General features: G+C 47.2%; 7 protein-coding genes and 1 pseudogene across 11 annotated transcripts; 4 read left to right on the top strand and 4 right to left on the bottom strand.

The window, feature by feature from the left end:
• Nucleotides 1-73,235: 73,235 nt before the first annotated feature.
• Nucleotides 73,236-134,637, bottom strand: Gclm (Glutamate-cysteine ligase modifier subunit). 3 transcript variants are annotated; one of them, XM_077650996.1, is made up of 8 exons: nucleotides 134,379-134,621; nucleotides 129,911-129,976; nucleotides 124,801-124,870; nucleotides 123,588-123,669; nucleotides 93,570-93,626; nucleotides 90,066-90,262; nucleotides 85,804-85,918; nucleotides 73,236-75,739 (listed from the first exon to the last, which is right to left on the bottom strand). In XM_077650996.1, exons 2-8 carry the CDS (start codon nucleotides 129,922-129,924, stop codon nucleotides 75,570-75,572), a joined length of 705 nt encoding a protein of 234 aa, XP_077507122.1. In that variant the 5' UTR covers nucleotides 129,925-129,976; nucleotides 134,379-134,621; the 3' UTR covers nucleotides 73,236-75,569. The 3 variants fall into 3 exon arrangements, with proteins under 3 accessions (XP_077507122.1, XP_077507121.1, XP_077507123.1); XM_077650995.1 differs by lacking the exon at nucleotides 124,801-124,870 and having other exon boundaries at nucleotides 134,379-134,633; XM_077650997.1 differs by lacking the exons at nucleotides 73,236-75,739; nucleotides 124,801-124,870 and adding an exon at nucleotides 80,901-82,803 and having other exon boundaries at nucleotides 134,379-134,637.
• Nucleotides 134,638-147,104: 12,467 nt separating this feature from the next.
• Rab14 (RAS oncogene family member Rab14) lies at nucleotides 147,105-223,225 on the top strand. Of its 2 annotated transcripts, none has more exons than XM_077650993.1 (8): nucleotides 147,105-147,707; nucleotides 151,077-151,405; nucleotides 170,062-170,128; nucleotides 178,296-178,383; nucleotides 189,850-189,880; nucleotides 199,830-199,898; nucleotides 203,943-204,074; nucleotides 221,665-223,225. In XM_077650993.1, the coding sequence occupies exons 2-7, from the start codon at nucleotides 151,122-151,124 to the stop codon at nucleotides 204,049-204,051; spliced, it is 648 nt and encodes a 215-aa protein (XP_077507119.1). In that variant the 5' UTR covers nucleotides 147,105-147,707; nucleotides 151,077-151,121; the 3' UTR covers nucleotides 204,052-204,074; nucleotides 221,665-223,225. The 2 variants fall into 2 exon arrangements, with proteins under 2 accessions (XP_077507119.1, XP_077507120.1); XM_077650994.1 differs by having other exon boundaries at nucleotides 147,706-148,095.
• Nucleotides 211,596-214,636, bottom strand: LOC144107651 (uncharacterized; annotated as a pseudogene).
• A 3,184-nt stretch (nucleotides 223,226-226,409) lies between the features above and the next one.
• Nucleotides 226,410-267,094, bottom strand: LOC144116273 (uncharacterized). Of its 2 annotated transcripts, none has more exons than XR_013311812.1 (2): nucleotides 266,639-267,094; nucleotides 226,410-226,512 (listed from the first exon to the last, which is right to left on the bottom strand). XR_013311812.1 is itself a non-coding variant. In XM_077650991.1 (2 exons), exon 2 carries the CDS (start codon nucleotides 258,448-258,450, stop codon nucleotides 257,053-257,055), a length of 1,398 nt encoding a protein of 465 aa, XP_077507117.1. In that variant the 5' UTR covers nucleotides 258,451-258,452; nucleotides 266,639-267,000; the 3' UTR covers nucleotides 252,380-257,052. The 2 variants fall into 2 exon arrangements, 1 of the variants encoding a protein (XP_077507117.1); XM_077650991.1 differs by lacking the exon at nucleotides 226,410-226,512 and adding an exon at nucleotides 252,380-258,452 and having other exon boundaries at nucleotides 266,639-267,000.
• On the top strand, nucleotides 234,238-243,234 carry LOC144129138 (uncharacterized). The gene is made up of 10 exons (XM_077663076.1): nucleotides 234,238-234,294; nucleotides 238,878-239,090; nucleotides 239,682-239,715; nucleotides 240,026-240,085; nucleotides 240,479-240,613; nucleotides 240,756-240,806; nucleotides 240,871-240,936; nucleotides 241,071-241,480; nucleotides 241,709-242,104; nucleotides 243,214-243,234. Exons 1-10 carry the CDS (start codon nucleotides 234,238-234,240, stop codon nucleotides 243,232-243,234), a joined length of 1,443 nt encoding a protein of 480 aa, XP_077519202.1.
• On the bottom strand, nucleotides 244,932-249,159 carry LOC144116272 (uncharacterized). The gene is made up of 2 exons (XM_077650990.1): nucleotides 245,542-249,159; nucleotides 244,932-244,988 (listed from the first exon to the last, which is right to left on the bottom strand). The coding sequence occupies exon 1, from the start codon at nucleotides 249,049-249,051 to the stop codon at nucleotides 246,325-246,327; it is 2,727 nt and encodes a 908-aa protein (XP_077507116.1). The 5' UTR covers nucleotides 249,052-249,159; the 3' UTR covers nucleotides 244,932-244,988; nucleotides 245,542-246,324.
• Nucleotides 249,411-261,253, top strand: LOC144116274 (uncharacterized). The gene is made up of 3 exons (XM_077650992.1): nucleotides 249,411-249,894; nucleotides 252,246-252,389; nucleotides 261,166-261,253. The coding sequence occupies exons 1-3, from the start codon at nucleotides 249,486-249,488 to the stop codon at nucleotides 261,168-261,170; spliced, it is 558 nt and encodes a 185-aa protein (XP_077507118.1). The 5' UTR covers nucleotides 249,411-249,485; the 3' UTR covers nucleotides 261,171-261,253.
• A 6,761-nt stretch (nucleotides 267,095-273,855) lies between the features above and the next one.
• LOC144129131 (uncharacterized) lies at nucleotides 273,856-277,115 on the top strand. Its single transcript, XM_077663062.1, has 5 exons — nucleotides 273,856-274,199; nucleotides 274,915-275,113; nucleotides 275,414-275,842; nucleotides 276,205-276,345; nucleotides 277,069-277,115. The coding sequence occupies exons 1-5, from the start codon at nucleotides 274,038-274,040 to the stop codon at nucleotides 277,113-277,115; spliced, it is 978 nt and encodes a 325-aa protein (XP_077519188.1). The 5' UTR covers nucleotides 273,856-274,037.
• Nucleotides 277,116-288,358: the final 11,243 nt, after the last annotated feature.

The following is a 288,358-nucleotide window of genomic DNA, read 5'->3' as shown; positions in this document are numbered from 1 at the left end:
CGGCGCATGCGTGAGGAGCAGAGTTACGCATAGCACTCAGCTGGCGCACCGTACCGCTGCGCTCTATTGCGCATGCGCGGCAAGGGGAGGAGTGGTCGTGCTCTAGTATATATAAGGGGGGTGGTAGTGATGTGGCGGTGGAAACCACACTGCCATGCCGGCCAAAGAGAGCAAGACCGACGCTGAACGGCATAAAAGACAGGATAAACTCGAGTCGTGTGATACAGAGATTGTTGCCTGGCAGTCAGCCGTCCAGGCAAGGAACATCGAGCAGTGCAAGGCCAAGAGAAATGCGGAGACGCCGGAGCAGAGAGAAGAGCGCATTGCCAAGCTTAGACACCAGGGTGCCTATTCTCGATACGCATGGCCGCCGTTCGGTGCCATATTGTCTCTCTGATTGGCTCATAAGGCGATCACGTGCAAGTCACGAGTTTAAAATTTGTGGCGCGAAACCGTCAGGCTTCGAAATCGCTTTCTGCTGTGACGTCAAAATGACGTGTCCTTGAAGACTGATTTTTAGCACAGTTATACTTGGTGCCATGTTGGTAAATTTAAGTGTCTGTGGAGGGGAAACGAAGCTACAGCTGGCAGGAAAGAAAGAACTTGGCTCGTTTTAGCAATTTTGAGAAAAAAGTTCGTACTGTGAAGGGTTGCTTCCTAGAATGTGATTGGCTGGGGGAATGTCACGTGAATCACGTGATACGCAAGCGTAATTCAGTGAAGTCAAAATGACGTTTCGTGACGCAAAGGAAATGCTGCTATAGCTGAAAAATGCCCCATTTGGCCACCGTAATTTGAGACGGCCGCAAGATGGTCGAATGGGCCTTTTTCATGGTGGCACTCTGCGCATGCGCTTGCAGTGCACTGCGGGAAGCGCGCGACCGCCATGTTTTTTGGTGGTTCGTCCAAGGTTCGTCGGCCAGTTGAGCGGTTGGAGCGGTGCGGCTTGTTGGTTCGCGAGAGCGGCGCTTCGCTGCTGCGTAGCTGTCGCCAACTCTGAGTTTTGCGTGTCTGCTGAAATCACTGGCGAGGTACCTCAGCGATGCGCTGCCGTGGTATGCTTTTATTTTAGCAAAAAGCCAGTAAATGCAAGATTTTTTAGACTCCCTGCGGCATCACTCCATGAAGCCAAAACAGCAAAGTGGGCGCAGGCAACGTGCCGTGTGAATGTTGATGGATCTGCGTGACAGCCAACAGCCAACTCGCGTGTCTGCAGCGACGACTTTGTGTCAGGTAAAAACTCCTGTTATTTTTTCTTGCACTCTATTTTCTAAGAAGCTGTAGCGCGAAGCGCAATGTGCGACGCCTCTGTTGTCCATTTGCTAGCGTAGAAGAAGAACCTGCGGCGAAAGCGCTGCAAGCAAGGTGCTCAATATGCAAAGTCTTTTCCTGGTACAGGTCCTGCGCTGCTGTCAAGTACGCATGCACCTTCGCAGACTATCGCCAAGCTTCATCAAGTCTCAACAGAAGAATTGGTCATCAAAGATAACACATCGGGCAGCACCGTCGCCGTGGGGACGCCACAGGTGCATGGATATCGGACGTTGTCGACCGTGACGTCATCGACCCTTGGCCCTATAAATTCGGCGCCACACCCGTCCGTCTTCAGTGGGTGCGGCGAAAGCGCTGCAAGCAAGGTGCTCAATATTCAACGTCTTTTCCTGGTACAGGTCCTGCTGCTGTCAAGTACGCATGCACCTTCGCAGACTATCGCCAAGCTTCATCAAGTCTCAACAGAAGAATTGGTCATGAAAGATAACACATCGGGCAGCACCGTCGCCGTGGGGACGCCACAGGTGCATGGATATCGGACGTTGTCGACCGTGACGTCATCGACCTTTGGCCCTATAAATTCGGCGCCACACCCGTCCGTCTTCAGTGGGTGCGGCGAAAGCGCTGCAAGCAAGGTGCTCAATATGCAACGTCTTTTCCTGGTACAGGTTAGTTATGTTTGCACCGTACGATCTGACGATCGGTTTCTTGTTCTCTTGCCGTACCCACGCACATGTCTGAACTGTGCCTATAGCTGCTATTGTTCATGTATGCTGCTAATTTGTGGAGATATAGAGATGAATCCAGGTCCAACAGTTGATGAAATGTTTCAGACACTCATTGAGGGGCAGAAAGACATTAGGCTTCGTTTAGAGGCTACAGAAAGAGCACTGGGCAACTTTGGTGATCGCTTAAGTAACATAGAGGCAAAGGTAAAAGAGCTGCGGATGAAAACAGATGAAATTGAAAACATAAGCACAGCTTTGAATGGTGTGCAGGATGCACTTGCACGGCATCAAGCCAGGCTTGATCTAGAAGATAGAAGTCGGAGGTCAAATTTGATTGTTTTCGGCGTACAGGACGATCCTATTGAATCAGAGTCGGATTTGCGCAGGAAAGTTATAGATGATGTTTTCTCCGCTAAATTGGGAGTGCAGTGCTCATCTGTAGCTCGAATTCATAGAATGGGGAAAAGTTCTTCTAATCGCCCTGTCATAATGTACTTTCAGGACTATAGGGAAAAGCAAGCAGTCTGGAGCAATGTGTCTAAACTAAAAGGAGAAAACATTAGAATCGATAATGACTACTGCGCGGAAACGTTGTGCAAACGCAAGCATCTTTGGCAAAGTGCAAAACTTGAAAAAAAGGCTGGAAGTAAGGTTTCCTTGATTTATGACAAGTTGAAGGTTGATGGGCGGTTCTATAAATGGGATGCTGTTCTAAACTCTAGGAGATTGATAGAACGCAACACCACATCTTTATCTGAAAGTTAATGGCCAGATACGTCCGATGTGCGGTTAGTTTCTCTCAATGCTAGAAGCGCTGTAAACAAAACAGAAAAACTGGAAGAATGTTTGCTCTCTTTGGATCCGCACGTGTGCATCATAACTGAAACCTGGCTACATGAGCAAATCAGTGACGATGACATCGTCCCACCAGGTTATCGGTTATACCGGCGGGACCGAGGATCTAGAGGGGGTGGTGTTGCTGTTGTTGTTAAATCTTGTGTCGATGTTGACGTCGAAAGCCAGATTGCTGAGCATGAAAGCCTTTTTTTAAAAATCAAAGTGAAGGAAACAGCGTTTCATTTGTGTGCGGTTTATCGTGCCCCAGATGCTGATGAAAGCTTCTTGAGTGAATTGTATGATCGATTGTTGTTGCTACGAAACAAGAATGTGATTGTAACGGGTGACTTTAATTTGCCTTTACTAAATTGGAACAATCTGTCTTTTGGATTATCGCAAACGAGCGATATTATCCTTGATGTTATGCTTGCTCTTGGTCTTGATCAAATAATTACTGAATGTACTCGCGAAACATCAATTCTTGACCTGCTGTTCATTAGCGAAAAATTTAAAGAAGGAACGGTTACAATTGAACCCGGTATATCTGACCATAAGTTAGTTTTTTTTTTCCTGGAAAGTTGAAAAATCAAAAACACACGCGCTCGATATTGCTACAGTTAAGGAATTTAGTCGAGCTGACGATGTGGCGATTATTGACTATATTGAAGAAAATCTTGTGATTACATGTGATGTGGAAAGCTCTTGGCAACGGTTCGCTAATGTGCTTAGGCATTGTATTAAGGATTACGTTCCAGACAGAAAAACATTTAAAAAGCGGAAACATCCATGGATTACTCGTGAAATTATACACATTAAGCGTAGACTTAAGAGATATCGTAAAAAGCATGGGACGTTAACGCCGCTGTTTAAAGACATCAAACATGACCTGTTATCAAAAGTGAGCTGCGCCAGGACTAAATATTTTTCGCACACTTTAGCAGAGTTTCTAAAGTCTGATCCGCAGAAATTTTGGCGGCACTTGAGGAGACCCAAAGATGCACTTACCAAATTAAAAGTTAGAGACAAGATTATCACGGACGCTGCCGAAATAGCTGAGAATTTTAACCAGTATTTCTACGAGGTGTTTTCAGAATTAGATGAATATGAAATAAAAGCAGCGGCTGCACCAGAGGAGGGCATTGAAGTGACTCGTGAGGGTGTCCTGGCGATGCTCTTGAAACTGGACACTAAAAAATCCGCTGGACCCGATGGTCTTCCGAATGTATTTTTGAGGCGATACGCAGAACAAATATCAGGTTGCCTAAAAGACATTTTTAAACTATCATTAGCATGCGGAAAACTTCCTTCAGATTGGAAAATAGCACGTGTGGTTCCTGTGTATAAAAAAGGTGATCGACTGTCAGTTTCAAATTATCGGCCTGTTTCCATAACATGCAGTCGCTGTAAGATGTTGGAGCACATTGTAGCCGGCTACCTGCGAAAGTTCCTGAGCGATCATAATCTTCTGTCTGATTGTCAACACGGGTTTAGGCAGGGTTTATCTACAGTTACTCAGACTGTTCTGGCTGTGCACGACTTTGCGCGGGTGCTTGATATGTCCGGGCAAACGGACGTGGTTTTCTTTGATTTTAGCAAGGCCTTTGATAAGGTGCCCCATGGTAAACTTCTCTATAAGATGGAATGTATGGGTGTGCCTTTTTTATCATTCGGTGGGTTCAAGCATACCTTACAGACAGACGGCAATATGTAGAAATTAATAAGACCGCTTCAAGTGTTGTTAATGTTCAATCAGGAGTCCCCCAAGGAAGTGTGCTTGGGCCATTGTTGTTTTTAATATATGTTATTGATTTAGTTGCGGTCGTACCTGAAGATGTTTCTGTTAAGTTATTCGCACACGACTGTGTTGTGTTTAAACAAATTTCATCCGAATATGACCACAGCTCTGTACAAAAAGCAGTTTTTGCCATTGAAGAATGGTGTCTTAAATGGGATATGGAACTTAATAGTGAAAAAACTGTTGTCTTACGTATAACTAGAAAAAAGTCTCCAAGTTTGCTGCCTTACCTTATTCGCGGTAATAGGATTTTGGAAGTTGAGCAATATAAATATTTAGGTATAACACTTGACAGTAAGTTAAAATGGTCGTCACACATTACTAATATTTCTACATCCGCATTGAGGAAGCTATGGGTTTTACGAAGAAAGCTAAAAACTGCCCCAGCACACATGAAAAAATTGGCTTACGAAACTTGTGTGCGGTCTTTACTTGAATATGCCTCAGTCGTTTGGGACTCGTACACGAAAAAGGGCATACTGGTCCTTGAAAAAGTAAATAGGAAAGCGGTTAGGTTTATATACGGAAAATACAAAAGGGAGGACTCTCCATCGCAGTTAATAATGTCAAATAACATTCCTACACTAGAAGTCCGCCGAAAGAATAATAGATTGGTATTCTTGTTTAATAGTACAACAGGTAAAAATAAACTGAAGCTTCCGGAGTGCATTAAGCGTCCTCTAGTGAGAAGGACTCGGAACGTTCTTGAACATTCACTTACTCCCCTTTTCGCCAAAACTAACAGTTTTAAATACAGTTTTTTCCCTAGAACAGTGCAGGATTGGAATTCGTTACCGGAATCTGTTTTTTCCTCGCAAAATTTTTCTGATGCGTTAAATCGTCTATTTACCTGCTAATATTGATTATATGTATGTTTTGTATACGTGTGCTGTTGATATTGTATAAGTTTATTCGTTTGGTTTATTCTTTTGGTATCCGTGCGCTGCTAATATTGAATAACTTTATTCTTTTGGTTTTGTAACATTATATTGTAACGGAAAACAGGGAGACAGGTCGCTAACCAGCAGAATACAGCAAGCAGCCAGCCAGCCAGCGCGAGACACTTCAACGTCTTCGAAGACACTTCAGCGCCACCTGAGAACACCAGGTGGCATTACTCCCCCTCCAAAAAAAAAGAAAAACAAAAGCGGGGTTGCAGTATGGGCAGTGGAAAGAGAAAAAAAAACAGCACAAGCACACAAAAATGTACAAGGGAGGTGGGCGAAGGTGTCCCACGCGAAAACTAGCAGAACACTGAGCGTACTATCCATTACCGCGTGAAGTAGGGTTTCATGCGGACAACGTGCACAACCTCAGAGCGGGGTGGACGACGCTGAGGCTGCACAGTCCCGTCAGGAAGAACTTCGTAGGTCACTTCGGTGACGCGGCGCAAAACTCGGTACGGTCCAAAGTAACGGCACATCAGTTTTTCAGACAAGCCTGGGCGGCGTACCGGGGTCCACACCCAAACTTGGTCTCCCGGATGGTATTCGACGTGCCGATGACGGAGGTTGTAGCGGCGTGCATCCGTGCCCTGCTGCCGCTGAATGTGAAGACGGGCAAGTTGACGTGCTTCCTCGGCGCGCTGAGCGAACTGCTCGGCGTCTGGCGTGAGTGGGTGGTCATCAGTGCTGCATGGAAGCATTGCATCCAGCATCGTCTGAACGTCACGTCCGTAGACCAGACGAAATGGTGTAAATCGGGTCGTCTCTTGGGTGGCCGTGTTGTAAGCGTATGTGACGTACGGGAGAATGTCGTCCCAGGTTTTGTGCTGCGAGTCTATGTACATTGCGATCAAGTCGGCGATCGTTCTGTTGAGTCTCTCTGTGAGCCCGTTCGTCTGTGGGTGATAGGCAGTAGTTTTGCGATGGTTCGTGTGACTGAGCTCGAACACGTCGCGCATGAGCTGTGCCGTAAACGCCGTACCTCGATCAGTGATTACGTGGGACGGTGCGCGCCATGATGCAGCACGATTTGTTGCATAAAAAACTGGGCGATCTCAGATGACGTACCGCGCTGCACCGCTTTAGTTTCCGCATACCTTGTTAAATAGTCGGTCGCGACTATGATCCATTTATGACCGGCCGATGACTCAGGGAATGGGCCCAGAAGATCGATGCCGACTTGATCAAAAGGCGTCCGAGGGGGTTCAATAGGTTGGAGCAAGCCCGCTGGCTTGAGAGGAGGCGCCTTACGACGTTGGCAATCGCGGCAGCCTCTGACGTAACGCTGGACGGCGTGAGAAAGTTTGGGCCAATAATACGCCTGGCGCACGCGTGCAAGTGTGCGGGCAAAGCCCAAGTGGCCGGAGGTCGGCTCATCGTGACAAGCAAGAAGGATATCGGCGCGGAGATCTGCCGGAACGACGAGGAGGTGCGCTCGGTCAACAGTGCTGGAGTTTTTCTTAAACAAAATGCCGTTCCGGAGACAGAAGGCCGGCAGGTTTCTAGAAAATTGTCGGGGTACGACAGAAGCTCGGCCCTCCAGATAATCAATGATAGGTCGCAGGTCTGGGTCAGCTCGCTGGCGGGTCATTAGGTCTAAGGCGCTGACAACTCCAATAAAACCACTCTCGTCCTCTATGCTATCATCCGCTAACCCGACGGGCGCGCGAGAGAGTGCGTCAGCGTCTTCGTGCGTCTGGCCAGATTTGTGCACAATGGTGTAATCGAATTCTTGGAGGCGGAGGCTCCATCGGGCTAGGCGCCCCGATGGGTCGCGAAGATTTGCAAGCCAGCACAACGAATGGTGGTCGGTAACTACTTTGAACGGGCGGCCGTAGAGGTACGGACGAAATTTAATGGTTGCCCACATAACCGCAAGGCATTCTTTTTCTGTGGTCGAATAGTTTGTTTCAGCGCGAGAAAGCGTGCGGCTTGCATACGCGATGACCCTTTCCACGCCACCTTGGTGTTGGACGAGTACGGCGCCGAGGCCGACGTTGCTCGCGTCGGTGTGGACTTCGGTTTCAGCCTCTTCATCAAAGTGCGCAAGAACAGGGGATGTTAGCAGTCGTCTGCGCAGCTCGGCAAAAGCCTCCTGCTGCTCGGCAGCCCACACGAACTGTGTATCATTGCGCGTGAGGTGGTACAGGGGTGCGGCAATCTTTGAAAAGTCGGCGATGAAGCGGCGGTAATATGCGCACAGACCCAAAAAACGTTGCACACTTTTCTTTGTTGCAGGAACAGGAAAGTTGGCGACGGCAGCAGTTTTCTCGGGGTCGGGCTTAACGCCATCGGCACTCACGAGGTGATCGAGAAACTTCAACTCTTTGTACCCAAAGTGGCACTTCTCGGGCTTTAGCGTTAAGTCGGCCGATCGGAGGGCATCTAATACTGTCCTCAGGCGTTCAAGGTGTTCGGCAAAGGTTTCGGAAAATACGACGACATCATCGAGATAAACCAAACAAGTTTGCCATTTTAGTCCAGCGAGAACGGTATCCATCATCCGCTGGAAAGTTGCCGGCGCTGAACATAGCCCAAAAGGTAGCACTTTAAATTCGTACAGTCCGTCGGGTGTCACGAACGCCGTTTTTTCGCGGTCCCGCTCGTCGACCTCTATCTGCCAGTACCCACTCTTTAAATCAATGGAGGAGAAGTACTGGGCGCGACGAAGTCTGTCGAGCGAGTCGTCGATACGAGGCAGCGGGTAGACGTCTTTTTTGGTGATGTTGTTCAGTTTCCGATAATCCACGCAGAAGCGGAGTGTCCCATCCTTTTTCTTCACCAGCACGACAGGTGAAGACCAGGGGCTGCTGGAAGGTTGAATGATTCCATCTGAAAGCATCTCCTTCACCTGCGTTTGGATCGCCTCACGCTCCTTCGGTGAGATACGGTACGGCTGCTGATGGATGGGGCGGGCATCGTCGGGCGAAATGATGCGGTGCTTGAGAAGAGCCGTTTGCCGGACTTTCGACGAAGAAGCGAAACAGGAGGAGTATTCAAGTAGGAGGGCACGTAGTTCTCGCTGTTGAGTCACCGAAAGGTCCGGGCTGATGTCAAGGGATGGGCGCACAGGTCTAACAGCTTCGAACGCGAAACATTCAGAAACCTCCGCTAAGGGGTCGGCGAATGCGATGGCAGTAGCACGAAAAAGGTGCCGGGGCTCGTTAGAGAAGTTAGTCACCAGGAGCTCAGAGCAGCCGTCGCGGAGATGGATGAGACCTCGCGCTGAGCAGATGCCGTGGGTGAGCAAAAGGGACAGGTTGCCCTCTGCGACCGCTGTCCCTTCACGTAGTCCGTCGCAGTGAACACTCACAAAAACGCTGGCGCGTGGCGGAATCCAAACGCTCTCGGCGGATATTCTAAGGGCGGCGCGGCGTGGACAGTCCTCGGAGTAAACATCAGCTTTCTCGGTAGAAAATGTGACAGTGCGCTTTCGGAGGTCAATAATAGCTCCATACTCTCGGAGAAAATCAACGCCAAGGATACAGTCACGGGAGCAGTTCGGTAGAACTAGGCAGCTGACAACAAATGTGGAGCTGCGAATTTGGACTCTTGCTGTGCATAGGCCAAGCGGAGTTACGACATGTCCGCCAGCCGTGCGAATCTGCGTGCCGGACCATGGTGTCATTACTTTTTTAAGAAGCGCCGCTAGCTTTCCGCTTAAAATCGAGAAATCAGCGCCAGTGTCCACCAAAGCACTAACCTTATAGCCATCGAGAAGCACGGGTATATCCAACGAGAATCGATCTCCGAGTTCAGGTACTGCAGTCGTTGCCTTTAAATCGCGGTCGGTCGCTGTTCGCGTTGTCGGGGGGTCTTGTTCGTATCGATTGCCAGCGGCCTCGCCCCCTGAGGTCGCTCTCTTTAGTTTTCCCGGCGGGGACTTGGCGACCGTCTCTGCGCCATCCAGGAGGAGCTTTGAGGCTGTGGCGAAGGTCGGCGTGGTGATGGAGACCGAGACTGCCGCTGGGGAATTGTCGCCATGCGCTGCTGGGCTACGTAGTCCTCGATCTCCCGGGGTCGTTGACCTCTTGGTGGACGGGGCATGTCGATAGGGAACCCCTGCAGCCCAAGCTGTCGATACGGGCACTGGCGATACAGATGACCGGGTTCCCCGCAGTGAAAGCAGAGACGCCGCCGATCCGGAGCACGCCACAGGTCCGTCTTCCGCTGGGGTGATCGTCGATTGTCGATGTAGTACGTGTCGGGGTGTGCGGAAAACAGCGAGCCTTGATTGGACGGAGGAAACTGCGCCGAAGAGGGCGCAGGACGTTGCAAGGCTTCAGCGTACGTTGGACGACGGCACTCCGTTGGTAAAGGCGGCGGGTCAACGGACGGGAACGAAGGTCTCAAGGCTTGAACCTCTTCGCGGACCAGGCTAGCGAGAGAGCCGGCCGTCGGCAGGGGAGCACCGAAAAGCGCCTGGAGCTCTTCGCGCACAACGGAGCGGATCAGGTCGCGGAGAAGACCAGGGTTAGCCCCGAAGGCAGGAAGCGGCTCTGTAAGTGAAGCGGCGAGTACCGGCCGGTCGTAGGTAGTAGACCGCCGCAAGAGCATCTTCTCCATCGTGACCGCCTCCGAGAGAAACTCAGCAACAGTCCCAGGTGGACTGCGCACGAGGCCAGCGAAAAGTTGCTCTTTAACGCCGCGCATGAGATGGCGCACCTTTTTATCTTCGGGCATGGCCGGGTCAGCTCGCCGGAAGAGCCGAGTCATATCCTCCACGTACATGCTTACAGTCTCATTCGGCATCTGAATGCGAGACTGCAAAGCCCGTTCAGCCCGTTCTCGACGATCCGTGCTGGTGTAGGTCTCCAGCAGGCGTCGGCGGAACTCGTGCCATGATGTTAGGGCGTCTTCTCGGTTTTCGTACCAGGTACGTGCACCATCCTCGAGACTAAAGAAGACGTTTCGAAGTTTAGCGGCGTCGTCCCACTGGTTGAATGAGGCCACGCGTTCAAACTCGAGAAGCCAGTCCTCTACGTCTTCGAGCTGACTGCCGTGGAATGGTTTGGGCAGTCGCGGATTCTGCAAGGTGTAGTAGGCAGCAGCTGGCATGACAGGTCGATGGGTGGGTGCTCTGGCAGACTCCAAAAGCCCGTGTTCGGGAGGTAGGCCTTGATTTCTCCGGCTAGCACGGTGCACGGGGGTGTCCACTAGCGAAGGACTGGAGCCCAGGGTATCCGGAGGAGTATGAGACATATACAGGGATCTTTACCCAGCGCCTACACCAAAATATGTAACGGAAAACAGGGAGACAGGTCGCTAACCAGCAGAATACAGCAAGCAGCCAGCCAGCCAGCGCGAGACACTTCAACGTCTTCGAAGACACTTCAGCGCCACCTGAGAACACCAGGTGGCAATATGTTCACTCCTGCTTGGGCCAAGCAGTGGCCCGCAGTATTATGAAATAAATAAAAAATAAGCGGAAACTGCGCGGGACCGTCTGCTAGCACCACGGGCATAATAATAACTTCAGTATAACTTGTCGGGCTGGTTGGCTTATATAGAAAAGATCTTCGCGAACGAGACACGGACGGCGACGAGGCAAGGACAGCGTTTGTGTGCGTCTTTGGCTTTCGCCGTCCGTGACTCGATAGCGCCGTTCTTTCATTACCTATAATATCAGTGCCGCATCCGAGTAGAAGGGAGCCTAAAAGATAGGGTGAAAGGTTAGAGGAATGTAGTACGCCTACGGGAACGTGCGCGCGCCGTGGCACAGCCGGTCTCGAGGGGAGTGCGCGACCACAATGTTCGCGGAAACGACGACGTTGGCTCGAGAATGCCAGATACCTTTCGCTTAGGAGCAACTCTCCTGCGAAAGCAGTCGCCTCGACATATTTTGCTGCAGCGGACTGTGCCCTTTTCAGACCATCTCAGTGGAGGGGCTATGCGAATGCGAGTTGACGGATTCCTCAGCAGAACTCTCGTGCATTCACTCACCAGCCAGCCGAATACGCCAGTCAGTAAGCGCCTCGGTGCCTCCACAGCGCTGTATCATGCTGTGAGATCGTTTGCGCATCATCAACAGCCATGGCTCAGCCTTGTTATCAAACAAAGAGCACGCCCGACTTTGTATCACGACCGGGCTTTCAATACATTTGCTTCCCGTTTGTTATATTCCTGAAACTGCAGTGATTAGAGTGAAGAAGGTGCACAACTCTGAAAAAGGTCAGGTTGACGAGCATTCCCCTTACGTTTTATTTTTTGCAGGGATGCCCTCTCGTTTCTTGGACCATCCGGATTACGTGCCATCATTCTTCGAAATGAAGAATGATAGCCGCGTCGGCGCTGTCGCCCGCTCTCTCCGTATCAGCAGATCGCCCTCGGACGAGTGCTGATTAACGCAACATGCAATGCGGTGAATGTATTTGGCCTCTTTGAAAGCCCATTCTTTCCGCAGTTGCCGGTTCTGTGCGCCAAAGTGCACGTCAATCGCATTCTCACTAACCGGCGGCACAGAGGTCAGATCGTTCGTCCACTGCTTGCTCGCGTCCGAAAATTGCGCAAAATCCATCGGCGAAAACATTGTCAGCTCAACAGAAAGAAAATGTTCACAGCAATAAAGGCAAAAGCATAATGAAACAATACCGACGTTCGGATGAGTGCGAAAACTTAAGCAAATGATCAACCGACCAAACTGACTACTGCTGACCGCGTGACGCGAACCGACTGACCGAACCACCAGTTGTGATTCGGCGGCCGCCGCTAGGGTCGCTCTCGCAACGTGAAAAAGGCCCATTATGGTGGACATAGTCGAATTATGGTGGCTAGAAGGGGTTCTAGCCACCATAGTCGAATTATGACCACACTGATTTATACGGCTGTTAGCTCACCGTAGTTTGGTAGGCGCTTATTTCAAGTAATAAACTGTTCATAAACATGGTTGTTTTGAATGTAGAAGCATTGAAACGGCGTTATAATGGTACCTCTTAATTAAGCAGCCTTTTAGAGCCTTAATTATCAGAGCGTAATTTTACACCCGCGTGAGGACTCTAGCTGCACTCCTGTTTGAAACGCTTCTCTCATGCTAAGAAATTATCGGTCCTCGCGGTTGCTACAGCGCGGATATGGCGGCGTCCGTAGCTGCCGTTGGTTGTCATGGGCTGCGAGAAGCGAGGCATTCGTGAGTGCGCCTCAGTGTTTTCGAAGGACTGCACGGTTCGTGAGTTTGACGCCCTGGCCAGTGTTATATGGTGTGGTGGCTGTGCAAGAAGCTTTGCGGCAAGAGGCAGCGCGTGAGCACCTTGGTCTGCCTTAAACATGGGATTTTAGGTGCTCCGGCCGTTACTCTGATCCTGTGTTCCAAGGCGCGATCGGTAGCTGTGAACGTCTGGACACCAATTAGTTGTGTTTGCCTCTATTTACACGCTGTCGCTGACCTGATATTCAACTGCGTGAGTGATGAGAGGGTGGCACAAAAGGTTGTCTGCCGGCTGAGCAACATGCTTCCAGAATGTGTTCGGCTTGTCGGCGGGACTGTGCTCATCAGTGCATCATCTGTGTGCATCAGTGCCTGTGTGCATAAGGGCAGTTTCTGAAGACAGCAGTGTCAGCAAGGCAGCGTACATGTGCCGGGTACATCGTCTCGAGCATCAAAGAGGTAAGGGAAACAGCAACGAAAAATTGCTCTTGACTTTCTTCAGATGGCTGCATGCAAGGTTATTCATATTTATGGCTGGTGGCTTTCTTCGGGTGTGTAATAACAAGTCCCTTATGTTCCTATCCTTTTTTGGTCACATGCCAACAGCTATGAATCTCATGGCAGATTTATTTGTAGCCTATTAAGCGAAGAAGCCTTGTGCAAATAAAAACAGCATTTCAAAATAGTCTTGTCTGTAAAGTAAAACACTCGAGTTTTCTGATTACTACAATATGCGGATGTAGGTGAATCGTAGGGCGTCTGCATGTCTATGGTTTTCTTTCGTTGCACACAAACACAATGGCTTGGCATCTGCATTTTGATAAATGCAGTTGCAAAAGCATTCGTGTTCTGAGATTTTAGTGCAGTTAAATATTCTGAAGTAAAGTTAACCTTGGACTTCCCCTACAATGTGCCTTGTAGCAGTTGCCTTCACTGCAACACAATAAAAATAAATATGTAATAATTATTTATACCCATCAGTCTGGCTGTAGTCAAGCTGTTTTCACAGTTCTGTTTTGCTTCCTCCATCATTTTGATAGAGATGACCAATAAAATATAACTGTTACAAAAGCAGTTTATTTGAGGAGTAGTTACAGTCATGCGTGAAACTTTAGTTTGATAATTACAGCCCTGTAATGTCTCGTATTTGAGTCTTTTCTCTTGTGTGTATGAAACTTGCATTGCACTCAAGCTCATGCACTAAAGACAGTGTTGATTGCCTTCCAGGTGACATGTGTATATTGTGCCTCTTCGAGGCATCACTGCTATCCTAGGAAGTCATGTGCTGAGGAATGCTGCTGCAAGGTTCAACATCGTTCACCTCTCAGCTAGAGTGCTTCTCAAGCAAAGAATCATTCTTTGGAAGGGTTGCATTGGATGTCTTCACAGGTGTCAAGTGCTGTACATATGGAACAGGATTCTTCTCAAAGGCGATCACAACTTGCAATGTGCGACACATTGCATGCATCCGCACTTAGCTGCAGGACTCACTGCCATAGTTTTCACCTGTTGTCATGCTATGATCAGTCTATTTTAACATTTTTTATGCTTCAAGTTTCATTGCACACAGCAAGAAAGCTGTTCAAGTCTGTGATTTTTGTGCTGCTCTTTAAACAGGACCATATTTTACTTTCAGTTTGTCACTCGAGTGTGTAATGACAGGTGTGTTTGATGTGTAGACTAGGCTTTTCTCTAGTGCTGCAGTTCTTCACGTGACAGGAAGCGTAGAAGAAACGTTTCTCCTACCATCTGCAAATTGGCCGGATGTGTGCTTAAACACATGCTTTAACGCTATGAACAGTTGCTAATACTTAATGTACTGCATTGCTGTGTGCTCTCTTTATGCAGAATGTGCATGTTGGTGCTTTAGTGCAGCGAAACAGAGGAAGTCACCAAAATGTTTTTCTCCTGCCAGCAGAGCTTTGAACTAGTACTTCTCTTTGATTTCTGTTAAAAGTTTGTGCTCCATGACGTGATTACTGCTTCACTGAAATTTCTTGACATGCACAAAACATAGGGATGTGTATGCAGTCATTTATCACATCTTGCTCAGGGCGCAGTCTAATTTGTAGGCAACTGTTCGTCCGATAGGGGGTCCCTAATGTGCCATCTGTGTGCGCTCACAGAGCAAAGCAAGCTTTGTCTCCTGCCATTTCATTGCCTCTGTGCCTGTTTTCTACTGTTGCTTTTAAATGCTATGTGTAGTGATACAGCAATCCACTAGTTTTCCTCTGAGCAAAAAGTGAGGCAACTCTTTCATGTTTGCCATCTGCCAAGCTTGTATGAATGAAAGACAAGGCAGCTGTCTGCTAGTTCGACCAGTTTCGCTGTGTAAGGCCCTGCTTTTACCAACCTTGTTGCTGGCACTTTGCTTCCTGGCTGCTGCTAATGCTGTTAGGCGAATTTGACAAAAATTCCAGACAATCTGTTCAACCTATGTTTCTTTGGTAAAACTGGGGCATCAATGGACGCATTGCTATTTTTTTATTCAACACAGGAATCTACTGGATTTGGCACTTCGTGAAATGGGCATTATCAATGCGCACATATACCGCATCACACTTCTTTCACACATTGCAACTTGTCTTGTTACCGGAGAAATCTGCCTCTGTGACCCTGATATGTGCGGGATTTTACTACTTTTGCTGTGTGGCAGCAGTAATCGGCTCATTACTGTCATTGTCATCACATGTCCTGCAGAAGTCATGAAATTTTCTGTTGTATCAAAAACAAATGTTTGTTGTCATACTTTGCAGAAGGGAAGTTTGTTCTACAGCTGACTTGCTCCGAAATTGTGCTTGAGCTTCAAAAGGAAATTGGAAGCAAAGCAATTTTTTTTAAAACAAGCTAATATTTCAGGGGGCTCAAATTTTTTGCAATATATCTTCGAGTGCACTCAATTTCCACTAACATATTGCAGTTTTCTCTGCCGTTGTATTACAGCTGATTTGTTTAGTCAATAAAATGCACCAGTTTCACTTACATCTATCCTGATCACCAGTTTGTCGTCTACCCAGTACTCGGGCCTTCCCTTGCGATTAACTGTGCCAGTGCCACCAATGTCCAATCCCACCTCTGTGTAAAATTATCTGTGCATGCGTGGCTGTGCTGATGTTCGGCAAAAAAAATGCAAATGACTAAATGCATGAGAAAATTGCATTCAACCCTTTAGGGCACTTTGTACACAACTGCGTACATTGCGAACTCATTTTTCTCGGGGTTTGCTTCAGTTTTCACTGATTTATTTATTTCAATCCCATTTAGCATCCATCGTCCTCTAAATAGGGTGCTTTTTATGGTAGCAGCACATATTTTTCTGGCAGAATACTACAGCATAGCAACTGCTCCAGTATGTATGTTTGTAAACAATACCTAGATCAAAAATTGGAATGCTTGTTCTGCTTCGTATTTGGCATTTCTGTTTTGGTTTTTAATGGTGCGCCAGCTGTCTTCAATTGTAATGAATTGCAGGGTTGTAGTCAAGTCTTTGGCAGCGAGATTTTGGCAGCGACGGCAGCATCCAGCGAACATCTCTTGATCTGCTATTTCAACTGTGCAGATACGACTGGCATTTCCCGTATTGTGAAGCGCTGCCCGGTGAAGGATCCATCGGACATTGCGGATTTGCCTGGCTTTTTCTACCGCTCGAACTGCACAGTGCTCCCGAGAGCTGTGTGACGCCCAGGCCCCTGCCGCGTACACCGTCACCGCCGTGATCACCGGAGCAATCACCGCCGCACGCCCCTACTGCGCTTGCGCGCCTGACGAATAAATCAAGAGCACACGGGGAGGCAGTCATTTGGCAGCGACGGCAGCATCCAGCGAACATCTCTTGATCTGCTATTTCAACTGTGCAGATACGACTGGCATTTCCTGGATTGTCAAGCGCTGCCCGGTGAAGGATCCATCGGACATAGCGGATTTGCCTGGCTTTTTCTACCGCTCGAACTGCACAGTGCTCCCGAGAGCTGTGTGACGCCCAGGCCCCTGCCGCGTACACCGTCACCGCCGTGATCACCGGAGCAATCACCGCCGCACGCCCCTACTGCGCTTGCGCGCCTGACGGATAAATCAAGAGCACACGGGGAGGCAGTCATTTGGCAGCGACGGCAGCATCCAGCGAACATCTCTTGATCTGCTATTTCAACTGTGCAGGTTAGTTTGTTCCCCTATTTAATGTACGCGTAGTGGTGCTTGTGCTGCTGTCGCTGCCAAAGACTTGTATATTTTGCTGTATTGCCGGGCCTATTGTGGTTTTCTGCTGTAGTGGAAACAATGTCCCATGTCTGCTTCACTTGTGATGAAGCATTCCATGAAAATGAGGGGCGTGTAGCTTGTTCTGAGTGTGTGCACGAATACCATTTTGGAAAATGCGCGGGAATAGCTGAAAAGTCATTCAAAGGAAAATCCGAAGCTGCAAAGAAAACATGGCGATGCCAAAATTGCCGGAGCTCGGTACAAGGTGGTAGCAGCACTGATGAAAACAAGACTGACATGGATATAAAAGCTATCCTTGGATCTATTAATCTAAAGCTAGAATGCCTACCTTCCCTCGCCGCTCGAGTAGAAACTATGGAGGAGTCTGTTACGCACATGTCTGCCATTTTTGAGGAACTGAAAAAAACTATTTTCGTGCAGGAAAATGAAATTAAGGTACTTAGAAAGCAGGTACAGGAACTGGAGATGAAGGAGGATGAGAACCAATCTGCTCAGGCTCAGCTTCGGCGGCAAGTGAACGAATTTGAATTCCGAAATAGGCAGCTTAATTTAGAAATCCATGGGGTGCCTCTCGTGCAAGGTGAAAACTTGCATAATGTGCTAAACGGAGTTGCAGACCAGCTGGAAACGCCACATTTGGTCGAGCATGACATTGCCTCGGTACACAGGCTACCCGCACAGAAAGACAAAATTCCCGGAATAATCGTCCGTTTCACAAGGCAGTCGACAAGGGAATCTTGGTTAAGTAAAAAGAGCAAGCTAAATGATAGCCATCCACGCATCTTCATCCAGGAAAACTTGACCCGTCACAACAGAGACCTGCTACAAGCTACAAAGAGCTGGGCCAAAGAAGCTGGTTTTAAATACGTGTGGCATACGCATGGAAAGGTTCTTTTGAGAATGTCTGATGGTGCAAACGCAATTCACGTTAGAAGCCGTGATGACCTCGACCGCCTTCTGCCCAAATGATGCGCCCGGCCAGTATCATTCTTGAACAGAGAAGCTAGAGATGGATGAACACGATTTCTATTCACCAGATGACTTGAACAATGTGGTATCTCATTTGGGACGTCATGCGTTGAAATCTGTGCATTTAAACGCCAGATCTGTCCGAAACAAAGCACTTCTGTTAGATGAATTCTTTAGCCAATTTTCTTTCAATTTTTCAGTTGTCATGTTCAGTGAAACATGGAGCAAAAATGAGAGTGATGTTTTTAGAATGGAAGGCTATAATACACATTATCTCAACCGACCTTGTGGTCGCGGTGGTGGTGTTGCAGTTCTAACTTTAGAACAAATGGACTGCGAACTAGTAGACGCTTTCAGTATTGTAACTCCCGATTACGAAGTTTTATCTTTATTTGCGGATAAAGTACTGTATTCGGTTTGTTATCGGCCGCCAAGTGGGCATGTTCCAACACTTCTTGAATTTTATGAAAGCTTTCTTTCGTTTGTTGCGGAAAGCAGGTGCATGTTGGTAGCTGCAGGTGATTACAACATTGATATGGGTATTGATACTCCTGTTTGTACCAATTTTACCAATATTTTGCTGTCAAATGGGTTTAACAATGTTATAAATAATCCAACAAGAATAACAACTAATTGCCAGTCAGTATTGGATGTCTTCATAACAAATTTTGTATTATCGGATGTAAAAGCTGGTGCATTAGCATGTTCTATTAGTGATCATCTTCCGGTGTTTTTTTGCCTAGATGTTGCCAGCATTCCTAAACATCCGCCTGCTGAAAACCTTTACCAGCCAGTAACTGACGCGGCTCTCAATGCATTCAGAAAAGAATTGATTCAAGTAGACTGGCGAAAGGTCCTGACTTTGGTCGATGCTGACAATGCTTATGATGCATTTTTAGATGCATTTTTACCAAGTTCACTTTCCTGTAAAAAAGCGCCAAAGAAATAGGAAAATTCGGAAACCATGGGTAACATACGAACTCTACCAACAAATGAGAACAAAAGACAGACTGTTCAGAAAATTTCTTCGCACGCGTAATCTTAATGACTTGACGATTTTCAAACAATATCGAAACAAACTAACCAAGAAATTGTGCACTGCGCGCAAAGATTACTTCTCATCATTTGTGGATGTCAAAAATGCACCGAGCGCACTGCTTTGGGACAAACTAAATATGTTACTACGCCGTGGTAATAGCAGGAGCTGCATGTCCAAACTTACTATTAAGGGCAAGGACTTGCAAGGGGCGGAACTGGCTGATGCTTTCAACACTTTTTTCACAAATATGAGTACACCAGGTAGTTCCCACAACGCATGTCAATATATGAACAGGAGGAATGATAGAACTTTATTTTTACAGCCAGTCACAGTGCAGGAAGTGATTTCAACAATTAGAAGTTTAAACAACAGCAGCAGTAGGGATATCAATGAAATTCAAATAAAACCCGTCAAATACGTCGCAGATGTAATTGCACCAGTTCTTACGAATATTTTTAATATGTGTTTAACTACGTCTATATTCCCAGTAAAGTTGCAGGTTGCCAAAGTAGTAGTGCTCTTTAAAAAGGGGAATCGAAACGAATTGGGCAATTATCGGCCTGTATCTATATTGCCGATTTTTTCAAAGGTTTTCGAGAAAATAATTCATTGCAGGGTTTTGAATTTCATCGAAACCTCCAATGTATTAACACCTTACCAATTTGGTTTCCGGAAGAATATGTCAACTGAATTAGCCTTGCTTCACCAAAAAGAATATATTTTAACACAATTTGAGAACAAGAAAATCGTGGTTGGCTTATTTGTTGACTTCTCCAAGGCTTTTGACTTGGTCAATCATGAAGTTTTATTGAATAAGTTGGATATTTATGGTGTACGTGGATGTGCGTTACATTTACTACGGTCATATTTGTCCCACCGGCGACAAGTAGTCCAAATTAATAACTCTCGATCACAAGTCCTACCACTGGCTTGTGGTGTCCCACAAGGTAGCATATTGGGGCCTTTGCTCTTTAACCTTTATATAAATGACATTGTTAATATTAACCAGGATGCCAAATTTATCATATACGCAGACGATACTAGCATATTTTTCTCTGGTAATAATATCGATCAACTTATCTCTAGTTGCAATGACACAATAGTTCAACTACAACAATGGTCGTCCTATAATTCTATGACAATTAACACAAATAAAACAAAAGCCGTTATCTTTCGGGCAAAGAATAAGCCACTCCTTCCTCATGCCGATATTATTTTTAACTCTCGTCCTGTTGACATTGTTGACCATTTCAAAAGCCTTGGTGTGACATTTACTGCTCACATGTCCTGGGAAACTCATGTGAACTTACTAGTGACAAATTTAGCTCGGATAACTGGAGTAATTGGTCGTCTCAGATACATTCTTTCTACAAAACTTAAACTATTGGTTTATAATTCACTCTTTTATTCACATGTTAACTATTGCCAACTTGTCTGGGGTACAACTACATTCTCTAACCTACAAAAAATTTATGTCATGCAGAAGCGATACCTACGTCATGTGTACAACGCCGGTTATAATGCTACAACTGCAGGTTTTTTTCATAGAGCGCATGTCATTACGGCTCATAAACTATATCTCTACCGTCTGAGTACTAGATTTAAATATGAAGTAAGATATAACATACATAACCTTGGTACTCTGGCATATTTAGAAAAGAATGAACAATATTATGCTACAAGACATGGAGATGATGTTGGAAAATCGTTGCACCCCGTTTGAACTCTGGCATGGAACGCCTATGTTATTCTTTACCATCACTGTTAAACCATTATCTGTCTACTAACTTTGATTTATTTATTTGCTCCGCTGCTAAGCTTCGCTCTATGTTTACTGAGGATGGATAACTGATTTTACTTATCCTGGGATTTCATTTTTCGGACCACTCTGTTTTGCTTCTGTTCTGCACTGATCAAGTGTTTTCATTTTCTTTTGTTTGACTGTATGAATTGATTGCTGTTGACCAGACGCTGCTCATTAAGTGGGGCGACGGACTCGTCAAGCCGCCTATTGACGGCTTTTTTCCGTCGTCCTCCATCTGTGTACTGCACATGGTGGAAATAAAGTCTTCTTCTTCTTCTTCTTCTTCTTCAGGCCACATGGTCTGCTTTTGATTCCCGAAGTGCAACACTCAGTGTTCTTGAAGCTTAAAGGGCCTTGAAAGGCTAAAACAAGGGTTTTCCTCACCTTGCAGAAGTTTACAGCATGATGGGTGCCTTGAATACTCCACTACACAGCTAAAAAGTGAACCCTGTGGCGTGAAGACTTCACGTAGGGGTGTGCATGCACCGTATCGTTGCAATTCCTACTGCTGACTTCTCATTTTAGCTGTGTTGTGTATGGTGCTGTGAGGATAATTTATTTCGTGTTGAACAATCTCCTGTGGTTTATTAATTATCATGAATACATCCTACGTGGTGCACACATTAATAAACCTACCGAAAGCCAGTGGCTACCGTTGCTGGCTAGATTGCTTTTTGTGCATCCTGGAGAGTTTTATCTTAATAGTACCCTAACCAGAACACTACCGCTGTCTGTATTGGTGCCTCCCATATGTTGTCGTGTGAGCGACATCAACATTGAATGTCTTGCCTATTTTCTGTCTAATCTTACGCTTTTGTTTTTCCTGCCATGTTCCTGCCTCTATTGCTGCAATATCTGGCTGTATTAAATTCGAAAAAGCAGTTACCAATTTTATGTGTTCCCCCACTCTTCTTTGTATGCCTCCGGGCCTTCAGAGTATAGAAATAAATTAATTTCCTCCTTGTCTGTAGTGCTCTTAAGTTTACTGTCATGTTTTTGTTCTCCTTCAGCTCTTCGGCTCATGGTGCCACTTAGTTGTCTCTTTAAATACTGCGTGCAAGATCAACTGGAATGCTTGGCCCCAAAACACATGTTCGGGCTTTGTGTTACGTGTACTAGGCAATGAGTGTGCATACATGAACATTAAATTAAGTTCCTTGCATCATACAAATAAAGCTGCCGTGGTGGCTCAGTGGTTATGGTGGTTGGCTGCTGACCCCAAAGACGCAGGTTCAATCCCGGCCGCAGCGGTAGAGGCCCGTGTACTGTGCGATGCCAGTTCACGGCAAAGAAGCCGAGGGGGTCGAAATTATCGAGAGCTCTCTACTAGAGCATCTCTCATAGCTTGAGTCGCTTTGGGATCATAAACCGCATAAAACAAAGCAAATAAAGCAAGTACCTTGCACATTGCATGCGTCTTACTGTAATATGGTGTCCACCACCGATATTTACTCTCTACCTCTATGTTCCTCCCCTGCTCCTTTGTGGAATAACAGGTGAAGGAACTTTTTCTTATCCGACCTCTCCACCTTTTCTGGCATATATCTTTCTCTCTTACTTGGAAGCTTGTTGTACTGTACTTGATCAGGCATCTAAAGGAGCTGCTTGATTTTATGGTAGGTGCATAACTGTTATTCTACAACGAAGAAGCTTCAAGACGCTGCCTGACTCGTGTTGCTTGTGTGGACAGCAAGGGAGGTGAGGCGGCCTGTAAGTGCTCAAGAAAATAATTTTGCCCCACCTCACAGAATGTTGTGCTTACTTGCATCGCACATAGTGTAGCTGCTTCTGTGTGGTGTTCGTGAGTGTTACGCATTCACTTGAACAAGTAGAAAAAATTTATGCCTTTCTAGGAAGGGACAAACAAGCAAAATTGCTGACAGCATTTGTAATTTTTATGAAGTAATACATGTGCCACTTACATCACAAAAGTGCATGCGTGCAGGCTTACGAAGCAAAATATGAGTACATCACTGAATTTTGTGAGGGTACGCTCTAATCAAATTATGTTGTGTGTGTGTGGGGGGGGGGGGGTTCGCTTTGTTTTATGTTTGTTATTAATGCCAGAAAAGAATGATTTTTTCCCCCCGGCTTTGCACATTTAAGTTGATAATAAGGGATGCACACTCGGTGCGTTCTCCTTGAAGAGATTTACTTCGATATTCCGCGCTTTGGAGTTTCGTTTCGTGCGCGGGTGCATGCAAACATGACTAACAACAGAGTCTGGTGCAACGCGTTGCCTAAAATGTGCACATCGGCTTGCCTTGCCAAGCATGCATTTCAGCACTAAACACATCTTGGAGGCCTTCCAAGCGCACACAGATACAACTCCGCTGCACCCTGATCTCTGTTAAAGCCGATACGTAGCGATTAAAAGCTTTAGCACCCTTGCTGACCTGACGGTAGCTGACGCGGCGCCTAGGAAACAGTGGGTTCCGCAGAGTTTACAACGCTAAGAAGTATGCGAGCACTGTCCTCGGGCGCGGATTTAGGCGCCGCTTCGGACGCCTTTTCAGCAGTGGCGGCACCACTCTAAAAATATAGCTCTCGTTGCTTCCTTTCCTGTCCAGGACGAGATGACTTTTCCCCCAGAAAAGTACCAGAAAGGTACTTTGAACTAATGCTGCATTACTCTAAGGACGAACGCGCGCTGCCACACGGACGCACCAAAGGACACCTAGCTCAAAGGAGCTTCGAAACAAGGCAGCTCGAGTTCGTCCTTTGAGGCTTCAAGGGAGTACTCTCTCTCCCAGCGAGTTAACAGCATAAATAAATTGAGAAAAGAAACGTTCAATTTTCATTTTATAAATTCACTTCGTAAGATTAGTGGTTCATAAGATTAAGGGAACAACCGAAGAACGAAGCTGAGCCTGAGCCAGACTATAGTGCCTAGAATTTACTGGCTAGTGTGCCGACCGTGGCCTTCCTGGCGGCACCGCGAGCGATGAATGCCGACGGCCGCCGCATGGAGCGCTGCAAGTCGGGAGGGTGCCGCCGAGCCGCAACGCTCTCGCAACATCGGCAAGAGGACTAGTGCATTTTTGCTTTCGTTCAGCTGTAATCGACCAAAGCTGTCATGGAGGCAGCTGACTATAGGTTTCAGGGTTTGTTTTGATTCTCTGTCGAGGAGCTGCACATTTAGCACTTGTCGCTTGCGCGAAAGCTGCTGTGAAATTCAGCACAACTTCGTGTTTCGAATCACGAAACTTGTGCTGTACATAAATATCTTTTATATATATATGGAGTACTTTTTCGGTAACATTTTCTCTAATAAAGTAGGCGAAACGCTTCGGTTAATTTTATTGGGTTATATTTAGGTGTTCTCGCTGTGTACGTACTACATTTGCGAACGAGTAAACACATGCAATGTGAATAACGCAGGAAACACAGTCGTGCAACACTCGTTTTTATTCGCGTGCAATATCAATCGCGGACATGTTACAGAAGTACAGCAGCCAGGGCCCATATGTGCACATGAGAAGCATTTATTGGCAGCGACGCAGTTTTAGAAACTTATGCCGCTGCCTTTGCGCTTCCCTCCCTTTGTTGAGGCCCTTGACAAAAAAAAAACGAAACCTTAAGAGAACATAAAACTTTACAACGGTAGATAAAACTGCCTTTTCATGCTCTGAGCAGCCAAGTTGAGGAAAAGACAGTGTCTGTAGCTGACTCGAAAATTCAACTAAACTCATTTCATGGAGCTTGTTTTTACTAAAAAACACAGTAAAGGCATCTTCCATGGCCTTTACAGCAGTTGACAAGCTCTGGCTGGGGTACACTAGGCCCCTATTGTCAAAATGGCTAGTAAAGTACGAAGCGGCGTCGGCACTTGCTTCAGCTTTGCTTACACATAGGCAGCCCGCACACTGTGGACAACAGTTCTAAGCAATGATCTTTCTTGCCACGTAGCCTGTAGTGTAGTAGATCAAAGCACTGTGGCTCTTCTTCTCTATGCACGATGCATGGTCACTGCTAGACACGACAGCTTGAACTACATCTCCAGCTTCACTGACGTTTCCGTGGTCAAGAAGGTCATCTATTTTGTCTGAAAGGAACTTACTCGTAGTTTCACACACCTCCTTTGGGCTCAGCAGTGCTTTGATTACGTCTGGGGTGCAGTTCACTCCTCTAGGTGGCTTTGCCGGGTTGTAGAATGCGAGTAAATTCACAGTCATCAGAAACTGTGACACTGTCGGATGGTCGTTACAGCCAGACGACTGTCTAATTATACCAAAAAGGTTTTAAAGCTTATCCTGGCTTAATCTGGATGTTAAAAGATACTTGAAACCCACAGTCGACGTCAGGTAGGACCACAAGCCAAGTGTACTCTCGATGGTAACCATTAGCCCAGCAGACGTGCTTTCTGTAAGAAAACCACCACCAGCTGGTTTTGCAGTTTGCTCCCATTCCTGCAGATGCTCTAGGAAGCCTTTCAGAAATTGCACATTTGGACTGTCAGGCTTGAGTGCCTTCTCGCTTGTTCGCGATGTCATAACACGAATCAGGCGATTCATTTCTTTTACGAAATCTACTGTCGGCTGCACGGTCCTATGTGAGGCTTCAATGTGTTCTCTATAAATGAAAAGTCCTTTGATGACCTGGTCGCTGAAGAGCTGAAATGCGATGTCCACTTTCAGTTTTTCAAAGCAGTTTGGCTTAAGGTGTGCATTTGTCAGGCTTGGCATAACTTTCAGTGTAACATTTTCTCGATCCGCTTTGAAGGCTGCTAGTACAATACCAATGTGAACATGCCCAGCTGGTGTCAGGTATCCTTTCCCAACAAATCCATTTCTCACATTCTTCAAAAGGTGTGGAAAATCTGACAAAAATAGAGCTGCCTTTTAGGGTCCACTGGGTGTTTGGTGCTGCTCCGAACGTGGCTTGGAGAACCTTTGAAAAAAAAAACAACTTGCGATCAGTTTCTTCATCACAATATTTAAACATTAGAAACATGAAATCTGCACTAGCACCATGCACACTCTAAACAATCTTGCATTTTGCGTGAAATTACAGCCTTACCCTGTATTCCAAACAGCCGCCACATGCTCCTATTCCAGCTGGCGCCGTCGCATGTTATGCAATCCACGAACAGACGAGCCTTTTCCGCAAGGACTGTGGTTTCCAAAATGATTTTCGCCAGTGTTGGGGCCTTCACATTGCCCTTTGAGGCAAAAACACCGAGGATTTGCGTCCACTTTCCTGCGGAAAGGTAATCTCTCACAAATGTACGTGCGTTTTACGTATAAAGTTGCGAACTGTAACCAAGAGAAAAAAAAGTTTACCAGTAAATGGCTGAAACAGCACAATCATCCCATGGTCTGCCAGCACATTCTTCTGGTCAGCAGGTGTATGACCTCCAAGGTCAACAAAGCCTTCAATATCACCTGAATTGTAAAAAAAAAGCACAGGAAAAACACCTTGTTTTATGCGCAGACATCTCTCAACACAGATCAGAATATGGCAAAGGTGCTAAACCAGCATAAAAAGAAACACGTGCTAAAAGACTTGACGATCGAATATTACCAGAGCACTGCACGGCTCGAGCAATATTGTAGTGCTTAGCAGAACATCGTATTTTTCTCATACTGTAAAAGCTCGCTGATTCGTGCTTCAATGGACCGGAAAAAATGTTCGCATAGTCTGAAATTAAGTTCGAACTATCGAATGACCCCGAAAAAAAAAAACTGACAAGAACCGCTTGCATCGCGGTAAATTTATTTGGTGAAAGACTTGGTAGTAGTTGCTTGTTATTTTAGATGAGAACGGCGCAACAGTCACTATTTTTAGCGGTGGAGCTCTGCCGCTAGTGCATCGCACGCCGCAAGCGCGGAAGATTCACGGGAGATGAATACGGCATTGCTCAGCAGCTCCGAAGCGGCAAGAAAAAAATGTGGATAGGGAATATTAGCGAAACAGCCAACCAACGCTATAAACGGTGCGTAGCTGGGTTTGGCTGGCTGGCTAGTGCGGTTGGGCGTACGTTTCAGAAAAGCAAAATCGAAACTATCAGTGTGTCCGCTCTTGTAGATGAGGCCGTCCGTCCGCCATCACGCCTGCCATTCAGCGCAAGTCAGAGGTGAGCGAGTGATTCTGCAGCACAGAATTCAGCTTTGAGGGGGGCTATTTGGACGACCGCTTGCCGAACCGATACCTGTATGTACACAACCTCCTTTGGGAGCCCGTTCGAATTAACCAGTGCGAGACCCGTAGTTTCCGAAACAGCGAGCGTGCAACGCCATAGACTTGCATAGCGTTGGCCGGGACCGCGCCGGCAGTTCGAATTATGCGGATTTTCGCATTGCGGGGTTTGAATCAAAGAGCTTTTACCGTATACACAGAACGGTCCAAGAATTCATTGCAGCTATACTCACCAGCTGATTTCACATTTAGGTGCTCCGAAAGCTTTATTTCGTCAATGACGAGGCCACCGTGACGACTGTAAGCATCCATGGTCTTTGCTTTTTTAATTTAGGGCATCGAAGACCTTTGTACTGAGGCCAAAGCCACCCTTGATGCGCTGTAGGTACTTTTTCAGGCAAGTTCGCCCTGGCAGAACCATAATAGACTGTCTACGGAGATGTTCATACAACTTCGGGCTTCGCATCCTCATCAGCATACATTCTAAAATCCACTCATCATCGTATCGCATTCCCTTGTGTGATTTTCGCCTTGCAGCAAGGAAACAACTCTTTACAACCAGCTGCTGCTTTGAGGGAAGAGATTTAATTTTGCTGTTAAATGTCTCTTCACTAAGAGCCTCATTTCGCTCTTTCCTGTGAGCCACCTGTATCCTTGCATTTGCCAATCTTTTCTTGGTTCTTGACAGGCTTCGAGAAATGTTCCTGCACTGTTTCTTTTCATCAGATTTTCTGGCAATTTCACTTGTGCTTTTCTTTTTTCTGCACGCTTGGTTTTGAGCCAGAATCCTTTGGTATTTGCAGAAAGCGCAGGATTCACCTTCAGACCTCACAGATAATGAACACTTCTCAGAAAAAATCATGCCTTTGTAGGAGGTGTGCTTTCCTGAGGCCGGCTTTATGCCACATCCATCACAAAGATTTGTCAAGGTAACTTCCTTGATCAAAGTTTCGACCTCTTCGCAAGTTGTGACGATGTGTTTTGACTTTTCCCTTCCCCTGAGGTAAACCGTGGCTACCACTGATTGTCCATCAAGTAATGGCTTTGTAAATGCTACCATCTTTTCAATGAAGAGGTTAGCGAAGTTATTTTTTTCAGTCTCACAATAGGCGTACGCTAATGAATCGACTGTCACGGATGGCACTTTCATCCATGTCACTGGAATAGCGACGTTGGAGAATGGATGGAGACGATCGTTGGTTGTTCGTGGTCGTTCGTCACCAGCATTTTGCGCTTCGCCAGCGCTTCCTTCTGCAGAAACACAGCGTGGGGTGGTGCACTTTTCAGTTACTGCAGCTCCGCTGTTGGTGTCAGATGCTTCCATGCTCACCGATTCAGCATTATCAATGCCTGAGCACAACTCGGAGGCTTCCGACGCAGCACGCCTGTGACGCTTTGCTGGAGGCTCTTGCTGGCGCATATTTCTGGTTTTTCTTTTAGCTGACACTTTAGGCAGAATGTGTTCTGGGTAATGCGTGAATATCGAAGGCACGGCGTCGGGTTTCAGGCGCGGTTTATCGCGGGGAAGCTCGCTGGTAACACCATTTACGCTGACACTGATAGTGCGCTCGATACAACTGCTCTCAAAATGTTTCTCGCAAACCACAGCAGCTGGCGTCAGCCTTCTGTCCTCTCTTTTGATGTTTCTTTCCCATTCTGCAAGCCGCGTAGCATCAGATGGTGCAGTAAACATGGAAACACGTTCCTTGTTCGAGCGGTAACCGCTTTTACACATTGGCACAAAGCAAGTCTTCTCTTTGCACTGTCGCTTTGGCTTTGACATCTTTTTTGTGCAGTCACATGTAGCTCGTTTAGTGGTGGACACGGGAAAAAAACAATCGAGAGCTCAGTGCATGATTTGACTACACGGTGAAAGCACGCAGAACGGATACACGCACGCACAGAACGCGCGCACAAAACCGACGAAATCACCACAGAACTGCTCGGAGGAGCGGATGCGTCGACTTTCATGTGAAAGGAGCCACACAGGACAACATACACTGCGCCTCAGTCAACAAAATTTCGTGCACAAGCAGGTTAATCGCGCACGCACAAGACCAGGTCGCTGCCTTCCGAAGCGAGAAAACCGCGTCGTCTGCTGCGGGAGCACCCTCCCGACAAGCAGCGCCCTCTGCCGCCATCGGCGGGCTTTCATTGCAAACGGTGCCACCTGCTCCCATTGCGCAGCGCTGGCGCTCGGCACACTAGCCAGTATATTCTAGGCACTATAGTACAACTGTTCATAAGCTTTAGTTGCATTATTATGCCGCGAGGCGGCGTGAGCAGTAGACAATATCTATGATAATTGTAGGGGAAGTTCTTTGTTGTTTGAGGCTAGGACTGGAGTTTTGCGGACTAAGACGTAGAGAGTCAGGTACCAGGAGATAGAGATAGAGGTCTCTAGTTCAGTAGGTCTTGGTTTGATCGGCCTGTGTATGCTGTGGTGTGGCACATCATTACCATTGTGATCGCTTGTTTCGTTGCGAAGGACGCTTGTGTGCTTGCGTGGTTTGTGTGCTCGTACTTGTGTAGTGCCTGTGCCTTCGAAGGCGCTCCAGAGAAATGAGTCTTTTCGAAGCTTTCTCGGGAAAATCTTGTCATAATTAATTGACCGTGTGAAAATACGCTTTGATTTCGCGTAATTTATGGATTGGTCGAGTGGGCATATAAGCGCTCATCCGTTTCGAGCTTTCATCCTGATTTGCGCAGAGTATAGGCACCATGCAGGAGTAACTGTATGGATGGATGGATGGATGGATACGGCTGAACCATTTACATCGGGCGGTGGCTCAAGCCACCTAGCCATGTCTTGTGAAATTTTACTCCTGTCTTGCTTTTAGCCACCAATCAGATAACCTTCGCTTGGTTACTTCTAACCTCTTAAAATCCACTTTCCCTTCACTATCCCTAAACCCCAATGCCTTGGGTAAGTCAGCCCCGCTGCCTTCCACTGTAGGGTGAAGCCCTTTACAGAAAAGTATCAAGTGTTCAGCCGTTTCCTCCTCCTCTCCGCACGCAATGCACAAAGTGTCTATCTCCTGGTACCTGACTCTATACGTCTTAGTCCGCAAAACTCCAGTCCTGGCCTCAAACAACAAAGAACTTCCCCTACAATTATCATAGATATTTTCTTTGACAATTTCCTGTTTAAAGGTCCGGTATGTTTCCAGTGCCGATTTCGTCAGCATCCCTGTTTTCCACAAAGCTCTCTCTGTTCCTTTAACCTTTTTCTTAACCGATAATTGCTGATTTGCACCCTTACTGCTGTCCAGATATTTGCTTGTCAATTTTCTAGTTCTCTTTCTCCATTTCGTGTCAACATTCTTTATATACAGGTATCTGAAAACTTTCCTAGACCACCGCTTTTCCTCCATCCTTCTCAATCGTTCCTAAAATTCTATCTTACTGCTAGCCTCTCTGCTCTCGAAAGACGCCCATCCCATATCACCCTGTACCCCCTGATTTGGTGTATTGCCATGTGCTCCCAAAGCTAACCTCCCTACTCCCCGTTGCCCAATTTCCAGCCTTGCTTGAACATCTGGCCTCATACACAGGACCGCTTTCCCGAAGGTCAGGCTAGGGACCATCATCCCTTTCCTGATCCCTCTTACCACCTCATACCTATTGTAATTCCACAGTGCCCTATTTTTCATGACAGCTGCATTCCTACTAGCTTTATTCATTACATATTTTTCATGCTCTGTCAGATACTCAACACTGTTATTTATCCACACCCCAAGATACTTGTACTCATTCACTACTTTTAGCACGAACTCCTGTATTCTATGCTCGCCGCCCTCTTCATTAAATATCGTGACTGCAGATTTTTCCTTACTATACTTGAAGCCTAATCTATCTCCCTCTGTACTCCATATGTCTAACAACTTCTGCAGGTCTTCCTTGTTGTCAGCCATTATCACTATATCGTCCGCATATATTAGTCCCGGTAATGTCTGTTTAATCAATTCCCCTTGCTTGAAAAAGATAGGTTGAAGCCTAGTCCGCTCCCCTCTAGCTTGGCCTCCAAACCTTGCAGGTACAACATGAACAACAAAGGGGACAGAGGACATCCTTGTCTAAGCCCCCGCTGTATCTCTACAGGCCCTGATACATTTTTCCCCATTTTATGAGCACTCTGTTACCTCTCTATATATCTTTTAAAAGATTAATTACTCCATTTTCCACATCCAATGTGCCCAATATGTCCCACAAATGCTCCTGAGTAACGTTGTCATAGGCTCCCCTAATATCCAGAAATGCTAGCAATAAGGGCCTATGTTCCTTTACCGCAATTTCTATACACTGTGTCAATGAAAATAGATTGTCCTCCAACCTCCTTTGTTTCCGGAACCCATTCTGTAGTTCCCCTAACACCCCCTCGTTCTCCACCCAAGCCTGCAGTCTATCCTTTATAATTTGCATCACCACCCTGTAAACCACAGATGTCACTGTTATGGGGCGATAGTTACTTACGTCTGCTTTGTCCCCCTTTCCCTTATATATCATGTTCATTCTACTTAATCGCCATTCATCGGGGACTTTCTCATCCACTATCATTTTGTTCACTACCTGTATTAATGTTTGCTTGGATTTTGGTCCTAACTTCTTTATCAACATAATCGGGATACCATCTGGTCCTGTTGATGTGCCACTAGGAACCTTCTTCTCTGCCCTTTCCCACTCTCCTTGCTCAAGTGAAGCTATTGCTGTAACCGGTCTATCCTCCTTCGATAAATTATGTACCACGTGCTTTGCTGAAAATTTTTCCGTCATCCTTGTTCCTATGTGTTTTATTGCTTCATCCCCTTCTAGTCGAATACCCTCATCTGTAACAATAAACCTTTGTATTAGCCTAGTTTTATTACTCATTGCATTTAGATGTTTCCAGAATTTTTGGGCTGCTTTTCTATCCTTTTTATTTACTTTTGACATCCATTGGGCACCCTTTCTTCTAATTTTCTCATTAATCAAATAGGATGCGTCCCTTCTACACTTTATGAAGGTACCCCATTTTCTGTCTACTTCGGGTTTTGGTTCCCCCCTCTTCTTGGAATATCTGTGTTCCCTGGATGCTTCCTTGCGCTTTTCTATTGCCCTCTTGACCTCATCATCCCACCAACTCTTGGGTTTGCATCTTTTCCCTTTTAGCTTTACTCGCACCTTAGCTAGCTCTAGCGCCAGTAATCGAGTTAATTTGGTATAAGTCCATTCTGTTTCACTATCCTCAAAAATTACTTTCTCGATTTGTTTGGCTGCTACTTCCAATTGCTTTTCTGAGTACAAATTTCCCCCTGATTGTTCATCTTGCTTCAGTCCTACATTGCTTTTTCTTCTGAAGCTCAACTTGATACGGTTGTGGTCACTACCTAGACTTCTGGAACCATCTTCATCTATGCTCATTACCCCTAATCTGTTATACATCCTCTGTGACATTAGTGCATAATCTATCGTCGAGTGCAGACTCCCCGTCTCCCATGTTATGAGCCCTTCACACTTCTCGGTGCTGTTGCATACAACTAAATCATGCCTGTCACACATGTCCTGCAGCATGCTTCCTGTCGAATCCGTGTACCCATCCAGGTCTTCTATGTGTGCATTCATGCCGCCTAATATAATTATCTCGCCCTGTCCTCCTAGCTCATCAATGTCGCTTGCAATACATTCTAACATTTTCCTGTTTTCCTCTTTGGCATTAACCCCGATCCACAGGTATACAAAGCCAAGGAGTGTTTGCTTGCCTGCCACTGTTCCTTTTAGCCATAAATGTTCCCTGCATCCCAGTCTAACCCTTTGAAAATTCATACTTTTATGAATGAATGCCCCAATTCCACCTCCCTTTCTGCTGCCCTCTGTTCTATTGCAATATTCCCATGCGTAGTCTGGGTTACAGGGTGGTTGCTCCATGTCTCTAAGATGTGTTTCCGCTAAACCATATACCATTAATTCCTCCTGTCTTAACTGTTCTTCTATTTCCTCCCATTTCAGTCTATTCCTGCCACCTTGCATGTTAATGAAACCTATATCTGTATTAACTTGGCCCTGGCGCTTGCGTCTCTTTCTTCCCCTATGGTTCCATTGTCCGTTTGATCTTAATTCTTCCTTCTCTACACTGGTTCCTTCAGAGCTCTGGGTGCCCCAAAAAAAGCTGTTGCCTGGCGACCTATCCTACTACCCACCTTCTTGCCAGTGGCACCACCGTAGTGGATGCCATCCTGTGCAAAAGGTTGGGGCCTAACCTCGTACACTTCCCTGTTGACCTCCATCACCTCGTATCTTAGTCGTCGACTCAATAGCCTAATTACCCGATTAGTCTCCACGACCCTCCTTTCCGTTTCGCGAGCCTGCCTCTGGACCTCTGAGATTGTGCATATGGTCACATCCACACTCTCAGAGGCCTCTCTAAGCCTACGCATCCCCACCTCCAACTGCGTCTCAAGATTCTGGCTCCTCCCCTGCAGTACAACATTGAGACCAGCATGGATGACCACAAGGTGTTCGCCATCCATGCTGCCCACCACCACCTCCCGGGCTCTGGCCATTGCATCCACCATGCACTTTCCCGACTGAGCCTCCACCTGCACCCGCCTGTCTGCCTTCACTGCCGTCAGAACGCCTCCCTCAACCCTCGCTACATTCGAGTCCCCGACCACCAGAACTCTCCTGCGCCCCAAACGTTCGCTTCCTAATTCCATCTGTTGGCCTCCGGATCGCTCTAGCTGACTCTCCTGCCGCTGTACGCTATTGTCGCGAGTTTCCATGCCCGCTTTAACCTTTTTCATTTCGTTCTCATTTTTCTCACTCAATGCTCGCTGCACTACAGCACTGTACGATCGACGAGCCTCGTCCCCCACCTGACACTTCTCCGAACTGAGGTGCCCAGCCGGCCGCGACCTGAGCGCTTCAACCTGTTTTTCTAGCTGGGTCCGCTTTTCCCGCTCTTCTTTAATCTCGCCCACCATTCGCTTCAACAGGGCGGCATTATTCTCCTCCTTTTTAATCAAATCGGCGACCTGAGCTTCCAGCTTAATCCGTGTCTCTCGTTCGACCTGCCGGTCCGCATTAAGTGCATTAAACCCAGTTTCCCATTCCCCTTTTAACGCATGAACGGCGTCCTCAAACCGCTTGCACATCTTACACACGAAGCTAGCCTCATCCGCCTCGGCTAAGCTCCCGAACCCAGTCTCATCTAAGTAACACCAACGGTCGCACTCCTGGCACTGTACTAACTCCCCGTCCTCGTCCTCCTTCACTTTCCTAGCTTGCCGACCCATCCTCCGGCCGACTGCGCCTTGTGAAAGCCCGCCAAAATTCCTATGCCGATAGCCCTCGACCCTTCGCAACGTAAAAACCCGCCAAAAATTATTCTCACACACCTCCGCTGGCCTCCCTACCCTTAACTCGGTCTAAAACTACCGCCCGACAGCATGTATACAAGTGTAAATACCAAAAGCACTGAGCTTCGGACGTAGTCGCTGCAGCTCCCAGCCACGTGCATCCAGCATACGCGATGCGCGCGCCCCTCGCGGCGGAAAGGGCAGACCGGGTGGGAGACGCGCGCCGGACCGCGCCGGCACGCGCCGCTCAGATGCAGCAAAACTGCCCGGGAGCGCGTCATATTCTTCCTTCTGTGATGACCCCCATAATGCGCAGGTCCACACGGGACGGAGAGGCAAAGAGACACCGTATGGCTCAGTTTAAACAAACAGGTATATTCAATAATTACACATGATTAAGATTATACATCAGAGGCTGGGGCGTCCGAGCTTACGTGCCGACGACTTCATGGGGGCGATGGAGTGGCTCCGGAGTTGGGCTCGAGCGGTTGCTGGCAGAAGCTGCACGCCGACGGGCTTCGGCGCTGAAGGCCCTCTTGGCGAACGATGTCGTCATGAGCGTGCTTGCAGTAGAATTTCAATAGTCGTCCGTTTCTTCGAGGATGGTTCACAAACCCTTCCTCTAGTGTCGTTCGGCTTGGAAGATGAACAGGAGGCGAGCTTGTAGATGATGACAGCAGAGCATAATTTTACAACATACATATACAGAGAGTTAAACTGGAAAAAGCAGAACTGAATTTACAAAAGAACAAACTTTGCACTACTTTACTCATCGACCGGGCAGGTTAGTGCCTAAGTAGCATCACATTACATGCTAAGCATGGAGCCCCAGCTCAGACTGGACTGCATCCGTTTACATGTGCTTTTAAGCACTTGATTAACAAAGGACTAAGGGCGGTCATTTCCAGTGGCCCGCCCAAAGCATCAATTCTCCAATCCAAAATAACATGCGAGATGGGGACAACCCCTTGGGTTGGGCTTAGCCTCGAACCCAGAGTCTGTTAACAATACAAACTAAATAAACAACAAAAACGCCACCACTCTCTCTCAAGTGAGAGTATACACAGGCTCTCTCTTCGGAGCTAATTCACTAGCGCCTGTCTTTCCACATTCTTGGCGAGTACTGCCTGTCCGCCAAGACAGGTGTCCGTCACGGCCCTTCTGGGAATGCGCTTTTGTTCACGAGGCACGGCGGGAAGCTGTGGGTGCCTTCCCGGCGATAGCCCACGTCGAAAGGGGAAGGAGGGAAAGAATGTTGTCTTCGCGGTAGCGCATAGCGTCGGCTGTGGTACGGCGCGCTCTGGCCCGCTGACAGCTCCCTTGTCCTGGAATGTGCCCGGGAGGGCCGCACCTGGAACGGCCACGCAAATTGGGGAGGATAAAGCCTGTTTCCCCGCGGCGGCGGCGGCGGGTCCGGTTGTTCTGGTCGTCACTCAAAGAGCATGGCTGGGTAATTGATGATGCCGCTGTCACGGCGGCGGGTCCCTTCGTTCTGGTCGTCACTCAAAGTGCATGGCTGGGTAATTGATGATGCCGCTGTCATCTGGGTCTCCGTCTACGCCGCGCCGTGGAACGCGGAACCTCGCAGCACACAAGGAATGTCACACTCGCTCACCCTCCAGAAGAATGTTCTCCGAACATTTGCGTCCACGCAGCTCCCCTTGTCTTTCTGAATCGCCTCGCACAGTGCGTCCGACAAAACACTTTTCGCTGCACTCAACACCACTGCACAACACCATATGCCTCCGCTGTCATAACTGGCGTCTCCAGGGGCAGCACTGATCTTCTTTTACAGATAAACATGAAACTCAGCACCCAAGCCTCTCCTTTCTAGTCCAAACTGGACGAAATAAATTTACCACAGTTACAAAGGAGCTCCCACTTCTAGCACGATCACGGCACAGACAAAAATATAGATAACGAAAGGAAGTAGGGCAGGTTCTGCATGCGCTCCGCATGCTCTCCTGTGAAGGTGTTACTTAATGACAGAAAGGTTTAACTACCAACTCCGATAACTTAACACATAAGCACATAGCAATGTTATGAGCTGTGGCATTACACAATTCTATCCAGTTCACAACTCCGCTCTGTTTACGCCATTAGTCCGACTTAGCTTTCCGATTTCGCAGCGGATATCGGCCTTCATGAGTCATACTAAGTAAGTCTGTGACCCTTTGTCTGGTTTGGGACTCGCGAGGGCTCGTGGCAGGAGCCTCCCCTGGCGTTATCTGCGCGGCAACCTCGCGCGCTTCTTCTTCTAGCAATGCATGAAGTAAATCCGGTGGCATTCCGGCCGTCACCTCGGGCGCCTGCCGAACAAATGCAGGAGAGGGCGTTTCTTGCGAACTATCTGCGCGCCCCGCTTCACTTCTGTCCCCATCAAAATCCGCGCTTTCCCTTTCCTCATTTCGTGAATACTGAACCGGTGCCGACTTGAGGCGATTTGCGTGTATCCTTATCAAACGCCGGTTCACGTCTCGGACTCTGAAGTTTACCGGAGAAAGCTTCTCGACAACCTCGCACGGTCCTCTCCACTTCGTCTGGAACTTACGAGCTAGCCCAATCTGCCTTTGGCAGTTTTCAATGTACACGCTGTCCCCCACATCAAACGGCGCGTCTCTAGCACTGCGATCGTGCACCTCCTTCCTGCGCTTCGCCGCTTTCTTTAAGGACTCCTTTGCGATGTCCCTCGCCACTTGCAAGCGCGATTCTAGCTCAACCTTATAGTCGTCCAGTGAAGCGTATGGGACACGACGGGGGCCCTCTGGCACTTCACTAGGCTGGTCCGGGTCTCGGCCGTAGAGAAGAAAGAATGGCGATTCGCCCGTGCTCTCGTGTGCTGCGGAATTGTAGGCAAACATTGCATACGGGAGCCACAAGTCCCAGTCCCGCTGGTCGCGCGAAACAAAATGCGACAGGAACCCGGCCACGGTTTGGTTCAGTCGCTCCACCGCGCCGTTGCAAGACGGATGGTACGGTGTTGTCTGCTTCTTAGCGATCTTAAGCAGCTCGCAAACTCTCCTCATTAGCTGCGACATGAAGTTCGTTCCCCGATCTGTCAAGAGTTGCCTCGGGGGTCCATGTCGGAGCACGATCTGTTCGACAAATGCTCTTGCAACCGTGTCTGCCTTCTGATCTGGGAGTGCTACCGCTTCCGCGTATTTTGAAAGGTGATCGACAAATACTAAAATGTACTTGTTTCCGGAAGTGGTCGTGGGCAATGGGCCCATTATGTCCATACCTGTCCGCTCGAAGGGAGCCGAAACCTCAGAGAACGGCTGAATTGGAGCTGGTCTTCGTCCCTTGGGTGTTTTTCTTTCGAGACAGGAATGACACTTCGCACAGTAGTCTCTAACATCCTGTCGCATGCCACTCCAAAAGTACAAACGCTCCACACGCCTGCGTGTCTTTGCTACGCCAAAATGACCGGCGCATGGCGCATCGTGAAACTCGCGAAGAACCCTTTCTGTCCACGACCGAGGTATGACGACTCTCTCCCAAGCGGTTTTCTCTGGTCTCCCTTTCCTGGTTGGCCTCGTGCGCCGACACAGGGTGCCGTCTTTGTCAATGAAATAACCTAGCTGTTCGGGGTGAGACGGTGCGCCCTCTAAGCTTTCGATTATTCGCTTCAGGTCAGGATCTTTGCACTGCTCTGTGCGTAATTCGGCGGGGTCGACTACGGGGACAAACTCATCTATAGCTGCCACGGCAGCTGTGCGGCTGAGTGCATCAGCATTCAGATGTGTCTTTCCTGACTTGTGCTCAACTTCAAAGCAGTATTCCTGCAGGTGTAGATTCCATCTAGCGAGTCGCGAGCTAGGGTCCCTGACACTCATCACCCATTTCAGAGGATGGCAGTCTGTGACTAGCTTGAATTTGCGGCCGTAAAGGTAGCATCTGAAGTGCTTTACTGCCCAGACAACGGCGAGGCACTCCCTTTCCGTAGCTCCGTACTTTTGCTCTGTGGGGCTCAGCTGTCGGCTAGCAAAAGCAACGGGATGTTCTTTGCCCTCGATAACCTGAGATAGCACGGCACCAACTGCGAACTTTGACGCATCTGTGGCCATAACGAAGGGCAAATTAAAATCCGGGTGGCGCAACAGCGGTGCACTCATTAGCTTCCTTTTCAGGGCCCCAAAAGAATTCTCCGCGTTTTCGTCCCAGCGAAAGGCGACATTTTTGGCGGTTAAGGCGGTGAGCGGCTTAGCGAGCTTGGCGAACTCCTCTATGTGCCTTCGGTAGTAACCGATCAGGCCGAGAAACTGCCGGACCTGGCGGACGCTAGTCGGGGATGGAAAATCCGAGACACACCTTAGTTTCTCAGGGTCCGGTCGCACGCCGTCAGCTGAAACAACGTGCCCGAGGTACTTCACCTCGTTTTTGAGGAATTGGCACTTAGAGGGCTTCAGCTTGAGACCCGCTCCTCTTAGTCGCACCAAAACCTGCTCAATATCGCGCAAATGGTTCTCAAAACTGTCACTGTATATGATAATGTCATCCATATACACGAAGTGTAACCGGTAGAGTCCACTTATGCCAAGAGGATCCCCCGTTATGCCTACAAATTTGGTTGCCATACCACCAGACGCTTCCAACACCTCGCGGTCCCCCTTCCTTCGAAGCGTGTTAAAACTGCTCTCCTTAAGCAATGTCACCTTTGACCCCGTATCTATCAACAATTCCATACAACAACCGTTTAACTTGCAACGCACAACAGGGCATGCCTCGTCGGCCACACAAACTACCACCACCTCATCATCTACTGCTCCCTCCCCACGCTCCTCAGGCTGGGGAGGACTAACTAGTTTTTTGTCTCGGTATCTGGAGCCCCGCTGTAGGCTTGCTTAGGGCGTGTCTCGCCTGCTTCTCTTTGTGGCTCCCCACGGCGCACGTTTTGGCAGAACCTGGCGATGTGTCCGCGACCCTGGCAAGCGAAGCATACTATTTCTTCAAAATCTCGCATACCGCGCCTGTAGCTTTGTGGCGGTCTCCGGTTTCCAGCGAATGGGCGCTGTTGAGCGCGCGCTTCAACCTGGCATTCTACCTGCTGAGATAGCAGCTGTTCTAAGCGATCTAACCGCTCTGTCAAGAGAGCAACCTCAGGGTTGAGCACCGCTCTCTCTATGACGCGTACTCTCGCTGCGGCTGTCGTTAACGCCTCATTTTGTTCCTCATCCAATGCGGCCTCCACGGCTTGGTCGAAATTGCTCGGCTTGCGCGAGAGCACGAACCGGCGCACGGGGTCTTGCAGACCAGCCACGAACAAAGCGGTCATTTCCTCTTTAAGTATATCCTCCGCGTATTTCTTCTTAAGCTGGTCTCCTTCCTCCTCCCTGCTTAACGTATCGCGCGCTAAGCGCTGAAGCCGCGACGCAAACGTTCGCACGTCCTCCCCTACCATCTGTCCGGCGTCACGGAACCTCTGTACTCGCACGTGACGTGGTTCAGTGTCAAAATGCTCAAACGCGAGCTTCTTAAATTCCGCAAATGATTTTGTGGATTTTACTTTTTCGTCTCGCCATGCAAAATCATGAGCAGCTCCTGCCATCTTACACCTCGCCATTCCCAGCATTTGAGCATCGGACCATCCCCCCATTTTCCCAATCTCTTCTAGCATGGAAAAGAAATCGCAGATTGGAACCCCTGTCTTATCTCCCGTAAACGTCGGAATGACGCTTCCTAATGCCAGCATGCTTGCTCCGAGCGACGGCTGCGGAGTGGGAGCTCCCTCAGATACAGTCATTTTTTTTTTCAAGCCCTCCAGTGCCTCAAGCCTCTCAAATGGGGGGGTAAAAGTCCCACAATCAGTCCCGTGATTCCCTTTTGATTACAATTTTGAAGTCATGAATGTCACAGCATTCAGAGGACATTTGCTTTTGAGACCCCACTCCTGACACCAGTGTGATGACCCCCATAATGCGCAGGTCCACACGGGACGGAGAGGCAAAGAGACACCGTATGGCTCAGTTTAAACAAACAGGTATAGTTGCGTTCCTTTTACCCCTTTCTCTACTTTGATGTCAGCCCGAAGGGGAAAGGTAGAAGTTGTTGGATGCCGACGTCTTGAGGTTCTAAACTTGCTCAGTCACATTACTCGTGGAACTTCAGGAAGTAAACTGTTTAATCACACATAAAATAGCTAAGACAGAACGGAAGGTACAAGGAGAACAACTATGTACATAGTGATTGATCCGCAGAGTGACCAGAGGAAATCAACCCCCGGTCCCACCAAAACGTCTTCTTTTAATCCCTAAGTCCCCGCCCTCAGTGGGGACACCAACCAATTAGGTCTAAACACAAGCACGCATCCAATCAAGGACCGGGGAAAGGAAAACACATCCAATAAAACACATGGGAGAGGAAAACACATTGAAAAAGAGACAGAGGAGCGCAAAACACGCCCAATCAAAGATTGGGGAGAGGGGACAGGTCACTGTCACGAATACTAACAATTCCCCTCTCGGATCACTCCATCCTCCCCCGCGGGGCGGCATGATTACTCGCTTAAAGAGCATGCGAGGGCCGCACAGATTGTCGAAAGCCGTGCCACTTAAGGCGCCGCCGCTCCCCAATTCTTCCTGATGCCCCACGTGCACAGGAAGTGCCTGGCAGTCATATGGAGCTGATAAGCGCTCACAGTGAACATGAGGAACGCGTCTTCAAAATTGCCTCCTAGCCACACACTGAACGACCGCCGCCCGGGTAATGGCCTTGGGCAGCGTCGCCGCGGTAGGGATGAAAGGTGACGCGCCTTCGTTGCTGCTTCTCGGAGCGGGCTGCGAACAATGGGGCCCGGCCAAGCTGGGTCGTCTGCGCACCCCGAACTCCCCACCGTCGCCGTCCGCTTGACTCGTTAGTTCCATGTGGAGTCAAAAGGAAATGGATCACAGCGTACGCACTCTTGTCCACATACAGGCGGCGTTCCGTACGTGATTACTTGAGGCTCCGGATGTGTCCAAGCCAGCCGCGCACGACACCTCCCCACCAAGTGTGCTGCATAACATCTTGGAATGAAGCACACACAGAAAACCGAAACAGACCAACGTGCCGCGGGCCCGGAGCCGAAGAAGCACCACCTGCCGCTGCCGAACCATATGCGTTGCCAAAGCCTCAGGGTACACCTCCATAAATGACATAACTCCAGGCCCCGGATACCCCCACGCCTCTAGTTGACAGCTACGAGTCGCGACATTGCATCGGCATTAGCGTTTTGCTCCCCCTTTTTGTGCTCGACCCGGATATCGAATCTCTGCAGAGCGAGTGCCCAGCGTGTCAGCTTGGCGCTGTGCGGACTACTCAGAGTCAAATATTTGAGCGGGTTATGGTCCGTTATGACCCTAATTTGTGCGCCACACAACCAGACTTCAAGTCGCCCTAATGCCCAAATGATGGCATAAGCCTCCTTCTCGATAGTCGCCCAGCGGGTCTGAGCCGGGCTTAGCTTTTTGCTCAGAAAAGCGATAGGCTGCTCGCGGCCCTCGTCATCGCACTGGGCAAGGCAGGCACCCACCGCGTAGTCCGAAGCATCGGTTGCGAGCACGAACTCCTTACTTGGGTCAGGCGCATGAAGTGAGGATGCGCTCTTCAAGCAAGCTTTCACCTCATCAAAAGCTTTCTGCGCCTCGTCATCCCATGGGAGCCGCTGCGGTGTCCGCCTGTTAGTTAAGCTCGTCAGTGGGAGCACGACGCGAGAATAGTCGGGGACATATTGTCGGTAATAGTTAGCTAAGCCCAGAAAGCTTCTGAGCTCCTTCTTTGTTTGGGGCCTCGGCATCTCGTCTATTGCCTTGACCTTTCCTGGATTAGCGCTGTGCTTCCCCGACCCAACCACATGGCCCAAAAATTCGACTTCTCGTTTCGCGAAATGACATTTTCCTGCGTTCACGGTGAACCCGGCGGCGGCGATCGAAGCGAGCACCGCCCGAACGTGCCTCAAATGCTCCTCCCAGGTGTCTGAATAAATCGCGAGGTCATCTATGTAGGCGCATGCGTACTCGCGGTGCGGTGCTAGTACCTGGTTTATGACCCTCTGAAATGTCGAACTCGCATTTCGAAGGCCGAAGGGCATGACCCTCCATGCGTACTGCCCCACCGGAGTGACGAATGCCGTGAGGGCCTGTGCCTGCTCGTCAAGGGATATTTGCCAATAGCCTCTCAGCATGTCTATTAGGCTGATGAAGTTGGCCTTCGCTACTCGGAACAGCAGCTCTGACGGTAGGCTCATCGGAAAGGCGTCCTGCTCGGTTATCGCATTCAACTTCCGATAATCGCAGCACAGGCGCAGCCCCCCATCTTTTTTAGCGACGCAAACCACTGGGTGAGCATGAGGACTCTCAACGGGATATATTAGTCCCCACTCCAGGAGCTCATCTACTTGCCTCTCCACTTCCTTCCGATACGCCATCGGGACCTTGTACGCATGGCCAGCCCGTGGCTGAGCACCCTCCTTTAGCACGATTTTGTGCGCTCCTAGCGTGCATTTGCCGGGCCTACTGCTGAAAACCTGGCCATTCTCCTCGATCAGTGCCTCTAGATCTCGGCGCTGCGCTTCGTTCAAATGTTAGAGAGCACCCGGCGGCAGCGCGTCGCCTGGCACTGAGCGCATGGGGAACGTGGGCACGTCGCCGAACTCCGCGTCGCCCTCGAATATCACCCCTACTACATTCACCCGTGCGTGGTATGCTCTGAGCTTGTTTGCGTGTACAGTCCGACATGCGCCATTGTCGAGCTTGATCAGATAACTGTACGGGCGCGTCTTCCGCATTACCGTCACAGGCCCCGTCCACTTGGACATCAACTTTCCCTCGCCATCCCTTTCAAGCAACAACACCTGCTGCCCATCTGTGAAGTGTTTATCGACAGCGCGCAAGTTGTATTGTCCAGTGTACCTGAGTTGCGCTACCGTGCTGTTGTTACTAGCCTTTGCGTTTGCCTCGGCCAGCTTCTCGCGCAAAGCTGACAGGTACTCTGCCGCCGGCGTTGCCAAAGAATCTGGTACTGCCCAGTCTCCCGTCCAAGTTTTTTGGAGAATGGATAGCGGTCCGGTCGGTATTCTGCCATACATTAACTCAAACGGCGACTGCCCGGTCGTCTCATTAGGGACCTCTCTGTAAGCCCAGAGCAAGAATGGCACAAGCCTATCCCAGTCACGTCCGTGCTCCTGAATAATCTGGAATAGCATGGATTTGAATGTTCCATTCCAGCGCTCGACTAGACCGTTGCTTTGAGGGTGGTCCGGCGTGGAAAACCTCGGAGAGGCGCCCAATTTTCTGAGAAGCTCTTGTGTAAGCTTTGCGGTAAAATTTGTGCCCTGGTCACAGCACACTGTTTCAGGGACTCCCAGGCGCGCGAATATTTGCAAAAGAGCCTCACACGTGGCCTTAGCGGTCAGCGCTTTTAAACACACGACTTCGGGCCAACGGGTGTTCATGTCCACTACACAAAGTGCATAGCGGTGCCCTCGAGCTGACGGTGGTTCTATCGGTCCTATGCAGTCGATGTTTACCACTTGGAATGCGGCCTCTGGTCTAGCGATCGGCGCGATCGGCACTCGATCTGCTGTGCGTGCACGCGACTTCACCTGACATGAGTGGCATGAGCGGCAGTACTGCTTCACGTCGCGTGTGACCCCGGGCCAGAAGAATGAAGCCTTTATCCGCTGAAGCGTTTTCCGCTCGCCGAGATGACCTGCCCACACTGAGTCGTGCGCCATTTTTAACACCTCTGCGCGTCGCTCGGTTGGGAGGACAAGCTGAGTACATGGATGCCCAGCAACAGGCTCCTGGTGGAACAAAAGCTCGTCCCGGACCGCCATGCCGTGTGTTCCCTCTCTAGCCTGAGCCCACGCTTCCTGGAGTGATTCGTCTCCAATCTGCGCCTCGCGAAACCGTTGCCGCGTCGTCTGTGCCACCGCGGTTTCCCCTTCGCTGCAATCTGCTGCTACCGCGCCCGCTAGAACCTCGTCAACCCGCTTCTCCCTCTCTTCGATTTCTTCGTCAGAACCCTCGGCTTCTCCCTGTTCTTGCGCATGGACACGATCGCTCAGAAGCTGCTCATAGTCTTCGGGAGTGATTAACGCGCTTATCCCCGTTATAAGCTCGTCTGTGACTGCACACAGTACGCCCCGCTCCGACGGGTCAAATGATACTCGCGGTGCTCCCTGAGTTGTTACTAGGGGTACGTACGCCAGCTCCGCGACAACCTGCTTTCCGAAAGCCCCGGTGAGTTTTATTGTTGCCCCCGCGCATTCATATCGCGGCACGAGCGACCTGCGGATGACCGTGATGTCGGCCCCTGAGTCAATGCGCGCACTTATAGCGTTCCCGCTACTCAACAATGTCACCTCTCCGGCGCTGACCTTCTCCTCCGCGGGCTGCCTTTCCACTGAGCCGTGCACTGTCTCCCTGTCATGCAAGGGGACCGATATTCGGGCGATTACTGATTTCTGGTCTGCGCGTCCGCCCCCCATGTCTGGCTTTTCCGCGGTTTGTCTTTTCGGGCAAAATCTTGCGATGTGCCCATGCCCGTGGCAATGGAAACACTGTCCACGTCCCCGGGGCCGCGTGTTGTTTGGTCGGGACTGGGTTCCGTCGCGCTGTGTTACCTCGACTGCCTCGTTCGTCGCCACCGCCGCGCTCGCTGCTTTCCCGACCTTATATCTTCGGCTTTCGTCGTGGTTTTCTGCCAGCGTGACAATCTCACTAGGTTTTAGGAACCCTGGCTTATCATTTAGAGCAACGTGCGCTCTCGCCTCTGCACTGAGGGCTTCCTTTAGTCGGTCCGCGACGGCTAGCAGTTTGAACTCCTCTAACGAAGTTACCTGACAGCTGTTTAAATAGTATTCCAGGTAGTTCTGCAGGCGTACCGCAAACTGCTCCCACGTCTCATTTGGGTTTTTGTTCGCGGATGAGTAAAGACGCTTGTATTCGGCGGCAGTGAGCCTCAAGCCGTCTAACACTTTAGCTTTCAGGAGTGCGTACTCGCTCCTTTCCTCTGCGGACAACCGCGTGAGTAGCATGCGTGCCCTCTCGCTTAGGTGTGGCAAAACTAGTCCAGCCCACCACTGGGTTAGAGCTTCGTATGACCCCAACGTGGCCTCTACGTCCTCGAACCACCCTGGTACCAGGGCTTCTTGAAGCGGCATCGGCGTGAGGACGCCTTTCATAAGGTTAGCAAATTTCAACCTTCTGTCCTCGTCCATTCTTCCGCTCGCTCCCTCGCTCTCACCAAGCCCACCCGCTGTTCCGCTCTGCTTAAGATTCAGCCTTGTATTTTCCAAAGCCAACCGCTCCTTTTCCACCGCTAGTTCAGCAATTCGTAATTGCACTTGCAACTCGGTCATTTGTTGCACCGGCGCGCTAACTGTCAGAGGGTGCGTCGGACCCTCATTTGCCTGACCTGCGGCTGCGAACTCTCCGTTTCCTGCCCCGTTCTCCATCTCTTTCTGTTTAACACTGTCACTTCTCAAAACCCAAGGCTTTGGCATAAGCACAAACCCGACAGAAACAGAAAGGTACTCGCCTGGCTACCGAAACTCCGCTTTACGAGGCTGCCGGTGCCCCAGCATGGAAGACTGGCCCGGAAGTTGGTCGCTGCGCCGCACGGTCCCGGTTGGAACTCGTCTCCTTGATCCGCGTCGTCGTCGGCTCCTCCTGATCAACAGCGCCCTCCTTGACTCTGGTCACCTGGTTCCTTCAGCTGCCCGCTGACTTGGACCTTCAGCGTCACGTCGGCGTTGACCAGCTGTCACTCTTGAAATCTTCTCCTCTGGACGTGCCACGCTATAGCTCGTCCGCCGCCTTGTACTTCCGCCCTCCTTCAGTTGCCTCGAGTAGGAAGACGTCGCATCCTGTCGACTGCGCCAGTTGCGTTCCTTTTACCCCTTTCTCTACTTTGATGTCAGCCCGAAGGGGAAAGGTAGAAGTTGTTGGATGCCGACGTCTTGAGGTTCTAAACTTGCTCAGTCACATTACTCGTGGAACTTCAGGAAGTAAACTGTTTAATCACACATAAAATAGCTAAGACAGAACGGAAGGTACAACAAGGAGAACAACTATGTACATAGTGATTGATCCGCAGAGTGACCAGACGAAATCAACCCCCGGTCCCACCAAAACGTCTTCTTTTAATCCCTAAGTCCCCGCCCTCAGTGGGGACACCAACCAATTAGGTCAAAACACAAGCACGCATCCAATCAAGGACCGGGGAAAGGAAAACACATCCAATAAAACACATGGGAGAGGAAAACACATTGAAAAAGAGACAGAGGAGCGCAAAACACGCCCAATCAAAGATTGGGGAGAGGGGACAGGTCACTGTCACGAATACTAACAATTCCCCTCTCGGATCACTCCATCCTCCCCCGCGGGGCGGCATGATTACTCGCTTAAAGAGCATGCGAGGGCCGCACAGATTGTCGAAAGCCGTGCCACTTAAGGCGCCGCCGCTCCCCAATTCTTCCTGATGCCCCACGTGCACAGGAAGTGCCTGGCAGTCATATGGAGCTGATAAGCGCTCACAGTGAACATGAGGAACGCGTCTTCAAAATTGCCTCCTAGCCACACACTGAACGACCGCCGCCCGGGTAATGGCCTTGGGCAGCGTCGCCGCGGTAGGGATGAAAGGTGACGCGCCTTCGTTGCTGCTTCTCGGAGCGGGCTGCGAACAATGGGGCCCGGCCAAGCTGGGTCGTCTGCGCACCCCGAACTCCCCTCCGTCGCCGTCCGCTTGACTCGTTAGTTCCATGTGGAGTCAAAAGGAAATGGATCACAGCGTACGCACTCTTGTCCACATACAGGCGGCGTTCCGTACGTGATTACTTGAGGCTCCGGATGTGTCCAAGCCAGCCGCGCACGACAGGTATATTCAATAATTACACATGATTAAGATTATACATCAGAGGCTGGGGCGTCCGAGCTTACGTGCCGACGACTTCATGGGGGCGATGGATTGGCTCCGGAGTTGGGCTCGAGCGGTTGCTGGCAGAAGCTGCACGCCGACGGGCTTCGGCGCTGAAGGCCCTCTTGGCGAACGATGTCGTCATGAGCGTGCTTGCAGTAGAATTTCAATAGTCGTCCGTTTCTTCGAGGATGGTTCACAAACCCTTCCTCTAGTGTCGTTCGGCTTGGAAGATGAACAGGAGGCGAGCCTGTAGATGATGACAGCAGAGCATAATTTTACAACATACATATACAGAGAGTTAAACTGGAAAAAGCAGAACTGAATTTACAAAAGAACAAACTTTGCACTACTTTACTCATCGACCGGGCAGGTTAGTGCCTAAGTAGCATCACATTACATGCTAAGCATGGAGCCCCAGCTCAGACTGGACTGCATCCGTTTACATGTGCTTTTAAGCACTTGATTAACAAAGGACTAAGGGCGGTCATTTCCAGTGGCCCGCCCAAAGCATCAATTCTCCAATCCAGAATAACATGCGAGATGGGGACAACCCCTTGGGTTGGGCTTAGCCTCGAACCCAGAGTCTGTTAACAATACAAACTAAATAAACAACAAAAACGCCACCACTCTCTCTCAAGTGAGAGTATACACAGGCTCTCTCTTCGGAGCTAATTCACTAGCGCCTGTCTTTCCACATTCTTGGCGAGTACTGCCTGTCCGCCATGACAGGTGTCCGTCACGGCCCTTCTGGGAATGCGCTTTTGTTCACGAGGCACGGCGGGAAGCTGTGGGTGCCTTCCCGGCGATAGCCCACGTCGAAAGGGGAAGGAGGGAAAGAATGTTGTCTTCGCGGTAGCGCATAGCGTCGGCTGTGGTACGGCGCGCTCTGGCCCGCTGACAGCTCCCTTGTCCTGGAATGTGCCCGGGAGGGCCGCACCTGGAACGGCCACGCAAATTGGGGAGGATAAAGCCTGTTTCCCCGCGGCGGCGGCGGCGGGTCCGGTTGTTCTGGTCGTCACTCAAAGAGCATGGCTGGGTAATTGATGATGCCGCTGTCACGGCGGCGGGTCCCTTCGTTCTGGTCGTCACTCAAAGTGCATGGCTGGGTAATTGATGATGCCGCTGTCATCTGGGTCTCCGTCTACGCCGCGCCGTGGGACGCGGAACCTCGCAGCACACAAGGAATGTCACACTTCGCTCGTTGCTTTGGGGATATTCTGTGGTCACAGATCAATTACTGAGCAGCAGTCTACAATAGCACATACTTGAACTCCCCAGGGACAATGTTTTTCACGTCCCCAAACAAGTTCTACGATCCGAAGCGACGGGAACAGTGAATGGCTCTCGTCCCGACGGGCAGTGAGGCGGCAATCATGTCAGGTATCGCCGCATGACGCTGTTCCCAAAAGAGAAAAAGAAGGCACTCACAAACCCCTCCATTCGTAATTTTTCTCACCATCTGAAAAAAAATCGAGCTATTCGGCAATGTGGCCCTTGTATTTTGTGTTCCCGTTTAGCCTACCCGACAGAACGAAAGGGCGTGCCCTAGGAATCACAAAACGCGTGTGGTGGCGCGCGCCGACGCAGGTAGTTTTTACATAACGCTCAATTAACCTGTGGTTTGGTCGCGATATCAGCAAGTGTTTGTCAGTGCTTTTGTTTCCTTTTGTTGATTGTAACTTTTTGCCGGGAAGGGCCCCACGAACACTCGGCTCCAACACAGGCTAAAAAAAATGTGTCCATTTTCCAATAATAATACAGTCTTTAAATAAAACGATACGAAATTTTATAGTCGCAATGATTTCCTCAACCATCATACAGATGCGAAAACAAAAATTTTAAAGAAAGGCGTATCTTGAAGGCAAATAAAAAATTTTAATTCGTATGTTCCAATCAGAACATTAGTAATTAAAGGGTCAACCTAGTGTACTGGATCAGCCACTTCCTGTGCGCAAACCAGTGCAGTGTGAAGAGAATGATCAAAGGGCGTCATATTGAGATTCGCTGCGGAGACCACCACTATATGCCGTACGTCCTTTAAAAACTATTCTGTCATCAGGAGAGGAGGAATCCGACACACCGGAGAGATAATTGAAGCCTTCGAAAAAATTCTGCAAATCTACTATGTCAGTTATCGCAGTTATTCTCACAGGCAGGCAGGGACTCCGGAACAGGGGGGGGGGGGGGGGGGGCAGGGGGGGGCGGTCGCCCCCCCCCAACATTTATCCAGGGGGGGGGGGCACCGCCCCCCCCCTCCTCACTTTCCGACCGCTTACGCTGAAATCGAATTTTCGATAAGTGCTGACGTTCTAGTGCTTTATAATTTTAAAGAATATTGACATAGTACAGAGATGGCCAACAAACAAACAAATATCATTCAGCACACACAAATGCCAAATTCCCATCATAGGAAACAAATGTAACCTTCCCCCCCCCCCCGAAAAAAAAAACAATATATCCTCGATATATTGAAAAAGTTAAATATACTAAACTCTCCTTTCCTATCTCACAACGAATCCAAGAAAAAATCTCAACACTAACAATTAACCTCAGCCGATTCACAGGACACACTTGAGGTATGGCACCAAAACACCTAAAGGACGTTTACACCAGGGCGACTGAACGCTTCATTCTGTACTCCAAGTCTGGTACAAACAAACATCACAAGTGCGCAGGAAACTACAAACTATCCAACGCTTCCCTCAGAATCACCAAAGCCTTCAGAATAACACCTAACATAGCCCTCCCAATACTTGCAAACGTACCCACTATTCACAATATTCGAAAGATAAAACGCACTTTTCAACGCCCTTAATAACAACCCTTCCTTTACAAACGACACCCTCACTATCCCCCCTTCAGTCATCACCACGAAAACGGACCTCCACCTCACCCACCCAACGCAACGCATCAAAATCAACTACTCTTCCGGGCCCCTTACACCATCAGACCTGCATATTTACACCGACGGATCGAAAACAGAGGCATGCTGTGGCCTAGCATATAACGTTCTCACAAAAAAAGAATCGAATCACACAGTATAAACTATTTAAACTTTCTGAATACAGCTCTAACTATGAGGCCGAGGCTGTGGCCATCATCAAAGCCATTGAATACACAAAAGCCACCACTTCCCAATCAAAACACTATCCTCGCCGACAGCCTCTCAACACTAAAAGGGGCATTTGAAAAGGGGGCAATCGTGCCAGGGGCTTCTGAACTCGGGGCTTTTGAAAACGGGGCAAATGCAGCGGGGCATTCGGCGCGGGGCATTTGACACGGGGCTTCTGACATCGGGTGCTTTCGTGCACCACCCGGTGAAAATATCAAGTGCAGAGATACGTTTACTGCAGCAGCAGCAGCACTGCGGGCAATGTTTAAAAGAAAGATACATGTATCAATTTAAAATAGAAACCAAGGCATTTATTAAAAGGGAAATTTTTCTTGAATAATGCAAAAATAACAAAGAACCATAGTTCCAGGTATATCAAACATAATGCACCGAGCAAATAGGAATTATTAAAACAAATGTCAAGGACAAACAGTTGAAAGAAGGTGAAGTCTAATAATAATTTTAAAGGAACGAATAGTTTTGAAATCCTGAGATAAGGTGTAATGAACGGGAGTTTGATTAAAAACTGAGGGAGTATGAGTCTGAGTATGAGTATGAGGGCGTGTGAGTCTGAGGGAGTATGCGTCATGTTTAATGAATTTTGTATTGAAATAATTCAAGTTTGACTTTATTTCTTTGGAAACAAACACAGCAGTTCGAAGTAAAATTATGTCTTCTGAACGAAGTATTTTGGAATCTACTAAGTAATGCAACGTGTGATCTTCAGTTCTTAAACACTAAATGGCACGAATCGCCTTTTTTTTTTTTTACAAAGAGGAATGAAGTAGTATTCTGTTTTGTCGTGGTGCACCAAACTAACAAACAATACTGGAGTCGAGATTCTATAAGCAAATAGTACAGGAATGTTTTAAGCCAGACAGGTAAAAGATTTCTATATTTGTTGATGATACCGAAGGACCTTGAGAGGCTATTTTAAGTTCGCTACGTGGGCATTGGAATGCACGTGCGCCAGTTTTTGCGGGCGCCAGGCGACGCGCTTTAGACGGAGCGGCGAGCGCCGCTGTTCCGTCGGCTAGCCAGAGAGACCCATTCTTGGGGACAAAACAGGTTGTTGACCCTACTAGCACCCTAACCCTACGGTGGTGGCGGGACGTGCTCTTCTGGGAACAGGGGGACGGAAAGGACGCAAGGGAGAAGATGAGGTTGTAGAGACAAGGTCCGATGTCATTCATCACACCCGACCGCAATGTCTCCACCAGACGAGCGAGTAACAACGAAGAGTGTACGAAGAGATCAGCTCGCGAGGGTCAGGGGCGCCGCACCGCCATGCCAATACGCAGCCGTCGACTGATGCTCTACGAGGAGCGTACAGCCGCCATATCTGCACTTTGACCAAGTGGGAGCGTGGTTGACAGGGGTGGGGTCTGCTGGCTTTGCGCCCCCCCCCCCCCCCCCCCCCTCCTCTTTCCGTTGACTCGAACGTGGGAAGCGCACGTGCGTGTAGGCGCAGAGACGCGCCCCGGGCGTAGAAAAGGAATTTTGTTCTTCTATTTTTCTTTTACCTTGAGAAAGGGTTGAAAACACGTAGTAACGAACAATTTTGGTTGTTCATTCTGATTGAATGCTGGTTGGAATGTAGCCTGGACACAGAGGCCAGCAGTGCCAGCACGCTACGCTTCCACGCGGTTGCGCTTTCTGTTTGTGGTTGTTTGTTCCTTTACGCTCACGTGTGCGCGCGCACAGTGTAGAACGCCCGCACTGGAGAGGAGGCGCGGGACTAAAGAGAAAAAAAAAATTACGCTAGCCTAGGGGGCTTAACAGTGGCGCGTTTCATTTTTATTGCACTTTTTTTTTTCTACAGCGGCGCGCGGGCAGCGGCGGGCTGCTGTGCGCGTAGCTCCGCTTCTTTTTCGTTTGTTTGTGTACAGCGTGCGCCCAAGTGGAAGCATTTTTTTTTTTATCGTGCGCCTGCCTGCTGAGAGGCCCAGAAACGGCCACTCCTGCTAAAGTAGTGTGTAGACTCAAATCTTACACACGTTATCACATGGGCAGGATAACAGGATAACGTAGGCTTTCTTTCCATGCTGTCGTGGGAGGCTGTGCCTTTCAGGCTTGGTTGTTGGCATGTTTCAAGATCCTCAATTTTTAGAGGTTCCAGCGAATACTGCAAATGAATTGGTTCGGACACACCACTGTGTGCCTTTTAATTTGGAACATGGCTTTGAAGCTCCAGGATTGATAAAGGTGATTATAGATTGTAGAGTGTAGATTATAGTTGCAGTGAATTGGGAATCAGGATAGAGGGCATTCTGCATGCATGCTAGTAAGGCTTCAGAGATGTTAAATGTGAGCTAGAGCATGGCTTGTATGTGACAAAGTTTGGTTCAAGCAAGAAATGCGCACAAAATTCCCGCGTGTTTTTTAAGTTCGAGTTTATTTTTGTTTTGCATAGCATAACTGCCTTCAGAGGACGATTGCATGACAAAAATAAACTTCATCACATACAACAAACATCATATGCTGTAACACTGCTACTGTGTCTTGTGTTCCATGTTTCTTTTCTGTTGTCCTCTGTCGTGTCATGCACTATGAATAGCTCGCGGTTCTCGACCATGTCTTTAAGGAGTGCCCTTTAACGTGTAATCTGGCATATTTCTGGCTCCAGGTATTGTTTCTTTATCATTTACCCATTATGTTTCAAAGAGCCACTTTTATGGTATGGTATACCAGGTGTTCCACCTAAGACTGCCCTTAATTAAAATAAAAATAGGGTAATTGAGTTAGAAGAGCGCTTTCTGCGGCATACCATTGTCAGCGGTACTGTGCATCAGAATACAGCTAAGACGTGCTAACTGTTTGCCTATATTGAATAGCTAACTTTTTAAATTTAATATTAGTGTCCTTATTTATTGAGAGGCGTGTCGACCACCGTAAGTAACATCCATATCAGTTTTTAGAATTTCGAAAACACGGTTACCCTAGGCGCTGTGGCTCAACAAATTTTGCCTTCATCGCGCGAAAATACATGGGCTTTCGTAAAGCTTACAGGCAAAGCGACCCCTCCAGTGCCCGTAATGCGTCGAAATAGCCAAAATTTGTCCCATTGACTGGGGTAAGCGTTTAAGTGAACAGTGCTTTCTCACCGCCGCTTGTTCCGAGGCTGACTCTCCTAGACCAGGTCGTCGAACCGAGGCTGGGGGGTCGGGTGGTGCACGAAATCACCCGACGTCAGAAGCCCCGTGTCAAATGCCCTGCGCCGAATGCCCCGCGGCATTTGCCCCGTTTTCAAAAGCCCCGAGTTCAGAAGCCCCTGGCACGACTGCCCCTTTTCAAATTCCTCGCGCCAAATGCCCAGATGCGTATTGCCCGCGGCGTTTGCCACATTTTCAAAATCTCCGAGTTCGAAAGCTCCAACATGATTTCCCCAGTTGTTAAGTGGAAGCCCACAGGGCCGATGGGACCCCCCCCCCCCCCCCGCACCTGTTACCAGGAGCGGTCATGCCCGAGGGGGAATCGAGGAATGTACGTCGAGGCATGTCGCCCGCGCTTAGGGTGAAAGGCGGCACTAATCCTTTCTGTCCCGACGCGTGGCAACCGGTGCATCGAATGCGCATGCAGCGAGCTGCGCATTCCACTGGGCTCGCGACAGCCCACGGGGACAATGCCCCCACCCCCCTTCCCCCCCCCCCCCCCCCCCCGCACCTGCTACCAGGAGCGATCATGTCCCGCGGAAGACATTCCTTAGCTGTCAATCCGATGCGTGGCAATCGATGGAATGTGCATGCAGCGAGCTGCGTACGCGGAGTCACGCGCCCTGCACGTTCCAGGAGGAGCGGGGTCCACTGGGCTCCGCCCACTTGTACATTGCATGGCTATTGGTTCAGATTGGGCGAGAGCTGGTTTGGTAAAGCTCCGCCCAAGTATCGAAGGGTTTAAAACCCGTGGGAAACAACGATTTTGGACGAGCGCGCCGAGTCTCAAGCTCGGCCGTTTTTAACAGCCTTTTTTTAAACAGCCTTTCTTTAAACTGCCTTTTCTTTAAACTACCTTGTCATCACTGCCTTGTATTTCAATCACGTCTTTAATAAATAAGTTTTGCTTTGAGAAGTTGGAACTGCTGCCCCAACCGGCAACGTGTCGCCGGACGAAGACCTGAAGTACTCTTCGTACTGCTAACTGCCGTTCCCATCGGTAGGAGGGCAGAGGAAATTTTAACTGGTGCCGTGACCAGGATCGTCTGAGCGGCTTCCTGCAGAGCGGTTGGAGGCAGTACCTTCCGGAGGATTGACGGAGCACAAAATCTTGGGGAGAAGCCCGGGGACCAAGGTACAAGTGAGGCGATACCCTGGTGCGAGGCCTCGGAGTCAAGGCTCCACGTCAGCGCTGACAGCGAGGAAGTGGACCGACGGAGCGGAGCGCTGCGACTTAAGCGGCACCTGTGGCTGGCGGCTTCATCGGCCGGGAGGACGTGGTGAGCCTGCTGCGAGCTCTCGGTTCCGGCCGCACTTCTGCACCTCAGGACGTGACCTGCTGCTGCCACGAAGCAAGTGCCATGACCGACAGCCCGACAACGGAGTGAGTTTCCCCATTCTCACTTTACTTGCCTCGGGAGTGCTTGAGCCGTAAGGTTAGAATTACGCAAGGCACAATGGCTACATTTAGTTTGCGAAGTGGCTGTGGCTATGGGTTTGAATATGAGTACGAGTATGGCGCTGAGCGCGCAGAAATGTCAGAGGCCGAGCGGGCCATAGAAAAGGAGAGAGGCGACGCCATTATTCGAGACCTCAAGCGCCAGTTGGCGGTAGCCGAAGAGAAGCTACGGCAGGAGAGGATGAGAATTAAGCAACAGAAACGCTCTCGGAGAGCGGCGCGTGTACTGCCGAAGACGGCACAGACACAGCCATGCCCTATCATCGTGAACGACACTGATCAAGCGCTGATCGATGCGGCGATTAGAGAAGATAGCGGCAGCGGCATTCAATCGATGCTTATTGAGAGCAGTCGAGAAAAATCCCGGGTCCCTGCAGATAGTGCAGCGATCAGCAGCGTCGAGGAGCCGCACGTTGTGCAGTCAACCTCAATTGTCGACACAGAAAAGCAGCCGTTTATTCCCGAGGTGGAAGTGAGCTCCACAGACGTGGCCGGCAAAAATTCGACGCATGACAAAACTGTGCAGGTCAACTCTGGCGAGGCAGCCGAGCAGGTTGTTAGCGGTGTTAATGGCACTGATGAGCGCAACGGCATGAACTGCTCGGACGGCCCGGTTGCACTGTGCGACCTTTTGTTGCCAGCTGAAGCACCAGCATGCCAGGCAGAAAGCTGCGAAAGCGGCATGTGCGTTCGCGTTCAAACGGCATGCGCAGCATTTACAACGGCGTCGGAGAAGCCCGCACAGCTGGGTAGGCTAGGCTGTTCTGAGCCGGAGAACTCAGATTCGTTCAACGCCGCAATAAGCTTGGCTCTAGATGAGGGGAATCAAAGCAGTGACGACGGGGGATTCACCTCATGCCCTGGGAGAAGTGAAGTTACGCTACCGCTGATAGAGGCGAAGCGCGACCCATGCTGCGATCTCCTTGCGGGTCTGGGCGACAGGCAGATCGAGAACATGGAGGTCTCTGATGACGAATTCATTGAGTTGCCCATGCCACGTTCTAAGAGGTTCTCTAGACCCGAGCAATTAAAGCCTTTCGCGGAGGCTTGTGCCCCATATGCGCAGACGGTCGGCCTCTCCTTCGAGGAAGATGAGAGAGACAACCCCAGAGCAGGACGAATGCGAGAATGGTGCTTCCTGAAGCGCGCAATGTACACTTTCGTGCGAACAGACATGTTCGATCCTGGGGGATAAGGACAAATGCATAATGGCCATAGCCTTAACCCACTTTGCCACTGCCAGGTTGCGATAGGCGTAAATATTCTTTGTGGCTCGAGCACACGATGGGGCAGTGAGAGTGGGGGAACGTGACGAGTGACTTTGAAAGTGATCGGACAGTTTCATGCCAGTGGGCAAATTGTGTCCTGTGTGAACTGTTCGCGTTGTGATTATATTTAATCCGTCTCTGACGAAGAGCACCGTGTTATTATGTGTCTTGCCCTCGTCGGGATTGTGTTGTGATGTACATAGAACTTCATGAAAACTGTGGTATGTTTTCTTTAACCCGCATTCATGGCAATGTTGTTGCACGTATGATTTTTCTTATGATTTTACCAAAGGGTCTGATTTGTGCTTGTCGTCCTGTTAACTGAAATGTGTAACTAAGAGTTGTGCTGGCGTCTGCATGCCTGAAGGTATCCTCCCTAGCATGTTTTTTTTTCTTCTTCCAATTGTTAGTAGGATGTAGAAGTGTATTTTTTTTTGTGCTGGTACAACGGCCCGGACCCTTTTGCTTTCGCGCGTTTTGTATGTTGTAGAAGGCCGCATTCTTGGCGCTGTTGTGGGCTTCGGTATGTTGGGTGTACAGCAAGTGTCCCCCCAACATTCTTGGTGGGGAGGTGTTAAGTGGAAGCCCACAGGGCCGATGGGACCCCCCCCCCCCCCGCACCTGTTACCAGGAGCGGTCATGCCCGAGGGGGAATCGAGGAATGTACGTCGAGGCATGTCGCCCGCGCTTAGGGTGAAAGGCGGCACTAATCCTTTCTGTCCCGACGCGTGGCAACCGGTGCATCGAATGCGCATGCAGCGAGCTGCGCATTCCACTGGGCTCGCGACAGCCCACGGGGACAATGCCCCCCCCCCCCCTCCCCCCCCCCCCCCCCCCCCCCGCACCTGCTACCAGGAGCGATCATGTCCCGCGGAAGACATTCCTTAGCTGTCAATCCGATGCGTGGCAATCGATGGAATGTGCATGCAGCGAGCTGCGTACGCGGAGTCACGCGCCCTGCACGTTCCAGGAGGAGCGGGGTCCACTGGGCTCCGCCCACTTGTACATTGCATGGCTATTGGTTCAGATTGGGCGAGAGCTGGTTTGGTAAAGCTCCGCCCAAGTATCGAAGGGTTTAAAACCCGTGGGAAACAACGATTTTGGACGAGCGCGCCGAGTCTCAAGCTCGGCCGTTTTTAACAGCCTTTTTTTAAACAGCCTTTCTTTAAACTGCCTTTTCTTTAAACTACCTTGTCATCACTGCCTTGTATTTCAATCACGTCTTTAATAAATAAGTTTTGCTTTGAGAAGTTGGAACTGCTGCCCCAACCGGCAACGTGTCGCCGGACGAAGACCTGAAGTACTCTTCGTACTGCTAACTGCCGTTCCCATCGGTAGGAGGGCAGAGGAAATTTTAACTCCAGTATACAGTTTACGATTTACCACGGTGATTTACTACGATTACAATTCACGCGGCATATTTTAAAAATATGAGCAGCACACAAAAAACGAATAAATGACCACTACACTGTGAAAGTAGGCAGAGTAATAATTGAAGCCGTGTTAACACGTAAAAATGATTTAGATGCCCAGAAATACATCCAAACAAATAAATTATTACTGTTAGAAAGCAGAATAAAAGGATCAGCACACCATGATACAAATGAGCATAGGCTTTCTTCATATATACATATTTAAAAAAAAAGGCAACTGTCAATGAAACCCCATCATTGTATGCTCTCTCTCTCTCTCTGTCTCTATTGTGGGTGGGTGTAAAATAACGCCAATTGATTATATATATATGCACACAGAGCTTTTTGAGGTTGCAGGACTATCGGTTGAAGAAACTGAGAACGGGACTAGCTTGCGGGGCTTTTGCCACGGGGTTTCTGGTGCGGGGCTTTTGGCACGCGGGGATTATGGCATGGGGCAAACGCCGCAGGGGCTTTTGCGACGTTGGGCTAACGACACGGGGCTTTTGCGACGGGCCTTTTGCACTCGGGGCTATCGTGCTACAACCGATATTTCTTGCTTGGTGCCAAGGGCCCCATCAGGCAGACTTATCTTCCTTTATCTTCCTTTAGCTCTGGGCTCCAGGATTCTTGATAATTCGAAAAATAAAATTCCGATTCCAAGCAGTTGAGGGTAGCGAAGGTGTCTTGGATACATTTATTAAAATTGAAGTATATACAGTGAATGGGGCCATGTACGTCGAACGGGAGTTGACGTGACGGCATCCGAGCGCGTCAACGTGCATGTTTTCTTCCCCCAGGAAAACAAGGGAGAGGGCAGTTCCCGCGGCGTCCCTTTGTAATGCCTCCCCCTCTTGAGAGGGGTCCGCGCTGAGCCGCCGCAGGCCGCGGGGTGTATGCACGTACGGTAGCGTTTCACTTAGCCGACGCGACAGCCCGGCGCCCAGCCTGATGGCATAGGTGATTTCCTGCTCTGGGCGCAGGTCGTCGCTTGGCATCCGCGGTACCTGGAAGCGTTGGTGATTGAGGGCTGCTAGGGGACTGCGGAGCTCACTCATTCTGATCTTGCATTATGATCTTATTCTGCATTATTCTGATCTTGGTTTTATTCTTTTGGTCTCCGTGTGCTGCTAATATTGAATAACTTTATTCTTTTGGTTATGTATCATTATATGTTCACTCCTGCTTGGGCCAAGCAGTGGCCTGCAGTATTATGAAATAAATAAATAAATCTTCAGCTTAACTTGACGATCGCTCCTCGCTCGGCTTCTCTGCGGTCTCTGCGAACAACCTTTCTTGTGCCTTCATCGGCTGCTTGCTGCTGGCCCGTACACGTACACATACGTCGCACACACACAAGCACACATAGACCCCGGCTGCCCGACAGTCTCGAGGGTTCACTGACACTATAACGAGACGTCGAGCCCGGCAGTGTGCTTCTTCTTGGACGGGGATTGAAGTGAGACACACACATGCACGCACAAATGCACGCATGTGCCATTCACTCAGAGCATAGGCGGTGTTGTCCACACTATGCATGCACCACTGGTGGTTCATGCTCACCCCCTCCTCCTCTTCCACCGGAACAATGAAGGGCCAGGGTATAAAAACTGATGCCCAGAGGTAGGGATCACACCGAGTGTGAGTAAGACGACGCTTCAGCATCATTTTTGCATGCGAAATTACTATAGTTCTATCGTCTCAGTGTTTGCCTTTAAAAGTCATCTTTTGGTTTTACTTACCATTTAAAAATGCCGTTCCTTCAACGAGAGCATCGGTGAAACAACCAGGAACTCCCGCCACACACCAAGTTACCCATCATCCCACAAAGAATCTTAAGGCAAGTACCCAACTTCTTGAACCGTTGAACTGAACTTTCAGCATGTTCCAGCAGGCGAGCGACGCCTGCCAAGAGAATAGATGACTTTTCCTCTAAATTATTGTTAGAACAATCTGCTCTCATGATTTACATATATACTGCGACGGGTGATTGCTTTCCATGACCGCTCACCTATTTAGTGTATTTTTTTCAATAACTGCAGATTTACAATGCCGTTGCCTCGGAAGATGCCGGGGTCTCAAAAGAAGATCGACAACTTCTTCGTGCCGGCACAGAAGCGTTTATGCCTTGGAATTGAGGGTTCACAAGGTATATTGCGCCACATTTTTGTCGCCATTTTGTTTATTGATATGTTTCTAATGCCCCTTTGTATTTGTCTTCGGGCTGGCAGCGGGAAACGATTCTCACGAAAGTCAGCCAGCTGACCGTGCGATAGGAGCAACAAGTATTAACGGTACATCTTTGCAATATTTTGTTTATACCATGCTCTTCATGAGCAGTTCATGAACATTTAGCGCTTGATGCATTTTTTTTTACTTCTCTTACTATTTCTTTGAAGGGATAATAAAAATAAAAGATCCATACAGTGGTCGGCTAAGAATTCCTTTTATCTCACTTATTGCAGAGAACCCAGCAGAGGTTGTACTAGATGGAGAGCCCTCCTTCAGAACAGACTTGGACCGGACTACATCGAATTCCGGCGCCTGCGCTCCGGTGGAAACCGCAAGACGCGACGACTCGCCCCAGGATGTCCCATCACTGCCTCCCAAGGGCTACAAATTTCCAAGCAACCAAACCGGAAGGTCCTGTAAATATGCATGGTTCCAGAAATTCACATGGTTGTCATACGACTATGAGCGCGACGTCGTCTTTTGCACTGTGTGCCTCATAGCCTTCAAAGAAAGAGGAGGAAACGTTGCAGGAGTGGAACCATGTTTTATTCGCGCTGGTTTCAATAACTGGAAAAAGGCTATCGAAAAGTTTCAGTGCCACGAGAAGAGCCAATTTCACTGCGTCTCCGCAAGTCGCCAACTGTCGAGAGAAAAAGGAATGCACGTAGTGCAGCTATTATCTCAACACAGCAGCAGACAGCAAGAGGAAGCCAGGCAGGCACTGCGCGCTATAGTAAGCTCAGTCCGCTACTTATGCCGCACAGGCCAAGCTTTGCAAGGGCAAACAAAGGATGACGGAAACCTTCTTGATCTGCTAGATGAACGATCACAAGACGTGCCTGCTTTGAAGAGATGGATGGAGCAGCGAGATGGCTGAGCAGCGACATACAGAACGAGCTCATAGAAATTATGGCTCACAGCGTTCAGCGGGGCATCATAAGAGACGTCAGATGTATTCCCTTCTATGGGATAATCGCTGACGGCACTACCGATGTAACAGGGAATGAGCAATTCACATTTTGTGTGCGGTGGGTAGATGGGATTACACTGGAAGATCGTGAGGAATTTCTTGGCATGTACAATGCACCAGACAGTAGAGCTGAGACCTTGTATAGAGCCGTGAAGGACATGATTTTGCGTTTAGGTCTGGACTTCCATAACCTAAGGGGGCACTGTTTTGATGGGGCCGCGAATATGGCAGGCAGATTTACCGGCGTGCAGAAAAGGATCACGGACTCTGAACCGCGGTCAATATTTGTACACTGCAGTAACCACTGTCTAGACTTGGCACTCCAGGAGGTCGCAAGGAACTGCGAGGTTGTCGGCGATGCTCTGAACATTGTAAAGGATGTTTCCCATGCAATACTCGAATCTAAAAACAGGAAGACTGTTTATTCGAACGTTGTCCTTCCTCCGGGTAATGATGCCAATGAGCAGGATTGTTCCAGGCCGAACACTTTGCTACCATTGTGTCCAACGAGGTGGACAGTAAGAGTGAAATCAATGGAAAGGTTTATCGAGAACTATGAAAGGGTGCAGGCGACATTGCAGGAACTGGTACAAGTTCAAAGCTCTCTCATTGGCACCAGCAAGACAGCACTGAAAGGATATGAGAAAGTATTGGGGAAGTTCGAAACTTTATTGGGCATCAACCTTTCTATAGCCCTATTTGGCCCATGCGAGGAGCTAGCGAGGATGCTTCAACGCCCAGTTTATCGCGCTGCAGGAGCAAAAGAGGCAGCAGAGGCTCTTTGTGACAGCTTGTACAGGCTACGGTCTGACGCCGCATTTGGCGTCCTATGGCAGCGGACGCACTCAAGAGCAACACAGTTAGGGCTAAAGGAGCCTCGAGTGCCCCGAGTCTCGCAGCCGCCGAGAAGGATTCAATTCACAGACAAGCCTCAGGAGCCTGCAGCGCTTGACTGCAAGTCATTACATAGAAAAGAGTTTTTTGCCGCTATCGATCGGATTACCAGCGAGATCCGAAGGCGATTCGAACAGCCTGGCATGGAGCAGCTGATTAGTCTGGAGCGCATTCTGACTGACGCTGCTGGAGGTCGAAACTTCGCGGCACACGACTTAAATGAGCTTTTAGGAGCACACGCTGCAGATTTTGACACCAGTAGACTTTCAGCGCAACTCGTGCTTCTCCCAACGCTCCTGCGTGACCAGGGCCCGGCCGCAAGCGAACGCATTTTGCAAATTCTACAGGGGAAGTCTGCAGACATGCGTGAAATGATGGATCAAGTTGTACGGTACCTGCAACTCGTGTTCTCTGTACCTGCGTCAGCTGCTTCAGGAGAGCGCTCTTTCAGTGCCCTGAGGCGAGTAAAAACATTTTTGCGCAATCGAATGACGCAGAGGAGGCTGACGCACCTTCTCCTGCTGCACGTGCACAAGAGGAGAGCTGCGGACCTGCAACTGGATGTCATTATGAAAGAGTTCGTGTCCAGAACGGCAGAACGAACAGCAACTTTTGGCCTCCTTTGATATCCTCTCCTGCCCGACACCCCCTTGTCATACCAGCCACGAAGCTCATCAATGCGTGGGAATATTCTTGTACTTAATGCTCAAGCTTTACCTTACTGTGGGAGCGAATGCAGAAACAAATAAAATACTTTTTTCAGCTTTCGCACCCGTTCGTTTTTCGTTTCGAACGCGTCATTTGCTTAGTCTGCGCATGGTTTGGGAACTTCAGAAATTTCAAACCATTTTTAAAGTGCATGATAATGCAGAATAAGCAAGAATGCAAATATCTAAAATTTAATACTGTTGAAGTTACTCATTAAATTAATAATATTATTAATTAATGATAATATTAACATTATCATTAATGAAATGTAACATAAATAAATAACAATAGAATATTATAATTATAAAATATTGACAAAAATAAATACATAAGTAAATACGACAGAAACACGACCAGGCTTGCCCCCCCACTCCCAAAAAAGTTCCGGAGTCCCTGCAGGCAAGGAGATGTCGCTTTCTATGAGCCTAGCTGGCCGACATACGCGAATTTACAGGCCTTTCGTCAGCTTCTGGTATTTTTTTCTCCGTTTCAGCTCCCCCTCCGTTCATTCCGCTTTTTCTTCCGTCCCTTTCCTTCCTTCTCCACCGCCACTTCCTTCGCAGCGTTTTTTCTTTTCATTCTCGCAGCTTTTGCCCAAGTGCGTTCCCACCTCTCACAACAATCCGGCCGTCCCGCTTGATCGACTTGCTCATGGCTGGCTTTTTGTCGCGTTGTACCACATGTGGGGGGTGCCACAAATCTTGTTCTGTATTTTTCTACTTCTTTCTTCATCGTATTTTTATCCCCTCCATTCAATCCGTTGCTGCGTGTTGCTTCTTGCCCTTGGGCACCCTTCTCCTTGTGTCGTCTGCTCCGTTTCTCGTGCTTTGCTACTTGGAAACAGACGCCCAGCATAAAACGAGGGCTCATTCATGTCTCTCTGTGTGGTGTCTTCATGTTCCCGCACTGTTTATTTATCGCTGTGTCACTCCAACTAGGTCAAATCGCCACCACTTCGCTGCAACAATCTCTGAAAACTTGCCGACGGCCGCCGCAAACTGGGCGCGCGCCCGACCCAGGCGGCCGCGACTCTCCCAACGCATCTGCTCCGGCGGCCACCGGTGGCGCTGCTTGTTCGCCGAGAGTGCTTCCCCCTGGTTTCCTGCACGGTGCCCATAGGCAAGTTAGTAATGTGAATTCATTAGAACGTGTTGCAATGGTCAGATATATGATCAGGCATGGTGGTCTGCAGTCCCCGAGGCATTCGTCAATCGAAGCGAGCAGCGCTTCCATACGCGAGTGCGTGGCTGCACACTCTGGAGGGCCACTGCGTCCGACACGGCCGCAGACGAGTGGCGCAGGAGAAGTTGGACCTGAGCGTGGCGCTTCGCGTCATCTGCCACTTCGCCAGACTTCGCTTCGATGCGCGGCCGTGTCGGACGCAGTGGACCTCCACAGAGCGCAACCATGCGCTCGCATTACAAGAGAAGGTTGCTAGTGGCACGTCGACAGGACCAGATGGTATTCCGATTATGTTCATAAAGAAGCTAGGACCAAAATACAAGAAAACATTAATAGAGGTAGACAAAATGTTAGTGGATGGCAAAGCCCTCAAAGAATGACGATCAAGTAGTATGAACATGATATATAAGGGCAAGGGGGACAAAGGTGACGTAACTACCGTCCCATAACAGTGACATCTACAGCTAGGGTGATGATGCAGATTATAAAGGACAGACTGCAGGCTTGGGTGGAGAACGAGGGGGTGCTAGGGGAGCTACACAATGGGTTCCGGAAACAGAGGAGGTTGGAGCTAGGACAATCTGTTTTCATTTGACGCATTATATAGTGACTGCTGAAAACGAACACAGGCCCCTATGGCTAGCATTTCTGGATATCAGGGGAGCCTTCGGCAACGTTATTCAAGACGATCTGTGGGACATACTGGGCACATTGGATGTGGAAGATGCAGTAATTAATCTTTTAAAAGGTATATAGAAAGGTAACAGAATGCTTATAAAATCTGAAAAAAAAAAATGCATCAGAGCCTACAGAGATACGTGGGCTTAAGCAAGGATGTCCTCTGTCCCTTTGTTGTCCATGTTGTACATGCAAGGGTTAGAGACCAAACTAGAGAGGAGCGAACTAGGCTTCAACCTTTGTTTTTTTTTCAAGCAAGGAGAATGGATTAAACAGTCATTATCGGGACTAATTTATGCAGGTGAAATAGTGCTAATGGCTGACAAGAAAGACTTGCAGAAGTTGATTAACTTCTGTGGTACAGAGGGAGATAGATTAGGTTTCAATTTTATGGTAAGGAAAAATCTGCAGTCATGATATTTAATGATGAGGGCGGCGAGCATAGAATACAGGGGTTCACACTAGAAGTGGTTGGATGATGTGGATAAATAACGGGGGTGATGAAACGGTACATGAACAGCTTCAAAGGCCGCTGCGGCGAGGCCACTAGGCTATCACCACAGCTGAACACAGTGTTAAACTGCAGCACACTCTGCAGCAAGGAAGGTGCTAAACCAGCTTTTTCGAAAAGTGGCGGTTTTTGTCCTCTGTGCGTCCTGCCTGTCTCTCCGATAGGCTACTTGGCGAGGAAAAAATGGCAAGGCCCTACCTAATGAGCACTGAGTCTGGCCAGGCCAGCCATGAGAAAATGACGAGCCGCGGTCAGATCACCAGCCCATGCAGACCTCTAGAACAGAGTATGTTTCGTAGCTTTCCTCAAGTGTAAAGCCTGCGTTGTGCCGGTTGAACATTCCAGTTCGGCAGTTGTGCTATTTTATACAGCCTTTAACCATTATCGCTTTCTCGCTCTATATTCACTGCCTCCATGTTCCTTTATTTTTTGCTCACAGGAGGCGTGGACTTCTGTCGTGACTGATTCACTCGATGCCAAAAAGCAGAGGCTTGAAGTTAAATATAATCACACGTAGTAACAGCATGTCCTTTAATTGTTCGGACATTATAATTATCAGAGAGCCACCGTGGTGGCCCAGTAGTTGCAGTGCTCGGCTGCTGACCCGAAAGACGTGGATTCGATCCTGGCTGCGAAGGTCATATTTCGATGGAGACAAAACGCTAGAAGCCCACATACTGTGCGATATCGGTGGACGTTAAAGAACCCGTTTCTCTAGATTATCCGGAGCCCTCCACTGCGCGGTGTCCCTCATAGCCGTAGTCGCCTTGACGTTGAAGCCCATAAACCAAACCTAATTACGAGAGCACTGTTTTTGAACATATGATTCTGCTTAGCCATTCTGTAGAAGGGAAAAGACGTCCTCGCTGCTGCTGCTTCCCCGTGTTGTGTGTGCTGCTAGTAATTCGATGCCCACCGAATAGTCCTGGGTCAAATCTCGTGGGGAGGAGGGTGTTCCCCACCCCAATGCAGAGGCAGAGTGGTCAGCACCCCCGTCACCCCCTCTCCCCGCGATTTACACCACTGACCCGCAGTGCCATTTGTCCCTTTTTGCAGACCTCTTAATTCCCATACGCCAAGTTATTGCACACTTTAAATGGTCGCATGCTATTTTTCCTTCTGGTCCTCTGCAAATGCAGTACTCCATGTCACTTGCGTCACTTTTAGAGTCTCCTTTTTGCTGGCACTTCTCAGGAGCGGCAGTTTATGCCACAGAAGTCTTACCCACATGAGGGGTCCAATTCTAATTTTTATTGGCACCTTTGGAACAAGCTCCCTGAGCAGTGGCAGCTGATGCTTCTAGAGGACTTGCGAACCAATGTGCTACCATCTCGGGCAGCAAGACTTGATGAAATAACAAATCAGCAACATATATTAATGAGGCCAAAAACTTGTCTAGCTATATCCTTTTATCATTCACCTTGGTCTTGCCCAACAACATGGAATCACAGTATTTTCTGTTGCAAACAAGAAATTGAAGTTGCACTTAACTGGTAGTAATACTTGGGCTATTTCAGTTAAACTGTACTTTCAGACTCTGAAACGCAGCTGTTTCCATCGTGCAAAAGTTCACCGAACTGTCCACTTTAATGTCCACGGACACTTCACTTCGACAAGCCCTCTGCCACAGCAACTACACTTCACACACAAGCCTGGTGTTGCTGCAAGAAAAACATGCTCTTAGATATTAGCAGGCCAGCATCCTCAAACTGTACACTGTGATGCCTTTGTACAGCTACCTCTTTGTACTTTGCAAGGGCATCTGGTTCTCTGTGTGTCGTACTTCACCGCCTGCACAAGGATTTTGCCATGTGGGTAGCAGAACCACTTAACTAAACTTACTGAAGGTGAATCAATTCTGTAAGACATACATCATTACGCAATGACCCGTTACACAGCCAGCTCTGTACGCGAACCTGTGTGCACATAGCCAGTTTAGTGGTGTGTGCTTCAATGCTGGCCGCCGCATTTTTGTTCATGTTTAGAGTGTTGCACACATTCTCGCAGTGTTTCATTACATCTTCATAGCTGAAGCTTTGTGCTGTGCAGCTGTAGAGCTGAAGGTCTGCTCCTTTAAAACTCCTTGCTAGTGGCACAATTGGGTGATGTAGGTGGGATCCGCACTTGCAACTGCTGGTCGATGACCAGCCTCTATCAAGCCAGTAAAAAAAATGAGCTCCATTCTTCTTTCGTCGGCACAGACTCAGCTGGTCGTATGGACGGCTTTGATGGAGGTGGTGTTTACTGGACATATAACCGGTGTTTTTTCATAACAGAAGATGAAAAATACATTTCGGCAATCAGCCATATGTCCACATTCCTTATGTGTGGAGGAAGCCACTTGTTTTCGCCACCTGTACATGAATGCTCTTGCCGAGCACACGCGACATACTCTATGCAGAACAGAAGCGCAACTGCTTGTGCACATGCCTCTACATTATTAGCTATGCAGGTACAGTGGCGTACTGGGTGGAACAGTGCAACCGGACAAGATAGAAGAACAAACAAAACTTGTTCTTTGCCTTTCGTTTGGTTGCACTGTTCCACCTAATATGCATTTGCCCTAACTCGTCTAAGTTCCAATCCTACTAAGAGTACAGCGGGCTGCCATGACTTGCCCGTCACCCTTGGCAGCTACCCAAACTTGCACTGTAGGTTTATACAGGATTTGAAACTGAACCTCAACATTTGCTTACGGAAACAAGAGCATGCAAAAATCACTTACCTCTGCTGCGAGGAGCAGTGGTCAGCTGACACTTCATCCATGGTTCTCACACCCAGCTGCTTGCTAAAAAATTGTGGCCTTCTAAGGCTTTCCGTGACATAAGCTAGTTCCTTGTTAGGAAGTCTGTTCTCAACACCAGAAATTCAAAGATGTCTGATGCATTCAAGCATGACCACCTGTCTGCAATTGAAGCACACGTACCTGCACACGCATAACGGGATCAAACCCACACAACTTGACTTTGTCCATGTGGCACACCCCAACACTTTGACAACAATGTTGACACGTAAATGGGAGGTTGTGATGCCATGACATTCGAGGTGGTCCTTCTGGGCAGCAACTGTGCAGTATACCAGACTGCCTGCGACAGCTAGATGGCGTAGCGTCGCGCATGCAGCCTACCGCTCACCTGCTGAGAGCTAGGACACCAATACGGCACGGCACCCACAACGCATTGCATGCTGCCGCTTGTGAATGCCCCCTATACCGACTTCCGCATACTCGAAACAATACCTTCTCAAAGAGAATCACGATTGCTAGCACACAGCCGGCATGATCACAACGTACCACAGCCACTAAGGAATACGGCAAACGAAAGAAGTTCAGACAGTCGTCATTGTTGGGAGGATTGTCTCTCTTCTCTGACATATCACTCCATTCGGCTGGCAATGCCAAATTACAGCATTTTTTCCACTTCACGGACAAGTGAAGCCGCCCTGGCAGCTGAACTAATGCCTCGCCCAAGATGGCCGCCGTGGTACTCCTGCCTTAAAAGACACCGATTACAACCCAACATCTTTTTATAACAACCGCTGTTAAATGCCCATTCCTCGGTTTTGCATCATAACACTAGTAGTATGTTGTAGTCGGCATGACCTGTGGGTGTGTTGCAGTGGGAACCACTTGGAGGGTGGAAGGAGGAGGATATCACCTGAGCGTAGGAATGTGTAACTGCTGGGTTGTTGCTAATGGAACCAACCGGAGGGTGGTTACCATGGAAGGCAGCTGGTATTGTGAGAATGGAGGAATCCCCAGCCGGACGATGGTCACCGTGAAAGGAGGAGGCTATGGCTAAAGCATAGGAATGCGCAACCAGAGGGTGGTTGCCACTTGAACCATCCGGAGGGTAGTTACCATGGCAGAAGGAGGGAGAGTATGTCAAGCCGAGGAATGTAGCACGGTCTATCTGCAGCAGCTGCTGCAAAAAACACGCTGCCCAAGGAGAGTGTCATTGGGGGCATCGCGCACCTAGAGCAGCCGACTGGAGAGAAGAGCTAGTTGAAAAACGAGTATGCGTAGCGCTCTGCAACTAAAGAGGCATGAAGTAGCTCTCATATTCTGTGCCTCAGCGCATGGTGAAGTATAAATACCTTAACAGCTGTCGCTGAACCTCATCTCGTGTTACATAGTGGTAACCGTCCAGTCAATTGTTTGCTAAAATTTTCACTGGAAAATGTTCACCCTCTATATACAACTCCGCTTAGCTCAAGCTAGCACGTATTTGGAAAAGCACAGGCCACAACATGATAATATAAACATTTGCGTCAAAGCACCAATTCAAATCGCAGGGAGACTTATTTGAATAAGGCGGAAATGGAGCGCATTTGTATGCGGATACTTCAGAGCTACAATGAGAACTCTTTACGATGATGGCACAATCGCAATAACACAATTGTAAGTTGACCAATTTTTTTATTTGAAAATCCGAGGTGGGGGGGGTCGACTAACCATCAAAACCAAAGCAAGGCACCATAAACAAAGGGGAGATAAACCAGATATCACGGATGCCATGGCATGGTTGCAATTTTATGTTTGCTCTATGGTTCTAGCCAGTAGCATTTGGCTATTCTGTACACTTGTTTGGAGGAATTTTCACTTTTTTTTTTACTTTTAACTGCGCATTCGGTGCTCATGGGAGTGTCAATAGTTGATGGAAGGGCCGCTGTTCAAATCGTGGAGGCACCATCACTCGTAATGGCAGCGCTTCTGATACAGTGGCCTAGAAGGGGCAGTGCAGTGGGCAGAGGCGCAGCCCATAGAGCCGGACACCGCTGGTGGTGAACAGAATGGCGGCACTGCAGTCGACCAATCTTGAATGTGACCGCTGATTCTGCACGTGGAAATGGACGCCCACTGTGCTTGTTAGGCGGTACTTCTAGTTTTTTTTTGTGTGTGAATGTTGGCTACTACAACGCCCGAATGGCTCAGAAGCAACGCCTGAACCATTGTTTTGCACTGGGGCGCAACACAGAATAATCCCAGATCAAGTAAACGGCCAAACTCGCATTATTCAAAGCGCCTGCCGACCTGGAGAGAAGCGTGTGGGAACGCAACCTTTGTAGAGATGACAGGAGACTCGCACCTGATTGTGCTGTTTGTGAGTTACATTTTGAGAAGCATTTCATTGTCAGGGACTATGGTCATTATGTTAACGGCACAGAGGTACGAATTCTGCGTGGGATCCAGACGCTGACACCGGACGTTGCCTCATATTTAAGCAAGCACTTGCCTCCTAAAAGAAATGAAAGGAACCGGAAATCTGCAGAGGATGTCGTGCCCAGAAAAAAGCCTTGACTGTCTACTACAGATGAGCCTGATGGCTTGGACGAGCCCACGACGAATGAAGGCACCGTTGTAACAGTTGCCTCCTTGAAAGAAGCGAGACTGCCTGATAAGTACTGGACGTTTCATGAGCCACGTAACGCTGAGGGAGCGTGTTTTACGTCTTGTTCTCTGAACACCGACACAGGGGACGTCAGCAAAGAAAAAGCAGTGTTTTTCACTGTAAACAGTGATGCTGCTTTCCACTCGAAAATGTGCTCGGGAGGGGATGTCTTGCATCAGCTGCGAGTATTTAAGAAAAGCCCTCCTTACGCAGCAGTCGCGACTGAAGCAGCGTAAGAAAGCAACGGCTAACACCTGTGGAAGTGCCGAGCGGAAGCTGAAGGTATGCACGCGCAGAAACAAGAGGCTCTTGTTGAGGCTAGGAAGCCTTGAAGAACACATTCAGAGACTGAAAAATGAGTCTTCTGCTAGTACTGAAGAAGCATTAGCAGCAAAGATAGAATCACAACCTCCAAAACAGCATCTTGCCGTCAAACAGTGCTTTGAAACAGCAAAAAGGAAGAGTTTATGTGGAATGCGATACGACAATGAATGGATGCTGGAGTGCATTTTGCTCTAGATAGGAAGCCCAAAGTTGTATCAGTACATGAGAAAGCAAAACATCCTTGCAGTTCCAAGCGAAACAACAATACACAAGTGCACTGCTTGCTACAGAACTGGCTATGGCTTCAATGAAAAGATGCTGAGTGTGCTGAAAACCAAAGTAGCCCGACTTGACACTATGCACAGGCACGGAGGTGTCGTCATTGACGAAATGAAGCTTTCCGAGCACTTGACTGTAAGCAGTGAAGGCAAGATTGAAGGCTTTGTAGATTTGGCACAGTACACGCCTAAGGGCCAAGAATCACTGCCCTGCAATCACGGGCTTGTCGTCTTGTTTGTGCCACTTGTGGGCAGCTGGACACAGGTGCTTGGGACATTTGGTAGTCATGAGAATGTCAGAGGTGACCTATTAGCCAAAATCGTGCTGGAGGCTACAGTTTTGGCAGAGAAGGCTGGCTTATTGGTGGTCTACGTAATCTGTGATGTAGCTGTATAGAACAGAGCGATGTGGCGAAAATTCAACATATATGCGAAAGAAGTGGTCTGCAAAGACTGTGCACCCAGTGGACAGCAGCCGCTTTCTTTACTTTTATTATTTTCCTCATCTCGTAAAAAACAATCGCAACCAACTTCTGACAACTTCGCTGAATACTCCTGAGGGACTAGTTTCAGTGGAGTTTGTGAAAGAAGCCTACAAACTGGACAGAAATTCGGCCACGATGCCAAGTATAACCACTGTTCACTTAGCTTCCAACAATTTTGATAAAATCAGAGCAAGTTATGCTTTTTCCGCTATTCGGACATGGTCCACTGCAGGCATTTTTTTCATACCACACTCAGCTCGAGAGAGTGTGGCAACATTCAAGCTACAGAGAAATTGTTTATGGGAATGAAATCTTTGATAGCTGTTATGACTAGCAGATATGCCACAGAAGCTCCACGGCCAGACTCTGCTAAAGTGGAAATCATAAAAGAAATGCTCGATTTTCTAAATCTATGGGGGACTCATGCCGACAAGCAGCAGTTCCGAAGTGTGTCCATTCCAGAGGTGCTAAGGATGACTCTTACTAGTGCAATAGAGCTGCTCAACTACCTGAAAAAAGTGGTTGGATTCAGCTATGTTCTGACATCCTCGCTCAGCCGAGAGAAGATTGAGAATTTTTTCAGCATAGTAAGGATGTCGTCGGGCTCAATGCACACCCAACCACAGCAGTCTCTGCCCACAGTTAACTGCTTATCATTTAACAACCTCGCCTGCTGTGTTATAGGAGCCAATGTTCATGGGAGTTACTATCAGTTCTCTCCTCAGCGTTGAAGACCAAGAAAAAACTGCAAAACAGAAACTGGTGGACATTGTCAAATCTTGCACAGACAAGCCGGCACCTCCATCGGCTTCAGGAGAACCTGTGGACCATCCCTACACCGTGAGGAGGAGTGACTCTAGGCTTATATGCCACATTGCTGGTTTTGTGGCAAATAAGTGTGTATTGCCAACCAAGTGTCCGTCTTGCACCGACCGTCTTTTGCTCCCGGCACAGGAATAGTGCCGCTTAGCTGCAGCGGAATATATAAAGCACAACGACCGTGGTGGCTTGGTGTACCCCTCACTCGAACTGTTCAGGTTCATCACACGCTTAGAAGACGTCTTTACGAATTGCTTTAGCGCACGGAAACTGCACTGTGAAAGCATTATGGATGTTCTGCAGATGATTCATAAAGCTGCTCCACTAGAGGTTGGATGGAAAGACCTCGTAAATAGCCTAACAACGTGAATTGTTTTGTTTGGTTTAATGTCCCAAAGCAACTCACGCTATGAGGGATGCCGTAGTGAAGGGCTCCGAAAATTTCGAACACCTGGAGTTCTTTCACGTGCACTCACATCGCACAGTAGACGGGCCTCTAGACTTTCGGCTCCATCGAAATTCGACCCCCACGACCGGGAGCGAACCCGCGTCTTTTGGGTCAGCAGCCGAGCGCCATAACCACTGAGCCACCGCGGCGGCGATTCACAAATTGTAGGCTTTTATATCACCATGAGGCTTCTTTTTTTTTTTCTGAAAGAAGTCAACAAATCAAATCTCCCGAAGAAGCATAACTCCGCCAAGCACCTCAAGCTCAGCAGGCTGACCTAGGTGGAGGGTTTACTTATACAGATTGTAAGCATAAATGGATGTGCACAGACTGCGTCCTTGTGTTTCTTGCAACATAACCTTGCAAACACTCCTCCTATGCATGGTCTCTTAAACTAAAGCAGTTGTTCTGCCATTTGTTTGAAGTTTCCCTCTTTGCATTCTGCTTCAATGTTTGTGTTGGTTAATTTCTGCAGCTGATTCATATGGTGGCGTTAAGCTCTTGAGAATAAATTGCTTGTGCGGGCGTATTCCAAGACTCAGATTTGTTTATTCCATGGATGGATTCGATCTGCACTTTTATAATTGCATGAATTTACCATCTAACGTAGTACGTGTTTAGCTTCTTTTTGTCATACCATCCAGTTAGTTCTGTTGGGTGTTAATAATTTGCACAAGTTTTGAGATCTCCAATATCCTTGTGAAAAGATCTACCAAACTTCGGGAAGTGTGCAGTGTAACTACTAATTGGATAAAAGCAACTAAAACTGCCGCGCTATTGCAGAGCTTCAATTTCATTTTTAACGCGTTTATTACCGCAGCCACATTTCAGTGGTGGATACAGAGACACCAAGTTCGTTTCAGCGGGTGCTTTGTATCTACCGAATGCACTTTGCATTTAATTTCTTCGCTGTAACCAAAGAATTTGAAATAAACTCTTACAAACGGTAATTTTCAAGAAAAGCACTTGCGTGCGATAAGATCATACGAGCTCCTCCGTGAAACGCGAGGCATTCGCTACAGTAGTTTCGCCGCCTCGCTTAGAAGAGAGCTCGACCGCAGCGCCGCCGCTACTGCCGACGCTGCAAGGGTCGCCTGGAAAGTGGAACCTGCTGCACTGCCCCATCTAGGCCACTGCATTTCCAGGGAGCATCACTAGCTTATTGAAGAGCCGACACTGCTCATGCATACTTTTTCTCTAGCTGTTTCACGCATTTGATTTGACTGCCGGCCACGTTTTGCCAGTTTTTAATGCAGTGTTCGTCAGTCGTCATTTGTGCTCCGGGGTAAGCTTTCGGCACTCGTTCACAGCTACACTCAAGATGGCTGTCATTCTTTACGCCGAGGAAACAAACAACTGCGTGCCGGGCTGAAAGTTCGACGTTTCGGAACGGTGTGACAGCTGCAGCGAGGCAAAATTTTCAGCTGTTAGACGTGATGTTGTGGTGCAGTTGTTTGCGAAGTGTGGGATTTCTCTGGACGATGAGGTTAAGGCAGATTCACACTGGTGAGCTGCAAACGTCACGCGGCCGATTTCGGTCAATTAGCTATGGTTTCCGAAGCACTAGGAAAGAGGGGAGGGAGCGTAACAAATCAATTTAAACATGTCGCGTGAACTTTGTGAGTGGCCAGTGTGAAGCCGCCATAGCAATGTGCTGTGGGACCGCACAGCAATGACGACTGCACAAGCTTAGACGAGTAGCCCAATGACTAATACATTTTCATTTTGGAATGTACCCACGGGCACGCCTTTTCTTTTCCTGACATGTGATATGGGGGGTCCACTTACAATCTTATAAATACAGTGCGTGAGAAAATGCATCATATGCCCAACTTTCTCATAACTGGCATTTTGCTTTTTGGGGCCAGGGGAATAAGTTTCATTACAAAAGCAAACAGTACAGTGATTGCTGTGGGCATGTCGGCTATTGATTTTTACTCTCAATCATGTTTCCTACACCCTTAGACTGAGAACTCAGATGCATAACTAGAATACTCGCATAATGAACATGCTTGAAAAATTTATGGAAATTTGGGGGTCATTGTGCAGGGTAATATATTATTAAACATTTATATTATGAGGAAAAAATAGCTAGGATTTATCAATGCCTACTCATGCTCTCCAGATTGCAGGGCAGTGCATGTGTGGTCATTTGGGCTGAAAAGTGTAACTGCAATCTAACCTGCCTACAGCTTCATCCTTCTCCACAGACGGCTTGTGCTCATTTTGAGAAGTAGAAAAGCAAATTCACATCTTCAGGAGTCCTTTAAGGCATCGCATGGCTGACAAATGTATATATCCACAGAGTAAACATTTCCATAGTTTTACCAGTCGCATGTCGGTGGCTAGCAAAGCATAGAAACTTCTTGCATAATACTATTTTTACGAGTACTACTAACAATATTGTAACCCTTCTGCATTTCAAGGATCCGTATAACCAGGATTTTCATCCATTCAATACATAAAATTTTGAGGTGATCCAAGTCACACGAGTCTGCAAAACAAACATTCCACTTTTGTCAAATATACGTCACGCACTGAGTCAAGTGTCAGTGTGTAAGCTATTGGCAAGAATGTCCCAGCAGTACAGCGGATGCAAGTGCCTGTTGAAACATCTCCCTGCGCTGAGGACAAAGCTATACGTCTGATGATGCATACATGGAGCCACATCACTGCAGCATCAGTTACAGAAACAGCACTGCTGTCAAAGTTTGTTAAAATAACCTAGTTTTACTGCGTTTCTTCACCAAGGGACGCCGGTGTTGCAGCTGGTGCTTTACACTGCCGCACCACCCAGCTGGTCAGTTTTTAGCGCCCCTGCGCCCCAGAGCAAGCATGCTGGTGAAATGCTCAGCATCAACCTGCTAGTATCCTCCACAAGCTATGCAGTCTATTTTCCAGCGCCATTCCCTTCAAAACCGTCCGTGCAGCAGAGACAACAGTGGTGCAGAAGAATGCTTAACCTTAACCTTGCACAAGAGCGTGCCATACAGACATCCCCACACAGTGGTGCCCTCATCGCCGATCAAGCACAAAGCCACACCCTTCACAATGTTTTCCGGACTCTGCTGCAATCCTTCCCGATGCTTCAGGGTGGCAGCCCCAGCAGGCGGCACCTCCTTCAATCACTGCAGCTTCCTGACCAAGCTGGCAACGTAACCCTTGCTTTGAAGGAAGCCCCGGCACTTGACCAGCACTGAGTAGCGGGCCACCCATGGTGATGACCAGTGGCTGATGTCGTCGTCTACAACGTAGCCCTTGAGCAGGCGGGCCATGCCGTCATGGTCAAGCAAGACTGCAAGAGGAAGTGGACAATGCACTCATTCAAGCTGCTTCCTCCAAATGTGTCTACAACGTGCTTAATCAAAAAAACTGCCCAGTAATGAAACAGTGGTGTAGCCATTAATTAGAATGCACTTTTTGATGCAGTAGAACCCTGCTCTTACATTTTCAATAGATTGCAGAACAAAAAACATACCAACCAAGAAATGTAGAACTTATTATTTAAAAATTGTTTCTAAATTATAGGGTCCACACAGAGCTTTCAAATTCGACTCGAATACCCACAAAGACTACCCTACAGATCTGTTTCACTATGATATTATGCCCATTAAAATCATTCCAAAGCCCTTTTAAACAATACAATAAAGAAAAGTTGGGGAAACATGAAAGAGCTTCAAGCCATGAAAAGAAGAGTCGCCGAGAGCCCCGTGATCCTCTGATTGCTGCAAACTGGACCGCAAGCACCCGTGCGCTGGCGCCGATATCTAGCAAGGACAGAGGTCGGTGCCTCGCCTAGGTTTGCTGGTTGTCTCCTGCGGAGCACAAGGGCAGGCTGGTTCTAGCGTATACCAAGAGTGCCGATGCTGGGCGCGTACGCCCAGAAAAGCGCCCTTGGAGTTTGTGCTTTAAGCGCCCATTCCTCCGTTCCGCATCGTCGTTGGCGTTTTCAGCGCAAGCGGTTGTCCAATTAGAACAGCAAAATGCCACAGGAAGATCCCGAAGGGTGGCTAGCAGCGTGCCTCACAACCTGCTAGCAGTGGCGCGTGAAGAGCTGCGCTCAAACTTTGCATTACCGACTGTCGTGCTCATCAGTCAATTATTTTCATGCCTCACGGCCATCGTTTGGTTCAAGAAACTGAAACAGCACCAAGAAGATATTCAATTCTAAATTATTTAGCAGTCATAGGCTAATACCAAGTTGTGAACCATGTACAGCCGACGACCAAAAATTCGGACGCCCGATTTTTCGGACATGCTTGATTAGTCGGACTTTTTCGCGGCACCGCGACATGGCCGCCAATGTATAAGAGCGCCTAAAATTTCGGACGCACCGCAACTGACTGCTCGATTTTTCGGACCTCATTTGCACTCGCTGCCAGTACCCAAGCCACCATATGATGCGTACAGTGGGACCTCATTAATTCAAACTGCACGAGAGATCGAAAACTTGATAAAAGAAAACAAAATTCAAGCTTAAAGGGAGCCTCTTAACTTGCGATGCTGAAATTCTGCGCGAGTCAGCACATTGCGCCCGCGTGGTATCGAATTCGTACTGTTCTTGAATGTGATCCGCAGCACGAACTTGAACAGTAGTCAGAGTTCACGGAACTCATCTGTGCCGAATCTTTCGTCCTGAAAAGCCAGCAGCAAACCGTGCGAGAGGCGTATGGCTCCACGGAGACAGCGAGCGCGGGAGGAAATGGTGGTGCATTTCAAAGTGAGGTCAACGTACTCGCAACAAAATGCACGAAACCCTGACTTTTCTATCGCAAAACCGTAAACAACTGGCGTTTTGATGACAGGCAAGACGCCTCTCATTAAACGCAAGCTGCCGCAGAGTGACGTCGCTGGATACGATGCCGATATTGGCTCTGGTTGCTAGGCCTAATGACGAAGGCCAACGCCAATGGAGTGCTTGCTTCGGCTGTTTCTCGTTCCCAATTGTTCCGCCATCATCACGTTCTCGTTCCGGGCCTATCGTACTGTGGTCGCAGTGCAGTTTTCACAGCAGCGTGTTCGCTTTCTCATTTAGACTTTGTCCCAACCCGTGCGTTCATCGGCGACATGCCGAGGGCAGCACAGCCAGCGGCCGAGCTCGTGACAGCAGTCGCCGCCCGTCTGTGCACATGTCGCGCGGCAAAATTTAGTCATGAGGAGCTTTAGAATGTGTGCAACACAACTGACCCTTCCCTCCGGCATATTGATAATAAGTCATGATTTTTTCGGTGAAATTTGATTTTCCAGATTGGCTGAATTTCGGGTCATTTTCACGGTCCCAAGAGAGTGCTAAAAATCGGTCGTTGACTGTATTCTAAAGCGTAACACATTATTTGAAACAAGAAAATACGCAACTGAAATTAGGTTACACATAAGAGGGCAGCGCAAAAAACGGCACAGAACACAGAAAAAACACAGGACGGACGTGTTTCTGTGTTTCGAAAGGATTTCTGCTACATTGGGCACTTTTCTATGTCGAGTGCCCAAGCACAAGTCTGCCATTACATTAGTTAGCCTCACAGCCATAGGCACTTGTCATTCGAGGGTGCTGTCAATCAGCGCCCGTCCTGTGTTTCTGTATTTTTGCTGTGTTCTGTGCTGCGTTTTTTGCGCCTCCTTCTTACGTTTCAAGTATCAACACACTAGCCTAAACTCAAATTTTAGTTAAAATTAGGTGTCTATGGTCCTCTCAAGCTTTCTACTGAGCAGTGTTTAAGGATATTTCTGTTTGTGTAAGTAGTGTGCATGCATTACATGCATACTAAATGTATACTAGATGTGTTTCGCTACAGTAATACATAAATGCTTGTTAATTTGAAATTTATTGATCTGATAATTCCAACTATACGAGATTGTCCGTTCACGTTCCATTGGAGTTTATGTAAAACATAAACCGTTAAACAGAATGTGAATTGGTTCCGCCGCCAGGCCTGGGCCAATGGAGCAATGCACCTGCGAAGAAGGCTTTGGTGCTGCCTGATGTGGAGAGGGTATATCGAGGAAGAGTGAAACAAAGTTGGGGCTTGTGTTAGTGGCGGATGTCCGAGATTTGTAAGCCTGCTGCCTGCAGGCGCCGAGCTCAAAGGTATAAAAGGTATATGTTCGAGTAGTACTTTGGTTTGGGCTAATTGGTTTGTAGCTAGTGCTGATTCTAACCCTTTAAGGCGCTTTGCACACAACTGTGCACAAAGCAAACTTTCGGTTTTTTTCTGAGAGTGTGCTGCACCTAGCAATGATTGCATTGTTTCCGCCGGATTCAGCATTCTTCTTGCTGCAAAAAAGTTGCTTTTTTGCGCCATATAGTGAACACAGTCAATTATGTTTCACAAAGCCCTGAGCTGGGTAGCACATAGTTCGCCATTTTTATGCAGACAGTTTTCCGCAAGCGACAACAGTGATAACTACAAAAAATAGAGAAGAGATGGGCAGCCAAAGTGTTCAGGTATTTGTACAGTAAAAATGTGGATGCACTATGGAGGGAAAGGACTAAAAAGTTGACATATATGCAGGCAACAACAGAAAAAAGAAGTCCGCAAAACCGAGACTGCTAAGTAGAGGTCAAAAATTGCTGGCGGTTTAGCTCTAGTTAACCCTCGTTGAGAGCGAAAACCTGCATCTCCCTGGCTGCGTTTGTGATCGAGCGACTGGCGGTTTCCATAGATAGCCATACTGACGCACACACAGTAGTAGGAATTTTTTTTTATTGATTAAGCATCTTGCTTTCTTCGAAACAACGTTAAAGGCACTCACACAAGACAGTATATATTTAATATAGCGTCGCTGATATTTACAACTGTAATATTGCTCCTTGTGTGCGAAGATATGGAATCAAATCTGGTTCCAAACAACCCCACCCAAACCCAGCAGATAATGTCAGAAAACCAAATTGAAGAAAGAAATTGGCTTTTTGGGGAAAGGAAATGGCCCAATGTGAGACAGGCGTCACTTCCTTTTCTTAAAACAAACTTTCATTTTCTTTCGCTTGGGGCATCCACCCAGAAATGTGAGACAAGAGTAATTTCCTTCCCTTAAAACCAACTTTCATTTCACTTTCTTTCCCTTAGGGCACAGTTTGGTGTCCTCCCAGATATGTGAGTACTGCAGTACCAATGAGCTCTACATAAAAGAGAATTCCGTCGCTCAAGCTAATAGTATTTTGCGCTGTGCTCACGGAGAGATGAAGCAAAATTCGGACTGAATCTTGCTGCTCCATTTTAGGCAATAGTTTTTTTGCACCTCTGCGGTAAAAATATGTCGGAAACTAATTTCATGCTCATGCATGTGCCGCAGGATGACCTCAAGTCTGATTAGCAGAGAGTACCGGAACGTGCTACCGTTTACGCAGCATTGCAGCTGTGTATATATGCGGCTCGACCTACGGCAGGCTTACAGCAAACTTCTGCGGGCACACTGTCCATCACAGTGGATAGATAGAACCTGGATTGCTAAACGCGGCAGTCTACTCATTTATCAGAATTGCTGGGGCAGCTTTCCAAAAACGCTGAGTTTAAATGCGGATTCAAGGCTGCTTTCGCTAGTCATCTGAAGATAAAGCTGACTCTCTGAGATGCCCAAAAACAGCGAAACCTTGGCACGCTTGGCATCTTTTTTTTTGTGAGTGCGTATTTGTACTGCCACCAACCTGGGAGTCACGTCCAAAACACTACATTTATAATAAACTGCACATCTCCGACCAAAATTATAACTTTAACCCAACGTTTCGAAGCCGACTCGGCTCCTTCATCACGGGTGACTGAGGGCAGTAGCTAGCGTCTTTTAAGTATGGAGGGGAGGGGGGGTGAAAAGAAGGACAGCTGTGTCGCGCAAAGCGTGGGGGAGGGGTTTTAGGCTGTCAGTCACGCTGGCGCACTGCAGGGAGGTGCTGAATGGCGACTTTTTTTCGTTGCGTTGAAGAGCGAAGTCCCTGGGCATATACTGGGGGCAGGTTTCCTTTTGTGTGGTTGATATTGTTCGGGGAGATTTGGATATGCCAGGATTCCAGAAGGAGCCTCTTGTGGTAATTTGTTTCGGTTCCGAGGATGCGGGTCTCTTCAAAGTTGATTCTACGGTCAGAGTCCTCGGAATGTTTGGCTACTGGATTGCGCTCTCTTGCGAATTTGCGGACGTCGTTCTTCTGTTGCCGAATTCTTTCTTGGTTTCGCCGATGTAGCTTGCGTCGCAGTCGGCGCATGGAATTTGGTAGACAGTGCCTTGGGCTTTTTCTCTTGGCGGCCGGTCTTTGAGAACAGGTAGGCAAAGCGCAACAGTGTTTGTGGACTTGTGCGCAACCTGGAGACCCAATTTTTTCAGGATTCAATCGATGCTTTCGCTGACACCTCCGACATAAGGTAAAGTGACCATTGGTGAAGATGCTGTTCAGAAGAATTGAGACACACTGCAGCACAGAACTTGACAGAAAAAAAGAACAACGCATGATATTCAAAGAACTCATCATGAACGGCTACCCAAAAGACTTTATTCAAAAAACCATTCGACGTCAAAAACACAACATTCGTCAAGAAATCAACGCACAAAGACCAACGCCACCACCAAAATACGTCCTTTGACACGCCCCATGCCACCCCTTTTCCCTCGCAGAGCCATCTTGGTTTGCTGTCGCCGGTCGCCTACTACGCGCTGTGCGTGTGGTGTGGCCTCTGTGCGGCAGTGCAGCCAATGAAATAATGTAACAGAACTAGAAATCGGCACTATATACTTGTTTTGCTCATGGCAGTTACCATCTCTCCAATAACCGTATTTCACGCGTGATGCAGATGCTGCAACTGCATGGTGATCGACAAGTTATGGGTCTGTTGCTATCTTCAGTGCACCTGCTGCACTCAAAAGAGACAGTGGTTACTATGCTTTTCTTCTTAGTCATAATTTAGACTATTTGGGTCACAGAACTGTGAAGGATTAGGTTGCATTCGTTGTTCGAACGTAACGGCTGCTAACTAGGTCCCGCGTTTCTCGGGAAGCACGGATGATGAATTTCCAAATAACTATTTTTTGCGCAGTTAACATCCACTTCTTCAACATTCCATCAGATCTCTTTGCCTCACTATAGCACTAAATGTGCACAATTTCATGCATTAGCAGCACATTTCTCTTCCAAATGGTCCACCACCACAGCTGAGGACGCGTCTCAAAACAAATGTTGACATCTACCTGATTGGTTCCGTTTGGTGGCATGTTCATCACCAAAATCATGCAGACTGTTGCGTCTCTGTCTATGTAATGCTCAGTGGACTTAGCTGATGATATAGTGTGACGGCACCTCCCTATAGTACCTAAGTCACATTAGTCGAGACAAATTTTACCAGTAGGTTAAGTGCTTATAAAAGACAAAGAAACAAGCCAGGAGTAAATAATCACAACTGATTGATTCGCAAAGAAACCTGACACAATGATAATCACCTTTTTAAATCCCAGCGTTCCTGCCTTCGGAACTGGCCTACAGCCATTTCGATCTGATGTGGTTTAGAACTCAGCCGATCAATGACTATGAAAAAAAAAAGACTTCCTCCAAACCATCGTAGAGTGAGGGTGGGCAGACTGTTCTTGACACTCAAAGTGAACAAGAGAGAGGGAAGTCTCAGGGTGCTAGCTAACGTTTTGACAAGAGGACTTGTCTTCTTCTGGGCAAAGCGTTAATCAGTGGCGGGGTTTAAATAGGGTCTTCACTCTGAGGAGGAAGGCCCGGTAATGGGGACAGTCTTATGCCAAACCTTTCTTACAGACGTTACTCCAAACCAGCAAGATACTATTATTTCTTCTCATTGGTTTTAAAATGACCGCCATAACTCTTTTTGTGGAGGCACGCATTCAATCTTTATACAAAAGGTCACTCAGATCACACTTGGCCAAAATATTTGCTGACACGGAGTATATGTCAATTATGTTTACTGGCTGAAAGACAAGCCTTTCACGAGGCAAACTCATTATCGACACCTAAGATGCCGTCACCTGCCATTCAAAGACCCTCTCATATAGAAGCATTTCATGCCGTTTTTTTTAATGCATCCACATCCACACCCGTGCGCGAAAGATAAACAGCCCCTTGACCAGACATCAAGTGCGGGAATACACAAACGCAAATTGGGTATGGATTGCGGACCCCGTCCCTCGAGCAGAGCAACAACACCTAATTCTGTCCAAGAGCCCGACAACCCCAGGCAGCTCATTACTGCATCCGGGCAGTGCCTGCTAACACTCTCGGATAAGCTATAAAAGGGGAGTTGGAGGAAAAAAGGTCGCCTTCATTTCATGGAAACATCTGCTCCGGTCTTCCAGAGACACCAGCTTTGCCTCAACCTTGAGAGCCGTCGGTCCCAGCAACAAAATTGCTCGTCCCCGTTACTGTGAGCCAGAGATAAGGAAAAAAAAACATTGTGGAACATGCGGGCACATGCGCGAGGGATTTAAACTATACTGTGCATCACACAAAGGAAAGGGGCCCCTTTCCTTCACACTCTACAGTCTCTTTCGTTCCGGCAAGAGTGAAGGGGGGGAGCTGTGCTAGAGCACAAATAAAGTCCTCATTATTGATGGAAAAGTATTCTAAATTTAGGGTATGCAGGTCAATGAATTACATAGAAATGCTACAATCATTGTCCGAAGGTAACGGCTGTTCGCAAGGGATAAAGTTTCTCAGAAGATGAGGTGTGAAATATTCGGCACTTTTACGTAACTGACAAATCCACAACATGATCATTCTCTGGTACAACTCTATCTTGTTAGAGTACCAAATGTGTAATTTTCACTAAATAAGTGAAAAATTTCTTTTCAAAATGGTCCATTGCCGCACTGCGCTCAGTGCAGCCAAACGGGAAAGTAAAACCAAATTGGCAGCAACGAGAGTTGTGTCTCCACCCTGGAAAGCAGCGCTGGCCCATCAAGGAACCCTAGCAGGAGGTAAGTTGCGGCACCATCTGATCGGACGGGGCGTCCCTACAGAGCGATCACGTGACGTTTCTTATGACAAGAACTACTGTAGGAGAGTGTGGTGACCAGGTTGTGGTCCGGGCATGATCAAGTGCGATGCTTCTCGGCAACCAGTCCGTTGCCGCTCAGTCACAAAGGAAACATCCTCGCTAGCACCACTGCCACCAGGTTGAAGCTCTCGAAGCTTAACCGTTGGCTACAACTTGTCTTCCTTATTACTGATCCACTAATTACAACAATTGATTACCACTAATTACTGAAAAAAATGACTGAATTGCCTGAACCGTAACCATTAGAAAAACTAATCAGTCAGTTAAAAATTACAAGAAAATGTAACTGATTACAAGTAATCAATTACTTTTAACACATTACGTATAACTCTACAGGAGTCTGAATGAAATTATGACAGTTCTTTCTTGAAAGAAGGAGGAGGGTAGCAGTTCATGGTGCTGGAATTGTAAACCTAAGCGGTCAAGTCGAGCCCCGCGAGCAACATTTCAGTGCATAGTCATAAATCATCTGTGTGCAATACATGCACAGACTCATTTTGCAGTAAAACAACGATAACCTGGGGCTTGTTCATGGGAACAAATCGTCGTGATTTTCTGCTTGAAAATTCTTCCCACGGTTTGGGATTTTGGCAGCTGGTGATATCAGCGGCATGCAACTGGCTGTAATTTGGTGACAACGCCAAAGCTAGCAGATGACCAGGTCTGTACTCGAACATTCGTTTTGGAAGCAGCCAGTGCCAAGCTGTACCCGAACTGACGCTGCACGCTTACGGCACTGCCGCAGAACTTTGCTAAACTGGTGCAGCGAGAGAAGCCAATTTGAACAGACCTTAAGTCGCACTGTTGTACAAGATGCACCGACGAAAAATCCAAACATCAACACTGCTAATGAATTAAATGCCTAAGCATTCCTTTCGAACTTCAGTTATAATAAGTAACTGAAACGATTTCTTGTTTTAGGCAAAGCATCCGGTGAAGTGTACATTTATCAGCCAGTCGCAAATGTGGTCGCGGCGGCTGTGCTGAGTAATGTCAGTGCACATTAAAGAGCCCCGGGTAGTTAAAAATGAATTCAGGGCCCTCCACTACGGCACCTCTTTCTCTCTTCCTTCTTCATCCCTCCTCCCATGGCACGGTTTAGATGTCCACCAAGAGTGAGATGGATACTGCATCTGTCCTTTCCAATAACAAATTCAGTTGATTAAACAGATGTGCTACAGCAGGTTGTGAAAGCACATGACTAGGTCTTTCTTTCATCACGCACTACTGAGGGCCTGTAAATTTAGCTGTAACCTACCCTTATCATCACCTGAGCTAACGGGAGATAGTGCTGAGCCCGATATTCAGAAGGCAGTACGCCTTAAAGTGTTGACCAGTACGGCAAGATTTGCTGGCTGATAGCTTCTTTCTCAAAGTACAGTAGTGGCACGGGCTCTTGATGCTTCTTGTGAATTGCGTGCATAGCCAAAATCTAAACAGGAAAAAAAAAAATCTGCAGCGTACCAGAGAGGGTCTCGAACCTGGGAACTAATGAATGACACTCAACTTGCAATACTATGCCACATAGCCACTGCTCTTTGCAGCTTTGAACTCAACTGTTCAAAGAGACCCTCTTCTGCAACATTTTAATGCAGAATCTACAGCAGATTTTGATTGTATTCTGTATAGGTTTTGCACCTTTTCTTCCCTTGCTGCACAGCATTGCTTGTGAAGTAGTTTTTCACTCGCAAAAATGACTCAATTAACCAGCCCTATCCTGGGCGGTGGAAACTGAACCAGTATATTATGAGTATGTGTGCAGGGCAAGAAATGCTACAGCGTACATATGTACAGTACTCACGGATTGAAATAGGACATTCGAAGCCAAGCCTTGCAGTGCCACGCAGGCATGTGGTAAACCACAGGCCGGCTCGTTGGCGGCTGGAAGGAACAATTCTGCTTTGTAGATGTTCTCCCCCTCGCGCCATACCACAATGCACCACCTTGGTTCCATGAGCATCTACGGGCAGCGCTCCATGAAGCGACGGCCACGCGCTCCGAATGTCCTATTTCAATCCGTGAGTACTGTACATCAATGGCGATGAGTACAGAACATCAGAGGTAATTAAAACACCAGCATGCAATTTCCCAGGAATTATTAAGAAACTACAAGCTGAGTTATCCACCACAAACACCAGTCAAATTACTTCACCACAGTCAGGTTTTCGTTTTGCAGCCTCTGTAGGTGCACAGCATGCAATTTTATCTGCTCTCAACCTTATTACGAGGTTGAAAAAAAGCCTTATTTTTACGTCTATAGCATACTGCAAGACTGAAAAGGTATGCTCACGGCTTAGCACACTACCCCTGCCCAAGATCAATGTAATCAAAACATAAGTCTAGCAAATCAAGGCAGAAATCTCACCTTTGGGATCACTGTGAGTGAGAAGCTGAATGTTGTTGGCCTTGGCAAACTCCTGCATCTCTTGGGGGATGACACAGCACGAGTCCAGGTTCACCTGGTTCACACTTGGCTTCACCTGCACACAGCACGCATCATCTCATACAAGAGAAAGACATGTGCGATCCAACCGGTGGCAGTAGGCGAATACAGTCACCGACCGATTTTTCGGACTCAAAGGGACCCGGAAAATGGTCCGAATAATCGAACAGTCTGAAAAATCCTAGAAATACAAAAAAACCACTTTATTGAGATGAAATCGGCTTAAGAATGTCGCTGATTTTACCTCGTGACAAATTTCTCTTGCTGGCGATGATTTGCGCCTGTATTTGCGCCAAAGTTGTGCTTTCACTGTACACGCTAGACAGCAAGGTCACCGCATTTATTTATTTATTTATTTATTTATTTATTTTTTCCTCAAAGGTCCCTTTCGGGACATTACATGAGGGGTGGGGATAACACGGCAAAAAATATTATACATTAATGAAAAAATGGAGAAAAATTATGTTGATGAATAGGCTTCCTCGATAGTGGTCTTGAACAGTCGATGATTCATGATGGTGGCCACTTCGGCGGAGAGGTTATTCCAGTCACAGGCAGTTTTTAAGAAAAATGATTGCTGGAATGTGGTAGTATGTGCACGTTCAGGGTAAACAGCATTCGGGTGGTTATGGAATTTAGTTGGAATACTTCCCACGCTTCTTTGACGGACCCGGCGGGGCCATGTTGTCCACAACCCGAGTGTGCACCACACCGCTCGTCAAACACACGCAAAGATAAGGCACTTTTCGTTCAAAGCGGCGGAACCACCGGACGCAATCACAAAACGGCGAACGGATGTAACTTTGCGAAGACTGAGCGCCACTCGGTCGACGCGGTCAGAGGAACCCAAGTGACGAAACGACGAATGGCAAACGTATGAGACCCGCCGCGGTGGCTCAGTGGTTAGGGCGCTCGGCTACTGATCCGGAGTACCCGGGTTGGATCCTAACCGCGGTGGCCGCGTTTCGATGGAGGCGAAACGATAAGGCGCCCATGTGCTGTGCGATGTCAAAGATCCCCAGGTGGTCGAAATTATTCGGAGCCCTCCATTACGGCACCTCTTTCTTCCTTCCTTCTCTCAGTCCCTCCTTTATTCCTTCCGGCCGAGATGTGAGATAGCTCCTGCACAATTTCGTTCCCCCAACAACCAATTTTCAACGTATGGGACAAGCAATAACTGCCCGCAACAACGTCGATGACAAAAACAAGTTGACAGCGATGACAATCCGGCTGCCACCTCGAAGTGTCAGATCGCAGGGACCTCTACTGGCAACAATGAGGTACCGAATGTATGTCATCGAAATGATTTTACAACGACAGAAATTGATGACATTGTGGCACTGCTGGAGAGTGAGGCGGAGGGTGTAGATGTGCAATCATATGAAGACTTTGAACTCTGGGTAAAAAAAGGCAATAACTGCAGTAAAAGCTAGCCGGCCAATCCAGAAGTACTCCAGAAGACATAGACCTAAAGCATGGTGGGACGAAGAGGTGTCCAATGCCCTAAAGCAACGTAAAGTCCCCTGTAGAGAGCTTCGACATGCCACACCGCGGGGCACACCTGAAATAATAAATAGGCTGTGGGAGGCGTACATTGAAGCGAAAAAGCATATGGCCGCTTTGGTACAACAGAAGATGCTGGCAGTTAACAGAAAGCTCCTCCATGAAATCAAATCAGCTGGCAGAGATGGCCCAGCGAAATTCTGGCGATATATCCAAACACTTCAGCCAGTGGCTAAAGCTGACTCGGTGACCCTGTGAGAACCAACCACAGGGGAGGAGTACGTGGAAGCAGCCTGCCTGGGCTACATTGAAACACATATGGCCCACCAGTTCCAATCCCTGATAGGCCAGGATAGTGCAGCACTACCACCCGCAAGCCCACATGTCGGATCAGGATGTGACACAGTCACAGAGGGGGAGCTGAAGCGAGCACTGCGACACATGGCGGGAAACTCGGCAGCAGGGCTGGATGGCATACCTCCATTACTAATAAAAAAGATGGAGAAAAGAACACGGGAACAACTCAGGGACGCCTTGAACGATGTAATGACCACAGGCACTGTTCCGCCAGGGTGGCGGTGCTCAAGGATACGGCTGGTACTAAACAGAGGGGGAGACAAGACCCTCTTGAAAAGCTATAGACCCATTGCGGTAACATCTGCTTTGTATCGCTTGTTTTGCCACATTCTGCGAGCTCGCATACAGAGATGGGCGGAAGGTGCTCAAATTTTGGGCGAGCTGCAAAATGGCTTTCGACCCAATCGCCAACTGGAAGACAACCTTTTCGTTGTGACATCTTCAATTGAGATCGCCGCCAAAGAGAAGCGAGAGCTGGTACTGGGCTTTCTGGATTTAGCCCAGTCATACGACTCAGTGTAGCACAATCGACTGTGGGAGGTCCTGGAGGCACAGGCTATCCCGGAACCGCTACTACACTTGGTGAAGGCTTTATACACTGAGACCCAGGCGGTGATCCACTGGGGGGCCTCAACCACCAGGCCAATCAGCGTGTCTAGGGGACTGCGTCAGGGCTGCCCTATGTCGCCGATCCTGTTCATGTTGTTTATCTCGGGGATGGAGCAGCGCCTTGTGGAGAGCGGAGTTGGGTTCAGCCTCACCTACATGGAGGATGGCGCCACTCGTACTCGCAGGCTGCCAGCCCTCCTGTATGCAGACGATATAGTACTGCTTGCGGACAACACGGGAGATCTCCAGAGCCTCCTAGACATATGCTCATCTGAGGGCGATGGCCTCGGGCTCCGTTTCAACGCCAAGAAGTCTGCAGCAGTCAGGTTCCCGCCGGAGGCGTCCGAGGACAGTGGACAAGAGATCCAACCCCTGCATCTTCAGAACAACAGTGTCCTTTGGTTGCCGTCCTACAGATACCTGGGAATAGAAATCTCGGCGGGCCGCAACTATGTACAGGATTTCGAGAAGCAACTCCGGACGAAGGCCATCAGACGACGGGCTTTCCTGAGCTCACGCGCCTTATGGGCTTTCAACCGTTTTGAAGTCACCCGATCGTTATGGAAGGCAGTGGCAGTGCCAGGCCTTACCTTCGGCAACGCAGTCATCTGTTTATCCTCCGTGACTCGACAAGGTTTGGAGACGTGGCAGAAAGAGGTGGGACGAATGGCCATGGGAGCTCACGCCAGTGTGCCGAACGAGGCGGTACAGGGTGATCTGGGGTGGTCCTCCTTTGAGGCACGGGAAGCCGTAGCCAAATTGAGCTACGAGCGCCGTCTTAGCGAAATGCAGGATGGCCGCTGGGCGCGGGAAGTGGTCAAGTATGTCCACCTGAGGTGTGTCAACACCAAGTAGGCCCGTCGCACCAAGAGTCTGGCGGATAAATACGGAGTGGTACCCCCCCCCCCACTTCAAGTTTCCAACCCAACGGACGGCAAAAGATCCGAGAACAAGTGCGATGCGAGGAGCAGCGTCGTTGGCAGCAGACGGCCCGCGAGAAGCCAGCCCTGGCTGTTTACCAACAAGGGAGATCGAAGGTCGAAAAAGAGCCCCTATATGACAACACTCGGGGCAGTGGACTGTTGTGCGAAGCTAGGAGCGGTGTGCTTCGCACCCGATGTCTTCGAGCAAAGTACACGGAGGGTATGAGCACGATGTGTGAACTTTGCGGAGGTGCTGATGAGACCATCGAGCACATCGTGTTGGAATGTGCAGGCCTACACCCGTCGGCTTCGGATGCACAGGACAATTCATCAGTAGACCCCATGCCACCAAACGCGATCAGCGGATCCAACAGCCTCGGGGCACTAACGATGGCACTCAGTTTTCGCCGACCCGACGAGCCACCGCAATGGAAGCTGGTTGAGCGAACCAAGCGACGTTTGGAACATTGGTGGCGCACACGACACAGTCACGCTCCTTGAAGGCTCAGGGGACCAAAACGTGCCATGAGCGTGCGTTAGGTGTTTTTATTCTTTAATTTTTTTTACCTTCTTGGCTTGATCCGGTTTTTAGTACCGTTGATCTCCCGATACAAAGGGATAGCCAGTATCATCATCATCATCTCATCATCATGTCAAGCCAATCCAACTGCAGCGCAAGTCCACCTCAATCCAAGATGGCACCTTTTGCGCCGGCCAGGTGCAAGGGAGCTGGTTTCATGCCGTGTTCTCCTCATATATGGATGACCCTGCCCCAAACGAAAGCACACTCACGTCAGCCCATGAGTACAGGTCGCGCAGCTGCGTTGTGTCCAGGTCGCTGACGCCGACAGAGAGGGCCAGGCCCCGGCGGTAGAGGTGCTCAGCGGCCGCCCACAAGGGGCGCATCAGCTCAGTGCTCGACTTTGCACTCACTGGCGGGAAGGCCACGATCAGAGAGTCCAGCTCAGAGACAGCCAGCTCTTCAAGCACTAAAACAAAGGTCACAGCAGGGAAGTATTATGAGCATGGGGTAAAATTCAAAGAATTCGCCTGTTTTTAAAATTAAATAACAGATTTTTACGTGCTTCACTCAGGGCTGTGAGGCACGCCACACTGGAAGTTTCCATATTAATTTCCACCACCTGGTGTTTTTCAATGTGCAATGTCGTCATACAGTACATATGTAAACTGTTGCATTTGGTAAAACCTAGCGGTGACGGTAACCACAGCGGTAGCGGTGACCACAGCGGTGGCTTGGCGGTTTGAGCATCCTCCTCGCAAGCGGGAGGTGCAGGGTTCAATCCCCAGTACTGCAGACTACCCACCGGTGATACAATGGGTACAAGCTTTCCCCTGCCTGGTGCTTGGCTTCTTTGAAATAAGGGCCCCGAAATGCATTTTCAGTACATTGTTTTGCCTGTTGGTTGCATAGAATGAGTTATAGTGATGCTATTAGCACCGGTCGTACCGCGTATACTGCGGTTTTAAATATTTTATTTGGCTCGCAAAAACAAATTCATGGCGCTGACGGTGTCACCATACAGTGGCGGTTTTTAGCAGCGGATATGACATCACTTAGTGGGAGCTTGATGATTGGACAAAGAGTAAATATACTCCAAATTGTGTTAATAACTAGAGATACATTTCGTCAAGTTTTTGTGTTTTATATTACATTAACAAAACAAACTTGTCTGCCTTAGATAAAAGCACTGCAAAGAGAGTAAAACAAAAATACACCACCAAAGGCTCCGGCTACTTTTGGCATCGAAGGACTTTGCACCTTTCTGTAAACATCCTATGACCTAGCACTCAAAACTTATGGCTACTCACTATGTATCTGAGAGTGGCTTTGCCGAATCGATCCAATCGAGCCACTACACTCTATAAGCGTTCGTTTCGGCCCCAAGGAAAGATGCGTTCGTTTCACATTTAGCAGGCAGTGCGCATCATCAGCTTGCTGAGGATCACCGGGCGGCGGATCTGGCGCCATGTTCCCGTCAACAGCGAGCGCTCTTTGCTCGCTGTGACCAACCAGCGAGCTAGGAGCGACGGGCAATGGTAGGCTGTAAGCAGTAGCGGTACACTATGCTAAATGTGTCTGATATCTTGCGCAGGCTGTCACACCGTCGCAGTATCTCGCGCTCGAGTTCGGATCCATAAGTAGGGGAACGTCACTGATCACTGCTCCCTTCTGCGCCATCGACGTGACGAAGCATCGCTGGGTCAGCTGGGCATTCACATGGTTGTTGTAACTATGCAAACGGCGCTGCCAGCCTTGGCATGATCGAGTAACAGAGAACAGGCAACAATAGAGTGCAAACTTCCGCCACGTGCTCAGATAGGCTGTTTTGATTGGTCGCACTAAGTTTCGTCATAGGGAGAGTGAAATGGGAATGGGAAGCTGCGCGAAAATCGAGTTGACGGCAGCATTTTGTTTGCTTGTATTTTGAAATTTCTTCATTGAATAACTCCCGTTCCTATGCATCGATTCCCGTAATCCTTTTTGAGTCAGCATCTGTGTGACCTAAAGAATCCCTCTGAGGTGTAACCGGCATCCGTTCAAGCAGTGTTTTGCAGCCCCTTTAAAGTGAAATATTTGGGAAATGGGCCTCTGACCCATTTCCCAAGCATTCCCAGGCATCTTTTACTTCAGCGCTTGTCCTATGTTCTCCTGTCTCCCTTTCATCCTTGTTGCTTCACGCTGCCGCTTTCCATGATGATTCACTAACCAGCCTGCACCAAGATATTAATCTTTGACCCCACCTTGAGTAGAAGAAAACAAACCTTGTGCCATGGCACTCTGTGGCCACAGATGCCCTTGCACCACAAAAATTCATGATCATTATCATCAAAACCTACCGCTTCAATCTGCTTCCTGGCAAAAAATTAGCAGTGACTTAGCTCGGCTATGCCAGCAAATATATGTAGCGTGAGCTACGCTGAGCCGCTGAGCATCAATGGCCGCTGAGCAGCAATTTCGCTCTCCTTCTCCATGGCTATACCACATTGGCAAACACCTCGCTGTATGTATACCCCCCCCCGATACCTCTGCGCATGCGCAAAAAATGAGAGGCGCTATGAAGCCGCTCTGGTGCAGCGTCAGACTTGGCTACTGCGCAACATAGGCGCACAGCTGGGCACGCGCCGGCACCCTGTGCATCTGCCGTGACTATGACGGCACTCCTCTGGAATGCGCAGGCCGGCGAGGCGCGCGCGGCGGCGGCTCCGGCACGCCAGCTGTGCGCCGTGTGATGTCACTGCTCCTCGCGCATGCGCAGCACGACTCTCCAGGAGCCACGCGAAACTGCTCAGCCTTGGCCACTGTAGCTCACGCTACAAAATGTCTGCCATCAATGGCCATACCACAGCAGCAAGCAACCACATTTAGGCACACAACTGGGCCGTCAATTAAATTTCACTTTAAAACAGCAGAAAGAAAACAGCTTATGGCATCAGAGCCTTGATAAAAGCTATCAACTAGTCTCCCCTTTGTCGGGGTAATACATACAACACTCGTTATCTACAAGCCATACAAAATCAAGCAATTGGAGATAAAGCATGCAGCCCATGCAACACTTGACACTGGATTGTTTATTCTGAGCCAAAAACACAATAAAGTTCAGCAAATGTTTTAAACATTATCTTCGTGCACTTACATTCAAATCAATCAATGGTCTCCTCTCAATTTCCATTATTCCTAATCATTCCTCAAAAATAGCAACAACTTGCTTTAAGCAGAAATTTCATACTACTGCAAAGCAGACTACTTATTACTCAGAAATTTCACTCTGAAATTTGTTACAACCTGCTTTAAAAAAAAAACCCACACACATTTCGGAACAAGCTCATATCTTTTAGTTGATGGAACTCATCCCCTGTGACCATATCCATTGTACTGATTTTTCTTTTCCCAGCATGTTTGTTGTCCTCTGCCATTCATCAAATTCAAACGTGCACTGTTTCCGCTGGTTATATTGATCACTTTTTTACTTGCATGCATACGGCCAACCAATCAAATCCTGGTTTCAAACCAATTTCTCAGAGGTACTGTGATCACCATACTAATTCAGCTGTTCATGTTCTTATATTTGATTGCCTTCAGTCTCCCGCTGCTTAGTTTTTACTTCCACAAGGCATGACAGAAAGTCCTAAACTATGCGACCTCTATCTGCTGTTTTGCAAACACACAGGACAACCTTAATTATCATGCTCAGATTTGATGCCACGATAAGGTCAGTCCGGACAAGCATCATCAGAAGGGACTTTTCCAACAAGAATGCTTGACACCAGGCATACCTTTGTTTGTAGCTTTCTCCAGGGCTGTCTCATCGAAGCCACCCAGGAAGACCTTCACTGGAAAATAAAGGCCAAGGCATTATCGTAACTGCACCAAAGTTCTTTCCATTAAACATTAAAATATACATGTCTCACATAACTCAACTTGAAGAAGACAGAATCTCAAGCTCCCACAACATTAACATGCCACTGTATCTGCAATTAAAAAAAAAGAGCCCACAGCTAAAACTACAACAGATGGCTTTCTGCTGCACTTGAAAAGTGTACTTAAAAGGAACCCTAAAGGGGATTTGAAAGTTCCTAAATAGCTACAGCCGCCTAATAAAGCTGGGAGTCATGGCAGTTTGATTTAAAACCAGTTTCTTGTGACTCCTTAGCCTAGTGAACAATGCCAAGAACAAGCATGCCTCATAACTTGACGACTTTGCCACAAATGAAAACCTACATATGGAATGGTCCAGTCTTTTAAAAAAGGGTGTTTAAATGGACTAGTTGGTCCATACTTCAAGGTGGTTGCAGCAGAATTGGTAGCACAAAGACAAAGAAAAAGAACAGACAGGCATGAACAAAGCAGCACTGTGAACTGAAATCTTTATTGGAAATACAGCGCTTTTTATTTTGTCACCAATATCTCTACCTTTACCACAGACAAAAGACCTGAAGTGGATGCAAAAAAGAAACTTGCAAAGCTTCAGTACCTGCATGAACTGACCCACAATCACATGAAGATTGCCAAGAGGAACAGTGTCCGAATAGTAGTATGCTGAGCACCTAACAAGGCAAAAAGCACGTGTGCTTGAGTCAAGAGGAAAAAAAAAAACTGCAATGCCAGACCATAAACCGGACAAGATAAGCGAATGCTCTAAAAGAGTGCTGGAGAGTATCCCCCTGTCCTGTGGAAAACAAATAGGCCAAACAGGAAGATGCTCAAGCAATCGAACAAGACAGCACACATCATCACCATCAGGCACCCCTGGCAGCTGTCTAGCCTGGCTAGTAAGGAATACAAAAAGGCAAAAAGAACCAAGTGCGCACTTGAATCCCACTCCCCACCCCCCACAAACTGCATGAAGTGAAAGTGCATAAAAATGGCACTTGGTCGGCAGAATTGTTTTATGCCATATTTGCTTGGTGTACTTGCCTGCATCAATAAGAAAAATTGGCAGTGGCTTTACTTGGCTAACCCTGGAATTCAGCAAAAAGCAAAGATGCTTGCTAAGCGTCTCAGGCTTATCTATGGAAGCTCCGCTGCACGCTCGCAACAGCCGCTCTATAAATGTGGATTAGCTCAGCTAATCCAAGACATACAAAGTGAAAGCTGTTGGCATTCATTGTGTTCACTGGCATTGGTGGTGGTGTGTCACAAAGTTCATGCCTGCCCTGTCCAGCTTTGACCTTTGTTTACCAGAAACATGTCGCGGAGTGGTGTCGACGACTTTTTCCCCCTGCCCCGCGGGGGAACGGCATTCTCACCATAGCGCTGGAGGGGTCACTCAAAACTACTCCCCCTCCTAGCATTGTTGCCATACAGGTGGCAAGCGCTTGCACGTGTTGGGAACAGCAGGAGCGGATTGAATGCCCCGGCACTGTTCGCGGCCCCCAATGACTCCGCGTGGGATTAAGGCATTGTGCCGAATTCGTTCGACATTCCTTCATGTGTTTTTTTTTTCTTTTTGGGAGCTGCATTCCTCTGTGCGTGGCTCCTGAAGCGTCTTTTTTTTTCCCTGTTCTTTTTTTTTCATTCTTTGCCATGCGAAAGAGGCGACGGGAACGCCGCGCGCTGGCAGTTGGTCTAGAGATTTCGGTGCGTGCGGTCGTGAGTGAGGTCAGCCAGGGAAGTGGTCGGCAAGGAACCTAGGCGGAGATCTGATGCGTAGAGCGCGACGACGGTGGACCCAAAGACGTGAGGCCCAAGTTCGCCCGTATCCGCAAGCCCCCATCAGCCCCGCGACGAGCAACCGCAGCCCGACGCTCCCTGCGACCGGACCTTGCCACTCCACAGCTAAGCCATCGTTTCTCACCACTCACTTCAACTGTTTTTGTATTTTTGCTTTCTGTGTTTCTCGTTGTAATCCTTTGTACTGTATTTCCGTCTCGTAACATTTTTGTATACCAATCGCCCTGATGTTTCTTTCTTTGTATTAATTGTTGTGTTAACATGTTCAATTGGTGCTTGTGTTATTTGCGTCACGTCAGTGTACGGCGCTACCTTGTCGGGCATATTGTAATACTTGGTAGTTGTTTGCCTGATTAAATTAATTCGCTACAGAACTTGCCTACGCCTCATGTCTCCTGTCAACGACTAATCAGGTGTGGCCCCTATCGCCGGGCAGCAGTCGAATCACAATCTTTCGCACGCGGGGTAGAGAAGTTTGTCGCTCCTCCCCCTCCGAACTTACGGAGAGTGCAGTGGTGGGCAGGTTGGCCCGGTTAATTGTAACTTCGGCGCCAACCAACACCACAGCCGCCCACGATATCTTGACAAACTGGCATCCGCAACAGGACTTGATGACCACGATTGGCCGTGACCGCGAGGCATAGCGTTAATGTAATATCTCACGTACTGTCAGAACTGAGAACAAAGAAATGTTGATGCAACGGCAGAGTTAGAAAAAATAATTGCTCTTGGGAAGCAGCTAGTCTTCGAGGGGGTCACCCTCCAGGAATTCCTCAGAGATGAGCATGCGAAACAGCGCGAGCACATGAAAGAAGAAGAGCAGCGGCTGCTCGAGGAGGAAGAAAGGGACAAGGCGCGCTCCGCTCGTCGAATGCTCGAACTGAACGCTGAACTACAAATTCTCCACGCGAGAGGCAAGGGTGGCGGGAGCGCTGGTTCAGATTCCGCTTCGGTTCAAACCGAACCTACATCGCGTTTCACGGTCGTCAGTCCACATAAGCTAATGGCGCCGTTTAATGATAAAACGGACGACTTGGACGCCTACCTGACACGGTTCGAACAAGTCGCAGAGGCGCACAAGTGGCCGCGAGACCAGTGGGCTACTGCTCTTAGCACGTGCCTTGCGGGAGAGGCGTTGAGCGTTTCTGGCCGCATGCCGGAAGCGGATGCGGTAGACTATGACAAGGTCAAGCGAGCTCTTCTGCTTCGTTTCCGCTTGACGGAGGAGGGATTTCGACAGAAGTTCCGGACAGAAGCCCCCCACGAGCACGAAACCCCGTCCCAGTTCTTCTCCCAATTAGAGAATTACTGGGAGCGGTGGGTACAGCTCTCTTCGTGCGAGCAGACCTACGAGGGTATCAAGAGCCTCCTTTTGAGGGAGCAGTTTCTAGAGAACTGCACGCCGTCGATGGCTACCTTCCTGAAGGAGAAAACGGCGGGCGATCAGAATGAGCTGCTACAAAGGGCAGACAACTATGTCACTGCTAGGGGGTCCACATACTTTGGCCGGCGTGAACTGAAACGTGAGGACCGGCCCATAGGCAAGTCCTCCGACGCTGGCCGCAAGGGCCACCAGGGAAAACTGCTACCCGCGGCAGTATCATCCACACCACGCTGCTACATTTGCGCGTGACCGGGGCACGTCGCGGCGCATTGCAAGGAGAGCCGGAGAAATCCTGAGCACGGCAACCGGGCACGCCCTGGAGCAAAGAACGTGTCGGCCTGCATTCAAAACGGCTATCTAGAGCTGAAAGATGGCCAGTTCCTGCCGGTGGTTGCGGCGGTAGCCTCCAATATAGACGATGGGGCGCTGGTGTGGCCTCTCGGGGAACGACCCGACCACCGCGATGTCGCGGCGTCCGAGAAACTGACCCCACCACAGGCACAGGAGCTGCGGTCCCTCATTTCTCGACATAAGGAGCTGTTTTCCAATCAGCCCGGATACACCACGTGGGCCGTGTGCAACTTGACCACTACCACCAACAAGCCCATCCAGGTCAAGCAGTACCTGCTTCCCTTCGCAGTGCGTCAGGAAGTTGAGAGGGAGGTTGCCGCGATGCTGCGGATGGGCGTGATCGAGAAGTCACGCTCACCGTATAATGCCCCAACAGTCCTGATAAAGAAGCCCAACAGTTCGAACCACTTTTGCGTAGATTTCAAGAGATTAAATGAGGTACTGGTCGCCGACACCGAACCGATCCCCCGCGCCGACTGCCTCATCGCAGAGGTGGGAGGCAAAAAGTTCTTCTCTAAGATGTACCTCGCGAAGGGCTATTGGCAGGTCCCCCTGGACGATCACTCAAGAGAAAAGACGGCATTTTCGGCTCCCAGTGGCCTTTACCAATTCAGGAGCATGCCTTTCGGCATCAAGACCGCCCCAGCTGTCTTTGCTAAACTGATGAGGAAGCTCCTAGACGGGATAGACAACGTCTATCATTACTACGACGACCTGCTCGTAGCGACCGAGTCGTGGGAAGACCATGTCAAGGCACTGGAGCAGGTTCTCACGCGAATCCGGGAAGCCGGGATGACCATACACCCGAAGAAATGCGAACTCGGCGTCGATCAACTGTGTTTTCTCGGTCACACGACTGGAAAGGGGACCCTTGGCCCGATGGAATCAACACTGGACAGGATCCGCCAAGCCCCACGACCGATAACCAAAAGCCGAGTACGAGCCTTTTTGGGCCTAGCGGGATACTATCGTGAATTCATCCCGAGTTCCGCAACTGTTGGCGCACCTCTGACAGACCTGACCAAAAAACTCGCACCAAACAGCGTTAGGTGGGGGGATAACGAAGAACAAGCCTTTAACAGCCTGAAACAACTGCTCTCAGAGGCCCCCATCCTACAGGTTGCGGATTTCAGCAAGCCATTTGTACTCCGTACCGACGCCTCAGATCAAGGGGTTGGGGCAGTACTGTTGCAGGAAAAAGACGGACTTCTGCATCCCGTCGCGTACGCGAGTCTCAAGCTACTTCCCAGAGAGAAGGCGTACGCAGCAGTTGAGAAGGAGTGCTTGGCCATTGTATGGGCTATCAAACGCTTCAATTTCTACCTCTATGGCAAACGATTCACCGTCCAGACAGATCATCAGCCACTGAAATATCTGAACGAGGCTCAGTTTATGAATTCACGGCTGCTTCGCTGGGCGCTGCTCCTACAGGAGTACGACCTCAGGGTCGAGAGCATTAAGGGAAAAGATAACGTCGGCGCACACTACCTCAGCCGGGTGTGAATAGCCATGGGGTGAACTAAACGCGTTGCGACGGCCCAGTTTCACCCTTAGCTAGAAATTTCTTTTTATTGCTATTTTGTGCATTGTTGGTAGTATTTTGAAATGTTATGCAGCGCAAGATGTTTGCGTGTGGTCGTGTTTCAGTGTTCGACTGTTACGACCGAATGTGCAGTGTCGACATGTTTTGACTAACTGGGACGTGACTGCGTGAGGTGTGGCAGTGCGTGAGGCGTGTGTCGGTGCGCTATCCTGCGAGCCTTCGTGGAAAACTGGTGATACGACAAGGTGGTGCTTGCTGGTGACAGTTATGTGCACGTCTTTCATCTGAGGTGGCTTGTCCGCCAGGAGCGTGTGTGAATGCACGAAATTTGTGTTTTGTTTGTGAATGTTATTGAGAATATCATTCTTTTCGTGGGGATTGTGTCACAAAGTTCATGCCTGCCCTGTCCAGCTTTGACCTTTGTTTCCCAGAAACATGTCGCGGAATGGCGTTGACAACTTTTTCCCCCTCCCCCGCGGGGGAACGGCATTCTCACCATAGCACTGGAGGGGTCACTCAAAACTACCCCCCTTGCACGTGTTGGGAACAGCAGGAGCGGATTGAATGCCCCGGCACTGTTCGCGGCCCCCAATGACTCCTCGTGGGATTAAGGCATTGTGCCGAATTCTTTCGACATTCCTTCATGTGTTCTTTTTTTTTTTCTTTTTGGGAGCTGCATTCCTCTGTGCGTGGCTCCTGAAGAGTTTTTTTTTTCCGGTGTTTTTTTTTTCATTCTTTGCCATGCGAAGGGGGCGACGGGAACGCCGCGTGCTGGCAGTTGGTCTGGAGATTTCGGTGCGTGCGGTCGTGAGTGAGGTCAGCCAGGGAAGTGGTCGGCAAGGAGCCTAGGCGGAGATCTGACGCGTAGAGCGCGGCAACGGTGGTGCCGAAGACGCGAGGCCCAAGTTCGCCCGTATCCACAAGCCCCCATCAGCCCCGCGGCGAGCAACCGCAGCCTGACGCTCCCTGCGACCGGACCTTGCCACTCCGCAGCTAAGCCATCGATTCTCACCACTCACTTCAACTCTTTTATCTTTGTATTTTTGCTTTCTGTGTTTCTCGGTGTAATCCTTTGTACTGTATTTCCGTCTTGTAACATTTTTGTATAGCAATCGCCCTGATGTTTCTTTCTTTGTGTTAATTGTTGTGTTAACGTGTTCAATTGGTGCTTGTGTTATTTGCGTCACGTCAGTGTACGGCGCTACCTTGTCGGGCATATTGTAATACTTGGTTGTTGTTTGCCTAATTAAATTAATTCGCTACAGAACTTGCCTACGCCTCATGTCTCCTGTCAACGACTAATCAGGTGTGGCCCCTATCGCCGGGTAGCAGTCGAATCACAATCTTTCGCACGCGGGGTAGAGAAGTTTGTCACTCCTCCCCCTCCGAACTTACGGAAAGTGCAGTGGTGCACAGGTTGGCCCGATTAATTGTAACTTCAGCGCCAACCAACACCACAGCCGCCCACGATATCTTGACATGATGGTAGTGCTTTATTAAAATAATAATAAAAAGGAAGGGTAAGATTTTTCCCAGCCCAGGCATCTGCCATCCATACTGAAGCACCTGAGCTGGGGCAGCAGAAATAAATGATAGCAGGCAGAATGAAGAAAGGAAAGAGGTGAGGGGACAGGATAGGGGGAGAGGTAATATACACAAACTATTAACACAATAAGAAATGTACCCCTGGCCTTGATGTTGACACCAGTCTAGACAGGGATGATTTTGAGGAAAGGAAGAGTGCATAATGGGCTCCCTTGGTCAGTGGAGGCCTCACACTTTGAGAGAGTGCATAACAGGCTTCCTTGGTCAGTGGAGGCCTCACATTTTGAGGTACATGGCAGTGGTGAGAGAAAGATGTGGGCTGCGTGCATTAGTGCTGACAACATTGTGGCAGACATGAGGCACTGCAGCAACACGCTACAGTGTTCACTGGGTGACCAGCCTCTCACCATCAACCATTAACTGCCACCTGCCGGAGTGGCAGTGTGGGCCCACTGCCTATCCAGTGTGCAGAACCCCAATAAAAGCAGGTTTTTGCAACCGAAGCGGTGGCCTTGTGGTAGAGCATCCGCCTCGCATTCAGGAGGTGCTGGGTTCGATCCCCAGTGCCCCCAGGTTCCCACCGGTTTTTAATGGGTACAAGATTCCCCCCCCCCCCCCGGCCTGGTGCTCAGCTCTTCTGGGTGAGATGCTTGGTGAGATTCTAGTGAGATGCTAACACTACATACATGAAAGCAAGTGTGAGGTGTCCACTGGCCCAGGGACCCAGTTGTGCCCCTTCAACACCACATACATGAAAGCAAGCTTGAGGTGTCCACTGACCCAGGGACCCAGTTATGCGCCTTTCCTTTAATGGCCTCTACAACCTTGTCAACACCAATCTGATCACTTGTTTTGTTTGGTTTTTGAGGAAAGGAAATGGTGCAGTAATTGCCTCTAGCATATCTCTGCTGCATAAGGGAAGGAATAAAGGAGGCAAAGAAGAAAGGAAGAAGAAAGGAAATTGAAAATTGGTTTTTGAGGAAAGGAAATGGGGCAGTATCTGTCTCACATCTGGGTGGACACCTGAACCATGCCTTAAGGGATCCTTGGTTGGTCTGAAGGTCGTTCAAGGTCATTGTGCTGCCTACCCGAAGACTGCTTTACCTAGTGTAGTGAAGCTTTTCACGTCAAAAGTCAGATGTTCGCATCCTCTACGGTGACGAAACAAATCAGGCCGCTTTCTTGGCGATTGCACCGGTGGCGCCATCCCGTTTGTCGGCCGTGAAGATTCGGCAAAGGAAGTGGAGGAGTGTTTTACGGAAGGTTTAACGATGTTCTACCACAAAACTCTTCAAGCTTAGTGCAGTTTTGGGCAAACTAAGCTTTTTGTGATCACTGATAAAGCAGTTGCTGAAGTGAGTGTCTTCAAACCTCCTGCAAAAGACCCCTGTCCTTCACCTAATCTCCAGGGTCGACCAACGAGATGGTGCCACCGGTACAATCACTGAGATAGCAGCCTGTTTTGTTTCGTCAACACAGCAGACAATGCAAATATCCGAATTCTTCTTACTGATTCAGGCAAATGCCCCAAAGAAATGCAGTATAAAACAATTCTGCCGCCCATATGCCATTTCTGTGCAAAATTTGAGCTCGAGGAGGAACATTTTACGATGTGCATTTAATAGCGGAACAGTCTGTATTTTTAAAAGCTGTCTTTTTCCTGCACCATATCACTCTGACGAAGGCCAGACCTTGGCCAAAACGTTAGGATAAAGAAAGCTGTTTTTCCACCATGTGTCAACTACATTTATGTTCTACCAGATCCCCCTGCTTATACTATAGAGGGTGTTCTGTATTTATCTGTCCAGGTTGTAAAAAATTCTCTTGCATAAATCACTCCTCAAATTCTGCTCAAGCACAGCCAACAGTTTGCACTTTCCAATAAATAATTTAACATCTGAACTAGCCTGGACTGCCCGGAATCGGTTTTTTTAAAAACTGCAGTCGTCTGCACGGAAAATTTTCATCGAGGCAAGTGGGATAGCCAATTTGAGAGGCTGCGCCATCTGGCGAACAGCGAGGCAACCAATATCGCTGCTCGGAGGTGAGGTAGGTCTCACAGTACCCCAGAGGGTGCAGCCTGTCAAATCCGCTGCTTCGCTCACCTAGATGAAAAATTCTCCGCGCAGACGACTGCAGTTTTTCGCCGATTCTGGACAATTCAGACAAGTTCCTATCTTAAATTATTTATAGCAAAAAAGCAGACTATCATAAGCTACCCTATAATCTGTGCTTGAGCTCAAACAGGCAAATACTTTGTGCAGGAGAATTTTTTACAACACAGACAGATAAATACGGAACACTTTGTATACACACATATACATACACAGATGAGACCCAATTATGTGTCCCTGTTCATGTGACAAGCCGCATTTTACGACGAATTGCCACAAGCCAGATGAACCTCCCATAGGAATAGTGCATTAAAGCCCTTGATTATACGACGGAAAAATAAACACGCCCCGTAAATTTGTACGACGGCCAGCAGGAACCGTCCAGAATGCGAGACGCTGGCGGAGCACTGTATTGGCAGACGTGACGTCAACCAAGTTAATTGGTTCCAGATCGGAATAAAGACAAAGACGTGCACGCAATGATGCAATCGAGCGCATGACGGCCTGTAATGACGGTCCTGCCGAAGGCTCGGACTCGACTCTGTGCTTACGGCCCGTGCTTCAGTCATACCAGCATGAATGTACTGTAGAGGCAGTAATAAGGTTGGACATCTCTGTGATCATCGACGGCAAGTTCAAAAGCGCTTTCCCCTGCGACTTCAGTGAGGAGCGCATTAGGCCTAGCAACACAAAGCGAGCCAGGAGCGAGCAGCGCACTGTCACCTGGCAGGCTGCACATCGCTGCAGAAAGCATGCCGCCGCCGCATTGGCATCGCAGGCAACCTGCTTTCATTTTTGTTTCATGATGCAAATTCCTAGTACAGACACTGCTGCCATGCTGCCCTAGAGTGACAGCGGTTCTAGAGGAAGTCTGAACAGAAGAACATGTCACTGGCATGGTTGTACTGTGCGCCGCAAAACGTCTTCAAAGAGTCGAAGCAGCTATATTTCTGGCACGTCGTCCAAGTCATCGTTTTCGCAGTGCTTGTGACGAGCCCGCAGGGACAGGAGTGTGCGCGCGCACAATTTCTCGCAGAACGAAAATTGGCGGTTTCATAACGCGCGGGGAAAATCACTCATTAATTTTTGAAAGCCAGAGTTGCGGACGTGCTTATTACGCGAATACGTCAGTTGTGCGAAATTTTCTATACGACGCCGGGGTTTATACATTTTTTTTGCGATCCCCTGAAAATTGCATAGCCTGCCCTGCCCTGCCCTGCCCAGCTCTGTCTGTCTGTCTGTCTGTCTGTCTGTCTGTGTCTGTGTCTGTGTGTGTGTGTGTGTGTGTGTGTGTGTGTGTGTGTGTGTGTGTGTGTGTGTGTGCGCGCGCGCGCGCGCGTTTAAGAGCAAACCTAAACAATGATGCTTTTCAAAGTGTACGCTAGGATTGGTTCTTTTTTTTCTGCTATATTTTGGTTTTGGTAGCAGCTGTGTATTAATGCACAGCAGTCAGATGCAACACAAGTCTGCAGTGAAGCATCCGCCCACATTCAGGACTGCCGCACAGAATTCTTCCACGACCAAAAATGTAGTGCATTTTTAAAACTTCTTTTTTAACCTAAGCAAGAAGCAAACCACAAGAAAAAATTAGAAGCTCTAGAATTTTGATACATAGCTTGTTTAATGTAATCAAACATTAAAGAGCCATTTTGTTTACAACTATGACTCAGTATGCCCCAGACCGTGACCCAGTGTTAGCAACTGCTGTTTTTTTTTTAAGTTGTATCTTACTGTATCACTGTGAGTGCTGTGTATCATCTCGTGTTCCTTCTTTCTTGGGTGTGCACAGCTTATTATGCTGCATGCCACACTCATGAACTTCGAACTTGTATTTTCTTTGAATGCCCATTTACATTCCTCATGCAGTTCTTGTAAATTCTCTCTTCAGCTGCAGTCTTCAAATGATTCAGATTCCTCATGGGGAAGCAAACATGGCTACCATACATCATTTGCACATGATGCCGAGACATCAGAAATCGTTATCTCTGCGTTGTTCAGATCAAGACCTACTAAACTACAGACCTGCACAGATAGCAGGGTCCTATGAAGCTGTGTGTGCCAACTTTTGTCAGGTTTTTGACAGTTGAGGGCACTTGGTTGCCTTGTTCTTCTGCTATGACCAACATCATCATCTGATATTTTATGCGTGCAATTTAAGTACCTTTACTTAGGCTTTCCCTGCTCTATCAAAATCAGCAAATGACGACTTATAACAGCAATAATGACAACTGTTTCCGCTCTCAGACAGAAAAAAAAAGGGCTTCCCTCTTGCCTGCTTTCTTTTTTGTCCGCACCACCTCACCTAGCTTGGATAAAAGGATGACGATTATGTGAATAAATTATAAAAATGGGCTGTCGGGCGCGCAGCCTTATCGCATCCAAACGTAGCCGGAAGAAACGGCCGCCACGGTTATGTGCGTGTACGCGCAGGCGATTCGGCGCGCCCAAGAAACAGCCCGCGCTTTGTGTTTCTATGTGTGTGCTTGCCGCTCAGCGGCGACAAACGAGAGAGCCCCCCCCCCCCCCCCCCCCCCCCCCCCCCCAAAAGCAGTTACGGGGGCATTATCCGATAAGACCAAGGTTTGCGCGCCACCTCCGTAACGACGGGAACCAGCTCAAGATGCCTTCCCAGGGAGCCGACCGAAGGGAGCAACGGGGAAGCAAGGACGAGAGAGGGCAAGCTGGAAAGGAGGACCAGGAAGAGAGGGGAGATGACCAAGGAGGACGGGAGAGACGGTTGGTGGATGCCGAGACGAGAGGCCGCATCCCGACGGCAGAGTGGTGTCACTGCAATTGTGAATAGATGTAAATAAATTAGGCACTGTGTAATCAGCATGTTCGGTGTGGTCCGGCTGAATCGGGAGGAGAGGAAAACAAAATAGAGGAGGGAGGACCTGCCTGACTTGTGCCTCTGAAATAAAATGATTAAAGAGGCCATTTCACCCAACAGGTATCATTAGCGCCACATTGCAGGAATTGTATCTATCTCAGCGGCAAAAAGCACGAAATTGGACATGTGCGCTAGAAGACTTATCTGTGCAGGTCTGTACTTCAGTAGGCCTTGGTTTAGATAACTGCAGTGGATTTTGTGCTAGAGAATACATCAACACTTAGGAGGGTAGATGTGTAGGCCAGTTGGTGAGACATGAAGGAGCTAGGCACCGCAGCGGACACGGGACAGAGAAAGAAGACGACACAGGGCAGGACTTGCAACTAAAATTTTATTTGAAACTTCATGGCTTTATAAAGACAGAGGCACGTGTGATCCTACAATCAAGTAAAAAAAAAGGGGGGGGGAGTGAAAAGCAACAGATAACAAGACCTAACTGACAACAATGCACATGAAAGATATGCGAGTCACAATCTACAGATATCAGAAGTGTTAAAAAACCGTGGAAGCATGTGGAATGTGGAAGCATGAAAACCACAAGACAAAGGAAGAAAAGAACGTCAAAAGGAAGCAGCCCAACCTGTTACCTGTCAAGGAAACCCAGTTCTTTTTGGAGAATGGAAACCGAAGGCGAACTAAAGCATTCATCCGGTTGCGAGCGCAAGATGGCAATGGCCTCCATAATCTCTCTCTCAAGCTGCCCCTTCCTTCTTCCAACAATCTGGGTCTGGCTGAACTGAGGCCAACAACCCCGACACTTGCGGCAATGAACAGGCAGATTCGAACCCCCCGCCTCCCCCAAGGAATGCGCATGTTCTCTCAAGCGATCATTTAAGCACCTACCGGTTTGTCCAATATAAAAACGCCCACAACTGAGAGGAATCTTGTAGATTACCCCTGTTGCACATGCGACACGCTTATTTTCTTCCAAATGTTTCTTGCCGCAGGTTCCTCGAATCGAGTCCCCCTTTCCCACTAGATTGCATAATCTAGAGAGCTTACAGGGTGCCGAAAATACAATGTCGATGCCATATTTGCCTGAAATCTTTTTGAGATTATGTGAAACCCTGTGCAGGTAGGGAATGACTTCCACTTTTTTCTGGCCGGCTGGTTCTTGGGAAGCAACTCCTTTTTTCTTTTTACGGAGCTTATTGGCCACTGTTTCAGCCACCGTGGTTAACAAAAACCTCGTGTACCCTGCCTTTTCCAGCTGCTCTACTTGAAGGAAAAAACTGGACTTCAACATATGAGTGCATGATTTATGGAGTCACTCTGCGTCCGGCTGGCCGGGAAGGCGAGCTTCCGTGCAAGCTACACGCAGGCGTTATTCAAGTACGCAACACGTTTCCCCAACCCGTGGCGCAGAGTCGCAGCCACGGCAGGTCCGGACGAATAGGGAACGGCAGGGCATGCTAGGAAATAGTTTATTATCCTAACGCGAGGTAAAGCACACTGCGGAAGAATGTTCTATCCGTAAAATAGATGTTCAGTAGCTCACCAAGTCGTTGACGTCGACCGGCGTTGGTGTTCGGGGGCCGGCGGGCAGCGAAAGGGGTCCGTGGGGCACTTAGGTAAGGTCCGGCAGCGAGAGTCCCTTCCCGCCGCGCGTTCCCTCCTTTTATCCCTTCGGGCATTGCCTTACTGGCAGCAAATCGTTGCCGTCAAGCTTAGGCGTGCTACCCTCTCCGCAGAAGGCAGCGCGCTGCCGTGACGTCACGTCAGTGCTGGGGCGGAAATGAGCAGAGTCGCCGGGGTGCCTTCTCTCCACATCCCTGGTGGCCAGCGCGCCCGTGTAAGTCACGGTCGCCGCTGGCGCGGGGGACGAGGAGGGGATACCAGTGTATCCCACATCCTCCCCTCCTTAAGAAGCCTCCCGAACACAGAAACAGGGGCAACATTACTTGATCTTCTCCGCCATCCTGGGATCGAATTTCTTCAGCTCCTGCAGGTGCATCGGTTGACGGCCGCGCCACGCCCCCGCGGATTAGCTGCTTCGCTACGAGGGCTTGGCCTCCCGCACGATGACGCTTGGCATCTTGCTCCCTGTCACGGTCTTCCGAGTGCGCGCGGCTGCGCCGTTCCGGTTAATTCGGTCGACCGCCTCCTTGGCGCCGGCTGCGATGGCTTGGAGGCCAGGTCCATGGCTGCGCCCCTGAGGTACTGGGTCAGGTGGCTTCAGGGGGCCAGGGCTGTGGCGCTTTATGATTGAGGCCGCGGTTGGGCTGCCCTGGCATACCTGGTCAGCAGTCGAGGACCCAGGGTTGCGGTGGTAATGGGGCCCCGCAGGCGGTAGCGCACAGTAGGCGGGTGGGCAGCTCCGATGCGATGTGGCAGGTAGCCGGGGTGGCCAGGGTGGCGACTGCAGGTCGCGGGCGGGGCGTAGCGTCGGGCCTTGGCGCGGCGCGTTGCCGAAGCTGGATGGTGGCTGGTAGTTGGAAGTGGAACGGTGTCGTTCTGATGTGCCCTGCTTCTTTTCCATCTGCGCTGGAAAAGGTCAACACAGATGTAGCCAGCTCCCGCAGCGCGTGCTACGTGGCTGTTCGACCCTCACGAGAGTCATGAGGGTTAACGCAAGTCAGTCTTGCGTGCCATTGATCGGCATGAGCGGCCCGTACGTTCATGCTTCTAACGAGACTGCCTGCCGGCTCGCGCCCTCGCTCTAGGCTGCGCAGGCAGATTCTGTTTCTGCTTAGGGTGCAAGTTATAGCGGGACGCGGGGTTCGCCAGCTGATCGCAGCGCTCGTTATCCGACTGCGGCGCGGGTAGGGCTGTGTCCTCTACCCACTCATCTCGCTGAACGTAGCGTTTCAGGTCGCATACGTGCACAGGTCCGCCTGTCGGTTTCGACCGCAAGTCCTCGAGCCTGTAAACGAATGAGGAAAGTTTCTCAAGCACGCGGAATGGCCCGATCCATTTCGGCGCCAACGAGGCCGCAAACTGTTTGCTAGCGTCGCTGAGAGCGTGCTGGCGTCGAGGCACCAGATCGCCCACTTCGTAGTGAACATCCCGGTGCGAGCGGTCATACTGTGCTTTCTGCTGCGCCCTAGCGGTGCTCAGGTTGCGGCGAGCCTTGCGTAAGGCCTCAGTCATCTTAGCGCGCAGCTGCGTTGCGTACTCAGCTCGTGCTGACGAAGCGACTGGCGTCTTCCTGCTGTCCGATAGAATCCGGTCCATCGGATTTAGCAGCTCTCTACCCAGATTGAGAGAAGACGGCGCATACCCAGTCGAGCGGTTAACGGTCGAACGCAAAGCAAACGCGATCTCCGGCAGATAGGAATCCCAATCTTTGTGCCTCTCAGAGTACGCGACAAGCAAGTGCTTAACGTTGTGATTGACTCGTTCCGTGGGGTTCGACTGAGCATGATAAGTGGTCGTTTTCTTGTGCTTAATGCCAAGTGCAGCGCACGAATCAACAAACACCTTCGCAGTGAAGTAGGACGCGTTGTCTGTTATCAGCTGCTCTGGGAAACCGAACCTGGTGAATACGTCCATCAGCTTCTCCATGATCACTCGTGCCGTCAGCTTTCTAAGGGGGAAAAGTTCAACCCACTTGCTGAAGTGATCCGTGACCACCAGCAAGAACTTGTTCCTACTCGGTGTCATAGGATACGGTCCCATGATGTCACACGCCGCGATTTGCCAGGGAGTCTGGCTGTTAATCGGGTGCATGAGGCCGGGTGGTCGTCCGCCTCGGGGCTTCACACTTTGGCACACGTGGCACGAGCGGGCGTAGCGTATTACATCCCTTTTCATGCCAAGCCAGGTAGCAAAACAACACAACTTAGTGTAAGTCTTGGGGCTGCTTGCATGCCCAGCGATGCACGAGTCGTGAAAGTAGCGTAACAGTGCTGCTCTCAATACTCGCGGTATCACCACCTTGAACGCCTCGTTTGTGTCGTTCTCGGAGGGGATATACCTCAGCAGGACGCCGTTGGAATCCAGCAGATACGAATCCATCGCGCTCACAGCACTACCAGCTGTTTCCGAGCGCTCCGCACCGACAGCAAAACTAGCTGTCTCCGTGTGCGCGGCGGCCCTGCCGCCCGGCTCCCGGAGCCCGTCGAACACCTTTCGACAAAACGGATCCTTCTGCTGAGCTTCGAGCAGCTCCTTTCAGCTGAACACGATCCCCACGGAACTCGCGTAGTCCACGTGGTTCACGCTCTCGCCCTGGATCAACGGTTGGTCCGCGTTCCTTACATGGGCTACGGCTCGGGTCTGCCCCTCACTCTCTCCGGCTGTCGGGCGGTCGGTCGCGTGACCTTCCTCGCACTGGACAGGCGCTCGCGAGAGTGCGTCAGCCACAGCGTTGTTTTTCCCTTTGCAGTAGCACACAGTGAAGTCGTAACGCTGCAGCAACAGGGACCAACGCGCTAGGCGGCCGCTCGGCTCGCTGAGTCGTCTCAGCCAGGTGAGCGCCATGTGATCCGTCTCGATCACAAATGCCACCCCATCGACGTAGTAGTCGAACTTACGCAGAACAAAAACTATCGCGAGACATTCCTTCTCTGTCACCGAGTAGTTTTTCTCTGCCGGCGTCAACGAACGGCTAGCGAAATCTACCGGTCGGAGAACGCCTTCATGCTCCTGAAGCAACACTGCTCCTAAGCCCAGGTCGCTTGCGTCGGTTTGAATCACAAACTCCCTGTTTAGGTCGGGTAGCTGCAACTCAGCCGTGTCAGCGAGCACTTTGGTGTGGTTGCGCAGTGCATCCTCTTGCTCGTGACCCCAACTCCAGCGCTCGCCTTTCTTCAAAAGCTTTGTCAAAGGCGCCTGCAGCGCTGCGCAATCTGGGATGAACTGGCGATAAAAGTTCGCCATTCCCAGGAAGCGCCTGAGACCGGCTATATCTGTGGGCGACGGAAACTTAAGCAGAGCCTTAAGCTTATCATCGCACGGCAGAATGCGGCCTCTGTCGATCGTGAACCCCAACAGTGTTATTCGGGTCGTGGCGATCCGTGCCTTCTTCGGGTTCAAAGTGATTCCCGCGGACCTCAGCCTCTCTAGGACGTCCCTCAAGTGGCGCAGGTGTTCCTCGAACGTTTTCGAGTACACCACGATGTCGTCTAGGTACGCGAGCGCATGTTGCCACTTCGCATCTCCCAGAACACGGTCCATTAGGCGCTGATAAGTAGCGGGTGCTCCTACCAAGCCAAAAGACATTCTCTTGAATTGGAAAAGGCCTCTGTGACAAGTGAAAGCAGTTTTCTCCTTGTCCCGCTGATTCATTTCAACCTGAAAGTATCCGCGGCTAGCATCGAGCGTCGTGAAGTACTTCGCCCCACCTAGGTTGGACACTAGGGAAGAAATGGTTGGTAGAGGGTACGCGTCTTTCCTCGTAACCTCATTCAGCTTGTGGTAGTCCATGCAAAGTCGATATGTATCGTCTTTCTTTGGAACCAATACTACCGGGAAGCCCCAAGTGCTGTGAGACCTCTCAACAACGCCAGTGTCGATAAGTTCGTCTAAGGCGCTGTCCAGTGCTTTTCTCTTGGCCAAGCTAATTGGTCTAGGATTGCACTTCCAAGGCAGTGCGTCACCTGTGTCTATTCGGTGCCTGACTAGGGTAGTGAGGCCAGGGCGGTCAGCGAATTTCGCGTTGTACTCGTAGAAGAGCGATGACAAACGTGCCTTCTCCCTCTCCGTCACGCTGTTCACTTCCGACAACAAGGGGTGCGCTGACCCTCCCTGCGCGGCAGAGCAGCTTTCTACCGCGGCAACCTTCTCCCTGCCCTCTCCCTTAGCGGCGATGGTCCGTCCTGGATCTCGGGCTGGCGGGGTGGATTTGTCATGGTCTCCCCCCGCTCGCGCCGCGTTCGGAGTCTGAATGGTTTGCGACACCGCGGGCGCTTTCGCGAAAGGCTTCAAGGCGCCTGACGTGCGCTCCCTGCAGCCTCCGCTGCTGATGTCTATCACAATACCTGTCTTGGCTAGGAAGTCTCGTCCAAGAATTACAGGAACGGATAAACAGGGAAGATGAACGAGGCATTGTCGCCGCACGCGTCTTTCCCAGCGAACCACTATCCTAGCTGCAACGCTTGATTGCGCTGTGCCGCTCGCGAGGCGAAAAGTGGTATCGCACTCTCTCAGCCGGATTTTGTTCTCAAGGAGGAGATGGTTTAACACCTCGTCACCGAACAAAGAAGCGCTTGCTCCTGTATCTAGTAACGCGGTGAATTTCTTTCGAGCTATCGTTAGCTCAATGAACGGCGCTGACAGGTCAACAGAACTTCCTTCGCGACATGCCAAAGGTGCTAGCAAACCAGGGTTTTCTGTGTACGCCGCGCGGGATCGAAGGTCGATCACCGGCGGCTTTGGCCGTTTCCCGACAGTGTTGGTCACGGGCGGGAGGGCGGCCACACTCGCGGGTGAAGTGCCTTGGCTGGTCGCACCGGTAGCAACGGTTGCCCGGGCCCCGGCGGGCTAGGCGCTGGTCGCCCCGTTCCGGTCGGTCATCTCGAACTCGCGGCGCGGATGGTGGGGGCCGCGTGTCGGCCTTGCGATCTCGCCTCGGTTCGCATGTGCTGTTCGCAATGCGTAGCTGAATGGGTCCAAAGCGCGGTCGGACAACTCCCAACCCCTTGGGACACGCTCGTCAGCAAACTGTGCTGACGCTTCAGCTCTAGATGGACTGCGCGCTGAGCTGCCATTCCACGCGCAGCGTGGCTCAAGTGACAGCGATGCGGGTGGGGGCGGCCGATACGCTCGCACAGAGAGGATGTCTCCCTGAATGCCCTTCGCCTCAGCTGCCAGCTCATCCAAATCTCTGAACCTGACTCCTCTCAGGTAAGCCGTGAAAGTCAGGTGCGCTTGTCTCGTGACACGCTCAACTTTCTCCGTGTTCGTGGCGCGAGGGTCAGCGAGGCGATAAAGTTCGTCCATCGCTCGGACGTACTCTAACAGAGACTCGTCGGGGTGCTGGGTTCGGAGCTCCAGCTCTCTCCTCAAACGCCACTCATAGTTTGCGGGAAGGAATTCGTCGCGGAAGCTTGCGCAAAACTCCTCCATTGTCCTCGCTCGGTTGCCGGCTAGTCGGTACCAGCGGGCCGCTTGCTCCGTCAAAGAAACAGGCACAACACGCGCGAGCATTTCGGCGTCTGCGATTCCTGTCACTTGCTGATAATGCAGCAGACGGTCGAGGTACTCGTTTGCTCCCGTAGTGTCGTGGTACCCCGTGTAGGTAGGCAAGTCTATCCTAAAACGTGGTGACTGGGCCGGGGCTTGCAAATTGTTTTGCAAAATACCCGCTAGACTCTGCATAACCTGCATTGCGTTCTGCAAGAGCACCTCGGATGATTGCGGACTAACGCCCCCGGAGTTGGGCGCAGCCGCTGATGGCATCGAATGATGAGGCCTAGGTGCCTCATTGTTCACGCCGCGGAGCGACGAGGCGCCCGATGTGGAGCCCCCCATGCCAGGCCTAAGTCCTACCAACGCGTCAGGGGATGTTACTCGGCTATTCCGCGTGGAACGCCCAAGATTCACAAATTCAAACCCTTCCAACGGCGCGTCGAGTAGGGAGCCCTGGTTATGTGCCGCTGGTTCTAACAGCATAAACAAAGACTGCAAGTCACTCCTGTCGGCTGCCATCCTTTGTTAGGGCGACGGTAGTCGTTCGCTCCAACAAAGGTCACTGCTCAATTGCCTAGTTCGCCCCACGTTCGGGCGACAAGATATGGAGTCACTCTGCGTCCAGCTGGCCGGGAAGGCGAGCTTCCGTGCAAGCTACACGCAGGCGTTATTCAAGTACGCAACACGTTTCCCCAACCCGTGGCGCAGAGTCGCAGCCACGGCAGGTCCGGACGAAATAGGCAACGGCAGGGCACGCTAGGAAATAGTTTATTATCCTAACGCGAGGTAAAGCACACTCCGGAAGAATGTTCTATCCGTAAAATAGATGTTCAGTAGCTCACCAAGTCGTTGACGTCGACCGGCGTTGGTGTTCGGGGGCCGGCGGGCAGCGAAAGGGGTCCGTGGGGCACTTAGGTAAGGTCCGGCAGCGAGAGTCCCTTCCCGCCGCGCGTTCCCCCCCTTTATCCCTTCGGGCATTGCCTCACTGGCAGCAAATCGTTGCCGTCAAGCTTAGGCGTGCTACCCTCTCCGCAGAAGGCAGCGCGCTGCCGTGACGTCACGTCAGTGCTGGGGCGGAAATGAGCAGAGTCGCGGGGGTGCCTTCTCTCCACATTCCTGATGGCCAGCGCGCCCGTGTAAGTCACGGTCGCCGCTGGCGCTGGGGACGAGGAGGGGATACCAGTGTATCCCACAGATTTTAAATCTGCAGATCTAAAACAGGAGGAGGCAATACTCCGCTTTACCACCTTGGAGTGGGAGGAATCAAAAGGCAGCAATGCTTTCTTTGACCTAGGTTGGAAGGCCCAGCACACATGATCAATTCTGTTAAAAGATAACTTTAAATCCAGGAACTGAATGGATCCGTTTTGTGGAAGTTCTAGAGTGAATTTGAGAAATTGTGAACAGTTTGAGAATACACTTAAGATCTTGCTAGCTACTTCTGCCAAAGAGTCATGAGAAGAAAGTTTCAAAATAATTAAAAAGTCGTCTACATATCTGACGATCTTTGCTATGAAAGGTTGGGTTAGCTTGAGCTCGAGCACTCGACCTAGACGCGTAAGAAAGATTTCACACAGCACTGGCGCGACACTGGAACCTATACAAATTCCTTTTTTCTGCACATACAATTTCTCGCCAAAGGAAACAAAAGTAGAATCAAGATAAAAACCGAGCAGCTCCATAAAAGAATCAGGCGACACACCACAGGTATTCTGGAATCCAACCACGCCGGCAACGTCAATCAGTTCTCTTACTGCACTGAAAAGTTCATCGTGCAGAATCGAGTAAAACAACTCTTCCACGTCGACGGACAACGCACAGTTGGCACTCGGAACACCAGAAGTCAATGCTGCAACCAAGGTGTCAGACCCAGCTATCTTGAAAGGATCCTCAGGCTTTAGTTGTCCCAAATGTGTTTTAAGGAACTTGCTGACTTGGGCCTGCCAGCTTCCTCTTTCTGTAACAATAGTCCTGAATGGGCACAGATCTTTATGCGTCTTTGCCGCGAAGAAGATGCTCAGAACGTTCAAATCACATCCCAGCACCTGTTTTGATGGCTTCTGTAGGTTGAGTTTACCTAAAAGAGCCACTGCCCTGCTCTTAAATTTGGAAGGTTTTTGAGAAACAGGCTTGAAGTTCTTATGGCACTGATGGCTTTTTCTTTAAACAGGCTCTGGGGGAGGCGGGGGGTTCGAATCTGCCTGTTCATTGCCGCAAGTGTCGGGGTTGTTGGCCTCAGTTCAGCCAGACCCAGATTGTTGGAAGAAGGAAGGGGCAGCTTGAGAGAGAGATTATGGAGGCCATTGCCATCTTGCGCTCGCAACCGGATGAATGCGTTAGTTCGCCTTCGGCTTCCATCCTCCAAAAAGAACTGGGTTTCCTTGACAGGTAACAGGTTGGGCTGCTTCCTTTTGACGTTCTTTTCTTCCTTTGTCTTGTGGTTTTCAAGCTTCCACATGACGGTTTTTTAACACTTCTGATATCTGTAGATTGTGACTCGCATGATGACCATTGCATAACGTTTTAAAGTCTGATTTCTGTAGATTGTGACTCGCATATCTTTCATGTGCATTGTTGTCAGTTAGGTCTTATCTGTTGCTTTTCACTCCCCCCCCCCCCTTTTTTTTTTACTTGACTGTAGGATCACACGTGCCTCTGTCATTATAAAGCCATGAAGTTTCAAATAAAATTTTAGTTGCAAGTACCGCCCTGTGTCGTCTTCTTTCTCTGTCCCGTGTCCGCTGTGGTGTCTAGCTCCTTCATGCATCAACACTGTCACATTCTTTTGAGCCAGAATGGCACCAATGGGATTAATCAACTCATGCATGAAATGTGTAACCAGTGCATGTTAATGAGCATTTGAAATATTTTGGGGTGTTTCTCACACTGAAGCAGAACTGCACCTACAAAAGATGGTAGCAGAAATCAAGTTGACTTTGTCCACCTCGGGTGTTTGCTGTGCACCAACATCACATGGTGCCTCAATGATTTTGCATTCCACTGAAGTATAGTGCTGCAATGACTAGAATTAAATATGCAAGCCACACTCCCTCACCAACTCTGCTCGCTTGCGGTCTCTGAACGTTACACCTACAATTGTGTTTCCACAGCTCGCTGCGTTGCCCTTAACTTAAACCGAAGTGTTTTCTTAAGCCTCCACGTTTCTGCCCCACAGGTGAGTACCGGTAAGATACAGCTGTTGTTAAAGGGAAGCTGGAACGGTTTTCAAATCGCATGAAACACTGTGGTCGGGAAGAAAGGACCTTGAAAATCACGTGTGTAAATTTTTTCTCAATTCTGTCCGCAAAACGAGCCGCAATCGCACCTTAAAAACCCGCTGCCGGCACGCCCTCGTCGCTTCCGGAAGAGCCGGGTGGGGGGACGGCAGAGAGGGAGAACTGGCGGAAGTGACGCCTATTCACGGAGAGTCGGCCGGCCGTCCGGCTGCGCTTGCTTCGCTGAGGCCAGCGCTTTGGCGAACCACAGATCAACGTAATCTTCTGCCAGTGCCGTTTACTTTCTCTCGTTCGGGCGTTGCATGTAATGCTTGAAGCCTGTATATAAACCAGTTTTGGCATGGTACTTCTTTCGAACAGCGCCCAGCACACAGCTTGGTAGAATCCATTGGTTGGTCTCCCCCAGCCTCTTCCACGTTAACCAGACAATATGATGGTTCACAGCATGCCGAAACTGCCTGCACAAAATATGTGCATCAATATTTCTCTTTTCGTTATATTACTTTAATTTCTTACATGTTTGTAAACTCTTTGCCTTTTCCAACTGGTCCACATCCATGCTGAGCTAAGGCCACTTCCAGCACTGTCTTTAAGGCACACAGTCTTGAACTCTTGAGCTCGTTACGCACTGTGTGCCTTTTTGCTTTTTCCTGATTGCTTGCACCTCATGGCAGCACAACCAATTCTCTTAATCTTTCATCAGCGCACAGCAAACGCAGCTGCACCTAACAGAATAGAAAAGCGATTATATGAGCCTAGTATACTTAAGCAAAGCAAACATTTGCATTCATGAGCACTTGGTCATGGCTGATGATCGGCAATGGCACCAGAATTCATGCTAATTTGTCCCTGAGTCAGAACGGCAAAGTTGTCAAGCCGCGTTACGCATACATGTATGTCATCCACAAGTAATTCTTCTGGTTATCTCGATACGCAACAGCAGCAACTATATCTCACAGCACACTAGTTTTGATGAGCAGCACTGCGAGCTCCGAAACGCAGAGATAATTATTCTTCAAAAAGCGTGTTCAGCATGCAAAAAAAAAAAAAATGTACGGGGGTAAGTGCAGAAGTTTCATGGTTGAACAGTAGCCCGAACACGCGAAAGAAGGAAAGCACACACGGGCGCTTCCTCCCGGTCGCCTCGTCTCTTCGCGCTGCAGTACAGCAGTGAACCCACTCCAACTCATCCAGTTTGGCTTGTTTTGTAGTTCTAAAAGGCCTTCGGGAGTAATTAGGCACGTAATTATAAATAAATGAACAAACAAATGCTTTACCTCGCGCGACTCATCTAAGCTTGCCGGTGATCTGATTTAGATCATGTTTACAGGCGTTACAAGAAGTTCGTCAAAAGAAAAACCAGCGAAAAAAAGACGCAGGACCAGGAGAAGACACACACAGACTCTCGCCGGAAAGAAGTTGGTGGCCAGGCTTTTATGCAGCAGTGGTACACGACATTTCGGTGCAATTTCCTTTTTTTTTTTCATTGCCACTTGCACATGCACCTACACAAAAGATATGCACACGCATGCACCTACGTAAAACATACGTATCAGTCGAGATTTGGTTTTCGTGTTACCCTAGTAGGACGTGAAAGGCCCATACTGGGTAACGAAATTTCCGCCTTGCAGACGCCGCCATGCAGTCGCTTCTCTTCTACTTAACTTCTTAACCGGCGGTGGCACCAGTTATCTGTTTAGTCTGTAGTTCCCGACGATTTCGGAATAGATTTGCGTGCGCTAGTCCAGGTTCAGACAGTTCGGCGGTTCCACGGTTCCCGGAAGCAAAGATGGGAATGCGCTGACTACCCCGGTGTCGATGAAGATATTGATAGCAGAGAAAGCTGGGAACCCCTGCTGAGCAGCGAAAAACCTGCTCGGCAGAAACAAGCCAATCTACCTGGCGGCTGAGGCCGCGAAGAGATAAAATCTTTGTTAGCCTTCAGTCACGGAGGCTCCGGCCCCCGCCCTCCAGGCTTGTGTGCCGGGGGTGGTGAGTAGTAAAGGGTCTCCATTTCCGGTGGAAATAAAAGCTGTCATCCATCCATCCATCCAGTCGAGATTTCCAACATGTGAAAATGTCGCGACTTGACTTTGACCAACAGCGCACTTCGCGGCGTCGTTGGTTCCACCGTTTTCTTAAGCTGCTGATGGCTCGAACATGCATGGTGAAAGTCCAAACTGTTCAACACTGCTTGAATTATCCATAATTTCCAAAACGTAGTCCTTAAAAGCCAGCTGAAGCAACGCGCTACGCAGCAATGCCGCCGGTGCCGGCCGGAGATCCCCGTGGATGACGTCACGACAGTCCTGGCAATCGCGGGCAAGAGCGGCGTGCGCTCGGCGCCCTGAGGCGATGGGGCGCGTTTTCTTCTAAGGAACATCTTTTTGCGTTTATTTCCGCTCTTTTTGAATGAGATATTCTTTTTCAGCAAACTAAAGGCTATAAATTGACGTAGAGAACTCATTTTTTTCGAAAAGTGCTTCAGCTTCCCTTTAAGGGAGCCTTAGCGCTCCCCAAAAGTAATTCTTTTTTCGACCATGGTCAGAGACCAGTGAATTTCATCATGTCGTAGATCAACTTTCCACAGCATGGGCTTTAATTTTACCTTGAATAACAGCAGCCAATCATCAGTTTTTATAGCAGTAACAAGTTTTGCACTGTCAAGAAGAGGCATACGGACAACGTTTATGTACAGTTGTGGTTAAACGTTTTCAGGCCACATAGTCTATTTTAGAGCTGCATGTTGAACGCTCACAGCGACCCTAAAGAGCGAAGGGTCTTCAACGGCTGACACAAGGGTTCTTCTCACCTCGCAGAAGTTTATGGTTTATGGTTTATGAGGGCTTAATGTCCCAAAGCGACTCAGGCTATGAGAGACGCCGTAGTGAAGGGCTCCGGAAATTTCGACCAACTGGGGTTCTTTAACGGGCACTGACATCGCACAGTACACGGGCCTCTAGAATTTCGCCTCCATCGAAATTTGACCACTGCGGCCGGGATCGAACCCGCGTCTTTCGGACCGGCAGCCGGGCGCCGTAACCACTCAGCCACCGCAGCAGCTGCTCTCGCAGAAGTGTATGGCTTCATGGGTGCCTTGAATACTCCACCACATGGCTTAAAAGCAAACTCTGCACCCTTTAACTCATTTGGCGAAGCTAACTTTCTAGCCCTGCGATAAACGCGAGACTACGACAAACAGGATGTACACCAAATGCAGCCTGCAAGGAACTCCAGGAACATATCATCACCATCATCATCATCATCATCATCCCTCCACCGTCACAAAATGACGCAGGCAAAAGCAGTGAGAGACACTGCATACCATAGTGGGCTGCCACAATAAAAGAAAGCGAAGGTTCCTTCTTGCACTTGCCACAGATTCGATAAGCACTTACGCTGGAAGCTACTTGATTATGATGAAGGCCAGGCTGTTTGGTTTGAACAAGAGAGCGGGGATGACAAGGAGACGATGCAGCCCAAAGCAATAACTGAAAGCAGGCCAAACTGTTTATTTATTTACGGGGTTTAACGTCCCAAAGTGACTCAGGCTATGAGGGACACCATATTGGAGGGATCCGGATAATTCTGCCCCATCGTACAGCACACTTAAATCCAGCATTTCGCCTCCATCAAAACACGACCACCGCGGCCGGGATCGAGCCTGCCTCTTTCGAGTCAGCAGCCGAGTGCCATAACCACTAAGCCACCAAGGCAGCTGGAAGAAGGCCAAATGTCTCACATGAATATTTTTGGGTTATTACAGTTTCCCGTAAATGCAAAGGGGCAAAGCAGCTGGTGAGGATCAGGTGACAGAAGATCTGTTGAAGGACGCTGAGACGACTGTGCTAGGAAAACTAGCCACTCTGTATACGCAATGGCTTAGGACCTCGAGCGTACCAGAAGCTGGCAAAACGCTAAGATCATCTTAATCCATAAGGAAGGGGACATCAAGGACTAGAAAAATTATAAACCGATCAACTTACTGTCCATTGCCTACAAGGTATTTACTAAGGTAATTGCTTATAGAGTCAGGGCAACCTTAGCCTTCGATCGACCAAATGATTAGGCAGGCTTTCTTAAAGGGTACTCGACAATAGACCACATTCACACAATTAATCAGGCGACAGAGGATTGCACGGAATATAACCAACCCCTATGTTGCTTATATTCTTCATCATGACTTCTGTTTTCGCAAAAAGTAAATCCAGACTAATAAACAGTTTGTCAGTGACATCACATAAAAACAGAAAGAGTAAACTGCATAGCACGGCATTCACTATACAATGATCAAAACCACACATTTGATAGAAGAATAAAATGGGCGAGTAAAAAGGAAAACGCAAGGCACTATCGTCACTTGGGCACAAGGCAAGTAAACAGACAGACAACACTAAGAAAATAATTGTCAACTCATAAAATGTGCTTTTAAATCTCTGAAAGATATTCTGAAGGGAGACTTGATCATCCTGCAATTTATTCAGTATCCTAGGTAGTTCGTTATGTAGTGTCTGCATTCCATTTGTTGTTCTATATGTTTTTACTTTCCAGTCTTCGTTATGACGCATGCTATGTGCCTTAATAGACAGTTTTAGCGGAGCGTATTTGTGTCTCCGCTCAGCTCACAGTACCCGCTCAGCCTTACCGGAGCGCTGGCTGTAAAACAGCTTTTTAGCTAAGCGGAGGCAGACAGGCAAACTGCACGAGGAGCTCCCTGGTGATAAAAAGTGGAACCAGACAATAAAAAGAAACAGCTTTATTTTTCCGCCGCACTTCAAAGAAATATTTTTGCTCGTGAACAGTTTTTAACATGTGCAGTGAAAGACATACGTTGTTTTTGGAGAGACGTTTGTTCATTTGCTTATTTCTGCGCACCTGCTCCCAAACGCAGAGGTTGTTGAACGGGTTTGCGTTCTGCAGAGGTTGCGGCATATGCGACATCTGTTGAACCGGCTGCCATGTTAAACTGGCAAGAGAGCACGAGACCAGAAGGATTTGCGTGAGCCACGCTCGTCGCACCGTTCCGCTAGCACTGCGTACGAGTAGAGCAGAAGTGCCGGCCCGCTCGCGCGCTCCCGTCTGAGCGCTTGGCGCATGCGCAGTAGCGCTCCCGCTTGCCGGCTGAGCGGAGCGGAAGCCCAAATACGCTCTGCTAAAACTGTCTAATATTTTTTTCCAGGTTTGACAGATGTTGCAAAAAAGAAGCTTCATTTTTTTAATCCTTGTTTCAGGGTTCTACACAACTTGTAGTCATAATTCCTCACCACTGGCGTAACGTTGTATTCATTGAGCAGATCGAGAGTGTGGAAACGACTATGCACATTTTTCACAGCTCGGAGAAACTTTTTCTCTAATACACACAGCTTTTGTAAATTTTCTTTGGTCATAGATCCCCATACCAAGTGGCAATAGTTAAGTTGGGAGAGGAAAGGCGTGTTGTATATCAATGCCATGACTTTACACAGTAAACACACTGCAATGACTGTATATAAAACCTACAACACAGGACAGTTCTGTTGCCAAGTAAATAAAATATGCGTCCCAAGGAAGATTTCCCTAGAAAATGACACCCAGTGTTTTAAATGAGGGCACTATTTCGATAGGTGTACAATGTAAGGATATAGTTTTGTGCGTTTTCATGATTCTGGCTTTGGCTCGAAACAGGTGCACTTAGTCCGGCACGTTGATTCTTTAAAAAAAGTAGTCTTCAAGCGCAGCCATTATTAAATTCGAGTTGTCAAACAGGTCTTCAGAATTGTTTTCTGTTAAAAAAAATACTGGTGTCGTCTGCGTAAATGATGAATTCAGCAGAGGGAGCAATATCAGCGATGTAATTGATGTAAATATTGAATGGTACCTTCAAGAATGCCTCCAGAAATTGGTAATGAATCCGACAGGTAGCCATTAATTCCAACTATCTGGCTGGAGTGTTGCAGATAAGATTTTATCAAACTTGCCACGAAACCATACCATTCCATTTTCTGAAGTAATAACTAATGACTTAAATGCTCAAAAGCTTTCTCAAGATTGAGAAATATTCCGAGTACCAGTGTGCTTGTTCCAATGACATCAGAAGGTGTTCATTTTGCGCAAGGAAAGCAAACGCTGTGGTAAGGCCTTTCCAGAAACCGCACAGAAAGTCAAGAAGCTATGCTTCTGCTTAAATTTAGTAAACCGACTCAACAGGACTTTCACAAAGGCTTTAGAGAAGATAGGTAGTGTCGATATTGGTCTCTAAACTCCATGTCATTTTTATCAAATTTCTTATATATACCACGGTGACACACGCAATTTGCATTTTTTCAGGAAGAACACCTAGACTTATGCACAAGTTAAAATTATATGTTATGCCGTCGCGGTGACTCAGTGGTTATGGCACTCGGCTGCTGAACCGAAAGACGCGGGTTCGATCCCGGCCGCGGCGGTTGAATTTCGATGGAGGCGAAATTCTAGAGGCCCGTGTACTGTGCAATGTCAGTGCACGTTAAAGAACCCCGGGTGGTTGAAATTTCCGAAGCCCTTCACTACGGCGTCCCTCATAGCCTGAATCACTTTGGGATGTTAAAACCCCCATAAACCATAAAAATATATGCTATGATCAGGGTAAGAAGGTCAGCAATATAATAGGTTTCCCCTGAAAGCCATCAATGCTTCTAGTATTACTGTTTTTTAATCTCAATATTACTGCGTTTACTGCGTTCTAACAGGATCAAGAAAAATAGAGTGCTCGTTCCACAGCACACTGGAATAACTGAATACAGAATAACTGACATGACTCCTTTTAAATCAAGCTAGTAAAACAAATAAGGTGCATGACAATATGACACTGGTGAAATATCATCAGCAGCAGCCTCTTCTCCCCTATCCCTCCAATTAACCCATCCTGTGCCAGCTGTGGACAGCTTATCCCTGCAAACTTCCCAAGACTATCTACCCACCAAACTCTCCTACCTTAAAAGACCATTGGTTATCTTGCCTTCACATTAGATACCCTGCCCACGTCCACCCCTTCTTGATTTCGACTATGATATCATTGGATATCCGGGTTAAATGTGGTTGTCTGCAGGTACTGTACAAAGCAAAATGAAAGAGCAGTTAAAGGCATTGTGCTACTCTTCAAAACGTGTGTATTCCTAATTAGCCAGCCTAGGACAGTAGTGGCCAGTTCTGGGTTTCAACTGAGCGGAGAAACGTGACAAGTTTCTCGCTGTACCCCGACTCAGCAGAAGATGCGGTATCACTGGAGGCCCTCAGAACAACTGACCTATGCTACCTTCCAACCGATGACTTCTACAAAGCTTCTTCAACAAGGCTTCTTCACACAAACAAAGAATGGGACATAAACATAAGTGACTTTGCATTCAGGCCAAGTGAAAGGTGCAAAAAAAAGTGCTAAACTGGAAAAGAAGTAAGGCTGCCACTGCACTCTTTCACATCAGCAATTTGGTTTGGCTTATGGTTTATGGGGGTTTAACTTCCCAAAGCGACTCAGGCTATGAGGAACGCCGTAGTGAAGGGCTCCGGAAATTTCGACCGCCCCGGGTTCTTTACCATGCACTGACATGGCACAGTACACAGGCCTCTAGAATGTCGCCTTCATCGAAATTCGACTGCCGTGGCCGGGATCGAACCCACATCTTTCGGGTCAGCAGCCGAGCACCATAACCAGTGAGCCACAGCAGTGGCTCATCAGTAGTTCAATTCAGCATTAAGCCTACATGGCAAAACCACACAGTTTACACCTGCCTGGAACAAAATGTCAAATGTCAACAGAAATTTTTCAGAGTGACCCTCAACAACATCTATGCAGGAAAGCTTTAAAACCCGCATGTAGCATTTTTTAGGCCACTTGCACTGAGATGGCAAGGAAGTGTTTGCGAGAATGCTTTCCATTGCTCGCGTCTTCCCGCCAATGGCTCCGATGAGAGACAAAAGGAAGCGTGGAACATAACACAAAACAATTAACTGTATGAAAGACAGACGGCACCTGTGATTTTGAAGGTTGACCTCTCGTTGACAGCCACTTGACAAGGTAGGTCCTTGTTAACATAATGGAGCACTTTCCCATCCTGAAATGAAGTCAAACAACTTTGTTCCACAATTGAACATCACCTTGGGCAAGAACACAAGCACCAAAAAAAAAAACAATTCAAATGAAAGCTAAAAAAAACTTAATGAATATCACAATGGTGAGCCTAAAAAGCAACTGCTACACAGAGTACCAGCATTCACATGAGCCCGTTTTACTCAAGGGCGGGGGCACTGAGAGCAAACTGAAGTTAGCAAAAATTACTCTCGCCACAAACGGACCTCTAGGAGAGACCAAAACACTAAATAACCGGCTGATTTTGTAAGAAAACTGCACATGTCGACACCAAATTTTTTGGCACAGATCCCAGAGGCTACGCTACGCCACCACTGACTTGAAAACAACGGCAACTAGTCGTCCTCGGTGTGGATGTCACGACTGCGAATCAACCGGCAGTAAATGACTGTTTTGCTACCGGAGACGCGTTCACATACCCACAGAGCCAGGGAATCAATTTTTACTGAGAACAATAATTGAATGGAGCTGTCCTCTGTGCCTCTCCTATAGCGAGTGCTACAATATATCAATTCACTGCGAACTAAGCTGAAAATTTCGTGCCACTACACAGACTATGACAAGCTCAGGCATGAAACCTTTCAGCAATTTCAACCACTCAGACCAAGAACCCTCAATATTCTAAAGGTAGCGCCATCTCCTCTATTCCTCCTGCACTATAGCTCCCTCTACATGGTGCTGAACTAAACTCCATTTCACAAGTTCCTTGCAGCACTATGGAAGGTAGACACCACCTCAACCAATCAGGAAAGCACATTAAATGTGTAGCTCCATGCATCGTCGTCTGCATTGTGTCTACTCGCGGCGTATGCAGATATGGTTAGAAATGCTTACAAATCAATGCCGTCTACGTACCATTTGCATATGCGCGTTTACGTGCACTAAGTGCAAGTATTTTGCAGGATGCAACACCACTTTTCATATTTGCACTTTTAGTTCAGAGCATGCAAACGAAGACGAAATGATAAGCTCAGCCTACTGGTGCAATCTGATTGTCAAGACGGGAACCATTTTCATCAACAAACTGATGCTCCCTAGGCCTAAAAGCAGCAGAATCATCACTCTAAATGAAAAATAAAGCAAATTTATCACTCACACAATTTTTTTTCATAGGCAAGATGAGACGAAGCGAAAGCCCGGTGCCCCATTTATGGCTAGTGGACGCACTGAAAGCAGGAGTAACAACAACGAATCCAGTCCGAAATGAGGGGTCCTGCTTCAAAGAGCACCGCCATTTTGGACAATATTTTAGCGTACACAACAGCCATGCATGCCAAATTTGGGAAATAGTGTATGTAACGCGAGCGTACTGTAAGGCTGTTTGAAATAGCATTTGACACATGTACACTACGAAGCCCACTGTTTGTTTAGTGTACGGTATCCCTTATGCCCCTTTACATTCTGCAGTGTAGGAACGTCACCTCTGCTCTCATTGCACATTTGGTAGTGCTGCAAGGAACTACTGAGATGGAGTATAGGAGACGCTCTATGGAGCAATCACACTACGCGTCACATTGATGCTTGCAAGTGCTACTCGCGTTGCTTGCTACCGCTTGAAAGGAAGCAACAAGACAAGCAAAAAAAAATTGGGCGAAAACACACGACAATGTTCAGCCATTGGGAGGGAGGAAAGGACGCGGGCATTACTTTTACTTCATTGTAGCTCAGAGGCTGGCAAAGGAAGGGCAGCATACCAAAAAAGGCTACGTTGTATCACTGCACCAGCAGAAGAGTGCCCAGGCCCAAAATAAGAATGACAAGACAATGCTGCCACCTTGGGTGCACGATTAGGAGGAGTGGTAAGCGCCTTTATTTTATACGTACTGCCAGACTTGCGCAAGGTGTCTGGCAGTAGTGGGCGGACAAGTCATACAAAAGATAAACAAGATTATAAAATAAACGCGCTGCAAGATGAGAACTCAGGAGTTGAAAGTAGTTGAAAAGAGTTGAAAAAAGCATACCCAGCACGGCCTGGGTCATTTCATCATTTCTTGCAGAAGTACATTACAAAGCACTAGGTATCTGAAGAAAAGCTATCAGAGAGAAATCAGCCTGGAAGAGCATGTAGGTTTCAAAACACAAGGCTGACTGCCTGCACAAGACAGGTGCAAAAGTGGTCACATTACAATAAAGCTTGTAAAAAAGATAATCACAAAGCGCAGTACCAGGTACCAGGGGCAGATTTATGGGGGGTTGCTCCCCATAAGCACGAAATTTTACTTAAGAAAAGCAAGCCAAACAAAACTTTTCGGCCAGAAAAGTCGATGAAATAAAAGGAACCTCCTTAATGGGGTCTCCCCAACCGCCTCTCAAGGAGTGACTCAATCTGCCCCTGCCAGGTACAGAGCAGATTACAAAGCATCTTAAGATTGATTTAGAAGTGTGTGCGTCGCTACATCCATGCATTCCAGTTACATGTCGTCCGGGGGAAACTTGAACTCATTGCTTTTACATGAGAGATCTTTAACCTTTCTGTTGTGGAATGATGGAATCATAGGCGCACTTGTAGGTTGAATGCATAAGTTTCAGTCTATCCCTGTTTTACCATTGTAGAGCAAAGGAAAAATTGAATTCTGTCATGGCACTGACGTGCGTAAAATTTTTCCAAGTTAGCAAGAGATAGGTTGGGGATGTCCAGACCAGTCCAAGCTTAAGCTTGTCTTCTCTCCTTTACCATTTCCTTGCCTCTTCCGTACCCAACCCACTTCCTCTTCTCTATCCTTTTCAAACCCCTTCCATACAGTGCAGCTCTGTTGCGGTGACTCCTTGGAGGAATCAATACGGCTGTGCAGCCCCTCCTTTCAATGCTACCCAATCCTCTAGCACGCTCCCGTAACTAACAATCACAATCATGTTCACTGCCAGCTTCACTTTTTAGTGTGGTAGAACTACTAGGCACATTTTCGAATTTCAGGCATGCGTACGTACGTCCCTGAAACCTGCTTTGAGGCAGGCGGCCCACCTTCCTGGTGTGTACACCTGGCCGGCCTTCAACTGGGTGAAGGCCTTGAAGGCAAATGTCTTCCAAATAAAGGCCTTTAGGTAGAATGCCTTTACAACAAAGGTCTTTAGGTCAAATAAATGCCTTTAGCACATAAGCATCTTAAGTGCCCACCGTAACTAGTGCTACTACACAATATTCCGTGTTTAACCATGCTAAACCATCTGCTATTTTTTTTCTGCACCGCAACGTGGTTATGCCTCACAGTCCCAAGGCCTTCAAACAGTTGGCTTCTCCTTGCAGCAATCTCAACAAGCACACTTTTATCATATATAGTTGATATCCATTTGCCTCAGATTGTTGGCCTTGCGACTGCACGGTAACCTGTCTGCGGCTGCAAGATGTCCTAGACTGCACAAGTGCTGCAATGAAGTCATTCCGCGGGAAGTACATCATCATGGAAAGAGCGCACTTAACTATAACTGTTTCTTTATTAAAGATGTCTTTACTCTGAATGAAAAAAAAAAATGCCCAACCATCTAAGGAAGGTGAAATGGGACTGCAGTTTCACTTTACTATATGCAATTTTACTAAGCGATTCACTACTGTCTAATGCACATTTTGTGCGCAAACAGCTTTACTTTGGGTTTTTCCAAGGTTCTTGCGAGATACCCAGGCTTCCTCATTCCTTTACCTTTAATATAACCTATACACCAATTCAAACCAAGGTCAGGCGTAATTATGACCCCTGATGCTTAAAGCTTGATATCACTCCTATCGATGTCATATCTGAAAGTTACCGATACGATGAACAGCCCACAGACTTTGGAATCCCCTTTCAAATGCCATCATCAATGGCTCAACATGCTTTACCAGCCAAATAAAAGATTGATATATGACCCCTAGCAAGCAGCTTTGTAAAAACAGAAAAAAGCAACTTTCTGTGCAGACATAAGCTCGCCTTAACATACTCCTTGGCAACATTTCTACATTTTGCAGATTCAATAAAACTTCCAAAACTGCAGGACAACAGTTCTCATTAAGAATCTTTGGTATTGTTACTTGAGAATGGCTGCCTACTCAGACCCACACACACGAGACAGGTAAATGCTCTTGATCCCCTATTTCTGCTCATCACTGCCAAATTCCAAGAAGCAATGGCCACACACATTCACCCCATCATGACTCGTGATACAGGTACACTGACAAATGCTTTGCAGGTTGCCACTCTTTCTTTATAGTGCAAAATAGGCTCAGCTGTATTTACCATCCTTGTAGGAACCACAAAAATTGATTAAATAAAACTCCCCAAGGTCAGTGCTAGCCAGGTAATATTTCGCTAGTCAAGGGGGGGAAGGCACTCAGAGCTCATCTCAGCACACGTTAAATGTGCCAAGACCCTTCTGCACACAAAAAAGACAACACTAAACTATGCATCTAGACACAAAAGTAAGACAAGAAAAGTTTCCACCACCAGAAGAGCAAGGCCGTAAGCATGTTGGACCAGTGGAGACACTAACTACCCTCCTCAGCCATAGCTGCCACTCCAAAGATGAGGAGCCCTTAATTAATGCAATGTAGCCATGGTTGACAGGTTTTGGCAAAGGACAGGCCGGAAGGTGGCTACCGTAGAGGTTCTGACGCGGGTGGAGGGTGGTTGCCATGGAAACAAACCAGCGGGTGGCTACACTGGAAGGTGGAGGGCCAATCACAATGCCAAACAGCATTCACTCATTAATGCGCTAAGCCGGAAAAAGAAAACCTAATGCTAATGCACTGTCATCACATAATCATAATTAAGTGCTCCATAATTTTTTAGACAACCAACACTCATGTCTGTTACAAATTTATGATGTGTAACCATGACCAGAATACATTTTTTTCCTATACCAACACATTCTGTTCCAGCAGAACAGACACACATAAGTCCTACAAGTTTGTCTTCCACCTCAGCACTTTTCACTAAACTCAAGTTGCTGCTTCTGTCCACACAATCAACAATAGCCAACCAGCAGTCAACAACCACAAGCATGACAAACGGTTGGTTGGCTGGTTGGTTTATAGTGGTTTAACGTCCCAAAGCGACTCAGGCTACGAGGGATGCCGTAGTGAAGGGCTACGGAAATTTCAACAACCTGGGGTTCTTTAACGAGTGCTGACATCGCACGGTACATAGGCCTCTAGAATTTCACCTCCATCAAAATTCGACCGCCGCGGCCGGGATCGAATCCGCGTCTTTCGGGTCAGCAGCCGAATGCCACGACCACTGAGCCACCACAGCGGCTAAGCATGACAAACGACACGAATACAGTGTACTAGGGAGATGAGCTTCATTTATGGAGCGCTTAAAGGGGCTCTCAATAAAACTGCGGTACATCTGGGAATGTTAAAGGATGTAGCTCCACAAATATCCTCCAGCAAAAATTTTTTTAATACGCTTTGTAGAAGCAGAGTAATCAGTAGTCAAAATTATAATTTTAGTGTCTTCATGCCTTTCTGTCTCCTCTAGTCACTGTTTTCACACTGAAAAGGTCGGCATTCCTACGCTGGGCCCATCAAAGACTTTTCCGTGAGAATTCCCCAGAAAGACCCACTGGAGCGGCACAACTGACTGGCCGAGGGTAGCTGTTTGATGCCTGAAAGAGCCTAAGTCATAGCCATCTCTTAAACAGCATAAGCCGACTGGCCGCGGGTAGCTGTTTGATGCCTGAAAGAGCCTAAGTCATAACCATCTCTTAAACAGCATAAGCAGAAGCATGAAATGAAGGAGGGCACGAGCATGAAAAAGTCGCCGGAAAGGGCACAACTTTCGTGCGTGAATGTGGGTTCTCTGCTGCACATAGAAGTGTATTGTTTGGCTCAGGTGTTCATGACAACACAATGCAATGATTGAGTGAGTTTACGCACTCTCAGAAGGTGTTTCAGAGTCACTTTAATCTACATTTCATAGATTACCTGCTGTCCTGAACTTCCCAATTTTAGTTACACTTTATCTGAATTCCTTGTTAAGCAGCAACTATAATAATGGTCTTCATGACTAGCTTCCTCTTCTACCTGGCTTCCAAAATTAAGTCTAAGGCCCCAGACGTACACAATAGAGCAGCAAAAGCCATTCAAGATCAGGCAAGTTCCAACACAAATGAAATAGATATGCCTGCGGCAAAAAAAAATATACAGACTAGAGAGTTCAAAGGACGGCCCTTTTATTGTAGGGGCTACTAGCTGACACAATAATTTAAGGAGGAAGGTATAGACTAACACTTACAACACAAATGACATGGTTGCTTGACGACTTCCACTTGACCAGTGCCAAAGTAAGGCTTTGTATCAGCTGCAAAATAAAACACACAACTGGAGAGGTTAACATGTACAAAAATGTCTGAGCCATTATTTTAGAGGGAAGGGCATTTCAACTTCAGTAATTTCAAAATGTGTTTTCAACTGTTCATTTAGTTAAAAATAACGAACATCTGATTAAACAATCAGCCTTTCATAATTACACGAACTGATCAACTGCTTATTCACTGATTAGCAATCTCGGGAGTGCACAGTCAACACCAATCAGGTTTCTTTTGTTTGTGGGGTATGGGGGTTTAATGTCCCAAAGCAATTCAAGCTACGAGGGGCGCCGTAGTGAAGGGCTCTGGAAATTTCGACCACCTGGGTTTCTTTAACTTGCACTGACATCGCACAGTACACAGGCCTCCAGAATTTCACCTCCATCGAAATTAGACCGGCATGGCCGGAATCAATTGCGTGTCTTTTGGGTCAGCAGCCAAGCGCCGTGACCATTGAGCCACCGCAGCGCGGCGGCTTATCATAGGCTAAAGGTCACAACCAATACAGAGGGATCAGTTCCCGACATTAGACAACTTAGATCAAGTAGCAAGTACAATGAGCCAGACTGCTGTATTAATACCCATCATGCTGCCATTAAATTGAATGCCGGTCACACGCTAGAAAAAAGGCTGCTTCACGCTTTATTAGACAAGCATTAAGCACTGTTGCACAATCTTGTGGCTCCAACAAAATAGGACGCAGTGCAATTTTGTCTCACTACAATAAACTGCATTACAGTTAAAACTAGCCAAGAGCAAGCAATATCTGGTCATCTCCAATGCAAAGTGCACAACAAGAATTCAAAGGGAGGAGCGAAGTGCTAGAAGTACTGATCTTAATGGTACGAATGCTTCACTGCAGAAATAGGACCTTATTTGTGCATTGTTCCACTCCTTTCCTGGTCCTGAGGAGCAGCCCTTTCCCTTTGTGCATACCAAGTGCGACGTGCCAAAATGCTTCAAGAGAATGAATGTCCTGAGGCGTTTCACACTGTGCTAGTCAAAGGAGACGAAAGACCTGATCAAGAAACGTCAAAGCATGAGGGCATCTAACCCTACCGACAGAATAGAACTAGTAGAGCTATCGAAGTTAATAAATGCAAGGTAGCCGACATAAGGAAGTTCAATATGGAGAGAATCGAGCATGCTCTAAAGAACGGAGGTGGCCTAAATGCGGTGAAGCGGAAACAAGGCATAGGTAAAAACCAGATGTGTATGCATTAAGAGACAAGGAGGGCAATGTCATTAGCAATATGGATAAGATAGTTAAAGTTGCCTAAGAGTTCTATACAAATCTATACAGAACCATTGTATTCAAAACGTTGATGATAGAGGCAGTAGCGAACAGCAATGCATCACCCCGTCAGTAACGAAAGAGTAAGTAAAGAAAGCCTTAGGAGCAATGCGAAGGGGAAAAGCAGCTGGTGAGGACCATGTAACAGCAGATCTGTTGAAGGACGGAAGGGAGATTGTGGTAGAAAAACTAGCCACCCTGTATACGTAATGCCTTATGACCTCGACCGTATTAGAAGCTTAGAAGAATGTAAACATAATCTTAATTCATAAGAAAGGAGACGCCAAGGACTTGAAAAATTACAGACCGATCAGCTTACTGCCCGTGGCCTCCAAGGCATTTACTAAGGTAATCGCTAATAGAGTCAGGGCAACCTTTTACTTTAATCAACCAAATGATCAGGCAGGCTTTCGTAAAGGATATTCCACAATAGATCATACTCACACTATCAATCAAGTGATAGAGAAATGCACAGAATAGAATGATGATGATGAGAATATAACCAACCTCTATATAAAGCCTTCATTGATTACGAGAAAGCATTCGACTCAGTGGAAACCTCAGCAGTCATACAGGCATTGTGGAATCAGGGTGTAGAAGAGGCTTATGTCAAAATACTGGAAGATATATATAGGAACTGCACAGCTACCATAATCCTCCATAAAGTCAGCAATAAAATTCCAATAAGGAAGGGTGTCAAGAAAGAAGACACGATCTCGCCTATGCTATTCACTGCCTGTTTACAGCAGGTATTCTGAGGCCTGAATTGGGAACAGCTGGGGATAAGAGTTAATGGAGAATACCTAAATAATCTGCAATTCACTGATCACATTGCCTTGCAGAGTCACTCAGGAGATGAACTGCAAATCATGATCAATGAGTTAGACAGAGCAAAACGGTGGGTCTAAAAATTAACGTGCAGAAAACCAAAGTAATTTTTAAGTCTAGCAGGAGAACAGCAGTTCACAATTGGCAGCGAGGTGCTGGTAGTGGCAAAGGAATAAGTCTGCTTAGGGCAGGTAATGATAGCTGATCCAGATGATGAGATGGAAATAACTAGAAGGATAAGAATGGTGTACAGCGCATATGGCAGGTTCTCGCAGATCATCAATAGCAGGCTACCGATATCAATAGCAGGCTACCAATACCAAAGAGGAAGGTGTACAACAGCTGTATCTTACCGGTACTTACCTACGGGACAGAAACATGGAGGATAACGAAAAGGGTTCAGCTTAAGTTAAGGACAACGCAGCAAGCCATGGAAAGGAAAATGATAGGTGTAATGTTAGGAGACCAGAAGCGGGCAGAGTGGGTGAGAACAAACGTGGGTTAATGACATCCGAGTTGAGATCAAGAGAAAGAAACGAGCTTGGGCAGGGCATGTAATGCGAAGGCAAGATAACCGCTGGTCCTTAAAGGTAACGGAGTGGATTCTAAGAGAAGGCAAGCATAGCAGAGGGCAGTAGGTTAGGTGGGCGGATGAGATTAGGAAGCTTGCAGGCACAGGGTGGATGCAGCTGGCAAAGGACAGGGTTAATTAGAGAGACATGGGAGAGGCCTTTGACGTGCAGTGGGTGTAGTCAGGCTAGTGATGATGATGATGAGTGAAAGGGTGCACTGGAATATCAACCAACCAATAAGCCAATTCAGAGAACTAAATTTTTCTCAATACAGTTGACCCTCATTGTAACGAAGTTAAAGGGGCCCGACGATTACTTCGTTAAAGCCGTAGCTTCATTATAGCCCGCATTAACCAAGCTTGCAAGGGGAATCACCATCCCTTTGTTATCGCCCAATGTTTCTTTATAACGAGGTTTGTCGGTACAATGAGATCAGCAAATGCACACAACACATACTGGCAAAACACCGCTCGTTTTAACTGAAATTTCTCAATGAAAACTGTCACTTGACACACAAGCTGACTTGAACGTGAGCAGACCATATTCTTTATTTTCTATTTTGGGGGGTTGTATGTAAAACCATCCAATGACACCACTGGAGAGGATAACACGCGTCTGATACACAGGTTACATGCATCTCAAAGCCGACACCTCAGAATGACCGACTCATGGATTGACGTTGAGCTGCATGCAGTCAGCTGAGGCATTTGTGCCCCTTGGATCATCAATCAATCATTAATTTCTTGACAGTGTCTGCTCTGACAGCCGCCTGGAGAATTGCCATGCTGAAATTCTCCCAGCACTCACCTCCAAATGACAACAGAAAACTAAGTGACACTTTGCAATGAAAACTGATTTCTGGTACTTTCACGGTCACCTTTCAGGAAAGCAAGACCTCTGGACATTTCATGCCGCACCACAGTTGTAAATTTTAATCAACAGAAACTTGACTGTTCCTTGCGTCGCGAGCGCCTGCAAGCAGCGACGTGATCAGGCTATCTTTCTGAGATAGTCATCGTGTGAGTCAAGTAACACCTAGCAGTCGCGACGTGGAATTTCAGCGCATTACACATCGAACAAGTGCAGTTTATCGGGCGCGCATTCACAGAAAAAAAATAATAATAAACAGCCACCATTACAGGGTTCAGTTACCGAAGTGGAGACTTGCACTCGCGCTCGGCTCAGCTGATCGTTTAGTCGCACAAGGCACAAACTTGTTCACTGCGTGCGCTTTTAAAATCCGAAGTTCTCGATAGTCAAGAAAGGCCGCAAGAAAAAACAGGGACTTCTCTAGGCAAGAGCCGGGTAGACTCTTACTGCTCCCGGAAGCGGCGAAAATGAACTGCGCCGAGAGAACCGGGGCCATGAAAAGCGTATTGTTCTCGCGAAGCCCTAAATAGCCAATCAGAGGCAAGTGCCAGGCTCCCGGTAGCTAGGCGCTGCCTAATTTCTAACGTAACCAAAGCGCACAGCCGCCCATCCACCTTGCAGTATGTACTACAGGAGAAAAACGTTCAAACCCGAAGTTACATGAGCCGACTGCGCTGGTATTCTCCAACTCAAGACCAGAAGATACGAGTAAAACCTGCGGCTCAAAGGCGATGTTCGAAAAGCGTGACCTGACAACGAATGACTGCAGTAGTAAAAACAAATGTAATTATAAATAGAAAAGGAACTGGCAACAAGAAAGTCTGAACTCGCCTCCTCTCCAAGTGACTGAAACACTTTCTTGGTTAGGTCTTTGCATCCCAAGATGTTGCCCGTGTTTAGTACAACGTGCTGTACGGACGCAGGCAAAACAGCTGAGCTGTCGTTGCTCATTGTAGCTGCAGCAACTGTGCTCTTGCGTGCAGCTAGTCTCGTGAAGCGAACTGTAGGCGCTGTCGATGAGTGAGCAAACCTAGCCGCCCAGACGAGTACTCAATGGTGACGGCTACGTCACACACTACATCACACGATCACACGGTAGCGGCGTTGCCTCATATCACGTGAATTGTGCATTCGATACATTTCCTACCCTCGTGTTTGCTTTGCGCCCACGCGGGAGTGTGTGTTGTCTCACAAAAAAAATTCAGTTTCACACCCATATATCAAACTTTAATGCCCTGTCAAGAGAAACTACCTGACAAAAAGAAAGCCTCAATCATGATCTCACAGCCCACGACCATGTCACGGACGCTCAGTACAAATCATGCGCATACTACGCATACGTCAAGGCATATGTAACAAGTCACGTGATCACAAGCTTTGTAAATTTTTGTGTGATTTTGTTAGGGTGTCTAGAAGGGCAAGTGCGAAAAGCGCGGTACGAGTGCCCCTCTTCTTGCGCATGACTGCCGCTAGGGCAAAATTGAGCGCTGCGGTCCAGGGCACCGTCACAGCGCCGGCGGGGAGTCGGCAGTCGCTTTTGATGTTTTGACAGCATGTATGCGTGCTTGGTAAGAATTGCGGTGGGAGTAACTTGTGTATGCTTGCGATGCGCCGCAAGAAATGCTGTCAGCCTCAAAAAGACTGTTGCGTATATATTTGTGAAGCGGAAGCTAGCCGTGATGCATCGTTCTTGAGCATGTTTCTGACGTGCGCACTGCTGTTTCCGCAAATTCCGCGGGCGAGTTTTGTCTTCGAAACGAATACACCCATTAAAAATTTGCGGATATTAATGCGTTTTCTAGTCATGGTAATTCGTGGGTATAAGAGCTCGACGGCGATCGTTTTTCTCGACAAAATGCAAGGGACTCCGTGCCTACATCTAAGTGGCATCTATTGCTGTTAATAAATTAATAATAATAATTGTTTTTTTAGGGAAAGGAAATGGCGCAGTATCTGTCTCATATATCGTTGGACACCTGAACCGCGCCGTAAGGGAAGGGATAAGAGGGGGAGTGAAAGAAGAAAGTAAGAATTAGGTGCCGTAGTGGAGGGCTCCGGAATAATTTCGACCACCTGGGGATCTTTAACGTGCACTGACATCGCACAGCACACGGGCGCCTTAGCGTTTTTCCTCCATACAAACGCAGCCGCCGCGGTCGGGTTCGAACCCGGGAACTCCGGATCAGTAGTCGAGCGCCCTAACCACTGAGCCACCGCGGCGGGGTTAATAAATTGACGATCGCACTTTGCATGCATGCGCTTGCGATTCCAGCTGCGAATTTTTGTGCAAGTAATTCCAGCTGCAAATAAAAAGGTGTTGAGGTTCATCGTGCCTGCCTAATAATAATTGGTTTTTGGGGAAAGGAAATGGCGCAGTATCTGTCTCGTATAACGTTGTACACCTGAACCGCGCCGTAAGGGAAGGGATAAAGGAGGGAGTGAAAGAAGGAAGAAAGCGGTGCCGTAGTGGATGGCTCCGGAATCATTTCGACCACCTGGGGATCTTTAACGTGCACTGACATCGCACAGCACACGCGCGCCTTAGCGTTTTTCCTCCATAAAAACGCAGCCGCCGCGGTAGGGTTCGAACCCGGGAACTCCGGATCAGCAGCCGAGCGCGCTAATCACTGAGCCACCGCGGCTTTTTTTTCTTTATTGCCAGTTTTTACAACAGTCCCATCACTCCACTAAAACACGCTGACCGCGCTCGGGTCAACGCAGCAATTTAAAACTTCTGAGCAGCAAGTTCATCCAACACGGGTAGCCACACAGGTGGCTCTAGTCGGGCACGGCAAGCTTCCCGCACGTGCATAACACTTCCTACAAAATTTTCTGTCACTGGCCAAACGTTTACAACAGCATTTCTAAATGCCATCCTTGTCCATAAACTATGCAGGCCGAGTAGTATGATGAGGTCATAAGGGGAAGCCCCCCTCGTCACCTACAGGCAAAAACAGGATCCCATACGGTGTGATTGGCAGGTCTTTAACGTCCTTTGACGGATGTCCCAATGAAATACAGGGTCCCAGCAGTCGATGAATGCGTGTTTGATATTTTCTGGCTTTTTGCACAAGAAACAATTTACTATCCATGGCACAAAAATTTCCTTCTTATCATGCGCTTTGTCGCTTCAGCTGTCTTGAGTGCTACCGCCCAAAAATGATTCATTTGGTACGCCCCCAGTGCGATGACGTCGGGGAGCGCACCAGAATTAGCTAGAACATCCCTGAAATCTTCGACACGGAACGGCCGAGCCTTCACATCCACGTGCAAAAAGACGGTATTCAAAACTATCTGACCTGAGGGCAGTTGCGGCAGTATAACTGGGTAGTCCTGTTCAGCTTCATCAAAAACCCTGTCACTGCGGTCAGAAACGGCCGCTCACACCGCTCCGTTGGAGCACATGATAAGCACGTCCGCTCGCTAGCGCGGCCGGAAGTCCAATCCACTGAGCCACCGCGGCGGGTCGCGCCTGCCTGAAAAGACAAGTTTGCGGTGTTTATGCAAGCAATAAGTACCCTAAAACGGCCTCCGCAAGAGGACTCAGCTGTTCGTGGGACATATTTCGAAGCAATTGGTACGCGCAACAGCGCAGACTGACGGGCGCAGCTGCACAAGAACGGGGGAAGACATGAGACACAGAAGAATGTTACTTCAGCAGAATGGGAGTACATATAATACTGGAAATTTAGTTTTTTTTTTTATTGCGCTGCGGTTTTTACCAGTACGCGGATTTACCATGTTTATATATTTACCGCAGATAAAGCGATTGCTTCTTATACGAAGTAGAATTGCTCACGCTGCGCTGCAATTCTTGCAATACTTTTCAAACGGAGCCGCCGCGGTGGCCGAGTGGTTATGGCGCTCGGCAGCTGGCCCCAAATACGCGGGTTCGATCCCTGCCGCGTCGGTCGAGTTTCGATAAAGGCGAAATTCTAGAGGCCCGTGTGCTGTGCGATGTCAATGCACGTTAAAGAACCCCAGGTGGTCGAAATTTCCGGAGCCTTTCACTATGACGTCTCTCATATAGCTTGAGTCGCTTTGGGACGGTAAACCCCCCATAAACCAAACCAGACTTTTTAAACGCAGTTGGCATACCTGCATGCGTCATTGATCCCGGCCCCTAGCTCCATTTTTAGGCGGAGTGCTTGGCTTGAAGCACTCTGACACGGGTCGGCCCGGTATTGCACTGCCTCCGGGATCGGCCCGGGGAATTTTACCGCGCGCATACTTTTCTTTCTATCTTTGCGCTCCTAACCTTTAACTCTCCTCCTGTCAGCGCGCGCGGCAGCGAGCGTTGCTCGGCTTGAGCCAGTAGGCAGGCCCGTGCACTTTCCTTTGTTCCTATCAGCAACGCGGCGTATAGCTCTTACTGTATTTCCAAACGTTCCACAGAGGCCAAAAATATAAAAAACTTAGAGGGGTTCAACAATGTCGAGCAATAGCTGCGGTGATATAAACAACAAAGCTGGTTTCAATTATTGGTTTCAATGCTTTATTAAAGCGAATGCATTATATGGCTCAGCTGTCTGCAAAATGTGTCCACACGACGACGTCACTGCAGGTGAATGAATGTGTATAAACTTAATGATAACGAGTAATAAATTAACGGTGTTATATGCCGTGATGAAGAATGATGTCGTCACACCACTAATTAGCAAAATCAATTAAGGAATTAATTAGTAAAATTAAGGAAACGAATTATATAGTAAAGTTGAAATAACGAAATTAAAAACGATGATTCCGTCAGTAATTAGCGGGAGTAATTAAGTAATTAGTGGGTCACTTGACAAGGTGACTTGCAAAAATGGTGCTACGTGTAAAGGATGACGCCACACCAAAGTCACGTGACATTATGACGCAAACTTTAGAGTGATGACATCACGCCAAGTCACTTAACAGGATGACGCAAAATTTCGAGAGTGATGGTGTCGCACGAGCTGAGTCACAATTTCGGCCACGTGCAGACAGGAGAGAGGAAGAACGATGGAAAAAGACGCGCGGCAGGCAAAACCGCGTCCGCCAAAGCGACGACGCTGGTTTCATAATAATAATTGGCTTTTTGGGGAAAGGAAATGGCACAGTATCTGTCTCATATATCATTGGACACTTAAACCGCTATGTAAGGGAAGGGATAAAGGAGGGAGTGAAAAAAGAAAGGAAGAGGTGCCGTAGTGGAGGGCTCCAGAATAATTTCGACCACCTGGGGACCCTTACGGCGTGGTTCAGGTGTCTAACGACATATGAGACAGATACTGCGCCATTTCCTTCCCCCAAAACCAATTATTATTATTATTATCTTTAACGTGCACTGACATCGCACAGCACACGGGCGCCTTGGCGTTTTGCCTCCATAAAAACGCAGCCGCCGCGGTCGGGTTCGAACCCGGGATCTCCGGGTCAGTCAGTAGCCGTGCGCCCTAGCCATTGAGCCACCGCGGCGCCTACGACGCTGGTTTGAGAAACATAGGGCAGGTGCAGACGAAATCCCAGCGATGTCATCCCTGCATTCATCACTGCGACGTTATCACTGCATGCATTCACCAAAATTTTGAGCAAGCTTTCGTCGTACAGCATCCTGGGTGGCATCATATCATTTCTCTTTGCATATAGCTTACATGTTTAGTCAAGTTGGAGGCTAGCTTGCGGCAGGGGTTCGGACCAATGACATATGCACCTTTAATTGCATGCTTTCTAAGACTTGCGACAGGGGTTAGGACCGATGGCATATACACATTCAGTTGAATGCTTTGAGGCGTGGTTGAGGTGTCCACCGAGATCTGAGAGCAGACTTAAGTGCCCTCAGAATTTTTATTACCTTGACCGGCGCTCTATGCACAAGCCACTTTCATGCTCTGAGCATGCGATGCCGGCAGACGCTTTCCCGCTCCACTCGGTCAAGGTGTGTGACGTCACTGAGGGAGTATGCAGCACACCTGGGATGCCTCTCTTCTTCCTCTCCGCAACGCGGCGACGGAGCGCACATCTGCCGGAGCTCTCCACGGCAGGAGTGCATCGAACACAACCAGCGTTCCACTGAACACATCAAAGTGCACTGGCGTTCTAAAAATTTAATAATAATAATAATTGGTTTTTGGGGAAAGGAAATGGCGCAGTGTCTGTTTCATATATCGTTGGACCCCTGAACCACGCAGTAAGGGAAGGGATAAAGGAGGGCGTGAAAGAAGAAAGGAAGAAAGGTGCCGTAGTGGAGGGCTCCGGAATAATTTCGACCACCTTGGGATCTTTAACGGACCCGCCGCGGTGGCTCAGTGGTTAGGGCGCTCGACTAATAATCCGGAGTTACCGGGTTCGAACCCGACCGCGGCGGCTTCTTTTTTATGGAGGAAAAACGCTAAGTCGTCCGTGTGCTGTGCGATGTCAGTGCTCGTTAAAGATCCCCAGGTGGTCGAAATTATTCCGGAGCCCTCCACTACGGCACCTCTTCCTTTCTTCTTTCACTCCCTCCTTTATTCCTTCCCTTAAAGCGCGGTTCAGATGTCAGCCGATATGTGAGACAGAAACTGCGCCATTTCCTTTTCCCAAAAAAACAACCGTGGTGGCTGCGTTTTTATGGAGGAAAAACGCCAAGGCGCCCGTGTGCTGTGCGATGTCAGTGCACGTTAAAGATATAATAATAATAATTCGTTTTGGGGAAAGGAAATGGCGCAGTATCTGTCTCGCATATCGTTGGACACCTGAACCGCGCCTTAAGGGAAGGAATAAAGGAGTGAGTGAAAGAAGAAAGGAAGAAAGAGGTGCCGTAGTATAGGGCTCCGGAATAATTTCGACCACCTGGGGATCTTTAACGTGCACTGACATCGCACAACACACGGGCGCCTATGCGATTCACCTCCATCGAAACGCTGCCGCCGCGGTCGCGTTCGAATCCGCCAACACCTGGGATACCTCCTTTCCTCCTCTCTGCAACGCGGCGATGGCGCACGCATCTGCTGGGATGCGCGCTACCGTCCTCCTCCTCTCTCTGGTGCGCAGGGCCAGCACCCTCTAGAGAATTTAGAGAGTTCTTTAGAGGGTGTTACCTGACCAACACCTGACTCCCTTCCCCGTTTGGCTTCGAACCGCTGCGCTGGTTTACAAGAAAACGCATGGCTCTTTAGAGGTTAAATTGTGGTGTCAGGTGTCATATGCTGAAACCCGCCGGAGGGGGGTTCATAATAGTAGAGCTAAAAAAAAAATGGATGCTTCACATTCTGGAGGCAATCTTATAAGCGCTTTGGGATTAGCGTCGCATCGAACAGGACATGGGTGTTCAGACATGGTGAAAGTCAATTCAGCATGATCAGCTGATCACGCATGCTACTTACGCTCTGAGCGGCGGCAGTTTTGAAGCGAGAGCTACCTCGTAACGATTTCGCCTGAATTTCACGAAGGACTCAATGATCACATATCATGATCTCACCAATCATTTTAAACTAGAGAGGAGAATTTTCCCCCCTCCAGACAAAAGACTTACTAAAGAACAAGAGGTTACGTGGCGTCGTCTACAGACGAGATCGATACGCACCCCATCACTCCTCGCGCACATTTATCCAGATCTTTACAACCCAAACTGCAAACACTGTGGCCAACGTGCTACCTACGATCACATCCTGTGGGACTGCAAAATAGAGCCACCTCCGGGTGATCTAGTTACAGCTCCTTCTCTCGAGCGGTGGGAGACCGTGGTGGCTAGCTCTGACCCCAGAACGCAAGTTTTGGCGGTGGAGTGGGCTGACAAAGTCGTCGAGGGCTATGTACTCTCGACCACTTAACGCGACCTCTTGCCAAGCTCTTCCCGGCGAATAAAATGTTTTACAATCAATTTCGCAGTGCTTGCGGTTTTGACCTTCAGGTGAGCCACAGGTCAAACCACTTACGGCGCGGCTCGGGAGTCCACCGATATATGTGAGACAGTTGCTACGCCATTTCCTTTCCTGAAATTCAATTTTCTTCGAAAGCAAAGAAAAGGCGCATAACTTTCCCCCTGACAGATGTGCGCTGCATGCGTTGGCATTCACAACGTAGTAGCAGAAACGCGGCACTGAAGATATAGGCCGTCCGCGTTCTTTGTGTTCATTGGCGTTACCGTTGACAACGCTCTAGATTCCGATGATTTTGAGGAAAGGAAGGCGAATAACTGGCTCCCTGGGCCAGTGGACGCCTCAGTCGCTCCTTGAGGTACGTGGCGGTGGGGAGAGAGAGAGATATGCATTAGAACTGGCAACGTTGTGGCAGACACGCGCCACAGCAGCAATAGGCCTCAGCGTTCTTTGGGTGAGCAGCCTCTCGCGATCAACCGTTAATTTAACCGCCACCTGACAGGGTGGGCGCGTTGCCTATCCAATGTGCGGAACGGAACGCACGCAACGTTAGAGGCCAAGCCGCGTCTACTTACCCGATACACCACAGCTTTCGCTCTCTAACCAGGTTCAACAGTTTGAACCGCAGCTAATTTTTTCTTGCTTAGCAGGGATTTCTCTCCAGTGTGAGCTAAACCTCGAATTAAGCTCAAAGAAAATATAAAGCCCTGAGATGAGTGAAATCCGTAGTAGTATTGATTGATTTTTGAAAGGTTGCAGGACATAAATTAAACTGCGCTGCTGTCAGGTCAATTTACATTACCATTCGTTCTTGTCTTGTGGTTTGCGTGGTTTGGCGCTAGTTTTTCTCTAATTCAAGTATGCACGATTTACCCCAAAAGAGGTGTTAATACATTACCAAGATATGCATGTATTTATTTATTTATTTATTTACAATACCCCTAAGTGCCATAGTGCGGGGGTATTACATTAGGGGGGGGTGGGGCGATACAAGCATATAAATAAATATACTCGCATTGATCTCGATTTCTGTACAACAGATAGTAAATTGGGAATTTTCATGCGCAATTTTAAAACCCATTGGTTTCAGAAGAAAACGCCAGAAGTGCACTTCCCCAGGTCATCAACTTTTGGGACAACGAAGGAGAAAAAGAAAACAGCACAAAGTGAAAGAAAAACTGGCATTGGCTTGCTTGGAAGTAAATTTCTCCCTCCAAGAATTATCGAAAGCTGTCCACTGCCTTCCGACCAGACACTGGCGAATTAGTTGATCGTCGGTCCGCAACACGTATAGAGATCAGCTGTTGTGTTTGCCAAAGTTGGAGGTGGTTCTACTCATGTGATTCATTATGAAAGGTACCGCGAAAAAGACAAGGACGAAAGTAAGCGGATACACTATAATTGGTTTTGGGGGAAAGGAAATGGCGCAGTATCTGTCTCGTATATCGTTGAACACCTGAACCGCGCCGTAAGGGAAGGGATAAAGGAGGGAGTGAAAGATGGAAGGAAGAAAGAGGTGCCCGTAGTGGAGGTCTCCGGAATAACTTCGACCCCCTGGGGATCTTTAACGTGCACTGACATCGCAGCACACGGGCGCCTTAGCGTTTTGCGTCCATAAAAAGGCAGCCGCCGCGGTCGGGTGTGAACCCGGGAACTCCGGATCAGTAGCCGAGCGCTCTAACCACTGAGCCACCTCGGCAGGAGAGGATACACTACACGAGCGCTTTTTTTCGCAATGGCATTTCCAGTTTTCTGTACCACATCTCATATGTTACATATCTCATATGTTACTCAGCATTCCCATCTTTTGAATTTCTTGCTCTGAGCTTTTCATAGTGTTATCCTTGTGGTTATCTTTTTACGAGGTGGGTATATATTTTGTGTTCTTTCACATAAAGTGTTGGTTGCGAAAAAAGCATTTGTGTCGTGTCTTGCCTCTTCCTTTGGTCCTTGTTCTTTTCGTGCTACCTTTTACCATAATCAAATTCAACTCGCCCAACTTTCCACCTTAATACTGCAGTTTGTGAATTCCATGAAACAAGAGCACCGGCATTACACGTCTATGACGATTAAAGAAGACTAGTAGACTGGTACCATCAGAAAGTGCAGGCAGCAGCGGCAGAAAGCGGACGCCGCGCGACGCAGTGACGGATGGATGGATGGATGAATAAGGCTGAACCCTTTAAATCGGGCGGTTGTTGAAGCCACCTAGCCTTGACTTGTGAAATTTTACTCTTGTCTTGATTTTAGCCACCTTCGCTTGGTTACTTCAACCCACTTAAAATCTACTTTTCCTTCACTGTTCTTAAACCCCAATGCCTTGAATAAATCAGCCCCGCTGCTTTCCCCTGCAGGGTGAAGCACTTTAGAGAAAAGTATCAAATGTTCGGCCGTTTCGTCCTCTTCTCCACAAGCACATCACAATGTGTCTATCTCGTGGTACCTGACTATATATGTCTTAGTCCGCAAAACTCCCGTCCTGGCCTCAGACAACAAACAGCTTCCCCTACAATTATCATAGATATTTTCTTTGGCAATTCCCTGCTTTGAAATCCTGTATGTTCCCAGTGCCGATCGATTTCGTCAGCATTCTTTTTTTACACAGAGCTCTCTCTGTTTCTTTAAGCATTTTCTTACCCGATAATTGCTGATTTGTCCCCCACTGCTGTCCAGATATTTGCTTGTCAATTTTCTAGTTCGCTTTCTCCATTTCGTGTCAACATTCCTTATGTACAGGTATCTGAAGACTTTCCAAGCCTACTGCTCTTCCCCCTTTTTTCTCAATCGCTCCTCAAATGCCATCTTACTGCTAGCTTCTCTGCACTCGAACAACGCCCATCCCATATCACCCTGGTCCCCCTGATTTGGTGTATTGCCATGTGCTCCCAAAGCTAGCCGCCCTACGCCGCGTTGTTTTATTTCTAACCTTGCTTAAACATCTGGTCTCATGTACAGGACCGCATTGCCGAAAGTCAGGCTAGGAACCATCACCCCTTTCCAGATCCCTCTTACCACTTCATACCTATTGTAATTCCACAGTGCCCTATTTTTCATGACAGCTGCATTCTTACTATAGCTTTATTCATTAGATATTTTTCATGCTCTGTCAGATACTCAGCACCATTATTTATCCTCAGCCCAAGATACTTGTACTCATCCACTACTTCTAGCGTGAACTCCTGGTATTCTATGTTCGCCGCCCTCATCATTAAATATCATGACTGCAGATTTTTCTTTACTAAACTTGAAACCTAATTTATCTCCCTCTGTACCACAAATTGTTGTTGTTGTTCCCTTCTTGACATGGCACATACCCACGAGGGGGATTGGCCAGGGTTCAGTGAGGAGAGCCCAAAGAAGAGGGTAAACTGGTGCCAAAATAATGATTGTGCCTTGGGTGAAATTTCAAAGTAATTAAAGAGAAAACGAAAAAAATATCAGCAAAGAATATCTGAGAACTGAATATGAAAATACCCAAGCGCTCTTTTAAATGCGGAAATGTTAGAAACACTTAGCAAGAGAATATGCCGGTAGCTGTTATGTAATCGTGGAGGTATTCGCAAACTTGATGCAATGCAAAATCTCTGGCGCTCGCGCCGAAAGAGAGTAGGAGGGGGTCATAATAATAATAATAATAATTGGTTTTTGGGGGGAAAGGAAATGGCGCAGTATCTGTCTCATATATCGTTGGACACCTGAACCGCGCCGTGAGGGAAGGGATAAAGGAGGGAGTGAAAGAAGAAAGGAAGAGATAGATGCCGTAGTGGAGGGCTCCGGAATAATTTCGACCACCTGGGGATCTTTAACGTGCACTGACATCGCACAGCACACGGGCGCCTTAGCGTTTTTCCTCCATAAAAACGCAGCCGCCGCGACAAAGTGATTTCTATCAACTTCTGCAAATCTTCTTTGTTGTCAGCCATTAGCACTATATCATCCGCGTACATTAGACCCGGTAATGACTGTTTAATTCATTTTTTTTTGCTTGAAAAAAGAAAGGTTGAAGCCTATATATAGTCCGCTCATCTCTAGTTTGATCTCAAACCCTTGCAGGTACAACATGAACAACAAAGGAGACAGGACATCCTTGCCTAAGCCCCCGCTGTACACATTTTTTCTGTATTTTATAAGCACTCTGTTACCTTTATATACAGTATTGTGCGTTTTTATCGTGAATGGTTTCAAAAATTTCCCCGCCTCAACCGCTAGCTCATTTGCGGTGAAACTGCACACAGAGCTTGCGTATTATGGTAACTTTTGTATCGTACCAAGTTTGACAACGGTACTTATTGAGTTGAGCCGTGCATGATGCGAAAACGTAATCGTGTACGTAGATATCGGCGAACCAAAACCCGCAGCCAACGTTTTTTCGCTGAAGGGCGGCAGTGGCGCTATCTGTTTTCGGCAATGGAAAGCGTCGCGACAAGGCCGCCGAGACGAGCGTTGCAAACAATATTCTTTGAAAGATAAAGCCTCGTGTTCTGATATTTTTTTCTGCTCAATTAGTCGAAAATGTTGTAAGCGCTTCAGTTGAAGCAGAGGAGGAGGAGGAGGTAAACTTTATTAAAGAAAAGGTCTTTGGCGCGGGTTGGGGTGACGTTCCCCTCCCCGCGGTGGGCACCTCTTCTAGGCCGGACGCCAGGTGGCCGACCGACGATGTCACTCGGCGACCTCTTCGGCCCGCTCCGTGACTCGGAGTTGAACCTCCGGGTCCGAGCTGAGCAGCGCGGCCTCCCACTGTGATTGGGTAGAGAGCTGCAGACTGTTCGACGGCTTGTCTTGAGGACATGAGTATAGGATGTGGGGTGTCTGCCTTATGGTGCCCAAAGAGAGAACAGATGGGGCTGAACTGCTCTGGGAACCATATGGAGTACATTTGAAGCAGACGAAACGGCCGGAACGGCATATTCAAAGGGCCCGCGCTTCTTGCAACGCTCGCCTCGACGGCATTGTCGTGACGCTTTCGACTGCCAAAAACAGATGGCGCCACTGCCGCCATCAAGCGAAAATAATAATAATAATAATTGGTTTTTTTGGGGAAAGGAAATGGCGCAGTATCTGTCTCATATATCGTTGGACACCTGAACCGCGCCGTATGGGAAGGGATAAGGGAGGGAGTGAAAGAAGAAAGGAAGAAATAGGTGCCGTAGCGTAGGGCTCCGGATTAATTTCGACCACCTGGGGATCTTTAACGTGCACTGACATCGCACAGCACACGGGCGCCTTAGCGTTTTTATGGAGGAAAAACGCTAAGGCGAAAAACGTCGTCTGCGGCTTTTGGTTCCCCGATCTCTACGTAGACTATTACGTTTTCGCATCATGCACGGCTCAGCTAAGTAAATACCGCCGTCAAACTTGGTACGATACAAAAGTTACCATAATACGCAAACTCTCTGTGCGCAGTTTCATCGCAAATGAGCTAGCGGTTGAGGCGGGGAATCTTTTGAAAGTCTTCACGATGAAAACGCACAATACTGTATATCTTTTAGCAGATTAATTACTCCATCTTCCACATGGAATGTGCACAGTATGTCCCACAAATCCTCTTGAATAACGTTGTCATAGGCTCCCCTGATATCCAGAAATGCTAGCCACAGGGGCCTGTGTTCCTTTTCGTCAATGAAAACAGATTGTCCTCCGAAAATCAGGGGCGACGGCGCCCTGGGGTGCCTGTATGCACCATACTGCGCTCCTGACAACAGCGCCGCCGCGCGATAGTCACGCGTGCGGGGGGGGGGGGGGGGGCAATGTCGCCCTAACTGGCATCTTTGTGGCTTGAGTTGGCTGGGATTTGTCGTTTCAGCAGAATATCCATCTTTGTACGGCTTTTGGCGCTTGAGAAGGAGAGTTTTCTGCGAGTAATTATTGAATATGCCTAACCCCTTCGCAATGAACAAAAACAAAAGATGGAACTGGCTTATCTTGGGATAAAGTTAAATGTTCCATACTGTCCGATGCTGCAGTAGCAGTTGTTACTTCCCTGTAAGGCACCCCACGATAATTACCAACGTGAAAAAAGGAAAAAAAAAATAAGATACAGCTTATTTTCTTCTTTTGTCTCAATAATAAATTAAAAAAACCTTAGCGGAAATAGATTATGCTAAGATTTAAGTAAACTGAGTAATGATTGCTTCTATGCGTCTATTTTGTTCTTTCTCCTTCATTCTCGTCCGCGCAAGCCAGCAGCCTGCCATCACCTTCCTTCGTGGTCAGTCATCTGTCGGCCATATTAGGTGCCCACCTCCGTTTCGAAGATTATTGAATCGCAGAGTGTTTGTACTACCTCGGGACTCTGCTGTGCGCCCGGGGCCCGCGTCGACCGGAAAGAGCCAGCCAGGTGAGCTCTGTTCTCCCCGCGCCCTGCCTTCGAGTCGCGCCCTTCCGATTCATTCCCGAGCTGCGTATACGTCGGCCTGTGCCTGTGCGCCAGGCTGGCCCAAGCTTGGAAGCTGGGTCAGCCTGATTGCCAGCTCGGTCCCAGGACGCGCGCCGTCCATCGGGGTCGAAGACGGCGAAGAATCGCGGTGCTCGCTCCGCCGCGGCCGTCTTTGTTCGTCCCGTGGGAGAATACAGCTCGCGTAGAAACCGCCCGTGCGCCAGGCGTGAATACTGCCTCGCTGCTCGCACACACTCGTGTTCGGGCTTTGCTTTGCGATCGACCGCGGCGCATCTTGCAGGGAACGACGCCGTGACCGGACCTTGACCATTTCCGTCATTCCCAGCTGGTGAGTTGCCAGCGCTCGGTGCTTTTTTTTTTTTGAATTTGCGTTTCGCCCCCGCGATTGGGGGGTGCCGCGGCGTCAGTCTTTGGGCGAAGAACGCCCACAGCGGCCCGCGATAAACCTCGCATGTAAATGTTACGTCGTCGGTTTCGCCACTGAAACCAAGTCGCAGATAGCGAGCTCACTGTACCAATTTCGGCGGCAGATGCTGCGTGGCTGCGACTCGCTAGCGGCGCTTGTTTTTTTTTTTCTTTTTCCGGACGCTGGTGTGTATGAGTCGGCTGTCTGTTGTGCGATTCTTGGGACATTAGCCCTTGCTCCCGATTTTTGCTCCCTCCGCCATCGGGTCAAGTGTGTTTGTCACTTGATTTGCTTTGCCGCTTCGGAATGCATCGTGTCACGGAACCGTCCAGGCTTTGACTTGTATTCGATGAGCCAGCCATTTGGAACGCGTGCGCCGTTTAGCCCCCCCCCCCCCCCCCCCCCCCCCCCCCCCCCCCCCCCCCAACCCCCAACCAGTCAGCATTCATTTTGCTGTTGTGTGATCGTTCGGCATGCTGTGAGCGCTTCGCGATCTTTGCTGCTGCGGCTAGTGGCAGCTGGTACTATCCTAATCACAGTTAGAAAGCGCCGTGTTTCCTGGTTAACAGCGATTGAGATGGTATTTACGTCAACTAGCGAACGACGGTACGTCTCGTCGATGGAATCCTAGTTTTACTGCGACATTTTTTTCTGCTAGCCCGAATCGCAGCTAGTCAGTCTGTGCAACAAGGCAAAGCTTTGCAATTCGGTCGTCTCAAGTCTTCTTCCATTGGTTACCCCAGAAATAAGTTTTTTGCCTTCAGCTTCTGGTAATTAATAATAATTGGTTTTGGGGGAAAGGAAATGGCGCAGTATTTGTCTCATATCATTGGACACCTGAACCACGCCGTAAGGGAAGGGATAAAGGAGGGAGTGAAAGAAGAAAGGAAGAGGTGCCGTAGTGGAGGGCTCCAGAATAATTTCGACCACCTGGGGATCTTTAACGTGCACTGACATCGCACAGCACACGAGCGCCTTAGCGTTTTTTCCTCCATAAAAACGCAGCCGCCGTAGTCGGGTTCGAACCCGGGAACTCTGGTAGGTGTTTACTTTTGGTGCTGTGCTGATCGTGGCGAGGCAGTAGGTGCAGCAGAGATTACCCAAGGATTTGTTACGATGTATATGCATGTAGGCTTGCCCAGTGTGCGGATAGTGTTGCGGATTATACGAAATAGCTTTATTGATGCCCCCCCCCCCTCCGGGCCTGTTTTTTTTTCTACTGATCCAGGGCGACTACGCGAATTTTTTTTTTCGAGGCCACAATACCAACTTAAGCTTTTTATCCATTTCCTGTTTGTGCATTGGATGAAGTTTATGCGGGCGGTAGTTTTGGTCCATTGCAGTTTGTAGGCCTTCCTTGCAGTGTGATGCATTGTGGCCACCACTCTACTTTGGCAGCTTGTAGCATGTGTGACTGTGCGTGCAAGCATTATTTGGTAATAAATAAGCATGCTGTGCATTACTGACAATTTGTGGGAGACAAGCTGTGCCTGTTTTGCATGTGCACAACTTGGTAGTTATTTGCTTTGTGATTCTTAGCATATCTTGCAGGTGGTGAACAGTGCAGTTAGTGATGGTGTTCTTTCGTTGCAGCACCTTAGTCACTTTTATGATGGGACATTGTGAGCACTCTTTGCAGGCATGTCCTGCTGCTTCGCAGCACATTCTAGTCGTTGCTCATTGCACGCTGCCTTTCTATGGGGATGTTCGGGTTGACCTTTTTTGTGTCATTCATTATCTCTGTTTCTAGATATGAAGGTGCAGCCTATCATGCTATCTCCACTTGCCTTGTTAAGCTTTCTCCTCTTGGCATGCCCAGTAATTAATGCTGTGGCATGTGTTTGGCTGATAGCAAATTGCTGCCTGCCCCCATGTGAACTACCCCACTGCACATTTTTTTTTGTCATTTCATGCCATTACTAATTGAGCTCAATTCGAGGCATGGGCAGCAGGATTCACTTTGTGAAACCGGCTGCCCTCATGAGCACAGCCTTTTTTTATTTGATTCTTGAGCATTCGATTGCTGGGCAAACGTGTTCGCAAAGGTTCCATGAAAGGAGTAATCTTAGTTGACATGCACATTGTGTGGCCACACATGCACCAAGAAGCAAGAATGGAAAGTCACTCTTTTTTTCATGCAATGGGCATTTCAACCGGGTCTCGACATCGTCTGGGCCTTGGTGAAATACTGCTTCCATCTTGCTGTGTAACACGCATTTCTCCTGCTGGGGAGGGCTGTAGAAGGGTAAAACAGCGCTGATATATCGTTGTGAAAAAGCAAAACCATGCATAAAGTTCTCTTTCGACACAGTCTACTCATCACCCAGTGAGGCCCATTCTGTCTGCCTCTGGGGCTTGTTTTGATGATGGTGCAATCTCTGGGAAGCAAGGTCAAATGAAATTACAAGAGTCAATTTGTTTAAATGCTCTGCAGCAGGTGATCATTGCTGCTGTTTGTAACCAGGGCTGTATAGGTGAACCAGTGGTGGTTCTGTAACGCATGCATTTTTTCAGCAACATAGTAGAGAAGTGTTTATGCTCCCATGATTCTGTCTGTGGTGGCCATATGCAACATGTTACAGCTATGCAGCTTGCATGATGGCATCAGTATGGAAAAGTGTTGGTTTACAACACTGCTTTGCTCACGCTTTTTTTTTTTGTGGAGTTGGAAAGTGTGCGATTCCGAACTGTCTCACTCCATTGCGATATTGTGATTGCTGCCATCCAAGAACGAGGTAGATTTCCGGGTGTCCTTGCAAAATAAGTTTGTACCTAGCATAATTAAAGCTACTTGCGATAGTCTCAGTTGGCCACCTGAAATGGCATTGTGTGCCAAGTTTTCAGTGGTTGTTAAGAGCTCATGTGAGATCTCTTCTTAAAGGAAGTGACATCGTTGGTTGCAGGTGACCCATCCAGAGCGGAAGAAACTGATAGCAGCAGCCAGCAGGATGACTGCCGGGCCATACAACTACTCGTACATCTTCAAGTACATCATAATTGGGGACATGGGCGTGGGCAAGTCGTGCCTGCTGCACCAGTTCACTGAAAAGAAGTTCATGGCTGACTGCCCGCACACCATAGGTGTCGAATTTGGCACACGCATCATTGAGGTATGCGGTCAGAAGATCAAGCTCCAGATCTGGGACACAGCTGGCCAGGAGCGCTTTCGCGCGGTCACCCGGTCCTACTATCGTGGTGCCGCTGGCGCTCTGATGGTCTACGACATCACCAGGTGCTCGCGACTTTTATTGCCACCGGACACTCGCAAACTTTTACTGCTTCATGTTTGTGATCTCAGGGATCACAAACATGCAGCAGGCAACACTGTGGGCAATGCAAGGGCACTGTGGTGGAGGGCTGTGGATTAATCTAATTGGGAAACGTCCACTGCAGTATGCCTCATTGTGCTTGGTGTTGTTTTGGCATAGCAGCTTTGTCTTGCAAAACGGTAGTTCTGTAACTGGAGGGTGTTATGCCTGCCAGCAAATGTTGGCACGTTTAGCTAGTCCTCGGTTTGTTTCTTAGTGCGGTACCACTAAGGTACCACTAAGTGCCACTGGCAGGCAGCCCACCTGCCCACCGGGTTGTGTGCGGCTTGCCAGGTGTACACAGGCCTTCACTTGGGTGAAGGTGTGCGCGCACCTGTTCGAAGGCCTCCAGAATAAATGCCTTCCGGGTAAAGGCCTTTAGCATGTAAGGACCTTAAGTGCACACCTTAACTAGTGCTACTGCACGAAATTGCACACTTAGTCATGCTAAAGTCTTTTTTTTTTTAAATTTATGCTATTGTTTTCAATGCACTGATTAGTGCATCTTTATATTAGAGAGATTGGGTTTTTTATTGGCTTACAATGCCTATGGTATTTTAGCGTTTTCGTGTCTAGTCTAAGGCCGTGCAGTTGCCAACATCGACAAGTGATTATGTGGGAGGACAGTGTGATGCCCCATTTTATTTTGCGTGGAATCGCTTGGAAAAAGTCAGCCGTGTTTTCTGCTGCATAGGAACTGAAGAAGTGCTTGTCAGTGCTGTACCTTAAAGGTCTGACCATGAAAAGTATAGCAGCTGATAAGCAGGACTTCAGTTGGTAGCCCATTGTTCTCTTGCAGTCCTGTATCTATGCAAGATTGTTTCTCACATGGTTGCATTACTTGTAACTGTGTAAGGTTGTGCATTCAAAATGCAGGAGTTTGTGAGCCTCAAAGGCAAGTATGGCTACATATGGAGGCCAGCTGCACTGTGCTTTTCAGCACTAGGAAGACTGCAGTGTTTCTCAGTGTGTGTATATATATATATATATATATATATATATATATATATATATATATATATATATATATATATATATATATATATATATATAATATATATATATATATATATATATATATATATATATATATATCTCTTGGTAGCTGCCATTCTTATGTTTTGGCCCTATTATGTGGTGCTAAAAAGAGTTGATGAACGTGTATTTACCTTGTCCATGTCTCCTGGGCAGCTTTGGGGGCATGCGGGGATGAACAGCCATGAGCTTAAGGTGCTCGGTGAGCCCGTTCGTTTGTGGGGGGCACGTGGCAGTTCTTTTGATGGTCGATGCGGCTTAGGCATGAGATCTGTGACATAAGTTGGGAAATAAATGCTGCATCACGATCAGTGATCAGGATCTCTGGGGCATCGTGATGAAGAACAGTTGACTGCAATGAAAAAAATTGAGGATAAAGCTTGCGATTCAGCGTGCATGTGTGGGAGCCCCTTGTAATGGCGCTCCATCGGTTCCATGACTTCGATGTAGGAAAAGGTCCGAGCAGATTCGTATTGGCTTGCTAGAACGGAATTGTTGGTAGCGTGATGGGGTGAAGACGTCCTGCGGGCTGCACTTATGGCAGGTCCTGGTGTAATGATGAAAGTTCTTCGTCAGCTGCAGCCAATAGTACTTAAGAGTGTATTCGTGTGAGCATTCAATGGAATCCCAAATGTCCCTAGGTTGGGTCATCATGAGAGGCTTCCATAATCTCCTCTCGTAGCTCAGCGGGCACAACGAGGTTCAAGACCTCGGACTGTGCCTGCTTGACCCTCTAAATGTGCGCGATCACTCTGTGGGGTTCCATGTCGAGTCTCTGCTGCGTTGCCATATCAGTGGTACTCAAGGGCTCCTAGAAAGGTGTCTTCATTGTCGTCATTTGCATCTGTAAAGGCTGGTTCTGCGGGAGCTGTGGACAGGCAGTCGGCATCAGTGTGCAAAAAGCTGTGGGTTTAAGCATTTTTTGTGGACACTTGTGTCCATAGCCATGCTCTCATTTTTGATGCAGTTGTTGTGGACATCAGTAGAACCGGCATAACGATGGAAAAATGACTAATCTACCTCATTTTTGTGAATACAACATAAGGGATAGTTTGAGACCTGAGGAAAAACTTTAAAGCTGATATTGCGATTATAACGAACTGCCAGACTATTCAGGCCATCCGCCATAGAGACATCTGCAACATGCAGATGATGGTGGGTTGTGGCACCCCGGTTTCCCGAGCATCCGTAGGGGCATAACTGCAGCGGGGTGTTAGTAAGCAGTGCGCCGCCACGGACCTGAGCGTCCATGCTTAGCCGTGCGTGGCTCAGCCGTTTCCGAGGAAAAGGGGATCCTGGTGTTCGAGCTGATACTGAGTGTTTGGACCTTTAAGGCCCGTCGGCGGAGGCAGCAAACATCCTTGGCCCCAGCTTCCTGTAGACGGCACCTGTGGCCTCACCCAACCGGGGGAAATCGGCAGTCGCCTTTTCCTGTCCTCTTTTCCATCAGTCACTTCCTTATCGTCTCCTCCACTCTTCATGGTTTTTTCTTTTTTTTCTGGCAGAGAGGGTTAGCTTTGTGTGACAAACTATCTTGAGTTTCATCATTTTGGGTTATAGTTGTGGTGTATAGCTGACATGGGCAGGACTTGCTTGCAAATACCTACCCCTTCCCCTCGTTGGGCTCCGTGGTCAGCAGCTGGCACCATGGCTAATCAATATGTATATTTTATGGCTTCCCCCTTCCCAGAAAACAATTGCCCTCCAAATAAGAGGGCAGACGGAGTCGCAGCTGAATTTTGCTGGGAAGTGAAAGAAACATTCCCAAAGTATGCTGTTCTTCGTAGCGAAGAAGCAGAAAAGTCTGCAACAAGTATGTCTCCTTTCTTAGTCTCGAAATGTAAACTGATGCCTTGGGTCCAGGCTACAAAATATCAAATATGCCCAGTGGTGACCTACTACTAAGGTTCAGAGATACTGTCCAGTACTCCAAACTTTCCAGCCTAGTGTCCATTGGGGACATCCCAGTGTCAATCACTGCACTGCAGCGTGCCTGGACTTATTCAAGAATTGCCAGTCCTAGCTGCTGAGTGGAAAATTTTCCTGAAAGCTGCTCAGGAACTGATGTTCTGTGGCGGAAACCTTGCGCCATTTCTTTCTAAGCAAGATGAACAGGGTGAAGTTTTCAATGTCCCATACTTCTGGGCTGGAATGGAAGAAGTGACCCTCTTCCATGTGCTCAAAAAATAACTTGCATGTTTCATGCATCTAGTGCTTCCTGTAAATTTTGTGACTTCCTTATTCTGCATCCATGAAGTTTAGAATTTTCCAGTGGAAATAATTGGAGACCTTCATTGTGGCGTCGAGCTCTTATAGCCGAAGGGCCCACTAAAAAGGTCCTGCAGGGTCTCTTGAGATTGGTCAGCCGACATAATGTGATGGTCAGCGACCAACTTGAACAGGCATCTGTACAAGTAGGGTTTGACCTTTGTAATCACTCAAACAACTGTGAGCCATTCGTTGTCTGTCATCAGGTAATTAGTTTATGCGTTGCATAATACCCGACTTGCGCACGCAGTGACACACGCAGCACTGGTGATAGAGAAATGCGCAGAATATAATCAACCCCTATATATAGCCTTCATTGATTACGAGAAAGCATTCGACCCAGTGGAAACATCTGCAGTCATACAGGCATTGCGTAATCAGGGTGTAGATGAGCCTTATGTCAGAATACCGGAAGATATATATAGGAACTGCACAGCTACCATGGTCCTCCATAAAGTCAGCAATAAAATTCCAATAAGGAAGGGCGTCAGGCAAGGAGACACGATCTCGCCAATGCTGTTCACCGCCTGTTTACAGGAGGTATTCCAAGGCCTGAATTAGGAACAGTTGGGGATAAGAGTTAATGGAGAGTACCTAAATAATCTTCGATTCGCTGATGAGATTGCCTTGCTGGGTCAGTCAGGAGATTAACTGCAAATTATGATCAATGGGTTAGACAGGCAGAGCAGAACGATGGGTCTAAAAATTAACATGCAGAAAACCAAAGTAATGTTCAACAGTCTAGCAAGAGAACAGCAGTTCACAATTGGCAGCGAGGTGCTGAAAGTGGTAAAGTAATATGTCTACTTAGGGCAGGTAGTGACTGCTGATCCAGATCATGAGAGGGAAATAACGAAGGATAAGAATGGGGTGGAGCACATATGGCAGGTTATCTCATATCATGAATAGCAGGCTACCAGTATCCCTCAAGAGGAAGGTGTTCAGCAGCTGTGTCTTACCTGTACTCACCTATGGGGCAGAAACTGGGAGGCTAACGAAAAGGGTTCAGCTTAAGTTAAGGACAATGCAGCGGGCCATGGAAATAAAAGTGATAGGTGTAACGTCAAGAGACCGAAAGTGGGCAGAGTGGTTGAGAGAACAAATGACATCCGAGTTGAGATCAAGAGGAAGAAATGGGCTTGGGCAGGGCATGTAATGCGAAGGCAAGATAACCGCTGGTCCTTAAAGGTAACTGAGTGGATCTAAGAGAAGGCAAGCATAGCAAGGTTAGGTGGGCGGATAAGATTAGGAAGTTTGCAGGCATAGGGTGGATGCAGCTGGCAAAGGACAGGGTTAATTAGACATGGGAGAGGCCTTTGACGTGCAGTGGGTGTAGTCAGGCTGATGATGATGATATGTGAACCTCAGCCTCGGTGTCCGGGTCATTTCGTTTAAGACGGTTGAATGCATGGTGCTGCTCATCAGATCAGTGGAAGGTGATATTCTCTTTTGTGAGGAGAGTAAGTAGAGCAGTGATATGAGAGATGTGAACAAAGCATTTGTAGTGCATGCATGGCATTCTTGTACGATGGTGTCTGGAAGGAGTTGATGGCAGCGGCCTTATCGGGATCAGGATGGACAGCTTCGTTGCTGATGGCATGGCTGAGATCGTAGGCTTGAGAGCGAGTCCGGTGCTTTGGATAGCCTGTAGGACGACTTTAAGGCAGACAAATGTTCATGGAACGTGCTTTGAAAAAATAACTTCATTAAGGTAGACCAGGCATATTTGCTGTTTTAGGCCGACCAGTACTGTGTCCATTGCACACTGAAAGGTGGCTGGCACAGTACCGAGCCCTTAAAGGGGCTTGAAAGGGACTTGAAGGACGTTGCTGCACGAATATCCTCTAGCAAGAATTTTTTTAATACCTTTTGTAGAAGCTTGGAGTAAATTTGTATTAAGAGAGCAAATTACTCATTGGCATCCACCCAAGCGCAGCCTTACGTCTGCAGAGGAAAGCTATACAGCTTTCACAGAAACTTCGTAGTAAAAGATAAATTCGTCCTGGTCCGGGGTCCGAACCCAGGACCACTGCTGGAGCAGTCACTCTACCAACTGAGCTAACTGGGACAGCTAGCAATGGTAGGGCGAGACAGTGGTGAGAGAGGCGACACAGGCCCGGCGGCGACGGCAGCGGCAACGTACACGATCGTCGATCTGTCAGCAATCAACCGGCTGTTCGAAAAAACCGTGTGCCGCCAGTGCGGTGGCGACGTGTCCATCCAGAAAAGCACTCGCGAATACTGTGTTGCTGTACAGTTGTGCTTGGAGTGTTCTGTTTGCGGCGATGTCGTGCGCGAGTGGAGTTCCCAGCGTCTATCTTGAAGCGCAAAGTGCAATCCCTTCCAGGTAAATATTCTTGCTGCCCGGGCTGCGCTAACCACAGGGAATGGCCAAACAGCACTGAATGACTTTTTTTCAACCATGGGAATCTCCCACAGGGGTCTTCACAACAAGACCTACCAAGCACACCTCAAGTATAAGTTGAAGTCTGCCGCGACGCTAGCTGCTGAAACTGTGCTGACTGATTGTGCTTCCTCAGTGAAAGAACTATACAGAGAACTGAATTTTGGTAATCCCGGAAATATCGCAGTCTGTTTCGATGGGACGTGGATGACGAGAGGGCACCAGTCCCACATTGGTGTGGGCTCTGTCATAGAGCTTTTTTCAGGCTATGTGTTAGACTATGTAGTGCTGTGCAAGTACTGCCTTGGCTGCAAAAATGCACACAAAGAGGAGGACCCCCAGTACAACGCATGGAAGGCACAGCATGTATGCCAAAAGAATAGACTCAAAATCCGGGCAGATGGAGGTGGATGCAGCTCTGATGCTCTTCCAACGACCATTGGAGCGGCACGGCCTGCACTACACCACAATGCTCTACGATGGAGATAGCAAGCATTTTCGTGCGGTAGAGGAAGCAAAGGTATATGGTTTTATACCAGTTGAAAAAAAGAAGATTGTACAAATCATGTACAAAAGCGGATGGGCAGTGCTTTGCGCAATCTTCTCCAAAAGCACAAAGCAGAGGATTGTGAAAGGTTGAGTGGTAAAGGTTGACTGACTGCAGACCTTATCACCAAACTCAGCAATTACTATGGTTGGGCACTAAAATCTAATGCAGGCGATGTTGAGCAAATGCATCGGGCAGTAATGGCCACATATTATCATGTGACGTCGACCGACAAGCGCCCAAACCATGGCCTATGCCCACAAGGCACCAACTCGTGGTGCAAACAGAATGCTGTGATTGCAAGGGGACAGCAGCCACCGAAACACCGTTACAACCTGCCCGACTACGTCAGCCAAGCATTGCTACCTGTGTACAAGCGCCTTGCACACAAAGACTTACTCAACAGATGCCAGCGAGGACAAACGCAGAATGCAAATGAGGCACTGCATTCAGTGATTTGGTCCTTGATGCCCAAGACAAAGCATGCTTCACTGATATCTCTTGAAGCGGCTGTCGCTGAGGCAGTCATGCGGTTTAATTCTGGGACACAGGAGGCTGCGTCACGCATTCTGCAAGAGCTCCAAGTGGAACAAAACCACATAGCCAGCCAGAGGGCACAGGAGAAAGACTCTCGCCGAGCTATAGGCTCCGAGCGGAAGCGTGCAGCCTCAGCCTGCTTCATCTCTGCCGCAAAGCGATGTCACCAAAGAAAAACTGATGAACATTACTCGCCTGGGGCATTCTGAAGCTAGACTTTTTTTGCACAACTGTGCATAAAGAAAGCATGGGAAACGTTGTAATTTGTTTTTCGCAATTTTCTCAGTTCGATTATTTTCGTCACATGGCAGTCTACTGACAAGCCTATCTCTGCTTCTGCTCATCAGATTTTGGTAACTTTTGTGTCGTTTTGTAGCTAAATAGGTGGTGATTGCAATAAGGGTTTCAGATGGTAGCTAGGTGTAAACGCAAATTTATTTGCTAAAATTAACGTTAACTAAAATTTCAGTTCAACCACAACTTTGGATGACCACAACTTTTGAACTAGAAGAGCTAGAAACATGCTATTACCCTTGGTGCAATCCTTGATCCTTCTAGAATCTAGCAACATACAGATTATGAGAATCTGTTCAGCAGCTTTCTCTAAAACCCTGTCAGAAGCTCTTCTCATAAAAAACTACATACAATAGAAAGAAAAAAGAAGTTGTAGAAACTAATTTCATATTTGAGATCAGCATGCTGAAATATATGTACGTACAAATTTTCCTGGCAATAACTTCAATATTAAAAATTTTTTCACAAAGACCCATGTCCCCCCTTAAACCTGGACTCCATGTACGCGAAAACTCACGCGAACTCGACGGCGGCAAGCGACGAGCGACGCTGTCGCGCGAAGCAAAAATGCATGTGTCGCTTGCCGTGTCGCTCGGATCTGCACCCACAGAAAATTTCGCTCGTCGCCCGGAAGTCCCCCACGCGACTGGCCAACCAGAGCCCCCCAAAACAGTTTCCGGTTTGTCTACAGTTTCTCACGGGTACATCTCACGAAACCCGCCCGTCGTCTTGGTCATCGCCACCGTCGATAAAATGTTTGGTTTTGTAGCTGAGAGGCAGACCCGCATGATTTAAATAATTAAAACAATCTACTTGTTGGGTGCGGAGGGCTAACAGCATTTGGAGTGGGCTACGCAAGCGGGCGTACTGCAGGGAGAGATGCGTGTCAAGCCGCGGGTACCGGCGCTCGATCCACCGTGCCGCTGCGCTCTAACTGTGCAGAAACACTCGCGGCGCGCATTCTCACTGGTAAATTATAGTTTGCTCACTTACAATCAAACTGCGGTGACAGTTTATGAGAGTGTTTTTACTAAGCCGGAGTGCACAGGCACCGAACGAAAGCACACCTCCCCCGTGAACCCGTGATGTGACTTCGTCTCCGCAAGCACGCCTTTGGCTATCTCCACTGCCGCTACACCGCTGCCGTAGAGGAAATATTCCTTTGGCCCTGACTATGAGGCACACTCACAAAATTTTAAGAAAGAGAACAGGTTACGGGCATGTTTCTAAGCTTGAGTGCGCAAAGCACGGAATCCGCTGTGCACGTCGCGGGTTCGCGTCTCCTGCCGCCTTCGCTTGCATGGAGGTTGCCCACAAGCGACGGAGCGAACGCCAGCCGTCGCCTTCGCGTTCGCGTGAGTTTTCGCGTACATGGAGTCCAGGCTTTAAGGTGTGAGGCCGCTTTGAAAGGTCAATATTTTTGAAAAGAAATCAATTTTGATAATTTGTCGTATCAAAATGCCTATTCATTTGCTGAAATAACTGCAACAGAAATTATTTCTAAATAACTGTTCCAAAGATACAGCCAAATTTGTTATCCCCTGTGCATCTCTGGGAACCAAATTACTTCAAAATATAATACGTAATATTTGCAGCATTAGTTAGATTCTCTTCATTTTTCAGTTTAGACTAATAATAGTTTGGTACCATCTATGTCCATTTTTGTTTGTATTTAAGGACTGCAGTGCCCTCAAAAGCGACGCAAGGCGTTAGGAACACACTGAATGGTTATGTCAGCCCACCAATAACACTGAAGTTTGGTTTGTACAATGCCGTGTATCAGTTCAAGAAGGGTAAGAGAGGGACGCTAGGCATTTTTGAAAAAGCAGAATGGGATCAAACCTGGTCCGCAAACACAGAGCTTGCCTGACAGTGACCAACAGCATATCTGGAAGTCTTCCAGTCGGTCTACTGATGCTGTAAAAAACACGAGAAAAAAAAGAGTTGCAGCACGAGCAAAAACCAAGAGTGAGGAGGTGCTGAGCTATGGATACGGTTGATAATGGATTTTGACCCACCTGGATATTGCTTGATGGCTTCTGTCGGTATTCCAAATCTTCTTCGTTGTTTTTCTCATAACTGTCTTCTGCCATTCCTTCTTACGTGAACAATCCTAATTTTATTCCCATACAAGATTTTTATTGTAACTTTGTACACTTCTTATCTAGCTGTGCAGTGAAATGCATTAAGTAAAATTGTGCATTTTTGTTATTGCTGCATATTTAAAAAAAACTCATATGTGAAAATCTTTATTTTTGGTCATTCCACTATTGTACCATGACAGTGGTACTATCATAATTATTTTGCTTAGTTGCAGAGCTCGTTTTTGTGTATAACTGCTAAAGCAATTTGTCTTGTGGTGTACTAAATTAAAGTTATGACTGCTGCTGTCACATATATCATACTTACATGATTGTAAGCTGACTCGAATGTAAGTCGAGTCCTCCACATCACATTTCAGAAGAAAAAAAAATTGGAAGTCGTTGAAGCTTTGCCTTTAATAATAGAACGCGATAGCATTATCCCGTGGCCTCCGCTTGTCGCCAGCCGCTAGCGGCTGCCGCGTACGGCTGTACCCGTGGGCACATTCTAAAACGAAAATGTATTAGTCACTGGACTACTTGTCCACACTTTTGCCATCGTCCTCACTAGCGCTGCCGTCGTGGTGGCTGCTGTGTTCCCACAGCACGTCGTTCTAATGTTGTGCAGCGAAATCCCCCGATTCGTAAACAGCCGCATCACGTCATCGCGTGGAACAGCTGAAAATTTTGCCTGGGTGCAGCTGCCACACCTGTGTCACCTGTTGTGAATGTCGAACTTGTGGCGTAAAGAATGAGTCATATTGAATGTAGCCGTGAACGAGCGCTGGTCGCTTACCGGACCCGGAGCACAAATGACGACTACGAAGCACTACATTAAAACCTGTGAAACGCGGCTGGCAGTAGTCAGATGCTTCAAAGCCAAAGAGAAACTATGCATGAGCGACGTCGGCTCTTACGTTGGTTACCGAACTCCCCGGCACCACTGCCGTTCCGAGCGGCGATGCTGCCGCGGTTGGAACAACTTCCCTTTCATCAACTATCGACGCTTCCTTGAGTGCCCAGTGCGCAGTTAAATTTAAAAAGAAACAAACTTGGAGGACGCCTATTAAGAGTAGAACTCGAATGCGTTATTAGGCAGCCGCAGTCTCCAGCCACGTGTGGGGAGTGGGAGGGAGGAGGGGTGCCGGTTTGCTGCTTATCGACAGCTGCCATCTGCCGCCGCGCGCGGGGAAGGGTTGCTGGTTCTGCGCGTTGACAGAACAGCTGCTTAAGGCCAGCACCAAGAGCGTTGCGATGGAGCCGCACTGCAAAAATGCAACCACCCTGTAGCATACCTGATATCTCGTTTGTCTCACCTTTATTTATGGTGACATATGCTTTGGTATCGATTGTAAGTTGACCCCCCCCCCATTTTGGATTTTCAAATTTTGAAAAATGGTCTACTTACAATCATGTAAATACGGTACATTTTAGTACATTTTTGAAAATAGCAATATGAATTTTTATCAGTTTTAACTCTTTGATTAGGATGATTTTTGAGGTACGTCATTTATTTGCTGTTTGTATTTTTCCCACAAAGTTGCCTCATAGCTCAAACGCAGTCCATCTTGGGTTATGACAGCAGTCTTCTTTCTGTTTCGTCTGTTGACTTCTATATATCAATATCTGCTCCTAAGATAGATGTGTGAAAAGTAACCAACATGTCGCAGGTGATCAAGCACGTCATCGATGCGTGGGAGTGGATAGACATCCACCTTGATGGCTTTGTCGAGTCGCCGATGGTTGGCTCAAAAGCAAAGAGTTCCATTCTTTTTTTTTTCATCAGCACAACGGGCTGTATGATGGTTAAATGATGTCATCGGCCAACTTTTTCTGCACTTGATTCTGTACAGTTATGCGTTCTTTTAAAGAAGCCTGATAAGGCAACTGACGAACAGGACGAACAGTGACATCAGTAATTATTCTGTTTGCTGCTGAAGAACACCACTAACCTGAATGAACACCTGTACAGCAGATTGAAATATTTTGCATTACAGTAGCCAAGTGATTGGCAACATGAAGTGAAAAGCGCAATCTGAGATGCACACAGTGGGACGAAGAATGAGACAAACAAGGCTGACTAACAACTGAAGGACCTCATTGTGTAGAGCCTGAAAGTTTGATTTTTCAGGCTAATAAGTGGTCGAGCTGTGCCACTCTGGATTCATTGTGCAGATGGCCTGGGTAGGCAGTGGCGCACACTACTCTCCTTCTTTCTGAGGTAGGAGCGTAAGTGGGAACCTTGCCTCGTGCTGCGTCTATCCAAAGTGCTAGGCACATGCAGAGCAGTGTGCATTGTGACGTGGTAATTCTTTGCACTTGCAGTTCATGTGTTCACATGGTACCCTTGGTACCACTGCTGGTACCTGTGGGCAGTCACACGCAAGTTTAGCAGTTTAACGTCATTTTCGCTAACGGCTTATGCAATTGTTATTGGCAACACACAGTGTGATGCAGACACATGACATCTGGACATGACTGAAACATGACTTGGACACAAGCTAATATTATCACTTGTGGGCGGAACATAGCAGAGGGCGAAATTAGGCAATTTTTTTTCGAGCTACTTTTATCTCAGTAAAGTGATTTTTTAATTTGGTGGGTTTTTCTGTGTCGGGTAATGCGGAGCATTATCGGGATCCTGCCAAGTCTGAAATATCTGTCAGCAGCCATGACTCAGCATTGAGGCATAGTCGAACAAGAGCTACACAATTTGTATTGCAGGGCCCTTTAATGCTCATGTGAGTTTCATGAATGACCCTCTTAAATACACATCACAAGGCATAATTGAATGTAGATATCTTTGTTTTTGCCTTGTGTCTTCATAAGCCTGTCCTATTGTAGCTGCAGGTGGCTTGGGTTAATCTAGTGGTTGAGGCCTGTACTCTGCAGTGCTGTGCTTGAAGTGCAACACGTAACCCTTCTTTACTTAACCCATTGGGGCATTAAGCACTGTGCCATCCTGTCTTGTGCATCTTTTTGGGCAGCCAGCTGACTTGCCATGTTTGGGTGTCAGTTTGCTTGTTGTAGTTGCAGCAAGCTGGTTGGCAATTTCAAAAGCTGGCACTGGTGTACAAGGGGATGACATAAGCAGTTTGGCTGCTGCGATTATGAATTGTTTTCAGGGGTTTATATATTCATATGTGCCAACTCTCCTGATTGTATGCCATATTTCTCCCGCAAATTGTCTTCAGCATTGTTGGAATCATTTTTTTTCACAAAAAGAAACGCTGCGTGCAATATAGGTGAATCATATTTGCTAGCACGTGCTTGCTACCTCGTTGAAGCCAATGTGATTGCAACTACTGCACCCGCCTACAAATGTTTGGAGTTGCAAAATTCATGCTTTTATGATGAGCTGCCACCATTCCTGAGGGGCTGATGCATGATTTTTGGAAGGCAGGCAAGTCAGAAAGTTTGGTTTTTCTGGGAGCTGCTATGTAAACAAAGGGAGAGGCAGGTAGAGCAAGAGCATGGTGGCTGCCCAAAAAAGGAATGATGTGCAGTGCATGGCCTGCAATACATACCATCTATGCTGCTAAAGATAAGCATAGTTCAGCTGGTTTGGTTACATGCATGCACTATATAAGTCTGGGGCCCATTTTTGAGTCCCGCTCATTTGGGGAGTGGCGAAATCCAGGGTTCTGCAGCACTTGCGGGCAGCCCCGGGCACCGCGTCTGTGATGGTATGGAAGAACCCTCGGAAAGAGTCCTTTTTTTAGAAGTCATGGTGACCCGCGAACCCCCCGTGAAGTCATGGCGACCCGCGAACCCCCAAGCTACAATGGTAATCTGGCAGGCTTGTGGTGATTGATAAGTGGTGGGTGAAAGGCAGGAGTTATTGCCCAGCTGCATTGCCTCAGGCCATGGTATGTTCCCAAGCAGCCAAGGAGATAGGAAAACCTTGTGATTATTTTCTGGTCATTGTCATGGGAGCAAATTGCTGGCATGGGAAGACTTTTTTCACTGTCCAAGAGACCTCATGCACTTTGCCATGTAATGTGTGTTTGAACCTGTGCTTAGTCGCATCCTGTCAAGTTGTGCACAGCTTGGTCATTTGTTGTAGGTGCGCTTTCCGGGATTTACCCAGCTTGTGAGTGCCGAGTGTAATGTTAGCACGCGTGGCCTGGAAACCGTGTGCTGGCCAGGCCAGCACCAAACAGGGAACAAAACTAACTGGTGGCATCATTTCAATCAAGCCTGTAGGAAGCCTGCAATGCGCTGGGGGTGCTATCAGTGCCCATCTGTATGCATGGGCTGGTGGTGCCGTGAAAGCACTCCTCTTGCTAGACTGCAGTGGTACGGGAAACTGAGTTGGCTATCTTTTTGGCTGCTAAAATTGATCAATTGCTGGGTCGCGCGGCACAGGGATCAAACGCCTAATTTGGGCAATTGCCATCGGATGTTTTATTCGACTAGTCATCAAGAAGCAGCTGACAGCAGTATATATTTCCAAAATGTTTAATTTGGTTTCTGTATTATGTAGCAAACACCTCCTGGTTGGGTGGCCTGTGAAAGGGAGCGTTTTGTTCTGTAGCAAAGGCAGTGTGCACTGTAGTCTGATCACCTAGGGTCCTTACGTCCTTATTGCGCCTATTCAAATTGTTCAAACTGAACGATGGTGCGAAATGACCCATTTCATGCAATCTGGGCCTCTTCTGGACTATTACGCCATTCATAGTATGTTGCAAAACAAGTGTACTTCAGTTCCGGATTTTGTTTTTTTCGTCAGCTGTACGAGGGAGCATTTTTAAGGTTCCCGCAGAACCTGTTGGCGTGGAGTGATCACTGTGGTTATGCCCTCCAAGGTGGCGTTCTTGTCTTTCACTAACCCTGCTTAGCAGCGGCACTGCTGTTGCGATGTCGCAACACCGACACTTGACGCATGCAAGGGACAGTTTTGTTTGAATAGAGGACATTCATCCCAGACCATTGACAGTGTCGATCTGTAACTTTTGTTTTCACTATTGCCGAGGAGATTCGCTACTTTGCAAGCCTCTCTGAAGGTGGCAGGCATATTCTGATTGACTATATTGCCACCAGCAGTGTAGCAGGTCACGAATTTCCCAAGATGGCCCAGAGTTGACCCTGGCACTATTGTGAGGGGTAGCCCAGTGTGCGCAGGCAAGTTTAGAAGCTCAGTGTCAATCATTCGCTCGAAGGTGGCAGGAGGATTGCACATTCTGAAAGGCATCATGTTAAACTCATGGAGATCATTGGGGGTAGCAAAGGCGGTCTTGTCCTTGTCAGTTTCATGCATGGGAATTTGTCAGTATCCTGAGCGTAGGTAGAGATTGGAAAAACAGTTCCTTGAAGGCAGTCCAATGTGACGTCGATGCGAGGCAGCAGGCAAACATCTTTACGGTGTATCTTGTTAAGGGCACGGTTCCATACAGAAGCGCACTGAGCCATCTTTCTTCTGGATGAGAACAACAAAAGAGGACAAGGGGCTCGTTGATGGCAGGATGATGTTTCATGTGAGCATGTTAGAAACTTGTTCTTCAATGATTTTGAGTTGTGAGGAGAAAACTCGATACGGATGTCGACAAACAATGGCAGAGCCGTCCGTCTCTATGCAATGAGACGTGGCAGAAGTCTGACCTAAATCTGAGGTGCAAACATCAAAAGTCATTGTGTTTTAAAAGGATTGCTAGCAAGGTTGCCGACTGTTCAGATGTTAGGTCAGTGCTGATGGCGACCGCGAGCGCAGAGGAAGGACGCGGAGTGGGAGTATCGGCTAGTGGTGCCGCACAGGAAACAGTGTTGAGGGCAACAGGGCCTCCGTCAAAAAGAAAGCAAATAGTCGCTCCTTTTGGTAGTAATATGGACTGGGAGTAGTGTTCAACGCTGCAATGACCGTGCAACCGCGGTTGAAACAGGTGAGGCAAGAGCTATGATGTCCGAGGTTCACCGTGGAGCTGGCGTAACTAAGGCATCGCTGTCGATAGCATAGTCCAAGTTAACTATAGTGAACTCCTCACATTCAGGGCACAGAACAAAGTCAACAGCGACGAGCACACTCAGAGCAGTCAGAATTGGGTGCTAGCTCGGCGTCCGTAATGTGGATGTGGGGGTCGCAGCAAGAGATGAGGGCAGACGCCCATGACGAAGTTCCAGCCTAAGATCAGTTGAACGTATGAGGGAAGCACAACAAATTCAATATGATGCCACTGGTCGTCGATGAAAACGTGTGCGGTACATTGCCCCCTGGGCTTGATGAAAGTGCTGTTGGCTCGATGTGGGGAACCGATGTGTGGAGTTACTTTGCATAGGTAGGAACGCAAGGCGAGATGAATCGAGGAATAAATGGCGCCCGTGTCGATGACTGCCTCACCGTACACTCCTTCACTAAATACTGCTAACATGTTCGATGGGCGTCTGGGAGGAATTGCTCAGTTCATACACAAAGCAGCCCCCCCCTCAAAAAAAAAAAAACTGCTTCTGTTAGTTTTCCATTCTAGGACTGAAGGTTTGAGAGGCAAAACAAAAGTGATGACTGTCAGCCGAAAGGTGAAGGAGAGCGGCATCAAGCAGAGCGCAAGGGCCGAGAAACACCCTGGCATTCCGGAAGCGAAGGGGAGCCACGGGAACAGGTGGTGTACGGCACGGCAGAAGCATCAGGCTAGTGCACATAGGAATACTCGATGGGAGCATAATCGCATTGTTCATCTTGCTGGCGCTGACGACAGACACAGGAAATATGACCACGCATCCCACAGTAATAGCACACAGGACGGGAAGGACACCAGGCTGGACCATAACAGGCCATTTGAGAATATGTTGCCACAGTAGCCACATGGCCACACACCAGGTGCAGGACAAGGGGGAGGGGTTGGGGCGGGTGGCTGCAAAACAATTTTGGCATAGGTGGGTGTGCGACGGGCGATATTAGACATGGCAGCAGGGGCTGCGGTGCAGGTGAAAGCAGCCACTTTGATGACGCTGTGCAAATCCGGTGTAGCTGGCGGGAGATTCAAGCTTCCAGGAAGTAGGGTGGTCTGCCCGTAGTGCTCCTCCCATATTATGGCTTGGATAACGGAACGCAGGTTTCCATCAACAGGGACGCCGCTGTCACTGGGGTCTCGCTGGAGGCGGCATGACTGAAGTTCGTTGAGGCATTTACATGTAGAGGTAATGGCAGACACAATGGAGGGGTTCTGTGCCAACTAAGACGTTTAAAGCAACGGTGCTTATGCCCTTAAGAAGGTGATGAACGCACTCAAATTCTGTCATAGCAGCGTTGACTCTACGGCAAAACGCGAGGACATCCTTGGTGTAATAAGTATAGGATTTGTCAGGCTACTGCAGACAGGCATGCTTTGAAAACTTTCCTTCGCTACTCTGTTAAGGTTGGCCAGTCGGGGATGTCGTCCTCGTGATTCAGAGACCAGGTTTTTGCGACGTCAACCAAGTAGAAGACAATGTTCGGCAGTTTCTGGGAATCATCCCAGTAGTTGAAAGCACTTAGCCTGGTGTAATTGTTGAGCTATTCGTGTGTCTTTGCCGCGAAGGCCGGCAGAGATCTGGGGATCGTGACCGTCCAGGCCGGGGTAGCCGCAGCAGCAGATGTAGACGCCGGCAGAGAGGGGGTTCCGTTGCCCTCATTCATACCAGAGGGCTGGGGACACAAACGAAAAACCGGAACGGAGCTCTAGGGAGAGCAGTAAGTGGGTCCAAAGCAAGACAATCACGAATAGTGTGGAAGCAGTTGTGTGGCTGCTATCATTTGAGATAAATCTGGTCGCATTTCGTGTCAAAAACAAAATGATAAATCCAAGTGCTGGCAGTTTTGAGTGTGAAAAGCAAGCTTCACGGCAGCGTGCTTAATATTTAGGGGCAAATTGTTATTTTGGAAAACATTGTAGTGACTGCTTTTGGGTTGATTAGAAGTTGTAACATTAGTAACTGTCGAAGGGGCGTTGGTGAACTGAACAGTAAAGCCTCCCAGGCAGAGCATGGTACCAGATGAGTGGGGCAGTGAGACGTTTACTACGTTAAGTACAACATCCATTGGTCGGGGAGTAGCAGGTCTGTGTGCTTGTGATGATGCTGTGAACAGTACTAGTGCATGCCTTCAGGCCTATTTGGGCTGTGGTGCTGTATATATAGGAGCCATGCTCTTGGCCAAAGCATTTTTGAGGCGATCGGATTTCAGCCTGAAAAACTCCTATCGTCGGTAGGAGCTACTAATGTTGGTTGCATGGCTAAGACGCCATGCATCCCTTGAGGTGCATCCTGTCACGCTGGATGGTTCAAGACAAGGATTGCTCCTTTGGTACTGTATGGGCCTATGCCATAAAACCGTATGGGCCTTTATGGACAAACTGCAGACACGAGACTTATAGCTGAAACTTTGAGAGGTCGTGGTATTGGCTGGTGCAGCAGAGGCACACGAGAGTGGTCATTCTTAAACCACGACCGAGCAGCTCTAACCAAAGGGATTGTAGAGAACCTGTTTGTCGGTATGCACGGCTAGTCGGTATGCACGGGTGTGGCTGCCCCAGGGTGTTATATTGTGCAGTTCAGGAGAGCAAGCGTTGCCATGGAAGCCTTCAAACTCGCACCGCTCTCACATTTATGAGCTAAAAACAGCGGACCCCTAGTTGAACTTACTGCAGGTGTGGTGCATTTCAAAGTTGTGCTAAGGCTGGCTGTGTTGCCATCAGTTCCATCAACGTCAAGAGACACCTGGGCCCATGTTCTAGTAAGGATTATTCCTCAAGAGGCCAGATTGATTGGCTGAAGCTGTGGATGCAGGGCCAGTCGTGACGACGGTGTCTACTGTTTAAACGTGCTATATTCAGCGACTCTCGCTTCGTGGCCTCCAACACTACTAATGGGGCTGCTGTAATTCACTCTCGGAGGGCACTTTAGAATAACCACTCATAGCATCAAAGCAGTGCACAGGTTATGTAGCAGCTGCACTCAAAAGCAATAAACAAAAGAACACTTGCTGTCGCAGCGATTTTTGTATGGTTCATTGTTTTTTTCACAGTTCACTTTCGACGCTGATCATGCTCCTTTTATGCATATCTGGTTGCTTTTGGCTGTAACAGCTATGTTAGTACGAGCGTTCCACGTAATATTTCAGCCAAATTCACTCATTTTTGTTTTCTATTTATTCATTACAATTACCTACAACGCCTATTTGGGTATTATCATGGGGGGTATTTACAAACGCAAAGGTTAATAGAAGAGTGCAAACAAAAGCGTCAAATAAGTTATAATAGTTTTCATAACAGAATTGCTGGCATTGCACAAGAACCTCGGTTAAGGTAAGGATAAGAACTGTACACCTTCTTGTGTAGCTGTGTACATGTGGAATACATGTTTGCAGCGCCAGTGACTGCTGTGTACTGCTTTCGAGAGCAAAGCCTGTGCAGTGCACCAAAGTGGCGGTATGTTTGCATGCAGGCGCAGTACGTACAACCACCTCAGCAGCTGGCTAACTGATGCCAGGAACCTCACCAACCCTAACACAGTAAGTTCATATCCATTTGGGCAGCACGGCCTAGTGGTTGTGGTAGTCACACCCTGAATTAGTTGTGAGCGTTAGCTTTATCCAGTGCACCGCACTGCAGGCTCTTGTTGTTTGTGCTTTCTGTATTTGTTGACGCTGTTAGACTGTGTTGTTGGCACCTTTCTGCTCAAGTCCAGAGGCGACTGTGTGCAGTTGGACCCCACTGCGTTAGGTGCTTTTCTTTTTTACAATGATGGTGGAGTAGGGCCATTCTGCCAAAGCTCCCCAAGCGGAACGGAGTGGTGCTAACAGCAAGAGCTGGAGGGGCTTTTCTCCTTGGGCACTGGAGGGAACAGGCATGCATGATCAACCCTGTGTTAGCCACAGCCCTGGGTGTAGCTTGAAATGTTGCTGGGCAAATGCTCTCCTTCGCTTTGGGTAAGGGAAATTCTTGTAGCACATTCAGTAGCTGAACCATGAAATGGAGCATATTGTGGAGCTGAAAATGGGAGAAGGGCTATAGCAACAGGTTCTGTTATGATCTGGTGTGCTCTTGGGGGTATTTTACTTGAAGCTAACATGCCCTTTTCTTTAGTTGCCTTGTTTCGGATTTTTAGGCTAAGCTGTTTAAATTGACTCTTTTCTTATCGTGCCTATTCATATCGTTCAGTTTGAATGATGGCACGAAATGGCCCGTTCTATGCGATCCGTGCCCTTTCTAGACAGGCAACGCTATCCATTCTGTTGGAAAGAAGCTGTACGTCAGTTTCAGCTGTTTTTTTCGTCAGCGGTACGAGGGAGTATTTTTATTGTTCCCGCTAGACCTGTCAACGCAGAGCAGTTACGGCGATTATGGCGTCTAAAGTGGCGTCATTGTCTGGCACCGACCCTGCTCGGCGATGGCAGCATTCTTGTGCTTTTGTCCAGCCCAGACTAGACAGGTGTCGGTAACTTTTGTTGCCGGCAGTCCCGAGGGGATTTGTTGCTTTATGAGACTCTCTGGAGGTACCAGGCATATTCTCAAGGATTGCGTGGCACCAGCAGTGTAGTGGATTGAGTATTTTCCAAGACTGGCCTAGGTCAACCTTGGCACTGCATTGCGGTGTAGCCTAAAATGCTTCGTGCGAGCAACTTTTTTTTTTTTGCTGATCGGGAAGTTTAGCATGATGAGTTGTGTGGCTTTGAATATGCATTTCTGACAAAGTAATGCATAAAAAGTACATTTAAGAATTTTATTCTCCTCTTTTCTAGCTGAATATATTAATATCATTTTGACAGAAAATCCCAAGTTGTGAATGGCAGCTTGCCAGAAGACCATGAGAAGTTTTGTGGTGCTTGCCATCAGTGGCTCTCAGTCTGCCTGAGCAGCTCTTAGTGGAAGGGAGGCAGCAGTGGGGAGGGAGCACATATGGAGTGGGCAAAGCTGTGTGCATGTCTTACTTGCATACAAATGATAACATTGCACTCGGAATGACATCACCTTCAAAAAGTTTTGGCTACTGTGTTTGTTGAGAAAAGGGGGGCGTACCAACGACTTTGTAAACAAAAATCTAGAATGTGGTAGGTATCTTTACCTCAGTCTTTTGGACATATTAGAGAACTGGTACTATTAGAATTGAAAATTGCTTCAAGAAGTATTGTGACTGATGGAAAAGGCTAAAACGCACCACAATTCTTCAATTTCCTGCCAAGATGGGTCTTGCCAAACTATACACCTATGCTTGTAAAGACACAGAAAACCAAGGAGGCTGATTAGCGAAATATAAAAAGAAACTGAATGACTTGTTTGGTAGTATTCCACGTGAAAAAATATAGTATGTAGGTGCAACATTTTTGGTTAGCCAGCACACGAAGCAGGGGGGACACGTGTCCTGCTGCTGCACAAACAGTTAATCTTGCACAATCCCAGACTGTCAGCTTTTTGCTAACTGCAGCTGTTCAGCTGCAGGGGATAGGAAGGAACTGAATCGCAGAAGCAAAAGGCAGCCCATGCAACCACATCTGATAAGAGTGATATCCTCATGGCATCTGGCTTGGTGCAGTTTCACTTCTGTGACTTCAATCTGATTGAGCAGCAGCAACAAAATTTGTCGTCTGTAAGCATGCATGTGCAGCGTTTGCGTAGTGCCCATGAATTGTACACTGTAAGCACGAATACGTCTATGTGCCAGTAAAACGCGAGTAAGCTTTCCTCTATAGCGCGCTATAGGGCAGCTTACCCCCTTTTTACCCCTTTCTGTTTAGAGTGTAGAGTCCGGTTTAGCCGTTGCTGCTCCACACTAAACATGGGCTGCTTAAATGCCAGCATGGCTTAAAGCACTTGCACAGGATGACATCCATAGCGTACCATGCAGGTCACAGTTGCAGCAGAGTTTGTACTGTATGGGTTTCTATGGGAGCTAGAGCGAGACTGGCTCCCCAAAAGGCAGGGTTCCACTGGAGTCAGATAACCAACGTATCCCGGTAGCTAACTAAAGAGCTCTTAACGGATGCGGAGGCCAGTCCAGCATGTGGGGAAAAGAATGTGATGTAATGCTTAGATGGGGGATTAGACGACAAATGGTATTTATTAATGAAAAAGCATAGATGACGCATCAACACAAAATCCCGCCCAAAAACTGGTGGTGTAAAAAACTTGATATTGGTCGAAACGGTCTGGCGTCTTCAAAGGCGGAAAAATACGAAACGTCAATCAGTAATATTCAGTACTAGTACTTACTACTGCACGAACTACACAGCAATAGAATAGGAATAGAATTGGAATGCTTTCGCATTACATGGAGGTAAGTTCCTTAAAGGGGCTGCGAAACACTGCTTGAACGGATGCCGGCTATGCTTCAGATAGATTCTTTAGGCCACACAGATGCTGACTCAAAAAGAAATAGAGAAATCTATCCACAGGAACGGGAGCTATTCAAAGAAGAAATTTCAAAATACAGGCAAACAAAATGCTGTCCTTAACTCTTATTTTCGCACAGCTTCCCATTTCCATTTCACTCTCCCAATGACGACAGGGGGTGGGACCAATCAAACAGCCTATCTGAGCATGTCGAGAAAGGTTGCACACTATGGTTGCCTAATCGCTGTAACTTGTTTCTGCCAAGGCTGGTAGCGCCGTTTTTATGGTTACAATCACCACATGAACGCCTAGCGATGCTTCGTCATGTTGACGGCGCAGAAGGGAACACTGATCAGTGACGTTCCCTGATCCGAACTGTATCCGAACTCGAGCACGAGATACTGCGACTGATTGACAGCCTGCGCAAGATACTTGATACATTTAGCATAGTGCGTACCGCTACTGCTTACTGCCTACCATGGCCCAATGCTAGAGAGGTGCTGATTGGTCATGGCAAGCAAGGCGCGCGCTGTTGACAGGAACATGACACCATGTGGCGCCGCCCGGTGATCCTCCACAAGCTGACGACGCGCACTGCTAAATGTGAAACAAACGGCTTTTTTCTTTGCATCCTTCCGAAACGAATGCTTGTAGAGTGCAATGGCTCGATCGGATTGATTCCGCAAAGCCATTCTCAGATACATAGAGAGTAGCCATAAGTGCTGTGTGCTAGGTAGTAGGATGTGTACAGAGAGGCGCGAAGTCCTTCGATGCAAAAATAAAGTAGCCAGAGCCTCTGGTGGTGTATTCTTGTTTTACTTGCTTTACAGCGCTTTTATCTAAGGCAAACAAGTTGGTTTTGTTGATGTATAAAATGCAAAACTTGACAAAAACGTATCTCTATTTATTAACACAATTCACAGTATGTTTACTGTTTGTCCAATCATTAAGCTCCCGCTCAGTGATGTAATATCCACTGCTAAAAACTGCCACTGTATGGTGACACCGTGAGCGCCATGAATTTGTTTTTGCGAGCTAATTAAAATATTAAAAAACCGGAGTGTATCTAATAGCATCTCTGTAACTCATTCTATGCAACCAACAGACAAAACAATGCACTGATTATGTGTTTCTGGGCCCCTTTAAGTACCCATTGATATTGTCGCCAAAATGAAATGGAAGGTGAGTTTTACGTTTCTTCTTAAAATAAACGCCATTTCTCGCACCTTCAAAGCCATGTCCCCTTGGCAAGCATGTCTTCTGTGAGCTGTGACAGTCCAGATAATTACGAACTCGTCAGATACAGCACATCCTGGAAGTGACAGGGGTGGGCTTTTTAATTCTGCCACCTTGATTTCATGGTACTTTTTGTGATGGGGATAACCCGTTTTATCAAGGAGGTCTTGTGTAGTCAGTGTGGGACTGGTGATCTACAAGACTTTCTTTGTGGACACTTCTGTCATTGGAGTCTCTTGGGAGTAGCTGCTTCAGTACCAATAGGAATTGCAAGCACAATTGTGTGGAATAATTTTTATGTAATGGGATGTTGAAATAGGCACTGGGTTTTATATTTTGGAAGCCTGCACACGGGTAGGGTACATATGAAGTATACTTCTGCCCTGCAAATAACCAGTCTTGTGCTGTGGGGGCTATCCCTGTATGGCAGTTTCGGTGGGTAGTATGCACTAGAGCACTGCACGGGCTCAGGCCGACCCAAAAGCCCGGGCCAGGCTCTGGCCCATGCATAGCAGGCCTATATCTAGCTTTCAATTCATTATTGCTGCTATATTTGGGGCGTCCTAGCGACAACACGGATAAAACAGCCATGGTGTTGTCTTGGCAAAAAAAAAAAAAATTACTTCGCGCTTATTTGCTAATATTGTATCTGTTGGAGTTGCATTGTTCTCTCTTGAGAAAAATTATGAGCAGGACACAAAGTGGAGCAGGGGGCAACACTGCTGCGGCATGCTTAATGGAGTGTTGCAAAACCTGACACGCAGCTCATTTTCTCAAGTGTGTTCACCTACGCAAGTACAGTATCAACGAGCACATGCTGCGGGATTTACTGAAAACTGATTTGCATCTGCTCGTGTTTATGTTTATGCTTGCAGCCGGACAACTGAAGCCTCTTAAGAACTGCTAAGGAATGGCCTTCATTCAAGTGCTTGATGAGCAGCTGTCTCTTCAGACAGAGGATCATCTTCGAATGTGTTTCTTTGCCTCTCCTAAATGCATCTCTGCACTACAAGAAGTCCCATTGGGAGTAGCATATTGGCTTAGGCCGCTTCGGGTCTTTTAACACGTACTACGCAATAAAGAGGCGGCGTTGTTTTTAGTCTCCATTGAAACGAGCCGAGTGTGGCATTGAGTTTAACCCGCTAAATTGTGCTCAAGAAATGTCATTGCTAAGGCTTCAAGGACGTTCTAGTGCTTAAGGTATTGCGGGTCATAAAAGATGACTGGTTAAACTTCTAGAGGTAACGCAGAGTTGTTTATTATGCGTGTATGTAACCTTTTTCATTTGGCTCTCGGAACTTTGGAGCTACATACCTATGAGATCGCTGTTCAGAAAAGCCGAGTGGGTGAACCTGCCTTATCTTCTCTTCGTGTGTTTACCAAGCTAATTTTTTCAGGAACTATTGCGATTGGACAGACTTTCCAGGCCACTTCTTGGTTTGTGTCGTAGCGGTATGTACAGCCGTCCACAGCGCTCTAAGCGCTCAAACTCTATCTGCGCTTCGCAGCACGCTGAGTGACGTCTAACGTCAGCACCTGGTTTGAGATTGTGCATCTTTGAGCGTCGTCTGAGCATCAGACATGCACTATCTCGAACCAGGCGCCGCCGCTAGATGGCGCGCACTGTGGAGCGCAGATGGCACGGAGTTAGAACGCTCTAGACATGTCTATGGACGACTGTACTTGCACACAGTGAGCAAATTGCTTCTTGAGCTGTTGTAGGAATGAAACCGAGTGCACAGTGAGAACGTAGTGAGCCCATGCTGTGGTCTAGTGCTGGTGCCTGTTCCTGGCAAGAAGATACATGGGGCTCCATGCTTAATGAAAATTCCAACTGCACACTGTTCATCCGGCTCACTTGTGTTGACACTGTCTCATTTGGTCAGGCTGTGGGTAGCGCAAGAGCCAATTCCTGGCAACCTTTGAAGCGCTCGTCAGGCCAGAATTTGACACTATTTGGTTTGCCACTTGCTAGACTAGTCTGCTGGGCTGTTTACAGGGTACACCATTCAATTGTCTTTGATCTCTGCTGGCCTTGTGATTGCGTCATTACATGTCTGTTTGTATGCACGTGTTCTATACCATGGAAACAAAGGGGGCACCACAGGCTTGTGACTTCTGTGTTTGGCCACCTAGGGTGACAGGGCTGCTATTATAGTTTGAGTCACCTTTTTTGTTGCCAGTGACGGCCGCAAGTTTGGAGGTGGACATACATTCAGAGTCGACTTGTGTGTGGCAATATGCGGTAACTTGCAGGTGCTGCAAGAAAGCAACGGTGATTTTATGAATGGTTCAAGTGTGTTTGAAGGAAGCGACTGGCCTTTCTTCCTTGCAGCATTGCTCGTTTACCCCCTAATCTTGTAGACAAATAGCACTTATCCGCCACTGTGGCTCAGTGGCTTTGGCGTTGTGCTGCTGCTGATCTCAAGGTCGCAGGATTGAATCCCGGCTGTTGCGGCCACATTTGGATGGGGGCAAAATAAAAGATGCTGTGCGATGTCAATGCATGTTAAAGAACCCCAGGTGGTCTAAATTAATCTGCAGCTTTGAGGCATTAAACCCCCACATACCACACTTATAGCAATTGCTGGTGTTCACATTAGTTAAAACTGTTCTCAGAAATAGCAGCGAAAAATTTTTTCTGGGCTTTAGCAAATCTTGTCGGCAGACGCAACTTGTATGCCTCCTTTTCTGCATGTCTGTACAATAAAACCTTATTAATTCAACCCTCGTTAATTTGGAAATGCAGTTAATTCGAACTACTAACAGAGTCCTGGACAATGCACCTGTGCTGTATTTACTTGAATGTAACGCAAGGGTGACTTTACATGCTGCCCAGAGGGAAAAAATAAAACCACGAATGTAACGCGAGGCTTAGGGATGCAAAACAAAGTACCTTTAATAGACATCGTGGCCAACCTGTTTACTCATCTTCCTCGCTTTCGGAGGCCGAGTTCTCAGCAACAGAATCCTCCTTTTCGCTGTCGATGTCTCCCGGTAACTTATGCCGCATCGATGTTGTTCGCTGCAGAAAGAATCCATTCCTCTTCATGAACGTTTGGGCCCACCCATGAGATGTTCTGAACTTCCCATCTCCCGAGCGACGTCTCTAACTTTCCAACGGATCAGCTCGACACTGACCCCCATGAGACGGTTGCGCTGCTCGATAACAAAGTCCGCTACTTCTTTTCTAGCTGGATGTGATGGCCGTGGCGAGGCTCACGAAATCCTTTGCGGGCGGGCTCACATTTAAAAAGCCCCTCCCGCTGCAGCCACGGCGTGGATGGTTGACTCGTTGAGGTCAAGTCTTCGAGCTGCCGCACAATTCCCGACCTTATGATGGGTGTGACAAGGTCCATTGAGGATGCGGGAGTCCTGGACTATTTTGGAGCAGTTTCGCTTCAATGCCCCCGGCAGTATGCACACAGTAAAACATCGATGGAAACATGAAAAATGGTCACTACTGTGCCACTTTTATCTCAAAAGCAGGTACCCATTGCCAGGTCTTCCATCAAACAAATTTACCGTGGTGATAGTGTTTCTTTTTGTGGCCCCTTGAAGTTCGAATTAATGAGTTTTTGCTGTACTTGCACAAGTGCATTTGGTTCAAGGCGAATAGTCTTTTGCCAGCTGACATGTGGGTGTAACATTCTCATCGGAAGAAAAATATGGGGACACGATAGTGGGGAACAAAAAATCTTTGTAAACATGCAGTCATGATTTCAGAGGCTGTCTAAAACTTTTAACATTTGCTTCAGCCTGCGGGTGATGTTAGGAACGCCAGAACGCAGAAGACGCATGTAATAGTTATTCACTCATGCATCCATGGTAGACATTGCTGGCACCATGGAATAGTTTACTTGTCATGAACCATTAGGGAGAGCATGACAATTGTGATCACACTGCGTGATGTGCGAACTGATTTGTGTTGCTGCAAAAGGCAGCCTTTTTCTGCTCCCGGCATTGCTGTGTGAGACGTCAGTTTCACTCCTCGGTCAGTACCTCTGGCGGCACCAGCTGCTAATGGTGGGGTTTCCAAGGGAGTGAATTTTTTGCCTTGTGTTTTGATATTGTGCATTTCAAATGTCCACTGCTTGTCTTGTGTGCTTGCAGGTCATCTTCCTGATTGGCAACAAATGTGACCTTGAAGCCCAGAGGGATGTCACGTACGACGAGGCCAAGCAGTTTGCGGAGGAAAATGGTGAGCAGTGCAAACAGAAACCTGCCTCTACGGGCCCTGTGACAGACGGGCCATTTTCTGGGCCTTGTTGCCCAATGGGGATGCCACCACCCCTGTCATGCGGTGGCCATAGTGTGTGTGTGTCAGAAGAATGCTAGCCCAGAGCTAGGCTGTCGCAGAGCAGTAGGACTAAGCGTCGATCGATTAAGCTGTTCTTATAATGGACCAGCCAGGTGCCATTGCATGATTGCGCACGGCTAATAGAGTAAAACCTCAGTAATTTTACCTTGGTTAATTTGATATCACAGATTTTGACCGGATAGTTCCAAGCAGCGGCCTGCATTGCCCCAGTTAACTCCGAGATCAAGGGTGCAATGCGCAAATCCTCAATGCCAGTTTTTGCTGAAAACTGGTGAAATGACGGCCCCTCGAAGCCATGAGGCGGTGCCACAGTGCGATGCAGATGCTTCATATGCAAAGTGCCCCAGCACAAGAGAGTACGGCTTGTGGACTGCTGAGGGGAGCAGACTAGCTTCACTGAAGCGCAGCTGTGGATACCGGGTTCAAAGTAACGGTGGTACCGTGCTCTCGGCGCTTCAAGGCACGGCTGGACTGGAGGCAACCATATGCACGCTCGTTGCTACTCTCCAGCCCAGCTGTGGTACAGTGGCTTGAAGGGGGAAGTGTGAGGAGCGAGCGCGATCCGTATGGGGTGCGCTGAGGCCTTTGAGAGGGAACCGCCAGGCGGCGCTCGTCGATGTTTACACGTCAGTCGAAAGGGAAGCCACCTTGTCTTCGCATCGGCGTGCGCCGTGCAACGCGTGTTTTTTGTCAGTTTTGCCTAGAGAAGCGCTTTTTGTTTTCTGTGCGTCACATGCTCACCAATGCCTAGAAAGCAAAGCCACTGTTTTGTGCCTGGGTGCACAACAGGCTATAAGTCTTGCAAGAGCAAACTGTCATTGCTTGGTGTCCCGAAGGATAAGGCGGCGTTGGCGCAATGGCAGCGGGCAATTCCACGTGCTGACAAGCAACTCGAGGAGAACTGCGCAGTGTGCGAGCTTCATTTCGACGAAAGGTACGTCTCAAGGCATTTTGAGCACAAAGTGAATGGAGAGCTCATCTGCATTGAAAGTAGGGCTTTGTTGCTGCCTGGAGCCGTGCCTACGCTGTTTCCAAACTTACCAAAGTACTTATCCAAGCAACTGCCGCCCGACAGAAAGCGGCCAGGAAAGCCTGCACACGAAACTCCACCCTGCGAGAAATTTGCAGAAGACAGTGCCTCTGTTGCGAGTGTCGACTTCGAGGAAGTGCCGTGCAGTGCGTCGTTTCAAGACCTCGCTTTACCGTCGTCTTTGTGGGACACGCACACGTTGAACACCTCGCCTTTGACTGTCGCTTACAGTGTGTGCCACTCGGGGCAAGATAAAAGTGTACTATACGCTGATAAGTTGGTTGTGTTCACCCAAGAAGCGGACTGTGTCAAACAAGACGTGTTTTTGAAGGGAGTACGACAATCGGAACTCTCATCCACTGACCCTGGCTCTCTCCTGAATGAGGTCAATAGCATGTGCGTCTATGGTGGAGCCGGCACGGTCAATGAATTTCCATTTGCGTTGGGAAGCAAGAAATTTCGGTTTTTTGACAGTCATTTCTAGCTTAAAGTGCCAGGGTGTGGCACATGAGAGCAAGCCATGTGTCATGTGCAAGCACCTAAGAAAAGCCCTTTTGAATCAACGATGGAAAAAGCGTCGTAGCCAAAATGCATCACCAAGATTTTCAAGAAAGAAAAGGATTCAAACACAGGCTGTTCGGCGAATCAAGGCCAAGTTGTCATCGTACACCCAAACTATACAGGAACTTGAAAGGCAAAGTGTAGAATTAAAAGAAAGTGTCCTTGAAGAGAGGTTGAAAGCTCTTCCACCGAAGCAAAAGCTCGCTGTCATGCAGTGTTTCCAAGCTGCTCGTCGCAAATCACCAAGAGGAATGAAATATAACGCAGACTGGCTACTAGAGTGTATAATAATGCGCATGAAAAGTCCAAGGCTCTACGAGCATGTAAGAAGGGAAGGAATACTGACGCTTCCAAACAGAAGCTGCTTGAAAATGTATATGCGCAAGTATAAGAGTGGGTTTGGCTTCAACTCTCCAGTGCTTGCAGGGATTGAAAAGAAAACAAAAGCCATGGACGAATTCAGGTGCCACGGTGGCCTGATCATTGATGAAATGAAGTTGTCAGAGTGTTTCAATGTAGTTGGAGGAGGAAAAATTGAGGGGCTTGTGGATTTGGGAAAATTCACGCCCGAAAGTGAAAAACATGTGCCATGCAATCACGGTCTAGTGGTCATGTTTCAGCCCCTAACAGGGTCTTGGCATCAAATACTCGGCCTCTTTGCCTCAAGAGGCAACGTGAAGGCAGCGCTCTTGTCTAAGATTATCTTAGAAGCTGTGATACTTGCTGAAAAGGTGGCCTAAAGGTAGATTTCATTACAGCTGATGGGGCTTCATGGAACCGCTCTATGTGGCGCATGCTTGGCATATCTGGTTCCTTGATCTCCGTGAAGCCGTCTGTTCCTCATCCCGTTGACAAAGAAAGACTCCTTTTTTTTATTTCTGATTTCCCACATTTGGTGAAATGCGTAAGGAATGGTTTCCTGAAGGCTTTATACAAAACTCCAGATGGTGCTGTCTACGTTGAGCACATCAGAGTGGCACACGAAGAAGATAAATGCGCAGTCACTCAGAAGGTTACGCCGAAAATTACTACATGCCACGTCAAACCCAATAATTTTGAGAAAATGAGGGTAAACTTGGCATTTCAGCTTTTCAGCCCAGAAGTGGTTCGTGGCCTTTACTTTTACAGGGATGAAATTAGGAGCTGAGGTGATCCAGCACCAACTGAGGCTTTGTCCGTGTTATGGCGAAGCTGATAAGTGCAATGACAGCACGTGTTCCATCAGAAGCTCTCAGACTTGGTTCTGTTCAAGAAAAAACCATTCAGGATTTCATTGAATACCTGAACAAATGGGAAACATCTTTGGAACCTTCAAAAGTGGGTTTTTTGTCGGCAAGCACTGCTGAGGGCATGAGAGTTACTCTTCATGCGACACTGGATATCCTGAAGTATGTCCATGACAAGCTTGGATACAAGTATTTGTTGACAAGCCGCCTTTGCCAAGACAGCTTAGGAAAACTGTTTGGCGTAATTCGTCAATTTTCCGGGTGTAATGATCACCCTAACGCAACCCAGTTCCTCATCACTGTTAATTGCTTAAGTTTTTACAACTTAGTGAAAGCGCCAAAGAGCGGAAACTGTGAAGGAGGCACCCTGAAGATTTCGTTGGATGGGAAGGAGATGGGTGGTGAAGTGGATGCACTTCTTGATAGAGGACAGATAGAAGATGCTTCCGAAGTGCTGAAGAAATCTGAGCTTCTGTCTGACCATCTGTACCACGAAAACACAAGCGACAGCAGACTGGTATTTTATATGGCAGGGTACGTTGCCAGAAAGACTATTCTCAAAACTAGTTGCAAGGAGTGCTTTGATCTGCTCCTTGTGGATCGGGAGAATTCTGACAAAGAACTGTCTACATTCACAAAGTTCTGTGACAACGGTGGCCTGCTGTACCCGTCCCAGGAACTTTATTCATTTGTTGACGCACTCGAACTTACATTTTCCATGTGGTTTAGCAGCAACAAATTGCATCATGACAGCCTTGATGGACTTACGTCGTCTCTAAAAAAAAAGTCTTGGTAGGCTGTGCACTTCATGGGTTGGATATTACCAACCAAATCACCAAGTTTTTTTTAATAACCTGCCTCCATTTTTTTGCAAAATCTCTCAACAAAGAGAGGGAGTCGTCTCGCGAACGAAAGAAGCATTTGAAACTGAGGCGGGTCACTTAGAGGTACTTGAAATAAGATTCGTTTCCAAGTGCCTGCACATAATTTGGTTTCACTTTCCCAATCGCCAAGGCCTGTTTATTTAGCAAAATAAAGCTTGTGCTTCATAACTGTTGCGCATTCAAATGTGTGGTGTTTAGCAAAAATCGGTAAGACTGCTTTCTCTTGACATTTCTGAATTGTGAGCCAAATTAATATTAATTTCAGCTGTGTTCAAAAAAGCAGATTATATTTCACAATCTCATTCTGTTGGATAGCTCCATATAAGCACGATCAAACAAATACCATGGCTGCCGCGTGCAAAGTGCGCATTACCTTCGCTGAAGACGCAGAAGCTGACGTGTAAGCGTGCGGCAGCGCCATCTGCCGCTTTCCTCCCCAAGGGCTTCGCCCGGCCGGGTGCGGTCCTCACACTTCCCCCTTCTAGCCACTGTAGCTGTGGTCAAGGCAGAGTCCAGTGGAGGCGCTGGCACATCAGTTGTGCTGAAGAAAAATGAAATTGCGCGCCTTTTACCCGGCTCGTTTACGCTATGAGTCGTAGGTAGTGAGAGCGCAACCTTCGGAAACTAGAGCACTGTTCACAGTTTGGTTTGCCGCTGATCAGGTGGGCCAAGTGTGGAAGACAGGGTGGAGCACCATTTCCTCGCTTTTAATAATCTCCATTGGCTTTCAACTGCTGTCCTCATGGTCGCGCTGTTACGAGTCTTGCTTTCAATTGCTTGAGAGGAGACACGGGTCTTGAAATGAAAATTTTATTTATTAAATATATTGTAATGTAATTAGGCATGTATATGTGTTTCAAAAACATATAATTAGTTTCAGTATACCTCAGTTAGTGCCCATATAATAGGAAATAACTGGAGTGTAATTAATTAAATTCTTGTAGGTAGTTAATACAGTTCCTTTTTAGTTCTTGGTTTCGATTGAAATGGGGCTGTAGCCAAAAACCTGCCATCTGGAACTATGCTAATTATATTGTTGTTGAAGTACATCATCATATAAAAATGTTAAATTTTGTCCAAACACCATAATTATTAAGATGGTTTCAAATTGGGCTAGTTCGTAGTTAACATCATCATACATAATTGCGCTTTTGGAATGACTTGGGGCAACACAGGTTGAGCACCAGTGTTTGTGTCGTCCCTGTGTTGTCCCAAGTCATTTCAAAAGCGCAGTTACATGTGTCCATAATTACGAAGTATAGTTAATGACATTATGGTTCACAAAATTTGAAATGTTAGACTCAGCCAAGCAAAAACGGCATAGCTCCACAGTTTAATTCTTTCTGAATTCAACAGTATAAGATTAATTGAAAAAAATAAAGGAAGCTGAGAAAATTGCACTTGAAGTTCGCGCGCACCAGCCATTCGGAAGTCGCTGTAAAGGCCTCAATAAACAGTGGAATGCAGACATTCCAAAAATATTTTACAGTAGTGAGTAACACCAGGTAGTGGGGAAGGGACCCAGCTTTCAGACAGAACCAAGATGGCGGCCATTGGGTGCGCAGGTGCAAAGTCCTGCTGAGTTTCGTTCCAAAATCTCCATTTCCAGGCCTCATAGGCACGAAATATATAGATATTTAAGTAGTTGCAGGTTGAGTTAAGACCTTGAAACTTTTCAGACAACAACTTTAGTGTGTATTGATCCCAAATAAAAATTTTTGTAATCTTTGATCATTTCAAGACCTGCGTCTCTCTTAATTTAAAGGGTGGATGCAGTACCACAAAGTGTGGTGGTGGGACAAATGGGGGGGGGGGTTGTATGCTTTGGCTTATATTTGGAGCAAACTTTTTGGTTTTTTGCTAGCAAGGGCTACTGGTTGGGTCAACATTTATGCAGAATAGGCGGTAATCGCCAAGCTCATGCGATAAAGGTAGTGCGTACCTGCTACAAAATTTTTTGCCTGGGTCTGATTTTTTGTTGTTCTCAGTTAATCCGAACATTTATTGCAGTTGGATTGGTTTAAAATTAATGAGGTTTTACAGTGTTGCAGCTACATTCGAATCCCACTACATTAAAACCTCGTTAATTTGGCCTCTGCAAATTTGCATAATTCAGACTGTCGCTGGAGTCCCGCCAAACAAACGCCCATGAAGCTTGTTTATTTGGATGCCACAGGGCTCACATTGGTTAAATCAGAGGGGCCTCCTGAACAGGTGCTGTATTGAGATTGAATCGTCCAGATATTCATTTACAGGTCTGAATTGTATATTACATTGTCTCCCGGGATCATCTGGTGTGCACCAAAGGCCGGTGTTTTGATGGTCAGCAGGTTCCCGTCGATAGGCCGAGAGAGAGTCTGGCCGCGTAGTTTCGTTTTTGGAGCTTCATCGCTAGCCCATGGTGACAGCTGCTATCTGCTGCACAAATCAGCGGGCCTGCCAAGCCGCACATCGTTTGGTATGACGATTGCCTTGCTGCTGATCTTTTTTTTTTGTTTGTTTTTTGAAGGCGTCTTGCCGCTCCAGTGCTAATGTGCACTTTCCTCGCTTTCATCCGCTTGGTATTTCCGTTCTTCCAGCTTGCTGAAGCTCTGTGCTCATCACGTGCTGTTCGCTGTTTGTGCGGTGAACCCTTCTCGCATGCGACGCCATGAGAAGCTCCAGCGGCTACCGTTTCGGACTCGGAACAAATCCGTGATGACACTTATCATCGTGGAGCAGTTCTGCTTCCGCCACACCCGATGATATGCACGAATTAAAACACTTGATGGAACTGCGAGAAATGCTGTTTTCGTCTTGAAAGGAGATAATTGCCCACATGCCCTCAAATAAATTTCGCTTTCACGTGAATGGTTTTTGGCAGTTTTGGGGGGGGGGGGAGGGGATTCGATAATTTGCCATTCTGATAATTTGGAAGTTTTTTTCCACTCCCATGAAGTCCGAATTAACGAGGTTTTACTGTACAACACAATTCACCGGACCCGCAAAGAATTTCTCTCCAGTCCGGAGCATTAACAGATTGGATGGGATAGGTTATGAATAGCGTTTGTATCCAAAAAACTCTCGGCTTTGATCTTTCGCAGTTTCGAAATTTGTGTCGTGGCACAATTTTCGCACTACTCTGGAAGCCTCGAACAACAGATATATTCTTATTATAAACGCACCTGCTATAGTAGCTGTTAAAATGCGTGATTTTTTTTCCTCACTCTTTATAATAGCATTGCCACTTTCGTTCTGCTATAGTTCGTGCAGAGACTGCATTGCCTGAGGGCATTTTGGTGTTGAGGTGCATTCGTGCTCACATCACTGTGCGTCAAGCAGGGGTCACATGCACCTCAAAAAGCATTGCTTTAGATGACGTGGCAGAAAAGTGGTTCTTCCGATTCTTCAGACTTTTTGCGACACACGACACAATATAATGGCAGCATGCCATTTTATTGACTCTGCAATGAACCACCGTCACGCTGCCATTTCTCAGCAGAGCCTGCACTAGGTGTGCCAAAAAGAAGAAAAAAAAGTTATCACCATGTTCGCCTGTGGTGCAAAAGGGAAAATAGAGTGCACCCACGTGGGTGGCGTGCTTTCTGCAACACCATGCTGTCCACTGGCACACTGGGCTGCAGTGGATAGTTACGCATGGCTCACTTGGTATTGCTAGGCATAACGTTTCAGTGCTTTGCAAACTAGCCACCGCTTATCGTAAAAGCTCAAAACCTTGTAACCCCTACAGAATACCTTCAAATTGAAATGAGTGCACAACTGACGTCTGTTGCGCCTTCTTCAGCAAAACGATTGAAAGCTGGCCAGTTGAAAAACGCCTCGTAGCAATGGCCATGGGTCACAAGTGCAGTATCTGAGCGGTCAGCAAAAGTGTTGCAGGCACTCATGTGCTGGATCGCAACGTTAGCGCACTTGTCTGCGTATTAATTCAAATGACTCGAGGAATGTCAGGGGCACCAGTGAAAGTGCATCCCAACTTGGCTGTTTTTTGGTGAAGTGAAATGAGGTATTGAATTCTGTAGGCGTATCTAGATGTGCAAAGCAAAAAAAAATGGCTGCTTACTGGCAAAAACTTCGATGCAGGAATCTCGTTCTAAATGTTGTTCGTTGTGGAGGAAGCAATTGCATATCCTTATATGGTTTGGCCCTTATAAGGGCATCTGTAACAGGCAGATGTTGGTGAGTTGGGCCACCACGGCTTCCTCAGCACATGTGGGCTGTACCCACCCACGCCTACAGTCAAATCCACTTTATTACAATGTTGAAGTGCCATGGAAATATCATTGTTATAACTGGGTTGTGCCGAAAGAAAAAGAGCACAGGAAAAACTTCAGAGCATTTAATGGCAGCATTTCAGAGCATTTAATGATCGTTCTAGTGCTTGTAAAATCGTGTTAATTCAAACTTCTGGGGACCAGAAAAAATGAACCACTTTCATCGCTATATTTATTTGGGGAAAGACTGGGCAATGGTTGCTTGCTTTTGAGATGAGAACGGGGCGATGATTACTGTTTTTCACATTTCCATAAATGCTTTACTGCGTGCATACCATCAGGAGCGTTGAAGCAGAACTGCTGAAAAATGGTAAGGGCCTCCCCGACAATCTTTATGGTGCGATGCGGCGCTTCTGGAGCTCCGCCGCTACTCCGTCATGCTCCTCACAAGTAGCAGCGTTGCGTGTGAGGCAGCTTCACTGCACAAAAAGCTTAACGGCACGTGATGAGCACGCAGTTTCGGTGCACTAGAAGAACCAGAGAGAGAACCACATGTACGAAAGCATTCTGGCCAATCAGTGACCAAAACTGCGTGCAGCTTGGCTTGATTAATTGGCCGATACGGGCTTGTGCAATGTTCAGAAAAGCAAAACCGAAACTATGCTGTCTGACTGATTATGAGACAGGGCTGTACCTTTGTCTTCATGCCTGCCATTGCACCTACGTCTGAGGTGCACAGATGACTGTGCAGCATTGAACTCGGATTTGAGCAGTGCTATTTGGTCGATCGCTTGCCGCTCCAGTCATGCCTGGACGCAGTCTCCCTTCGGGAGCCTGTTAGAATTAATTGGTGCGAGACCCTCATTGTCTGAATTTGGGAGAGCGTACAATGCCATAGACTTACATGGGCTTTGGCCAGGACAGTGCTGGCAGTTTGAATTATCCGGACTTCTGAATTAATGTAGGTCAAATTAATGAGCTTTTACTATACACCACAACTTGCATAGGTTCCTGTTCGTCGTTGTCCATGCCGGTGACAGCTGTCATGAATGCCTTGTCGGTGAGGTCTTCATTTGTCAGGGTTGCATGTTCGCTTGCAAGAATACTCTGACTTGACTCACCACAATCATCATTGTTCATCGATAATCAAACCCCCGTCATCACTGCACCGGCGAGTGCTTCGTGAGCCTCCACGTCAATGGCATCAAGCCCACTTTGTGGAAGCAATTCTTGACGGGAAATCCAAGGAGATTGCAGAACTGAGGGAACAGTGGTAGCTAACAAGAGAAAAACCACGCGGCGGCCTAGCTGGCTACGCGCGTGCACAGCACTGACTGATTGAGAGTACGCATGGCTTGCGTGGCTGGTGCAGCAGCGCAGTAGCTCGCCTGACTCAGTAAAGTCTGCCCTTGGGACACTGGCAACCCGTGAAGTGGGGAACATTGCCAAGTTAGCAAAGAACAGGGGAAGGTGGACAACGCAGATGCTTTCGCTAGCCGTCGCGCAGAGCGCAAAAAAAAAGATGCGCCGGCACGTTTTTTGGGAACGTCACACCCCTCAAAAATGTTAATAATGGACTTCGTTGCACAAAAGACTGCATAGCACATAGGCATTTTGCGTACCATGCCTTGGTGCTCCTGCTGCCGGCGCATAGGAGCGGCGCAGCGCTTGCTGAGTTCGAAGCTATTTTTCTTCTCGCTGTGGAAATGGTGTATAGAGGTTCGTTACATCCTAGTTTAACTGTATTGGTTTGCTGATGGATGGAATTGGAAGTGCTCGATTGTAGCAGAAATTTTGTTGTAGTGTGGTTGGACTGTGCCTGTGTCTGGCTGCTAGTAAAAGTGGTGACAGCGCCAACGTCGCAGCTTCTCATCAGGCTTGCCTGTGTTTCTGGTTCTCTGCAGTCGGCATTGCACAAATGAACTGAACTTAGTTTCTTAGATTCACCATTGGCCACAGGGATAAGAGAATGCCAGATGAATGATTTATGATCTGAGGACTGCAGTACAAAAAGTAATGAAAATGGCTGTGGTGACCAACCACAAGCGATGAATGGCACTGTCATGCCGTTGTTACTTGCTACTAATTTTAGCATGTGTGTCTAGGCGTCAATAAGGACTTACATGCTCGAATGCATGAAGTTGCTTAGCTTGGGATGCCCGCTCAGCTGTGGATACCAGCGGCGCAGTTTTCTTCAACATCTTTCACTTCAGGGTGGAAACACAGGCATTTCCGACCAAGATTATGTTGCGTTCTCTCAGAAGAAGGTGCATTTCATGCTTGGTGAAGCATTTATTTTCATGATAACTCTCATTTCCGTGCTCAAATTACTCTGTAGCTTGTTGGCCTTGGTGGCCCTGTTGACGGCGGCAGGCACAAGCAGTCAAACCAAAAGAGCAGGCTTTCTACGCTGGTATTGGCTTGCATCAGCCGCTACTTCGTGTGTCACTGGGCACCGTGTGTCGATATCTGGCGGGTGCAGGTCAGCAGCGGCCAGCGTTTTTTTCAACGCCATGTGTTGAGGGCGCACCACCAGGCGAAAATCACTAACCTGCCGCCGTAAAATCGCTCCATGTATCCCAGCCTTTATGACGGAGCGAAGGCTGCGGTCCTCGCCACATCACTCTCTCTTTTGTGCACATAGATCCCACTTTTGGTCTTGAGCGAAACTGCTTTATGCTTCTGTACTGGCATTTTGCATGACTGAGCCATCGGTCCATGATGCTAGTTTCTTTGGATGCCCCTAGATAGCGGGGCATGCAGAAAGTGCACGCGAATGACTCACTTTTGCTGTGGGTGAGTGAAACGATCGGAATATTGCGTTAGTTTTTTTTCTTCAGCTTTTTTACACACTTCGAGCCACATGAAAATGAAACACTGCTGCAGTATAACTAATCTGCTGGCAAATCTTGAATTTTTCGTTCTGTTATACAATTATACAAAGATAACTCCCATTGAAATAAAGCATGGATGAGCCGAACATAGCTTTTACATGGTTTTATCCGATAATTCACCATATTCGTGTTCGTTCCAACAAGGCTTGACTGTACAAATATGATGCTCTTCCGTGTGTAGTTGCTGATGCACTTGCCCTTCGTTGCTGTGTCAGTAATTTTCCACTGAGTACTGCGACATTGTGGCAGATGCATGACAATGATACTCCTGCAAGACCAGCAGTCTGTGGCAAAAGTAAGTTGGGCCATCCGCACTCGGCCCCGACTGAACAGGTGGCACATGCTGGGGAAGTTTGCTTTGGCCCCGCTAATCACTTAAGACCACCAATAAGGACTCAAATGCAGATTTAAACGCGTGTTCAGCCCTTGGTTTTAATTGTGCAGTGGTTGGTGTGAAAACTTGCTCTTTTAGTGTGGGATGCTGCTTTCTTGTGCCAACGTCGGCTTACCACTGTCGCTTTGTTTTTCGCCCTGCAGGTCTAATGTTCGTGGAGGCTAGTGCAAAAACGTAAGTCCCCTCACCTTTGCGTGCTCTTCCTACTTGTTGTGCGGAGTGCGCTTCATCTGTTCAGTATTAGTTCTGTCTTGTTTATTACTCTGCACTGTTGCTGTGGAGGAGAAATGCATGGTCTTGGTTTTAAGATGTGTAGTGTTGGTCAGGTCAGACTAGAGACAAATGGCAGCAGGCCAGCTTGTAATCCACATTAGCATGTGAACGTGCATTTTGTGTGTGTGTGTGTGTGTGTGCACGTGTCTGCGTCTGCACACGTGTGCGCGTGTGTGCGTCTGCGCACATGTGTGTGCATGTGAGTGCATGCATGCGCGTATGTGCAGTGAAACATTATTTTGTACTCCAAGGGATCCCGATTGCCGTATTTACTCATGTAATTTGCGCACCCCTAACTTTTTATCTGGACTTTTGAAGAAAAAAAATTTTGCTCTCTTATTATGTGCTCTGGTGCTCCAGACCACTAGCGTGTATGCGAGTGCGCGCAAGTTGCTGTTCGGTTTGCCGCTAGTCAGCTGGGCCGCACACAATGCTGCCGTTTTATCACTCGTTATCTTCTTCGCCTCCCACTGCTGGCTTCGTGATTGCATCGTTGCGCATTTATTGCTTTGAGCTGTGCATGCGCCATCATGCCATTCTGCGGGGAACTACATAACATGGAGTGGGGCAGTGGGAGGGGGTATGCATCTTACATTTGGAGTCACTTTTTGCTGGTCAGTGAGGGGTGTGAGGTGGGTCTACGTATAAGCGGCAATATACAGTATATGACATTTGAAGTGCTTTATAGGATGTGTTCAGAAATTTTTCGCAGAATTTTTGCAACCCCTTTTTGAAGTTCTAATTTAAAAAAAAGGTTAGCAAATTACGTGAGTACATGCGGTATTCAAATGCCAAATAGCCTCCCAAAACTGACCAAACACCATGTGTGTGAGAATAAAAGTGCAGTAACTCGGTGCAGTAAAATGCCATAAACACATTAAGTAAAGTTCTGGGCTACAGTTTTTTTTTCGTGTGTGTTTTCGTGCAGCGGTAAATTTAAGTAATTTCGTGCTGCTGTTATATCCTTAGCTTAGTGGATAGTCTGTCCGCAGCGTGCGTTGGCGAGTCGGCTTAGCCAGCTAGGTCAACCTGCAGTGCTTGCAGCTTTGCTCAGAAGACATTGTTTAGTGTTTCTGTAGATCATTTCCCGAAGCTCGGTTAAAGGACTCAGCGCTGTCGGCAGTGAATCCACTCCCGCACTTGACATTGGTTCAAACTCTGATGGTGCACGCATGTGCACAAAGATGCACATACTAGCACTTGTGGGGGGACAGGTGCAGGGTGATTTGATTTCATTTATTGCTGATTGGTGGATGGCGCCTTCCTTTGTTTCACTGCCTGATCCCCTGAGGCCGCAATAGTGGTATCCGCAGTGTACTCCCGAGAGAATGGCGATGATGAGCTTGCAACACGAGGAACAAGATGAAACGCAATTTCTATAGTTGTGTAGACAGCATGGCAAGCCACTGTTGATGGTGCAGAAGTAAAGGACCACTTTCACTGCAAGTAAAGATTTAAGTTTAGCAACATCCTTCCTGCAGGGTGGCATTGTGGAGCATAAGCAGCTGCTCAAAGCAGGAGACACGGAATCACGCTGTCGCAAGGCGATAAAAGCGATGCACCTCTCGTGTGTTGCACACTCGCCTGCAGGCTGGCTGACTAGCCTGCCAAGTGGCAAACTGAGCTGATATCAGAAGCATCTAGTGCATATCACGCTTCGTGCATTCTGGTGTAAAGAGGAACCTGCATGGGTTGCTTACTACCCACTGCTCGGCCAAAACTATCTTAGACCCTGCTGATGTGTCATTTTTTTAAAAGAAAACGACGTCCATCAATATGCAGCGATGTGGAGTTAAGCCTTGATGTAACAGACTTTAATGTAACGAAATATTCCAGTTTTCGTAACTTCACGTCCACCATGTATTTTCAGCTTCAATGTAAGAAAGTAGATTTTGCCCGAGGAAGAATTGCATCGCATGTGTGTGTGGTTGAGTGGAGCATGTACGCAATATGAGCACTGTCCGGCTTTCATATACAGAGGGCATAAGCAGATGCAAGCACGACGATCATAGTAGTGCACCATTAGCTGTGCCATCTGGGGTTGTGCGGGCGAGGCTGGCACGAGCGTCTGCGCAGTCTTGATAGCTTTCCAGGCCAGCCCGTGGCTCTTGCTATCTCACCCAAAACTGGGCCAAATGCGATGCGCTGCCTGCGCTCAAAGGCAGTGCGTCATGTTTATCACGTTGGCACACCATTCAGCTATGAAGCCTGTCGCACACTTCACACTTGCAGCTCGCATCTCACTCAAGACTATGCATGTATGTGCAAAAAAGACACATACTTATGGCGGTAAACGCGAGGAGTTTGGTGGGCCTGTTTTCATTTCATTGGTTGATGATGGGGGACAACACACTTCTCACTCTTGCCGACATGGAGAAAGAAAGGAGAGTGAGAAGGGGTGGGTGGGGGGCAGACGCCATGGCCCACCGTGAGGCCGCCTCCGGCTACAAGATCATTGTGGTAGGAGAACATTGCTGCTTCCTGTGTGGTTTACACCTTGTTCACACTGTATTTTGGTCACTCACGTCATCGAACACGAATGGGTGCGGAATGTCTACTGTGCCACGTGAAATATTTCTCAAAGAGACCGAGGTACAGCATGTGCGAGCATGCGTAACGGAAACCTTTAGCTTACCGTATACCGTGTTACTATTGCTGTTACCATAGTACAAGGAGCCTGACTGCGTATGTGCCGCTGTGTATCAGAAATGCGCCGGAAAAGACAGCATACTGTAATCCTGTACTGCGGTACCAGGGATCCTAGCGGCATGACGGGCGCTACTGTTTCATGGACGATGATGAATACGCTGCCGCTGCATTGACGCTGGCAATGCATGATTAATCTTGCCCCATTTACGTGGCGTGAAAGATAGCAATAGCGCTGACGCTTCCTTTGTGCAGAAAATCCATCGTTGTCGGAGTCTGCGAGAAAAAGTCCCGAAAGACACCCTTACCTTGAAACAAATGCGACTCAACAGGTTGCACAATGGTGACAGTATTTTCATTTAAATGTTGCTCGTATGTACACCCAGCCAATTTTTTGACAGTATCGGGCGCCCATCGACCCACGTGTTTGTTTCTGGCACACAGAAGTACGGCGCCGTAGAGCAAAGCCCTTCCTCTTCATGAATCGCCGCACCCAGGATGACGAGCCCTTGCATTACGCCCTCGTGAGTCTAGAGGCACGCCCAATCTCTATCGCATTCACGCGGATGCATTCGGCAGTCACAGGCAGCGTTCCTGCATGCAGCGCCTTTCCTTCCAATTCTGTGTACGCTGTGGTCCGCCCACGAAATGTTTTCTTCTGGTTGCTGCAAGTTGTACCGCATTCACGCAGATGCATTCGGCAGTCACAGGCAGCGATCTTGCACACAGCGCCTTTCTTTCCAATTCTGGGTACGCTGCGGTCCGCCCACGATATGTTTTCTTCTGGTTGCTGCAAGTTGTAATGTGCAGCTTCTACCTCCACGCAGCTTCTGCTGCCGCCAGGTTGCTGGGAGCTTCCGCGTACTCAATTGCGTTTTTCTTGAAGGCGACTGTGAATTGCAGTCGGCTTCCACTCATTTTGAAACAAAATGTGAAAAAGCAGCCTTTTAACAAAAAAGCTTTGCAATGACTGAAACGCAAAGTGGCGGTGCGACAACGTCACCACGCTAGGCCATAGCCTAGGGTGACTCTAGCCACGCCGCGCTGCTGATTATGGCGATGGTGATAGAGGCTGTTGACTTCATCTGCCCATTGTTGCAAGACTTTCGTAGTTTTTCCGCCAAAGACCGGTATATAAGACGGGGGTCAACTTTTCACCATGGTTTTTTTTAAAAAGTTCGACCTATATTCCGGTTTTTACGGTACCATTATAGGACAGTGGCGCATTGCTTAACTCTTTCATTACCGCGTCACTGGTGATCGTTGGGTTCGAAGGGCAATTTCAACGCTTCCAGCGTCGTTGCGGACTTTGTGCGCCGTCAAGCGGGCTGTTAAGGCACTGTGTTTTCGTTTCCTGCATCGTTTATTTCTTCCTGTAAGGCGCCAATTTTTGAAACGCCCACGAAATTGATGTTCCGGTGTTGTGTGCACTCAGCATGATGTCAACCTCAAGGACTGTGTGCACTAAAAAAAATCTCATTTTACGCGATTCTGCTGCGTCTGCAGCAGATTTTTTTTTATTCCTCAAGTAGTGACTGTGACGATCCTGCATCATCGGATTTCGATTCGGACTGAAATTGCGGAACCGCAGCCCGGAACGTCTGCAGTTGTCCACCCATAAGTTTTGTTTCCGCTTCTTTCTTTATTTTGTTTGTGCCTTGAGCCAGTTCACACATAGCGCTGATGAAGCCCAAAGAAGAATAGAGTCCTGGCCCAATAGAAATCCTAGCATAGACCTGGGTTTGACACTCAGTAGCAGCCCGAAGTGGTTCGCAAAAGCTGTGGAGATCTTTCCACTGTTTTTTCACAGTGGACGTTGTAACAACCACCTGCCTGAACGCAAACAAATATGCATTGATGCGTGTCATGGGCAAACCAACCTACGGCGAAAAGGAAGAGTCCTGGAGAGAGGCGACACCATTGGAGGTGACCAAGTTCGTTCTTCTTTACCTTGCCTTGCTTCTTTACATGGGAGTCTTAGAGCTACCACACCTTCACCAGCACAGCACACACCCCTTACTTTCCGGTCTCCTGCCTTCAAGCATCATGTCCAGACGACGTTTCTTAGTGCTGCTAGCCATGCTTCATGTGTTGGACCCAGCACTCAACAGTCCAGCTGCTGAAATGCTTGACAAAGCTTCATGGCTTCTGGATCATATCAGTGACCACTGTGAAAATTTTTTCCAGTTTAACCGTGATGTTTCAGTAGACAAAAGAATGGTCAAATTTAAGGCTCGATCAGTTATTCGGCAGTACATGAAAGATGAAATTACAAAATGGGGATACAAGTTGTGGGTGTTGGTGCATCCAAAACCTGGGTGCACTATTCAATTCATAGTTTACACTGGAAAACGTGAAAAACAGTGAAGCTCTGCAGCAAGTACCTTAATCCAGGCTACATTGTTTATATGGACAATTTCGATACGTCAGCATCTTTGCTTCAGCAGCTCTCCTGGAACAAAAGACACTGGCTTGTGGCACAACGAGGAAAGATCGACGGGGCTTCTCACCTTAACTGAAAAGTAGTGCATGGGAGAGACAGGCTGAGAGAGGAGACATTCGCTGGCTGCGAGAAAAGGGGGTTTTGTACGTTCATTGGAAGGATTGTCGTGTAGTTAATTTGGTAAGCAGAATTCACACCGCGAGCCAACATTGTGGGGGCTTTTACTAGGCTGTTAGCCTTCTTTGAGGTCTAGGCCGCGGAACTCCGAGCTCCCTGTATCACACACCATGCATGGCCGTTCTCACGGTGGCTCAGCGGAAGTGCGAATAAGGACACAACACAGAACAGGACGCTTTGCCCAGGACCGAATGTTTATTGGGTTCTCCCAAAATCGCATGCTGCTGGATGCTTGATCTGCGACCCTTGCCATCTGGCTTGGTCGTGCAGCTAACGGGGCAAGGTGGCGACAACAAAGAGGGAAGGCGGGAGGTATTTACATGACATCCTCTCGCTGTCGTCTCTCTCCCGCCACTGGCAGGCTCCGCCGATCTCGACACGCTTGCCCGCCATCGGAAATCCAGACCAACACCGGTCAGGCCAACACCCATATAAGTTTGTGGCTTCGGATGCTTGCTAATTTGGATTCTACATGTCCCACATCAGTTAATTCAAACGGCTGCCCTGAAGGAGGCTGCATTCTGGTACGACTGGCGCAGCATGCAATCAATAGTTGCGTGCTGCAAGATTGCCCTGCACCTCTGACGTGATGAAAAGAATGGACGGCCCTTTCTCCGAGAATAGTCTGGCTGCTTAGTATTGGCTCTGCTTTCCTGAGCTTTGCACCAGCTCACCAACCGAGCCTAGCTGCACACTGTATAGGGCGCCAATTGGCGCCTCTGCACATTTCTCTGTCTCCCATTTGCATGGTTCTTCCGGTGCACCAAAACTGCGCGCGTCGTGCCATTCGCTCTTTGTGTGGTGAAGTTTCCTCACACGCGATGCAGCTGCTTGCGAGGGGACTCTACCGCTACCGTGTCGCACTGTGAAGGATGCAGTAGAGACCCTTTTCATTTCGGAACTGTTAAAGCATTGATGGAAACGTGAAAAGCAGTTACCGTTGCTATTTTCTCATCTCAAAAGCAGGCCACCGTTGCACAGTCTTTTCACCAATTTACCACGATGCAAGTGGTTGTCAGCTTTTTGGGGGTAATTTGGTAATTAGAACTTTGTTTTTTTTTTTCCAGGCTCTTGAAGTTGGAAGTAATGAGCTTTTTCTGTAATAACATGTTGCATGTATGTGCATATGCACTTTTTGCTAACTTGTGATAGTGCTGGGCCTGTGGTCAGGAAGTTGTTTACTTGACATCCTGCTTTCTTTTTTTGGTTGCACATCAGTAGTTGTTGAAAAATAGGGTTCATTTCGAAAATTTGGTTTTCTTTCTAGAGGGAATTATCAGTTTTTGGTGAAGGATCGTTCACAGTAGGGGTTTACTCTGATGAGATATTAAACCTGTGGGCTTCTTCTACCATGGCACAGTGACTTGTTCTGTATTTGTGTGCTCAGCTGGTTTTTTTTTAACTCTTTTTCTACTGTGCTCACTGAGCATCATTAGCCTGCTAACGATGACTTCGTGCGCCGATTTTGAAACCTTTTGCAATATTTGCTTACTGGTATGCTGCACATCTGGCTTGCAGTTAGGCAATGAAGTTTCGTTTTCGGTGAAGTTTTCTTTTTCCCATGAGGCAACATTTTTTTTAATGCACTTTGAAGATGTGAACACATGGTACTGCACCCATTGCCTGCTAATGACAACTTGCTACTCAAATTGAGAGCCTTGCTATGTGCTGTGCTGTGTGGCTTTTAGTCAGTTATCGTTTTTTTTTTCTGCAAGAGGGCATTTTTTTCAATGCGCTCTGAACATGCAATAGCATCCGAGTCGCTTGGCAGCTTCTGCATGCGCGATGCACGCTCCACAACGTCGCAAATCTCAGGACTCCACTTTGTCTGCAATTGATTTCGTCGCTGACGTGAGGAGCAGCGAGTCTGAAGGTGCTACCTTTCCGTCGGAATTCAGTTCTGACAGCGACGGTGAGGGAGACCAGCCTGGAACACAGATGTCTATGCTCCGGTGCCCAACTATATGCCTTCCAGTTATTAAAGCGAAAGCTTTACTAGGCTGTGTAAGCGGGGATCGTGTCCGCGAAGTGTTTCGGCAGCAGTTGTGGGCAACTCAGAAGAGGTAGCGTCAAATGAGTGGTTGTAATCGAAAGAGGATGATGTGAGGATGCTGCCTGAAAAAAAAAAAATTTAGAAATGGATGAATAATTAATTAACTAGAGTAAAAAATGTCCAAAAAGTGGGCGGGGCCAGAGAAAAAGTGCCGCGAAATTTGAAAACGCGGGAAGTGAACGAAGCTACAGTGTAGTGCCAAATTTAAGAAACCGGAAGTGTGGATGGAGCGAAAACGTGGCGCCAAGTTTGAAAACTCGAAATGCGCAATCACATTGACCTGTGATAAGTGATCGATACGTAAACAGGAGCTAGAAAAAAAAGTGATAGATTAGAGGCAGTTAGGTAAGTAATGAGAAGCAAAAGGTAATGGACTGTGTGGGGTTGAATTGGGGAGATAAGTACTTTCTCCCCACGGTGGGGTCCGGGCGGATTTGAACCGTGTCAGCCGCGATTGAGTGGGGAGAAAGTACTTATCTCCCCAATTCAACCCCACAACTGGTAAATAGACGGGACGGGTATATAGTGAGTGGGCGGGAACGAAGCGTGGTGGAAAATTTGAAAACTTGAAATGGTTGCCGGGATGAAACGAGGGTATAATCAGAGTCAATAACCAATCAATCAAGCGAACGAGAAACAACCATGGTGCCAAATTTGACAGCGACCAGTGTCAAGGAAGCGTCGACGCTTTCGCATTCTTCCAATGTGGGTAGGTGCAGTGATCTCTAATTTTTGTTCCGTAGCGAGAATAGTATTCAAAATAGAACCTTTATTTTTTTTAAAGGCAGTGGCCAGTAGAACGCCAAATATTTTGCGTATTTCAGAAAATTATTATTTTTTCTTTGTAGATACAAGCATACCTTTACAAGTTTTGCTGAAATTTTTTTCTAAAATCTTGTTTTTGGGAAATAAACTTTTGTGCTGCAATGTACTGCCGTATTTACTCGAATGTAACGAGAGGTTTTTCCCAGATTTTTCCCCTTAAAGTGCGCGCTCGCGTTACAATCGAATACCGAACTACGATTGGCCTAAAGCAGTGCTGCAGTGCAGCCATTTCAAAGCAGTCAGCTTGGTTTCAGTTTCCGCACTTTTGCGATCTTATGCTGGCAATATGGGTACCACGGAACCCAAATCCTCATCCATCCAAAGTCGAAGCGTTGTTCTGTGTCATTTTTTTGTTTGTTGCGACGTCGCGCTCAATGCATCGTCGTGTCGTGTTCTTATGGCGAAGCTCGTTTTAAGAGAAAAGCGATCCTGTTAGCTGAATAGGTTGGGAATTGTGCAGCAGCTCGAAGACTTGACCTCAACGAGTCAACCATCCGCGGATGGCGGCTGCAGCGGGAGGGGCCTAAATTTGAGCCCGACTGCAAAGGATTTCGTGGGCCTCGCTACAGCCATCACGTCGAGCTGGAGAAAAAAGTGGCGGGCTTTATTATCGAGCAGCGCAACCGTCTCATGGGGTCTAGAAGAGTGCGGTGAGGGGCTAGTTGGTACGACCCGTCCTTTTGGTTTCCCTTCCTTTTTGTGCTGTTATTCATTGTTCCCATAACGTCTCCTGGGGGTCACGTCGAGCTGATCCGTTGGAAAGTTAGAGACATTGCTCGGGAGATGAGAAGTTCAGAGCATCTCATGAGTGGGCCCAAACGTTCATGAAGAGGAATGGATTCTCTCTGCGGCGAACAACATCGATATGAGGGAAGTTACCGGGAGACTTTGATAGGGAAAATGAAGACTCTGAAAGCGGGGAAGATGAATAATTATGTTGGCCATGATGTCAATCAAAGGTACTTTGTTTTACATCCTTAAGTCTCGCGTTACATTCGTGTTTTTATTTTTTCTGCTGGGCAGCATGTAAAGGCACCCCTCGCATTACATTTGTAGTCGCGTTACATTAGAAGAAATACGGTACTTGTTACTCAGACTTATATGCCTAAAAGGCACATTTATTTAGCTTTCTTTTTGTATTTCGCATTAAATTTTAAATTTCATAGATTTTGCAGGGAAAAGAGCTGCTGAAACCTTAAAAAAATTATTTCTCCCACAGTTAAGAAACCACACCATTCAATTTTTGTTCTTCCTAAAAGATTGTGTGTATTGCATTTGGACATTTCGTGCCACTCGACATATACACCAGAAAAGACTTGTTTTTGAAGTGAATGTGGGTGTAGCAAAGGTAGTGTTGACGCACCATAGTAGTTTATTTGTGAAATTAGCCGGTGATAATGGCGACACATATTCCATGTTCCATTTTTGGTGCAAGCAGTGTCTTTGTTGTTATGAGTGCAGTAATCTGTCGGCTCAGGCCAGCCTCTCTTTATGTCACCCGACTCATCGTGGTGCATAATAATTGTGCAAAGGCAAGGGCCCTTCAAGGGTTTGGCGAGAGCAGTGTTCCCGATTGAGTGACGGGACTTTAACCTGTGTGCTCCTGCTTGCATTAGCGAGGACATGTGACGAGGTGTTTGTTTGCTGCCTTCACGGCCAGTGGTTCTTGCTCTCGTCAAGTTGTGCCCTGCTTTTTTCACAACCAGGGGTGAACATGTCGAGGAGGCATTCCTTGAGACTGCCAAGAAGATCTTCCAGAATATCCAGGATGGCAGGTGAGCAAGATATGTTACAACGGCTGTTCTTCCTATTGGGGGACGTCTGAAAAAAGCGTTGTGTAGTCTCACACTAGGCATGGGATGTTGCAGTTGTGCTGCTGTACTGTTTCTGTGATCATTTCTGGGTCAATTCAACTTTTAACGATCACGCATCATTAGCTAATTTTTGTCCCAACATTCGCAGCAAGTGAATTGCAAATGACCGATGTAACGTGCATTGTGCACGATCACCATCAGCCCAGAGAAGTTTTGGCTCTGGTTAGTGCGTTTTTATGTCAGTTTCTGCCTGTCCTAAAGAGTGAGGCGAGCAACGCACACATTATGATGAGCATGCCGATCGGTACCAATAGGTCTCTTAATTATCAAGTTTTATTTCCTTTGTAATGGAGGAGTACGGGACTATAATGTTTGAACAGCTTGACAAGGTCCTAACTCCTTACAAGTTCACAAAACAGCAAGGTGATGGCCAGATACTCGAAAATTGGAAATAAGTGAATCAAGCATTGTGGAGCATTGATTAATGTAGAAACGAAGTGAAAAAAACCTCTAAACAAACAAAAAATGGCAGTATAATTAATCAACAACATGAACAGCAGTGGTCAACAAGAACAGTCATTTTGTTAATAGTGTTGCTTTTCTTTATTATTATTTTCTGCTATTGGAAATTTTTATTCCGTTTTAGCCCATTACAGTTAAGAAGGGCCAGGATGCTTTAATTTTAATTGTTTTAACTCTCATTACTGTGGGAAAGCAGGCGGTTCCAGGATGACATGTATAAAATATTTTTTTTCATCCCCTTAAATAAAAATTTTCATTTCAGCATAGTGTAGCTAGTAAAACTCTTGTCACTGATACAAAGAACCAATATATAGGTAGCTTACGAAAGAAAAAACATTTGATCGACGAAAATTGAGAAACTGACACTGGAAGTCACAAACACCCTCAGAAAGAAAGCATCTCAATTTCAGGATATACTCAATGTACCGTCACGAAAACACTGGCGGTCTGATACGGTTTGCCTTCTACAGATCTACTGCTGCACAGTACTTCCTTAGACTATGGTTGCATTGTGTATTGGTCTGCAAGACCATCATACCATAAAATACTGGATCCGTTACAAAACCTAGGTCAGCTTCTCTGAACTAGTACATAAAAAACATCCCCCGTAAATAGTTTCTACATTAAAACTAACAAACCAATCCTTGGAAACTGGAGAGCAATGCTTACATGTGCATTGAAAATAAAATGCCTACCAAAACACCTTTGTTACCCCATATTTATTAAGTGCACATCTAGAACACTGTTCAGTAATAAACCACAATAAATCGCACCTTTGTTTTTACGTTTTGAAGATGTCATGAAATAGGAATACTGGATGTCATACCTGAAATTTCTCAAGGCATGATCCATTGCCACCATGGTACAGCCTTCCCGCTGCATGTGACTTCACACTCACTTTCATAAAAAGCACACCATATAAACACATACTGCAAGATTACTTGGCCCTAAAAGCAAAATAAGCAAGTTGCATGGAACTTTACACAGATGGCTCAAAATAGCAACGCACGTTGGAAGTTGTACAGAGGAAATGGGAAAAAATAAGACTGCCAAGTTATGTATCAATCTTCACTGCCGAATTTTATGGAATGTGCACTGCTGTGAGCAAAATAGTAGATAGTAGAGCAAAATTGTAGCCTACTCACAGCGCTAGTCAAGTAATGCAGTTGAACCCTTAGTTGAAAGCATCATACACAACATAGAAAAAACCACAACACAAGTACATATAAGATTCTGCTGGGTCCGAAACCATGTTGGCACGAGAAAGTAGACCCATGTGCTGCACGAGCTCAAAGCGTTGAACTGTGAATGCGCCTCATTAAGACTGCATGAAGTTAATACACTGCTCAAAGCGTTCAACTGTGAACGTGCCTCATTAAGACTGCATGAAGTTAATACACACTAAATGGCTGAAGGATAATGAACTGAACAACCAACTATACTTCGTAAATCTAGTCTTGGGAGAATGGAAGTCATGCAGGCACTAAGAACGTTTCATTGAAGATGTCTTTGCATGACACACGCATGCATGCACGCATGCACGTGCACACACACACACACGTGACACAACTTCTTGCTGATGAAAGAAGACAAACCTCTTTGTGGAAGATGTTGAGACGAGCTCAAAACCGCAAATACTAATTTACTGTATTCTACAACGACCACATCCCTTTTCACCCGGTGCTAGGTTTAGGTTAAAATGCGCTTGATCTGGTGCATGTTATAGGTTCTTAAAGAAACCGAAGGTCTTAAATTATAGATTTGACAAATTATTGTTCAGTTAATTCAGCAGACTTTTTTTTAATCCTGCATTCATCACATGATAACCTCAGCTCCTTATGTGCCATAAAACCCAACACAATCCAACAAATATGCCAGGCTGCCACGGTTAGGGTCACTGCTTCAACACACGCCACAGTCCACACTGAAGTGTAGGCAGCAATTATACTCTTAATTTTTATATGAGTGCTGAAACGTATGGTGGCCAGTCTCACAAAAACCTGGCTGCTGACAGTTGGCAGACTGGCTTTGGCGGGGTCTCCGGTCTCAAAGCTTGTCACACTGCAAAGACATCTGGCCGCCGTTTGTGTTGGTGTCGTCGGTTGGCTAATCATTGGTGTTGTGATCGGGTCGGCGTCAGTGTCAGGTTGTGCTCTCAATAAAGTTGCGGTATGCCTGGGATATTAAAGGACACTGCTCCCCGGATATCCTCCAGCAAGAATTTTTTTAATGTGTTTGTTTGAAGCCGAGTTATCCGTAGTCAGAAGTTTAGTTTCAGTGTTTTTGCTCTTTTCTTTCTCCTCTCGTCACATTTTGCGTGCTAAAAGGTCGCCACTCTGCCGGCTGGTGACGCATGCGGGAATTCCCCATGGGGTTGACCTGCGGAGTAAGGCAGCTGTGGCCATGGTAGCTGCCTGTCGTCTGAAAGAATAACATACGCAGACGGGTGAGATGGAGGAGGGTGTGAGCATGAAAATGTCGCAGGAAAGGGCAGCATTGTGGGTGCTGTGCTGCGTTTTGGCTCAGGTGTTCATGACAACAAAATGTAATGATTGAGTTTATGTACTCTCCTCAGGTGTTCCAGGGCCCCTTTAAAGGACTATGGAAACCTAATTTTATTGCATATTTTCTTCTTTAAGGTGATGTTTAAGACATTAGAATACATGAAACACTGCATGGTATTCACCTACGATCGCTAAATAGTTTATAATTGAATTTCTTCTATCGTGCTGTTTCGTTTCATCTACTGAACGATGGCGTTGATGTGCAGTTGAACTTTAGGTCACGTGAGGCATGGAAAAACTGCAGTTTAAATGCTGATACATAGTTTTAACTCACTACAGCACTTAAACCAGCCTGTTTCTAGAGCTAGAATTACAATACATATTGCAGTTTTTTTTTATGCCTCATGTGACCTAAAGTTCAACTACACTTTACAGCCATCATTTGGTTGATGAAACCGAAACCAAAACAGTGTCAAGAAGAAAATCAGTTACAAATTATTTAGCGGTTGTAGGCGAATACCACGGGGTGCTCCATGTATACCAATGTCTAACGCATAGTTTTCGAGCAAAAATTTGGTGTCTGTTGTCCTTTAAGCAGGGAAGACTTGCGGTGACCTTGATGCATGTGAATGCAATGGTGTTGCATTTGTGAATGGTCTTCCTTTTTCACGGTTTTTGAACAAAAACCAGTAAAGTTTAATAAAGCTTTACCAAAAGTAACAAGGCTGGCATGGTTTGCTACTCAGTTGTACAGTGGAACCCTTCAAACAAAGCAAGTTTAATCTTTAGGGAAAGGCTCCAGTGTACTGCCGAGAAGCAAACCCATGTAGCCTGGTTACTTCGGGCAAAGACCAATGAGGGACAGGTCATACTGTTGAAGTTTGTACTAGACAGGGTGGAATGTGTGGTAGTCACCAAATTGGTTCGAATTTGGCCCCTGTCATCATTCACTCATCGGTTGTATGTATGTCATGGCCAGCCTGGACCTGAATGCTGCCGAGTCTGGCGTGCAGCATAAACCGCAGACACGGACCACGACGAGCCTGACGAGCGAGGCCACCGCAGACAAGGAGGCCTGTGGCTGTTAGGAGAACCCCGCTTCTCTCCACGGGTGAGTGTTGTGGCTACTCCTTCCAGCGCAAGGGCAGTCCGGGTCGGCCTGTGCACCCTCTGCTCGCCTATACATATCCAAGCACAGTGCACAGGGTGTCTAGCAGCCGGGATTAATGAGGGAAATTGTACACTGGAGAAATCAGTGAAATGTCGGGAAAACGGAATTCTGCAGGGTCATTCCACACAAACTGATCCAGCCTCGGTGTCGTTCCGTGGTTGCTGTTCACTGCATCACACTTCGCCGCCGACTGCTAATATACACTGAACCAGCGCTCTACTCCTAGAACACAATGATGCGCTGGACTTGGATGCTGCCAGCTTCATCAATACACAAATCTGCTGAAGGGCACAGTTACAAAAAATAAAAATAAGGTGGGGCCGCATGGCAGGAGCATCGTGATACCCTGCACGGTAACTGGAGATGCAGACCAAGATTGCTGCAGCCATGCTCCTCTCCCTGCAGCTGTGAGGAGCACTATCAAATGCAGGTGCCGCTTTTGATCGAATCTCCAGCTGTCCTTCGGTTGGGAAGTGCACTTTGCAGTCTGAGCACTTGGAGTTAAAACCGCAATGTTGCGGAATAGAATTTTTCACCACCTAGCATGGCATAAGAGCTCGCGACGGCACTGGGAGTGCTTGACAACAACACAAAGTATTCAGAGGCCGTACAAAGGTAAAATACAAACCCCCTATGTGCTATGCACATGGGCTCAGAAAACTATCAGCCTTGTCTTAGCCCTCTGGGTGGCCCAAGAAATTGCAGTAGAACCCCGCTGTTACGTTCCTCACTGCTGCGTTTTCCCGGCTGTTACGTCGTTTTCGTCCGGTTCCGGCATACCTCCTATAGGATCCAATGTATTGGGTACCCCGCTGTTACGTTGTAGCTGTGAAAACGTTCCCGCATGATACGTCGCAACCCGGCACCCCGAACCTGGCCAGGCAACGCGCGCCAACCGCCATTTTGACGAGTTTTGGCCAGGCTTGGCTACGGAATTGGCTACAAGACCATGGCCTCCGAGATCATCCCCTTGCACGCGTGTGGGTTATCTCGGAGGCCATAAAAAGCCGCACACGAGTTGGAGAGATTGCCACCAGATGGCCACTGCCTCGTCAGCCGAAGCGAGTAAATCCAGTCTTTCTTGTTTGTGCGGTTCAACCCATCCAAGTCGTCCGTGTCCTTCCGTCAACAGCTACGCTGCCTACGCCTCGTCAGGCCTCGCTAATCCAGTCTTTCTTGTTTGTGGGGTTCAACCCGTCCGAGTCGTCCGTGTCCTCCCGTCAACACCTACGCTGCCTACGCCTCGTCGGGCCTCGCTAACACCGCGAGCGATTCGTCGTCCTTTGATGGCATCGCGCAAGCGCAAGGCGCTTTCCCTCGAGGAAAAGCTGGATGTTCTCAACATAGTCGACAGGCAGCCAGCGCGGAAAAGAGTCGACATCGCCAAGGATCTTGGTCTGCCACCCTCGACGCTTAACAGCATAGTCTCGAAGCGTGCCGAGATACAAGGGAATGCTGCGCTCTTCGACCCGAAAGCTAAGCAGGCTCGTGGCGCCAAGTATGGAAACCTCGACGAGTCGCTTCTTACTTGGTTTAAACAAGCTCGCGCTGCCGGTGTTAACTTCGACGGCAGCATTTTGCGCGAGAAGGCGATGGAAATAGCCGACCGACTGGGCATCAGTGACTTTGCGGCGTCAAATGGCTGGATCGAACGTTTCCGGAAGAGGCACGGCATCGCGTATAAGACGGTATCCGGGGAAGCAGCAAGTGTAAACTTGGAAACAGTCGACGATTGGAAGGCCACACTATCTGCCATAATTGAGGGGTATGAGCCTCTTAACAGTTACAATGCCGATGAAACGGGTCTTTTCTTTCGTGTGCAGCCATCCAAGTCGTTAAGCCTGAAGGGCGAAGCATGCCACGGAGGCAAATGCAGCAAAGAACGATTGACGGTGCTCCTTTGCTGCAACATGGATGACTCGGAGAAGCTGAAGCCATGGGTAATTGGAAAATACCGAAACCCACGGTGCTTAAAGAACATTCGCCTGCTGCCATGTCACTATAGAAACAACAGTCGTGCATGGATGACGGGTTCTTTGTTCGAGGAATTTCTTCGTTACTTCGACAACAAGATGGGCTCCCAGTGCAGGAGTGTTGTCCTTTTTCTGGACAATTGTGCTGCCCACCCGAGAGATCCGTCGTTTCTTCGGAACGTTAAGTTTGTTTTTTTTCCTGCAAACACTACAAGCCACTTGCAGCCGTTGGATGCCGGCGTCATAAAGAACTTAAAGCACTCGTACAGGAAGTCCATCGTAAAGCGCTGTCTGGCGCGTATTGATCGCGGACAGCAGCCTACGGTCGTTTCAATACTGGACGCTATGCACTACGTCGCTTCAGCGTGGACTGCAGTGAGCGCGTCAACTGCACAGCACTGCTTCGCGCGGTGTGGCTTTCGCATGGACGGCGGAGAGGAAACTGCCACGGAAGCTGAAGAGACGGAAGCAGCCTCTCATGATCAAGAGCTGAGTGAAGCTTTGAATGCGCTGGGTGCCACGGGAGTCACGTATGATGACTACGTCGCCGTGGATGCTGCTGTCGTGACGTCCGAGTGTCAGAGTATCGCCGAGACCGTTGCAGACTCGGTCGCGAGTGAAGCCTCAGACTGTGATGACGACGAGGAGCACGAGCCGCATGATTCCGGGGAGTTTGCGGACCCGAGCTTTGGAGAAGCCGTCGCGGCTCTGGACCTCCTCCGCAGGTACGTCGCACCTCAAAGCGACGCTGAGAGCAATGCGGCTTTCCAGGTCATCGAGAAACGCGTGGTGTTTTCCAGTGAGCGGAAAAAACGGCAATTGACCATTCTCGATTTTTTTAAGACCTAAGCTCACTTGATGTTGAAATAAATTGTTTCAAGGCAAAGCTGCACTGTTTCCATTAATTTTCGGACCTTTCCTCACTGTTGCGTTTTCCCGGCTGTTACGTTTTTTTTTCGCGGTCCGGTGAAAAACGTATGAACGGGGTTCCACTGTATTCAAGAAAATGAAGCTGCATTCACAGGGCGGTTTGCAAGAGCGCTACCATTGAAGACCTAAGCCTCCTCATATTTTCGCACACAAGGCGAATTTCCTCCTTTAAATACCGCGCTCTTACCACAGTAGAATCTCGTTACAACAAACTTCACGGGACCGCCGAATCGAATTTGTTATTTTGAAATATCGTAGTACTGGAAAACCATTATTTTCATGTCAGTAATACATCACAAGAACTAAAATTACGTACCTTTGCAGCAGATTTACGTGTTGGTAAGTAAATAATAAACGATAACGCTGGGCACAGTTTAACTACAATTTATTGCTTGAAGAAGTCTGTTATCTTCTTCTGGCGAGTAGACGACAAGCGCTGCAGGACGAACACCTCCACATCCTCGACCTTCCTGTGCACGTCATCGGGGACATCTTTGCAGCGCCCGAGGAATGATCGGGTCTTCTCTAGAAAGACTAGGACATCCGAGCCGGAAACAATCTCTTCCTCTTCGTGCGCTGATCCAGTGTCGGCATCGTCTTCGTCGCTGCTACATTCTTCTTGCTCATGCACTTGATTCACGATGTCTTCGGTGGTGAGCTCCGCGGATGTAGCCGCCGTGCTGTCACTGGCCACATAATTCGAAAGTCGCTGTCCACGGTAGTTGCCCAGCCGCAGACGTTTTCATGAGGGAGCCAGCTGCGACTCTCAATGTAGTTTTATGATCTTGCCCCAATCTTTGAGCATGGTTGTTATTGTTGACGGCGTTATGTCAAGCTCCCTGCACAAGTCCACTTGCTTTTTTCCAGCATTCAGCTGCGACACAATGTCCACTTTTTCTTTAAGCGAAAACTGGCGTCGCTTCTTTTTAACGCGGGGGCCAGGAGAACTCATTGTCAGCAAAGCTAATGCACAACACAATCACAGCGCCGATAACTTTGCAGGTCGTACCGTTCGCTGTCAACGTGGTGACACTGCGTTCAATAGGCTTACGACTACGGCGCCGTATGCGACCACACGCTGAATGATGGATGGATGATAATGGCCTTACCTTTTGTATCGGGCGGCAGCTTGCGCCGCCTAGCCTATATTCATTCAACGCGACACTCGAGTTGATGTCGATGCCGCTGGGGCTGTATCCGTTGCAATGGGTTCCCCAGCGCGTAGCTGCTGCTTCGGATGATGATGATAGGCGTCATCTTCAGGGATTTGGTAGGAAACTTCGACGAAACTTCGTAATAACGAAGCGTCTTGCAACGATTGCGAGATTAAATTGCATACGTTATTCTGAAATATTCGGTAATCTGAAATTCGTAGTACTGAAAGTTTTTTACATTGAAAATATAGGCATTTTGGCGGGGATTTAAAAAAAATTCGTAAATCTGAAAAATTCGTTAATCTGATATTCGTAGTAACGAGATTTTACTGCATTTTGACCCTCTCAGTCCACTTTGTGGCGCTATATCTTGCACAGCTACAGCGAAATACATTGTAAAAAAAAAGAAGATATGTGCATCACGTCGTTTTTTAGAGGGACGAGTAAATAGCTTTACTTTTTGCATTCTATCTTTACAAATAATCGCAAATTACTCAATTTAGCGATCAGAATGTGTCGATAGATTAATGTAGAAACGGCACAATAATTTTCATCATAGTAGACGAAGAAAAAGTGAAATAAAAAGTCATAGACGAAGAAAAAGTGGCGCGTCCGCAGATGTGGACATGGCGCCTTAATGCCGAAAACATCAAAGTGGCGTTTTCTCCCCATAACGCGTTTTTTTTTTTGTGCATGTATGGTACGAAATAGGCTTACTGCTTACGGGCGTTGAAAACTATGCTTGGAAAAAGAGAACGTTGGATGACTCCAACGCTGAAGCGTTTTCATGAATATAGCCGATGGAGAGGTACCTCCAAAGAAGTGTGGCCGACCGAGCAATGAAGGCCCGCAAATGGTCGCGAACAATCGCCACTTAGCTGAGCCTCTGCCGACAAACACAGCGCGCTATGACCAGTGCTTAAAGACAGGGAGGTCTAGGAGGGGCTTAGGCCTGTGCTTGATTGTGCAATGCATGAATCCGAATGAAGCAACCATTTTCAGTGACGGTCACAACATTTTTTTCTCTTATCGTTCTGAAAATTTCGCTGCGATGGTTTTCGCAAGAATCATTGCATTTTGTATGATACCCGAGACGGAGAAAAAGACAAATTGGCAGCACTACACAAGGGGGGATGAAAAAGGGGAACCCGTGCCCTCACACCATGGTCAGTTCAGATCTGGTCGCTCAGCTAAAAGGCTACAAAACAATCGGCACATTGGTAGAGTGAGGGGACATTTTGACCTGAAACAAACAGACCTTTAAAATGATTTTTCATTTTGGAAAAAAACCAAGTGTAAAACACGCCGCAAGATGCTATCTCTCTCTCCCTTTCCAACTGTGCTCAGATAGCTCGGGACCCCTTCGATGCACCTGGACTTGAAGCATTACTTACGATGGAAGCAACCATTGGCCACAACTTCTGAACAGGTTAATTACGCAACGGTGCCAGCGTGAAGGCTGCACATCTGCACACGTTTGGTGCTCGAAATACTAAATTTTCCTCTGCCTGTCGTCACAGAATGAATGCTTTTATCTGTTTTATAAGTCATGAATTACAGATTAATTTCCTGAAACGTATATTCTCACACCTAAACATTTAATGATGTCTAACGATCAGTTAGAAAACGCAAGCAAATGTAGCAGTGTTTACGTTCATGTATCAGGTTTAAGGCGCCATGTCCACAAATGTGGACGCAAATAAAATATGCTTAAATCTTAATATTTTTGCATAAATTTTTGCACATCACTTCTGCTTAGTCTACTGATCATCATTTATGCAAGTATTTTCCTTTCAAAAGATTAAATTGGCGCCTGAAGGGGATATGCGGGTTTCACCACATCAATCCTTTATTTATCAATGGTGCATGCTGAGCTTAAAGGGCAACTGCACCACTTTGCAAAAGTTTCGGATATTCAAGGATTCAAATCTGTATAGGCTGTAGGTAAGGCATGGCAAGTTTTTTGCGCCAACATTTAAATGTTGACGTATCTACAATTAAAGCTTAGGCTTCTCCTCACAGCACCAGAGGTGTGCGGAGAAGCTCGATGTGACGTCACAGACTGTAAGATTTCAAACTTCTGTTGCCACGAACCATGCTCTGCCGTGCATCGTCGGATGCTGCCATACAATGCTAGGTGGGCTTTGCGTTCGGTGTGACGTCGTCGTGCACCCCCGCTTGGCGTTTTGCGCTGCGGAGAACATTGAAGGCCGTTGCGATTTAAATGGTGATTAAAAATGCTCGCTCAAAAGGACTTCTCATGCTTTCCCTGCAAGTTTCACACATTCGACCCCTTTTAGCTCATTGAATTTTAAAACCTCTGCAGTTTCCCTTTAAGGGGGAGGCTACCCTTGAACACCAACTTTTTTTGTTTCTTGATATATCTGAATGAAATTTTCAGGGTAGGCTTACAGCATAACCATTTGAAGAACTACCAAGTTTCATGTAGCTGTGGGCACCGGTTCTCAAGTTACAGGAGTATATCAGTGTGGTTCACATAGGTCGCTTATTCCAGGCCTGGAGAATTTGAAAATAGTGTTGGCACTGTGAAACTCATTGGGGTCATTCCTGGATAAGTGCCCCAGGGCAAGACAGACCCCTTTTTCTAAATTTCCTTGCTGGAAAAGTTTAGCACAGCACTGAATTTTGTGTTGCCAATTAGACCTTCATTAGGCAAATTTTAATTGCTTGTGACAAATTTCAGACACAATAACTTGAAAAAGCGGGCTTGTCTTGCCCTCAGAAATTTATTCAGGTACGGAATAAAAAAAACCCATGGAAATCCTATAAGCAGTTCCCGAGCAGCAGCCAGAATGAGCAGCCACGCCAGGCAAAAAATACATTCTGAGAAAACAGCCCTCAAAGGTCGCGAGAACACCAGCTTTCTTGTTTCTTGAGATATCTGAATGAAATTTTTAGGGTGGGCTCAGAACACAAACATTTGAAGAAATACCTTTTCATGAAGCTGTGCACACTGGTTCTAAAGTTACGGGAGTATATCAAAATGGTTCACATAGGTCCCTTATTCCAGGCCTGGAGAATTTGAAAACAGCGCTGTCACTGTGAAATTCATTATGGTTATTGCTAGATAGGTACTGCAGGGCAAGACAAGGCCCCTTTGCTGAATTTCCTTGCTGAAAAATTTTACCGCAGCACTGAATTTAGTGTCACTAATTAGACCTTCATTAGGCAAATTTTAATTGCTTATGACAAATTTCAGATACATTAACTTGAAAAAGTGGGCTTGTCTTGCCCTCAGAAATTTATTCAGGTACGAAATAAAAAAAAAACCCATGGAAATCCGATAAGTGGTTCCCGAAATGCAGTCAGAATGAGCAGTCACACCAGGAAAAAAGTAATTTCTAAACATGGCCCTCGAGAAAGTTTAAAACCTTTTCCTAGGTCTAAAATGACCCTGCAGAATAGCTGGTGGTGTCCTTGCGCACTTTTTTCCTTTGCCGCCTCTCATTCTTCACCTGATTCCTTTTCTCGGCCTTGTCCATGCGCAGGGCATCTTTTTCTGCAGCTCGCTGGATGGCTAGGTGGCCAGGTGAGAGTCCCACTGACTCCGAGATTTCTTTGGTGGCCCTTTGACATCCAGCATTATAGCTCATCACTGCTTCATGCAGTACTGTCTGCACAGCAAAGACGCGTGCTGCTCCTTTGGCGTCAGGGACCATAGGACAGAGTGGAAAGACTCGGACGCATTTTGCGTCTTTGCACCCAGGCAGCGTTGCAGAAGAGAAGCCTGCGAGTGGCGCTGGTAAACAGGCAGCATAGCCTCAGTAACGTAGCCTGGAAGGCTGTACTTGTGCTTTGGCTGTGGTGAATCACTTGCCTCGGCAACCTTATGACGGCACCACGAGTTGGCACCCTCTGGGCAGAAGTCATGGCGAGGCTTCTCTTCAGTTGATGTGACATGGTAGTACGATTCCATCACTACACGCTGCATTGCAGCCACATCGTTGGAGTTGTTTCTCAGGGCCCAGCCATAATAGTCTGTCAGTTTATCTATGAGAGCCTTTGTCAGCCTACCCTTCACTCCCAGTGACTTTTCACTTTTTTGCACAAGGTTCCGCAGTGCCGTGCCCATCCTCTTTTGGACATGGTTGAGGCACTCTTCTTTAACAATGGGGACTAGTCCGTAGACGTTCTCTTCCACAAGGGCTGAGAAGGTGGCGCTGTCTCCATCAGAAACAAGCGTTGTGTAACGCAGGTTGTGCTTTGAGACTGAACGGTTGAAAAGAATCAAAGCTGCTTCTACTTCCATCCTCCCGGATTTAGCATCAGTGTTTTTCTGGAAAACATGACGCTCATGCCAGCTTGAGTAACCTGCTTCTCCAGGTTGTGGTCCTACTTGACAACCAAGGCACTGGTTAGACAGAACCACAGCATCCATGATGAGGCCTGTATGGTACTCAATCACCGCCCCAACTCCAATGTGGGATGTGTGGCCACGCTTATGCCAAGTTCCATCATATGCTACAGTGATGTCTCTGCAAAAGCTTGGGTCCATCTCCTTGTAGACCTCCTTCACTGCAGCAGCTGATTCGGCGTAGAACTTGTGCATGCACTGGATCTCTCTGTCCCTGAATGTCTTCTTCAGGTGCTTCTGGAATGTGCTATGATGAAGCCCTCTTTGAGATACATTCATCGTTGCCCAGAAGTCGTTGTGAGCTGTCTGGCCCTTGCCAATCTGCTTCATTGCCATAACGGCTCATATGTTCTCTTCAAAGGCCATTGCTTCATTCTGGCGTTGGGAGTTCCATGAGCTTGCAACCATCCCACAATGTGGGCACATCAGTTCAAGCTTTGTTGCCAGTCCAAGCTGGGTGCCTTCTTGAACGGTCAACCCGGGCGCAAGGCAATGCTTGCACAAGGTGCTAGAGAGCAGGTCGCTTAGGGTATCCATTTGCACAAGGCAAAGTTTCGCACCTTCACTTGTAGCGGGGGCAGATCTGGGATCGGGCGTCATCGCTTCAAACTTCCGTTGTGTCGCTGGCATGGCTGGCGCCAAGTCTTTCTTGAACAACAGCACGTTGTGCACCACTGCCTCGATCTCCTCGCGCGTCAGGAAATGCGTTTCCAAGTGAACGGCGCGCGACGTCGCGCTTCGGGGTAGATTCCAGACCGGAGCTGGAGGCCGCAATCGCCAAGGTTGAAGAGTTCGGTACAGAAGGCGTGCCCGAAGCAACGCTTTCTTGCACCGAAGAAGCTGCTGGTACGTCGCTGAAAGCGGCGACGCAATCACTGTCTGGTAGCGATGTAGCAGAAGCTATGCGGCTGGAAGCATCGACACAGTGGCTGTTGGTGGCACGCTTCGCCGCACGAATCAACTTCATAGCACGCTTCTGCGCACCAAACGCGTGTAGCGTCTTTCGCTTTGTTGGACGCATCGTGACTGACCGTGCAACAGTCTGCAGGAAACTGTTCGGACGGCACGGCGAGATATCGTAAAGACGGTGACAACAGCGAACACAAACCTGGCGAAATGTGAAGAGAGCGTACAAACCACAAAGACCGCCAACAACGAGAAAAGGAAAGAGCCATGGCGGCCAGTGCAGACGATGCGCCGGCCGCCGCCGAAAGGGGACCGCCTCGTCAGCGCGTGCAGCAGCCAATAGCGGCCGCGCGATCCCCCGCGTTCTCGAGGAGCGCGCCCTTCGCCCAATCACAGCCTCGCATTTCAAACGCGGGAAGCTCGAAAGGCGCTTTGAGGGCCCCAATCACAAGCGAGCCACGCTTCCACCATGCTGCCACCGCAGTCGTCGGAGGAGGCAAAAAAAAGAGCAAGAATTCACGAACAAAACAAAACCAAGATGGCGGCGCTCGGTTCGCTGGCTGAGAAACGGCATGCGCTCGAAGTTGGGGTATTTTCGGCGCTTTCTCGCAGCTCAGCGGCTGCCGCGGCTTGTTCGATATTTAATTTGAAGTACTTTCACGACGAATTAGGCGTTGATATTTGCAGAACAGGTAGTTTATGACACAAACTGTCAGAATATTCACTTTTCCAAAAATCGACTTTTTCGCGATTTTTCGGTTTTCAAGGGCCGCGTCCCCCCCCTTAACGTTATACTTGGCAACTCAAGAGTTTAAAGCGACGAACTGTGAATAAACATGCCAGTGGACCTTTCTATACCAAAATGTCGGGCGCATCTGCTTGGAGCACCGTGCAGCGTTACTTATGTGTGTCGTTGATGTCCGCTCTAGCTTGCACTGCAGTGAAGAGCAAGCCGCATGCAACACCAGGGCAGAACGAAAGGACTCAACTTAAAAAGCTTCTTTCTTTCTTAAAAAAAAAAAAATGTTCCGATCAAACTTTCAGAAATAAATGCCGTTCAAGGTTACTGTGCAACTTAGTGTCATTTTTTATTTACTAGGACCGCCTTGCTGTGCAATGAATGGCTGGATATGCCTAAAAAAAGCAGATCTTTTGGAAACTGAATTTTTTTGTCTGACAGGGCTTAGGTTTTATGACTTCTGAATTATTTTTGTCGGTGTCTTTGCCTTCTGGGCAGCTTAGAAAAATAGTTGGAATGACTACTGTGGGAATATAAAATTTGATAAACAGTTTCACAATTAATTCATTATTTTTATAACCTCTTTCATGTTTTATATTTAGAAAAAAATAGAACAAATTCTTGGATATGAAAATGCGATGTCTTTTGTTTATATGACAAAGGTTTCATAGTAATGTGTGAACAGTTCGTTTTACAAATTTTTTTTGTGAAATTAGGTTTTGCTACTGCTTGCAAACGTAAGATGGCAGCTGCAACATGAAACAAATTTTCCCGCCAAAAACAAGCTGGGATAATAATTGTCATAGTAATGAAGTAAGCCATGTTTTTTTTTAAGCAAGATGGTTGAGCGCAAAGACTGGATCAGTTGTCATGGAATGACACTGCAGTAGTGCACCGCACGTCATCCATGCACATCAGTGTGACATGCCTTACACATGTAATAAGGTTTCATGTGCGATCCAATGTGTTTGCTTTTTTTTTTTTGAAGCATTGCGTTGTCCACAGTCAACGCTGTATACACTGGTTAGTTCTGTACTGGTTGCCGCATGCTTCACCAACTTTGGGAACGTAAAGAGTGAAAAAGAAAAATAGCAATTATGATCCCACTTAATGACTTATTACCAGACACTAACTTTAAGATATGGAAACAACACCCATAAAAACTAGCAGCTTAGTAGAAAAACCAGGCTTTCTCGGAACCCAATCCCACTAACCTTATTGACTGCAAGGAAATTTTTTGCACCCTCAAGATATCGCCAATGTGCCTTTAACTTTAGTTTCACTGCAAATGCTTCGATCACTCACCCTTGCTCTTCAAATCACACCCACTACCCACCTTTCTTCTTTCTGTGCCCAACTTCACCAAAGGAAGTATCTCAGGTTTTTTAACAAACTAAAAAATACGGGTCAAGGGTTAGACGGAATAATTCCTACCAAAATCAAACTTATTGCTGACGACATTTCACCTGTACTACTGCAGTAATTAACACTAAAGTAGACTCGTTAATTCAAACTTCAAGGGACCAGAGATTTTTGTTTGAATTTTTAGAAGTGCACCTTGGTCTGGTCCCAGACTATTGCTTTATGGACATCTGTCTTTCTCCTCTTCATACCGTGTTCCCACAGAAACGACCGTCGCGATTGCTAGCGCGCCGTTTTTGTTTTTGTTCTTGGTGATAGTGGTGGTCGTAGTGGTGGTGGTGCTTTGCCTCCTTGCACTACGGCACTGCAGAGAAGCCACTACGGCGGCTGACTGCCGCAAAAATGTTTGCACATGTGCGGTTGGTCAATATAAGACTATAATTTGTCAAAATTTTAAACGAAGTAGCTGGGAAATCGAATTTTCCGGGAACGTATTAGTCAGGAAAAATATAGTGTAACCCTAAGGGACATTTTTAATGTCCGAGAATTTGAGCATACAGACCGGGAACGTATCAAGGAGGTTTTACTGTATTGTTTTTTTTTTGTTTTACGGGGGTTTAACGCCCCAAGGCAACTCAGGCCATTCAGTTTGCATGGCACTGCAAGCCTGACATATCCGACCTCGGCCATCACTTTTTCATATGCCAGGAGTGCTGGAGGAAGCCAAAAAGTTTGAATTAAGCTAATTTAAGAGAATCCGTGGTACAAATTAAGTGGCTTTAAAATGCATTGAAAATATAGCCCGCAATTAAAATGTTTGAATTAACTGAAATTTTGAATTATCAGAGTATACCTACAGCGCCCCCACTGGGGCATTGTTGTAGGGGGGAAACATCGTAAAAGCAACAGATGAAATACAGTAATTGAGGCAAATGATGCAATATACTGAGAAAAACCATGGATATGGGAGGAAAGGCAAAAATGAAAAGAATGTTGCAGAAAAACAAACACGCCCGCCACAGACGCAGAGAAAATGGCATTCATAATACAGCACTGTTTTAGCAACACTAAACTAGAACACAATGCACTAGGATAAGAAATATTGCTACACTGATATTAACAGTGATACTAACAGTCATTTTAACTTAATAAAATCATATTAACAGGTGGTTTTTCAAAGGGTTGTTAAAAGATGCGGGAGGGAAAGCAGCAATTTGTGCAGGCAGACTGTTTCAATCATGTATTGTTCGTGGGAAAAAAACTATATTCAATGTGTTAATTCGGGAATTGTACTCGCGCACATTTAGTGGGTGGTCGGTGCGGGTGGAAATGTAACTTGGCTCATGCATGTATTTCTCTTTTGGAATACCAGTTTTGCCATTATGCACATTATAAAAGAAAGTCTCAAATATTTTCTCCTTTTTTGCAATTAACGGCCACCCCAACTTGTGCAAACCAGAAGAGCTTTTTTCGAAATTAAAATCACCAGAGACAAGCCTAGCAGCCCGTTTTCGGACACTCTCCAGTTCCTCAATATTCTGTTTTGTATGCGGGTCCCAAGCGGTGCAAGGGTATTCAAGTGCAGGGCGTACATTGGACATGAATAACGTCTCCTTGAGTGGAATTGCCGCTGTCCCATAAAGGTTTAACCTAATCCGCGACTGATAGATTGCAGGTTGTTCAATCTGGTGCCACATATTCTAACGCAAAGCTAATTGATCATGGCGTACCACAGGGATCCATTCCAGGGCCCCTCCTTTTCCTTGTGTGCATTAATGATTTGCCAAAATATTTTTACTAGTGTAATTTCATTCGTTGTGCCAAATGCACTACCAATTTATCCTATAATAGTAAGATATTTACACTAAGCACGAACTTAAAAGCTGACTTCTGGAATATTAATATTTGGTGCCAAAATAACCATTTGCAAATTAATCCAAAGAAAATAACCTTTATGGTGTTTCATTCCCGCACCAAGGAAGGCATTCCAGTGCCCCGGATATATTTTAGCACCCATACTATTTACCCATCTGACTTCACCACGTTTCTTGGTACCATTTTGATAGTCATTTAAAATTTGATAAGCACACTAAACTCATTAGGTCAGAAACTGCTTTTGATGTTCACGTGATAATTATAGCCTGCCATATTTCCTTCATTGCTACTATCCTTCGTACGTTGTATTTTTCTTTCATACATAGCCACCATACGTATTGCATATCATCTAGTTGGGGCACCACTAGTAACACTTATCATGTATCCGCCACCTTCAAAATCAAGCGCTCCGTTTAATTACTTTCAGCCATTTCCAAGTAGTCATCCTCGATACTTGCTACAGTTAAACCTGGATATAACGAAGTTGAAAAAATCTCCCGATTTTTCGTTACATGCAGGTTTTCGTTACATGCAGGTTTCGCGTGAAGGCTCGTCAATTGTTTTTATGACGTGACACGACTGTTCTTACGTCGCCGCGCACGTGGAAGTGCGTGGCGCGAAACGACTGCACCATGTGTCTGCGCATAGGCGACTTGGTGTAGAGAGAGGAACTCGAGCGAGAGACAGCGGGAATCATCGTGCCTGCGTGCTCTGCCGAAGCGCGATTGGTGGCCCCGAGAGGGACCGTTGAAAAAAAAAGCTTCCAAAGGAGCTTTGAGAGAAGAGGAGAGGCGGCGTTATTTTACACTGAAAAATTGCGTAATTGCTGCCTGCTTCTTCGGCACAAGTGCAGGCAGGACACGCCGCTCCAAAGAAGCTAAATCATGTAGAGCTCCTTCATCGTCGCGCGAGCCGACGAAACGGCGCATAACGTCCATTGCGTTCATCACCTCCTTTGCAGTAGGCACGTCACACGGATCTGCATCGCAAGCACCATCATCACGATCATCTTGCACGCTTTCAGCCAGTGCTGCATCAGTCATTTCCTCTGTAGCCACGGCGGCGTTGTCGGCAAACAAAAAGTCATCCAGTTCAACGTCGTCGGGTACACCACCGTTAGTGCGTAGCTCGTTCCACGCTTCGGCCACATCGGACGGAGTAGAAACGTCTTCCTCGTCATCGGCACCAGCCTGTGCGTTTCTTGCTATTCCGGCCTTTAAAAAGCAATTCCTAATAACTTCTGCCCTGACCTCTTGCCAGGAGGCAGCAAGCATCTCGACTGCTTGATAAATATCAATCTTCATCTCCCGTTCCAGCCGGATGTCGAGAAGAATCTTCTGGATTAGTCGGCGTCGGTAGCAGCATTTAAAACTGTTAATGACCCCTTTGTCAAGGGGTTGTATTAGGGACGTGCAGTTGGCCGGGAAGTAGTGCAGTTCGATGTTCGAGAGCTGCAGGCCTTCGACGTGGTGCGCCGAGCAATTATCCAGCAGTAGGCAAACTTGACGGCCTTGCCGCTTGACGTCCTGGTTAAATTCCGTTAACCATTCTGAAAATATTGGCCGAGTCATCCACGCCTTGGAGTTCGCCACATACTTGACGGGCATACGCTTCGTTCCCTTAAAACACCTGGGACGGGCACTTTTGCCGACAACCAGCGGGACTCGCTTGTCTGTGCCGTCGAGGTTGGCGCACAGCAGAATCGTTATGCGGAGCTTGCTCTGCTTTCCGCCGCGGCAGTCATCGCCTTTTAGTGCTAGCGTGCGGCCCGGAAGCATTTGATAAAATAGAGCTGTCTCGTCGGCATTGTAGACATCGGCCGCCTCGAAGCGACTCAGTATTCCAGGCAGCTTGTCAGCCACCCATGAAGCAGCAGCATCGCTGTCTGCGGAGGCAGATTCGCCGCTGATTACTCTCCCGACGACACCGTGTCGGCTCTTGAATCCCTGCAGCCACCCGTTGCTTGCCTTGAAATCGTCATGGCCCAAGATACACGCAAAGTCCTTTGCCTTCTGTTGCAAAATCGCGCCACTAATGGGCACATTTCTGGCTCGCGTGTCCAAAAACCACGTGAACACTGCCTTGTCCACATCAGCATATGTCGACGTCTTCAGGCTTTTTTTCTTCGAGCTTGTTCCCGACTCCACTGCGTTTCTGATGTTGTGTTCCGCACTCAAAATCGTTGATAGGGTGCTCGCTGGAATGCTGAAACGGGCGGCAATGTCCTTCTTCTTCTCGCCCGCGGCGACTGCATTTAAAATTGCAAGTTTGTCTTCGAAAGACAAAACTTTTCGTTTTCTGGCAGTAGAACTAGCAGAACTCATCATGACCAACCGACGACGCAGTTACAAGCGGAGACGCACGACTACACGCCGACGGCAGGCCTAGCACCTCCAAAACAAGTCAAACGAACCAGCACGAGAGCACAGCTGACACGCACAGACGCAGGACAAACGCAAAATGGCGAATGCAACGCGTCGTCCCGTCGGTCTCGTCCTCCTTTCCCCCCTCTCCTTCCTTCGCCCTGGTAATGAAAGAACCGGCCATCAGCGTTGCTTTTAAAGTGAATTCTTGCGCATAACTGTGTCTAAGCCATTGAAACATATGGAAATCACAAAATAAAAATGCTTTTTTTCAAATCCATACATAAAAAATGCAACAAAAGAAATCAACCGCCGCTACAAACGCCACCTGGTGCCACGCTACACAAGCAAAGCCTGAACAGGCTGCTACGTTGGGCACGGGGCGGCGCTAGCCGCGCGCTAACCGTCGCTATCATCATCATCGCTAAGTTCGCTTGGTCGCGGTGATCCCAGGCGTTCGTGTAGCTGTTGGCTCCATACAATACTAATATTCACTAATATAGTGCATTTATTTGGTCGAATTTTCCTTAAAAGTGCAAAAAGTAATGACTGATCAGCTTTGCGAGTTCGTTACATCAAGGTTAACTGCCGCAACGTTTTCGTTACATCGAGGTCGAAAATACATGGGCTTCAATGGGGGCGGCGTTAGGGAATTCAAAAATTTCGTTAAATCCAGGAATTCGTTACATAGAGGTTCGTTACATCCAGGTTTAACTGTACAATCTAAGCATTCTCCCATTATTATCAGAGCTTCATCTTCAGTGACAATCACACATGGGTTTGCCGAGCAACCAAATCTGCTACGAATGAAAGTGCATGCTAAGTATGGAAAACAAACAGCATACTTTTTAGCCATCTTTGTATGGAATTCATAGCCATCCGAAATAAAATCTGACCATAATTTACGTTCATTTCATCATTCATTTAGGACCTCCTTCAACCCTGGCTTCATCAGCTCACTAGTGCATTTTCCCCCCTCTATGTATCTTCTTTGCCGGTGTTAACATATTAGATAAAGTATTGTATGTGTATCTTACCTCTATTACTTTCATTTTCTACTTTGCTTTGTTCTTGTGCACTTTCTTCTTGCACTTATGTTTTGTTTGCTCGTTAGCATTGTATTATGTTTCCTTGGTTTTCATTCGTCTATTTTTTACATACTCTAATTGCCATGTTGCTTTACCACTAATTTTTCTCTTTTGGAACAGGAGTTCCCACAGACAGTTATTACTTCGCGATCTCCTTCTGTAACACTAAAAGCACCGTATATTGAATGTACCACCCTTGGAAATGAATGGATGAATGCTGCACACTGCAAATAAAGATTCCTTTAAGGATCTCATTACTTTAATTCCACTGTATTCTATCAAGTTTTAATTGACTGTCCACTATACGTTATAAAGCAGTTTGTTTAGTGGCAGCAGCGTTGCAGCGAGTGCAAATGAGATCGAAAAGTCCGGCAGTCAGGTGCAGTGTATTCTAAATACTCATTATTCTTAGGCGTTTTATTTGTGGGGCATAGTGCAGTGCCATGAAAAAGTCCGAGTAGTCTAGCATGTCCAAAAAAAATCTGGTCCGAATTTTCGGTAGGTGACTGCACCTTTTAGAGCAAACTCCCAGAACACATTTCTTGCCGTGACATTTTATTGGCCACTGCCCCATAGCGAAGGCAGCTCTTGAAATTCAGCATCGCTGTTGCTGCACACATGCTATAGGGCAGGCAGGAGTCTTGGCAAAAGAAAGCGCTCTTTTTCTACTAGCAGTATTTCCCAGTTGTATTCGGTATAGCTAGTATGAATGCTGCTGCAATGCTTGAGGCTGCTTTTGTAGACCTAACTGTTGCTTCTTTGCAGTGTGCAGCCTGGTTGCAGTCCTGTTGAGCAGAGGGGAGAGAAGAGACTCGACTACCACCACCAAGGGGAGGAGGGGTGGGAACAGCCGAACATGCAGACACGGGTCTTCTATTGGCGACCTGCGGGCGCAGCCCCTTTTTCTTTGCTCTGTACTCCCGTCGTCAGAGGCCCACTGCTGCTGCTTAACTCTGTTTCTGTTTGCTTTTGGTGCTAGGGATGAAGAAATAAAGGTTTTCTCTTCTTTTCTGTGCCCCCCAAAGAAGAATGGGCGGCTGCTCAAATCTGACCTTGCCCCTTTTCTGTCGTGGTTTAGTCAGACTTGATCACTTTGTCCACTATATAGGCATGAATCTTCATTCCTGCTGTGTACTTGGGCAAGGGGAGAGGTGGGAGAAGCGGCAGTGGAGCATTGTTGTGTGTTATCTGTGCATTGCCTCTGTTAAAACATTCCTCACTTTTGCATGGGAGGCTCCACACAACCTGTTTTCTTTTTTTCATTTTTTTTCTGAGCTGCCGACACGTACTGCATGCTTTATGTGGCAGCCACAGTCATCGCACTCTCTGAAATTGTCGCCACTCTTGCTACTGTGCAGCTTCTTTCGAATCTACCCAGTGACATGAACCTCTGGCTGTGGGTTAGTTTTCTTTTTTTGCCGTCCACAAACCCACCACTTTCAGGCATTGTAGTTGTAGTCTGAAATGAAATCTAACTGCAAAATTCAAACTGCAAGGCTTTCTTGCACAGATAACACTTGTTTTCCTGATAATGTTGCGATTTGCCTGTCCAATGTTGCCCGGCAGCTCTGGTTTTCAGGGATGTTTGGAAAGTGGGGAAAGACGAGAGACAGACAGAGCTGGCTACATGCTTTCGGAGATTTCTCTACTGGGCTTTATTTTTCGACGAGAGTGTGTGCTGGCCGGTTGAGGTCGAGGAACTATTCTTCCCCCAAGTCACTTGTGTGCTGCTTTTGCGTGTATGTGTGAGTGATTCATTTTGATTGTACATTAAACAAAATGGGGATAGAAAGGCTTCTCGCTCTGTAGTCCATTGTTGGTTGCAGAGTCCTGTTCACAGCCACTTGATGTCGTGTGGTTATTCGGGATGTGATAGTCTTATGCCTTTTTTTTCCCCTTCCAAGTATTATGGTACCTCTTTGTGTTGCAAAGAACAGAGTTTTAATGCGCCAGATGCTACCGTTAGCTTGGCTTTTGTTTTGTATAGAACTCGTGGCTGTAAACAAAGCGTGCCCATTTTGTCTTGCTGTGTTCACAGCTGTGGTGATTACTTGCAGGCCTGGGAGCTGCAGACAGATGCGGCTGTGTGTGTGTAACCTGTGCAGCACTCCTGTGACCCTAGTATTGTACGTAGGCAGTTCGGCGAGTTTAATTTTTTTTCCCCTTGAGAAGGTTGCCGGCACCAGAATGAAAAAAAAACTCCGACTTCAATTTTTAAGCAGGTTTCTACTTTTTTTTCTCTAATGTAATTATATCTTCCACCTACATAGCTGAACACTGGCACACATTGCAGGTGACATTGCTAATAAAAGGATGAATTCATGAAGTGTGTGGCTGCCTCTGCTCTTATTTGCTGGTTTCTGCCATGTTGCATCAACCTGAATGCAGCACTGCTGTTGTTAAGGTGTGCAGAGTGATTGAGCTTTGAGTCTTGTGATAAGACCGTTTGGTTCATTTATGGCATAAGCGGATTTGAGCCTGGTTCTGCTATCCACAGTCGATCCTGGGCACAACATACCCAGATACATCAAATTGCTTTTTTTATTGAACACTGAACATCCCCTTGAAAATCCTATGCACAAGCATAACTCATGTGCAGCAGAACATTCCATATCTGATGGTGCACTATGCTTCTGCGAGTGGTGCTTTAAATTGCGCGCTCGAGATGCTCTCGAGGTGTCCTTGGAACACCTGCTGTAGCGCTAACGCTGTGAACAAGCGGTCTCGTACTCTATGTGGCACCACTATCGTGCGGACCAAGCAGTATTCGGTGCACAGCTTGTCATGTAGCGAGGCTAGCCTGACTGAAGCCTAGCAACAAACCTCGCCCTGCTTACTTCGATGGTGGAGGAGTTGCGGAAGCTTAATGTGCCGTAATTCATTCCTTACTGTGCCTTCGGCCATTGGTCATTATAAGACCGATATTTTAGTCTGCACAAAATTTAGTTGCCAAAAATTAGCACTCCAGGACAAGCTGCGATATCTGGTTTGCTTCTATAACACTTTCTTTAGTTGCAGTTTTGTTTTTTCATTTTCTATGAAACGTTGACCAGATGTAGTCACCACCACTTTGTCGCACACTCCTCAAAGGTGGACGGCTACACCGAGCATGGGATCGAACCCCACACCTTCCACATGCGAGGCGGATGCTCAGACTAGGACACCGCTGCGGTACAAGAACAGAACTCTGAACAAGTGTAATGCGCAGCACATCCCACATCTAACTCCACTTCATGTCCTCGCGCAACTGCTTTCTGTAGTGGCACAGCAGTCATATTGCCTAACTTGAAAGGGCACAGTAAGTGCAGTGTATTATGTACTCGGTTGAAAATCCCAAGAATGATAGCTAAGAGCATGTGCAACATTTTGTATATTTTAATTTTCTTTTAACTTTTGGCTCGGCGCAGCAGTTTTTTGTTTTGCTTGTATTATGTGTTACCAGTATACCTAACCAATAAATTTTAAAAAGTTTTGCACACCAACTCTGCAGTCTTTTTTTTCCCATTCAGAGTTATAATAAGCTAGTTTGATGTATTGCACACTTAAGAAAATTGATTTTAAAATGCTCGATATGTCGTTTTTTGCGCTAAGGAAACTTAATTGCACTGAGAAGTGGCTCTTGTGTGTACTAGTATTAGGGTTAGACCTGCAATGATTGGGGGGACTAGTTCCAAAGCGGTGTCTGCTGTGGCTTCGATAGTCCTTTTCATAGGGTGCCTCTATGGTCAACACCTCTTTCAGGGTGCAGACTCCGCCCTCGACGGTGGCATGTTTGGTCCCCCTCTCTTCACCGGCTGCACTGAGTGCAATTCTGCAAATTTAGTGTTCTGCCAAGACTTCGTTCTACCAGATTGTTGAACCAGTGAATTGGAGTTGTGCTGAATATTTTTTGCAGCCGATCTGCTGAGAAACTGCGCCTTGTCCACAGTCGTTCTCGCGACGGGCGTACCATATTCTGGTGCAATCTGTTGACCCGCATACTCTTCACTTTGATTACTGCTCCAACAATCGGGATTACTTATAACCAGCTGATATTCGCCAAAGGCTGCCAATCGGACAACTTCTCGCTCACTATGAAATCAAGTGCGGGAATTCAATTGCCTCTGATGGCTGCTATAATTATGGTAATAGTGAGGGTGCAAAGTTACATTATAGCTCCAACCCCACAGGAACTTCTGGAATATTAGCCCTCCGCATGCCTTACCTTGTATGCATCGCAGAGTAGTCTGTTGGTTTGGAGCAGTCTCGCTTGACCTACGATTGCCACTTTTTTCTGCACGTTGCTGTCCGGAGCACGGCAAAATAACCACCGTCATTTTATAGTGTGGGCAGAACACCCTCGCACAACAGGAACTTGAAGAAAGGGGCGCGGCCCAATGGAGAAATTGCCCACTTTCGCCTAGCTTTTGCATGTTTCGAGCGTTCCTTGCCGCATTTCTCCCGATTAGAGACGCTTTGTTACTCGTCACAGCCTTTCGTCACGTGCGCAGATTACATAGGCTGTGAAAGCTGAAAGACGAGTTTTAAAGCCTGCTAGGCCAAATCAAAATTTGCAGTGCTTCGTTCAGAACCTGAAGATGAAGACTTTTCCCAGTAAGGTCCGGGCCTTTACCGTGCTGGGCTGGCGATTCATGGCCGTAGAACACAACAGCCAACTGTGCCATGCGATGCAAAAGAACATTGGGCACAACAGGATAACCAGGAAACTGCGAAGAGATGACCCTAGTGAAATAAAAGATGTAGGAAGGCAATAGCCTATCAGATTACTGACAGCTAATGGTGTGAGCGTACTGGTCATGTAGGCTTTCTGGTATATTGGTCTTATAGGCCAAAGGGTGTATTGGTCTATTCCAATAGACCTATAAGACCAGTGTGCTGGCACACCAATAGGTGTCGCTACTCTGATTAGTTATTGATTTCCTAATTGTATTGTAGGTCTATGGTGCATGGGTCTCATTGTCTACTGGTCCCGATTTCTGGAGAGTAAGGATAGCAATCTTCCTTGTGCCTCGAGAGCTCAGGAGTTCCAGGAATGGAGGTGTGCAGCAGTTGCATGTACTATACACAATTCAATACTCCATGAGAGTGACAACACGTACTGGAACATCAAAGCTTTGACTGCAAGCAGCTCTGGAATAGTAGTAAGTGGTTTTCTACAAATAAAAAAGGAAGGAAAGGATTTTTGCTAGCCCCAGGCATCTGCCATCGATACAGAAGCACCTGGGCAGGGGCAGCGGAAATAAAGGATAGCAGGCAGAATGGAGAAATGAGAGGTGAGGGGATAGATAAAAAGGATAAGGGAGGAGGTACAATACACAAATAGGCCATTTACGCTATATTATATGTACATGTTGAATGTGTGTTATGTTCATAATAAAGAGAAAAGCACACGCGCACAACGCTACAGCTGGATGTGTGGGGCTCGGAGTCGCACTCTGACGGAACCACGCTCACGACGACACCCGCTCCGATCACTGCCACCACCAGGATAGGACCGCCGAGTTAAGGGTGGGGTTATGAGTCGGTTTATTGACATTTTTACAAGCGCCCAACTCTGGATTGCGAGATTGTGAACTCTGGCCCAATGCTGTAGTCCTTCCAAACCTAAGGCACCTGAAAAATAAAAATCACAATGCAGTTTGCAAAAAAAATAATCTAAAATGTAGGACACCGCATCACTTGTTCAAGAAATTGCTACTTCCCGTTGTAGAGCAGTGACATGCGACTGATGCATGCATATAAATCTCCAATAGTAGGTCAACGTGCCACTGATCTTACCTGGTGATGGCACTGTACGTTTGGAAGAACTGTTAGAAAGCTCTGACAGACAAATCGGGCTGTGGAACGCTCTAGAGCTGTCCACCCTGCTTTCGGTGCCAACGTGACTATGCATGCTTGGCATTGCACAATCTGCTATGCGAATGCGTGTCGATATACAGTGGACGACCGCTTTTTCAGACCCTCTAGGGACCGTGAAAACGACCGAAAAATCAGGGAGTCCGGAAAATCAAATTTCACCGAAAAAATCACGAACTTATTGCCATTACGCTGGAGGAAGAAGTCTGTTGTGTTGCACACATTCTAAAGCTCCTATAACTAAATTTCGCCGCACGACATGTGCACAGACAATGGGCAGCGACTGCTTTCATGAGCTCGGCCTGGCTGTGCTGCCCTCGGCATGTCGCCGATGAACGCACGGGTTGGGACAAAGTCTAAATGGGAAAGCAAACATGCCGCTGCGGGAACTACATTGTGCCCGCAATACGATGGGCCCAGAACGAGAACGCAAAGATGGCGAAAAAATAAGAACCGAGAAACGGCCGAAGCAAGCTCTCCGCAGGCGTTGGCCTCCATCATTAGGCCTAGCGACTAGAGCCAAAATCTGCATTGTATTTGCTGATGGGCACTGCAGTGGCTTGTGTATAATGAGGGGCGTCATCGAAACGCCAGTTATTTACGGTTTTACGAGAGAAAGGTCAGGGTTGCGGTGCGTTTTGCCACGGGTACGCTGACCTCGCTTAAAAATGCAGCACCATTTCCTCCCGCGCTCGCCATCTCCGTGAAGCTGTGTGCCTCCCATGCGCTTCGCTGCTACCTCTTTCCGTATTCGAAACGAAAGACTCGGCATAGATGAGTTCCACGAACTCTGACTGCTTTTCAAGTTCGTGCGGCGGACGACACGAACTCGAAACCACGGGGGCGCAATGTGCCGACTCGCGCAAAATTTCATTATCGCAAGAGGCCCCCTTTAAGCTTGAATTTCGTTTTATTTGATCAAGTTTTCGATCTCTCCTGCAGTTCGAAGTAATGAGGTTCCACTGTACACATTATATGGCGGTGAGTGCAAACGAGGTCCATAAAATCGAGCAGTAAGTTGCGGTGCGTCCGAAATTTCAGGCGCTCTTATACATTGGCTCTATGGGCCATGTCGCGGTGCCGCAAAAAAAGTCCGAATAATCAATCATGTCCGAAAAATCAGGCGTCCGAATTTTCGGTCGTCGACTGTAGTCTCTTGACACGACTGTTAAGCTTGGAACACATCTGTGCAAGCCGATTACACTGGCTATCGACCTCCGAGGCGGCGCGTGCTACCGGCGACCGCCAGGGGGAGATAGTGGCGTTGGAATTGAAAGTAGAGTGTTCAGGGCATCCCCTGAACTGCAACAGCTGGTGTAATCGTATAGTGCCTAGGCACTATAGTAATAGTCTCACAGAGAGGTGTCCCAATCTTAAGGAGGGATGTGGGGCTAAAATGCTGATTTTCGGGAAAAAATGCGGTATTTAAGTTCGAGTTATTTTGGATTGCTGGTTTAATGAATATTCTCACCAAATTCAGTTCTTATCTGAGCAGTAGAAAAGAAGAAAATTAATTCTTTTCACGACGTAGTGGTAGGCTGTCAAAGGCGTCTATGAACGCTCTTCTCGAGACGCGGCCGCACTGCAGGCAAAAAAACAAACGAGATGTGAATGCCCGCGTTACAAAGTTTGTTTTTCGCGCTTTTATTTTCTGTCGGGAATAAGCAAGGCTACTAACGAAAAAGTAAAAAAAGAAAAACATATGGCATATTTCTGGCCTCGGCAACTGCAGTGGCTGGCAAACCGAAACAGGAGCTTGGAATGGCGGAAATTAACACGTGACCACCTAACGCTGTTTTTGCGCCATTCGGAGTCGCTCCCGCTTTGGTTGTGTTCGATGCTTGCTATCTGTTCCCTTTTCTTCCTTCTATGGGTTTATTGCGAACAGCGGGTGGCCAGTGGTGTGACCGGAAGATGCCCCTACCGAAGGCTTCGGTATGGAGGAGTTTGGGAAGCGAAAACTCACCACGAAATCGAGAGGCTTACACATCACTGGGCGACCACCAGCAAAGTGAGCGTCTCCTTGTGTGTTCGCCAGGCACAAGCCTGCCGCCTGCGACCGAAGCGAACCCTTCAAGCTCCGATGATGGTTCATCACCCGAAGACCGAATTTGCATCACTAAGAACCGTGGAGACTACAGCAGCCTTGGCTGTACTAGAAATTAATGAGGGTGCAAATGGCATCAAGAGAGTGTTTGACAAGCTGGAACTAGAACATGGGCGAGTACAGACGATGAAGCACGTCCAGCAAGCAACTCATCATATTTCACGAGCGAAGGAAAGGGCAATGGGCAGCTCTAAAGCTTAAAAAAAGAAAAGGCTTGAAGCATTTGCCACAGAGCAGCGTCCTGTTGAAGAGGAGGGCCCGACCTATGGATCAGGGCACTTCAATTTTTTTTACCCCAAAATAAAATAGCACGTTCTGAAATCTTTGAACTCATTTTTCTCAGTTTGCACTTTTTGAAAAACAAAACCATTAGGAAAACTATCATTTCCAAACTGCATCTCTAAAAGCTGCTTTCAAGGTGGTTTCTCGACTGAAATTTTCTCGGGAAAAAGATAAGGTACTTTTTAGGTTGCTAAATATTTTTTAACTCAAAATATTTTGAGCTGTCTGACATACAGTAATCCCTCATTATAACGAAATCGCTTTACTCGAAATATCGCTTTATTCGAAATTTCTTGCGGGCCCGACCCAATGCATGGATTTTAGGCCGCATTACTCGAAGTACACGAAGAGCTTGACCCGCTTAGAGCAAAGTGGCGAGCGGAGGCATTGCCGACGCGGCGATGAGCCTTTTGCGCATGCAGTAACAAATTAATACCGACGACGAATTAGTCTCAGGCAGGCACAGAACAAGCCACAAAAGTACCAAACCTACGACCGATGACCCCAGCTTTACAGCGGATGCGATCGGAAGCGCGCCCGAATCTGTCGCAGTCGCATCACTGGTGTCCCCTGTGATAGAATCCAAATGAACTAAAATTTTCGTGACGCTTTGCGATGCCAGAAAACCGCGATCACTTGGATGCCGAAAAGTGGCCAAATGACTGTGGGCAGACTTGCGTGTAACATTCCAAAGGGTGCGCCCGGTGAGCAAAATTTTACCGCTCTAAAGAACGTTTCTGGCGCTGATACGAGCAAAAAAGCATAAAAGAAGTGTCCCTCCGATTATGAGCCCATTCGCGCTTGCGAGTTGCGAGCGAGGTGAGCTTTCGGCAACGAACTGAGCTGCTTCCTGACTGCCGTAGTCGTCGCTAAGCCTAACCGTTTCAAATCGGCTAAAGCAGACGAAACTCTCGAAAGCGCGCGAACAACGTGAATCCCGAGAGTTTACAACGGTGTTGTTGAGCTGCTGCCTGGCCGCACGCCCTTTGCCGTGTTCGATGCGAGGAGCTACGTTAACAAAACGGGAAGACTACTTTGGGGAAGCCGGTCTAGAAATTTGCTTGCCGCTCGTCATAATCGGCCTTCATCGCAAGAAAACACCGCCCCTAGCTTCGTTGCACTTTTGACGGTGCAAATCACTGATAACTTGCCAAAAACATGACAAAATTCGAGCGTCGCCAGCGGCGAGTCAGGTTGTCAAAATGCGCGTCAACGCAACCATGGTGTTTCCCCGGCGATTTTCTCAAACCGGTCATGCTTGATTCGCCCCATCCAAGTAGACAAACTGTCTAAATGTGTGGTAGGGCCATTGAATTTTGTTCCTAGACATCTGTCAATGGCGCGGACGCGACGCTGCGCGAACACTAACACCTGAACCGTAGAATTAGCACAATGTCATCGACAACGGTGCACCGAAAAACTGCAAACTTCACAGCTGTACACCTCGGGAACAAAACTGCCCGTAATCATGCGAAGCCCCTACTGCAAAACCGTTCAGTTTTCATGATCGCGCTGCGTACCTACAATGAGCGGCTAATCGTCTTTTAAGCACAACAAACACAACCTCAGACTCGAGCCACGGCATTTCCGCTTGAAAGCGGCCACTGCCTTCGCGATTCGAAATACCCCGAAGGTTGAATGCATGGGCGGCGACCACGGCCTCGTGCAATGCTTGGTCAGATTAGAGCAGGGGTTGCACGCACCCGGTAAGAACTTGAAACAGCCAAAGCCCACTGCGTTTTTTGTACCTAAATAAAGTTTTGCTTCACTGAATACATTCTATTTTGACTGCCTCGCCTCTGCGGAGCAGTTAAAGCTCGACTGTTTTAGATTTTCTGGGGTGGTCGCTTGTATCGAATTACCGCTTATAACAAATTTCTGTGCTGTCCTGCTGACTGCTATAGTAAGGGTTACTGTGTAATGGCAACAAAAAAATTGAACTTTGTTTTTAGAGTGATAACATTTTTACAGATATTGTACAAAAAACATGTGAAAGGTCTTATCCTGCACTATAAACCACCTAGAAGGTATCTAATTAGAAAATATTAGAATATCTTCAATATTTTGGAAATGATAGTTTTCCTAAGCTGACACACCTGATTGCTCAATATGCTATAACTTTTTTCTATTTGAGCTTACAAGCTGATATTTTGAATATTGTCTAATGAGAAGATACACTCTTCCTAAAAATTTTATCAAAATCGGTGCAGTAGTTCAGAAGTTGACTCTTCAGCCTAGCATCCCCCCTAAAAAGCCATAGCAAGAGGTTATATGGACGTATACCCGCGAGGCGAGACAGGTTGCAGGGCGCCGCTACTGCGCAACACCAATAAACTGCCGAGCTGTAGCGTCGCCAGCAAGAACGAAGAGAATCTCTGTGCAAGTTAGCAGCTTGCTTGCCAGTGAAACGGGAGTCATTTGACTTCACTATGGAAAAAACAAAATGGGGTAGACAAGACGTATCTTAGTGGCATTACTCACGAAAAATTACAAATGAAATAGACTATCGAGTGCTCCGAGCGCGAATTACTCGACCCAACCTTCCGTTCCAAGCTTCCGGGACACGACTTGACACTTAAGGAATAAAGCGAGCAGCACAGTAGAAAGCATAATTAAGGTTCGAAAGTTTAAACAACCCCCCCAAGCAATCCTGCATACAATTTTGAAACTCTCCACCGCACTCCATCATACTGTGCGATTCAAATTCCTTTGTCACGCATGCGACAGCCATTGTCAACGCAAAGCTTGATTCAAACACCCTTGTTCGTGCAGGCAACAGCATTTAGCAACGCAAAGCCACAACACAAACTGAAAGAAACTAACCTCCAGCCCGCATTCATAACGAATGCGTGCACCCGGGGCTAAAGTCAGGGTGGTCTTGGCGGGGTCTCAGACCCCCCTCCAATATTGACGAGGGGTCTGAGACCCCCCTTGCCTACGGTAGAATTACCGATGCTTCGTTTCACTGTAAGATGTTTTACTCAAGATACCATCGAGCACACTGGCAGAGCGTGGGGACCGCTTGTTTAAAGGGACGCAGAAAGGGATGTTTGAGCTTGGCTTTAAAATGCTTGCATTATATAGAGTACAGGCCACCGAGCGTCCGTGCCACTTACGAGACCACAAAAGCGAGCGGGAAATTTACAATAAATTTTTAAAAATTCCCACTTTCGCACCTCGTGGCGACGCACAGTCCCGGGCTTTCGTGCGAAAACCTGGCATACAACATCATGCCGTGCAAGTGATGTCAGCAGCAGGGGGTTACCATTGGTTCACGGCGGCTAATTCTTTCAGACGTCGTGCTACCGCGGCCGCTCCGCGCGCCGCAGCTGGCAGAGGTAGTGGAGCGGCCGGGTGCGTGGGGCCGGCAGGGGAGCGCCGCTGTTCTGGCGTGCGAGAGGAGAGGGAAAGGCACGAAGACGCGGAAGTTCAAACTTTATCTGCATGTAACTCGGCTTCCACAAAACGCATTAAAATAATTCTTGCTGGAGGAGGAAGCGTTACACAAAGGTGCCCCTGTGCTGTTAAAGATCCCCTGGTGGTGGTAATTATTGGAGCCCTTCATTACGGCACATCTTTCCTCCTTTCTTATTTCACTCCCGCCTTTATCCCTTCCCTTACAGCACAGTTCAGGTGTCCCCGACAGTGAGAAAAATACTGCGCCATTTCCTTTCCCCAAAATTCAATTTTCAAATTCATTTTTTTCGCTTTGGAGGATGGACATAGCGCGTTTCAATAATTCCAGTCACATCTCTTTCAACTCTCTTCCGAGGTCTTGTGTGGGGTACCACTCCCTGTGGACACATTTTGCGGTCACGGTTTGCGGGGAACTTCCGGTGACGGCTTTTCGTTCGCACGAGGAATGTAATGCTTTCCCACTCAATGAAAAAAAAAAATTAGCTGCGGTTCAACTACTGCTAAACCTGGTTAGAGCGAAAGCTCTGGTGTATCGGGCAAGAAGACGTGGCTTGGCGTCTTAACGTTGAGCGCGTTCCGCACACCGGATACGCAGTGCGCCCACTCTGCCAGCCTAGCAGGTGGCAGTTAAATTATTGGTTGATCACAAGAGGTTCGTCCCCAAATGAACTCTGCAGCCTACTGCTGCAGTGCGGCGTGTCTGCCACAATGCAGAAAACGAACGTGAAACAGCATAAGAGAAGAAGTTCAATTATAAAATCTTTACTGGTTGTACGCAAATAGTGCAGAAGAACCTAGTTCGTATGTTTCCTGTTCAAACAACTGTCCAAACATTTGGGGTTTCAGTGACTGTTGCCTTCCCTTGTTCTTGAAGTCATTTTCAAAACCAAAATACTAGTTTTGGATCACACATTTTTCCGGAGAATAAGTCTTCGCGTCGCATTTAAAAAAAAAAAACTTATGAAAAGGTTCTACTGAACCACATGGTGATCCGTGTTTCAAAGTAAAGTCTTTCACATTATTACGAGAATAAAACATGGTACTAAATATTTGATGTCTGCAGTCCTCTCATTTCGCACTGACATACCCAGATCTTGAGGGTCCTGCAGATGGCAGTCACAGTGGGGCAGTAGGTTCAGACTGCAGCATAGCATAATAGGGTGCCGTGGGTACAGCGCTGCGAGAGCCATCCAACCACCCGCCACGCCAGGGAGTGGTCCCGGATGACCAGCTTGAGGATGAGGCCGCCCCAGAGCGAGGAACCATGAATTCAGCCAGCGTAGAGGGGCAGCTGCCGTAGCACTACCGGTCTTCGCGTGATAGTCGTTCATCACCTCGCCCAGCAGCATGGCAGACATCTTCTTTAGGTTGAACAGGATCTTTAGGTTGATTCGTTTTCTGGCGATGTCTTGGGACAGTGTGACTACGCAAACAATCGCGAACTGCTTCCGCAAGTGTGGATTCACGACTGCACTGGTAGCAACTCCGATTGCCGAAGAGACCAGCGACGATTTTGCTATTGAAGGTTGGGAGACACTGGACGTTCAAGCTTCTGCGTTTTAATTTGTCACTGCGGATGACAACGTTGCAACTTGCGAACCATTGAGGATTTAATTAGCGAAAAAAATGAACAATCTTCATCACACAGGGATGGAGAGGCCGAACCGCTACCATCAATGGCAGAAACCCTCAACGCCCTTCACGTCCTGCACCGCACCGTCAGCTCCGCCAGCGTGAGCGACGAAACTGCGGCACGGTTTTATTCTTTTCAGGCTGGGCTGATTGGTGAAATCGAGCCCAAAAATTGCAAACAAGCATTACTGACTTTTTCGGCCGAAAGTAATTGAGCTAATAAACTTTGTTCCATTTCCGTGTTAAACTTGGCTTGTTTTGGATCATACGAATTTGGGATGATACGAATATTTTTCAGGGTCCTGCAGAATTCGTACTATCGAGATTCTACTGTACCAGCTGCTTTCTCTCTCTCCCTTTATTACACTCTCCACCTGTGCTTGAATCACTTGAGACCGCCACCTCCGATGGAGCCAGACTTTAAGCCCTGCGTGCACATTATTAAAGGCTCAATTAGCACTAGAACGTTGATATCCACGAGAAGCACCTTGTTAAACTGAATTCTGGGCAGCGAAAACCGTGACAACTTGCGCTTATGACGCGCACATAGGCAAACTAAAATTTCAAAACAACTGCGTAATGTTCCCCTTCTTCGACTACGAACAAAGGCCGTTTCTCTATATTGTGCATAAAACTCAGTCGATGAGTGAAAAAATAAAGACTCTCAGTGCGGTTTTAGCGTGTGTAATGTGCAAAATTGCCTGCTAAAGTGCAATATAAAAATTAAGAAGGCACTGAAGTCTGCTTCAGCGGAGAAATGCGAAAGCACAGTGTTTGTTACTGCTGCTGAGTTTGACTACTACACCACTTCGGAAATTTCCATTTACGACATACTATGACAATTCGTTATATCCAATATTTACTTGCGACACACTACGAGTTGCATCACAGTTTAGCACAAAAATTCGTTTTTGATTGGTTTGATTTGCTTTGTGGGAGTTTAACGTCCCAAAGCGACTAAGGCTATGAGAGACGCCGTAGTGAAGGGCTCCGGAAATTTCGACCATCTGGGGTTCTTTAACGTGCACTGACATTGCACAGTACACGGGCCTCTAGAATTTCGCCTCCATCGAAATTCGACCGCCGCGGCCGGGATCGAACCCATGTCTTTCGAGCCAGCAGCCGAGCGCCATAACCACTCAGCTACAGCGGCGGAAAATTCGTTTTTGAGGTAAGGAAATGGGGCAACTCTCACATCTCCATGTCTCCGTGGACAACTAAGGTCTCAGAAAGCATGCAACTCAAGGTGCATATGTCATCGGTTCGAACCTCTGTTGCAAGCTAGCCTTCAACTTGACTAAAACATGTAAGCTATAGGCAAAGAGAAATGCTATGACACCGCCAGGAATGGTACATGACGAACAGCTTGAAATTTTGGTGCGAATGCAGTCTGGAATGCTGCCACCACGTTGAGGTCAACCATGTGACGCCGTCGCTGGGATTTCAACTTCACCTGGGGTATGTGTTGCTGAAACCACCATCCTCGCTTCGGCGGCTAAGCGGTCGCTCAGTGGATAGGGCGCTTGGCTACTGGTCCGGAGTACCTGGGTTCGAACTCGACAGCGGCGGCAGCGTTTTGGTGGAGCCGAAAAACAAAGGTGCCTCAGAGCTGTTAAAGATCCCCGGGTGGTCGAAATTATTGGGGCCCTCCACTACGGCACCTTTCTTTTCATCTTTCTCCAAAAACCAATCTTCAGTCTCATTTTTTTTCCTTCGGCCACGTATCTTTCAGTGATTCCTGTCACATCTATTTACTCTCTCTTCTGGGGTCTTGTGTGGGATACCACTTCCTGTGCGGTCACGGTTTGCGGGGAACTTCCGGTGATGGCTTTTCGTTCGCATGAGGCATATAATGCTTTCCCATTGAATGAAAAAATAAAAAATAGCTGCGGTTCAACTACTGCTAAACCTGGTTAGAGGGCGAAAGCTGTGGTGTATTCGGCATGTAGACGTGGCTTGGCGTCTTAACGTTCGCGTTCCGTACACTGGATAGGCTGAGCGCCCACTCTGCCAACCTAGCAGGTGGCGGTTAAAATAATGGTTGATCGCAAAAGGTTGGTCACCCAATGAATGCTGCGGCCTGTTGCTGCAGAGCGGCGTGCCTGCCAGAATGTTGTCAGCGCTAATGTGTGCAGCCCACATCTCTCTCTCTCTCACAACCGCGGCGTACCTGAAAGTGTGACTAAGGTGTCCCCTAAAGCCCCTCAATGGACTAAAAGTAGCGCCAACCTTTGAAGAAAGCCGCTCCCCTCTCCCTTGCGCGTCCCCTACTCTTTCAGCCCTCCCATTGGCCGAACGCCGTCACGTGCATTCGCGCGCTTTTTTCTTGATTGTTTGGTTGCTTCCTCCTCACCCGCGGTGCCATGCAATGCGCGCTGCCGCAGCTTCGAGCCATCACTAAGAAGACGCATCAGGAAAGCTTCAGTCCGGTCCACACCTACGGTGAAGTGTCCTTGCCGGAACAAGTACAACACGTCCTTAGACGAGGACCAAAGTTCGCCGTGGAACCCAGGCGTTCGGGACCGGAACTTCTTGCGATGGTGAGACAAGTTTCCAGCCTAGCAGCGGCTCCTGAAGTGGACCGATGTGTTTCGGATGGAGTGGACATTTTGACAAAGTGTAAACCTGCCAGGTGTAGAATTCCAATCAAATTCAGCGTTTCGTTTTTAAAGAACAACTCGCTGACCCTATTACAGGCTGATAAAGAGGGAGGTTTTGCTGTGATGCCAAAAGCGCTCTACTTATCGAAAGCAGAAAATGCTATCAGTTCAACTTTCCGGCAGAGAAGCGATGTCGCTCTAAGTAAAGTGAAAGCCCGAGCACGGAAAATGTGTGCACAAATGAATTTGGAATCCCTAGCCAAGTGTATAGAGAAAAGCAAGGGGTCCTGCTTAAAGATATTCTTCACAGCCAAAACTCACAAGCTGGACTGCCCACTTCGAGCAATAGTCACCGAGGATGGCACATGGCAAAGTCTGTCGCGTTATTTTTGCAAGACAAGCTGAAACTCTTAACCATTGACGACCCTTTTCAGGTGAAGAGTTCTAACCAAGTAATCGCTTTCTTGCAAGAAAACCCAGGGAAAGGCTTTTCGGCCTGCTCTATCGATATAAAAGATTTATATTATTCCCTTCCGCAAAAGAAACTCCTGGCAAGCGTTGAAGAATGCATTGATTCCTTTGGTGTGGTAGCTTTCCAGAATTCTGCAGGCATCAGCAATAGCAACTTCTTGGAACTCCTCACTTTTTACCTTAACTCGACATTTTCCACCTGGAATGAATCTGTTTACCTCCAGAGCAATGGCGTCTGCATTGGTTCATGCATAGCTCCGATACTGAGCGACATTTATCTCGCGCACCATGACAGGCTCCTTGATAGTCAACAAGACGAAAGCGTGGCTCGTGTTTTTAGGTTTGTAGATGATTTTTTAGTTTTGATGACATGTGCAGTTACTGACGCAGAGGCCTCGGTCTCGAAAGTTTTATCAATTTTTCACACCTGTCTTGACCCTCTTGTTTTGAGCATGAAACGCCTTCTGAAGGAAAGTTACGTTTTTTAGATCTTGCCATGTGCCTCAACAATAGCCATGTGTGCTGGCGTTACGAGCCACGATGCCAGAAGCCCCTCACGCCTTTCGCTTCTGCACATTCTAAGCTTGTAAAGCGCGGCATCGCAATGTTGTGTTTAAGAAATGCCCTAGAAAAATCATGCCATCATGCGATGCAAGGCAGCTATCAAAATCAGGTGTCAAAATCAGCTATCAAAATCAAAATACAAGCAACAGGATACCCTCCCGACCTTCTGATTGCAATATCAGAGAGCCTGTTAAGAGAAATCATTAATTCAGGCCGCAGAGATTCCACTGAAAAGCCCAAGGAAGAAAAAAGAAAGTATGTGGTTATTCCTTATCTACACCGCATTTCACACAATCTGAAAAGGGTGGGAGCGCGTGCCGATGTAAACGTTGTTTTTTCCGCGGCCGATAAGCTCTCCAAACTCTGCCATATTGTAAACAGCAGCAATGAAAGGATGGTTGGCTGCGATAAGAAACACCAAAAAGGTTTTGTACCATGTAGCAGCAATGTTGTGTACAGGTTTCCGCTTACATGTGGCAAGCACTACACGGGGCAAACTGGTCGTTGCCTCAACGACCGGTTGCGGGAACACAACAACGTGAGCGGCACCGCTTCCCGTCACTTTGGCATTCATTGCAGAGACTGCACAGAGGAAAGAAAAAATAAAAAACTGCCGTGTTATCCTGTTTTCACTCAGTGAAGAGTGCTGTCAGATAATAGAACAAAAATCAGTCGTGAAATCACTGAAGCTCATGAAATCCATAAATTCAAAGATGAATGCGTAAGCGTTGCCTCAATAGCTCTGTCTGATAAAGAACTACGTTTCCTTGATGAGAATAGAAAAACGTGCGCAGCTGGTCTTGTGCCAATGTAGACCTGTGCTCAGGAATTGTCATTTTCGTCAATCTGTTTTGTGTATCTGTCTTTTCATTTGAGATCGGTTGCCACTGTATTTAAGTAGTGAAAATCACCTCAATAAACCAGTTGTAAGTTCAGCGCTGTGTCTGTGCACTTGTCACGTCCTTTGTCCCCTGCGCTGCTGAAAAACCAAAGCCATACAGAGCGGGAGAAGCATGCGAGGAGCACGTTTTTGAGCCCTAAAGACCAAGTTTTGCTCGTTTTTGCACGTTTTGCGCCTCGCTTGGACTGCGTTTTCCACAGCGCCGTGTTGCTGCGCTTTTGGGTGCCGCACACGTGAAAATGACGGCAAGCGTCTCTTCAGGATTCCATCCGCGAATCGAGATGCGGCGCGGCGGAAGATATGGCTGCAAAGAATCGGCCGGGCTGATTTGATCCCAACGCAGTGGTCGCGGCTTTGTGAGGTAAGCGAGTGATTTCTCGCTCATCACATATCTTATTGGCCGTGATATACTCTGCGCTGATTCGTTAGCCTTTCCCCCTGCTAAATGCCTTATATCTGCGCTGCGTTCAACTTTCTTGACCGATCGCAATGACGTTGTGCCGAAAACTCCGTGATTTTTATCGATTCAGTCATAGACTCGAAAACGTTGCTTTTGGTCTGAATGTGCGGTAACTGCATCTTTAGAATGTATCGCCGTAGATAACGAAGCTGTGACGGTACTTTGGCAAAAAGGGGCGCTTAATTTTTTGCGTAATGTTGAGCATATTTGGGCGACTCCGTGCCCTAAAAGAAAAAAAATTGAACCCCTTTCCTGTCGCTATCAGCCATACTCAAAGCAAAAACGTTTCGATGAATTGTAACTATATCAAAATTGGTAGAAAGTGTTGATAACAATTCTAATCGCCTATCTCGTATCGATTCAGAATCAAGGTCGCATTCCGGCGGTGTAGGGAACGACGTTAACTTTCTCTGAAAGTGTATGAATTAGTGCTTATACTTGATGGAACACGGTTTGATAGGGGCCTTGTTTTCTGATTTCACTTTTCAACAGGACCACTTCACGGCTGATTCTCAAGAGCTGCGGGGCAAAAAAATTGAAACTTAGTGCCGCCCCATCGCTCTTAATCCATCGGAAGCAGCCTAAGCCGAGGAAGCTACCTGCCAAACGTAAGATTACGCCTGGAATTTGATTGACATTAATGTCACACTGCAGATTTCTTTGCGAAGAAAACACGGTGAGGATGCTGATGTTAAACAGCAGTATGTACTCGCTAAATTTTAGGCATTTCTGGTCCCAGCCAGAAGTACAGAGAATACATACCTATTTTATGTATGAAGTTATGCATGTACCAAGTCAGCTATAGATTTCACCGCCCCCTTTCCCCTTTCGTGCAGGTTCTGCTGTGCCGTCTTGCAGCACACCTTTTGAATCGCCACAAGACAATAGCGTTGCTGGTGAGTGAGTACTTGCTGTGTGATGTCAATCACCACGCTGCACGTGATAAGGTACAAAGCTCATTGCGGGTGTATGGTGTTCATTATTACTTTTTGCAGCCTGTTTGAAAGCTGGTCCTGCTTACAGCATACCACAATGGCAAGGTAACTTTCATCCACAAAATTCACTCATGAGGGGTTTCGTTCGTTTTCTGTTTTAGCTGTTTTTTTTGTACCCAACAGTCATGCAATATGTTTACAGGCACATAGCCTTCTTTGGTACCTGCTGGCCTTGAGCTCCTGTGTGCAGCTGCGCACTGCATTGAAAGTGAAGATCTCTCGAGCAACTACCATTTATAAAAACTGTTTCTTCTGGTGAAGAGCAGTCGTTTTATGATGTCTTTTCCTGTGCAGGCTGCATGGATGCTGACCCCACTAGCATTTCACTGCAAAGCTCATTGCAAGATGCGTCCGCTATCGAGTGCCATTCATCAACGCTGTATATTGGTGGAGTAAACTGCTATTTCACGATATACAATCTTTTCTTGTGTACGCTGCTCGGATGCTGACAGCACTAGCCCTCTGTTGCAGAGCTCGTTGCAAAGTGAGTGTTTATCTGGTGCTATTCATTAATGCTGTATTGTGCTGGAGTGCACAGCTATTTTGTGATATTCCCTCTTCTTCTGTATAGGCTGCTCAGATGTTGACTTCACTTGCCCTTTGCTGCAGAACTTGTTGCAAGGTAAGGATGCTTTAATTCATCAGGGTTTTCTTCTCTTGTCTTGATCTTTCTGCATTATACGCAGGTATACAAACTCCTAGCACGTCTACTAGTTACGAGGCTCTTCCTGCAACTGTAACTGATGTTGACGGTGACGATTTCTTGCTGTGAATCTAAATGGGATTCTCTAAATTAAAACTTGGGAGCTTTCCATTTCTTCATGAATACACACATGATACCATAGCTCATCTTTCATGATGCACTTTTTGTCTTTGTTTCAACTAGAGAGCTCATCAAAAGAGGCCTTTTGTGCAGCAGATGAGGCTGCCTTGCACAAAAGAATTGCTGAGCTAGAGGATGAGCTGAAAAGCCACAAACGGAAACTGTCCATCTGTCAGCGACAAAAGAATGCTGCACTTCAAGAAAAAAGCGCCCTGAAGAGACGGACCTGTCATTTTTTAGCAAATGGCCAGCTTAAATCCATGGAAAGATATACAATGCGCGGCACACCATGGTCGGCTTCTACCATTGAAAAGGGATTGAAAATCAGGCTGTCTTGTGGATCTTGGGGTTATAACGTCGTCCGAGAAATTGGGACACCACTTCCGTCCGAACGCACTCTGCACAGACACCTTGAAGATTTGAAATTTTTGCCTGGAATACTTCATGAAATTCTGCCATCTCTTTCTGTAAAAGTGAGTATGTCTGGCATAACAGATCTTTTCCTTGCTGAACATGCGTGCTTTGGCAACAAGAGCCCAAGCGGATGTTAAAGCTAACTACTAACACTGTTAATTCTTTGGGAGGAAGTTCGCAATACATTCATTGGCTGATGTGGTTTTTTTACTGGAGATATTTTGTTTTATAGCAACGAAGGCAGTAATTTGCAATGTGACAGTATTTACATGTATCTTCTTTATCAGGTGAACCTCATGAAGGACCATGAGAAGCACGCCGTCCTGATATTGGATGAAATGCAGCTTACGCCGGGAATTGCCTACGACCAGGGAACCGAAACGGTGATTGGGAAGCCAACCATTCCTTTATCAAATGGTACCCTCCCAGACAACGTTATGGCCATGCATGGTCTTGTTTTTATGCTTGCTGGAGTGACCACACGCTGGAAGCAGACAGTAGCATACCACTTAACATCAAACTCTTTTTGCAGTAATACTGTGAAACATGTGATTCTCGAAATCATCAAATCATGTGAGAGCATTGGGATCAAAATAGATGCAATAGTATGCGACATGGGAGGTGGCAATCAAGCTCTGTGGAAAGAATTTAGAATTGTTGTTGGCAGGCACTGCCGCAGCAAAGTATCTTGTTCCCATCCATGTGACAGCAGCCGACAGCCTTACTTCATGGCAGACGTTGCCCATCTGTTGAAAAATCTGCGCAACCACCTAACTCGTGGACAGTCAATTTTTTCGCCTGAATCTATAGTTAGGAAACACAGCTGAACGTCAAGCGAGGTAAACCTAGTTCAAGTAGAAAGGCTTGTCGAGCTCGACTCTAAGCTTGACCTCAACATAACACCTCACCTTAAGCCCTCTTGCCTGGACCCCGGTCATTTTGAAAAAATGAAAGTTGGTCTGGCATTTTCGCTCTTCAACCATGCTACCGCAGCAGCATTACGCCTTCTGGTTCAAAGAGGGTCCCTGCCAGATGAGGCCCTGACTACTGCATGGTTTTTTGAATCTGTTTTTAAGTGGTTTAAGGTTATGACATCGAGAACTACAAAGCTTGCCATTAGCAAATTTGATCAGGTGAAGTATGCCGAGGCAGTTTCATTCCTAAATGATGTCATTTGTTTGTTCTCAAACATTAAAATAGGTGATGGAAAACATTTCTGGAAGCCAGTCCAAACTGTCATTATTTTAGTTAGTACTGTTGCCCTTGAACTCCAAGACTATTATCTTAATAAGAAAGGTTTTGTCTGTGTTATGTTAAGTCGATTCGGTCAAGACCCACTATAAAACCTGTTTTCAACTCTCCGGTCAAAAAATCCCGTCCCCAGGCCACTCGAGTTTCGCTGTGCAATTCGTGCGGCAACGATGGCTCAGTTCTTCAGGCCAAGCAAATCTGGTAACTATGACCATGACTCAGGGCACTCGCTGATAGGTCTGAGCAGCCTACCAGCAAAACAGAAAGAAAATGTTGACATCACAAACGTTGCATTCCCTGAGGACATACTTGCATTAAGTACCCTTGAGCAAGAGTCTTTTGAGTACCTTGCTGGTCACATTGTGAGCAATGTCCAAAAAAACATATCTATTTGTGATGAATGTCAGAAAGCTATAACATGCAAGGAGGCCAACACACTTACTCAGCTTAAGTCGTATACAGAGAAAATACGACTTGCTTTGCCTTCACCAGCTGTTGTTCAATTTTTGGAAAGTGCTGAAAACCTTTTCCGTGTGAACAGTGCAAAAGTTCTCCAGAATGAGCTTACACTTTCTCAGCTTGAGGCGTGTGTGCTGAAAAGTATAACCCAGGTGAACGGTTTTCCAGACTGTCATAACATTGCAAACAAACTTCTCAAAGTATACCTGAAAACAAGGCTTCATATATATTTGTGCAAGGAAAACCAGTGCATGGCTGAGATCAGAACTACTGTAAAATGTGGCAGCAGGAGTGTTGGTAAACAGGTGGCAACCAGCAATGTAAAATGATGCCAAGTTGGAGACCTAAAACAACTGCAAACCTTTCTCACACCTTTTGAAAGCCTCAGAAATAGCAACTTTGTTTCTCTGTGCCTGTTATGCCAAAAAGAAGTTTTTGTAATGATATAATCAAAATGTGCGTTTGGAAGACCCTTGGACATATTAGTGCCCGCTGAGAATTTTGCAATTCTGTGTCCCTCTCAATTCCTTTCTCCTATTTGTTTCACAATTTTGAGTATTGAGTTATGAGAGTTTGTAGTACAGCTTGAAAAACAAGTTGACATCTTGTGCATTGTATTAGATGTCATCATCATCAACCTTACTACACCCACTGCAGTGCAAAGGCCTCTCCCATGTCTCTCCAATTAACCCTGTCCTTTGCCAGCTGCATCCACCCTTTGACTGCAAACTTCTTAATCTCATCCTCCCACCTAAGCTTCTGCCGCCCCCTGCTACGCTTACTATCTCTTGGAGTACGCTCCGTTACTCTTAAGTACCAGCGGTTATCTTGCCTTCGCAGTACATGCCCCGCCCAAGCCCATTTCTTCCTCTTGATTTCGACTAGTATGTCATTAACACGCGTTTGTTCCCTCACCCACTCTGCCCGCTTCCGGTCTCTTAACGTTACATCTATCATTTTTCTTTCCATGGCTCGCTCCGTTGTCCTTAACTTAAGCTGAACTCTTTTCGTTAGCCTCCACGTTTCTGCCCCGTAGGTGAGTACCGGTAAGATACAGCTGTTGTACACTTTTCTCCTGAGGGAAATTGGTAAACTGCCGTTCATTATCTGAGAGAACATGCCATATGCGCGTCACCCCATTCTTATCTTTCTAGTTATTTCCCTCTCATGATCCGGATCAGCTGTCACTTCCAGCACATCGTTGCCAGTTGTGAACTGCTGTTCCCTTGCTAGACTGTTAACCCTTACTTTGGTTTTCTGCATGTTAATATTTAGACCCACCGTACTGCTCTGCCTGTCTAACCCATTGATCATAATTTGCAGTTAATCTCCTGACTGACCCAGCAAGGCAATGTCATCAGCGAATCTGAGATTATTTAGGTACTCTCCATTAACTCTTATCCCCAACTGTTCCTAATTCAGGCCTCGGAATACCTCCTGTAAACAGGCGGTGAACAGCATTGGCGAGATCGTGTCTCCTTGCCTGACGCCCTTCCTTATTGGAATTTTATTGCTGACTTTATGGAGGACCATGGTAGCTGTGCAGTTCATATATATATCTTCCGGTATTCTGACATAAGGCTCATCTACACCCTGATTACGCTATGCCTGTATGACTGCAGATGTTTCCACTGGGTCGAATGCTTTCTCGTAATCAATGAAGGCTATATATAGGGGTTGATTATATTCTGCGCATTTCTCTATCACCGGTGCCGAGTGTGTCACTGCGTTTTTTTTGATTTGAAGAAAATAGCGCCAGAGCATGCAAACCACGAAAAGACAAGGACGAGACACAAAGCGCTAACTCACAACTAATTTTATTGAAACCAGGCAGCGCCTTTATATGGCGACGTTTCACTGAAAAAAGAAGGAGGAGGGCAGGAAAGGTAAAGAAATCTAAGCGACCATCACAGCGAGCACACATGAGCAAGCGGTAACCAAAACAAAAACAAAAAAGTTAACAAAGATTATTTAAGGGCGGCATCTAAAAATTCGAACTCGGACGAAAAAAGTGAAACAGATGGGGTGCTGACACACCTATTGCCAAGTTTCCTTATGTAAAAAGCCTCCAGACATTCACGTGCCTTCTTATCTGTGCTTTTGCCAAGAATCTTAGTCTGACTCAATCGTGCCTCGCATCCGTCGCAACCCATAATATGCCCTACCAAATGTGCATATTTATCCTTTAAATCTGATAAATTTCGGGCATATTCCCCAAGCGGTCGTTGATGCAGCGCCCAGTCTGGCCAACATAGGTCTTCCCACACGTTAAGGGGATAGCATAGACCACTCCTGCGGAACACATGATGAATGGAGAGTCGTGCCTTATCTGGCAACCCCGCTTTCTTGGGCTGCAAATACGGGGGCACAGCTTTTTCAGCTTGTTGGGGGCGGAAAAAACGACACTCACCCCATGCCTGTTGGCCACTTTCTTCAAGTTGTGAGCAGTTTTGTGCAAGTAAGGCACCACCAACGGCTTCTGTGACCTGCAACGAACCTCTCCGTAGTTTCTTCGTGTTCCTTGCTTAAGTTTTCTTAGAAGGGTCTCGCAGACAGCAGTCAACACTGAGCAGGGGAACCCAGCCGTATCAAAAACCGAGCTGAACCCGCGAGGCTCCGCCATCTTTCCCCACGGCTGCTGAAGAATACCTAGGTTCGGCTCGGTTGGGGCAGCGCCTCCTCTATACCTTCAGTGCCCGGCGAAAGAGCGCAGGACAATAGCCCGCCGCCGTCGGCGATAGTACAACGCATTGCCGCCAGGTGCCTCCACCTAAGCAGGATAGCGCAACGCGCACAGCAGCAGAACAAACTAAGAATACTCAATTCACTAAGCGATGTTGGGTTGGAAGAATGCACACACCATGCTTTAAATCACCTCAACAGACTCTATTCAGTGAAGTGTCAAGTTTACAGAATCCGAACGCCATGCAAGGACCTTCTAGAATCAAGTCAATATGAAAAAGTCCACCATGCAACATATAGTGTGTTAAGAAAGAGCTTTTCCGACTTCGTCAGTGGCATACCTGAAAAACAATGAAAAGTGCGACACTTATTCAAATCTGCAGAATAAATCCAATCAGAAGTGCTTCAAGTTTAATGAAATACATACAAGGGATGTTTATTTTCAAATTGCTTTCGCTTTTTAACTTTATGTGCACAAATGTGCAAAGAGCACCTGAAGGTGTTACACTGCTTATCGCAGTTTTAGACTCTTTCTTGAAAGTGGCTTTTGAGCAAAGTACTTGTAAGCATCGTGCTTGTCTGTGATGCTAAATGCATAGTTTGCAAGGAGAGGCCTCACAAAACGCACTGCAATAAGTTCCATCAGCTTCTGTCGGTGCATCATGTCATTCTCTTTACATTGCAACAACTTTGAGGCACACAGAGCTGGAACAGCGTGTGCCACCAAGCTAGTCATGGGTCTCGGAAGAGCTGGATTTTCCTTCAGGGCTTGCTCAGAGAAAACACGCAAGATGTCCAGGACAAAAAGCAGCTGGTCAGAGGGATATAAAAGTCCCCCACGGTCCTGGCTGCGAGTGAACGTCTGCAATGGCTGGTTTGTTAGTGGCTTGGATGCGATTGCCACACAGTTCTCGCAGTTTATCTGCTCACTGATGACGCGGACAATATAGCCACCAACATATACGGTCGCAGATATCTGCAGGGAAAGCATGTATACAGGCAAAACAGTAGTGTTGAGTCTTTGAAGAACATTCAGAGCAGCTCTTCCCAGTTGCGAATGAGGTTTAACAGATGTTTCTGGCTTCTCAGGTGATACAGTTATTGACATGACGGCCGGCTCACTGTGTGCCACATTCGAAAGTGGATTGGATGCAGCTATTCCAATTTTCAGCACTTTCTGAAGCCCTGAAAGGGCAGCACGAACATCTAGTGCATCACCGCACCCAGCTGACCTTCTCAGTGTTCCAAATAGAGACTCTATCGGGTCATTGTTGAACTTCCGTGTCAATACAAATGCAAATTTTTCAGCCCTCAACAGGTGTTTTATGCAAGCCACAGTGCTGTACGTAGTGGTCAAGAATGCCTCGTATGTCTCCTTTGTCAGAAACTCACGAGGATGGGTGCACCTTGTTTTCAGTTCATGCAGATACATTGGCATTGTGACCTCTAGCCACTCAAGCCGGGCATCTTCTGTGGTGTCGTACTGCTTAACATATGGGAACCTCTGGCGCAGATGTTGAACTGTATTACTGGTGTCGTGGAGAACAAACCAGCGATAGAAGTTCTCCATAAAAGTGATGGTCGGGCCTGCACTTGCGAATGAAATATGACAAGTGTGACCAGCTTGTTCCTGAAGATGTTGCAAAACAGCCGTTACCGCAGGAGATATGAGTTGAATAGCCCTCACCACGTTCATTTTTTCTATGTTATTAGGAAAAACATGTTTCCGACTGAGGTAACGCACCGGCTTCACAATCAAATTCTTTTGGAGCTCATACACATCTTTCAGATATGACGCCGAAATTTCTCCTTTGGGTCCGATGTTGTGTGCCAAAAATTGAGACCGCACATTTTTTAGCATATGGCAGGGGTCAAAGCTCATGAACAGTGGCCTATCCGGGTCACATGGATGGTCAGTTCTGTAGGTAACGATGCCGTTCCCTAGAAGTCTCATGGCTTGTACATTTACCTTGTGGTTGTCAGTGGAAAGTTTGATAATATGAAAACCGCAAGACTCAACTTTCTTCATTATGAAAACCGTAAGCGCATGAAGCGGGGTACCGGTTAAACCCTTTGTAAAGAAGTAACCAACAGGAATCCTGTACGAGGATGAAAGTCCACTGATCACAAAACACAAAAAGGAGTTCGCTAACACAAGGTCACTGCTAGCATTCGGCGAGCTCATGTCTGCCTGCCCCACAAAACAGTCTTGTTGCTTATTGTACTGCAGCTTCTCTTTAATACGCATCTCGTCAATGATGAGGGAACACATTCTTGACTGAGGCACCTTGAGATTTTCAAGCTCTGCTTTGAGGCGAGCTTCAACCAGTTCTGTGAAGCCTGTTTCACTGTTCTGTATTCCAATGTATGCGGACAGTGCCTTTCTGCCAGGTAGTTTGAAAATTCCATGGCCCCGCATGTATTCATACGCTCTTGTAGAAAGGTGTCTCAGCACAACACATTTACGGGTCATTTCTTCAGACCATGTTGGTCGTTTCTTCCTAAAATTTCTCACCTGATCAATCAAAATTAAAGCAGAAGACTCATTTTCCGTTGCTTTCTGCCGTATGTAAGAAAGATCCGTAGCGAGCGAGCCCTCCTTAAGCTCCTTTAGCAGCTGCTTGTACTTATCAACTGTCTGTGTCAGTCGCAAAATTTGGCTTCTTAGGTCTTTCTCTTTTCTTTTCCACTTCGCTCTTTCTGTTGTCAGTAGACTTGTTGGTGCTCTGCAGTCGACCTGGACGCCTCGATTGCTCATATTACTCTTCACATAAGAGTGGTCCGCGGGTTCACTGACAGGTGTTGTGTCCATTAGAGCACCTTCCTCAGTAGGTGGTTCGGCCGAAGTTACGGACGGTAGCAAGGCAGAGGTTGATGCGGTGGCGGCCGAAGCGTTCGTCGACAGCGAAAACGTAAACTGGGCTCGTTTCTCTATGCTTGCTGTGCTCCTGTCTCGTGTTGCCTTCGATTGCAAATGATGAGAGAAGTCATCAAAAACGGAAGGTACACTACCTTTCTTCAGTCGACATCTTTTGCCTTCAATGAAATCTTCCTTCTTGAAGTGCCGGCTGCAAACCTTTGTGTAGCACGACCTGTCGTTCGGTTTCCAACCATCGCGTCGAACTGCAGCAATCCACTTCTCCCTCAATGCCAAGTCTGATGGAAATTCATGAAACGATAGTCCCCGAGTCTTCTTTTTTTCATCCGACTTGCACAAAGGCACGCAACAGTACGCCATGTCAGACGGAGCGAGACGTGTCGCAAAAGCACATGTTTCAACGCAGCAAAGCACGTCGCCAAATCCCAAATGGCCAAATCACGCGAGCCATCGGGTGATAAACAAACCCTGTTTACGTGGCGCCTCCTCGCGGCTGCCAAGCGCGCTACGTGAACGGAGACGCGACGGCGCTGAGAGCGTGAATTGCCGGGCACTGAAAATAGAGGAGGCGTTGGTTGGGGCAGCGCCTCCTGGCGTTGGTTGGGGATATCCCCAGCCGTCCCTGTTTTTTTGTGCCTGTTGTGTTTTGCTTAATAATAAGCTTCCACAAACGTGCCTAATTATAAACTTTTAAACCTTATTTCAACCTTATTTCAACCTTTAGTTATTTTTTTAGACTATAGTTCAATTACATTTACCGTCGGCGCGGTGGTAAATGCGTTTACCACGTGACCATGCTAATTGCCTTGTCAAGGACTTGGCTCATCGCCATTGATCCTAGCTGGTCACCGAACGATCTCCGTGAGCAGATTTTCTCTTACCCGGCCGCTGTTTCTATCGCCAAGATGGAAAACCAAAGTTCAAGCAGCGCGGAATGCCTTGCTGCGGGCTCCGCTGAACAAGATAAGTATCTATGTCCGGTGTGCAATGCTGCGTTCACGTTTGAAAGTGCACGGAGGCGGCACGTGCGAAAACAGCACCCTGATCTCGCCGACTCGTTGGTTCCCAATTGTAGTGCTTTGTTTGAATGTGATGTTTGCTGTAATGTTGCGTTTCCCCACCGTGGTGGCCTCTTGCGGCACCACGAACAGGTCCACGGGTTTGTGCCGAGGCGCATCAGGCTTGAGTTCTCTTCCTTAACAGGTGAAGTATAAACGAGATCTCCATATTGTGCAGGCACCGTTTTCTGTCATGGGGTTGCGGTATAGGAGGTATTCACTGAGGCCGCACTACCAGACCCGCGGCATGTCGGCAAACTTACGCCGTGCACAAGGCGGGCCTCATTATCGGTGAATTTAACGCACAACAGCAGTCCTGTAGTACGTCACACACCACGCCGGCGCCTGCACATTCCTACGGGTCGACGTTTTCATGAAGTGTAATATTTTCAGTGTGCCCGCTCTTTTCTGCTTCGCACAGTTCACGGCGTATTCACTAAGTCACCCAGTGTTACGGGGCGGACAGAGATGATCTGCGGCGAGACGCTAAATACACTCACATTTCACACATCACAAGCGAGGTAAATGCTGCGGCTGCTGCGCGTGCGACCACCAACATGGCAAATACCGCGCCGGCCGCTAGTGCCCCTTGCGGATGACGTCATGTGAATACCTCCTTTAGGGAAGCCACACAAGTTGAAATAACGCATCTCGGAAACTTTCTCTGCATTTGGATGTTTTGTGATGCTATGCGCTAGTACATATGGGCAGAACTATTGTTCCGCCTGGGTGGAGCTAGGCATTTTGAAAAGAATTAGCTGCTCTTGGAGTTATGTCCAGGAAGAACAACCGCCACTTGAGTTCTGTAACCTAACGTAAACTAATTAAAACAAGCCTAACTGCTTTACATGCAAAGTGCTTCAAAACAAACTATTCACCAATATACTGTTGTACTGATGAGGACAAAATTTTCCAGGACGCGCGACTGATGATTTCGGCTTATAGGTGTGAAGTGTGCTATTGTTTGCCTTATTTCACTAATACACATTATACATTCCAAGGCCTAGTTTCATCTCCACAAGCGTGATTTCCAACCGCTGGCTGATAAAAAAGCTATATGCTTTTGATAACAATTGCGTGTCCTGGGCAATTTTGCCCCCGACAGTACGTGCTGCGATATTATATGTACAGTCTACTGCGATTTGAAGGTGATCTGTTTAGGCTTTATCAGCTTGGATTAACCGACCTAACACGATATTTTTATTCGAAAGAAGGTTGCAACCACGATATGAACGTAGCTAGCCAAAGCTTTTAATGCAACAGTGTTAAGGCTCCCGTTCAGCAGAAAATCTCGCGTCTGTGGCGGGTAAATTATTTATTGTGAGAAGTTGCTCAGAAGGGCAACCCCCTCCGGTGCACAAGGCCCGCCACCTCACCTGTGACAGCACCTGCCATCGCAGGTCAGTGGCACATCGCTTAACTGCTGCACCACTGTGCCAGGTGTGGTATGAAGTCCACGGATGAATGTGAAGTCAAGAATGACGAATTCCGCACATATGGTACACATTACAGCTATTGCATCACACTATTAAAGCGGAGCCTAAGTGTGCACTGCAATTTTTCTATATCCTGTAATCACTTTTGTTGCGCACCAAGTGCCCATCATGACAGGAAAAATTTATTGGTTTGTGTTAGGTGGAACAGGTACGATAACCATCAAATGTCACTAGTTTCTACAGGTGTTATTGCGATTAAAACATGATGGAAAAATTTGATGCCAGGGTTGGCTCCAGAAAGGAATGCAGGGTCTGTTAAGGATGGAACTGCAATGCTGAAGTGCTGTGTTTTAACAGAACAGTAGCAGCAGTCATGTCTTTCCGTGTTCCGTAACTTCAGGCATCTTATTTCGTTTTTTGATGCCAGTGCATGCAAGCCTTCTGTCTGCAACAGAATCGAAACATTACCGTAATGAAATAGCCTGCTTATAAGTTTAGTTTAGTTTATGGGGTTTAACGCCCCAAGCGACTCAGGCTATCAGATACGCCATAGTGAAAGGCTCTGGAAATTTCGACCACCAGGGATTCTTTCATGTGCACTGACATTACACAGCACACGAGCCTCTAGAATTTCGCCTCTATCGAATTAATGTTGGTTCGGGGCACAACAGCCTTTTGAAGCACTTCATCCTTTTTGTGTAGCAGTTTGGGCCAGATTACGCGCACTTTCTGTTTTACGCTATGGCATGTTATAAGGAGTGCATACACATGGCTTATATCGTTAAACAGTTGCGAAATGAACCGAGATAGGTATGGGAGCACATTCAGGTGGCTGGAAATAAATATGGCAACAACAAAAACCTGTCTGCATTATTTGGGTTATGTGTCAGCTGAGAATAAGCCTTCCAGAATAAGGAATGCATGCATATGCAAAAAAAATGAAGCATCATTCAGTGCCAGGAGGTAACATTGCTGCAATCAATTTGCAGTAATTTACTTGCAGTTCTGGGGATTGCTTGCTGTAGCTTAACTCACATTGATGCCTGTTCCTTTTTTGCAGATTTTGAAAGCTGGAAGGATCATGAGGAAAAGACTGAGCTTGTCCACTTTGTTCTGTCAGAGGGTACAAAACATCTGACATCTGGAGGGACAAAGAAGTATCTGGTTTGTCATCGCTCAGGGTTATATGTGAAGACAGGAAGAGGTAAGCGCCAATCAAAGGTTCATGGTAGTGTGAAATGTGAGAGGAACTGCTTGGCGACAACGGATGTCATTGAAAAAAATGGAAATGTGGTAGTAGACTATCAAGCTGAACACTACGGCCATGAGAAAGAGCTACGGTGCCAGCCCTTGTCAATTGCTGACCAGAAAGACATTGCATGCAAGCTGAAGCTGCAGGTCCCTCGTAGGGTTATTCTTTCAGATGCACGTTCGCCTGCCAGAGCTCCACTGGACAGGCTTCACCTTTTTACCTCTTCAGAGGTTCAAAACATAGATGAAGTTTAATATTGGCAGTGAAGTGGAGAAAGATCGTGATGACTATGTCAGTATACAGAAGTGGATCGTCGAGCTACAGGATCATGGTGCTTTGTTGTATGCAGAGGCAGACAAACTGACAGAAGGCATTGGTGAGTTTGTGATGGCAATGATGAACACTACCCAGGGTGACATGCTGCTAAAGCATAGTCAAAGAGCAGTGTGTGTTGATTCAACTCATGGCACAAATCGCTATAAGCACCAACTTACAACTGTGATGGTGATAGGAAATGATGGGTCAGGCATTTCGTGTGCCTCCTCCTCTCTTGTAGTGTGTCTGAGGATGTCATGGTAAGATCTTCTGCTGCTATCAGGGACAGACTTGGCAAACGAGTTAGCTGTGGTGCATACATGTCAGATGATGCACCAGAATATGCAAATGCATGGGCGAGGGTCATGGGGAACCCTGTGAAACGCCTGCTGTGTGTGTGGCACGTCAGACGGAACTGGAAGTGCAACATGACCAAGGTAACTGACAGCCAAAGCCGAGAAGTTGTGCAGGAGAAGTTGAATGCATTGTGGACCAGCAGAAGCGAAGAGGACTTTCACAAGGAGCTGTCAGAGTTCCGTACTTTAAAGAAGTTTGTTGAGTGCGTTAAGATTGTTGAGTACTTTGAGAGAGTATATGCTAAGCGCCCAGAACAGTGGGCTCTTTTCTACAGGCAGGACACCGGATTGACTACTAACAACCATCTTGAGTCAATGCATAACGAGCTCAAGAAAAGTTATTTGGGAGGGTTTCAGAACTGGCGGTTCGACAGGCTGCTGGTGTCTTTGATGAAATTGTCCACTGACCGGGTAATGAAACAGCTGATCTGTAAAGTGAAGCGCAGGGCAGACCATCGCACAGCAGACTGCTTCAAGAAGCATGCTGCAGGAGTGGAAGGCTCCAAGTCTGGCGTGACCAGACTTTCTGATGGAAAGTGTTCTGTGTAGTCACGATCCGAAGAACGTCCTGACAACACTGTTGTCAGACAGGATACACAGTGCCAAGGGTGCATGCTTAGCTGTCCTGAATGTAACACTTGTTTCCACAGGTTCCAGTGCAGCTGTAGGTATTTTTATCTGTGCATGAAAATGCGCCACCATATTCATGCAGTTCTGCAGTGGGAGCTGCGGAGAAGGGATGCAACTGTTAATGATCCGATCATTGAGGATCCATCTTCTGTTTTGGCATTCAGTAAGGACACATCTGCAAATGATTCATTCCCAGTGGATGATCCTGCAGCACTATTTGAGAGCATTCAAGGTGACATGATTCAGTCACAAGACTCAAATGTGCTGGCATGTGTTGACATTGAGCTTGCTGCTCTTACACGCAAATTCAGTAAAAAACATCAACTGACCCAAACGTGGGAGCATTGGTGCGTGAATACATTGGAAAACTTGCGCAGGTTGTCAGGGGGTGTGCCGACAAAGAGGAGTAACCACCACAGCCTAGGCCACCTCCTGCCAATAAGCGACAAGAAAAGCAGTCAAGGTATTGGCCCAAACGCAGCAATGCCACCGCTTCTACATCAGCTGGAACATGTTCTCAAGGGGAGCATGTGAGACAACAGCTTGAATGTCAACAGGGTCCACCTATCCGCATCGCGAATTTTGATACATGTATCCACATTCTGAGAGAGCACGACTACGCAAAGCTCTCCTGAATACAATTACAATGAGCAACCGCAGCAGCTTCGCTAACTATTCAACCTTCCTATTATGTGCACACCCCTAAATTTTAGACTATTTGTTTTCGTGTAACAAGTATGCAAATGCATAGAAATCTAAAAGAAGGGTACAGCAGCTATGGGGGATCCCCAGTGGCCTTCACGCTGTGGGCATGATAAGGAAAGCGTTATTGGAGTGAGGACACTATAAAATGCACACTTGTGGAGTGTGGCATTTGTTTGGTAGCCCATATTTTGGTGGCCAGCACTGATATATGAAAGGAAAAAATACAGTAAACAAAGCTGTCATTTAAACTTAGGCTGGGAATATGTTTGACAGCTTTCAAGTCAGGCAGCAGTTGAAAATTAAATTTGCTTTGTGTAATTGGAGGTATGGAACAGCTTTTTCATTAATATGAGCCTGCTGATATGTTGAGAAAATGGCAGATAATTAGACACAGTTAAGAGTTCAGTATGCTTTCTGGAATTTGAAAACTCATTACAGGTTTACATATCAACTCTCAGTTCATGAAACTGCCACATATTGAAAATGTTTCTGTTCATTATGTGTGCAGACCTGGTCTGGGGCCTCTTAAAAAGTTAGGCGTGTAACTGTCCTTATATTATGCACACCTCATCGTCATGGAAGGCAGCTCAGTCACGCTCTCACTCACTTCCACTCAATCGCACTCACACTCATGACCACACGTACTGACAGCGACTCGCTCACACACGCGACCACCCACTCACGTTATCACACTTGTGTCACATGCATGCGATACGAGTGCACTCGTGAGTGAGTGTGCTTACCTGTGATATTATGTAGGCAGTGGCACTAACTGGCCTGGGTGGTACACCAGTGAGAGGTGCCCCCAGTGCTTGTGCCACTTGTGCTCAAGCTGCTTTTGTGTGCCATGAATGCTGCAGTGTGAATGGGCGACAGCCATTTAGAGTGTTTAGTTTGAAAAGTCTGTCCTGTCCCAGCAGTGTCTGTCTGTGCCTTGTGAAAAAGCATTAGTGGGCTCTACAGTGTAAAAGTTGCTTACAGTGGTGGTCCTGCTTTCCAGTGGTGTGCTCAGTGTGTACAGTTGTGGTCTGCAGCCAAGTGGCACTAACTCGCCTGGGTGGTACGTGAGTGAGAGTGCCCCCAGTGCTGGCGCCACTTGTGCTCAAGTTGCTCTTGTGTGGCATGAATGCCATGATGTGATGCGAGAGGTGCTGCTAGTGCTTGTGCCACTTGCATGGTGTGAACAGTTGTAATATGCTGTGACGACGCAGACATTTCTCATGTCTGCGGGTGGTTATCCACATTATCCAGGCGAATATTTGATGACATCCGTTCTGTCGATAGTAAAACCAGGCAAGGAATTTCTTTCCGGTCATTCTCAGATGCTTCACCCCCTTGCATTCGTGCAGTGCAGGAAAGCGCTCTGGCAGCTGAGAGCTCCAATGTCGACTGGCGTTTCTTTGCATAAGCTTTCAATGGCTTCTCGATCTCGCAGAAATCAGTCCACATGTGCATTGTTTCAAGTGCGGAACGAAATTCGCTAGGCATTTCGTCTGTCAGTAGTAAAAGCAGCCAAAATCTCTTCCTGGTCACCTTCAAATGCTTCGCCCTCCTTGAACTTGTGCAGTGCAAGGAAGCGATGTGGCAGCTCACTGTCCTAGTGAGTGCCTTGCTTTTCATGAAGGAGTGTACGATGGGGGGCTAGTTGGTAATCCATGAACTAAGAACGAAAACCACGCAAAGGACGATACACAGGGAAGAAGTAGACAGGACGAGCGCGGACTTGCAACTGTTTATTGAAACACATCTTCCTTCCATCACCAACCCTACGCATGCGCAACAAGCAAACTCTATTTTATCGAGTTCAAGAACTTCAGCTCCTTCTTGTACAGATAGACCGAAGCCTCGCTTACACACTTCTCGGGCCCATATCTATCAATCTGCCAGGCTTCGATGACCTCACGTGTTTTCTGGTCTTTGTCCCTTCCGATTATCTTGGTACGCTCAAAGAGTGGCGTGCATTTATTGTCACAAGAAAGACAGTGTTTGGGCAAATGCATGCCGCTGTGAGAGCCCAACGAATTTTTGTGTTCTCGTAGGCGCTTATTAATGCAGCGTCCCGTTTGTCCCACGTAAACTGAGCCGCAACTAAGCGGGATTTCATACACTACTCCCATTCGACAGGACACAAACTTGATTTTGCGGTTTACACCACAGCCTGCTTTTGTTCTCGTTTCATTGTTAGTTAGCGCGCACAAACGGGACAGCTTACAAGGCGCCGAAAAGAAGATTTCCACACCGAATTTTCTTGCCACCCTCTTCAGGCCATGCGAGGTCTTATGTATATAGGGCAGTACTTCAAATTTCCGCCTCTTACGAATGCCAGATTCTCGAGCAATAGAAGTTGGGATGACGGTTTTCAACAGAGACCCGGCAGCGGCCTGCAGAAGCGACGAGGGAAACCCAGCACAACTTAGGCGTGCGACTTGAGCGGAAAAGCTGAGTGAAACCTTGTGAAAACAGGACTTCAGTAATGATGACCTCAAGCAGGATGAAGCAATTCCTCTCTTAATAAGCTTAGAGTGACAGGAGTCATAGGGTAAAAGGGCCTTTTTTGTTCTAGGCATGTACATCCAACACAAGTGGTCCGGTTCACTGAAAAACAGTCTCTAGTCCAAGAACTGTAAGCAAGAATTCTCAGGCAATTCTTCGGTAAAATTCAAACTGGGAGCCTTAGATTTAAAAGACGTTAAAACTTCATTAGTGACCTCTTGTGGGTTGTCATTGGGATTCATTTTTAAGAGTATTAAAAAGTCGTCTACGTATCGGAAAACTCGCGCGATGCGGTCGTCAGTTAGCGCCCGTGAGAGTGAACAGTCAACTTCCACTAAATATATTTCAGTGAGAACAGGTGCAACACTCGACCCTATACAAATGCCTCGTTTTTGCACATAGAATTTATCCTGAAAACTCACTAGCGTTGAGGAGAGGTACACATTCAACAGTTCCATGAAACCTTCTATCGAAATGCCGCAGGCATTTTGGAACCCCACAACCCCCAAACGCTCTATACAGTTGCTGACCGCCATGAGCAGTTCGTTGTGAGGAACCGAATAAAACAGCTCCTCAATGTCAACCGAGAAGCCATAATTAACACCTGGCATGCTCTCTTTGAAAATTTTCACAATGCCGTCCGAGCTGGTGGTCTTGTAGGGGTCTTCAGGCGACAGACTCTTCAGGTGTCTTTGAAGGTATCGGCTAACAACTGCCTGCCAGGTTCGTCTCTCCGTTACGATTGCTCTAAAGGGGCATTCCAACTTATGACTCTTTGCACTAAAAAACACAGTGAGCACATGTACCTTGTTATTCATCACTTCATTCTTCATCCGCTCAAGCTTCAAATCATCTAAAAGCGCAACCGCTTTGGCCTTCGCCTTCGTCGGCTTCACATCCGCAACTCGGAAGTTCTTGTTGATCGCTGTTAGTGCCTTCTCCCCGAATAGTTTCCGCGGTAGGACCACGAAGCCGCCTTCTTTGTCGGACAAAAGAACCCGTAGCCAAGAATCACAAATTGAGCCAGCCACTCTTCTCAGCAGGGAAGTGCAGTCCTTTTTCTGAGAGGTGTTGCTCACTGAATCAACTCCTTCCGAAAGGCAGCACCCTTTCTCTTCCCCTTCTACCTTGTCAGCGATCCTGTGAACCGAAGCCAAAAGCTCAGGCTTGCTGAGCGGTACTTCCAGGCTGAACTTAGGTCCCTTCCTGAGGACCCTTTCAGTGTCAGATGAAACAGTCGCCCCTCCAAGGTAGATAACAGGCACCTCACCTGTCTGCTTCATTGGCGCCTTAGGTAAGCTTTGTCGTCGCTTGTTCCAAAGGAACTCAGTGGTAGTCTCAGCCAAGTTCTGGTAGTCCTTGAATGTCCTCATGCCGGCAGAGCCTGTCCCCTTCCAAGTGAAGCACACCAACCGCAGCCAGTCACACCAACCGCAGCCTGAGAATTCTTGCTTAAAGTTCTTGGACTTGAGACTGTTTTTCAGTGAACCGGACCACTTGTGTTGGATGTACATGCCTAGAACAAAAAAGGCCCTTTTACCCTATGACTCCTGTCACTCTAACAACGAACTGCTCATGGCGGTCAGCAACTGTACAGAGCGTTTGGGGGTTGCGGGGTTCCAAAATGCCTGCGGCATTTCGATAGAAGGTTTCATGGAACTGTTGAATGTGTACCTCTCCTCAACGCTAGTGAGTTTTCAGGATAAATTCTATGTGCAAAAACGAGGCATTTGTATAGGGTGGAGTGTGGCACCTGTTCTCACTGAAATATATTTAGCGGAAGTTGACTGTTCACTCTCACGGGCGCTAAGTGACGACCGCATCGCGCGAGTTTTCCGATACGTAGACGACTTTTTAATACTCTTAAAAATGAATCCCAATGACAACCCACAAGAGGTCACTAATGAAGTTTTAACGTCTTTTAAATCTAAGGCTCCCAGTTTGAATTTTACCGTAGAATTGCCTGTGAATTCTTGCTTACAGTTCTTGGACTTGAGACTGTTTTTCAGTGAACCGGTACCACTTGTGTTGGATGTACATGCCTAGAACAAAAAAGGCCCTTTTACCCTATGACTACTGTCACTCTAAGCTTAATAAGAGAGGAATTGCTTCATCCTGCTTGAGGTCATCATTACTGAAGTCCTGTTTTCACAAGGTTTCACTCAGCTTTTCCGCTCAAGTCGCACGCCTAAGTTGTGCTGGGTTTCCCTCGTCGCTTCTGCAGGCCGCTACCGGGTCTCTGTTGAAAACCGTCATCCCAACTTCTAGTGCTCGAGAATCTGGCATTCGTGAGAGGCGGAAATTTGAAGTACTGCCCTATATACATAAGACCTCGCATGGCCTGAAGAGGGTGGCAAGAAAATTCGGTGTGGAAATCTTCTTTTCGGCGCCTTGTAAGCTGTTCCGTTTGTGCGCGCTAACTAACAATGAAACGAGAACAAAAGCAGGCTGTGGTGTAAACCACAAAATCAAGTTTGTGTCCTGTCGAATGGGAGTAGTGTATTAAATCCCGCTTAGTTGCGGCTCAGTTTACGTGGGACAAACGGGACGCTGCATTAATAAGCGCCTACAAGAACACAAAAATTCGTTGGGCTCTCACAGCGGCATGCATTTGCCCAAACACTGTCTTTCTTGTGACAATAAATGCACGCCACTCTTTGAGCGTACCAAGATAATCGGAAGGGCCAAAGACCAGAAAACACGTGAGGTCATCGAAGCCTGGCAGATTGATAGATATGGGCCCGAGAAGTGTGTAAGCGAGGCTTCGGTCTATCTGTACAAGAAGGAGCTGAAGTTCTTGAACTCGATAAGATAGAGTTTGCTTGTTGCGCATGCGTAGGGTTGGTGATGGAAGGAAGATGTGTTTCAATAAACAGTTGCAAGTCCGCGCTCGTCCTGTCTACTTCTTCCCTGTGTATCGTCCTTTGCGTGGTTTTCGTTCTTAGTTCTTGCTTTTCATGCTGCCTTCTCCGCACTTTGGCCGCTCGTATGTAAGCGCATCGTAGCAGTAATTGAATCAAAGCAGTTTAACGTCGTGAATTGACACATAGGTTGCGAGGGACGCCGTATTGGAGGGTTTCGGATTAGTTTAGACCGCCCGGGGTTTTTATAGCATGTGCCAACATCGCACACACCACACCGCAGTAAGTGACTGCTGCTGCATCCTAGTTTTTCATGTTGCGTGCTGCCATGTTTGGCTCGTTTAAACGTTTGCGCACCTACGGTTAGTCATTAAACATTATACGAACCAGAATTCGTCAGAATTGTAACTTTGGCAGCTGGGGAAACGTGTCGCATGGTGTTGTATTTGTAATTCTAGGAGGAGACATTTCTGCTGTTCGCGATTTTGAGAGCTATCAACTGGCAACATATCAAAAAGGTCTTAATGTATTCATAGTCTAGGGAAGTGGCACAAACAGGCCAGGATGTGATGCGAGAGAGGTGTTGCTAGTGCTGTTGCCACTTGCATGGTGTGAACAGGTGTAATATGATGTGACGACGCAGACAGTTCTCATGTCTGCGGGTGGTGGTGGTGGGTCCGTCACACCTAACACAAAAAAAAACAATGCTTTCCCTTTTTGTCTCAGTGGAAGTCGGACTGAGGGAATTTCTCACTACTTTTGCAAATGCCCTAAATGTATGCTTCGTTTCTTTTGCTTCATCTAAGTGCAGAGCAGTTTTGAATAATTCTGTAGCTTGCGGTAACTGCGTAATAACCAGATGTGTGATGCCTGGCATCACATATTGCTTTTTCTCCATCTCCAAGCTTCTTTTCCCTTAGAGTTGTTCCTTTTTATAAGGACATTTTTCTTCCATTTGCATATTCAGGGGTACCCTGTAGGCAACCAAGGTATGGCTCTGGCACGAACGAATGCCTCAGTCAAACCAGTTCGTGTTTTTTAATTGTCTTGGTACCGATTAAAGCTTTTTACAGCCTTGTGTTTTCTTTGCATGTTGGTTTCCGTCTTGTTTCAGAGGATTCCAAAACTTCTTCCTGCTGTTTTATTGTGTTTTACCTTTCTATTCTTTTCTCCTTTTGGCTATGGTAATTTTGTGGCTGTATACTTGGTCTTGTATGGTGTTTTGTAGCCGCTGTGTGATATTACTGCTTCATGTTTTTCCCTTTCTGTGGATATATTATACATTTCTGCATACACTGTTTTATCTTAACCCAACTGTGGTTTCATTGTGCTATCTGTGCCGAATACATGATAGTCGCTTCTTTGCAGAGTGATTACAACATGACTGCCTTGCCAGGACCTCCCTGTCAGGAACCTGTTTTTGGTAGTATCAAATAAAGGAAGACATGGCCACGTATTTTTGTTGTATTATTTATTTGCACAAATACAGGTTTGGATGTCCACAATAGGACAGAGAAGACAGGAGCGCAATTCTGTTTCCTTAGCAGCACAGTACCCCAATTTCCAGTTCGGCTGCGCTTTTCACTGATTTCGGCTGAGAAGTGTTAGTGTAAACTTAATGAAAACACAAGCCCAGGGAGAATTGCGAGCCGGTAATTCATGTAGACAGCAAACATGCCGTCCCGCAGGACCAACAGCATCAAGTATTCTGTCGCCTGTTTTCATAAAGTTGCTCCCGTTACAACTCGATGGGATTATTGTGAGAACAGAATCGTGCTTCGCAACCACATGATCACTTCACAAGAATATTTCTGCACACTGCAACCCTGCATTACAGGTGTGAATGGAGCACATATGCACAGGTGTTTTTCTTGCAGATATACTATTGTGCTGTCATTTTGATGACCAGCAAGCAGTTCTGCAGTTATCCTTTTACCTTTATTTGAACTCTGTTGCAACACACAGAAGAGAAACTCTGCCATGTAGTGAGTTAGTGGCCACCTTATTTTTATTTTGAGGCCTAAATGGCGACAGAAGTGATGAAGAAACAGGAACACCTCATCGTGCAAACGGATGAAATGACTGCACCAGGTATTTTTGTAGAAACTTTTTCTACACACATGCGCTTATATATGCATACACACAACATGGTGTTTCAAATTATTGAAAACGGATTTTTATTTGAGAAGCTACGAAAGGCACGTACATCTATGCAGGTTGATTATGCAGCAAGGCGGATATTACGTACATATTAAAACAACGAAATGATTAACGGATATAAACTGAACTTTTTAACTTTTTGTTTTCAGAGCACAAGATTATACTGACAAATTGAAGACCTTCAACATAGCAGGCAAATTCAGTTTAAAACACTTCTAAAACAGTGTCGTAATTTGTGATATAGACCATAGAAAACATCCATTTGGCAACTCGTAAAAATTGCCTTTCCCGCACTTCATGTTCATAAAAGGCATTGCACGTGGCATTGTTACACGAATTGCGCCTACATCACTTATGTTCTAAAGCCGCCCATTTTCAATATGCGATGTGGCAAAAGCCAATTGAGTTCTCAGAGGCTATTCTCATGTTCAATATCTCGAGGCCTGACGCAGGTTCTGAAATTTAAAAGCTGTGCATGCGTCTGATTTTGACGCCCGTCGATTTTGCAATATAGCCCTGTAACATGCCATTACACTCTGAACAATGGTCCCATAGAATCAGTAACCACCATCAAGTATTTAGGGGTTCACATAACATCGGACCTTTCTTGGAACAGTCAAATAGACGCGGTTATTAAAAGGGTCGTGACATGTTCTACCAGCAAATGATTTTACGTTAGAGCCACTAGCCGCGGAATTATTGCCTATACCTAAAAAAAGGCGTACGGTCCTACGCGCACATTTCAGCTAGAAATTGCAATTAGAAGTGATCGGCTCTAAGCCCCTCCCCTCTAGCAGTGACGGCCATATTGATGCAGCCTGAGTGTTGTCATAAGTCGATAGCACTATCAACTCCAAAACTGCCGTGCACGGTCGGTGTGGAGCACAACACGCACCTACTCAAGTCCTGCCGTGGCACACTGTGGTGAAGTCTCCAAGATCCGGCAGAAGCTAGGCATAAAACAGAAGGACGCAGGCCTTTGTTGCCTTTGTCCCTCTGTTGTGGGGTGTGGGCTCCTCATTCTCTCGCCAGCATCGCCCTTCCACACCCCTAGCCTGAAAAGTATGCAACCCACTGCCCTACCCTCACTATGCGCAGTTCAGGCGACCATTGGTTTATGTCATCACAGATCGAGGGTACGACAGTGTTACCCGACTATTGCATGATTCAGGGTAACTTTAAAAAAATAAATTACAAATTACTTGCTTCACCAAATCAGCTCATATATTGCCTACTTGTTCAGAGATGCTTAGCAAACAACATGCAATAAACAATTTGAGTCTGAAAAATGGTACCATGACCCCTTAAACAAGCCATCGAAAGTATCTGGATTCCTTACATGCAACCTTTGTTTAGTAAACCCAGACACAATGCTTTTAACATACAATTCATTAGTGTGCTCGAAGTGGAATATACCTGCTTGATTTGGAACAGACATCACGGATACTTAGTAACAAAACAGGAGCCTGCAGAATGAGCCTGCCCAATTTATATCTAAGAATTACTGAGTGTAAAAGAAATGAAACAAATATCTGAACTCGCCTCTGCTCGAAAGACGGCTAATATTTTGCATTCTGTCCTTTTTCCACAAATAATAGCATAGTCATTCTTCCTTTGCTAGGTGCCATATCACGCTGACCTGTCATGTTTTTACCTGCATTGATCAACTGAAAGAGGAATGTACCTTTCCTCAATCTAATTGCTTTTTTCATTCACCTCTCTTCCACCCCATTCGTCAATGGAATCAGCTGCCTGGTACCATTGCATGTGCCATTGATCATGATAAATTTGAAGCCAGTCTGAAATGTTACCTCCAGCTATAGTCTTGACCCTTTCATTTTTCTGTACCTTTTGTGCAAACAATGCACTGAAATGAACATGACTGTCTACTGCTATCTACCTTTGTATTAAAGTGATAGCGTTAATGGCCCCCTTCTCCAGAACATCTGGTGTCAGCATTGTGAGCAAAAAAAAAAAACAGGCATGGCTCTAGCAGGTGGTCCCTACATAGCAACCTAGGAGGTAGGTGGGCCACGTGACCATGCAATGTCATTACAACCTGCCCATTGGATAATGAGCACACTGCCCACCGTGGCAGGTGGCAGTTAAATGAATGATTGGTCGCTCGGGAAGAGCAAGTGGGGCCGCAGAAGGCCCATCACGGAGGGAACCTGCCATCGCAGGGCAGTGGCGCACCGCTGCACCACTGCGCCAGGAGCGGTATGACGACTCCCAGGGATCTATGAATGTAGAGAATGACCTTCTGTATATATGAGAATTAACTCATTACGCTGTTTGAGGCTAAAGGTGAACATAAAATCTTATACGCAATTTGTTTCTCTACTTTCGGTATTCAGTGTGTTCCAGTTTATACCAGCAAGGTTCAGGTCACCAGCCATGATAATTTTACTTCCAAACGAGCTTGAGCATATATTAGAGCCAAGATATGTTCCTCCAAAATTCTAAATTGTGTAGATGGTATCCACACGTAAGAGACATTCTTGCAGATGCAGCTTGCACCACACAGCTTCAACACCAGGAACATCTGCCATTACAGAGGAAGATTAGCTTTGTTTAAAAGATGCAACGGCCTCTTCCCTTGACTCTACTTCTCTGCACACAATCACATACCTGAGTGGAACAGCTGCAGTCTTGCTTGCATGGAAAAACGGCATCCTACTTTGTCATGCATCGTACTAACCTTCCCCTAGCTGAACCACATTGTGCCTCCCGTCGTCTTTATAAAGACCGTGGCTTTAGGCACTTACTTGGTCTAACAACAGCTGTTAATTTGACTGACCTCCTGCAAGCCATAAGTTGCTGGATTGATATTTCTGATCACACCGATTCATGACCCTGCAGTCTTAAAGTGCTGCTATGCTTTTCTTGGTTTATTATGCGCTGTTTTGTACTGTTAGTCATGTTTTAAATGTTCCTATAAACAGCAGAAATATGTCTTGTGTACTTCTCCAAAGCCTTATATTGTACTACATATGGTTTTCTGTGCCATGTGCAGTTCTGTAACTTCTTTCCCTACACACTTGCGTATTGTGTACTCCATTTATGGTGAAGGTTCAGAAGTTTGAAAAAAAAATATGGACATATGATTGCAATAGTGGGTAATGTGAAATTTGAGTGCAGCTCTCCAAACGCCACTTGCCACTGCCGGCAGGCGACGTGTTATTCTGCTAGCCACCTTCCGGTTGCCCATTCCTCCACTCTCTGCCTGGCAGGTGGCGTTTTGCTCTGCTACTACCTGCCATGCCAAGGGTGGAGGATTGGGCAATCAGTTATGCAGACTGTGCCAAAGACGCTGAATGCAGGAACATGCACTCAAGAGCTTCTCTCTAAAAAAGTGATGTCCTACATGTATGCCGCTTTTTTCTGTCCTTCGCCTTCTGTTTATCCCCTCCTCACGAAATACTCCTATTTGAAACATGTGAGTGTTTTGACTAAATGAATCTCCTGTTGAGCATTTATCAGGGAAGGGCAATGGTTTGGTTTATGGGGGTTTAACGTCCCAAAGCGACTCAGGCTATGAGAGACGTCGTAGTGAAGGGCTCCGGAAATTTCGACCACCTGGGGTTCTTTAACGTGCACTGACATCGCACAGCACATGGGCCTCCAGAATTTCGCCTCCATCGAAATTCGACCGCCGGGGTCGAACCCGCGTCTTTCGGGCCAGCAGCTGAGCGCCATAACCACTCAGCCACTGCGGCGGCCGGGAAGGGCAACGATTGCTTTGCCTAGGTGCACAGCAATTTATAGCACAGTTACAGCATAGAAGTTCAATGCATGAGGCATTAAATGGCCAGGCAGTACAAGCAACATCAGCCCCGATCCTTTTGCGGTCTAACCAATAAACAAGTCCCAGATTACGCGTTGGAAGGTGGTGGAAACACCCATGGTTGTATTAGCACAGTTGTAATTGCTGTGCATTTTTCAAATGACAACGTATGTGATCCCCACGCATAGCAATGCGTGAAAGAGTGAAAACTTCACTGTGCAGTCGATATGACAGTAGAGCTTATTGATACACTTAAATATTGGCACCTCATAAACAGTAGTCCAAAACAGCCCATTAATGTCAGCAAAACCATGTTGACTGAGCCCATGATGTCATCTAGGAAAGTCTGAGACAGAAAGGTGCTGCGGTAAGTGTATACAGATATCATAAGCGCAAGGTGATACCTAGCTGTGTACTTTGGTTCGTAGCGCTTTTCACTTTTATTTGCCAGCGAGAATTACATGGGTAGTGGGGCCTCGTTAGGCTAATTAAGGCTTTCTGCCTTTGACTTGGCCGTCGAAGACCATGCTCTATGCAGTATTGAAAACAAAAAATGCCTTATTTTTAAACCTTAAAACTAGCAGGCCTACCAATATCCCGAACTCTCCGCGATATCCTGGCGTGATCGTTCACGCTGCGTACTGGTGAACAGTTTCGCTGTGGCACTATTATAGATTGAAGCGGAACTGAACGCCGGGAATTCACATCCACATAACTTCCAGTGCAAAGTAGCAGGCACGCGTGACAGGCAAGGCGAAAGACTCACTGAACAGTTCTTTAATTGGCACAACTTTCAGTGCAAAGTAGCATGCAGACGCGGCAGGCAAGACGAAAGCCTCACAGCAGTTCAATTCACACACAGAACTGAAACATCCAATGCTTGGCGTAACTCACCGGACCTGACGTTTGAAATTAATGAGCACCAGTTCCGTCAAAGGCTTGTATTTCTTGTGCTGCTCATCTTCCACCATTTCAAAAACAGCCTGCTGGTACTTAATCATAATGCAAGTAAAAGCAAAGCTTTCCTCCGCTCTTGCGCTCGTTGCTCACGCACTTGCTTATCACGGAAGGCCAGCTACGAAACTTCTGTGCCACATTTAAAACAATAGCACGCATTGATTCACTTGGTATACCTGAAACGTTCACTTGCCTTTCGTATGCTGGCATCTTGCGAACTATTCGCGATGTTTTGAAATGTAACGCAAGCACAATGGAGGCGGCCATCTTGTCTACCGCTTTTTGGTCCCCTAGCGGTCGACGCAAGCACTGCCATAGCAAGCTTATTTGAAAACAAAACAAAAAAATCATGTCAAAATGAATGCCAGCACTATTACATCCTCACATTTTAGTTTTGGCAACACTTAATAACGTACGCACCCCAAGTAGCCAAGATTTCACAACTATATAAATGGTTTTCGCGTATGTAAGTTCGTAAACAAATTTGGCTGCTGCTGATGATACTAGCCAAACAGCGCTTTTGGCATAAATGGCGCGCCGTTTGAAAACGTTTGCGCCGTGTTTGGGCCAGTGCAGACGACGGGTGCCGCGCAGCATTTGAAAAGGTGCTAACACCGATAATTCATGTCGCAGTGGTTTTTATAAGGCAGCGCGGCAAGCGAAACGCGCAGTGTTCGACACGGCGCCGGTGAGGCGCCATCTTTCGATGCTTCTCTTATCCCCATGCTCGCGAAAGGCGCCCTTCCAAATTATTCAAAAGGAAGTGCTCTGGGGCTAAATGGCGGTGTCGACAGAGCGAAAAATGCTCGACAAAATCATGTATACATTACCAAAAGCCGGACTAAGGTGCACAAATTGTCATCAAAGCAGTACAGACACATTTCGGCTGTACGGTCTGTGTAAGCACGAGAGAAGTGAATATAAACTGCCATGTAGAATATGATTACGTCTAGTAAATAATTGCAATGAATTTCTTATTCTCGTTCCGCTGTCTAGCATCCGAATAGCAAAATTGACTAGTGCAATTATGTACACATTACGTAAGCTTACAATACCAATTAGAATTACAAGATTTTTAGTAGGCATGGACGAAAGTGGTATTCCATATCTACTTGTGTGCTAATTAAGCACCGTTACAAACAAGAGAACACTCAACTGAAGGTTTAATGTCCATGCTCCTTCAGAACTTTCTTTTGTAGCAAACGGTTCAATGTTTGCTGCCACATCGCCAAGGTAGTCCTTCGAAGTGGTGTAATGTATGCTGAATGAAATCTAGGTCCATAGTTTGAAACCCTGGCAACAAATGTAACGTTTAAAATGGCTCCAGCCATACGTGTGGCATACCTGTGTCGTGCTCAATTTTATGCATATGAACAGTTTACTTCACTTTGCATGAGTGATATATGTGCATAAAAACAAATGAATAGTCTCCATTATATTTATACCCAGTGGTGTTGTCATCAATATCGGCAGCTTCTCGGCACTACGGACATGTTGCACAGTGAAGTTATTTCGTTGTATTGTGCAGGCACCGATTTAAGCATGCAGTCCTGATTGACCTCCTTCTAAATAACTGGTCCTGACCTCCTCAGGCATTTCATAGTGCATAGCACATTGACTTGAAATTCTTCCTCATTCTCATTACCTTTTCCTATTCCTGGTTTCTCTTCCAACCTGGCTGTGGAGGATGCACGCATATCTTCAAGGCCATCCCCAGTTAAACCTTTCCCTTCATCTGTTGTTTTTGGAAACATCTACACTCCCATTCCTGTATATTAACCTCACATTCACTGCCAAATTTCACGACGCACAATAAATGAGTGCAAGTGTGCATTTACGCAACTTTTAGTAGGCCGTTCCATTTTCCTACAACTAACGCCACACTGCACTGCACTCTGCATACTGGCGCAGAGAAAAGCAGGCACTTCAAAACCTTCAGCCTGATAAATCGAGGTGCCTTTCCTTATCAGGCAAATTAAAAGGATGGTAATGGTGCTCAGTCGAAAAAAAGAGCCACCTCATGAATGCCTAGACAGAGCCACCCTGGAAGTGATGAGTGGAAAATGTAGTCCTGAAGACATTGCATGGCTCAGCACATTAAAAATTGTTTATGAAACAACAATTTTCTTTCATTTGCACCATTTTTGTGTTGCGCCCCTTTAGATTTAATTTATTGCACCTGGCAGGTGCTGCATGACGAATTGTACAAATGAAAAGCAATGTAGCAGGAATGAATATAACATATGGTTTCTGAAATAAACACTTAGAACTGTTACAAAAGCACACATACCATACAACCAAGAACTGGGGGCACAGCTACATACTCCAAACATGTGGCAGTACAGACAAAATATAAATAAACACATCATCACACATATCAATATGTGCTGCCAAATGGTCACAAACAGTTTCGCTGAACATAGAGAAGTGTGAAAGCCTTTACAATGAGAGCCGCAAGCGATTGCATAAAAAGATCATTTGAAATTTGTTCAGCGCATAAATCTGCACTGAACATAATTTCAAGTTGACATGTATAAGGGTGCTTCCAGTGGTAGTAGTGGTGGGCTTGAAGAGTTATGCTAATGAAGCAAGCTAAACTGTTGACAAAAATTTCAAATGGCTCTACAGGAATGTCATGTGCAATTCTGTTGTGCTGGGTAACCATTGTGAACAGTGCTTAAAGTGGCAGTCTTGTATTGCATTCATTCAGTGAAATATCTCAGGCATTCTTGAATTCTTGAGGGAGTAACTGTAGTGATGAGGCCAATATCATGTGTGATTCGCGTAAGTTTTGCGTATAGTGTAATGCTCTTGACACCGCTTCACAGACGTTTATATTATGTGGAGTAATGTATACCACCTGCACAACAAGGTTATGTGCAGTTGTGCGTTGTGGCCTGTTTGACAGCCTGCAACTAGCAACACAAAAGGCAGCCCACACCTCAACTTGCTTCAGTATTGCCATTATCATAAGCACCAGTTCAAAGCAATGTCATGGAGCAATCATGGCTGTGAACTGAGCCAATATAAACAAGGACAAATGCATGAGAAACACATCTAAACATGTAGTTATAAGGATCCTTGTCTTGCTAACCTGGTAATATTACAACAGTGTATGGGAAATCAACTTCGGGCACTCATGGAAAAAGAAAAGTGATTTCCAATTAGATGTGTAACGAGCCATTTGCCAAGCATCCCACCATATAAATGCGGCATTTCAGTCATTTTAAAGGTTGACACGGTCATCAAGGATAGCAATAACATCACAGAACTGTCCAGAAAAAAGGAGCATGCAGAATACAATGTTAGCATGTAGATCATAACATAGATTGCCAAAAGCAAAAGTCTATGAATGCTGTTCATGTACTGTCTGTCTTCGATACTTGAGAAAAGCTATCGGCTCAACCACAAGAAAATTAACTTCTATTCTCTCTCCGCACAAAGACAGTTATATTTGGGTACTAAACCTTGAGGTTTGTATTTAAACATTCAGTAAACTTTTTCCGGAGCTAGTTTCAGAACCTTTTCTTTTTGTTGAGAATGCTACTTCTGACAGAACTGTCAGTTTTTTTTGGTGATCTATATGTGCAGTCACAACTGACGTGCAGTTCATCTTGGCTTCTTTGTTAGTGCCAGTGGTTGATTTACATGTAATTAATGCACATTTCACAGTATTCATTCATACAGCAGTGCTTACAAAATGAAATGCTATCATCATAGGGTATGCAGCAGTGCAAGAGTCAAGCGATCAGGCCTTGATGCGAAACGATAAATCCAACTTATTTTCTAAAATCTTCGGGGTGGAAAAAACAATGAGTCAAAGCAACAGGCAAACTATGTACATGTACAGTTGCCAGACATGTGCAAGTGCAACGTTTTTCTTTGTCTAGTCGCCTCCCCTTCCTGATCAGTTTATCTGGTTGTTATCAGTTCATAACTATTTCTTGCTTCTCGCTCACTGCTGAATTGTTCAGTCATGGAACGAAATGTGAAAGTAAGAAATGCTTCACAAAAGTAAACGTTTGTGTTGAAAAAAAAGACATCCACTACAAGGAGAAATGCAGTGATGAGTGAACCGCCATGGAAGTCAAGTTGCAACACTTCTTTGTGACATTTGTGCATGGTTTACAATGACAGTGGTTTGTTACGATTGCAAGTGTTGTCAGTGTCCTTACATGCAGTGCAACAACAACCTCGACAAAGTAATTGCTCTAATGAGGTAGATAGCAGATTAATATCTGAAAGCGGCCAACAGCATTACTTAGGCTGCCAATCACACTACCGCACACGCTCCTGGTTCTCATACTGTTTTCTTTTTGGACTGGACTCATACTCCATAGCCAGCAAGCAGTGGAGACATCTCAAGGATAGACTTCTATAGGTGGAAACCAAATTTTGAACAATTAATTGGGCATACTGTTACTGGTCTTTTTCTGTTTGAACCCAAAGGTGCAGTGTCTAGACATACCAGTGGTTGGACTCTCTACACATGCTGGTTCTATAACTTCGACAACAGACAACTCAGTCAGGCTTGCATAACTTGAACAGCACTGATGCCGATGTCTAACAATCTTGGCTGTGCAAGTATTGAAAACTAATGGGTTCTACATTTGTGTTGTCTCCTATGAGTGCGGAAACATAAAATGTGTAGGAGCATTACGTTTTGTTTTATGCTTTTGCAATCCAAGAAGTTGCTGATCGGAGGGAGAAATTTCTTATCTTTGAATAAGAAGTCACATAGGAAAGTACAAATCTTTCCAAGTATCTGCTCCAACCATAACTTTTGCGGAAAGAACCAGTGCAGAAGTAGTGTGATATAGTCAACCCATGAGTACCAAGACTGCTATCATGCATGGCGATTAACTGCAGCACAATGGCTTTTCATTTCTTAGCGTACTGCAGTCGACTAAAAGAACATGTGATTTTGTGGAACAAACCAGGACCACATGTGGCCAACTATTACCACAGATGCACATGTACACCAAGTTTAATGGAAATATTTTTTTCGGGCACAGAAACAGATTCTGTGCAAAACTGCAGAACTGGCCTAGCTACATAGGAATCACCTAAGAAAGCTTGAGATATACATTTCCTATGACGTCGGGCCGTCAACACATTGGCTGCGCTGACATCATAGTATCTGCCATGCTTGAGACCAGAACCACGGCAGAAACCTCCACGTTCGAATCTAGTGATCGCCACTTTCAATGCGGAAGCTATGCCCCGGACTCCATCTGGTGCCTGTGACAAAACGTGGAATACTTCATTCACACAGTCCTACAGTCCCGCAAAATATTTGCTTATGACTGTTTCACACTGCACACACCATTGCACAGCAGTGCAGTGACATCGCACTCAATTTACACAAAGCGTATACAGCTCGTTCGGTCAAAAAGCCATTGCTGTGACCTAGGATTGACAGCAAGGCCTCACAATCTTGGCGAAAATATTCCCAGGAGTTTCAAACGAAAAGAAGTTCGCTGCCATTGTGGTTCGAACTTAGGTCCTTTGTGTGCCAGGCAGGCACTTAACAAATATGCCACAAAGGGTTGTTGGTTCAAGCGTCAGAGGGGCACCATGTGAACACGTGGTGTATGGCAGTAAGGCGTCTTAGGGATATGCACTGTTATAGTAATTAAAAAAAATTAAAAAGAAGGCAAATTCGTTATCGCATCTTATCTTAAAGGGACTCTGAAATGATTTCCATGGGCATCTTCTACTGCAACTAATCTGTAGAGGTGGGCTTTGCGGATATTGAAGTCAAATTTGAAAGCTCCGAGTGCACCGCTGTAGCTCGCAACTGATTAGAGCGACACACCTCACACATGACACGTCAGTGAGCAAAAGCGCCAGCCTTCAAGCTCGCCCAGTCTGCCCACATGTCATCGGGATAGGGAATGTGCAGTGAGGTGCATTACCCTGATCGGTTGCGAGCTACTGGGAGCAGCAGTTTTTAACAATTGCTTCTAAATTATACGGTTCATGCAGGGGTTTCAAATTTGACTTGAATACACACAAAGGCCACCTCTACACAATTGTTGCTCTAGAATACACCCATCGAAATCATTTCAGGGTCACTTTAAGGCAAAGCTTAAATGTGCTCCTAATTTTTAACTTTACTTCTTTCAGTCACAATGACCTCAGGAACCGTTGTGTGCTCATTAACATGATTTAGAGAGCAGAGGCCGTATCACGTAACTTTCATAAATTCTGTCAAAAGTTAATGACAGTGACGTCAAATTGGTGAAACGATGAGACGTCACCGCTTGATGCTACGAGGAATCAGCCAATTACATCAGGGCGCCACCCCGAGAGCATTTATTTGCACGGCGAGAGACCGTCTGCTAAATTTTTTGTAAAAAGCATTCAGAAATACACAGTGATCAAAATAATTAATATTTTATTTTGCCAAAAAATTGTGTTTAAAGTTAGAACATATTAAGCAACACAAAAAGCATAAGAAGTTGTGTTATTCAATTTTTGGAGGGTGACTATTGGTGCCGAGGAGGTGCACTCACAACGGTAAAATGTCAACAAGCCGCTTTGTACGAAACATGGAGTCCTTCCTCCATGGCACGAAAGCAGCCGAAGCAGCCAATTCCACCCAATGTTAATGTTTTTTACGCGGCATCTAAAAATCAAGCTACTGTGCGGTTGACCTAAGTGCACAGAAAAATTTGAACGAAGGCAATGAAGGCTACGTGCCTGCCGAGCAAACTTGCAAGGAGCGATTGGTAAGAAATCAATGAAAAAATCTTGTCTTGTTCGGTGCTTACGTTTGAAAACGCCAAAGGGTGAAGTGTTGCAGTATGTGATGTGTGGCCGTCTGTTTCTTATCCCTTGAGGAAATAGAAGACCCCCACGAAGTGCGATTTGCTGGGAAAAATGAAGTGCTTTGCCAGCATAAGCCTGTGTTGCTTATGTGTAGCTATTGCTACCTTGCTACCAACGGCAGCTTGAAAGCTGCCCGTGGCAATTAACCGCAGTGCACATAGCACCTGCCGCCGAACCGATAACGCGCTCGCACACGCACCTAGCAGTTCATCGGAGACTTCGTCGTACAGCCATTCCACAATCTGCTTCTACAGTCGAAAAAAGGCGTTAAAACAGCTCGTCCGGCAGGTCAAACGTAGAGTGACTGGAAAAACTTCAGAGTACCGCATTCGTTTGCCCCTCGCCGCCGACGCGTTCATTGGCCCAACCGTACCACGTGACCTTGGGCTGCCATATACCTTCCAAGCGCCGGGCGGGCCGTCTGAGTTAGAGCGCAGACATCGCAGGTCCCCTACGATTCTTGTTTTCTGATTGTCGCACTCGTGTTTGACTGCAAGGAATCATGCCTGGCTGCTGCGCCTTCGGATGCAGCAACCGAACCGAGTCTGGAAAGACGTTTTTCTCGATTCCGACCGGGAAAAATGACCGAGAGCGTCGTTCTGCGTGGCTACACAGAATCGGCCGGGAGAACTTCAAGCCTACGAAAAACACCCGCGTGTGCGAGGTAAGTACACCTTGTTTGTGCTTTTCGGCACTGTTTTAGAATATATTTAAGCGAAGTGCACGTGGTGTTAGCGATGCTACGAAAATAGGAGTTCATTGCAGGGATCGTTAGCGCCTCGCACTCTTGACGCGGGTACACGTGCTCGCGTTTGTTGCTCATCGCACGCGATTATTCCGTGCTCGTGGCACGCGAAGGAACACTTGTCTAGAGTCCACTTGCCACGCGAGAATTCTGCGTCCTCACGTGCACCACGTACTCGCATGATTTCTCCGCGCACGTGAGCGCGCTCTCGCCTCGAGTCACTCGATCCATGGCACCTAATTGTTTTTCGCAGACCGTGACGATCACAGTCAATAAAAACATCGTCAGTGCATGTCATGCGTCCGCATAACGGCCGCTTTCAGTGCAGTTGTGTTGGCATGGGTAGAAAAATAGAAATGAGTTAAATGTTAGCAATTCTTAAAGCTGCGTGTTTGCGGTCACGTGCGCGTTTGCACCCAAATGAGCTATTTTAGTTGCGTAAACTTCTAAACCTTTTTAACGTATTCTTTGTCTCTTGAGTTGGTCTTTAAACTTGTTATTGTAGCTATCTTCCATGTTTTTCTTGTTTCACATGTCTGAAACAAAGCTTCATTCAAAAAGCCCTGGGAGCCTCCTTGGGCAGCCCAGCGTTTGGGTGACCAGCATCACACTTCTAACCATACAACATTTGCAGGACCACTTTTGTGCAGAAGACTTTGAGAAGGCTAGAGTGGATGGGAAGAAGAGGCTAAAGCACAAAGCTGTGCCAAGTATTTTTTCTCACCGTGTGCCAAAAAAAATCAGAAAGCCACCATTCGCCCGCCTTCCTAATTCACCAGCAAACAACTTGGCTGAAGAACAGGCTGAACCTGAAGAGGAAAACTTGCTAATAGGTAATTTTCCCCCTAATCAAAATGTGTTTTTCATACATACACTGCAGCAGTGCTTTGTCGGTCAGTTATCATGTAGCCACATGTAATGCAAAATGGACAATTTCGTACTTGAATGTAACTGGTATTGATCTTCTAACTTTTTTACGATCTGAATCATGGCTTGATACGGTGACCAAACAGAGGAACATCAATTATTTCATTAACACTGCCCTTTTAAGTGTAGCACTACGAGTAATGCAGTTGGATATGTTGGTACAAAAAGTGTTGGAAGCTAAAAAATTGCTATGAAAACTTTTGCAGCTGCTGACAGCATAGCAGATGGACTCAAGTCTTCAAAAGAGCCACATGATCATGATGAATCTGCTGATGTGGCAACAGAAGTGCCCATAACCTCTGATATTCAAGAGGATGCACCTCCCAACATGTTCAGTGAAGTTGACGTACTGAAACGCCAACTTAACTTGGAAGGAAGAAAGCGTGCAAGGGCGGAAATGGAGTGTGACGCCCTGAGAAGTTCTTTTAATGGACTTCTTGCAGAAGACCAGCTCCGTGTCCTGCAAAAGGGAACAATGAGAGGGTCATCATGGACTCAGAAGACAATTCAGGAGTCTCTGAAGGTCAGACTTGCCTGTGGGGGAAGAGGTTATGAGTACCTGAGAGGTAATGGCTGGCCCCTCCCTGCTGAACGCACACTTCAGAAGCATATTGAAGACATCAAGTTTACCCCAGGTATGCAGCAATGTTTGCAGCTCTATAATAACCTTTTCCAAATTGCAAGTGCAACTCAGGCCTAGCTATTGACTTCACCGATGATCACATAGCAAGTACAGCTACAAATATTAGGCGGCAGCAGAAGGCTTGCACTCATCTTTTTAGGAAAGATTTTATAAATGCTCTGATAGTGACAAGGGAAGTTGTTTGAAACACTGGGCTGAAGCTTGTAATTTTGAATTTCAAAGAAAACTAGCAGTGATCATTCCAGCATGCATGTTTTTCAGCAAAGATACACTGTAATTATGCTCTCTACAATACCCTTGAACTAATGTTAAAGCTATCAAACATAATAAAAGGCTCTTTGCTTGCCATTCTAGGTATTCTTGAAGAAGTGTTTCCAGCTTTGGCATCAAAAGTGGCAACATTCCACAGTGAAGAGCGTTATGCGGTTCTAATGCTGGACGAAATCCAACTGACACCTGGTTTGGACTATGATATTACAACACGCTCCTTCATAGGTAAGGCTTCATCAAAAACAAATGCGGCCTGTTGTTTACATATCAGGCAGTGTAGTTCTCTTGCAGCTAAAACCAATGCAGTAATGAGCACTGGCATGTCATACTTAATTTAGCAGTGTGGAAACAAAAATGAAATGCAACTAATTTTTTTACTGCACTAATTTCAATATCTAAGGGTAAATGACTAAATTTGTGTGTATAGGTACACACAGAAAGCCGTTCAAGCATCCCTGGAATACCTTATATTTGTGTAGTTTTAGATGAAACCTGTTATACCTGATAAACAAAGCTATCAAAGTGGTGTCCAACTTAATTTGCTTAAGCTTGCTGCATGACAGGCTTAGATGCTTATGTGCTACTAAACCCAACTCAGCAATATTTGTTTTGATTCTATTTTTGGTGCTTTCCTGTGCTAATAAAACACACTGCATGCTTACTTTATCATGTATGCTGGACAGCTCTGCACTGCTATGCCCCAAATAAGCATTCTTGAAATATTCTTCAGGCCGCCCCACTCTTCCTTCCTCGGACCCAAGTGCAGAACCTGTACTGGCCACACATGCATTGGTTTTCATGCTCGGTGGAATTGCATCAAGATGGAAGCAGACTGTCGCGTATCATTTCACATGTAAGTAGCAGTTGGAAGTTAAAGTGTTAAGTGAATTTTCATGTAAAGTTGGGAACAACACAATGTTTTCACTTTTCATATGTGCATAACTGCAGGGACTGTTTGGCCAATTCCTAAAGAGCTGCATGCCGGTGATGTGTAACATGGAGTGGCAACGTTCCTCCTAGAATCTTTATTGAACTGCCTACTTTTTCTTGGATGGTAGCGAGTTAATGCACAGGGCAGGTTTACAGAAAGTGCAGTTGATGTTGGTTAAGACCACCTAGTGTCGCAGGCAATGACAACCCACAGAATAAAGCCGAAATGAGTTGTCCGTACTGTATAGACTGTTACATAGGTATACGAAGTGATGTCTCGCACAACTAAAGCAGCATCCTTGGCACGACTACTGGTGAGATGTCATCGCTGGTACTTAGTTTACTTGCTTGCTAAACCTCCTAAGCGGCTGATGAGTGAACGAAGATAGCATGAAAAAATGAAGCAAGGCTTCAAGAAAGTGGTTATCGACTTGGCCTTGTGCCCTGCCATGTTGCCTGTGTGCCAGCCAAGTGTGGAGCGGGTGAGAGGCACCACTAATAGCAGCATAATGCAATAAATGCAGCATCAGTATGCATATCCCTATGAGTAAAATGTGCAAAAAATAAATGAAAGGTTTCAGCATTTTATTTTCATTTCAGCTGAATCCTTTGATGCAGCCAAAGTACTGGACTTGCTATTTGAAATCATCAGGCGCTGTGAAAGCATCGGCCTATCGGTGGACTGCATTACGTCAGATATGGGTGGAGGAAATCAAGCCATCTGGAGGCTGCGTGGAATCATGGCCACTAAGTATGGTCGTCCAAGGACCACCTGCCCCCATTCATGTGGAAACAACCGAAGCCTCCATTTCCTTGCGGACGCACCCCACCTGCTGAAGAACTTGCGCGGGCACCTGGTTCGGCAACAAAAAATCCTTCTAGACGACGACACGGTGCGGAAGAACAAGTTGCCATCCAATGAGGTAAGTTGCTGTATAAGTCTCATACCGTCTTTTATTGCTGTTCACCACACAGCGGGCACAATGGATTTTAATTATTTGAAAAATGTTGCGACTTTTGCATCTGCAATGAAGTGTGATGCATACTTCAGTGTGATGCATGTATAGGATTCAGCTCAAATAAATACAAATATGGTTTTACAGTTTTATTTATTTATTCAGATAACTCAAGAGTCCCTTTGTGAGGGCATTACATGAGAGGCAAGCACCTGCAAACATACAAAATGCTACATTAGCCTACACATGTAAATCGACAATGATCATTTGCTTCTTCTGCAGGTCTCCATCAAGTACCTAGAGCAGCTATGCAAGATTGACGAGAAGCATAGCCTGAAGCTTGCTCCACGCCTGAAGTTAAAACATTTAAATCCAAGTCATTATGAAAAAATGAATGTAGGCACAGCATATGCTGTATTTAACCATGCAGTAGCATCTGCCCTACGGCTTCTGGTCGAGCAGGGCAAAATAGACGAAGAGGCCCTAACGACAGCATGGTTTGTGGACCAGGTGTTCAAGTGGTTTTCCCTCATGACATCTCGAACGCCAACTATGGCGTTGAGTGACCTCTGCTCTGAAAAGGAAAAGGAAGCTGTGACCTTCCTGAATGACTTCATGGAGGTCTTCAGGAACCTCCGCATCATTGACAAAGCAAAGACGAATGCAACATGGAAGCCTATCCAGGCCGGCATAAAAATAACAACTACAACTGCACTGAACTTACGTGAACTGTATGTGCAAAGCAAGAATTTGAAATTTCTGCTATTGAGTCGCCTCTGCCAAGACGCACTCGAGAACCTATTTAGCACGATAAGAGTTAAGTCGCCCGTGCCCAGGGCACAGGAATTCAAGTATACTTTGAGAGTCATTGTCCTGGCACAATTTTTCAAGCCAAGCAGGCATGGCTCTTACGACATTGATGACTCTGTTCAACTAACAGATTTTCTTTCCTCCCGACCTGACTTGGCTGAAGAACTAGGGAATATAAATATGCCAGAGGAAGTAGGAGACCTTGAGCCTGAAGAACAGCAGTCTCTAGAGTATGTCGCTGGTTATGTAGCACGCAACATTATGAAAAAGCACAAGCTCTGTGAGAGCTGCACAGCTTTATTGGCTCAGCCGGCAAAGAATGAGAACAGGTTTTTGGCACTCAAGAACTACGTTCCAGACAAGCAATCTCTTTGCACACCATCTGAAAATGTTATGTACCTCATAGAGTGTGTGGAGACATACTTCAGGGAGAATGAAGAGTCTCTTGTCATGGGAAAAGCCAACATTGATCAAGTCAGAACCCACATTGCAGCCGTGGAGCCCACGTTCACTGTTTTTCCTGTATGTCACAATGTTGCAGACAAAGTTGTGCGTGAATTTTTGTTGTGTAGGATGCGCTTTGCACTGCGTGCAAAAAATGAAATGCTGCAAAGGAAAGCAGCACAGAACTCTAAGTGCGGATCAAAAAGTGTTGGCATGCGTGCAGCTGTTTCAACTGTAAAGTGAGCTGTAACTTTCAGAATGGTCTAGCTCTTCAAGCATAAATTCTGTGTCCACATCAGTACGTTGTTGCACTGTGCTAAGAATCGACAGCGGGGTACCATTATTCTACGTTTTGTATGTCTCAGGCTGAAAAGGATGACGTGTTTTTGTAATATGGGCTTGTCACTGTCTTTAGTACCCTTAAAGGTCTATAGACACGACATCTTTGCTTGCATGTTTTCTTGTTTCAAACGATGCGTTAGACATTCGTATACATGGAGCAGCCTGTGGTATTCGTGTACAAATGCTAAATAATTTATAATTGAATTTCTTCTTGATGCTGTTCCAGTTTCACCAAACGACGACTGTGACGTCAAGTTGATGGTCACTTGATCCACTAGAAAAACTGATATAATTCCTGACAGGTCATTTTTTGTCATTGCAGGTCTTGAAAGAGGCTGGATTAAGTGTTGTAGTGAACTGAAACTACACATCAGCGATTATATTAATTTTTAATGGATCACGTGACCAAAACATTAACTTGAAATGACAGGCGTAATTGGTCAATGAAACCAAAACAACATGACAGAAGAAATTCAATCATAAATTATTTAGCAGTTGTAGACAAATACCGCCCACTAACCCATGTATTCTAATGTCTAACGCATCGTCTGACAGAAGAAAACACGCAATAAAGTTAGGTGTTTATAGTCCTCTAACAATGGCCATGTGTGTTTGGTGTGAAATGTGTTTTGAATTTGGTCACATATGATGTTCTATGCTGAGTTCAGCCTCCAGGGTCAGGCAAAGAAGAAATTATTCCAGTTTGCAATATTTATTTATTTCTGACTTGTGGCTCATCACTGCAAGCTGGTTCTGGTTTTTTTTTAAACCTGACCAAGTCTTTGTTAAGGGAATCGGAAGGCACAGATATTGAATGACTGTGCCTCTGTGTCTAGTCTTTGTTAGCCATTCCACTAATGCTTAATTTGCTGCACTATGTGGGGAAAAATGCCTGCAGGAGTTTTGTGAGCTGAACCCAGTTAGTGCTGTTCATTGTTGCTGTTATTTTTTTTTATAGAAGCTGTACGCATAGCATAGAATTTTTAAAATTTATTCAAGCAGTTTGATGCATTTGAAATATTCTTGGATTGCATTGTTTAGGTGGGTTGTAAGCACACATTCATATTTGTGTGGTAGATGATGCTTTATATACTGTCATCTTGGCAAAATTTTAAGTGTATTTGAGAAGCTGTTCTGGTCCGTGCTTAGGATGAGAGTACTGGCTCACTCTGCTTATTATGGCTTGTATGTAAGGCTTTGTAGCTTCAAAAACTATTTTCTGTATTCTGCAGAAGGATGAAATCAGACTTTGCTGTGGTTTTGAGGAGGTACTGTGCAATCGGTGTTTTCTGGTGTTCATGCTCTTGCAGTTTCATTGTCACATGTGCAAATTTTGATTTTTGTTCGTATGCACCAAGGGTGTTGCTGTTTGAGAGTTGGTACTTTTAAATTGTGTTTTCAGTACTAGGTAGCTGTTATTGTTATGTTGTACAGCAAACTCCACTTGCTGTTCAAGATGACTGCAGGGGTGATATGTGTTTCTAGTCTTGCGTGTGCTGTTTGCAGTGCTTCTACTTTGCTTATTTACACTGGTGGTGTTAGCCTCCAGTGTGTTCCGTAGGTGAAGCAAACTTGTTTGCTTCTGGAGGTGAGGTCAGTGATGTATACTTTTGGAATGAGTGTTTGCTTGGAACATGCGGATGAAGAGGAACTGGCTCACCGGCATATTTTCTAAGAAACAAGGCTTGCGGGGAAGGTCCTGGCACCAGTCACCAGCGCCCGCTGTTGTGAGTTGTAGAGGGTTCCTTTCTTGTGTAATGCTGTGCCTTCCCAGTGGTGACAGATGAGGACCTCCGTTGGCTGAATATGTCTCTGTCGGTGCCATTCAGCTGCAGAGTAATGCAGAGTAGTTTGTTTATGACAAGGCAGACAATTTCATAGCTCAAACTGTATCTGCTGATCCCATGGGCATTTTGAAAGCTTTTCACAGATAGCAAAGCATCCTCTGCAGTGCCATCAAAATTTAATGTATGAAAGAAATGCAGTTGCTTCCACTATTGCTACTCTTTATTCTTTAGTCAGTGATTACTCCACTTAACCCAAGGGCGCAACAGCAGGGGCATTCGGTTTACCTCACTGCCATTGTGATGATTGGCGCTGCAACTGAAACTAGTTTGCTAGCACAGTAATTACAGATCGTGATACGTTCCAAGCAACACATGCATTGAAGCTTAGTTAAAGCTGTCTTTATAAATCCGAGAAAAGAAATCATAAAATTCATTAGGCTTCAGAACTTGTAGCTTCCATACATGATGGATGTTACAGGCAGTTTGCTAGTCGGAAGGAGCAAAACTAAGCCATTCTTAATTTCTACTTCAGGTGTACCTCCACTTCCAAGTTTCTTCAGCATAAGCACGTTTGGCTTATGTGCCATAAAGAGAAAAAAGGCACTGTCACTCATTTACGTGCACTTTGTTACAGGTGACAAAGTGTCTTAGTCGACCCATTTTTGAAGTTTGCATGGTGTGCCTAATTCATGATCACATTTGAAGGAGAGGCTTTACTCAGAAACACAGGATGATGAAGGAAGAACGGGATGAGCTCTATTTGATAATCCCATTAAGGAAAGCAATGTGTCTAGCCACAACACTTAAACAGGAATGATGAAAGCTTTGTGATTACGGGAAAAAATTTGTATCACAGCAAAAACTATCAAAAGCAAAGAAGGTGAAAGCTTCATACCTGTAGCGAAATTAAAAACAAGAATAAAGGCTCACCTTATGACAAAAAACTATATTATCTAGAATTAAGCAACCTAAGTGCTCTTTGAAGAAAATCAACACCAGATCTATCATTGACATGCGTCCCTTCCCAACCTATCAATGAGAGGTGCCTCAAGAATCCCCCTAGCTAACTTGTCTTTTAATTGTCCTAAGACTTCTGTGCTTCTGTACAGCAGATAATAACTACAGGGTTTACAGTGTATATGCAGATATTGAGCATTATTTTATTAAGTTAAGACCATATTCCCTTGGTCAGTTGTTTAGTAAACGACCAGTCTGCCTATATAAACAGACCTACAGCTATCTTGCAAACCACAGCTGCTGCACATTCAACAAGCTTTGTGGCATACTTCCTATTTCAAACCAGTTTCTTCACCATAATTAAGCTGAAAAGTGTATAAAGGCTTGACTACTTGTGAGGGGAGTGGGAGCCAACGAACACTACCTCTGTGTTGAACTGTTCTTCTGCCATTTCAGAACAGAGATAGGGTGGAAGCAGGGCAAAATGTGAATTTTTTTTTCTGCTGTTCCTTTGTGGCACTGAGGACAGTGGGTCATCTATATTCTCTGCACAATTGCTGAAACAGGCTTTCTGCAACAGCAGTGAGCACCGACATGTTGGTCTCCTTGAGTATGTCTCTGCAATTAAAGCTTCTTTGAGTGTTTTCACTTCTCCAATCCTTCTTTCTCCGTCCTCTGTTTCTTCGGCAAGTCTCTCTCTAAAAAGTACTGCCAACTAGCCCAAAGTTCCACTTTGTTCATGACTAAAGCTGTAGGCTTGCGGTCGGCAAAATGAAAGCAATGTATATGTTATATATGGTATCAATAAATGGATGCAAGGTGGCTATCGCTTACCGCGCAAAAAGCGTTCATATTGTTTACTGCCTTGCTTTCATTGAATGTGTAATTTGTACCTGTATCTTTATTACAAATGAAACTGACCTATACAAATAACATTCAAGAAAATATTACCAAACACTGCAAGCATATAATATTCAAGTAACTCATCTTTTGATTTATTTTCCTTTGGTCACCTACACACAAGATTTCAGAATCTGACACATTGCAGTCCTTTCTTAAAATATGGTCAATACGAGGCCCATAATACTTCCTCTTTTCCACTTATCCTTTGCTCATGTATACATACGCATTTTGAGATTGAAACCGACGGCCAGGTGGTATTCACAACACATGCTTCAAATTTTGAGCTTGTAAGCCGAGCACACACAATGAACTGAAGTCATCATAGTTATGTTTTATGTTGAAATGCTACGGTGCATACCCAAATGATGTTGTGCTTGATCAATTACAAGAAATACAAACCAACAGAACACCCAGTAGCTTTAGTTTCACTCTGTCACTATGTGGCCACATACAATTCAAATGCAGGGCATGTTGCATAAACCGCTCTAAAACCACAAGAATTTTATACATCACCCATGCAACTTAGAAAAACAAAGTGCTGCGTCACAAGCGGGCGTTCCTGCCTTTTTTTACACAGGCAGCAAATCTTTGCAGTATAAGAAAACAGTCGTAAATAAGTTGGGAAGAGTAGCCACTCATGAACGCACTAGACAGCCGCGTTCATAAATCGCAATGTAGCAAACGCTCGCTAATTATCAGTGTACTTCTGTACATATACGTTGCTGCAATCAATCACGCTAGATTTAGTGCGCAAAATGGCCACCGAAGTTGGTTTTTAGGCCTGCTGTGCACAGATCGTCTTACGATCACGGCCAAACACCGGTGCGCACACGACGCACATGGCAGTCGCGGTGTGTCGTGCGTATACGGAGGACGAAGTCGCCCGGCAGAGTCCAGAACGAGCGGTATCCGATTATAAACTAAATTAAATATATCCTATTTAGCTTGTGAAATTATACAGTGAACGCACGTACTTACCTGTGACACTGTCAGGTGTTAGTTTCGTCCTGCTTGGAAATATTCACCAGAAGCCGACGGCGGTCCACGATGTTCATGCCCAAAAGCACAAGCTTGCCTCACTGCGGCTCGAAGTAAAGAAATGTTTCCTTCGTAGCTCGCTCCACGGAAGGGGGAAAAAAACGCGTGCATAAGCTCCCGATAGCAGCGCTAAGCTGCTGCCCACAATCGTAGCACAGTTCCGGAAGTAAACACGATCGGCGTGCAAAACAACCACCAGCTGCATTACTTCGCACAAAATAACATTCTTTTCGTTCTTAGCAACCATTATCTTCGTGCACAAAGCACTTGAGTGAACACTCAACCCGGTGTGTCACCGAATATCGAGCTCTTTCAACACGGCGGCCTTCCTGCGACGCAGTCGGCTTGGAAGGTATATGGCGGTGGCCGCTCAGTGTTGCCAGTCAAATGCCGACCTTTGCGGTACTCTGATTTTTCCAGTGACTCTAGGTCAAACGCGTCTTCATGCGCCCTCCTTCGCCGTTGCTCGCTCCGGCGCAACCACCTCAGTTGTATCGCCGCGTTCACCGCCGCCATTTTCTGTCCCAAACGCAACAGTCAAATTGACCGCCTCGAGGCGATCACAAAAAAAATCAATTTGCACCTGCGTAATTAGGTGTGCAACGCCATCACTTCTGCCACATCCGTGACGTAATCTGCAGCCACCCATGATGCAAAAAAGCAATATGGCCGCCAGCCACGACCGACCAATAGGATTGAGGCTAACTGACTGTTTTCGACAAGTTTTGGCAACTTTGCTATTTGACAGTTCTTTAATACGTCCCCAGGACTCTTGCCAACACTATCTGCAGAAAGCATGGGCAGTGCCCAAGACCGTTCTGTGCTTGCATCAACAGGCACCATGTGATTTGGGAAGGACTACAATGAGAACATGCCACAATGTGGGCAGGTAAAAACAAGCACAGTCATTGCCATAGCATCATTACAATGATAATTTGAGCATGACTGCAAGGGCACTGGAAACGTCAGGCACTTAAAAGGGAATTCATTTCGGAGCTGAAATGAGCCTGTGCTAATATGCAAATATATTAAATTATGAGAATGACAAGGAGACTACACCATGCTCTCATCTGTTATGCTTCATGCTAATTATAGTCACATTTCTCACAAGTTAGCTTAAAGAGGATAAAAAGCAGCACAACAAAAGTCAACAACAAAAAACCTTACTGGACTGTTGAATTGCTAATAGAGTTTTGAAATTCACAGATGTAAGGGTGTGTTACGAGCGAAAAAGAAAAGAGGGATGAGTAAACACTGGACGTAAGGAAAGGCATGTTAATTGGCACATGGCACTTTGAAAGAAAGAGAAGAGGGAAGAGAGTGCAGTCCTATTTTTGGAAGAGATGGAGAAGACGACGACGAAACTTAAAACAAGGAAAATGAATTCAACTACACCATGGCCAACCCCCTGCGTGGGTGTGCCATATACCTGGGGTGAAGAAGAAGAAGGACGTATAAAAGGAGGGATGGCGAGGTAGACAGGAGGAACGTTCTAGGTGCGGACGTTGGCGCATTGCCATCAGCTGCAGCAGGAGGTGTTAGATCGCGAGGCCTACTGACCTGGCGTGGTCCCCACCGGCTGATGCTCCGGACCTGTGGATCACGACGCTGACCCCGTCTTCGGAATGCGGGCCCTGTGTCAACGCCTCCGGATTGACGCTTAGCCTGCGGCTGTTGCTATCTGCCAGACCTCGTCATCAGTACGAAGATGCTCCAACGCCGACATCCAGCTAAGGCAACGTGGCAGCACCGACTCTCGTTGTTGTGCCATTCAGTATGAGGCCGGCACGATAAAGGAAATGATTGATTTACTGGCTGAAGTGTTAGAACGTATGATGGCGTGCAGCCGAACGACGCGTGACGCCGGCACGCGGAGGAAGCTCAATTCGGCTACACTTCGGCGTCATCATCTTCAGCAGTTGGTGCTGCTCCTGCTGCGTAAGGCCGCCGCTGCTGCTACACTTTCACCTGATTCTCCTCAACACTCATCTCATAGAACAGCGGCGTCTCTTAAAACAAGGTACCACCTGGGCTTATGTCCGTACTCCGCGTCCGAGAGCGTGCAAACCACCCGCATTTGGTAGCAAGACTGTATGAGTGCGACTTTGTGGTTTATGCGTGAGGACCATTAGTGTGATAGGAATGCGGTGTTTTCTGTTGTGTTATCTTGATGTGCTGTTCTTGATGTGTTATCTTGATGTGATGTTGATGTGTAATGTGCTGTTTTTGTTTGTTGTTCACTCAGGCATAAAGTGCGTCTTGAGTTTCCCCTTTGAAGCCTTCTCTCTGCTTTATAGGCTTGCACACACACAGAGCGCTTACCATTCCACACCATAAGCACACTTTTGTGTGACCGGGTGCAAGGCTTTTAGGAACACCTCTCTGAGCCTCTCTGAGCTACGTGGTCAGTGTAAACTCTAATGCACAGCAAATGGCTGCATGACATTCTAATGCAGATCGCACTCAAAAACGCATGAGAAGAAGCAGTGGGAATGTTAGAGGGCTGACTAATAGGCAAAGTATGGTTGGATGTGAGAAAATCCTTCCTCAGCACCAGTTTGCGATACCACTCTCCAAGAAGCCAGAGCAGCTCAGAAACTGCAGTCGCAGAAACACACTCAACATGTAGAATAAACACTGAGTGTCATATTTTTCGATGAACAAACATTGCCATGTACACAGAACAGGTAGGACCATTCAACCAACGCTACCCATATTCACATTCCATAAGAATTACTTGTACCCTGGTATTCTACTCTTCTGCACTACAAAAAAAAAACATGAGGGGAGGAACTGGGTCAAGAAATGTGTAGAGCTACAATTTTTGTATAAAAGGTAACAACTGCACACTATTACACTTGTACTCTTGAAGCAGTTTCTACAGTTGCAATACACACACAACAGTTGGAAACATGCAGTCATTCACCAAGTTCACTGAGTACACATCACATCGCAACATGTCACAATGATTGAAGTGACCCCTCCTTTCCTTCTTAAAAAAACAGAAGTGCAATACCAGCCTCCTTCTCCACCCAGGCAGTGACATGCAAGGCACAACAGCAGAATGAATACGGGGGCAATGCTTGTGAACTTGATTCATTTCAACCTCGAGAAATTCTTGTATCCTGGGCTCACCAACTAAAAGGTGGTCCTAGTTTTGCAGACATAGATTCTTATGAATCTCAGGACAACGGGGGTACCAAGATAAGAATAACCATGTTCTTGGAGGTGGGTCCAGTACCGACTGTTCTGTAGCTTTAAACGTTGAGAGAGAAAATTGTACAACACAGCTGCGAGCCCTGAAGATCTTCTGAAAGGCTATGCAGTGCAAGGAGCCAAAGAGTAAGGAAGTGGTGCTGTTGCACCTGACTGTCGGAGGCACTTATGCTTTTTCATTAGGCATCTAAATAGTAGGTAACGCTATCCACCGCACTTCATTCAAACAGTGTCAGTCAATGACAGGCCTGGATGAAAGACATGTGCACCACAGCATTGCAAAAGGGTGCCGTACCAGGCTTATTTTGCAGCAGGAGGCAGACCCCACTTGCAAAGATGATGTGGTGGGCTAGAGAGCTGCAGCGGAGGCAGCAGTTTATGTCTACTATTTCGTTGAACGAACAGCTTCACGCTTGATCAGCCTAAACAAGGGAGCATGGAAAGGGCACTCGCACGGCTGTGACTGCAACGGTTCAATTGAGCACAAGGCCTGGGTTGGCCAAGTCTGTACATAATGCAAAGCCAGGTCATGGTCTGTGCAGACTGTAAGAAAGGTGATGACTGATGATCACCACTGTGTGGCTATACTCATATTGTTCAACACATGTGTTGGACATCTGTCAGTAATTCCCAGCTTGGTGAAAGCATAATTGCAGACCAGCTGACAATTGGGTTGTACCTTGTAATGAGCTGGTATTGCCATTGTGTTTTTCGTTGATGAATGCATTCATGATTGCTCAGCTCCATGGGTCCCAAGACAGGTGCCTGCTACCTCGTCTGATACCGGTTGTTGGCTGTTCCTCGAAGTTTACTGCTGGCAATGCAAACTACAAAGCAATCTGCAGCGTACATTAA

Source organism: Amblyomma americanum, chromosome 1 (assembly GCF_052857255.1).
Source record: "Amblyomma americanum isolate KBUSLIRL-KWMA chromosome 1, ASM5285725v1, whole genome shotgun sequence".
Taxonomy (NCBI): Eukaryota; Metazoa; Arthropoda; class Arachnida; order Ixodida; family Ixodidae; genus Amblyomma; species Amblyomma americanum.
This window is presented reverse-complemented; position numbering and strand designations above follow the sequence as displayed.

Coding starts and splice junctions, on each gene's coding strand:
- LOC144129131 (XM_077663062.1), top strand. CDS start 274,038: ATGCCTGGCTGCTGCGCCTTCGGATGCAGCAACCGAACCGAGTCTGGA. Junction 274,200..274,914: donor AAAACACCCGCGTGTGCGAG/GTAAGTACACCT, acceptor CAACATTTGCAG/GACCACTTTTGTGCAGAAGA. Junction 276,346..277,068: donor TACAACACGCTCCTTCATAG/GTAAGGCTTCAT, acceptor GCATAACTGCAG/GGACTGTTTGGCCAATTCCT.
- LOC144129138 (XM_077663076.1), top strand. CDS start 234,238: ATGGCAGAAACCCTCAACGCCCTTCACGTCCTGCACCGCACCGTCAGC. Junction 240,086..240,478: donor ACAAGACAATAGCGTTGCTG/GTGAGTGAGTAC, acceptor TTTCCTGTGCAG/GCTGCATGGATGCTGACCCC. Junction 240,937..241,070: donor AACTGTAACTGATGTTGACG/GTGACGATTTCT, acceptor TGTTTCAACTAG/AGAGCTCATCAAAAGAGGCC.
- LOC144116274 (XM_077650992.1), top strand. CDS start 249,486: ATGCTAATTGCCTTGTCAAGGACTTGGCTCATCGCCATTGATCCTAGC. Junction 249,895..252,245: donor TGAGTTCTCTTCCTTAACAG/GTGAAGTATAAA, acceptor CCTTTTTTGCAG/ATTTTGAAAGCTGGAAGGAT.
- LOC144116273 (XM_077650991.1), bottom strand. CDS start 258,450: ATGTACATCCAACACAAGTGGTCCGGTTCACTGAAAAACAGTCTCAAG.
- LOC144116272 (XM_077650990.1), bottom strand. CDS start 249,051: ATGGCGTACTGTTGCGTGCCTTTGTGCAAGTCGGATGAAAAAAAGAAG.
- Rab14 (XM_077650993.1), top strand. CDS start 151,122: ATGACTGCCGGGCCATACAACTACTCGTACATCTTCAAGTACATCATA. Junction 178,384..189,849: donor GCAGTTTGCGGAGGAAAATG/GTGAGCAGTGCA, acceptor TTCGCCCTGCAG/GTCTAATGTTCGTGGAGGCT. Junction 189,881..199,829: donor GTGGAGGCTAGTGCAAAAAC/GTAAGTCCCCTC, acceptor TTTCACAACCAG/GGGTGAACATGTCGAGGAGG.
- Gclm (XM_077650995.1), bottom strand. CDS start 134,498: ATGAGCAACGACAGCTCAGCTGTTTTGCCTGCGTCCGTACAGCACGTT. Junction 93,627..123,587: donor GTCAACCTTCAAAATCACAG/GTGCCGTCTGTC, acceptor TTTATTTTCCAG/TGAAGGTCTTCCTGGGTGGC. Junction 75,740..85,803: donor CACTCACAGTGATCCCAAAG/GTGAGATTTCTG, acceptor TTCCTCTTGCAG/TCTTGCTTGACCATGACGGC.